Consider the following 222986-nt stretch of genomic DNA (forward strand, 5'->3'; position numbering starts at 1 on the left):
CTGAAGGTTGTGCTGTTCTCTACAAGCTGTTGCACAATTTCCTAAGGATTAAAAATAACAAAAACTCAAGAGCTGGACTGCACAACATACTGTAACTTTTACAAGTTGTACTTTTACAAACATTTCAGGAAAAGGTAATAATGAAAATCCATTTCTATTATTTCTCTATCCAGGGGTAAAATAAGATCCATTGCATATTCTGTGACAAGGGTCCCCACACTACATGATGCCATTTAATTACCCTAGCAACATACACAGTTCATTTTCACACACAAAGCTAAAGCTTTATTAATAACATATGAAACCATAGCCTAAGTACCTGTCCCTTTAAGCCCTGTTCTTTCAATGTTTCAATATCATCCCTTGTCAGCTTTTGAGATCTTCCATCATCAACAATGTTCCTGTTATCCATCCCCGATTCCTTGACTTCTACACAGAAGAAAGAAGAAAAAACAGGCCATTTATCATTCTATCTATCCATCCATCCATTACCAATAACTGCTTGTTCCCTACAGGGCTATGGTGGTCCGGAGCCTATCCGGGAAGCATCTGTGATGAGGTAGAGTACACCCTTGATTGGACACTGAGCCATCATATAGCAAAAAAAAGAAAAAAAAAAACCACAAATGCTGGCTGAATTCTATTGCTCATAGTTTAACAGACTTTAGAGAAATATCAGAATATAGATTCCAGAAATAATTTTGCTGTACACCAATCCCTCACCTAACAGTATTAATAATTTCTGTGAAACCACCATGGTAGGCAAAATCCCCTTGTAAGGGGAACAAATTAAAATGATAATTTCTTTAAAAATTGGTCCATGGACAAAGAATGTGTCACCTTAGAATTATTATTTTTTTTTAAATCCTGTGTGTTTTAAAAAAAAATAAAATATTCTCATGCATGACAGTAAGGTGCTTTGTAGCATTACAAACATTTGCTTCTAGATGATCTTCATTTGATGTGGAGATTACAATTTTACAGGTAGTTTAAGGGTATATGTTTTACTTCAATATCACTTATTTCAACTGTTTATATGTTAGTGGGCACATGTGTGTGGCTGTGTGAGCGTTGGCTTGGCACCGCAAAGGGAGGAGGAAGGAAGGACAATGTCCTCATCACCCTTTATTTAAAATATCACTGGGAGCAAGAGGTTGAATGGCCATGCGAAGTAGAGAGTACACGCCTGGCAGAGAGAATCCACTGTCACTGTATCAAAGACAAAGGCACCTGGTGTCATCATGGGCTGGAGACTTGGAAGTTCATGGACTCAAGCGCAGAGTTTATTTAAAAGTGAAAAGGCGATTGGTGCAGGTTCTTGTTTTTGAACACGTGAATGCAGAACAGTAAGGAGACTTAGACACAGCGAGTGCATGACTTGGGGATACAGCAAAGATGTTGAAGGCAAAACAAGTACACACTTAGGAAGGAAGTGCGGGGCAGGAATATCAGACCAAAGACTTAAAGACGGAGCTACTCAAGGAGGGAAAGACAATGGAGTGTACAGTTTTAGAATCCATGATCTAGCAATTGCCAGTCTGCCTCTTTCCAACTCCAGGAGGTTGACTGATACCAGGTAGAACCGATTATGCTGCCCAACACAGGTGGTCTGGTGGTCACCGGTGACACTGCGCCCGAGCCACCGTCATCTGGTTTCCTCAACACGACTCTCAACGTGATCTCAGCGAATATTTTCACAAAACTGCCGCAGCGATCTATGGGTCCCCGTTATGCGATATACGGGTGTATTACAACATGGTAGAAAGCACAGCAAACGGAACTTGACCAAAGTCCTCTATTAAAAACACTGCATTTTTAACTTTCAAACCAGAAATGACACAATAGGATTAAATGTTGTTAAAACCTGCAGGGATCTCCGGGTGTTTTGACTTCCGTGGCTGCAGAGATCCACCCGAAGCAACTTCAAACGTGCTTCCATAAAGCTCTCCAACGGCGTTGTCCAGGAAAAACCACTGCTTTTCAAAAATTACCTTCCTGCATATCATACAGAAGAAGAAGAAGAAGAATTAAAAAAAAAACATTCTCAGCCTAAGCACAGCATGATGTATACAGACTAAAGAAACACAGCTTTTTGGGCACTTGAATTTTTGTATGAAGACAATTACAGTAGGGTAGTGGATAAGGACATGAATTTGTAACATAGGTGTCAATTCCCTCTCCTTCCTTGCTGTTATACCACCCTTGGTAAAGAGTCAAGGTAACCACCCTGAATTACTATAGTAAAAATTACCACTGCTGAAAAATGTTTGAAAACCCATAAGGCTGCAAACTGTCTTGTACAGATTATCTCAGCTAAAATTGACAGTAGCAAGTAGAGATTTTTAACAACCCACCACCAACCAATTTATTATAAATAAATATTTTCAAAGAATAATATTAATATAGCAAGTTCAAGGAAGGAGCAAAAACTGTCCTCAGTCAGACAGAGATCATAATAATATTATTTACACACACAGCAGTTGATATCATCATGACACTGGGCTATATTCTCCACTCTAAGTCTAAGCAAGTCAGCACTACAAGAAGAAAAACATACTCAACTCAGATACTGAAATATAACTCAGTGAACTTGCCTTTTCTTCTGTATCTGTACGGCTTTGTAAACGTCGCCACGCTGCAATACGACGAAATCCCCGTCTTTTATTATGAACCGCTCATCGACTAGCTCACCATTGTTCGCCATTGCAAAAACCGAAAAATATTGCGAACTTAACACTCTTTTCGTCAATCTACTCGTACGAAAATGTACAGCTACCGGCGACCAGCAGAACGTTTAAAAACGCTTACAGCCTCCCGTCGCACGTGTTTGACGACGCTTCCCTGTTAAAAAGAGGGAAGATAAATCAAACCCAGAGCGATTCCAGTGCGTATTCAGCCGCGGCAGCGTAGGCGCGTGAAACTATCCCGCGAGCCCAACAGCGTGCTTGTGTTCGGAAAGGGAAGATGAATAGAACTCAGAGCAGTTCAACCGTGAAAAGTCGTGCTGTGAACGTTATAGCGCTGTGCCTGGTGCGATACGGCGCTGCTGCTCTACAACGCTATAACATGTTGACAATAAACACCACCCCGTAGTCTCCCTTTCAAACTTTTTTTGCGATGAAAAATATTATCGTCTCATTCTAAGTCATAAAAAACGTTCAAACTAGTCAGTCTGAATCGGGTGTGTACTACTACACACACTAGTTTGTATGCTTTATGTAGGATAATTAATTTTCAGGATAATAAGAATTATCAAACTGACGTACAGCACAATGACAATAACATATTAGAACCAGTGAGTACATGATGATGGCGCTGTAACCTGAAAGTTCTGATTAAAGATCTGCTTCCTGTTTCCCTGTACGGCTTCAAACAAGTTGTCTGTCCTGAAATTACTGTCTCAGACTCAGAATACAAACGTACACAAATGGGTTAAATATAGTACTTTCTTTGGATTTGCATGTCTGATACATGACAAATGAATAACAATGTTCATGAATATAGGCATCACTTTTTCAGGTAACGTACTCCGATTCCTATTGTATGTAGGCGAAATGTTAGTTTTCTGTTTTGTCTTTGCACACACAAAACCATTTGCCAGATATTCGCAAAAGGATCCGATTTTGTGAACTCTGTGCAAGACTTAAAAACAGTGGGTTTTTGGCTGGTCATACAAGCCTGCTTTCGCAGACTCTTCTCATCTCGCCCTTGGCTTGAACACTTTGGTGCTTATGAGGTGATCATTGCGACACTGGCCTCTCGGCTCTACTGCCTTTTCTCACCTACTACCTACTCACTTTGGAAGGACAGTCTGACCTACAGAAGCAGTTATACAGTAAGACCACACATTTCCTCTTAGTTTTTGGCATTTGTACACTGTGTACATCTTCACAATTAAATAATTAGGCTTAACGTTTACAATTTCTTTTATATAATGTGAGTCATTAACATGCACAAATATTTGCAAAAAAATTTTTATTCTGCATGACATTTGAAAGAAATACATTCAACCTTTACACATTCATTTAGCAGACGCTTTTGTTCAAAGCGACGTACATCTCAGCAAAAGTACAATTTATGCATTACATTAGAGAAGGAGACAGCTGCAGACATGAAAGTCTCAAGCAAACCTAATTCGTTACGTACCACTTGCTGCACCGAGGTTCATCGATACAACAGTTTTATAAACAGGGTATCTGAAAATTCCTGAAAACTCTTACTTCTCAGCATCATTAAGAAAACGGACATGTCCATCACCTTAGACGTGTAGTAGTTTTTTCTGTAGAAGTGAAAACAAATAAAACTGCAAGCCTCTCTTCTTATACTGTGTGACCACTGGATGGCGATAACTGATCCTGAGATTAATTCTCACCTCACCACTGTGGATTCGCTAATGCAGAAGTGTTCATATTAATTTGAATAAAATTTGTGATATAATCCAGGAAGAAGTTATATGAAAACATGATAAATCATGTCATCATGAAAAGAATAGCCTCTAAAATTGCTATATATTTTGTTAGCATGAAAAACACAATTCAGACAAACTTCTGGGATTTCTTCCCTAAGCTTAATTAGACATTTTGGACTCATGTAACAAATTCAGATTCATTTTATTGTACACAACCCTTGCAATCCTGCAGCTATTAAGCTATTCTTGCCCACCAGTGAGTTTATGAAACAGTTCTTCGTCTAATGTCTCATTCTGGTCCTTGGAGCGAGTGGACAGGAAAATGTAGCCTCCAATGTACTCGTGAACAACCTTACAGTCACAGCCCTGACAGGTGAAGGCCACAGACACACTTTGGTCAAATTCGATAGTCACCTGCAACACAAAACAAAAACTGGTTTAGGACATAAGAAAGAGTTGTAGGCAAATACTTTGTGTCTTGTTGAAAAAAGTATTTCATTTCAAAACTTTATTCATTATCAATAACCGCTTGTGCAGAGCACTGTTGTAGTGGTCTGGAGCCTGTCCCAGAAGCATAGAGCACAAGGCTAGGTGGGGTACACCCTGGACAGGATATTTGTCCATCACAAGGAAATCACACACACACACACACACACACACACACACACACACACACACACACACACACGCACACGCACATATTAAAGACAATTCAAAGTCACCGATTCCCCAGAAAAATAATTTGGACAGTGGGAGGAAACCACTGCAAACACTGGGCAACATGCAAACCCAACACAGATTAAGTTGTGTTTGAACCCATATACAAACCTAGGACCCGTAAGGCACCAGTACTAACACCTGTGTTATCCTGCCACTTTCAAAACCCAATAAAAAGGTATCACAAGTAACATTTGTTATAAATGTTTATAATTCCGCTTGGTAGTTAAGTTTAATTTAAAGAGGTCTTGATCTGATGGGCTTTCTTACATTTTACTTTGGTGAATTTCACTAAACCAGAATAGTTGGAAATTGCCCATTCAAATATCAGGAGGGGCCCCATTATTATAATTTTGAATATCACTTTCAACCTGGATTATGCCAGTGAAAATACCCAACTGAATAAATGGTTAGTTCAAGTCCTATTACTGCCGTAAAACTTTTGAGAAAGCTATGATCCCAGAACTGCTCCAGGAAAAATACCTGGCTATAGAAATTGGTCAAACACTCACTCACTTTGCATAAAAACATTAGTTGTGCAGTAAATTTACAGTAGTAATAGATGTCTTGGCACAACAACTAAATTTCCAACTTAGCTGATGCCTTAGTCCAAGGTTACAGACTCAGTATGCTAAGACAAGCTGCTTACAATGAATCTTTCATGCTTCTACAAGTGCTTGCTGCACTGTTGGAGTTCTGAAAGACCCACACCTCAATTCACTTACACAGTGAGGGTAATTTACGCTGAGAAATTCCCCTTAAATACATGTCTTTGAACCGCTGAAAAAACTGGAGCACCTATGGGAAACCCTTGTAAACAATACAGGGAGAACAATGCAAACAGCACAAACTGAACTGGATTCAAAGCCTTGTCCAAACCTAGAGTCCAGGAAAAGTGTTTTCATAAAGTCACCTGTCTAATCTCCCAATTCACATTCCACTGCTTCATGTTAGAAAACCTCCATGTGGTCAATGGCTGGCCAGTTGCCATGTCAATCCGGATCAGACGGTTGTAGGAAATTCCTAAAATCTCATCCTTCTTGCTTCCTCGGAATCTATGTTAAAAACATCACAGTCAATCCAATTATATGTGCACGATTAAGGCAAGTGCATCAGCAAAGGGAGTGACAAGAATATTTGCTTTATTTTAAACAATTTATAATACCACATAGGATAGGTGACCAATGTAATTTTTTTCCATCTTCTTATACCTTTTTCTTGTACATTCTCTAATATTCTTTTGTACAATATGTTATTATATTTTTAATTAATAATTTATTCATACTGAAAACTGTGCTGTAAAGCAAAAAGCTTTCACACTTCTGCAAATAATGAAAATGGCATTTGTAGTTACCTTACAATGTAGTACTTAATGCCAAACTCTGGCAGAGACTGCCATGCTTGAATGAAACGCATCTTAGCATCCATGAGGGACAGCGAGGCTACGTTCTGATGGGCTTCTAGAATTCTGGCTGTCAACTGGAAGAAATAGCAATGAGTACATGAGAATAAGAACTGAAAAATAAAAACAATTAAAATATAACTCCATAGTACCCCGTGCTTATTAATCAAGTAGAAAGTTCCCTTGTTTTAACAATAAGGGGAAAAATAATGAATGCAAAAGAAGAGTGAAAGTTTTATGGCTGAAATCCAGGTTTTACTCTTGAGGATCACAAGAGTTAACTATCTTATTTGGCTTCTTTAACATGCTTGCTTATTGTATATTTTTACTTTGTAAATTGTAAAGTATACTGGCTCCTCACCTTACAAGCACAAGTGAGATCAGAAGTCTGTTCACAACTAGATTTGTTTGGAAGTCACTTTTATCAGCACATTACAATCAATAAAAGCCACATAATATTGACTTCTCTTGATTATTTATAGCATGGGTATTAAAAAAGTTATAATGAATAAGAAGTAAAGAAAAAATAAAGAATGAATATAAAATGAATACATGAAAAATATTATTAAATGAAAATGTGTGTAAAAACACTCAGGCTTTAACATTATCCTTTTTTTTTTTTTAAACTTTGAACCAACAAACTGATTTAAAATGACTGAAAATAACACGTCAGCTACACAACCTCATTCACAACTTGACTGCTGACCTATTCATCACATACGCATGTGCAGTGCATGTCAGCTTCTAATCACTTTCAACATGCTTTATTGCCCACACAACAAATAATTCAAGAATAAAATCTTCAGAACAGAACCCCGTGGTAGGACGAGGGCTGTCTGTATACTGTTTTAACAAGTGTTGGTTCCTGCTCTTATGATGCACTGAGGGAAACTTGTGAGCATGGCTGTATCTTGCTTTTCAGTGCTGATGAATGTGGTTTTCTATATGTGCTAAAGTCTTTCCAGTCTGTACCACCTAAGCACCAAGGAACAAAAAAACTTCAGTGATGTGTTTTCTAAAATTTGTAACTCAGATGTTTGTAACACAAGGACCCAGCATAATTAAACATTCCTGCTGCAAGTCTTAGCTAAATTAGGAATTCTGCCTGAACAGCTCCTAGAAGGTCAGTTCAAGTGAGGGTCTTCTGATCAACAGGTTGGATAAAGATACAAGTGAGAATTTAATTGAGAAAAGAAAAGAAAAAAAAAAAAAAAAACAGTAGCACTGTCTGCACAACTCTGTACCCCACCTGTTTTGTCTTGTACTTCTTTGCAAATCGGGGTGAAACAAAGCATTCAGCATTCATCTCCATGGCATCCAAGTCTGGGGCAGCCTGCCCAGGTGGGGTCGCTACGCTCTTCATCTGCAGGAAGGACTGAATGTTCCGCACTTCCGCCCTGTATGAGCTGTATGCCATTGTCTTCCCCTTGGATGCCAAGATACAGGCTGCCTTCCATTTTGCATACTGGGTTTCCTTTACAAAGGAGCAAAAGACAAACAACTTCATTTGATCTGCTGGTACTGAAAATTAAGATGCTACTGAGTCACTGTATTGCATATGCATAACATACCATTTGTAGCACAGCAAACAGTAACTGCATTCATGACAAACTGACAATGGAGCATTGACTTTCATAAGCAATAATAACCTGTCAAAAACCAGTAACTTCTAGATTTCTCAACAATTATACATTTCTGCCTAAAATAAAAGAGTGACGAGCACACAAACATGCTTACGTTATCACAGCGGATGTACACCTCATTCATGCCATCAGCCACTGGGAGCAAAAGTTTGATTCCAAACTTTTTTTCTGTCACACTGACATCAGGAACAACTTCACAACCTGTGGAAAACACAGCAGTGCCAAAAGTGGTTCTATTACAATATATGAAATATGCAGAAATAATACGAGTAGTAAAAACAATTACTGTGGAAGCCAGGTTTTTAAGTACTGACTTCATTATAAATACAGAATAAATAAATGAATAAATAAATATATGCATTAAGTGCAGAATATCATACTTTTAATATGCACAAATAGTTTAAAAAAGTATCAAATATTACCACATATCACAGTTTCTGAGTAGTATCTGAGAAACAGTCACTGTAAAGAAGTTCAACAGAGATGTAATATTTAGGAAAATTAGTTTACTAAGTTTTGGAGGGCATATTCTGTCATTCCTGTATCGCCACAGAGATTTTGAGCCTGTCTAAATTTTCCAGTAGCTAAACAAAGAGGTCTGAAATAGCAAGGACTGACTGCTCTTATTGTTTACCTCTCAGATGGAATTGCTCGATAGGTTCTCTATTGGACGACTCCTTGTTCTTGTAATAAGATATTGTGGTGTCTTTAAAAATAAAATAGTACTCTTTATATGGCCGAAGTGTCAATCTTTTGGGCCTGAAATACATAAAATCATAAATATTTTTCTCAGTACACAGATGTAGCTAATCAACTACACTGATTGTCAGAGGTTTTAATAGGCTTACACATAGTGGGGTTATGACAGGTACAGAATGCAGTCGTACCATATTTAATAATCTATTTTGATGTAATTAACCCCACTAAATACATACATTTCTTCTGACACTAGTCCATTCTCACCTGAGTAATCGAAGGGTATCAGCCAGTTTTGGAACGTCAGTAATGTCCTCCTAGAGAGAAAATCACGGTCATGTTACCTAGAATCCCTCATTACATCGTGAGTGACAATTAGTCAGCAAGAGTCACAAAGATCTCTTATTTAGTGACTGTCATCATAAATGAATATGTTTAGAATTAGACTTAGGATCTTTATATTTTTATATTGCATTATAGTCTTTATACTTTTTGTTTTTAACATTTATACTTAATGACTATTGCTTATAGTTTGCAGTCAACTGCAAGTATTTCACATTTAAACTACAAATCTGAAAATCATTAAATAACTGAAATTTCTCCCTTTAAACTGCTCATCATAACTAGACTGCCTAACCTTATACATTTTAAATTTCTACTCTAGTCTGTATATTGGTGTACTGATTATGACAACTTTGTGGTTAGTATTAATCTAATTACATACCAGTATTTTGTCTGTGTTTCCACCGTCGAGTGCCACTTCTAGATTTGACAGGGCAGCATCTACTTCATCTATGTCCGTTTTGTTTGAAAAGTCCAGCGGTTCTGATGATTTGGTTAGTTTGCAAATGTGATACTAACGAAGCAAAAAATAACAAAATTACACAAGGTTAACAATGACCCTTGCAAAAAATAAATATCACTAGATAATTAAATAGGCTGACTATTCTAAAGAAGATGTGCGACAGGTCTGACAGAGGGAGTACTTGAATAGGAAGACTAACGGGATCCACACGAGTTTATTGTGGTATTTATAAAATCCACATCTAGTGTCAGTGAAAATATACATGTACAGTAACAGAAAGAAGCAAGAAAAAAAAATTAAGATTAAGGACAGGCTAACACAGGGATACGGACACATGCAATGTAAAACCATAGAGAATCCCTTAGTATTATTCACTAAAAACCATAATCAAAAACATGTAAGGATACCAGTATGACTTGCTATCTACCAACAGTATTCCAACAAATTTCCATGTCAAAAACAAAGTCAAAAAACAGTCATGAGTCGAGATGAGCCATCTTATAAATTCTAAGCTCTGTTTTGTTTCCCCAGCACTAATTTTCCAAGGCAAATATACCTACGTTACATTCCCAACAACAATTTATTGGAACATCTGTAAACTGTATTTAACATTTCCATGACATTTACTACTTTGCAATCTAGAATCAGAAATAAGACAGTAACCCAACTTTTTATATTTCATTTTCTTCATCTGATGGTGTCTGTGCTTAAGGGCACAGTACTCTACACTGTTACAAAATTAATAAGTTGACAGAATAGTTTAAAAAAGTTGTTAGTTCTAGTAACAGTTTCATTATGTCTTCATTTTATTAAAGCGGTCTGTCTAAATCCCAGTGAGTTCTTCCCATTTAAAATAAATTAAAATTGTCTTGTATCAGGCCCACTGTGTATATTCCTCTGTAGGCTGCATTTATTTGCTGCTGATACAATGTTGCTTTGAACACACAGAGGTTAACTACAAAAGAGCCTGGAAAACAACAGAAAGAGTTCTTTGTGAGAGATGGCAAGAAATCTGACTTGCTTTAGGGATCATGAAACCCTGCATGGGCCAGTCTGCTCATGTCCTATCAAGCTCCTAAGGATGGCATGACCAAACCGGTTCTTTTTAGAATGAGGCCTCATCTGCTTGTGGAGAAGAAAGCATCCACTCTCTGAAAATACTTTGGATTTTGGGATCACAGCCTGCCAGAGATAAGTGGGTCGAACACTGAATACAACCATTTCATTATGTTCCAATAGCTGTAATGAGAAGAGTAAATACAATTGTCAATTTGTGTCCTTCATTACAGTATATTCATATAATCAAGAATGTGGTACTGCTTTTTCCCTATAATTTCTCTCTGAAAAAATCTCATTTCACTTATATCTTCATGGCAGATTTAACAACCACATTTAAAAGTCTATCAATTGACCTTTTTCGTGGTTAGAATTTGTTCACGTTTGTTCACAACATACCAGATGAAATGTTGGTACTGTATGTACTGGTTTAAACTAAAACGTAGAACAGAAACAATATTTTGAACAAAAACAAAATCACCTGTAAAAACAAAGAGCATTTCAACTGTTGATCCCAAAATGCAGAAAGTCTTCTCTCCACTGGAATACAGTACTTGTCTCATCTTGCCCCAGCTCCACCCAGGATGAGAGTGTTACATTACTTCTCTGGAAAGACAGAGATCAGTTACCTGTAAGGATGCAAACATCAGCATTTCCTCTTCAGTACAGTCGATTTCTTCCAAGAGGATGCTCCAGCGTGCTTGTTCATACAGTTGGTTTATTCTCACAGCATCATACTGCAAAAGAAAATACATGGCATCATCGGATTCCTGCAATCTTCAATTTCAGTTTAAACATGACTTTAATGTGGTTAGTAAGTAATACACTTTTGAGCGTGAGACGTAAAAGTATTGGCACCACTATTAATGCATTTGTAATTATTTAGAAGAGTGACAACACATTTTTAAACTTCAGTCTTGGTGAGATATTCAGGCTTCCGGTAGGGTGTTACAGAAATTATTGGCTTCATAAATTCCTTACGTCTTGTTTGTGCCGTTAAAATTACAGTTTGTATTTAAAACAAAAAAAACTCACACATATTTTCAGAACCGCTTGTCCCATAGGGGGTTGCGGGGAACCGGAGCCTACCCAGCAACACAGGGCGTAAGGCCGGAGGTGGAGGGGACACACCCAGGACGGGACGCCAGTCCGTCGCAAGGCACCAAGCGGGACTCGAACCCCAGACCCACCGGAGAACAGGACCCGGTCCAACCCACTGCGCCCCCCACTCTTGTTTTAAATATTATAGCAATTTTTATTTTTGGACTATAAGGCCATTCAGTCCTCTTGTTGCAAGACTACAGTGCCTTAAAAGGTGAACATTACACTTTACATTTATCCACACAGCTGATGCTTTTCTCCAAAGCAACTTACAATTATCTACCCATTTATACAGTGGAGTAATTTTACTGGAGTAATTTTAGGGTAATTACCTTACTCAAGGGTAGGACAGCTGGAGGTGGGAACTGAACCTATGGGTCCAAAGGCAGCAGCTCTAACCACTATGCTACCAGCTGTCCCATAATGTCATTTAGACATTATTTTTTACAATAATGTATTTCACAATGCTACGTTCAGTACATAACCTAATTTTTCAAAATTATTTTATCCTACAAAATGATTTAATCCTAACTGTTTATTATGTTTTACTGAAAATTTTCAGTATGATGAAAACTGTATTGCACATCGCTGTCAGTCTGATATAGAAGTTGTGAAATCATATTAGGATTTAAATACATTATGTCTGGTCTCTCACTTTTGGGTTGAGGTCAAAAAAACAGTGGTACTTGAAGCGCAGCAGAAGCTTGTCATCTTCCTGGATACCCTGTTCCATCAAAGACAGGGAAGAATCCAACCACCTACAAACACAATGTCCTGTCACACACAAGACCAATGCCCAGAGCTCCCATACATGCATTTCAGTGTCATTCAAAACACAATACCTGCAGAATCTCAATTCTTAAAGCATCAGTCTAATTCTCTAAAAACCATCATGAAAGTAAATTCAAGTTTATATTTATCTAAATCTGCAGTCTTTCCTTTTCTCTATAATCAGTATCACACTTAAGAGCCAACACAACCTTACCCTGAGTTGATGACTGCCTTCTCAACTAATGCTAAAGGCTTGTACACCTTTGCAAGCTCAGCAGGAGACAAGTTGGGCTGGCTGACTGTCAGGTCATTCTGTCCAAACCACAGGCTTGTTGCAGAGGCAGGGGATCCAGTCTCAGGATCATAAATGGGTGTCATCGTTTTACTGTAGAGTCCACTGTTTCCAGCTGAACAAACAAGATCTTTTTTGTTATATGCAAATCTTGATGTTATCCGCAAGCGATATACAAAGGTTTCTGTCCCAAATGGAGCTTATTACCTGTATTCCCTGGTATTCCACCAACAGCATCCATAATTATAACATCATCAACAGCTGGATTCTTGCCTTTGTCTTTTTTTTTCTTTTTAGATGGGTCATCAGGAGGCTTCAACAAAGACAGTTCTTCTGATCTTCTGATGTCTGCAGTAAATAAGTACTAAGGTTAGTACTGTGAAAATTTTTTGGTTAAAAATATTAGGTGTACATAATCCCAAGGTGATTTTTCCCAAAGAAAAACTACACTGAAAAAATTTCTCTGAAAACAGCCACAATAGATTCAAAGAAAAAAAAAAAACTGGAAAAAAAATTCTAAAAAATATTTTCTAATAAAGCAATGGCACCTTAAAATAGTAAAAATTGAGTTTCAGTATTCTGAAATGTAATATCAGAGAGTACAACTTCAGCATACCATTTATGCTTCAGTAAAATGAGCCAATCAAAAGGTCTGAATAATTTTGCAAAGTCATGTATGCTTGTTCACAAAGAAATACATTAATGAAAAATTATAAAATTATCCCTGTACTTGTGCACTTACTGAGAGTTCTACAGATATCACAGACAGTCTTGAAGACCACTGATGAGAAGCTCACAGTCAACCTGATGTGCTTCATATTTGGCAGCTGCAGACACAGAGGCTTGTGTTGGGTGGTGTAGATAAGATTGGCATCAGCCTGGACTCCATACTTGTCCAGTGTCCAGTGGGTTTTTAGCAACCAGCAGTTCTTCTGTTCCCACCACAAGGCGTAGTCAGACCAGTCCTTTGGGGTCTCTGAGAGGCAGCATCAGTCACATTGAACGTAAGGAATGTTGAATACATATTCCCCAAGTCTGTGTACACAATAAAAATAGATTTCCTCATATGAAAACATTAATTTTTTTGTCATTATATAAGTATTGCTATACCTAATGTACATGGAATGTTTACATCAGTCTAGTGTGCTGCTATTTCATTCAAGTAAGCTGTATTGTCAGTATGCCAGTATTTGCTGTTTAGATGACAACATTGTAACTGTAAGCCATTGTTATGGCTTAGAGAAAAAAGACAACAAAAAGACAGAAAAATGATGAGACGAGGGAGTTCTAGAAGGGATCGCTGCTAGATGGTTCATGTCCTGCTCGCTACTGCTGTTGTAGTATCTCCAGTCAAGATGCTTACCATGATCTACTCCAAAAAATATGGAGAGACATAGAAATGAGCCATATGACGCAAGCTAGTTTAGATAAATAATTTCAACAACAACAATAATAATACACAGTCATGAGGGAAAACTGAGTTTTAAAAATGAACTATTAACCTTCAGAGGATGAGTAAATTAACCCAACATGGCTTCTGACACAGAGCAACATAAAACAGAACCCCAAATTATCTGTCTTTCAGACTGATACACTAAAGTACACTAAAATAGAAACAAGGATATGTAGTTTTTGTTATACCAACATCAGCTACAACATAAATCTAATGCATTCCTTGATTATTTTGCTTTATGTTCTCCTGAAGAAATGTGTTTAAGGCACTATTTAAACACTGATAAGATGTACACAGTTCAAGCATAAATCTGCCACAGTACTTTCAGTTCCAGCCACATGGAATGCATTTGAAATAACAGGAACATGTTTCAGCATGACTATTTCTATGGCATAGGCCCTGCAGACAATCCAAGAATGGCGTAAGGTTAGAAGGTGTTTGCACTCAGTCTAACGATAACCTAATAGTAAGCCATTCCAGTGCTGGAGGAAAAATGTAGCCCTAAGGTACCCGAGAAAAACAGCCCTCCAACAATGCAAACTCAGTCTTTGAAAGCTGATTCCAAAAGGAGACTAGCTATCAGATAGCTAGCTATGAAACCATGCTAACTAAAAACTGGGCTTTCTGAAAATCCAGGCTTGTGACTAAAATGTTGTTCCAGACAGATATTCTGTATCATGAGCTATGCATTTATCCAAGATTTTTTTGTCTTTCAATTTGCAGACCTACAAGGTCTATTAAGCTCCAGACACTGTCAAAAACAATTTTTTCATTTTATTTTCAGACCAAACACTTAGTACTGCACTCAAGTCTTCTCAATGTTTATTAAGAAAATTAAACAACTATCTGCTAAGAGTATAAGAAATTAGTTACTCTATTTTTATTTAATTTGTACTGCCTTAATAGCGCAACTTTTATTAGGAAAGTAAAATTTCTTTAAGGATTTTTTTGCCAAGATAAACTCCACCTCAAGAGCTTTCTACAACAATAATGTGTAAAGAGCTGTTTAACAATAACCAATGCACAAGTTACCCAACAGATTCCAGTGCAAACATGGGTGTGTCACAGTACACGAACAATGCTCTTTTTGCAACAGCCACATTTGTAGAAATAAGACAGGGATAAAGCACTTTAAACCATGTTAAACAATATCACACATTTATAAGGTAAAAATTCTACAAGGATTTTATCCAAGTAGCTTCAGGTTACAAATTTCATCCTTAAGCAATGCATATTGCCTAAATACAATGGCTTAATACATTACCCATTGCCTTTATTTCCTACTTATTAAAGTGGCAGGTCAAGCAACCACTTGTCATAAAGTGACTCACTTATTTGCTCTACTAGTCTGAGCATGATTCCGCCGACATGGTCGCTCCCCTTCACCCTGATGATCTGCTTGTTCTCCTCTGTGTCCTTCTCGTCAACCTGTACGGTTAGGTCCCAGGACGTGTTGCCGTACTCTGCAGCAGTGATCATGGTGCCTGCAAGAACCCGGCTGTTGTGTGAAAATACAAAAACTCATGACAGGTGACGTGGTAAAACATTTAAAACCTGCTTTCGGAAAATCTCTGCGTACTGCAAAACCTAAATGCCATTTACACCCTCGAATCAGAACAAATAAGCATTTCAGAATATATAGGCAGAGGAAATTGTGTCTTTTTGAGGCCTTGAAGCCTTGGTGGAGAAAAGCAAAAAAAAAAAAAAAAAAAAAAATCAAAACAAAAAACCTGTCTTCATAGAATTCACAATTTCAAAAGACATGAAATAATATTGCAATTCATTTCAACACAATTTGATCCACATAAAGTATAGGCAAGTATTTGGGGTGAAGGCAAGGCAACTCTGCATGTTAGCAAAGAAAACGTATTAAATATAACGTTAAAGTTGGAACAATAAGCAGACTTGCTAGAACATACGTATTTTATGTTGTAAACCTGCCATATGCTGCCATTGAATCATAGTCATAACTTTCCTTAGTCATCAATGCTAATTCAATTAGACCTCGGAAGCACGTGCAATGCTGCATAACACACAACAAATGTTTTCAGCAACATGTTTTTTTCCCGTTCTATCGCTCGTTCAGTGGGAACAAGATTAGAGTGCCGTGATTATTCATAAATTTAAAAGAATTTCTGCTGTGCTTCAGCGGGACTTTGTCGTACGGAGTACAAAGCAGAAACGTGTTCCTTCAGGGGACGAAGCGAGGAGCCGCCACACCCTCGCCTTCGTACGGCAGGCTGGAGAGGCGAAACGCACAAATCGCGGCGCTTCGCGCCTCTTCTCGACGCTTCAGTGGCTCGAGGCGCAGTGGAGGGCGCGCGCGGCGCCTCACAGTCACAGCTGCGAAATGGCCGACCGACTGTCCAAGTCAACCAAGGCTTCTCAGAAGTGGAACAAAACAGTCAGCGCTCAATTATCTTATGCTGTAGAATTGTTTCGTGCGCCATTTAAAAAAAAATATATATATAATTTGAGTTTTGCTAAATATTACGGCACTTATCGTGTAAATCAGTATGTCTTCACGATACGCCAGTGAGTGACCGGCTAATACGTATACCTGAATTACTGAAAAAAGAAAAAGTAATGTAGAATCAGTGTTGCGCTTTAACGTCTGTTCGGGAAAAGTAATGGACTTAATGTAATTTAATAAATTTAATATTAAAATTTAAACCAGTAAAAACCTGCGCGAGAGCCATTGCTGCACCTCATCATGATGATGGTGAGGCTCATGAATCAATGATCCTGTTAATAATCAACTTTGGCAGACCTAAGTATTCCAAACTTATACAAAATATCACTTAAATAATGAGAGAAAAATGTAGTATGTCTGCGTTTTACGAACAAAAGACTCTCGAAAGAGCCGCCCTGAGAAATAAAGCAATAAATATGCAACTCACCTCAATACAGTATTGCTTCCTTTGCAGGGAAAAACCGCGGCCGATGAAACGAGGAGCACGGAAGGCGTGGCCACAAGACTCGGCCCACCTGCACAGGTGAGGAAGTTACCTTTCCTGGGGCTGGATGACATGGAGCCCAGTTTGTTCTTTACTATCACGTACACCCGTTCAGGGTTCACAGCGCAGGATCACTTCTCAGGTTTAGTTTACTCTGTGTGTGTCTCCATATAATATTATATATATGGACATATACATATATACTATATATTGACACACAGGTAAACTAATATATATGATATGTGTATACTTTTATAAGTATATAGTCTAGATCAAACTGTTTATCCTGATTTTCTACTATAAAAAAGGCCAGCTGTTTAAATTGACAAATAATTGTAAGTTCCTTACTTTACAAACCTGGCATTGTAAGTCAACCTGGACAAAGGTGTAAGTGGAACAATGGTTAGCAATAATGCATAGTAATGAGTTCAAAGGTTTAGTGTTCAGTGTACCGGGTTAGTGTAAGGCACCTTTGTTACAATGCCGATTAAATGTTTGTTCCCATGCTTATAAATTTAAAATTCAGTGAACTTCTGCTACTTGTGTCCTTGCATTCTGAATTAACAAGCACTATCATTATTTCCGGTATCACAGACTATTGTAGGCATGTCTGCAAAAAGGTGCATTTTTAATTACATTTAGGCAATGTTAATGAATTCTCATGACAACAGTGGATTTTCTATTGGGTAGGGCTGCAATCTTAAGGTTGCTGGTTCAAATACCCAACTTGCTGCAATACCCCCTTATAAATGTACTTACCCTTCATTTTAATTTTTATAGTACGAATACCATGCTGTATAAATTAGTAAATATAACATAAGTAATCTTGGACAAAGGTGTTAGGTAACTAAAGGTAAATTATTTCAGAGTTTTTGCAGGAGAGTAAATGAGTTTTCAGGTTGTAAACATCAGACCAACGTTATTTAATTTTCTGTTCTCTGCCATAGTTGGTCAGAATAAATTCAGACACCAGGACACTTAAGTATACAGACTCAAAGGAAGGCTTCTTTTCTGTTCATTCAGTTACACACCACTGGCCACTAATTTATCTCATGAATAATCTGTAGTGCCCTCAGTTGAGTCAGTTGAGTCATCCATTTATCCTGTCTGGATGCAGATCTGTTGATTCACACAGTGAGTGAATCAGTCCAAGTCTGAAGTCATCCGTGACTTTCACAGAAGAGTGGTTTGTGCCTTGTGCCCTGGTCTTCTTAAACAGAAAGGGAAACATTTTTAACTGTAAAATGTTTGGTTTTATCTGAAGTGAAAGAATATACTTGCATTTATATGAGTTGGTAATCATTATTTAGCTGATAATTTCCTTTAAAGTAGTAGGTACTGTATAGTTACTAAGCAACTTACAGTGATTTCCCATATACTGTGGGGCGGCACAGTGACACAACGAGTAGTGCTGTTGTCTCACAGCGCCTGGGTGGTGCAAGAGAACATGGGTTTGATCCCCACTCAGTCTTTGTGGAGTTTGCATGTTCTCCCCATGTCTGCATCGGTTTCCTCCCACAGTCCAAAGACATGCTGTTCAGGTTCCCCCCATAGTGTGTGAGTGACACAGAGAGAGTGTGTTTCACTGAAGTACGGATGAGTTACACTGCTAGATACACTACTTACAATGGGTAAGTCACCTTGGTGAATAAGGTGTGTCGGCTGATAACACTACATAGAGTTCGCTGGAAGTCACTTTGGAGAAAAGTATCTGCTAAGTCAGTAAATGTAAATGTACTGTATATAGCAGGTTAACTTATATTGGAGTAAGTTGGGATAAGTAGTTCTCTCAAGGGTATTGCAGCAGGAGCGGGATTCAAACACAGGTCTTTCAAGTTCTAGGAGGTGGCTCTAACCACTATGTCACCTGCTGGTTGAAGTTTGAATTTATAACATTTCCTTGGTGCTGGTGTTAAGTTATCGACTGTAATAGGAATTAGTACTCTGGTGATATTTTAGCACAAAGATACCTAATTCTGCCACCTTCTGGGAGTTCTTTATCTGGCTGTACCTGTGTAGGTACCACAGTGGTGGACATCAGACTTTAGGGCCTGAAAAGCTGTGTTATTACAAACAAAACACCTTGTTTGCTATGTTCAACCCTTTCAGTACACCACTTCCAAAGCCAGTTTCACTATGAACCCAGGTATTAAAAAGTGTTATTTCTGAACTGGTCTTTTGAATTCATTATTATTGTTATTATCATCATCAAATACAGCCACAACAACAACAATAACATTTTTAACAACAATAATAATTACACAGATGGCCCTGCCTAAGGTATTTTGGGAAGGTGGGTAATATTTACAGTTTGTGCATTTAAGGTGGGAAATGTGGGAACCATTGTGCGATATGGTGTAGTTTTTTTTATTATTATTTATATATTTAGTTACGAATGACTTGTTTTAGTTAACTCCATGTGCTTTAATTAATGGTTACTTTTTGTGTGAAAAATGTTGCACTGAATTACGTATTTCATTCATTACATTCTGATCCTGTAATTGCTGATGTGCAACCTGCTTGTAAACTGAAAATACAAAGACACACGTGTATGTATGAGAGAGAGAGACGGTATACATGCAGTACATACATACATGCATATATAATTCATACATATAAATATTATATATACTGTATATCTGAATATTTGAAGCAGACACATGCATCATACATTTCTTACATTTGCAACACTATAATTCTCTCCATGACAGTTAAATGATAATATTCAATTATTATAGTTTTATACAATGCATCATTGTTACAGGAAGTAGCGAGTGACCCCAGACGCTAGAACTTTCTGTTCAGTTTCTTCTGCGGTGTTTGTGTGGATGTAATTTCATGTACTTCAGACCACCAGGGTTGGTATCTTTAAACACTGGCTGTTAACGCTGTTTTTTCTTGCTTTTCATTGTGTTTTTTTTTTTTTTTTACCTTTTGGCCCAACAAAGTGGTTGCTGTTGACTTCATATATTTTTCGAAGATTTGACAGTTCATTCAGAGTTTGCCAAGGATGGAATGTTTTCAGAAGGTCTCTTACTCCCTTGCCTTCAACTCCTGACTAGGTTGTTCTGTAATCTCAGGAAGCTGTATAATGGTGTATAATTACACAAAATTTAGCACAGAGGATTTATTTTCCTGGTCAAGTTCTCACAATCAAGAAATAGTGCCACAGTTTGAAGCTCGAGCTCTAGGTCAGCAGTCATTCTTTTCTGTATTCCCTGGATTGCTTTCACGTGCATTCTGGAGTTTCCACTGTTTTGTTTAGAAGGGGAAGCTGTATGAAATTTGTTTGAGCTTCTATAGAGTAACAACCATAATTATTACCCTGGACACAGTTTGGGTGTTTAGGACCGTAACTCTAACATTGTGTAGTTCTGGTAGACCATGTTGTTCTTGTAACCTGAAATGAAATATTCCTTATTTCATTCACTCATTCCCTCATTATCACCAACTGCTGGTACAAATTCATCGGTCATGGTGGTTCCAAGCCTGTCATGAAAACATAAGGCACGAGACAGGGTACACCCTGGTTGGGATGTCAGTCCCTCACAGTGTACTCACACACAAACACACACTACAGGTAATTTAAAGTCACCATTTCAGAACAAAACACGTCTCTGAACTGCAACAGGAAACCCATGTGAACCCATATGGATCTGAACCCACGTCTGAGCCTACAGTCAAGTTTTTACTACGTTGCCATGTTTTGTCTCCTAGTTCAAAATAATGGCCATTCACAACTGCCTCTGAGTATTTGTTTCCACCCAGTCTTAGTCAGTTATAATAATGTCTTTCCTTTTCCAGGCTGACATCATGTCAGACAGCTCCTCATGACACAATAGTAGTTTCAACAGCCCTTGTCATTGAAGTGGCTGTTGAACACACACAAACAGTCAGTGTCATTGTGGTCTGATTGTGCACACAGTATGCTGGCTTTAATACCTCACTTGAGGAGCAGCCTGCTTTTATGAAGATCGCCACAAGAAATTACACATTTTAATGTATGTCGTCATAACTACCTCAGTTTATGAATTAGTTCAATTATTTATGGAATTGTGTATAGTTTAGACAAGTCAGAGGTAAAAATTTAAGGAAGAATGTTTAATTGAAGCGAGGGGGGTGTGGTGGCGCAGTAGGTTGGACCACAGTCCTGCTCTCCAGTGGGTCTGGGGTTCAAGTCCTGCTTGGGGTGCCTTGCGATGGACTGGCGTCCCGTCCTGGGTGTGTCCCCTCCCCCTCTGGCCTTACGCCCTGTGTTACCGGGTAGGCTCCGGTTCCCCGTGACCCCGTTTGGGACAAGCGGTTCTGAAAATGTGTGTGTGTGTGTGTGTGTGTGTGTGTGTGTGTGTGTGTGTGTGTTTAATTGAAGCAGATTTAAGAAAAAAAAAAACATAGTAATTCTAATATACACTGGGCTTTTGGGATATGAGCACTGAAGTCATTAATTTTAGAAGATACATTTCCAGTCTGTTTATCTTCAGTTGTGTTTTCTTCAGCTTCACTTTCCTTTTGCCTGTCCTGGAAAGAGTCAGGTTTGTGTTTTTTCCACTAGTCAATGTTTTAAAAAAAATGTTGTGGAGCAAACGCTGGCTGCATTTCCACAGACAGCCACTAGTTGTCAGTAAAACAGGCCCAAACAGAGTAGGACTCTGTTTACTCCTTATAGTATGTCTATTCTTCCTGAGCACAGTACTGGTGATCAGTCACAAGACGAAGAATATTGCAGGTGTTTACATGATGAAAAGTTCAGCATTAAATATAGTTTGTGGACACAGTTCTATTTAATGAAGCTCGAAGTTAATACACATTTTCAGGACTTAATGACTACAGACCTGTCGCCAACATCTGTAGTCATGAAGTCACTTGAAAGACTGGTGTTGGCCTACCTGAAGGACATCACTGGACCCTTACTGGACCCCCTGCAGTTTGCTTATCGAGCAAACAGGTCTGCGGATGATGCAGTCAACATGGGACTGCACTACATCCTGCAACATCTGGACAAACCAGGGACTTATGCGAGAATCCTGTTCGTGGACTTCAGCTCAGCCTTCAACATCATCATCCCACACCTCCTCCTGTCCAAATTAACACAACTCTCTGTGCCCACCTCCGTCTGTCAGTGGATCACCAACTTCCTGACAGACAGGCAGCAGCTAGTGAGGCTGGGAAAATTCTCATCCAATACTCGCACAATCAGTACTGGCACCCCCCCAAGGATGTGTGCTCTCCCCACTGCTCTTCTCCCTGTACACCAGCGACTGCACCGCTAAAGACCCCTCTGTCAAACTCCTGAAGTTTGCAGACGACACCACACTCATTGGCCTCATCCGGGATGGTGACGAGTCTGCTTACAGACAGGAGGTCCAAGAGCTGGCTGTCTGGTGCAGTCGTAACAACCTGGAGCTGAACACGCTCAAAACAGTGGCGATGATCGTAGACTTTAGGAGAAACACCTCAGCATTATCCCCACTCACCATCATGAACAGCACTGTGGCAACAGTGGAGTCATTCAGGTTCCTGGGCACCACCATCTCACAGGACCTGAAGTGGGAGCCCCACATAGACTCCATTGTGAAGAAGGCCCAGCAGAGGTTGTACTTCCTTCGCCAGCTGAGGAAGTTCAACCTGCCACAGGAGCTACTGCTGCAATTCTACTCCGCAGTCATCCAGTCTGTCCTCTGCACGTCCATAACTGTCTGGTTCAGCTCAGCTACGAAATCAGACATCAGAAGACTACAGCGGATAGTTTGGACTGCTGGAAGAATCATCGGCACATCCCCCCCCCCAGCTCTTAGAGAACTGCACTCATCCAGAGTCAGTAAAAGGGCTAGCAAAATCATTCTAAACCCCTCACATCCAGGCCACTTCCTCTTCGAACCTTTGCCATCTGGTCGGCGCTACAGAGCACCGAGCACCAGGACAGCCAGGCACAAGAAAAGTTTCTTTCCTCAGGCCATCTACTTCATGAACAGCTAAATCCCCCCTAGAGAGTAAATCAGTGCAATACACAATGCTATTTATATTTATATTTATAACTATTTATCACATCATTTCTCTTACTCACACTCCCTTGCATTTCTATCTAGTGACTATTTTTGTATATTGGGTACTTTTTATATTTTTCTATATTTTTTATCCCTTATTCACATACTCTATCTTTCATCTGTCTTGTGACTGTCATTCTGTCTGTGCTGTGGAAGTTCCTGTCACCAAGACAAATTCCTTGTATGTGTGAACATACCTGGCAATAAAGCTCATTCTGATTCTGATTCTGATTTTACTATGTTTACAGCATGTTTTTGTATTTGTTACAGGTTTGTTCAAGACTTTTCCCGACCCTGCTCAACGAATAAAGGTATGTGTCTATTGTTACTCTGTTTTTTAATTATATTAACAGAAAAGCAAAGTGGCCAGATGCTGAGAAACATTGCACATGCTTATGTGATGAATTGATATTGGACAGAAGGTTGTGGAGATGACATTTTTGTAATTATTTAAAAATTTTGTTTAAAAATTAAAAAAGTAATAAAACATACAAGTCTGTGTGCACTGTGCCTTGTGCACTGTCTCCAGGATAGGCTCTGGACCACTTTAACCCTGCACTGGGCAAATTGATGATGAAAATTGAATAAATAATGTACTGAAGGATTTTTAAAATCCCTGTAATGGCTTCATCTGAAGTTTTTACAGAACCTATCCCATAAAAAAAAATCCAGGGATATCTGTGTTAACTTTTTATTGAGTGAGATTTAGAGGTTGGATTAACAAACAAATTGATTTATGAATAGACTGCGAGTTTGAATTATGTTTGTAAGTTGAGGATCCAGTGTACTGTGTGTTAAAGAAACAGTGGAGTGACAGAAAATAAGAGTTTCGCTTGAACTTTGTGATTGTGGGAAATGAGAGAGTCATGAGTGCATTTCTGTGAACTGGATCTTGGTGCTCCACTTGGCAACAACTAAATTTCCCACGCTAATTACAGTAGAAAGGCAGCTCTTCTAACTCACAGCAACACCCTTCCTGAAGTCATCTACTGTGGTAGAGGATCCACCTCTGTCATACTGCTGTGTATCAGTTAACAATGTTACTGCGAGCACAGTGTTTCCATTTGAGATGCCTGCGCCTTGCAGGATGACAGTAAATGAGGAATGCCTTATTAGGCCAATGTTTTACAGAATACAAAACCATTTCAACTCTTCCATGCTTCTCCTGTCTTTCCAGACTGTGGTACCGCAGCCTTTGACAGTTGAAAAAACACACTGGCCGCTTTCAGTCTTCCCAAATAAACTAATTACAAGTTGTATAAAAGATAAAGAGGCAAAGGGTGGTCACCTGTGAGTCACTAAGGTGGTTAACAACTGCCATAAAGCAGCATTCAGGAATTTCCTGTGTGTGGAAGGTCTCTATTTACTCCCTGAAATGACTGTTCCTGTGTAGTTGACTATCAAGGGGACAGTTTGTTCCTGGTAATTATGTGAAAAAAGAATGCAGGACAGAAAACAAGTAGGATTCATTGGAGTAAGTTTACCTGTACAAAGAGGAATGTAACATTTTCCGTCATTTTAGTTTCATTCATTGTAACAAACATAAATGCGTATCTTTTATGGTTGTTAAAATATATTGACATTTCAATTGCAATTATAAGGTTTATCTATAAAGCCAGTAGCAATTTGTACTGTATGGAGCCACCAGGGGGAAACATTGCACAATCTCTACTCTTCCTACAACCAATAACACCCATATTAGCAACAAGTATCATCTTGTTTTTATTTATTAACTCTATCATTTGCTCACAGAAAAATTCTTACATAGTGACTCTACTCCTAATATGAAACATGTGTTTGGGGAAAAAAAAAAAAAAACAGTTACTCTGTACTTAACAACTGCCACACCCTGCAAATGCAAGTGTTTTTTTTTATCATGTTTTAAATCCACTTCCGTTATTTGTTGTAAAAATATATATATATTTAATGATTTTTAATGATTTTCACTCTTGGGGTAGTGAGAACAATTACTGGCCACAGCAGTCAGAATTTGTGTTTTATTCTTCTGTCACAGTAATCCAATACTTCACCATCTCTATTGTCTGCTTTGAAAAACCAAAAGTTTGGCAGGTGTCCAAACCCCCTAGCTACGGAAAACTGCCACGAACAACCAAAATAAGGAAGAAATAAGGGTGTGAGAGAAAGGATGAAAAAAGCACTGAGGCTGTTGCTCTGCCTGTTGCACGATTGCAGTCATGCAGTTACATGTTCTATGAAATCAAAAAGGGCAGGGTTCATATCTTTAAGATAATGCATATTAAAGGTGAAAAAAACTGTAGTGATTATGTGCTGGGAGTTGTCCCAACTTTTGAAGTAATTCAAATTCGCTTGATAACTCATCATTGCTTCCTTGGGTTTCATAGTACAGAAAATAAGTGTGCTACACTGTGCTCCTTTTTAGGATGGAAGATCACTATGTTTAACAAATCAGTTACAAGTAAGTTGATCTACTGATTCAACCATAAAAGGAATATAAAACAGGTTTTGGATTTTTGGAAGCAGAAATGCTCAAGAACCAGTCCTCAGTTATGAAATAAACTTGATACCTGGTGGTGCAGATAAAAAAAAGTGAAGCAAAACAGATCTGAAAATGAAAGTGAAAATAATAATGTAGCATGAAAATTTATGTAGGGACAGCTGGCACTGTAGTGGTTAGAGCTACTGCCTTTGGAACCTAGGGTTGCAGGTTCAGTCCCCCCTCTGGCTTTAGTATTCTTGATCAAGGTATTTATCCTAAATTGCTCCAGTAAAATAACCCAGCTGTACAAAGGGGTTAAATAATTGTGGGTTGACTAACATTGTCAGCTGCTTTGGATAAAAGCATCAGCTAAATGTTTGTAGTTATATTACTGTTATCTTATATTAGTATCTTAACATGAATAATGTGAGAAATTAGTAAATAAAATAATAATTAGTATACACACACACACATTTTCAGAACCGCTTGTCCCACGTGGGGTCGCGGGGAACCGGAGCCTACCCGGTAACACAGGGCATAAGGCCGGAGGGGGAAGGGGACACACCCAGGACAGGACACCAGTCCGTCGCAAGGCACCCCAAGCGGGACTTGAACCCCAGACCCACCGGAGAGCAGGACTGTGGTCCAACCCACTGCGCCACCGCACTCCTAATTAGTGTATATATATATATATATATATATATATTACAAAATTCAGTTTCACAACTTGGCATACATGATGATCGTTTATACATCCTCATGCTTTGTATAATACAGTATAAGGGGCTTTGCTACTTATAATGAGGCTGTCAGAAAGGAACCCCATCATAGGTCAATGACAATCTGTATCTGCATGTTTCATGAATCATTTTTAATATGACAACATGTGTCATATCTGTAGTAAACACTATACGTACATTTCTGTCTAAAAAACTGAGTTAGATGCAGTTTAGATTTTACTGCATATAGCAAATTTGCAGTATGGTAGTGTAAATTTATGTATTCAGCTAGTATTGTTTCTTCTTCCAATTTCAGTTTGTTTTTAAGATAACTGCTAAGTACAAGGCAAGTTATTTTTGTAACAATGTAAGAAGTGAGAATTGCAAGAAGAATATATCTGCAATAAATCAGGGCCACTCCTTAATTTCCTATTAGGTGTAGGTCACCCTAAGGCCTGTGGGAAGAACCAGACACACTCGATACATAGAGCAACAGCAAAGTAGGCAAGGCCAGAGAGTTTCAAAAATAAAATCTCAAACTCCCTTGGGGACTTGTAACGGCTGTCAGTATACATTTGTAGTACACAAAAATAAGGTTGTTCTGATCTACAGGAAGCAGGTCTGACTGGAAGACATTTTCAATGTCACTCACACTTAATTACTCCGGATGGGAGTTGTGCCATTGCAGAGTTCAAGGTGTGGTACCTGTGCACTTGCTCGAAGGTGTGATGACCGTAAAGCAAGAATTCAGAAAGAAAACTGCTTCCAGGGAAGTGTGTTATACCACATTGCAAAAGATTTAAATTAAGGCCTAGTTACAAAAGGTACGCTTGCCAAGTAGGCACTGCTGTAGAGTTGCATGGATGTGTTTGTTTTTGTCGTTGTGATTGTCGTTGCTGTTGGTTTGGAACCACTTTGACCTTTTCCTTTTTCGGTTACAACAATTAACAGCAAATAAGAGTTACGTTTTTAAGGACTATGTGATAACAGAATAGGCATTATGACACAGTATTGTTATATTACCTACATAACAGGACATGCCACATGCAATTTAACCCTAAACATGCACATAAAATGCATAATGCATATTGTGCCACATAAAATAATTATTTTTATTCTGAAAGGAGTCTTTAAGAATATTTATAAACTCTGGGAAAGTGCAAGAGATGACTTTAACAGGACAAATCATCTCATTTACAAAGTGAAATAGGTATTAGTATACTGTGAGAAGCAATGCACAGATTTCCCAAAAAGGCAGAAGCAGTATTGTCTTTATCAAAAAAGTTACGTTATTAATGCATAACAAAACAGACCTTAATGTATTTAAAACTAAATCAGTTTCCTTTTTATTATACTTTCAAAATGAATCAATGACAAAATACATTCCTCCTTGTTAGAAGCAGTGAAGTTAGTCACTCCCCTCTGGGGTGGCTCATGGTCACCTAATAGCTGAGTAATTGGAAACATACCAGTTCATTCAGCAGCACCCTAATGTAACCCATGTGTTTTGTTTCAGGGCTGAAAGAACATTAATCAACACATCACTGATCTGCCATAAACATGGCATTGCGGTCCCCCAATCCACTTGGCCATTTTCTTTAATTTGGAAAGAGTTCTAAACTGTGTATCATTTAACCGCACAGCTTTTAGACAGTTGCTCATGACAATGTGATGTTATTCAGTTGTATTGTTTTCTTTCAGCAACTTGTTTTTTTAAGATGGAATTCAAATTCCAGCCAATCTGTTTGTTACTCGCAGAGTACCACACTGCAGTGAAGGAACTGTTTTTGCTTAGTGAAAAGAAGAAAAAAATGCTACAGTACAAACAGAACAAAATTCAGCATGTACCTTGTGTGCACCTGTTGAGAAATGTTTTTCACTTGGGGACCACCCAAAATCCAGCCGTTTCCTTAAATGTCAACAACTGTCAAAAGTTTACAAAAAATTTATGACAGCTACCTATTTCGATGCCTTTAAATTTAAGTGAAATGCAATGTTTGTACTCTGGACACCATCATCTTATACTGTGTTAATTAAACAGATGTTTTCTGTTTTACTGAATTATGGTGGAAAACAAACCTATACAAAACTAGGTTAAATAATCAGGCTGTTTTACTCATCAGCTACCGAATGTTTAACTCGAGTAATGGTTTGAGAACCACATCCAAGTAAATGATAAACTGTGATTGTAGCAAGTACCATGGCGCACTAACTTTGATTGATGGTTTCCCTCTTATAAATCATAGCACGGCTTGAACTTAACCATATGATGCCTTCAAATTATCTACTTATAGAGTTTAAGCTCACTCACCTCTGTTTTTTGTCTTGCTTAAAGTTACAATTACAGCGTCTGTGTATTGCTTCAGAATTTTCAGAAATTCGTTTTGCTGCTGTCACTGGGTGTTCTGCAAGTGCATGTAAGAATTCCTGTTACTGCAGGTTGAAGTTGCTGGTGGAAATGTGGAGATATATTATTATACAGATTTGGATGACATGTGTGAAGTCACATGTCCACACTTCAGGCTGTGGAGGTCAAAGTCCTGTAACAATGAACCCTTCTCAGTTTCTCTGGGTTGTGAAAGTATAGTATAGAGTGTAGCTATGGACTTGGCAATTACCTTAAAGAATGTAGGAGAACGAGTACTGAGCTGTCTGTGCTGCTTTTTATTATTTGCATGCTTTTTATTTGCATTCTTGGTAAATCTGGTATTTATTTACTCGAGTGTCATTCTAATGTCTTCTATCATTATATTGTTATATGTATGCCACTGTAGCCTACTACAATTACACTTTTTTAATGGATTAAGAAAGTATCTATCTGTCTAATTCCATAAAGGTTGTTGTTCTTCAATTTTGTAGCTAGCTTCCTAATGTGTGCTTACTAACCAGAATGTCAGGGTTACATTAGACAACAAAAAATAGCTACATACCTTGAATTCTAGCCAGTGCAGTGCTTGCTTCTGTGTAATTTTGATGTGTTATGTAAATTTGCTGGATAACTATCAATTCCGTTAGCCTGGCTAAGTAGAGCAATCGAGAGAATATGACTTACGCTATAAGGTTTTACCTTTCTGTAGAGCAGTAACATCTGAACTGACTGGCCTTTTTCATTTGTTAGTTTCTTAGATAATGTCACTTTGCATTTGGGTTTCTTACTATGGGCCAGTAGTGTAGCAGTTATGGATTATGATTTATAGTTTAGAGGTGGATGTTTGAATCCCAATCCTACCGAGGCCTTATCGCATTTGACACGGGCATTTATCCTGAACTTTTATGCAAAAAATGCCCTGCTGTTTAAACTGGAAATTGTTTTGGATGAAACCATCAGGTAAACACTAAATTAGCAACATAACTTCAGTTGAGGCTGTGGGTAGTGCTCGTGGTATCATGGTCACCTTGCAGTCAAAGGGTATGAGTTTGAATCCCTGCTCTGTTGCAGTACCCTTGATCAAGGTACTTACCCTGAATTGTTCCATTGATGCTACCCTACTCCGTAAACAGGTTAATCATTATAAGTAGCTTAGTGTACAAACATGAAATTTTGCGTCACCTTGGAAATACCTAAGAGTGTGGTGTTTTATTTGTTTTGTACTTTAACTAGTCTAATTGGCAGTGTCTAATTTTATTTGCACAGCAGATTTAATTTACTGAAAAAATGACTTAAAACTGTATATTGTTATTAATTTTCCTGCTGGTTTCTAACATTAAAAATCTTAATTTGTGTCAAAGTAACTTTGGTACTTGAGTAGTTTTTACCTCATACTGTAATACTTTTGTTGAAGTAAAGTCAGGGTACTTAATCACTATGATATTATTAACGCTGTCATTTTTCATGGTTGATAGTGTGCCTTGGTTTTAGATCCTGTTAATTTTATGGGAAAGGGCAGTAGATGAAATAATGTACAGGAGCTTGATGCTCAGAAATTGTACTGTAAGGCAGAGATCCAAGGCATTTGCTTTGAATCTGGGGAGCCAAATCTAATGATTTGGGTCATTCTCTGCTTTCTTAATGCTTTAAAAACTTGCATTAGACTATTTTGTTTCATTACTGAACGATTTTAATATTGATTATGGTTAACAATGCATTTGTATAATCAGTACCCACATTACAGTAGGGCAGAGAAAAAAATGCCCAGTGTACATTCAAACCAAACAAAATTATTAGTTTTAATTTGTTTGGTAAACACTCCAGACCAGCAAATTGTTTTCATGTAGTTGAGGATACTGTCAGAACTAGAGTGCAATCAAGTCTTTCAAAGGCAAAAAAAAAACTGGTTGCGTTAACAGACATAATGAATACAATGATGATTTTATTTACTCGTCTGTTTTTTTGGCAGAGGAAATGACCTTCTTAAAAAGATGGCTGTCAAAGTTGCGGTAAGTTGCTAGAACTAATTAAAGTGGAATTACAGTATTAAATGAGGTGTGTCTGGCTGAATGGAAACACTGAAGGTTTAATTTGTTTAGCTTAGCATTTTCATTTATTGATTAAACATATGGGAATTCCAACTTAAATTTCACAGTGTTACTTTCAAATTTTAACTCTTTATGTTGAAACGTTATTTACTGCTCCTTGCCACAAATTGTGACACTTTTTTTGAAAAAAACATCTGAAGTCTTTCAATTCTGAGAGTCACTAACATATCAGTGCACTGTGCTACATCCTCTGACCTAATGTGACCTTTTCTCTCCAACATTCCTTGTTGATGTAGTGCTGTATAGCACTGGAATATCAAGCACCAAAATTACAGAAACCTAGATTTTTGCATTAAAATTTTCTGAAGTTGGGGAAACAATGGTACATTAGATATAAGCTTTAATTGACTACTGGACTTTTGTGTGAACGTAATCCATATCGGACAGTGTAGTTTCACAACATTCTGGACCAAGGTCCCTTCATGTCTGGAAAATTATTTTTAAAATTAAAATTTCCATAACATTTAAAAGTGTGTATTAAGGTGAATGCTTTTATAAATCAAAAACAGTATTGACCATTTCACTGTATACAGAGTGTCACCGTTAGCTGTATAAATTCCATTTGATTCATTACAGTAAAGTTCACAAGTAATATTCACTGCTTGCATAGTACCCTGCATGTTCTTTTGGAGTCCTATGGAGTCCTTTGCTGGCATAAAGATTCCTATATATAAGTAATTTGTCTGTAAGTGATTCCACATTAGCTGGGTAAAAACAGTCAACACTAAGGCAAGGATGTGCTTGTCCAGTGTCACCAAACATAAAAAGCACTGTGAATATACAATCCTGTCCATGAGGGTATTACAGATGTGGGCACTGTGAAAAAAGCGACAGGCTAATCAGGTCCCGTTCGGGCCGTCAGGTTGCCCTGTCACAATGTGTAATTACTCCTATTGACTAATGAGGCTCCCTGCTGCAGACTCCATGACGTCTCAGCCTCATGCCACCGCCGTGAGCTGCTGTTCCTCCACATCAAAGGGTCTTCAAAGCACCAGCTGCGTCCTCCTCTTGAACAACGTGTTCATGGCCCGTGATCATAACCTGCTTAGACAATGTCTGTCCGGACAGCATCTTCCATAATCGTGTCACCGAGCAAAGCTCTGCCTCTCGGGATGGAGCTAATGGGGGTGTCACACTCTGGCCACTTTGAACCAGCACGATGTTCAAAGGAGTCAATCATTCGGCTGTTTTGTGGAAAAATATGACAAGACACCCCAACAAAGGCTGTGTTACAAAACACAAACTACAGTAACAAGCCGTGTCATTGGGATCCTTGCAACTGAACAGTGGTCTCTTTTTAAGTCCCAGATTTTTTATTGCTTAAAAAAACAGGATAAAACTTCTCACATCCTTGTTTAAAACATAACAGGCTTATTTATTTATTTTTTTTTTTTAAGTATGTACATCAGAGTTTGAAGAGCAAGAATTAATAAAACAAAATTGTTCTGTCTTTAAATATAATCTTCTGCTTTACAATCATACTTCTGCTATAGGTAAAACATTTTTATTAAATAATTGTTAAATGCAAACTTTAGAACTTCAGTGATGTTTTTTTTTATTTCTTGTGGTAAGTAGTCTGGATAGCTCTTAGGACCACTTATATTAAAATATAATATATAATGTTAAACCTGCTAGTGTTTAGAACTATTTTAAGAGAGATTTTTTCAGAATAACTTCTCTCAGCATACTTCATCATAAAATAAATTGGTCCTGTTTGAGTATTGATATTTTCAGAAAAATAAAATGTTAATTTTGCTTTAATTTTGGTCCAGTTTTAAGATTTTTATCTAGCTTTAAAGTGTCCTTGTGCTTTTTTTAGCTACCAAACAAAAAATGTATTTCTATAGAAATAAGACAATTTTCTTTTAAAGGTTTATTCATGCAGCTCAATTCCAGTCAGGTGAAATAACGAAAAGTGTATCTGAAATCTTTCGTTTAGGAAGTGTTTTATTTAGAGGTTTTTCAAAATGTTCAGCCGTTAGTAGAGGTGACTTATCGGTACTAACGTAAGGTGTCTGTTGCTGTGTGAAACTTTTTAGGATGGAAATATAATCTGCTAGCTCATTTATACTTTCCCACAATACTTTGCTGTTCTGTTACAAATGCACTGACAGATAATTCAGTTGTCACTGGGCTAATCCGGCCCTGTCATGGAGTCCAGCTGTAAGCATTACTTCAATCGGACACTAATGAAACACTCAGGAATAGAGGCGCTGACAACCACAGCAATTCATCAAAACTAGTCATCTTAAATGACAAAAAACAACAAAACAATGGGGATTAGCCTATCATTCTACATTTCATCTGTTCCCTTTCATTTTTCACAGATGATTGCATTTGTTTATAAACCTCTATTATTCCAATTTTCTCTCTACTTCCTGCTTTTCAGATGGACCTCACATGAAGTTAATAGTTAATAGCACAATTTGTTGTTTATGGAAGATCAAAACAACCTTGCATACAACTTTCAGATTTCTTTAAAGTTATGTAATTTTAATTTAAAAACGGATACATTACCGAAAAAGGGAAAATTTATATGTAGCAGGGTCAGCAGTATTTGTTTTAAAACAGACAGATTAAACATGAAACAAGTATTAGCTAAAAAATTGCTAAAGACATAAATTGCTGCTAGTCACCAGGAGGTGATACATTTTAGTAGTTGGTGAAAATCATTTCATGCTTATATCTATAAGGAAAAAAGTCTATTTCTAGTGAATACATGATCACACTAGAATCAATGTGTTTAACTCATCCAGAGACACATACATGATGCTAGTTTGTAATGCATTGTAGATGATTTTTTTCTATTTCTCTTTAGAAGCAGAAACAATTCATAAACAATTCACAATAATTTATCCTTCACCAAATCCAACAATGTGTCATTTCTGAGTATACTGTATAAGTATATAGTATATTTTCTGTATCCAGAAAAATGTCATTCAAACATGCTTTACCCTCTTGTTTCATGAACTTTCTGTAATTTCTCCTCCATTTCTTCTGCCCATTGTCAATTGCAAGCCAGCAGGGTGTGCTGAGAGAATCAATTCCGTAAGCCCCATCCAGAGAAATTAGCTGAACATCAGAACTGACAGCATCTGTTTCCAATATGTACCATGGCGGAAGGGTGGGTGCTCCATTTAGTAGCAAAAAGTACAGCCTGCTGTACCTTTAAATAGCTTGTGGGTAAGGGCAGGACGGATGTGGGGCATATTGTTTTATCCCAGAGTCCATGAATCTGGACTGCAGCTTCTTCCCTTTGAAGACAACAAATGTACAATTAGAGAGGAATGCATGCAATGTCGTCTGCACCCCATGAATTCTGTGCAGCGCTTTGCAACGCTGAAATTATAGATGTTTCCTCCATATCCAAGACTGCCCAGCACCATCAAACAAATGTTCCTTATTGCCAGTTTTCAGTTTTAAGTATTTTTTCTGCTTTTCTTATTAAAAACCGCAATCCTCTTTTTCCTTCCATATGCAAAGTTAAGCACTAAGGCTCTAACTAGATAACTGTTTTAGTATAAATTGCCCTTTCTTGTCACCATTCATGTACACCATGATAAAACTAAGAGTGTCTGTAACTGCTGGTGTGGCATACAAGTTACAACCACAGAGCTGGTTTTGTAAGAAAAAAAAGTAAAGGCCAAGAAACCTGATATTTCTTGCCAAGTATACTATGTATTAATACGCATCATATCTTGTGAGATACCCGTACATAGTTGGTATGCTGAAGAACAGCAAGAAGGATGCATGATGGAAAAAAGACTAACTACTCATATTCTAAAACTCTGGAAATGAAATAATTTAATGTCTTGTTAAAAAGAGTTGAATGATTGAGATTTTCCTAAACAGCCAATGCAAACAAGCATTAAACCCACATCCAATTATATGTTTCACTGAGCCCACGTTGAGAGAGTGCCATCAAACCCTTTTCAATGTTTCCTGCAATCAGACATGAAAGCAGACTGCTGTTTTATTAGAACAGCATGTAAAGTACAACATGCATTTCAAAAATGCGTATATGAAGTTACACAAAGTTTGTTTACACAGCATTGACTCTAAAACAAAAAAGTTAAAAAATAAGCTGACTTCATAACTTTATTCTTTTAGCAGATGTTTCTCTCTAAAGCGATGTACAATGATCATTAATTAGCATTTAGGTCCAAAGCAACTTACAATAATAGATAAGCTGCACTAAACTCTGTAAAATCATTCAGCTTTTTGTAAAGCAGAGCACCATTATCCACATTCATATACTGCGGGCAATTTAGAGTGAGCAGTTCACATGAAACACAAGTATTTGGACTGTGGAAAGAAGCAAGATTCAATACATACACACACACATTTTCAGAACCGCTTGTCCCTTACGGGGTCACGGGGAACCGGAGCCTACCCGGCAACACAGGGCGTAAGGCCGGAGAGGGAAGGGGACACACCCAGGACGGGACGCCAGTCCGTCACAAGGCACCCCAAGCGGGACTCGAACCCCAGACCCACCGGAGAGTAGGACTGCGGTCCAACCCACTGCGCCACTGCACCCCCCTGTTTAAAACACACACACAATATATGTAAAAATGTTTAGCATAACCAGTTCATTTATTTTAATCGCTAACCATTTAACTGTTGATATCCCTAAAGCAAAACGGCCCAGGCACACTTCAAAGAAAAAGCCTCACGAATTTTACAAGAATGTTTTTACAGCAGGGTGCACGGTGGTACAGCAGGCTTGGCCAGGTTCTGCTCTTTGGTGGGTCTGGGGTTCAAGTCCTGCTTGGGTTGCCTTGCGACGGACTGGCGTCCCGTTCTGGGTGTCTCCCTCCACTTCCAGCCTTGCGCCCTGTGTCACCGGGTTAGACTCCGGTTCGCCATGACCTCGCTTGGGCCAAGCGGCTTCAGACAATGTGTGCGTTTGTGTGTGTGTGTTTTTCTTCCCCAACAATAAATTTCATTGTTTAGAAACAGTGTTGCAAAAATGACATTTCAATAATTCAAAAAAAAAAAAAAAAAAAAAAATTTGAATTTGAAAAATATTTCATGCAAGTTAATGGAATTTTCTTCACAGCATGAAGGGCTTTGCTCATTTTTCACAATGCTATGAATCAGCATGAGGTACTGGATACCAGTACGGTCAACTCCAGTGTCAGTTATAAGATGTTTTTTTGTAACATAATATACACTTCCGTTTGATGCACTGGCAGGAATGAGGAAATTTTGCTCCATGATAAAATACTGAAATAATCAAACAATAGGACACTGAAGAATGGATCAATGAGCAACAGACATGAGTTGCTTAATTACGCAAGCATACTATCAGTTCACGGTAAAGAAAAGAATACTCTCCACTCACAAACATGCTACTTTCAACTAGAGGTGCAAATTGCAGAGAGTTTTCTGTTTCAATACATATTGGGAGAAAATGCAATGTACAGACTGAGCAAATCTGAACCCACATCCGAACCCTCTGTCTAGGAATTATGAGACACCATCTCTACCTCCTGAAGTATCCTGACAGAGCCTTCATTAGAGACTTTAAACGATCATTTTATAAAATGTGCCTTTGCTACTGTCGAGGTAATTTAATTACAATATCGTATAATATTGTTTTGGCTTAAGACATTAGCGGTTTGATGATGTACTGATCAATGCTAGTTATTGATGTTGAAATAGGACGGCTTCATACCAGGGAAGAGCCCTCTTTTCTCCATGTCACAACATTTACAGTTACATTTATTTATTTAACAGATGCTTTTCTCCAAAGTGACTTCCAATGAACTCCATGTAGTGTTATCAGTCCACACACCTTATTCACCAAGATGACATACAATACATTACTTACAAAGGGTCACTGATCCATGACAACACTTTTGCTTAAAGCACTTTTACCAAACTGCTCATCTTGGGACTAAAAGTCCTATGACAATGACTTTTAAATTATCAAGCAAAAGACTAGAGCCTGTGAATCAGAGGAAGAGGTGCATTCACCTTCTTTATCTGCTACTGCACCATGCTGAGACATTCTGCCCTTGTTTGCTGACATCTGCTATACTGGCATTTGTTCAGGATCTGCTGTGTTGGTGTCAGATTATTTAAAATCTATAGGAGATAAGTTTCTCACTGTCAAGGATTTATTTGACAGGACATTCTAAAGTTTGGGGTGAATTTGAATTTTTCCATTGCATTGGGCAGCAGTCTTAAGTCTTAAGTGCAGTTTTTCCACCTTATTCAGTATGGGTTTAGACAGAAAATGGGAAGCTGTCAATTTCATAACCAGCTGAAGTTTGTCTATCATCCAAAGACCTGTTGGAATTTTTAAAATATATTTGTTGATTTTTACTGATATTACATCACTTTAGCCGAACTACTGTCAGTGGGTAGGGTATCTCATATATATGGCAGTCCATTCTATCTTCTGGGAACTAGGGTTAGATAAACAATCAAACATTCTTTACAGAGAAAGTCCTTCTGTGCTTATTAGTGGGCTTTTAAATCTTTATGTTAACACTGTTTGCTAGATTACCTGCCTTTGTTTACCTATAAATGTTTTTTCTCCATGTAATGATAGATAAGATGGAATCAGAAAACAAATGTCCCAGGAAAAGTCTGAATATTTAATGTCAGTAGTAGAACAATAGTGTTCTTTTTCCTCTCCACACATAATCAAAACCATGTATTGAGTTACTGTATATGGCAGGATAATTATTCACATTCCATCATTATTCACAACTTGTAGTTGACCTAAAAAGGTCAAGTTTGCATTGAAACCAATCCGTTTGGTTCCACAATAGTGCCAAATACCTCTGACGACAGTGCATATTTGTTTGCAGTACTAATCTGACCTTACCTATGGGAAGGTAACCAAAGCTGCTGTGCTATTTAAATCAACAAGAACTTGCACCGAGTTGACACTAAAACATTTTTTGCTTCATGTGTAGGTGCCGTTATATAACCATTATGGTGTCTCTGTAAACTTGGGAAGTTATTATTATTATTATTATTATTCCTTTAGCTGATGCCTTTGTCCAAAGCAATTCAGAGTGTTGCATAAGTAACTTTTTGTTGCATTGCTTTACCCATTCATACAGAAAGTTATTATTGCAAGGTAAATACCTTGCTTAAGGGTGCTAAAACAGGTTTCAAAACAGGAACCTTCAGATAGCAATGAAACAGCTCTAAGTACTTTGGTATCTGCTGCATAAATATCATACTGGATAGATATAAAAATAATTTTCTGAACATTATTCAAATTCAGAATGTGAACAACATGCAGAAATAGACACACACATCATTAATACTACAGCACACAACTCATCGATATCACTATGCCAGTTCAGAAATGTATCTTTTTTTAGATCTTGTACAGTGTTATATAATTTACTGATTTCCTACATGGATCAGCCTTGGGACCCTTCATTTTGTCCTTAGATGTGATTCCTCTGAGATATACTTAGTAATATATTTTATTTCATGGTACAAATGGACTGAAGTGCAAAATAGGTATTTCAATTATTATGGTTTTTCTTATTTCAGGGCCAGTGAGATATGTTAATGCAATACAAATACTAAGTGAACTAAACAAACGTGATAGATACACTCAATATGCACTTTATTAGGAACGCCTGTAACCTGCGTATTCATGCAGTTACCTAATCAGACAGTCATGTGGCAGCAGTGCAATGCATAAAATCATGCAGATACGGGTCAGGGTCTTTAGTTAATGTGCATATCAAACACCATCAAAATGTGATTTCAGTGATTTTGACCATTGCTTGACTGTTGGTGCCAGACGGGCTTTTTTTATTATTTCTGTAACTGCTGATCTCCTGGGATTTTCACATACAACAGTCTCTAGAGTTTACTGAGAATGGTGTGAAAAACGAAATGCATCCAGTGAGCTACAGTTCTGCGGATGGAAATGTGTTGCTGAGAGAGGTCACAGGAGAACCAGACTGGTTCGAGCTGACAGAAAGACTACGGTAACTCAGATAACCACTCTTTATAACTGTGGTGAGCAGAAAAGCATCTCAGAATTCACAACATGTTGAACCTTGAGGCAGATGGACTACAACAGAAGAACACCACATCAGGTTCCACTCCTGTCAGCCAAGAACAGAAGGGTAAGGCTGCAGCGGTCACAGGCTCACCAAAACTGGACAGTTGAAGACTGGAAAAATGTAGCCTGGTCTGATGAATCTCGATTTCTACTGAGGCATATAGATGGTAGGGTCAGAATTTGGCGTGAACAACATGAATCCGTGGACCCAACTTGCCTTGTGTCAACAGTCAGGCTGGTGGTGGTGTAATGGTATGGGGAATGTTTTCTTGTCACAGTTTGGGCCCGTTAATACCTATCAATCATAACTTGAATGCCGCAGCCTATTTGAGTATTTTTGCTGACCATGGTCATGTCTTTATGGCCACAATCTACTCATCTTCTAATGGTGATAATGCATTGTGTCACAAAGCAAAAGTCATCTCAAACTGGTTTCATGAGTATGACAATGAGTTCCGTGTTCTTCAGTGGCTTTCCCAGTCACTGGATCTGAATCCAATAGAATACCTTTGGGATGTGGTGGAACGGGAGAGTCGCAGCATGAACGTGCAGCTGACAAATTTGCAGAAATTGCACGATGCAATCATGTTAATAGGGTCCAGAATATCAAAGGAATGTTTCCAACATCTTGTGGAATCCATGACACAAAGAACTGAGGCTATTTTGAGAGAAAAGGAAGGCCTCACCCAGTATTAGTATAGTTTTCCTAATAAAGTGTTTGGTGAGTGTATAAATATCACTTCTTCACACCACTTGTTTTAACTGCAAGCTAATTTACAATCACTGAAGCAGTTTTTCAAAGGCAACTTAAAATATTACAGTTGTATACAAATTTATTTAAATTACCCATTTATTCAGCAGTGCATATTACTGGAACAATACAGGGATTGTGTCTTGATCAGCATCTTGGATATTACAGCAGAAATGGAATTTGAACCAGATACCTTCTGATTGCAAAGCTACTGGGCTACCTACTGCCCCAGTAACAACTCTACTGACAATAAAGTGTGAACTTCTGTTCTTGTAGTATTAATGTTTTTCCCTTAAAAGTGGGGTATGTTCAGGATGAAAGCACTTCTAAATTGTTTCATTTGGAGAAGGATTATTCATTAGAAAGTAGTTAGTTTAGAGTTAGATTCAAAGATGTGTTCAGTGGGATGTTTCCCACCCCAGTTTATTGCCTTTCTTTTTGAAAAAGTGAACCAAATGCTTTCCTTTCTTGTCAGTCTTCAGGTTGTAATAAATACATCCTACATGGGCTTCTGCCAGGTAAAATTTCTTTACTCTGTCCACCTGTGTCTATCAACCTGGAGTGTAACCTTACACTCTGTGTTATGGAGCCTGGGTTCCTTTATAAAGCTGAATGAAGTAATGGCCTCTACAGATCTCTCATGAACAGCCCAATGGGCCAAAAATTCTGAAATTATAAAAATAAATCAGTGAATACATAACTAGGCAAATAAATAAATGTTTCTTAACATTTAAACAAGAAATTTGCAGGATTTTTACATTTGTGAAAGTATACTTACTTTCTTCTCTTAGACCCCTCCCTCCCTGTCCTCTCCATACACGAACTGTCTGCCTTAAGGGTAAAAACTTGACTAATCGCCCACAGTATGAGTTACCAGTGCATAATCCTCTGAAGTAAGATGGGAACTGTAAATGATCAGTGTAGATTGTGACACCCATCAGTGTAGTGCTGGAAGTGGAATATGAGACTTTAGCTGGTAGAGGTAATAGAAGCAGGTATTAGGTGTACAGCTCTGAGGAGGAAAGGACTAAAGCTACAATCATGGTTTGTTAACTGTTGTTACACACACACACACACACACACACACACACACACACATATAGTATATGCAGTTATCTCTGTGCACATATTTTAAAAATGCTAATAATGTTAATAATGAAGCATGTCTATAACCTCTATAGCTCATTTTAAATTTGTCAAAACTGCATAAATTATGATCATTTTAAATGTTATATTTACTTTTGTCTGAAAACGATTTAACTTCCATGTCTGAATGTTTACATTTTTTCACTATTTACCATTGTATATGTAATACTTTTTTAAGGGACATACTGTAGGTAAAGACACAGTATGGCTAAATATGGCAAGACTCTTTGGTGCAAAAATTGTACAACTTTTGGCCACTAGGCGGTGAGATTGATAACTGATAATTGAATTTATTTTCGTTTTCTAACCAATAAAAAGATAAAGGATTATCTGTACTGTCATCTGCCATGAAACAGGAACCAGAGCTTAGCCACATAACGTTTTCTATAAGTCGTCTTTTTACGCATGTACGTAGATGTAAGTATATATAGAGCATTGCTTTCTGTTACTGAAAACAACCCTTATAATGTAAGTCTGAGAGTAGCATTTACAAAGTATGAAGTAGTCACCTCATGTGTCATGAGCTCTACAAGACTTATTCCTTCAATTGGAATACAGCCTAACTGAAACAGAACCAATTGTGAGAGAACTGGATAAGTACCGTAAGTATCTTAAGAAATGACCTCCTGCAATTCTGCTGTGTCTACGTTTATGTACACAAGTTGTGCTGTGTGATTTCATATTGTTAACATGGTATTTATTAAATGTACATAAAGTATTATAAAGTTATACAGTAATTATATACAAAGTATAATACAGTCCTACTAAATTCATTTTAAATTTTTTCTAGTTAAAATTATGTGAGTGACTGCAGTAATGAAACTCGAACTCGCTCCAGATGTATATTCAGGTATTTTAAATTAGATGTCATTCTTAATATAAAATGTGTTTGAAGTGTTATTGGATATGTTATTTTGCCAAGCTTTCTGATTCTGATCTTTCTATGCATCAGTTAAACGTAAATAAGCTGGGTAAATATCAAAATACTGTGAGGATACAAGAGACCGTGCTATGTTTGAACTGGGTTACTGTGCAGTATTTTAGACTGCATCAGTCCACTTTTATTGAAACTAAAGCCAAATATTTGAATTGGCATGCTGAGGTTGATATTAAGATTAAGTATTTATGTAAACCACCCCAAAGAGTTGTATTTTATACTGATAAAATAAGAAAATGAAGTTAAGTGTGCTAGTTTAAAGGACCTTAGAAACACCTGTCTTTATCAGTGCTTATCATCAGCGCTGGAAATATTTTCCTCATGTTCAAGAAAATGCTCCAGGACAGTGAATTCAACCGGGATGTGTGATGAGGGGCTGTTGACTTGTGTAAAGCCATCACTGAGGGTCTGCTTTCCTTAATAATCTAAGAGATTAGAAGTCACTTTCATCTTATTGTGTATGTGGTTTTAGACTACCTTTTTAGTAGCAGTTATGCAAGTAATAACAGGAACTGGAGTATTTCCTCTTAGGTTTCCTTAGGACAGATGGATGAAATCTTAATGAACAACAGTGGTTATTTGCTCAAATTAAAGATCTTGACAAATTTATTTACCCTGTATGTCAGATGTGAATTTCAGAAGTGTACATTTTGAGACGAAACGAAAAAAACAACAGTCAATCCATAAAATAGCTGACTTAAGTGTGATTAAATAAAAAATGTCTTTGTCCACTTCAGTTTGAGAATGATAAGCAAAATATGTTAGCAAATACTGCAGATTTAAATTTATTTTCATATACATTTTCATCTGAAAGGCAGCAGTCTTTAACTTTTTGTTCTGTTTCCTAACTTACTAGGTTACAAATAACAAGTGTGGGTTGTTAATTTTATGAAATTCTTCATCATTTGAGGATTACATAATGAAAGCTGTTACTTCCAAAACATGAAAGGGGACTTCCCACTGTGAAACAGAGCTTTCTTCGTAAACCCAGACACTAAAGTTTGAATATATTTTAATGATGAACTATAGATTACTTTTGTGTGAGTGAAACACAGAGGGCTTTGTGTATTGCTGGTGAGAAGCCATTAGATCTTCTTATGTACATGTGAGAAAAATTATGAAGCGTTACTAAAACACTTTGGTGGAAATTGCTTTTCAGCAGTTGCTCCATATGTGTGAATGAATTTATTATTAGAAAAATAACTGTATGCCTAGTCATTCTGTACAAAGTTCATTCCTTTCCTCTTCAATGAAAGTAAGGGAGCATAGCTGTGTGAGTTATATGTATGCAGTTGTTTTTGTGACTTTATGAAATCCTGGGTCATGTGATCACTGAATTGTCATACCTTCCGCCCTCACAAACTCCGCATACAGTATATACATACACACTATATTTTAGCTGCCATTCCCCATATGACCTGAGTTGCCTGGCAGTTGGGAGTAGTGTTTAATAGGTCAAATGATCTGTAGGGTAAAATCAATAAGTGGAGGACTTCATGAGGACCAGCATAACTTCCTGGTATGTGGTGTAAAATGTGGGCTTTATAGATTTATTTATTGTATTTCTTATTACCTAATGGCTTAGCTGACAATTTGGTTTAGCAAGATATACAGCTTTACCCAGCAGGGCCCCTCCTTCAATGGGAGCTGGACGCCTTCAGGTTACAGACACAAGTCCAAATCAATAACAGGCTTCCCTTATACCTCTACACTTGAGTTTTCAACCTTTATTTATTTATTTGTTTTCATTGTTTCAGCTCTAAAATTAAACCACATCATAGTTCAACTTATTTTTAACAAATTACACATTATGCAATATACAAAGTGAAGTGATGTCTCAGAATCTCGACAAAGTTTTTTCCTGATCTTTCTGACTGGACCCTTAGTCTTTTTCCTGAGAATTTTGAAGTTTCCCAGATAAAAAACAAAAATCGCATGTGTACAAATTGATTAGTTTTTAAAACTTATGAAACTGAAAAAAATAGATGACTCTTCACAAGATGCTCCCACAGACATCTCTGCTGTACTTTAAATGCAAAGCTTTTCCAGGCACTTTGACACATCTATTCTGAGAATGTGATAAGATACAAGTTCACTGGACTGTGGTACATGCAACGATCAAAGAAATCTTTCACAAAAAATTTTATTTCTCCCAACTATTCCCTAATTAAATCACAACCCAAACTCCTTTCTTGATGGTGTTATGGTACATACACTATCCACTCTTGCATATTTGGCAAAGAAATGTATCTTAATGTTGTGATCTATACCTGAAGTTCCCTCTGTAAACATGTGGATGACTGAAGTGTTTAAATGTCTCCCATTTGAAAAACTGACGTTTCATTTGCATGACAATCTAATGAATTCTGGAATATCTGGACACCCTTCTGGAAGTTATTAGGAAGTGCTGCATGAGCATAACTGTGATATATTGTTACCTTTTGACTCCGAGTCCTCGCTCTATGTATGTGGACATACTTGCATTTTCTCAGTGCGATGTCTGTATCTGCATGCTCTTGTCACCCTGTGCTGTTTATAAAACCAGTAAAAACAAAGAAAAACTGATGCATAGATGTTAACCATTGTTAAATTAAAAACAATGCAGTGATGTGATGTAATAACTGTCTCAACCTTTTGGGTATTCGGCATCTGAAATAATGCTTGAATATCAACTAACTGTTACATGGGCAGTAATTTCATTTAAACACTTAAGTGCTTTAAATCCTTCCAATTAGCAAATGTTTATTCCAACAGACTGTATAATGCTGGGACAATCTTTAAAAGTGGATTTATTTTGCTAATATTTCAAAGGAAATTATGTATTTATTTCAAGTTTGGAAAGAGACACCTAAATGCAGAGATGTTCCCTTTAAGTCAAACTCATAAAGACACCATGTGTCAGTGAATTATATGTTTGCATGATTAGAAGCTTGAGCTACATAAACAGGCAGTGTCAAGATTTACATTTTACCGCTTAAGTACAACCAGCTGCTCGGAGTTACCCTGAAAGGGGAAAAAATGTAGTTAATCAAGGACATGGAGAGCTTTTTAAACCCGTTTCTCTGCTCCTCTAACTGAGACTGATGGATGAAACATACAATTAAATGTCTATTATGGAATACTTCGTCAGTAATCAGTATTCTGAGAAGGGTGAAGGCAAAAAAGATCTTCAGTTTAATTTTTCATTCCTTTTCTTGGCATTTGGGCTTTTAAATACTTGTTCCCTCACCAGCCAGCTACCTAATGTGCGCTTTAAGCAAGAATGTGTTACATTTGTCATCTCTTTCATCTCTCTTAAACTGTGACTCAGCTCAGGAGTCCTTATCATCCACCTCTGCTCTGTAATTAGGAAAATGTGTCTCTCAAGGGCCACGGGCCACAGAGGGAATGCAGTCGGCTGCTTCCAAATGACACTTTTCATTTTGACCTTTGCTTCTGGCATGCGAGTTTACACTGATGGCTCATACCTGCTGCTTTCATGCACACAAACAGCTAAACAGGGAGGAAGCTAAACAACTTATGTAAAATGACTCTAGGGCTGATGGAAATTGGACCAAATAAATAAATGCACACAGATCAGACTGTTTAAGAGAAGAGTATCCCTGTTTACAATATGCACAAATTGCAGACTGAGTTATCAAGAGTGGGGAAAGGTTAATAATACTGCCTTTCCATCCACCTATGATCCTAAATCAGATTTAAGTGTTTCATATTCATATGCTTACTTCTGATACATCAGTGCTTACAAATCCAATACACAAACAATTTGGTATAAGTGGAAAATAGCTTTGAGTTTTCCGACTCATGTACAAACATATCCTTCAATAATTTTTCAAATAAAAGTTTGAGTACAGAACAGGTGCTAAGAATAAGCACTTGTTAGTGTTGGTTTTGCTTCAGATGTTATAGGTCCAAAATAAATGCTTATACAAACTGGCCGTACATACTCCCCCAACAAGGACTGTATCCAAACCGTATAAATATTCCAATCTACCAAATGCACAAGTTTCTTCTGTGATTTTATCCGGTATCATGTTTCAAATTTAATCCCCCCCCCCCCTTTTTTTTAACCAATAATCAATAGTAAGCTCAGAAGTATTTTTATTTATACAAAATTGCCATCCTTTTTCAGTATTTGGAGCAAATAGATTTTTATGGGGAAATGAAAGCGGAAAAAAAAACACCTTAAATTCTACATAAGTAAGTGAAATATTTCTGAATATCTTAGTTTTAAACTGCAATCCACTGGAACAATTATTCAAATAGTGTTGACTTGGCCTTTATGAGGTTGTTGCAGGCTTTTTATGTTTTTCAAAGTCTGAGGAAAAAGACAATTTTTTTAAATAAATCCCATTTACATGTTTACATATGCAATGTGTAATGTCACAGTTATTGTAAAATGCATACGTAAGGAAGTATGAATATTTATGAGCACGACATATCAAGATTTGCAGTCACACACATACTGTCTGAAACCGCTTGTCCCAAGCGGGGTCGCGGCAAACCGGAGTCTCGCCTGGCAACACAGGGTGCAAGGCTGGAGGGGGAGGGGACACACCCAGGACGGGACGCCAGTCCGCCGCAACGCACCCCAAGCAGGGCTCGAACCCCAGACCTGCCAGAGAGCAGGACCCGGCCAAACCCTCTGCGCCCCTGTGCCCCCCGATTTCCAGTTACTGTATGTCTTAAATCACACCTTTTTCAATGCTGTGGCTGTTTAGTGAGTCACTGCAGCATTTGATACATAATTAGCCAAGAATATGAACCGTTTCCCTGCAATCATTGAATAATTCAATAAAACTGCAACTCTGGAAACATCAGAAATCTTTCATGTGCCTTCACCTATTGACTGTTTTTAAATTAATTTTAAAGCCTTCACCTGCTACACAAATTTTTTTCACCACCCAGTATGGTTGTGTTTTTTTCCAGATTTTTTTATGCATGATTTTTAATAATTTCATTTAACATTTTTCACATTTTAAATTATCTAGTATTTGATATATTTACTACTGTGAAAGTTAATTTTACAAAGTACACGTATCACCATGTTGGTGCATACCCACCAGTAGTTGTATGAAACCTTGCTAACATGTTCTAACTAACCACATGTAAACAAAGGAATGTGTGTCCAAAGTTCAGCCAAAGAACTGTTAACTGTTAACAGTTGCAGAGAGTAAATGGATCAATCTGATGGGTCTTGTCAGTGCTTTTACTGCTGACATTTGGAATGTGTTTGATGAAAGTTATCCATTTCTTCTGTTTTGGAAGATACGGGAAGTAGAATGCTATGGAGATACCATACAAATAAAAACAAATAGTGTCATATGGTTTTCTCTATGGTCTGTCTAAATGCAACAAGAAATGATTGTACTCAGCATATGACAATAACCCAAAATTACAAAGATGAAATACTGTCATCTACAGGATTTGTAGATTTGTATCTAGTGACTATTTTTGTATATTGGATACTTTATATTTTTATATATTTTTTATCCCTTATTCACATACTCTATCTTCTCATCTGTCTTGTCACTGTCATCCTGTCTGTGCTGTGGAAGTTCCTGTCACCAAGACAAATTCCTTGTATGTGTGAACATACTTGGCAATAAAGCTCGTTCCGATTCTGATTCTGATTTACCTTATGTAGATCCCTACTGCCATTCTTTACATTTAGGTATTTTTTAGAAATAAAACAAGCAAAAAGAGGTCCAATGTAAATCTTTCAGTGGATTGCAATGATAAAGAGGGCTCACGATGATAAGATGCATCTAATTTTCTTCAAAATTTTTCATGTTTTCCAACACCACCTTATTTTCCTTGATGAGAAGGACCACTGGCTCTTGCAGAATGCAGAGCTTCCATAATCGAATTAAGAAACAACTTCTAGGACACGAACACAAAATTTATGCTGGAAGTAAGACAGTTTATTTATCAGACATATTGATGACAAAGTGCAAATTGTATAACTTACTTATTCTCAAGTTTAGGGTTTAATGCAATAGTTTGCAGTTTTATTGCCAGGCATATCCTTTTTCTGCCAAATTCTTTATCTGTCAGAAACAGAATTCTGGGCACTAGGTGTTTCAGTTATATTTTGTGGAATCAAGTAAAGAAAAAATGTTTAATTTACTTATAAATGTGACAGAGCCTTTTGCTAACAATGCATTTATTGTCTGCCAGCCCTTCAGTATGAATTCTCATAAATACCGTAATATGTTAGAGGAGGCATGTCACCCACAAGTGTCGAGGCCAGAACATGAAATGTCCATAAATATGTGTTTCAAATAATACTCAGCTAATCTTTATGATTTCAAAATCTCTCATTCTCACTTGTCTACCAATATCTCGTCTTAAATGTTTCAGTGATGTCAAATCTGAGGACCATAGTTATTCCAAATACATGTGCTAATGTTTTATTATACTTTAATTTTAGAATATGTATTTGGTTCCAGCTTACAACTTACTATCACTTGTAAAAAACACATGTATGTGAAATAGTTTATGTTGAGTTGATAAGGTTGTGTTTAAATGTTACATGTTAAATGTAACCTTAAACTTACCAAATTCATTTATATATAGAGAGAATATAAATATGCTTAATCATGTTCAAGCTAATCAGTGTTGGCTGTCATAAATATGTATGGCCTTTGTCCAAATGGATGTTCCAGCAACGTTGAAATAGTGTTGAGAACCAGCGTGATTATTTATGATTTTTAACTGTAAGCATAGCCTGTTTTTGAAACTGTGATGTGTAGTTTTACACTAAATTAAGGTACATATTTAGTATTTTACAGTTTTACAGTATTCACGTAAAGTAAAAAAACTGGATAAGTAATATTTTTTGATAAACATGCAATTTCTTTCCCACCACATGTTGGCGCACTCTATCTTTAATACATTGTTTTTGTTGTATTTCCATGTTTGCAGGAAATGTGTAATTTAAGTAACTAATTTTGTGTTCTTCATGCTATGTAATGTCAGGTTTTCATTGGAAATATGACAGTGCCAAGAGTCATCCCTTATGTCGTGCCATTGAAATAAATAATATAGACATATCTTTTTCCGGATTTAAAGAAAATAAATGCACACATATTGTAACTGGCGATATTATACATTAGTTACCAGTGTAGTTATGACTAAATATTTGTACCTATCCCATGAATACCTCATCTTAAACTGAAATTAACTGTATAGTTACAATGTGCTTTTTAGTCACTTCAATTTGGTGTTTGTACCGATAGCAGAGAAGAGTAAATAGAGATGTAAAACTAAGCGGACACAGGGTGAAGACACCTCTCATGTGGTGTGAATTAATGAAGAGCCCCGTGAAGGAGGTGCTGAGATTGACACCCGGTGACATCACAGCAGAAACTGGCGCGATCAATTCAGTCCTCTTGTCCGCAGAAAGTTCTCTTCACACCAAACGAGAGAGAAAAAAAGGGAAAAAAAAACACTTTCTTTTGCTATTGGCTTCTTAAAATACTCCGTGAAGTCACTTTTACTGTCGAGTGGAGCTGCCTGTTTATTGTGCCCCTCTTTCTTTATTTCCCTGCCGACGGTCTGACCTCCACTTGGGCTCTTCCTTAAGAGCTCAGACTCCACAGCTGCGGAGAAAATGCGCCAGAACTGCTCTCGCGCGCGGATGGGGTTCCGTTTTGCTCCGAACAGCTGTGTGGAATAACGCGATGTGATGTGGAAAGTGCGGGAGAACAAAGCGAGGAGCCCCGCGGGACGCGGCTCTTCCTCCTAGGTAACAGCAGAGTAATAGCACAGTGAGAACACAGTAAGACTTTAGACTGGTCCGCATTGATTGTGAGGATCCACAATGGAGAGAAGCCAGTCGTTCAGCTACGATCACACTGCCGTGTGACAGACGGACGTTTGATTTCAGATTTTTTTGCTCTCCGTCTTGACAACTTGGACTTATATAAAAGAGCAACAGCAGAAATATCAATGGAAACTGCAGAAATACATTCCGCGAAGACCGTGACGCTGATCTCGACCGCAACGTGCGCACAATAGATCGGGCTGGCTTTTTCACAGGAGCGCATTTGCCTGGGCTTAAAAAATTAAAGCAAACCTTGCGTTGGTGTTTTTGTGTATGTTTTGTGCGTTTGAATGGACCCGTGGGACGCCGAGTCCATGTGTGTAGGGTTCTCCTCGTGACTCTGACTGTCCCGGGCGCGCGCTGTCCGCTCGAGGTGAGCTCAGCGGAGATGAACACCTGCGGCTCCGTCTCGCGGCGACTCTGATCTAATCTTCAGCTTCAGACACAACACCTCCGTGCCATTCCCACACACCACACGCGTGCTACACAGCCACGATCTGTCGTTTTTTACAGCTTCTATCAATCCGTTTGATCCCTATATGCTTTCATGCTTCATAACTTCTTAAAGCTGCTGGGGATTTTTTTCTATTTCATCCTTTAGAGCTTCCCCGCCTTATCTCCTCATAATTGCACCTTTTTTGTCTGTTCTTTCCCTCTCCCACATACTTTGATTTTTTTTTTTACCATTTTGGCTACCTTTTAAAATTTCCTGTTTTTTTTTTTCCTTCTTCTTTTTATCAGGTCTAACTCCCTACACCGTTCTGGTTAGTCACCCGTTTCCGTTTTTTAATTTTTTTTTTTTTTTTTTAAAAACCCAGTAGGGACATTATTTACACTCCCTTGCTTTTTGTTCTGTACTTCAAAGTCTCACTTTTAACCTCCTTTGCTTTAAATTCTTCCTCTGGAAGAAGAGTGTCCTCATGGCCACGTCTTGCGGTGAAGAGCCCAAAGCCCAGCATTGGATACCTCTCATATGAGCGCAGCTCCTCGAGTGGTGACAGCTTCAGCTCCAGGAACAGCTCGACCATGGTGGCCTCGCTCCGCGCGCTCGCCGTGCTCGCGCTCGCTCAGGTGTTCCTCGGAGCCGCCAGCGGACTTATCCCCGAGGCTGGGCGCCGCCGCTACAGCGAGTGGAGCAGGCAGAGCGCGCAGCTGTCCGACGGCGTCCTGGACGAGTTCGAGCGGCGCCTGCTCAACATGTTCGGACTGAAGCGGAGACCGAGCCCGAGCCCACTCACGGTCGTGCCGCCCTATATGCTGGAGCTTTACGAGCTCTACTCGGGTAGCCGCGAGCCGAGCCCGCGCAGGAGCTCAGCCTCCACGGGGAAACATCTCGAACGCTCGGCCAGCGCGGCCAACACGGTGCGGAGCTTCCACCACGAAGGTACGGACGGCTGCCTCACACCGCCACATACACACCTCGCGTGCCGCTTCCACTGCATGATCATGTCACATGTGTACACCTAGAGTTAGAAAAAGTTTAAATGGCCTTGAAAAGGTTGCCTCTGGGACAGTTCGGTTACGCTGGGACGTGTACTTTGATTGTTGGAGTCAAACGTCAGTCAGTGCCTGCTGCGGTCCAAACCCAAAAGCTGGGGAACCACAAGGCATGAATTCCTTTTTCAGTAAAATGGCTTAGTAAACACGGAAAATAATAATAATAATAATAATAATAATAATAATTTCACATGGTTTTCATAGACACCGCACTTGGAAATGTAACAAGTTAGCGAATGAAATGAAAGTGCTCAGAACTGCTAAGGAAGAGGCTGCAGTGCGCTGGCTGGTGGCTACGAGCGCTCTCCGTAGTAGGGCTCTATGGAGGGTTTCGCGCGGGGGCTCTTATCATGGACGTATGCAAAGAATTACACGTGTAATTAGGGTCCTGAGAAGGATCTGTTGCGCTGCAGTGTCCCGCGGGTGAGTGTGACGCGCAGCCTGCTGATGGGGCCACAGGCCACGCGGGGCAGCCGTGAGGTCGCCTTCGGTCGCTGCTCTGCGGGCCTGCAGAACAGACACATGATGGACTCGACTCGACTCGACTCGACTCGAATCGCGGCCGCACACAGGCGAAGCGTATCATCACTTTGCTTTTCTCAAAGGCTGCCGTCTTTAAATAATACATTCACATGTCAGCATATTTAGTGTGCTCTCCTTCCTGCTGTCATCGTGCACATCATGACAGCAAAGAAGGATGAATAAAAACAAAACCTCAGTTTTCCTTAGAAATTAAGCTTATAAGTTTATTACAAGAGTGAAGTGACTGTTGGAGCCAAGGGCTTACTAGAATTAATGTTTGTGACCGATATACTATAGGTGTAGTTCTCTTCGTTTTCTTGTACTGAATGGTGTAAGGTATAGTCTTGTTAAGAACAGTGTGATAAAACTTTGTCAAAGGACTTTGTCTAAAGCAAGAGACATGGAATCATTGTAATGATGTGTAAATGGGAGGTGTTTGTGCTGATACATTTTTAAGTTCACAGTCAGAATGCTTTTGTTGGTGGAAAACTGTGACCCTGTTCCAACAATGTCAGTCCCCCCCAATCTGGTTATCTTGAGAAAGCGCTTCATTGATGGGGATGTCTGTTCCTGTGTATAACATTTTCGTAACTACATAATCTACGATCAGAAAGACCTGGAAGTTGTAGAAATATACCTTGTGGGATAGCATATTGTGGGTCAAATATTTTTAAGGAAGTTTAAGGTTCTTTAGCAGAAGGTAATGCAGTATTCATCAGAAGTATAATGTGTGTGTAATACTTTTTGGCACAACCTTTGGAATCTCTATTATTGCAGAAATAGCTGACCCAAGAGGCTTGTTTTAAATCAAAAATAAATATAACTGCCAAACACACACAACTATTTCATGTTTAAGCTGTCAATTTTACTTAAAATAGAACACTATACAAAAATATAACTAAAACACAAGTATAAAGTATTAAATATCTCATGTGAACGTGGATGTATTTGAAATGGCAAAGGGGTTAATCTTTGTAAGAGCATCAGAATTTTTCTTGTCTTCTGCTTTAAAGTTGCTCATAGGCATGCTAAATTCACCTTTACCTTTAAGTGAGAAAAGTGTACTTTTGAAAATGTTTTTCTTGCCTAATGATCCTGTTAATTATACTTACAAGAAGAGTTCAGCATGACAAAACACAAACATTTTTATGTCCTTTAGTAAAAGGGTTTGTGTAACTGCTGTAACTGCAGGAAGCTTTGAACCCAGTGTTCTTACCAAACAAATAATATTTAAGAATTTATTTATTTTTAATGGAATGCACAAAGTGGAAGTAATTCATGCATTTCTGATAGTAGTATGACAGGAATGGATTAACTGTATCTGGATCATAGCCACTTCAGTTCAACAAAATTCTGCTTTTTATGTGGGGATAAGCAAACCCTTTGATAACAGAGAGATGAGCAGTGATAACAGAAAAAATTAGGTCAATAAATCACCATCACCATTCAGGTCATTAAATTGTTGCTGTTCTTGAGAATAAGAAACAGACAGGAATCCATAGCAAATTCAGCATTACTGGAATTATCTTTTAATGAACAAAACTTGATTTACCAGTACTCAGTATAAATGGAGCATTTGTTAAAACACTGTATACTTATACTGTTTATTACAGTACTTTCAGATTAACTTCTAATCATGTAAACTGACCAAATGAGCTGTAGTTCAGATGAACACTATGGATAGCCTTTCTAAGTATGTTATTCCCATGGTTCCTCTAGAGTTGAATAATTGGCTAATAAATTACTAAGGTGTGTGAATACATATCATCTGGAGCCTGTCTTCCATAATTGCAGATAGAACCGGAGAATGCTGATATTCTTATATCTGTGGTTCCCAGGTTGCAGACAAGCTTGTGCATGTTCTGACAATGGCTTGCTATTGAAACGACAGAGAGGAGCCAGAGGTGAACTTTCAGAGAGATCTAAAGACGGGGCTTTTCCCAGATAGAAAAGATGAAAAAGTCTGCTGTATTTGCACTCTTTTGTGTCTGGCTATGTGTTGACATGGGGATCGAGGAGATATAATTTTTTCCAGGTCCAACAAAAAGGCACAGTTTCTGCGGGCAGGTCTGTGTCAGCACCCTTACAGAAGGCAGTGGTTAGTGGACTGTGTTCTGACGGTTGTACATCTGAGCCTAGGGTGGGATATGGTTGTTGTGCCTTTAACCTCAATTGTTTCAGCAAATTTTTGATTATGTAAATATATGGTGTTTAAAAGAAGGTATTTATGTTAGCCTGGTTCACATACTCATTAAAAAGTGTTTGCTTTTATATGTATGTGACAGTCTGTTGAAACTGACAGGTAGACACATTAATTCAGATTTGGCCAGTTGCTCAGAGGCCCTTGTTAACATTGTTTCACTTGTGCCATCAGAATCCTTGGAGGCCCTTTCTAGAGAAAATGGAAAGACAACACAACAGTTCTTGTTCAATCTCACCTCCATCCCTGGTGCAGAGCTTGTCACATCTGCGGAGTTGAGAATCTTCCGGGACCAGGTGATGGGGACTATCACCAACAGCAGTGGGTATCACCGCATCAATATATACGAAGTCTTAAAGCCTGCACTTTCTTCCAAGGAGCCTATCACAAGACTGCTGGACACTAGGCTGGTGCAGCACAGCCTCAGCAAGTGGGAGAGCTTTGACGTCAGCCTCGCTGTCATGCGGTGGACTACTGAAGGGCAAACCAACCACGGTTTTGTGGTGGAGGTGGTCCACATGGACAGTCACAGTGAGGATGCTAGGAAGCACGTGAGGATCAGCAGGTCCCTGCATGAGGACGAGAACTCATGGCCTCAGCTGAGGCCACTGCTGGTAACTTTCAGCCATGATGGAAATGGGCGTGTTCTTCATACCCGGGAGAAACGGCAGGCCAAGACTAAGCAGAAGAAGAAGCACAAAGCAAGTTGCAAGAGGCATTCCTTGTATGTGGACTTTAGCGATGTGGGCTGGAATGACTGGATCGTTGCCCCTCCGGGGTATCATGCCTTTTACTGCCACGGGGAGTGCCCTTTTCCACTGGCAGATCACCTCAACTCCACAAATCATGCCATTGTTCAGACTTTGGTCAATTCAGTAAACACAAACATTCCTAGGGCTTGCTGTGTGCCCACAGAACTCAGTCCAATTTCCCTTCTCTACCTGGATGAATATGAAAAAGTTATACTGAAAAACTATCAGGATATGGTTGTTGAAGGCTGTGGTTGTCGATGAAAAAAAAAACACATTGTTGTGGACACTTTATTTCCCAATGAAGACTTCTATTTATATATAAATATATATATAAAATTTAAAGTGGTTATTTTGAAAAAGAAAATGAATATATTTATGTCCACAAAAAGTTGGGGAAATAAATATCTTAATCAGAGAATTATACCTTTAATGGTTTTCCGATGTACATTTTTAAGGGTGCAATACCACACATGAAGTATAATGCTCAGATTTTTATTTTGTATTTATTGTAACCACTTTTGTAAAAAAAAAAAAAAAACAAAAAAAAGTTGTGTATTTATGTGTAATCACGAGAAAATATAGGGTCTGAACGTATGTCCATGAAAGTATACAAGAAAGGCCCAGGCCTAAATCATAATCTGTACATTTCTTTGTTAAGAAGAGTTAGGGTCTTGGGAGGCCTATTACAGAAAAGAGACAGACCCAGGTCATATTTGGAAAGAAAAATTATACAGAACTTGCATTTACTTTTTTCAATGCATTCAAATAGACAAATATTCATTACTTCTGCAAAGTGAAAGCTCACCTGCATTCTCAGTCCTGTAAAAACAGCATACTTAATATATAGCTAATATCCCATTAACTATTTTTAATACATAGAAAGGGTGTAATATGTTGCAAACACTAAAGGGTGGCATGGTGTGAAAGTATCTAAATACCTTTGATCAGCATCATAAACTGAAACAAGTTACAGTGATGGATTTTTGACATGCTCAAGATCGTCAAGGATAGTGCTGTGATGGGGAGGTTTTAAAGAAGAAATGTGAATGCAGTAATCTAGAGGTAATGTGAGGTAGGTGACACTGAACGCTCAGGAAAATAGCTGGCAAAATCATTAGTGCATGTGCACTCTCTAAACAGTCTCAGAGGTTGTTTTCAGTTCAATATAATGCGATGCAGAAATGTAGTGTGTAAATCACCTGCTAAGGACTCAGCTGAGAGGGAGAGGGCTATCAAGATAGAGAGCTGATTATCTGCTTAAACATATTCTGGATTCAATTTTTTTGGGTTATATAGAATGCAAAGTGCAATTTGTTCTCATGCTGCTATGGTAACGTATTCGTAGCTTTACAAAGGAGTTCGCTTCCAAGGGTCATTCTGAACGCCCTTCTGAAAGATTCATTCCTGCGATCTGTGGCAGCTAAAACAAGCATGTGGCTACGTTGCAATAACCAGTTTAACACATTAATTTCTTGTTCATTTATGATGAAAAACTGAGAAAAAGAGGAGAAAAAAAGCTGTTGCAGGTGCCTCTGCTCCGTATATCACTTAAATTCCGCTATCTGTGGATGATGTTGCACCCTGCTGATAACTTTTAACAGCGGGTCATGTGCCGACAACTGAACCCTAACTTTCAAAAACATGCTGACAAAACTCAGGGTTGTCTGGTAGGAATAGTCCTATTGAATTACTTTTGTCGACAAGTTTTACGAAAGTTAGCTATAAGGGGGTTATCATTCTTTTTGAAACACACCCCTAGTGTGTTTGAAAAAAGTCAGGTCTGATGCAATTGTTTTCAGAAGCAATCACATCTATACAAGAGTTACTAGTAACATGCACAACTTTTATTGTGGATTTCTAGAAACTTACTGACAGTCCTGTATGTTATGACTTCGTGCCAGTAATTAAAACAGAATTGTATATAAACAATTCCACAGGAAAAAATATAGGTACTTTAACAAGTGTATGCCAAGACACACAGTGACTAACAATTATAAAACCTACCCACTACATATTATTGTGTTTGGAGGCTGCCGAAACCAAAACAAAGTTAGATTCATTTTGGTTAGAGATGTTTTATTAGAGATGTTTTTTTCAAAATAAAATGTAAATGATTACAACAGTACAGTGTTTGAAGCAGACGTTGTTTCTTTATATGTGCTTTTAATGTGTGCCCGACCATGGAATTTTGATTGCTACATAGATTCATGAATGTGCTTGTAGGGGAAAAAGCTTCCATAGTTACTTTTCATCTGTTACGCCTATTCTTTCTGTGATTGCAGTGTAGAGACAATATGTGCCAAACAGTATTTGTAGAGCATTGAACAACTTTCTTCCTTTGCGTGAATGAATCCGTCAGTTTCCAAACAAAAGCAGAGGCTTGGTAAGAACGAATAGTGTCTGGTAATAGATTTACTTCTTTCTCCATGTGATACGATTGCCAATTAATTGAGGCTATTATGATTTATTGGAGTTTTCAATTGTGCCGCTCTGTTTTTCTCAGTCCACAACACTGGCAGTACATTATACATTTATATTAACAGCTTTACCGAAACCTGTTAATATAGAGTTATGCAAGAATACTGTGCTCTAGAAGGGCACATCATTCAGCCTATTAATGATAAGTGAATTCATGCTAGATACATAGTGAACAATGTTTTTTTCACTTGCTCGGAGTACAGGCCTGTAGTAAACGTCACAGTGTAATTAATGTACAGACACTCATTTACATGAAAAAACTTTTGTGAAAGCAAAATTGCTTGTTTTTTTAAAATCTCATCACTAAAATGAACTTCATCAGCAAATAGGACGTGACACTTCATAAAATGATGGATTGCATTTTTTTTTTTCCTTAATCCACAGGCACCACCTATGGGAATTCATATTGGGACTATTCATTTCTCTAATCACAAATGAAACTTTATTTCAATTTAGTCAAATTATTGTCTTTATATTAAAATTTTGCATCACAAAATCAAATCACCTATTTAGGTGAAGTTGGTCTTTCTTGACCTTTAATCTTGTTTTTAAACTCAGCATGCAGTGTGGCCAATGCAATTTTAAAATTTGACTTTCTAGAAACCTCATTAGGATTCTGTGCTCTTTAGTGCAATTACATTCCCTGGTTTTCTAGCCCTTGGCATCCACCCTGTTATGTGGCCCAGGAATATGTGTGCACTGACCAATGCTTGCTGGAACTCCAGCAGGAGCTGATTTTGGGCAAAAGGGTGTGATGGGGGAATTTGTTCCAAAGCCTCTTATTTAGCTCATAACTGCAAACTAGGACCTCATCTGGACTGAATTTTCACTATAGAGGCCTGACCACAACATAAGGAGAGAATAGACTGAATTGCTTCACTGTAGAGCCAGTGGCCAATTGCTGTTTTTTATTGACTTTGGGATGAAGCAAATTGCTGTTTCTGACTGAATATTTAAACTTTTAATGAAAATCCCAAAAAACAATGGTAAGAGTGAAAAAGTCTTTCAACAGTGACCTCTGAGATACGTATTGAAAAGGGTTTTATGTGCGAATTGACTAATTTAAGGTTTAAAGGCTAGTTCTGCAAATCTTTCATTAATGGGTAGTGAAGCTCTTCTCCCTGCATTACCCATAACTCACATACTGCCTGTCTTGTATTTTTTATACATCATAGCATACATATTGAGTGTCTCTGCCTTTCTCCTGAATCCTTCAAAGGTGTGTTCCTTTCATATTTCTGTCTTCACTATAATTGTTTTCAGGATAAATGGTTTCTGAGGTGACATAAATAATGGGACAAATGACATATGCTTGCAAATATGGGGTGGCACAGCGAGTAGCACTGCTGTCTCACAACGCCTGGGTGGTGTGAGAGAATGTGGGTTTGGTCCCTGCTCCCACAGTCCAAAGAAATACTGTTCAGGTTCACCCATAGTGTGTGAGTGAGAGAGAGAGAGAGAGAGTGTGTTTCACTGATGTATGGATGAGTGACCCATTGTAAGTAGTGTATCTAGCAGTGTAAATCACCTTGGTGAATAAGGTGTGGGTTCATAACACTACATAGTATCCAGTGAAAGTCACTTTGGAGGAAAAAGTGTCTGCCAAGTGAATAAATGTAAATAACCTTATGTGAGCTTAGGACCACGCAGCTAATTGGAATCCAGTATTTTACTCTCATTGCTATCCTAAATGCCACAAAAATGCTTTTCAGAAAGAGAAAATTAGCTCTATATTGTCTTTGTTTACATCATGCTGTTTATCAATTAATTTGATAGTTATGTGAGCTTCATGGTGCTGCTATACAGTACCAGTCAAATGTTTGAGTGGACCTGCTTGAAAACAGACTTGCTTGGGCAAAAACACAGAAACTGGACATTCAATGAGCTGAACTCAGCATTAATGACTAGTGAGGCAAAATTTAACTTAATTTAAATAATGGATCGACCTGCAAAAGGGGGGCACGGTTGGACGGTGGCGCAGTGGTGCAGTGGGTTGGACTGGGTCCTGCTCTCTGGTGGGTCTAGGGTTCAATTCCTGCTTGGGGTGCCTTGTGACAGACTGGTGTCCCGTCCTGGGTGTGTCCCCTCCCCCTCTGGCCTTATGCCCCAAATTGCTGGGTTAGGCTCTGGCTCCCTGTGACCCTGTATGGGACAAGCAGTTCAGAAAGTGTGTGTGTGTGTGTGTGGTTTGACCTGCTGAGTATTTGTAAGAAATACAGAAGGTGAGCACATGAATTCTGTTTTAGTGGATCCCATTGTCCAGCATGGAGGAGGCAGCATCATGATCTGGGGCTGCTTTGGTGGTGACAAAATTAAACCAGAGTACAAATTTCTTTGGATACAGGGAATTCTACATGAGCTTCTACAACCTCTTAAAAATATAAAGTTATATACTGCCAACACCTCACATTTTAAAGGTGGCGTTTAACTTTTTGTCTTGTTGCATTTCATAAATTAACTGAATAAATTCACACAAAATAAAGTATGCCATTCAAATGACACTAGGTTGTTTTGATTTTGCATTGTAAGACACACACACACATTTTCAGAACCGCTTGTCCCATACAGGGTCGCGGGGAACCGGAGCCTAACCCGGCAACACAGGGCGTAAGGCCGGAGGGGGAGGGGACACACCCAGGACGGGACGCCAGTCCGTCGCAAGGCACCCCGAGTGAGACTCGAACCCCAGACCCACCGGAGAGCAGGACTGTGGTCCAACCCACTGCGCCACCGCACCCCCCGATGTAAGACATTTCATTAAATTTTTTAAAGATGGAATTTCTGGATTTGAGTAGTGTTATAATGGATACTTCTACATGGCCCCGTGTTCCTTCCATTTTAAAGGAATACTGCTACAAAAGTGAAGGTAATGTGTCTTGATCAGTATCACTCAGATCTTGCATAGTGTTTAGCTATTATAGGTACTCTAACTTTGGCTGCAGCTTCCAAAGTCCAAGATTATCACCTTGGGGTTTTTTTTTCCCTCTACTAATACAGATAAGCCATCTCCCCCCACTGCTTCTGGAAACTTTGCCCACTGGGATCAACATGGATTATATCAGCAAAAGTAGTACAAATAACCAGTGTTCAATAGTTAGGTCCGTTGTTAGTCACATATGAACCTCAGATTTTTTGTTTTTGCTGTAGTGTCTGTACTCTGTGGATTTTTTCCAACTCATTTAGACTTTGAAGGATATAGTACAAATTGGTCATTATGTCTGCACATCATGGTTGGTGTTGTGAGCATTAATTCACAATGCCCTTTTTTTTTGCAGAACCCAAATAGCATTTATAGTCATTAATAAATTATTAAACTAAAATGGATTGAGTGTTAGCATCAGTCTCTACATTCTAATGATAACCTGGTAAAAGTGACTGGATTAAGAATGCATTGAATGCTCATTTAATGCTGTATACAGTCAATTACATTCCAGTTTAATGACCATGCCATTTCTGGACCATGTTCACTAATGCTTACTTTAGGGACTGCTCTAACAAAACATTCAATAATATTGAAGGTCATTTTTATGACCAAATACAGTATGTGCAACCTACCAATAATATTGGGCTTTACAAAGGCAACTCAGCTCATTATTTGCAAATTATTGCAAACAGGAATCAGAAAAACAGAACTCAATTCTCAGGAAACAGAACTCCAGAAAAATGCTTTCTATTGGACTGCAACGTCTCAGCAACAATCTTTGCAATGTACGTGGACATGTGGACCAGAAACGCTTAAGTAAATAGGAGAGTATGGGGATCAGCAACAACAGAACAATTCTCAGTCACAATTGTTGTATGAACACAAACCAATTATTCCTTTAATTCAATTCAGTTTATTTTTGCAGAGCCCTCTTCTTACACAGTGACACAGAGCGCTGAACCAAGGATTATAATATATATTCAGTAACAGTAAAATAGAATACTCAGTAAATGTAAATGAATGTAGTAATTGCTGTGATACAGTAACAGTAAAAGTAAATGTAATTAAACTTTGTACAAGAACAAAGGAAATTCAAGTGCATCATGGGTGAGCCATGCTCCCTGTCACTCCAATACATGATGAGATAATTAATTTACCTAACTTTACCTCCTCCATTTTTGGTAGGGGAAGGAAGATACAATGAAATTTATTGAATGATAAACATATGCATGTATATTCTATTATTCGTATTGTACCAGTAACAAGGCATATTACGCAACGGACGGAACATGTGCCCCAGTAGCTTGGTTACAAGCAGTGTTTCAGTCACTCACCGCAAAATGAGTATAGCATTTCTGTTGATAAAATAAATATGGTGTGGTTGCGGTTATCACTAAATGTTTTTAAAAACAGACTTTTAAAAATAAAATTCTTTATGTTATTGAACTTTTTTCCCATTTCACGCAAATAGCTGGTTGGATACATTGTTTTAACTGAAAGTTACTGAACAGTATTTTTTAATTTTAGAGTAGTGATCTCTTACCCTATAGAAATTGTTAACTTCTGTTGGACATTAAGTCAACCTTTGTTAACCTAATATTGATCTGAATAGCTGAGTGGATTCAAGGAGATTTAATTGGTTTCTGTTGGTTCGAATGGCATTTTCTTAGCTGTGGGCACAAATTATTGTCAAGCACACTGCTGGTGGTCTTAGCGAGAAACAGTTCCCTGGTCTTGAACCTCTCTGACCTCTCTGAAACAGTATTGCAACATACATTATTGCAACAAAGGCACTGACTGCTGACAGGATCAGTATCATTGTGTACTATTTGTGAAATATACCCTTCTTCACTGCAAAGAAAAAACACTCACATGGACAGTAGTTAAGTTTAGAAACTGAAAATGCCTGCTGAAGAACCCGTACTGAAGTGTAGTCTTTGATTCCTTGTATTTGTCGTCTGTGCTGTTTAAGAAAAACAGTAGTATAAACATTTGTATCCAGGGCTGTGGTTTACATTGAAATACTTTACAAATATGTTGAATTCATAAAGAATTTTTTTTCAATGTAATTGTGATGTTTTCCAGACAAAAGCTGTGATTACCGGTACAGTCATCCCCCTGTTGGATGTTTTACAGATTGTTGGAAATTTTTGCCGTTAATTGTATATTTCACTTGCTTCTATCTGGGAAAATTATAATTCATTCTCCAGCCCAGAAAGAAACTACCTTCTCTTGGATAAATGGTTTCATAAAATCTGTAAGTTGAATGATAATGGAGGTACAAACAGCACTAATAGATTTGGTGTCACCCTCATTGTCACTATCAGGTATGGCACAGAGACATTTTAAGTGCTTAACATTAACAAAAATGTTGTTAATGACAATTGTGAAAACTCAATCTGTGAGCTCACTAGTTTGGCAGCTATCTTGCTTCTTGGTCCAGTGGTCAGATCATAGTACATTTATTTATTTAGATGACACTTTTCTCTAAAGCAACTTACAGTGTTAAGCTTCTTACACATATTTACCCATTTATACAGCTGGGTCATTTTTAGTGGAGTAATTTATGGTTAGTTCCTTGCTCAAGGATACTATAGTTGAGGGTGGGAATCAAACCTACAGGTCTACAGACAGCAGTGCTAACCACTGCATTACCAGATATCTCCATAGTAGACTTGGCTTACCATGTGTCTTAAAACACATACAGTAACACAGACTTGGGGACACATTTTATTTACCTTAGTTTGTTTCATTTATGTTCACTCCATATGTACACACCTTCATGCCTTACAGAACATTTTGTTACTTATTCCATTACATCCACTTAATTGCTGGTGTAACAGAAATTCAGTGACTAATACATACACACACTTGTCCCATACAGGGTCGCAGGGAACTGGAGCCAACCCGGCAACACAGGGCATAAGGCCAGAGGGGGAGAGGACACACCCACGACGGGACACCAGTCCATCACAAGGCACCCCAAGTGGGACTCGAACCCTAGACCCACTGGAGAGCAGGACCCGGTCCAACCCACTGCGCCACCACGCCACCACACCCCCCGTCTAGTGACTAATAATTATTATAATAATAATTATCCTATCATGAAACATGGTATAAGAATATTAAATTAAAAGCCTAACAATTACACAAGCCAATTTTTTGTAAAAAGGCAGTTAAGAAAAGGGGATAAGATGGAACGGAGACTGAGGCTCATTTCCTATTCCCACACTTAACAGAAACGCTGTACATTGTAGAGGGGAAGTGTTTGGCTACCTGGAGGCAATTGAGGTAATTTCATTTGCTATAGCTAGAAGATCACTGTCACGCAAACAGTTAGGTATTAGTTTGCTCAGTCTGCTTTAACACATTTCTCTAAAATGAATACCTGCCAGGCAGGGGATGAGCAAATGTTAAACTGGTTTTAATCTTGGTCGAAGTTGATGTGTATGTGTTCAAACTGTACCCCAGAGGGATATAGGATCTTTTTTCGTTCATACCGCATATGTTTTTGGTTATTTAATTGAACCTACCCGTTTGCTTCATAGGAACAATGCAGCCATTTCCATCTGCTAAGCAGCTGAACGTTTCATTTGAACTTGACTCTTGCTGTAAAACTCTCGGGGGAATGGAGCACCTTACGTGTGTCCACTTTCACTTTGATCACTGTGAGTGTGTTATAGCTATAGGGCAGATGTTCCCAGATTATATGTTTAAAATTGCTCATCATTAATGTTGTGGTGAGGGTGCGGTGGCACAGCGGGCGTGGCCGAGTCCCGCTCTCTGGCAGGTCTGGGATTTGAGTTCTGCTGGGGGTGTTTTGTGACAGATTGGCGTCCTGTCTTGGGTGTGTCAGCCTGCCTAACGCCCCGAGGCTTTTCCCTTCTCACTTCACACTGTCACCCCATTATTTTCCTCTTAAGTCTTCCCAGTGGTTGAACAATTTACATTTTTCCCATAATCCAACTACAGTATGTACAATAGACCTGTTTTCCCACCCAAATTCACAGTAACGCGGGTCGTTACAATATTGACAGTCTACTGCTTGTTAGCGTGCCATACAAATACTACATTTATAATAGTACTTCTTTCTACAATAGATTTGTTACAGACACTTCCATTTTTCAGGAACAGCTATATATTTTGAACTGATGAGCATCTGTTGTGCAAAATACAGTTTATTCCATTTCTTACTGGAAACTGTAATTTCTCCATTTTTGCTATCTACAGTTTCATCTTGCAATATGTACTTGCTATACATGACATGACCAGGGTGTAACTGGAGGAGACCTGAGGTCTATACCCACAAATTATAGGTTATCATTACTCACCCCTCTGCCTTTCCTGTTTACTGAGGAGACTGCTTGTACCATCATCATTTGGGGTATTTTCTCTATCAGGGTCAACAAATTGTTGAGGAAATGCACACGCACACTTGCTGAAGCTGTTTGCCCCAAGTGGGGTCACAGTGAGCCAGAGCCTAACCCGGCAACACAGGGCACAAGGCCTGGGGGGGAGGGAACACACCCAGGAAGGGATGCCAGTCCATCAAAAGGCACTCCAAGAGGGACTCAAACCCCAGACCCACCAGAGAGCAGGACCTGGACAAACCCTCTGCACCACTGTGCTCCCTCTTGAGGAACTGTTGCCTTTATATTGCCAGAATATGAAACAAAGTCCAACCATTAGTTTGCTGTCACAAAAAGTTTAGAACCCTCCCCTTATAGTTTAAATTCTACTCCAGGCCTGTGTGGTATAAAGTCATTCAGATCCCTTTTGTGTTCTGTAGCAAAGAATGAGCTTGATGCCAGTGATGAAAGAAAACAAATTATATTCAAGTTTGCACCCAAAGTCAGAGATAAGAATAGCTTCATAGGTAAGAAAAGCTTAGGAAAAGGTTTTTTATTCATACTACTTTTAAAGCCATCAGTCTCCAGAGCCCATCTCCTTTTTGCATTTGTCTGGAGACAAGGGTGCAAGTTCAGCTACAGCTTCATGTTTCATAAATGAATTTAAGGTAAGTCTCTTGCTTAGTGACTAAAATTTAAAGTCAATCTTTTGAGTAAATGTGGAGAAAATCTGTCATGTGAAGAGAGGAGTACTGGAAATGTTCATCCAAAGAATGATGGAAAAAGAGGTCTGCACAAAAATGACATCAGTAGGTACCTGCCCAAGTAGATGCATGGAATTATGGAAAAAATAGGTTTTTTCAGGGTAAGTTTCCTTTAAAAATTGCTGCATGGCTACATCACAAGAGCCTCGCAACATAACATAATGTAAAAGGAAGTCAGTCATTATGACCATACGTTTGAAGAATAAGCACCTAAATGACTAAGTAATCTGTGTGGAACGTTTTGCTCATATTTAGCTCCTAATTATGTATTCCTTGCAGTCTACCAAAACTCCCATATAGTTTGTTTTCGCACAGCCCTACATCAAAACGAAAATGAAAATTTGTTTCAACATCAGACTGCTGTCAACCAAAGAATTTCCATTAAGCAAAGTGGTAACTGGTGTTGACTAATTATAAACAGTAAATGCCCTTTGGTTCTGTGTCCCTCTTGCAAAACGCTGTGGTGACTCATACATTCAAGATGAAACACACTGTAATTGCAGCTTTAAGCTCTGGGGCAACTAGACGAAATGCTACTGTTGTGGATATGAACTCAAATGCGTGTATCAAATAGCGATTTAGAGTTTACTGCAGAACGATGTGGCTTTATACTAAGAAGTGGAATATGGCATTTGATTTGTAAGATAGCTGCCTGGACTGGTACTGTATTATAAAAGCTGATCTGAAAAGTGCTTAAACTCAATAACAATATAATACAAAGATATTGCTGGACTATCTGCTGCAGAAGTGCAGGACATAATGCAAAAGTCCAGAAATGTGCCTGCATGCTGTTCAATAAAATGGGTGCATCGCACATAGTTTTCAATATGTGGACAGTTTGATGTTAACTGGCACTGTCTTCTAGTTAATGACAAAAAAAAGTATTCTGGGTATGGTGCTGATAGATACAAATCTGCTCTTTTCTGTCTAATAGTTAACATCCCAAAAATAAATTCAAACACATCAAGCATTTGTTAAGATGCTGACTTTCCCATGTTTTTGTCATCATTCAGAAGTTTCTACAATTTCAAGGTTCAAGACACACTGCCCAGTTCTTCCTTTTTTATGACTCTTTGCTGTGGTCATGTTTACCTGTCTCAAGAGTGGAGTCATATTATCTTCAGGCTAAGTAGCTTCACATTATCCAAGAATGTACTTCACATAGACGGGATCTTAGAACTTTTCGCTGGATGAAAGTTAAGATGACGTAAAATAAGTTTTGTCAGTGTAAACTGTTTACACACCCATTTTGGCATGAGAAGGAAGGAATTTCTGGATTATCTCTTGGCCCTGTTGCTAAATCCTGTTGACTTTATTCAAGTTGAAGGAAATGCATTACAGAAGTAGTGGCCAAGTAAATGAACGCATCCCTTCCAGAAGTGCATGTTTTTTATTCTTATTGCGGGACGGCAAGTGACAGAACTTGTACGTTTTATGCGCTAAAAATCCAAAGATGTTAAACGTTTTGGTTTTATTGGAAATGCAAAAAATGTTAAATGATATGTAACAAATCACCTTTATTTTAAATATATTAGGTATTCTTCCAATATTCTTTGTGTTGAAACGTTAAATAAGAAAACTAAGCTGATCCTGTCATAAATGGACAAAAAATAACCACAAACCCCAAAAATGAACACAGTAAGTTAATAACCAGGGTAAAGCTGCATTCTTTGTAGGCTTTGAACACGTTTGTGCAAGATGTTACAATGTGGAATAGTACAGAGGGAGGTTTGCAGATGGTGTTCCCGTTGTGTAATTCAGACACTTCCAGGTAAGAAATGGAGAAGTACAGGTTGAACCCACCGAGGGTCTTTGGATAGGACTATTTTGGGATGCCAAGGGCAGCTGTTCTCAAAGCTGGGATTCTTTCTCTCATAGATACGAGTCTCAGTCGTGTTTGGAGTACCACGTCCAAATAATAGATGAGAAGAAGTAACTTATGTTTACCCTGTAATTTAGGCCCAAGAGCAAATTCCTTATTCGTGAAGTGCAGAGGACATAAAGGGGACCTTGTAGAGGGCTAAACTTGAACTGCAATTTCATGTAGAAATATAAAGAAGTTTCTAACGAACGGACTCTTGTTTAAAACAAAATATGGAATTAGTTTGATTGTGGCAGTTTTAAGCAGTCTCTTATTACTTCATTTGGCAAAATACTGAAACAAAAATACTGCAGAATTTCTTTTTTTGTAACTATGCATGAACTGGAGCTGCAAGGGTTCCTCCTGCAACTGACTTTGTTAGATAATTCTGGAAGGTAGCACACTCTCCCGCGCACCTAAATACACACACATACCAGAAACGGTCATTTGAAACTAGAATTCTGTGTAGCGTCTATATGAGTTTAAATAATCTGAATGTTATAGAAGTATAAAAAGTGTAGAAAGCAGTTCAGTGTAAAAAAAACCTTTGCAATATAAGTTTTAAGATACATGAGCTGTTTCTATGCTGACAAATATTGCAGTAACTCATACATCAAATCTACGTATTATTTGAAACTGAATGTAATGTTACAGCATTATAACTGAGACCTTATAGCATTTTTACATCAAATTATTCATTATACTTACATGCTGTCGATTTAAGTCACTGCTTCTGAGTGTTTATTATTAACGACATTAATAATCTGTTATTAATAAAGTACAACAGTGTGTGTGTTAGTGTGAGACAAGTACACACACACACACACACATTTTCAGAACCGCTTGTCCCATACGGGGTCGCGGGGAACCGGAGCCTACCCGGCAACACAGGGCGTAAGGCCGGAGAGGGAGGGGACACACCCAGGACGGGACGCCAGTCCGTCGCAAGGCACCCCAAGTGGGACTCGAACCCCAGACCTACCGGACAGCAGGACTGCGGTCCAACCCACTGCGCCACCGCACGTGAGACAAGTAATTTCTGTTTTTTCCATGTTCCCAAGTCTAAACTACAGTGGTGATAGAAGTTGCACAAGAAAAAATGAGATGCTGAAATCACATCAGAGAAACTAACCTGTCATTGTAGTTCTCACCGGCAAAGAGGAAAAGCGCCAAGTATTACAAAAAAAAGAGACAAAATAATGTTTGGGTGAAGGGTGAACACAAAGGACAAGGAGCATATTTCAACAGAAAATGTCTTTTACCTTCAAGTACATTCACAGACCCATCTGAAGTTTCTTTTTTTATTTAGCCTCTTTCATTCTGTTCCACCTCATTTATTTCCACCAGCTGCCTGTTGACAGTGTTTGAGGTAGTACTAGTCTTCCAAGGGAAAGTTTGGACTGCACCAGTCCGGCGAAATTCCACCCCAAATGTATCAGACAGAACCCCAGAAAATGTGTAGGAAAGTGTGTGCGTGGCCAGGCATTTTCAATTCTGTCGTGTTTTTATATACAGTGTTTTTTGGTTTGTTTGGCTCAAGTGTTTACTTTTCTAAATATTATCATCATACGTCCAAAGCTTGTTGGTTTGTAGCACCACAAACGTTATTGCAGTAAGAGGACACAGATTCAAAGCAATTATATAGGGGTGCATTCCAAGAAATGACCTTTGACAAGATGCATTGTCATTAACAATGAGACTTATGTCTCAAATGGTTAATACTTTGTAGACATATACAATGAACAAACATTTTTCACTCAAAGAGTCACACACACTTTGTCTGAAACCACTTGTCCCGACAAACTGGAGCCTAACCCAGCAACACTGGGCGCAAGGCTGTAGGGGGAGAGGACACACCCAGGACGGGACGCCAGTCCATTGCAACGCACCCCAAGCAGGACTCAAACCCCAGATGTGCCAAAGAGCAGGACCCAACCAAACCCGCTGCGCCACTGCATCCCCCTATTCAAAGGGTCAGATATTTTCATTTCTCACAGCATATCAAGATGGGGAAGCCTATTCAAGAGCAAGAACCCCTATGGAACGAGATGAATTAATTTCTACTTTCAAGACTTTTGTTGCTAACGTCATTACAGACAATATCCCTACATGGGTTTTGATTAGCAGGAAAATATGACCTTGTACGCTATCACTTTTAAGTGGGCTGAAAGTAGGTGATCAACCAACTACTTGAACTAGATTAAATCATTTTGGTGGAAGCAAACTGCCGAGGTCATTGTAAACGAGTCTGAGGGAATCAATAGAGAGCCTCATTAGGCCTCTGCAACACAACGGAAGAAACTCCTCTCCAGCCTTATCTCATGAACTGCCTATGAGAAGGACTTCTCGTCAAGGTTCTTGGTCACTGAAGGTGGATTTAAATTAACCTTTGAAACTCCCCAGTCACCACAACCCCCACAATTCCCCCGCAACACACAATCCTAATGAGCCTTCATTGAAGGGCACCGGATGCTGTTTAATGAAACAGGGAGTGCGAATACCATCACAATAACAGACAGCCTAGTGATCGCGAAACAAGTGGAAGGTGAAGCGTTCAATCCCTCATGCAGGATTCCTTCTACCTCAAGCAGCTTTCTTCACTTTGCAGGACCATTTGCTTTGCGAATCCCACATCTGAATCCATTTATAGCTTTATGTTTCCTCTCTTTGTAGGGTGATGATCTCACTGAAACTTTCAAACACATTTTGGTACCTTTACAAGGTATTGGTAGAGCGAACTGTCAGGAAAACTGAAAAAGGCTTTATCACAGCTTTTAAATAGTGTCCGTAAATCTAGAATCTATGAATATTTTGTAGGCTTTTTAGTGCTAACATCAGCTAGATAAGATGACTGTAATCAGTAATAAATACATTATTGTGTATTGATCATTTGTGCCTGTCTCTTAGCACAGCTGAGTACATCAATGTTTGTGGTATACAAGATGTTAATGTGTAGCCAAAGACACAAGAAATGTAAACTGATGGTTCTACACGTCCTCGTGCTCTGTTAGCCCTTAAAAGACTTACATACAGTAATGTTATTAATGGATTTGTGATTCCCCAGCCATTTAGCTTGCAGTATGAACTTTTGAAGCTAATAGGGATTTTGAAGCAATTTAGAGTAAGTTTTTGTGGATGGCTGGTAACATAGTGGTTAGTGTTGCTGCTTCTGGATCCAAAGATTAGAGGTTCATTTCCCACTTCTGGCTGTAGTACCCTTGAGCAAGGTACCTCCCCTGGCTAAAGTAAAATTACTCAGGTGTATGAATGGGTAAATAATTGTAATCTTAACATTTTAAGTTGCTTTGGAGGAGAGCATCAGCTCGATGTAAATGAAGCTGTTGTTGCAACTTGCTATGTTACATTTTAGGTATCTTTTAGGGTGATGTACAAAATTAATTAAGGAGTTGATTTTAGTTCCTTTGAACAAATTCACAAATTCACAATAAGTTTTCCATCACTGTGTAGTCCTAATGGAAAGAGTTTGCATGATGGCGTCAGAAACATTCTTTCAGATCATTTCTGCTTTTAGCCTTACCCTCTTGTCCCTGTCATTGACAGATGAGCTATTGGTTTTGTATCAGCGCTTACTCTGGAGCTCTCCACACAGCATAAAGTGAATCACAGACATGCTACCTGGCACAGTATACATTTCAGCTGGGTTTCGGGGCCTCACATTCACTTCTGACCTGAAAAGCTTTGATTGGAATGTTTCTTGAACACTTGCCCACTGTCAACTGTGTTCATATGCTACTTGAACCTTCTGTAACAATGAAAGTTGCACAGCTGTCTTAAATTGAGAGGTTTGCCCACTTCTGTGGTAGGCATCCAAAGTCAACAAGGAGCGTTTATGTTCCATGTGATATTTCCGGGTCTGCCTATGGTCTTGTTTACACAGGAGGATCAAACTGTATGCAGATAAAATTTGTTCGCTTTGGACACTCGCTTCAGTTACCTTCTTAGGGTTCAGTTTCAACACAGGGCTCTGGAGAAGTGAACCAGAAATAGGTTAGTGTTTCATATTAGATTTTTTTTCATTGAAGAACGTTAGGCATTTTGCGAAAATTCCACAATGCACTTTATGCCCGGAGCTTGCATATGACAAATTTGAATTACAGTTAAATCAGATACTTTTGTTTCTGTTTTGTTGAAGGTTTACTCCTTATGAGACTTAAATGGCTCACTAATTGCTTCCCCACAGTTGTGGTGAGGAATAGGAAACTGGAAATTCTTCAAAGGTCCCTGTTCGTATGGTCAAACTCATGTGCACACAGATTGTGATTTAATCTGATCTACAAATAAATTGTGTTTTTTGTAAATCAGATAATAGCTGATTATTTAAACACAGGACATATAAAGTACAGGCCAGACATAAACATTACCACATTGTTGATCTTTTCATCTGTGAAAGCTTCCAGCTTTTGGAAAGTTAGTAGAGCATGGGTACAAATGCCTTTGCTTCTTACAAGAAATATTAACACAAATTAATCTTCCTTGTCTCTGTTTTAGAGTTTTTTTTTTAAGTTATACTTTATATCTTGGATGTAAACACTGTACTGCAGTCTCTTAGTGTAAATGTTTATCAAATTTCTGAACTGGTAATGTAAGTGCAGAAATTTAAACACATGCCAGTGTTTAGAGACGAAGCAACGACAGCCATAGAGATGTTCTCCATTTTAATAAATTTCAGATTTGTCAAAGCAGTAAACTTTAACAAGCCACAAGGTGTATATGTGTATGTTAATTATGGAAATAGTTCCACAAATCCTGGACCACATAAGCATAATTTGTTTAATTCGCTGTGCAATTCACTTTTATTTGGCGCTCTGTACACAAAAAGGCATCCAAAAGTGACACAGAAAACACTTCCCAAAATAACATTTAGCTCTTCGATGAGCTAGCCACTTTTCTTGGTTTCTGACTACAATGTTGGAACACCAATATATTCCTGTACATAACATACAACAGCAAATGAAAAAATCACGTCTAAATGGAATTCGCTACCAGGCAGGATTTCTTTTTATTTTTTTAAGCGCAGGACCGTCCATGAAAACCAAGCAACTGAAGTGAGCTGCCATCAGTAGAAGAGACTGATGTATTAGACTAGTACAAAGAATGCAAAAAGTGCAATTTTATTGTGTGTTGTTGGAAACAAAGCTTGGTTTCATTTTCACGTTTCTCCTGCAATGGTTACTGTTCCATTCACAAGTTTACCAGTTTTGAATGCAATTGGCAATTCTGAAATAGTTTTTGAGAAGCTTGTGCCGCTGATTGTGAACAAAGCTGAACTTGTGTGGCACAGCTGAACATCTCGCAGTGTACATAAATGCCCGCTTAACTAAATGCATTTTCCTTCAGTTTGCCATCATCTAAAGGGGGAGTTTCTCAAATAGCAGAGGAGGGAGAGACTGAAATAGCAACTCCCAGCTTGCTTGGGGATTGCTTGGAGCAGCAAGGGATAACCACACTTAGCCTGTGTGGTTGCCGTACCAAATTTAAAATTAAGACAAGAGCTGATGCAACAGTGATCTTCGAGATTTCTCTGTTTTCTGCAGGGGATGTTTGTGTAATTGCTAATGAAGTTTTTACAAATGAAGTTATTGGGAAATTTTCCATTGGTGTAAATCTGAGAAGATGTCCCGGCGTATTGCAAAGATCAAGCTGTATGTTGTTCGCAGGGAACAGCCTTCCTAGAATCCCATACCGTTAGTCCTACGGCTCTGGATCCAGTCACTATGACAGAAAAGCAAACTGTTGAAACACTATCTCCTGACCTGGAACACGAGATCAGTGAGCATTTCCCTGGCCTTTTTCTGGGGCATGGAGAAATTGAATAGAGACTGCCACACACTCTAAACCTGAAGATAAATCTTACTGTCCAACCTCTGACAAAATTTCTTTCTTCTCACAGCTCATCCACAAAGAGCCAATGTGCACTGCCACAGCATTCAAGCAGGTGATAAGATGGTATGCTGGAATGGTGTTACATTCAAAACCTGAAGGTTAAGGTCAGCATTTAGGTGAACATCAGAGGTGTAGAAACTGCTTCACAGTTTTTGTACTGAAACTTTTTAAAAAATTTTTACCTAGGTTGCAATGTACTCCAAAATCAAGACACATTGGAACTTTTGGCATCCATAGTATTTAATTTCTCTGCACCAATACAAAAAGGCATGTTGAGAAAGTGACACTATGGCAAGGAAGTTATCGCCAAATTTGGTGGAAAAGGACCAAATGCTCTGTCTGGCTACTTAGATCTAGGTTCACAGCTGCAAACATTTCTTTAGGACAGAACAATTCGTGACAGGCTCAGAAAACTATGAAGCTAGCTGCCTTGTTTGGTTTAAGCATTTGAAAAGGATATTTATTACTTTGCACTATTTGGAGTGAATCTAATCACTTAAAATTCTGCTTAGTATCACTGACTGCCATGAAACATCAGTGGTCATGGTATTTTCTGGTATTTTCTGGTCTTCCAGTCACACAGATTAAACCTTCCAGCTAACCACAGAATCTCTTGCAACACTTGAGGTGCAAGCTGGAGTTTTATTATAGAGGAACTGCACAGTAGCTTGGAAGAAGGTGTGGGATGAAATTGGTTCTTTGAATAAACTGTGTTTTTCCCCTCCTAAGATTACAGCCACTTGGACGCGAACTTGCGGCAGGAAGAAATGTGAGAATCTGAACTGGCTGCTGTCGCTGCTCAGTGAATTTGGAGCCACTAGCCATGATCACTAAAAACTTGCTCGTACTACCAAGTACATCATAATATTATGTCCCCTGAAAAAACTTAAAGGCAATATCAATGATTCAAGTTTTATGTTGCTCTCTGCCCCAGGCTGCTGACCCTGGCTGAAGAACAACAGATTGGACCTTCTTACCAGATGAGTTGTAAAATATACATCAAATGCTGCCAAGCCAAGTTACTGAATTGCTTCCAGTTCTGTCCTTGGATTAAAGCGAGTAAACTCTTGCACAGACTCAGGCACAGAAAAGTATTTCTGGCTCTTGCCATCTGGCTACTGACTTACAGAATTGTTTTTTTGGGATGTCTGTCCACATTCCATATTATAACCATTATGAAACCAATATGATTAGGCCATGTAGGCCATATGGAATAATTATTATAAGCTCTTGAAGTTGGACCTGACAGTTGCAATTTTTAAAACTCAAGAAAAACTGTGGTTTTCACACTAACACGTGATAGAATAGTTCCTCTTGAAACCTCCAATACAAACACAACCTTGCAAAAGTGCCTACATAATGTACTTAGCATAAAACTGTACTCTCTACATTCATAATCGAGTCATGATCAATAAAAGCTACATATACAGATGTCCTTTGATTTATTCATGGTTTAGGTTTTGTAAAAAATATTTGTTATTGACCATCAACACTCATGATTAATAGCCAGGAGCTACAAACTCTGTGGAAAACAACTGGGCATTGAAGCACGGGTCACTTTCACTCCAAAACAGAGAAATTTTATTAAACAAATCCGTGACAAAAAAACACAAATTTTTAAGTTTATTTATTTTTAATAGTATCTTTGGAAATCCATAACTCGACTCTTTGTATCTCAATGAACCAGAGTGTTCACTAATACACCCAAAAGTAACATTATCCTATTCAATATCTCAAATAAACTTTAATTCAAAGTAAAGGAATTTTCTCAACAACATGGGATGAAGTTAACATACCACATCAATTAAAATAAACAGATATATATGGAGAACACACCTTTAAACATTTTAAAACCATTTGCTCTAATAGGGGACATGGGACAACAACCTCCGGGTTACAGGTTCATACTTTTATCCATTATTAGACCATCTGCCCTGTAGACAGACTTAAGATGTATTGCCACTTAATTCAGACAATTGAGCTTGCTGTCCTGCTCTTTCTAAATCAATCCCTGGTAAGCAGTTCCTTAAGATGCATGAAAGAGCAGGACAGCATCCCCCGAAGCAGGCCACCCACAAAGCTAGGAAGCATTGACTTTTGCTCATAGAGTTGTTTTTTAGAGGGATAATCCACCACAGCAAAGCAGCAGTCCAACTATAGGCCAACGAGCTAACCTAACCTTCAGACGAAATAGCTGGTGTGTCAGTCCTGGTCTGTTTCAGAAAACAACACCCTTCATCAACTCTGTTTCCAGGGACTCAGGGCAGCTGATGCACAGCCACACATGTGACATCCAGGTTCCTTTCCGAGATCCCCGATGAATACATTTCGACCACCATGTTTTATGTTGTTAGAAAAAGACATTTAAGGAGAGCACCAATAAAAACCCACATTGTAGCCAAGCCCATTTTGCAGTAAATATAAATTACCACCAAGCTCTTGTGTTTTATGAGTGGTGGAAAGAGCAACAGCAGAAATAACCAACATGTGCAGGGTCACAAAGTCATGGCTTTAAAGCACATATCCAAATACACTTCTCTGAGAATGTTTATCTACCAGAAAAGGGACAGTTTATTTCACATCGCTCCTTCTCTTTAACAACTCCGTTGGCCGAGCTTGTGTGATTATATGTGTGTTTGTTTGTTTGTTTTATGGCTCTTAATGCACATCTGGACTCTCGGCATATTCCTGTCAGAGAATATCATAGGCTGAGTGTGCCAAGTGTGTCTTGGAGATCTGCATGCGGCTCTTTCATTTGCAACACTTGGCTAGCGCTGGGAAACTGAGGGCTTTTGGGTTGGAGTAAGATAAGAAAGGGAACTAAAATATCCCGAGACAATGTTTTTTCCTTTTATAGCAGACACTTGGTATTGTGCAAAGCATCCACGATGACAGGAGTTGCCAAACTCTGTGAGAGGCCTGAAGAAACAGACATGGGCTGAAGCTGATGAGCCAAGTGTAAGTGAAAATGAGCAGGCTCCAAGGAGCGGCAACTACACCTGGTTTACTTTCACAGCTTCCTGTCTGCACCTTTATGTCAAGCAAAAGGCACGGTCAAATGCTGAGTAGATTTTTCAGTTCTCTTTTCTCTCTGGAGTGAGAAAAGGCAGACCAGTGAGAGATGTAGCATGGGAGGGTCTTGATGCTTTGCTGCAGCAAGCTGACGTGGCCAGGCCAGAGAGGGAAGAGGGATTGTTTTAGCTGTTCCGCTAACCTCCGGCTGGCTTCTAACTGCCTCCTGTTTTGCACAGCTGTAGCTAGGAAGAGGCTTCAGTATGGCAACCAAACTCTCAATAACTTTTTTTTTTCGCAAGAAGCAAGCAGCAGCAACAATTCAGAACCTCACTCCTACTGCTGACGTCTTTGAAAAGTCCCGGTTTAGCTTCAGGGCTATAACCAGCCGTAAAGACAGCTCGCACATGCTACATCTTACTTTGGGCTCTGTTGTTATATGCCAGCAGGAATGCAGGCGACTTCTCTGTCCAGCCCCCATATTTTCATTCATTTAAAGATGCTTTCTGGGGAGGCACGGCAGTGCAGTGCAGTGTGCAGCACAGCTGCCTCACGGCTCCTGGACTGTCTGAGTGTCGGTTCAAATCTGGCTCATTTTGTATGGAGCTTGTGTGTTCTCCTTGTGTCTGTGTGGGTTTCCTTGCACAGTCCAACAATTCTAAATTACCTGGAGTGTGTGTGTGTGCATGTGGCTACCCTGCAAAGGGCTGGCATCCTATCCAGAGTGTACCCCCACAGTCCAGTTCCAAGCCATTCTGGGACAATCCTGACTAGAACGAGTAGTTAACAAAAGTGAGAAATATATATATATATGTATTTGCTCATTTTTGTCTGGCAGTTCCTATATATAGGCTATTAAAGTTTGACATGAAAGAGAATTCTATTAGTGTACCCATAGTTTGCTTCAGAAGAAACTCCTTCTGCCCATCACACAAAACATACATGGCATGAAGTAAGAATGAAACAACTGCCTTTTCATTAGTACATATTTATTTTCTTCATATTGTACTATTCCACATAATACTAAAACCTATTTCAGGATAGATTTTTCAGGTTAGGCTTTGCTTGATTTCTGGGATTCTTATTTGAATTTTTTGCAAACCCTAGTGATGCTATGAGAAATGCCGTGTGACAGTCACTGATGCAAATATGTTGTCTTCTTGTGCTATTCATACATAAATGAAGTGCTAGGGTTCAAGGCAACATTGCAGTACTGAGTGGCACTTCTTGCTGCTGGGTGGTGAATATCTTGGCACTGTTCTCACCGCTAAGTCTGAAGCCTGGCACGTCACTCTGCCCACAGCCTCTCCTGGCACCCACTTTGCCACAGGTGGCCTATCGGGCACAGCTCACTTGGTCGACTTCCACCATTTAATCTGGGAAACTGTGACCCAGTAGCTGTCTGACTGATTGTATCACATCATGTCCCTTTTGTTCTCAGTTCCCCTCCCTGCAAAACGCTGCAAAAAATCTCATCCGCTGCATCAGAAAGTGTCTATTAACCTCTGACCTCTGTTTGGTGTGTGTGGATTGGGTTACTTCTCACACCCAACCATGGGCCCATTAACACGTTGTCGTAAAACAAAAACTATTTTGACGGCCTTTAATTGCCACTAAGTGACACTGAACAACAAACCCTTGTTCAGGGGACAAAACGGGCAGCCAGACCATTCTCATAGCTTCATGGCTCACGATTCCTGAAAGGCGGATGTGAGACCCCTGTTGTATCTTCCCAAGCCTTTTCACCACGGCACTCTCTTGAAACTATGAGATAATGAGGGGATATTTAGAAGAACGGCCCTGGATTACATGCTCCAGATCAGCGAACACTGATTAAGCCATCAGTGGCGATTACCATTCACAGCCACCAAAAAGGCTTCCCCTTTATAAGGAATATAATTAGTTTATGTTAGCTGGAAGAGGTCAAAGGTTTTTAAAGGTCACAGCTTTTTCATAAGGCAAGATAGTGTGATAATTGCCTGACACTCCAAGCTGCAGGTGCTGGACTGGGCTCATTTGGACTTGGCGGCCTGCCCCAAAATGGGATTCTGGAGCTCAGTGGAAAATTGGAAGCGACAGGGCCTGTTAGCTCTGACAGCCCAGAATGTACATTGATTTCTTCATCTGGCTGTTACAGTACCTGTTGGGCTGCCATACCTTAGGTGCTAAAACATACTTTACAGTTTACAGTTGTGGTATGGCATAGTGATAGAAAAAATACCTTTTGTGTTTGTGCCAATGAAAAAATATATCGCAAAAAAGTGGTTTTTAAAGTTCTGTATGTTCAATGTCTTATGTTAAAAATGTATATGTATTCCACCCAAAGCAATTTCAAAACATAGTTCTTCATTTATTGACAAAAGCAATTCAAGTTAAAACGTTGTAGCTTTAGTTTAAAGTAACTGAATTTACCATCCAGTTTTTTTCCCCGACAGTTGACCTCAAAAAAGTACAGACACATGCAAAAATGAACATCATTAATAACAAAGTTACACTGCAATACTAGATCAGGACAAATTCCAGAAGGGGGTGGAGGAGAGGGGTTAAAACTAAATTATTATTATATTATTATTATAATATTAAAAACTGTTTTATATCAATACTAACCCATAGATAGATTCCTCATTGCAAGTGGAGCAAAAAAACTAAATGACAACATATTTGCTAAATGCCAGTAGTTTACTGTACCGCATGACTGCAGCTTTAAAAATTATCAGATGCTGAGGACGTGGAAAATAAATTGACTTTTGTGTTCTTAAAAAATTCTTTGAAAGTATAGTGCAGTTTGTTTTTTTCTTTGCTATAGAACCTATTGCGCTGAGTTGGCATTAGTACCCAAAGCAAACTGAAGTAAGCCTGTATCCTTGCAGGAAGTACTATATATTTTATATGGTTTACATAAGCTCTTTAATGAGTGAGTTTAAAGTTGGCATGGAAGCATGCAATTATCAGTGATAATGATACTTCGGAAGTACTAAGGCTTCCTTACTTTAATTAAATCATATATTTAGTATGGACTCCCTGCCTTTCAGTTAACAATGTATTGAACTCCGAACATATTTATAAATCTGACGTATAAAAAAAGTAGCAGTTGAAGCCTGAGCCTTTTTCTCTGTCATTACAGTGTTGAAACCGTCTATCTGGGCTTTCTGGGAAAATCTGGCCTTTCAAGCTAATGTTAGTTCCAAACCAAACTTTGAGGATAAAGAAACTCAGTGACATCACTGCAAACTTTATGTAGACGCACTCAAACCAGATCCGTGGTCAGAAGAGTCAATAAGAGTGGAAATTAATCTTCTTCTGCGGAAGCAGGTTAAGACATATTTTGGGTATTTTTTTTATTAGTATTAAATTAAATACAGATCGAAAACATTCCTTCTCGGTAGCTCCGAAGTCATGGAAAACACTCGCTGAAACGAGGTTCAATTCAATGTACAAGTCCAGAATAAGCTTCTCTGTCTATGCAGTGTGTCTGAAGTTAGAGTTCGGGGGTGGCTTGGAGAACACATGATGTTGGTTAAAATATAAGTGTTTTTGCATCTCCTTATCTGCAGTTGGTCTGCCAGCTACACGTGTGTAAAGAACACATGTTAAAAGGTGAAGAAAAAATACAGCTCCCTCTTTGAAAAAGGGAATCAGGTGTCTGGTGTATTTTTCTGCCCAGTGACATGACGGCATACTAAACTGCTCTCCATTCAGCAGTCATAACCCTGCAGCCGTTATACATTCTTTATTACATTAAACATTATACATTCTTAGTACCCGTGCCTGACTAAGCTACACCTCCAAACTAACTCAACTGAATGTGAACTTAAATATGAGATGTAAGAAAAAAGCAACTTTAAAACAATTCAAAAAGTCTTTGCCAGCCCACGGTCATTCTCATTACACTGTAGAAGGAAAATAAAATTGTTGAAGTGCCTTCACATAAGTTGTTGGAACTGGACATGTGTGAGAGTTTAGGAAAGAAACCGTATGCCTTTTATGAATCCTCCACCCCTCCCCCAAGCTCTTCATGGTTCTCAATCAAGCAAAGTGTGTGAGATTGTAGATGTACACTTGTACAACAGTGAGAGGTTGTTTTGCAATTAAAAGCCCCTGAACTACGATAAAAGGTACAGATGGACCTCTGTCTGGCCCTGTTTTGTTCAGTATCACACCAGCTGATGGGCTGCATTGACCTTGCTAACTGTTCCATGAAATGTGCTTTTGGAACAGTGTAAACCTCCCTGAAACAGGCCAACTACTGTTAGGTAACAGGACTTGCTTTGTGTAGAATCGTCAGAGCTGGTCCTTAGCTGATAATCTTTCTTTTCATATGAGCCTCAGCTGTGAGCAGACAAAGGTAGCTGGAGGACAGCAAGGATGCTCTTTCACATAGGTCTGGTACCGTTGTGGGTTAATGGGTGTTGCTGCCCGAAGAAAGGTGCCATCCCATCTTGTCGGAAGGTTAATGTCTTTGCACTGTGCACCTCTAACATCATAACAAATGGTGTTCTGTGCTGTGTACTGTCGTCCCGAAGTGTTGAACGAACATTGTGTCGAGGTTTCCTGGAATACCGTTCCTTAATATTTATGGAGAGCACAGAAGAGCACAAAGTGTTTTTACAATGTAGGAATTTTCCATTTTCCTACATGTTAAGTGTTTGGGTACTTTCCCCTCACTCTAAGAAAGACGTAATCCCTCTACACACCCTTCCCAACAAAAACACACTCTTTCTAACATTCGTCCCCCCACTCGTCACTTCTGATACGATAGCTAGTCAACCATGAGAAGACATTTTTTTCGTACCCTCCACCAGAAAAGGTATATAATTACAGTATATAAGTCCAGTTGTACCAAGTGTGACTCGTGTGTCATCAGCCAAGAGCTAAGAAACTTACGTGATGCTCGACGTTTCCATTTCAATAGCATGAACAGTTCCTAAATGACAAGTATTCCACCCAAACGAGTTGCCAAGGCAAGCACACTTTTTTCATCATTTGTTTGTGCAGATTATAATTTAATTGCTGAGGAATTTGTCAAGAAATGAAGTGAAAACAACTGGCTGTTAATTGCTCACATCCAACAAGGTATTTGCCCTGCAAAAACCGCTCAAAGGTTGTTCGCTTTGTTTTGAAATCTTCGTTTACACAATTTTTAATCATTGTGGTTTAGATTCCTTAATTTTAATATTCTCCAGGTGTGCTATTACTCATCTTGCTTTGAGTTGAGAAATGGCTAAAGCATTTCTGATGGATCAGTGTGTTGTCAAATTATCACAGCTTTCCAGTATGTGAAGTGTATAGAAGTTCTGATCCTTAAAAGTGTGGCCATGATGTTGTCATGACATAGTCTGTAACACCAAGGGAACATGGAACTGCGAGATGACATTGCCAGCTGCTGAGCTGGACTTTTGCCCTCAGTGTGAACTGTTTGTTATTCAAACTATTTTGTGTTCTTGGTAGAACAACAGGCTAATTATGTGCTAAATGTTCAGTTTGTCCTGCATTCCCATAAATGCACTTCCACACAATTTCTCTTCTGTTATTAAAATTTGCTCAGTATGAGAGAAAAAAAAAATCAGAGTCTGAAATTAGATTTTTCAGAAATGCAGTATTATAATGTCACCAAGATTTTCCATGAAAAGTGGGTTAAGAAGGTCTCGGTACAGGATCGGATTGTGGATTGAGGATTGTGTTTGTTTGGCACTATTTACTGGCTGTCTTTCCATCTAGTGCTGAAGTCTGTACTTCAGAAATGGGGGCTGTGCATAACAAGACCTGCTTTTGTTGACGTGAGGATGTGGCAGACTTTCATTCTGAAGCCATCCAGGCAAGTGCGTTGCTCATGTAACCTTTTGACAAAGTAAATGGTTTTTACATTAAAGAAGTCTTCTGACATCCAAATAAACAGTGAGTCAGTGTTGCTGTAGCCCAGAGAAAAAAGGCCCAATTCACATGAAGTTGGGCTGTGCGTAACTATCATTCTAGCAAATGCCACTGCAGAGAATATCCCAGAAACAATTTCAGTAAAGGAAAACTTATGTATTTAATTTGCCCCTGCTGAAACAGAATTCCCCTGAATTTAAAAAGGCTATTTAAACGTTTTCAGCACCCATTAAAAACACCTGCGTGTTGTACACAACTATGACTTTGAGGTACTTCTGCAAAAAGTGATACAAAATATCACAGATCATATGACAAATGTTTCAAATCTTAGAGAATCAGCAGTGCTACAGCTGTTCCCCATTCCGGCGTAATCAAGACCCCCAAAATCTGCCCACCACTCTGGTTTTAATATCAGTAGTTTCTCATGTTCAAGATGTGGACTGCTCTGAACAGAAACCTGTACAATACTGCACTATTGTTTTTATTGCAAAATTGCCTAGTGGTCTTCAGACATTTATCATTTTCTTTACAAAATGTTGTTTGTTCAGATATGGGTCTATTTTCTTCTGCTTCGGTTGTAAATGTACGCACAGCGGATGTGAGTAAGTGTAGCCTCCACACAATCTTGCTGAAACAAGTCTCTATAGCACTTGATTAATGCAATACAATTCTTTTTGTTTCCTCATTGACCTTTATAGTTTTGCTCTGTGGAGAAATTCTGGAAATTTCAAGCATGAAATGACTGCCTTATTTCTAGGGAGATAGCAAAGAGTAACAATATGCAACACCCAGAGCCTTCTACTCACTCAGTGCTGTATATTCACAAACTTTTTGCTCGGGATCCTAAGTTTAAGTGCTGTGAAGGTCCTACCTTAGTTAAATGTTGCACAGGGAGGGGTTGGGCTGTAGTAAGGCCAAATCATAACTACTTTTCAAGCTTGTTTTCATAACTCAGCAGCAGGGCAGCAGGTAGTGTAGTGGTTAGATCCAAGTTGAAATTCCACATCCTCCTGTGGCACCCGCGAGCAAGTTATCCATCTGCATGAATAGGTAAGTCATTGTATTTGGCTTACCATTAAAATGTCACATTGTTAGGCACTTTGCTGGGGCTGAATGAAGGAAACCTAGTGCAAAAATACAGCATTCGTAGTACTACCTTATATCTGTTGCTTTTCAACACAGCCATGGAAAGTAGAATGGCAGTAGCAGCCATACCAAAAAAAAACCATAGCATAGTACATGAAAGCTGATATTTCTGGTCAGACAAGTATGGTACAATGTGGTATTAATCTCTGTGGATCGAATGTTCTGCGGCATGCAGCATACGTGGAGAGTTTGTGTTTTGAGAACTGCAGGTCGCTTCAAGGAAGATGTAAATGAAGCCTCCAAGTTGTTACTGAAAGAGTTCACTCATTTTCTGACCTTCTGTTAATCTGGGAAGTTAAAGGTAAGAATGTGTACTGTGTCCTTTCAACAAAAGGCATTTTTGTAATAAAGGATTTTTGGTTTTGTTTACCCATTACCTGCAATGCAAACATCATCAGCAGCACAAATTGTTGAGATGCAGATTTCTGGAGATTTCATGGATTGTTTTATAATTAGTCATTGCATTTGTGATTTCAGATCATTTCCACTGATTTCATCTGAGGGATGTTTGCATTTAATGGCAGAGAAGAAGCATAAGAGTACAGAACACTGCATGATATGCCATGTTCACTGTCAGTCTGGTGGCCACCCTTTGTTCAAATGAATTAAAAACAACAAAGCTCACAGTGTTAAGATTTGTTAAAAACTAAAAAAAAAACAGCTCCAAACCTCAAACTTGCATTCAAATGCACATCTTCTCTTACATTTACATTTATCCATTTAGACACTTTTCTACAATGCGACGTACACCTCAGTAAAACTGTGCATAACATCAGCAGAAGAAGAGCTCTAGATGTAGACATGTCATTCTTGAGTACAGTCAGTTTGTTACATTCCACCGTATGACCAGTGTACATCACACGAGTAGCTACATAAAGACTTTACAGTAAACTTACTTGTAGATGGTAAACTAAACTTTCAGACAGCGGACGTAATTTCTGTTTTGTACTGTGCTGTAGCTGCGTGTAACTGTATCACGCAGTAATACAGAAGTGTTTTACGACATCTTTAAACTGTAAAACTGTAACTAAGCTCTGTATTAAGTCCAGACAGCAGCCTGAGATTCTCCAGGCGAGAGAGCAGATCATGTTGATCACATCGCATGATGGTCCCCTGACACGATGCCACGTAACATAACAGTGACATGACCAAACTGAGCTGAAGAAAACTGAATTTTGAAAAAGAGCAAAAAATTTGTTTGCCTCATTTGTGTCGTAGAAATCTCTTCCAGCAACAACCGAAAAGCAACACTAAACAACCTGAGGAGAACGAAGGTGTTACATTTAGAGGTGAAGAGAGCAAGTGAGCCCAGTGTAGCATCTGAAAGTACCAGTAAGTATTTGAATGCTGGACCATTAAAGTGCAGAAAGCATGATGTTATTCTGATGTGTTCAGCGATAAAAAACGCATCACTATAGGAGTACAAATGCACATTCACTCCATTAGGGAAATAAACTGAATCATTATTGTTTCTTCATTACATGCCAACATATATCTTCAATGTATACACATGAAAGAGATGCTCTCGGGCATTTTGGCTCAAGAAAGTAGGCGCACAATAAGTTAAGGCTTCTGTGGGCCCTTTTAAAAAAAAAAAACAAGTTCAAATATGATAAAAATAGTCATCTTTGGTTTAGCCATCAGTCAATGTAAATCCAGCAAGTACACACACTGACCGCTATATTGTTAACATTGGAGTGAGGCCTGTATGACACTGCAATACAAATAGTGCGAATACAAATTTAATCATTTATAACTCTGTGGTTTAAACAAATGCCATCTGGCAATGTCTCAGATGACATTTATGTCTGTCAGAGGAAACTGATTAAAAAGCCTGCCACAACCAGCTGCGAGTGTATTTACATCGTCTCGTGCAAGTTACATCTCAATCTTTAATTTTTCAGGTGAAACTTTTCTGTGTGCACATCTGGCAGCATCCTGACAACATTTATAGAACGTAGCCACAAAATAATTTTAGCTCGGGCCACCAACAGTTCCTCAGCGGAGGATTAGAAAACAGTTATTTTAGTCTTTACGTGCAATGAATTTAGTACTGTTTCTGACAAGAAGGGTGCTGCTGACACCCCATGGTGTCAGCAGCACCCTTCTTGTCAGAAATACTACTACTGGTGCCATATGTGAACTGCAAGTGCAGAGCTGCTCTTCTTTCAAACAGCCCCAAATCCATGCTGTGCTCTGCTACCTATATGGGGAATAAACCCTCCTCGCCCTCAACAGTCCTTCAAAGGCTCCTATGGAAACCGCAGTCATACTTAATTAATCGCAAGCATTTTAATTAAAGCTAAATTCTCTTTACACACTAAAGAGGAAACCAGGTTTGTTTGCATGTTTGTTTGAAATACACCCCCAGGACGTTTTCCATCATGTACGGCCCAGAGCTCGGTTTTCCAGTGGACAAGTGGGGCACTGCCATGGGACACAGGGAGGGCCTTGTTGGGTCCCTGCGATCCCCGGGACATGACACTGCCTCTGTCTCAGAGCTGTACGATCCAGCTTGAAATGAAACCATTTATTTATACAACGCGCAAATGACTAAATTTGAAACAGCTCGCCATTTTCGAGTTCAAATACCCTGTGGGTCGGAAGGAAGCAGACGGTGCTCCAGCTGTCTTGCTGGAGTGTAAACCACAAGCCTGGGGTCACAGTGGACACATTACATCCATTGAGTCACTACAGCGCACCAAAAATGTATACATGCACACAGTATATATGGATTATATATACTATGTATATGTACGTAAGAACTATGTGTATATAGTACATATATAAAATGTATAACAATTACATATACATTCCTTTTCCTATGTATCCAGAATGTCATAATTTCTCATGCAAGGCAATCTGGATTTAATCTACTGAATACATTTTGTTAAAGGTGCAAACAAATGACACAGCTGTTGTCATTTATTCATTTAGTTGACACATTTTTTCCTAAGCAACTTACAATGTTAGGTTGGTATACTAAGCTACTTACAATTATTTACAATAATCTACTTGGAATTTGAACAAATCAGGGCAAATACCTTGCTTACGGGCACTTCAGCAGGAGGAGGGAAGGTAACCCAAGTTCTACGACCAAGACAAGGTACTAACCAAATAGATATTGTCAAAAGAGATATTCCTGATACGCAGGAAAAAAATAGTCATGATACAGAGTACCTGTGGGTAAAAGTGTGTCTTATGGATTATTTTACCACTAACTTTGAGATGTAACAGTGCCTAGGAAACCAGATCTGCAGCACTGAGCCGATTGCAGGTTAAAGCCATTGTTCTGGCCGACAACAGGCATACAGCTACTTACTGCATCAGTGAAATTTTTTAATTCTTTGCCGTTACATTAGTTCGCTTTTCATTGCTTTTGTGGGCTACGATTTTTTCTTCTTCTTACACATAAGTTATTCATACAGTAATTTCACAAAACTGGCACCATTTTAGCAGCGCGTTCACGTTGACATCGGCCTTCGCTATCTACCGCCGTGTGCCTTCCTTATTACCATCAGTTGACACCATCAAATACCGGGCAAGGGAGTTAAAAGGAGTTAAGAAGCACCTCATGTAACACAAGTTAGGATGTACTGAATCACAGTCGACACACACTCTCCTGAGAAGATCGGCTTCAAAATGCCGCTCTGCTTGACCCCTAATGCGTTTTACTTTGATGCTCATGAGAACGCCTGCTTCGCGGTGCTTTGGGCTGCTGCCCTTTCAGCAACGTTCTCGAAGGCACGCTGTCTGGAAAGGGAAACGAGAAGAAACATCAGAATGCGAAAGCGTGCATTGCGGCATCTTATGCTTTGCTTGTTTGCTGTACCTTCGGAATGTGAAACGAAGCATGAAAGATGGCCAGCAGAGTCTTTAAGATTTTCCTCCATCACTTCACTTGCTGCTTGCTCTATTAATGTGTGACTTTTCTGGGGCTTTGTAGCTTTTGGCCTCCACCCTGTGTTAGTGCATCTCGGGTGACGCCCATCATGATGTCAGCTCTCCACAGTGCTGGTTTTCTTCAGGCCCAGAGGCTACGGGAACACTTTAATGGGCACATTATAACTCGTCCGCGCCGCCTTGAGCGGCCCAGTCCAGTGTCACGGGTCGGAGGCACAGAGAATAACCTTGACAAAATGTTTTGAGGTGTGTGCCTGGTGTCGTAGTCATGAGCACAAACAGATCGCGCCAGGTCATCTGAGAAAATGTGCTTCTTGCTACTGGAAAGGAGACGTGTTAGAAAATCAGAATAAGGATTGCTTGCTGCGTGCTTCCCATAAAAACCATTCTCATGGTAAGAAAATGTTTAAACACGTTTCGTGTTTTGCTCAGCCACTAACACAGTTCGGAGGTACATTCCGTTTAAGGTAAAGGTTACTTTCAAACATGTTTTTCTACTGACATATCATTTCCAGTGTTGTTTACCACATGCTCCATGCTAAGTGCTCACAATAAACACAGTAAAACAATATTTATCGGAACAAAAACGGACAAAATGAAGGAACTGACACTTTCCCGCCCTTTTGCGCCATTGAAAAGTATAACAAAATAATTGAAATGCAACATCGCCACCTGCTGTAAGAACCTGGGAAGTGCAACAAACTGAAACCTGTCCTCTCTCCTCTTCATTCATTTCTTCTTTGAACTAATGCAGCTGCACCAAATGTCAAAACGGCCACAATGCTGCTTCTGCATCAGCACATTTGTGTTAGAATAACCTTTATCTATTTATTTCGTGTCACGAGGAAAATGGACTTAAAACATAAACATACTCAAGCGCACAGCAATGAAATGGAAAGTTCTCGTCTTGCTCCGTTTTGTATGGAAAGCACACCTGGTGCAGACAGCTGTGATCAATGTTAATATTGTTCTACATGTTTTTTGTGTGAAGTGATTCTCAGTTCCCAGTGATTTTTCCACTCTGCGAAGGAACTGAGCACGCTTCGTTTCCTGGCGCTACAGTGAGCGAGGCCTGGTGCGGTGACCCGTGCCCAGCAATGTGTGCCCTTTGAGCCACTCGCACATGGGGCTAGGATGTGGGAACCCACTGTGAAAAGATTAATGACCCCTTAAAATATCTGCGATAAAATGACAACAAGAGTCATATTTTTGCTTCCTAGAATTAGACGGGATACTTCTCTCAGCAGCAGCTTGTAGGGAAATCGAAACATATTTCATTTGCACAACCCCTCCACAGTTCTATCCATTTAAACCAAGTTGGGAAGTCATTGCAGTTTAGCTTTATCCATCACTCAGGGCACAAAGGACATTTCACATGAAAGCTGACTTGGTTTATCTTGAAATTCTCCATACTTCTTAAACTGTCATCTGCAGTGTAATATTTACATTACTTCACTGAGCAGACACTTTTCTCCAAAGCGACTTCCAACAAACTCTATGTAGAATTATCAGCCCACACACCTTATTCATCAAGGTGACTTACACTGCTATATACATTACTTACATTGGGTCACTCATCCATACTTCAGTGAAACACACTCTCTCTGTGTCACTCACACACTATGGGGGAACCTGAACAGCATGTCTTTGGAGTGTGGGAGGAAACCCATGCAGAAAAGGGGAGAACAGGCAAACTCCACACAAACTGAGTGGGGATAGAAACCCCGTCCTCTCGCACCACCCAGGCACTGTAAGAAAGCAGCTCTACTCGCTGTGCCACTGTGCCATCCTGCATATGTATGATAACATCAGATCCATACATCAGTGGAACACACTCTGTGTCACTCACACACTATGAGTGAATCTGAAGAGCATGTCTTTGGACTGTGGGAGGAAACCAGAGCACCCGGAGGAAACCCACACAGACACGGGGAGAACATGCAAAGCAGGGATAAAACCCACATCCTCTCGCACCACTCAAGCACTGTGAGACAGCAGCGCTGCTCGCTGTGCCACACCTATATAAACCTTCCAAATGGAACCCAAAGAAAGCACAGGAGAACCCCACTCATGTATACTTGAAATTAAAAATGAAAAGTACCACAAATGTTCTCTTAACAGATAAAGTGCATTTTCATAATCTGAACAAATTGAGCCATCATATGGGTATAATTGTGTGCAATGGAGGGAGTTGATCTGGAGCACAATGATTAATAGGTGCTTGTTCTTCCAGGCGCCACCATTCTTGTATAGTGCACAGTATATGCTTTCAGGTCAGTATTCATGGTTCACCCAAAACATGCAGCAAATAGCTCTATGAGTGTACATTCAAATAATAAATTCATATGTTTAAATATATTACGTAATAAATTCAAGCACTAGATTATTGACATTAACAATGAGCTTTTTCATCCCAAAATGCTGCAAGTGACAGGCGAGGGGAGTAGATGCTGAAAATGAGAAATACCAATTACAGTAGCCAGCACCGTTTATGAAAATTTGATTGTATTCTATTCCAATTCGGTGCACCGCGTTACACGTCTAATATTTTAAGAACAAAATCCAACTTTTTCCTTCCAGAGCCTTGCCTTATCCGCCTGTTTTCTTTACCTTCCTTAGGCTTCCCAGGATTTTGGTGTTATTCCCCTAGTTCTCTAGTTTTTTATTTCACCGTGGAGACTTCAGATGGATCCTGAGCCAAATTGCGCTGGAAACCCCCCTGCGGCATCTCCACGCTGCGTACATTTCTTTTCGGCGGGGAGGGTGTTTCAACAAAGACTCAGGTGCTAATTAACAGTGTCCTGACAAAGTTTGTTTTCCTGTGCCAGTTCAGCTCGCATAATAGATTCATTCAGAGGCATCTGGCCGTGGAAAGGCCTGGTAATGTAATCCCACGAGAGTTTGTGTGACCCTTATGAACTTTCAGTATTTCCTTCTCCCTGTTTGCCTTTCAGGTCCTGCCAGGAATCATAAATATCCATCTGATACTAGCAGTAGCTGTGTAGTTTTGCACAAAGAAAATGGCCTTCATTCATGGCCCGCTTGCAAATTAATGTAGAAGGGGGGGGAAAGGTTCAAGAAATGTTTAAAGCTTTCGCGGGCGCTTGTCTGCTCTCCTCGTCTAGTCAATCTAAGCCCTGTTTCCCAAAAGGTGTGTAGGATTCCTGCAGCTTCTAGATCTTTCTTTGTGGGAAGCTGAAGCCCTACAGGAAATCTATACCTTGAGATGTGCCACGAGGGTATAGAGCTGCCTGTTTCTAACATCAAGTGTCAAGAGAGCACACAGGGACGGCACAAAATCACAGCAGCCTTTTTGTATAGATCTTAAAAAAAAAGATATGGCTTGAAAAATGGTAACTTTTCTCCAGTGGAAATATCCACAAAGCTGGCTTTTTATGACACACCTGTATTCCCCCAGTGAATATGTTTTCTTAGAAATGGGAAATGAAAGGGCAAACATAAGTATCGGGGCATCTGGAATACAGGCAACAGGTAGAGCTGCTACAGTTTGCTGCAGACACAACAGGTATAGCCTCGGTGCTGTAGTCGCAGAACCCATGTGCACATACAGGTACAGCACCTGAGCACAAGTGCACATACTGTATCTATACACTGTAATCCTGCCCTTCTGCTCTGTGTTTTCAGCAGCTCTGCAGTTTCATAATTCTCGATAAATCTTACGCCATTCCGCTCGCAGTTAAAACAGCAACTTTAATGGGTACAGTAAATGTGAAATCACAATGAAATTGTTTTGCTTTCGGGGAATTTCATTCAGTTGTGCCTGGCTGTTCCTTCGCTCTCTTTATTTCTGATGCCGTAAAGGAGCTCTGCGAGGGGCTGAGCACTTTGGTCTCTCGCACACGTACTTCCAAGTGCGAAGCAAAGAATGGATCCATTACCAAAAAATAAGATCCACTTAACAAAGAGAGTTCAGTTCTGAAAAAGCACCAGTTCATGTGGTGTCGTGAAAGAGGAAGTCAATAATTACATAACAGCACTTAGAGAGTTGAGCGCCCGGTTACGTTCATAGAAAAGTGAAGGCTACCCTCCATGAATAGCATATTGTGATGATTTTGGATATGCTGGAAAATGTTTTCGGTTCCATTTAATCTTTTGGAGAGCTCACTAACTGATGACGCATGTTACCCAGGACAGAGGGAGTGGTCTCTTTCCATAAATACATGAAACTCTCTCAAAGATGTTGGAATCATTCATTTCAAACATGGGGAGACCTTAGAAAAGTTATTTATTCACCACCATGCATTATTTATTGCTTGTACGTTTTTTTAAAGACCGTTTTCGTGTAACTTGAAAAAACATTACAATACAGTGTGTGAATTGTTCGGCCCTAAGAACACCAAATGCAGTTTTTCATCCTGGAAACTGCCAGAAAATATTGTAGAGCTTAAGGGATTTTAGTCTGGTTTCGTACACATTTATTACTGTGTTGGCACCTCAGTTTCAGTTAAGGGGAGATTTGTCAGTTATTTATATGTGATGGATCTTGTGGCGGGTCACTTGAGTAAGATGCCATAGTATGTGTTTGCCTGTGCAGTTGTGAGCAGACTTGATTAAGGCTTACAGAGGTGCAGATGCTGGTCGCTTAACTTTACAGGTTGCTTTGGAGGACAGTAGCAGCTGAATGAATAAGTCTTTGTCGTTACTGCTACGTGAGGCTGGTGCCACAACATCTTTGCCGCAACCACAGTTTAGTCATATTCTCACTATAACGTCATGAATAAAGAGTCTGTTGAAATGAACTAGTCATGAGAGGTTCACAACTGAAAGTCTGTAAGCTCTTGTTTTTGGCTGCAGCGTATTCCCTCTGTCCCTCAGAACTGCTGAATCCCTTTCGATATTCGATAAGAATCACAAAACAAGCCTTTCTTCTGATATCCTAAAAGCTCCGTAAATTTGCATCGCACAATCTGTCACAGTCACCTTTGTACGTCCTGTGACTGCCACTTCTACAGAGAGAAGTGTGCGCACATTACAGAAGCACTGTGCTGGACAGACTGACTCTACTACAACAGTCAATGTCTGCATCTAAATCTCTCCATCTGCAGTGAAATGCACTTTTTTGCCCTCTGTTAAATGAATTATTTTAAATTTAACATAAATGTAAGTTTTTGGGGGGGCGCGGTGGCGCAGTGGGTTGGACCGGGTCCTGTTCTCCGGTGGGTCTGGGGTTCTAGTCCCGCTTGGGGTGCCTTGTGGCGGACTGGTGTCCCGTCCTGGGTGTGTCCCCTCCCCCTCCAGCCTTACGCCCCGTGTTACCAGGTAGGCTCCGGTTCCCCGCGACCCCGTATGGGACAAGCGGTTCCGAAAATGTGTGTGTGTAAGTTTTTAGTTTCTAAGCAGATCGTCATCTTTTAAGCTCCTCAAAAATCTCCTTGCTTTTTAGTAGAGGTCCAGGTCCAGGTCCTCTTGAAAGTGGCTCTGTTAAAGGTCACATTTGGTTTTTATGACACTGGCAGTCATTACAGGTCAATATCATCAGACCTTGGACATGCCCCCCAAAGATCCAACCACGTGCGGACATTAACATGTACATTTTGTGTTGAAGCTGCTGATTAGTGAAAACTTCACCCCAATACTGTAAAGTCTCCAATAAAAAAACTCTGGTTTTACATTTCAAATTGGTATCGCTACATACATTTACAGAGTAAAGTGAACCACATTATTTCCTGTGCTTTTCTTTACACAAGTCTGACAGTGCTCATGAGGACAACGCTCTGTAATGTGGCGCCACCGTGTGTCAGTATTGAGTATGTCAGGTTGGCTCTTTATGCTGTTATGTGGGGCTCCTGATCGCAGAAGAAACGACTACTACACAGTCCAGGTTCAGCCAGGTGTGTAGGCTGCAAAACTGCAAACGGAGAAAGCATGCTAACCTACTGATCCATCATGGAGCTCCAAGACAAGGGAGCTTTCTTAAGGATATGAGAGACAACGGAAGGAAGAAAGGAACCTTCCCGGGCTCATCAGAAGATGACGTGTGACAGGTGGACTGGAAATGTCTGCACTAAATTACACGGGCTCCGGGTTGCTATGTAGAGCTTTCAGAAGGAACCTGCTCTGCTTGATAGCGCACAGATAACAAGAACAAAGAGGTCCATTTAAAGCAAGACCAAGTTCAGCCTCAGGCCTTGGTACAGGCAAAGTAGGCCTTGTCAACCACATGCTGACAAGTGACAGCTCTGATGGCTCTGTGTGAGGGATAACCACCAGTGAAACTGACCATCAGCTCCCATCAAGCAAGTGCCACATGCTGAAGAACATCCCAAGGAGTCCATTCAGCTCCACCATGCCCCAGACAGGACTGACAGGGCTGAGAAACACTCAGTTTGCTGCAGCAATTGCCTCCCCCCACACCCAAAGAGATGCACATATGTGGTCCACCACCAACGGCAGCACTGGATTAAATTACCCATTTAGTCATAAGCTTTGTGAGATACTCTATAGGTCAGAAGGACTAATGCTATTTTTTCTTTTTTATGCAGAGATGTCATTTATGGGTAATATGACAAGTAACAGTGAAGTAATAACTATAACATTGCAATAATCAGAGGAGAAAACAAAGGAGGGGACATTAAAATGTCATCATATTGTGTTATTCACACACAGTTTGAAACTGCTGGTCCCACATGGGGCCCTGGCAACAACACAGGGCGCAAGGATGGAGGGGACACACCCTGGACGGGACACCAGCCTGCCGCAAGGCGCCCCAAGAAGGACTCGAACCCTAGACCTGTCAGAGAGTGGGACCCAGCCAAATCCACTGCACCACCAAGTTATTCCTTTCAGTTCATTCAAAGTCTTTTCCTTAATCTTTCATTGCTTTCCTCTAAGAAAATTATTCAAGAGGCTTTAGCTTAGCAGGAGAAGTCTCTTAAGAAAGCGGAAATCTGATTTTAAAAAATATATCTGGATTTTAATTTAATTTACTTACATAGGAAAGGAAAAAGAGGAATGTTTTTAAGCACAACTTATAGAGCTGATATACCTATTAATCTAAATATTGTTGTATTAGGCTTATTTTGGGACTCTGGTTTGACTAGTCTGTGAATATTCTGTGATGAATCAGTTAAGCTCAATAGAATCATTCTTGAAAATAACCCAAACAAAAAATAGCAAAAGTACCCCAAATCAAAATTGTTTATGACTGAAAACACTGTAGAACTGAATCTATCTCACAATTTTGACTGACGGCATTAAACTGAAGCAGTTTTGAATGTGTACGTATGAAGGTATGTTGGTGATGACATTTCTTTACAGTTTGAGCAACTGTACTAGTTCCTCGTGTTATGGACGAGTTACAAATATTCAGAAATATGAACAATTTCTAGTTTATCTATTTTTAGTTGTTTTTTTTTTCTCCAGAGTGACACTGCATTAGGGCACACATCAGGACAACTTTAGTTTATTAATAATGGATAAATAGATGTGTTACAGGGTGTATTTGTATTTCATAAGTTAATTTGAGATTTTTGCAGAATCTCACAGTTGACTAAATACAAAGACGTATGTACTGCATAGCTTTTGTTGATTGTGACCTAGTGATAAAAGTGACTGTCAGGAGGAAATCAATTTGTGAAGAGTCATAGTGGTGCTCCGAAGTACACACACGCATTGGACCAAAGTACTGTTATACAGTCAAATCATGCGTCAAGAGGCATGTGTGAAAATACAGTGAGAAAGCTGTAATTTAATGTTTGGAAAATGTTTTTCTACTGTCTGGCCAATGACCAAAAGCTTGTTTCTTCCTTTGCACTCAGGACTTTTAGTCATTTTACTGTAGCCTCTTAAATACAGTCTATGTTTTTCGATACGCCACTGTAAACAACATCCATCCATTTTCTTGCCTGCTTCTCCTACAAGGGTCATGGTGGCAATAGAGAGAGCAGAGAGGCCCAGACATCCCTGTCCCTCGCGACTTCCTCCAGCTCAACCTGGGGGATCCACAGCAGCCCCCAGACCAACTGGGAGATATAATTTCTCCAGCGGGTCTTGGGCTGACCCTGAGGTCTCGTCCCAGTTGCCTGTGCCTGGTATACCTCCAAAGGGAGGGGCCCAGGGGGCATCCTTACCAGATGCCCGAACCACCTCAACTGGCTCCTCTCAATGCGGAGGAGTAGCTGCTCTACTCTAAGTTCCTTCCGGATGGCCGAACTCCTCACCCTGTCACAGATAGTGAGTCTCAACACCCTGCGGAGAAAACTCATTTCGGCCGCTTGTATTCGTGATCTTATTCTTTTGGTCATTACCCAGAATTCATGACCATTGGTGAGGGTAGAGACGTAGACTGACTGGTAAATAGAGAGCTTTACCTTATGGCTCAGCTTCCCCTTCACCACTACAGTCTGGTACAGCGACCACATTACTGCTGCTGCTGCTCCCAGTTTGCAACTGATCTCACACTCCCTTCTTCCCTCACTCATGAATAAGACCCCAAGATGCTTAAACTCCTTCACCTGGGGCAAATTTTTTCCCCTCTACCTGGAGGGGGCATGCCATCCTTTTCCATAAGAGAACCATGGACTCAGACTTGGAAGTGCTAATCCTCATACCAACCGCTTCACACTTCACAGCTGTACCTTGATATCCTGTCCATGAAAACCACAAACAGTAGTGGGAACAAGGCACAACCTTGGCCAAGTCCAACACGCTGAACACTCCCACATTGAACGGGCTTAACTTAATGCCGAGTATGTGTGCATAGCTCTCGCTCCGTGTGTACAGAGACTGAATGGCCCACAGTAGTGTCCGCAGCACCCCACACTCCCAAAGCACCTCCCATAGAATTTCTTGGGGAACACGGTCGTAGGCCTTCTCCAAGTCTACAAAACACATGTAGACTGGATTAGTGAACTCCCATGTCCCGCAATTATCTGTGAGAGGGTAAAAAGCTGGTCCGCTGTTCCACGGCCAGGGCGGAATCCGCATTGTTCCTCTTCAATCTGAGGATTTGCTATCGGCCGGAGCCTCTTCTCCAGCACCCCGGCATAGACTTTCCCAGGGAGGCTGAGAAGTGTGATACCCCGATAGTTAGCACACACTCCCCGGTCCCCTTTCTTAAAGATAGGGACCACCACCCTAGTTTGCCAATCCAAAGGGACTGTCCCCAAGGTTCATGCAATGTTGCCGAGGCATGTCAGCCATGACAGCCCCACAGTATCCAGGGCCTTAAGTAGTGCCAGGTGAATCTCATCCACCCCCGGTGCTTTGCCATTGCGGAGCTTTCCAATTACCTCAGTTACTTCCACCAGGGAAATGGACTCTGACACCCCAGAAGCCTCTGGCCCTGATTCCTGTAAAGGAGGCATATCTCTTGGATTTAGGAGTTCCTCAAAGTGCTCCTTCCACCTCCAGACCATGTCTTCATTTGAGGTCAGAGTTTCTCCAACTTCGCTGAGCACAGCTTGAGCGAAGCTCCTTTGACCCCTCCTGAGCTGCCGGATGGTTCTCCAGAACCTCCCTGAGGCCGACCGAAAGTCATTTTCCATGGCCTCTCCAAACTCTTCACATGCTCCAGATTTTGCTTCTGCAACTGCAGCTACTGCTGCCTTTTTTGCCTGCCGGTACCGATCTGCTGAGTCAGGAGTCCCCAGAACAAACCAGGCCCTAAAGGCCTCCTTCAGCTTGACGGCTTCCCTCACCATCGGTGTCCAGAGGGTTCTTCGGATGCCACTGTGACTGGCACCAACAAGCTCACAGCTGCGCCTGGCTGCTTCCACAGTAGAGGTTTTGAACAGGGTCCATTCAGACTCCATGTCCCCTACTTCCTCTTGGACATGGGAGAAGTTCACACAGAGGTAGAAGTTAAAGTCATTCCAGACAGGGTCCTCTGACAGTCATTCCCAGCACACCCTCACTATGTGCTTGGGTCTACCAGGTCTGTCTCTCAGTTTTCCCCGCCATCTGATCCAGCTCACCACCAGGTGGTGATCTGTTGACAGCTCAGCACCTCTCTTCACCCGAGTGTCCAGAACATGTGGCTTCAAGTTAGAAGAAATGACTACAAAGTCAATCATTGACCTTTGACCCAAGGAGCTCTCGTACCAAGTACACTTATGAGCATCCTTGCGTTCGAACATGGTGTTTGTTATGGACAAAACATGGCTAGCACAGAAGTCCAATAACATTTCACCATTCGGGTTTAGATCGGCCAAGGCGTTCGTCCCAATCACCCCACTCCAGATTACCAACATGAGCACTGAAGTCCCAAATCAGGACTATAGAGTCTGTAGGTGGGGCCCTGTCCAGAACCCCACCCACTCTCTCCAAGAAGGCTGAATTCTCTGAACTGCTGTTTAGTGCATTAGCACACACCACAGTCAAAGTTTTCCTTTCTGCGACCTTAAGTCGCATTGAGTCGACCCTCTCGTCCACCGGGACATACTCCAACTGTTTGGCAGCCAGCCGTGGGCTTCTTAGTATCCCACACTCACCCGGCGCCTCTCACCCTGTTCAACTCTTGAATAGGATAGAGACCACCCTCTATCGAGGAGTTTGGTTCCACAGCCAACACTGTGAGTAGAGGTGAGACCAACTATATCTAGTTAGTATCTCTCAACCTCCCGCACCAGTTCCAGCTCCTTTCCCCCCAGTAAGGTCACATTCTACGTGCCAAGAGCCAGTGTAAATAACATGAAAGAAAGAAGTAACGCAGATGCTGATGATGGCACATGTCTCGACAGAACACAGGCTACGACACGACACATGGAGGGAGTGTGAGGCAGGAAGTGGGCGCGACACGCTGAGTACAATACAGAGGGTGAGCGTGACACTGAGTGCGTGGGACACATCGTATGAATGGAGGCCAGAAAGGAGCAGCACACAGGGAGTGAATGAAGCACAGGACAAATGCAAATTTTGGTACTGTTCATTAGCAATGTTGTATCTTGTTATTTTGAGGATATCTTTTTTATAAATATTCACAACAATGTTTTTCGAAAGGGAAGGCAGGGAGTACAGCGGTTATAGGTGCTGCTTTGTCCTTGACGGACCCAGGTTTGAATCCCACCTCCTTCAGAAAGGTACTCACCCTAAAATGCTCCAGTAAAAATTACTCTGCAGTATAAATGGCAAAATAGTTGTAAGAAGACTGACACCATAAGTTGCTTTGGAGAAAAGCATCAGCTAAATGAATAAAAGTAAATGTAAATACAAAAATCACCGTAAGTTAGTTGCACTGGCGAAAAGTATGAGCTAAGGAAATAAATGTAAGCGCAAAATGCTTGAAAAACAATGTCGGGTTGTCGGTCACTAACATTTTGGTTAAAATTCACAACTAAATCATCTCTTCATGTTGCTTTGAAGAGCTGGAAGAGTGTTTGATGCCAATTCACACTTTCAGTGTCTTGTAAGCGATACGTACCAGTGTGTAGCGTGAGGGGTGTCTCCACACAGCCCCTGGGTGAGTGTGTGTCGTTGTGTTTGGCGACGAAGTGGCCCTGCCTGCAGTTCTTTCATAATTCCCAGGACAGACTGAAACGCCACCAGCCCCAGAAGGTGGAGGAGGGGATTAGTGGAAGCTGGACCACAACACGGCACAAAGAACAGGAATAAGCTGTTTGCTTTATGAAAAGCCGTGTAGTTGAATACACTGCTCTAGTATATCTTTTTATTGCTTTATCATTTCAATTTTGCAGCTGAATCATTTGTAAACATCTTTCCCGTACAGTATTCCTGCCTCCGGTGCTTCACACTAACTGCTGTGTCTGTGGCAGACATGCACACACAGACACACACCATGGGGCTGTTTTGTTTTCACTGAGCCAGTTTCACTCGAGTTAATTTTTAAACTTAGTCGCTTCCCCGCACTAGAGGAAACCGGCAGCATTGCATTTGAATGGAAAATCCTGGTTCTCATTAATTGTATTCAGTGCAGAATACGGAAAATGCAATGTATTGCAAATGCAAAAGACTTGTTTTTAATTTTTAAATCACATCACACATTACGGAATAAGGAAATAACTTTTTTCAGTATAACAAATCTCACAATGCCATGAAAAAAAGAGGAGGCTCTGTGTAGGAAAGCTCCTACTTTCACAGAAAAACAAAGATCCATATGAAATGCCTATTGTGTGCTGCAGTTTCAAACATCCACTTCCAAGTAAAATGCTGATAGCTCTGAATACACACATAATCAAGCGCTCTCAGATCTGTCGTTATTCAGTCAGCAGCACCTTAAAGCTGGAATAAATTAATAGTAAGGTCAGCAGGAAGTGAGAGCAGCTTAGGCTGTGGCTTCCAGTGATGGGGGCTGAGAGACAAGCCCTAAATGTGTCCCGTTTGTTTGCTTTTTAATTAAGTAAAGGTCAGTGGCTGAGGGGGTCTAACCCGGGAATCACCTGGCAACCAGGTCACTGGGGAGTCACCTTTTGGCTAGAAGAAGAGAAAGAGCGAGCCCTCATCACAGCCACTTGGGATGTTTAACTCAATTTACGTAGAGCTCATATCTTGTTGCTGATCAATACTCCCCTCACACCGACTCTGATTCACTCTATGACTTTCACAGGTTTTCATTGCCTTAGAAATTTTCACAGAATTCACAAATCCACCACATGCAGTCATATAAAAATGTGTACACATCTATACTATGCTATTGTGTGAGCTACAATATAATATAATATAATAGACACACACACACACACACACACACACACACACACACACACGCACTGTCTGAAACCGTTCATCCCAAGCGGAGTCACGGCAAGCTGGAGCTAACCCGGCAACAGAGGACACAAGGCTGGAGGGGAAGGGACACACCCTGGACGGGACGCCAGTCCGTCACAAGGCACCCCAAGCAGGACTCAAACCCCAGACCCACCAGAGAGCAGGCCCTGGCCAAGCCTGCTGCGCCACCGCACCCCCCCAATATAATATAATATAATATAATATAATATAGAGTTTGGGTGAACTAGCGATTCTAAATTGTGCGTGTGCGTGCACGTGGCTGCCCTGCGATGGACTGGCGTCCCATGCAGGATGTATGACTCTTGTCTTGTGCCCAGTGCTTCTGGGATTGGCTCTGGATGACCACAACCCTGCTCAGGAAAAAGTGGCTATTGAAATTGGATGGGTAATACAATATTTATTTTGTTCAAATTTAGTGTGTGAGATATTAGGCCACAGTTCATATTAATACTTAGAAAGTATCAGGATATTTTAGATTTTAGTTACCATTTACAAGTACAGTAATGTACTTTAAAGTAAATGTGTGACTTTCTAAACTAATTAAAACTTTCCCAAAATTGCCATATTCATTTGACTTCATCTAGAAATAGAGTCGCTTCAGGGATGTTGCTTGTTCCTGCTGCCTGGTTTCCTACACTAATTAAAAGCATTACATTTTAACCCTCCTGATGTTCCAGCACCGTCAGGCTGCAGTAAAACATTTTAAACTGAACTTATTTACATCAGCATCGTACAACTCTAATAAAAGGTCAGCCTTTTAAGTCTTTTTGTTTAGTCTTGTTGTGTAGTGTTGTGAGAATCTTTCTGATTGCTTTATGGTAGTTTTTATTGATTTTGTCAATGTTCTCCAGTATTTTTTATTGTATTGCTCACTAGAATTTCTTCCGTAAAACTGTCTCAGGTGGCTGTGACCAAATGGCTGGTAAATCCACCCGTACATGTATTTTCACAAAGTAGCAGCTGTCGTACTAGTGGGAGACCGAAACAAACACCCCCAAGGGTGTAGGTCCTGCTGTTTCTTCATAAAAGTTCTGTAAATTCCTGGAATTTTCTCTGAACGCACGGAGGATAGAATCGTATGTGTGCCCTCAGCCTAGCTTCGTGGCTCCCTGCCATGTTGTTTTTTCATGCAAGAAATGATGGTCATTTGAGGACCCTGGAATCGTGGCCCACGTACACCAATAAGGCCCATTAAAGGGAGGAAACCTCTTCAGCAGTTTTAATGAAGTGTATTTTAAGCAGCTAATACATTTTCCAGCCAACTAACGTCTACAGCCACTCGCCCCGAGCGGGGTCACGGCGAGTCGGGGCCTAGTCCGGCGATGCGGGGCGAGTGGCTGGGGGACAGGGCACACGCGGGGCGGGATGCCAGTCCATCGCAGGGCGCCGCAAGGCAGGGCTCGAACCCCAGACCTGCTGCATGGCGGGCGTTGGCTGCCTCCCATTTTCCAAGTATAGTGTTAAAACTTGTGTGTTTCGTATGCTGTGTTTTTACGTTTAAAGTTTTCTGTCGATGAACAACGTGTAGGCTGCGATATTCAGTAGGTTTTCCTCTAAAGGGGTGTATCTTCTCTGCAGAAGATTAAATGTGAGAAAAGTTTTGTGAACAGCTGTGGACGGATTCGGCTAATATCTGCATCAGCGTGCGGTTGCCGAAATCCTACATTTCAAAAGTGACTCTTCTGAGGCGTTTTTCGCGTAGGCCCACATCCACTCCTCCGTGTACGGACACAGCCGAGACCCAAGTCTCCAACTTTTCTAAGTCGGGGTTAAAACTGGGAGTTAAATTGGGGAGTTAAACTGGGACAACACTGAGACAAGACGCCTTTTTCTTAGCAAAATGCTCCTCTCTTCAGCCAGCGGGGACTCGAGGATTCGTAACTCGGAGCGACAGTGCAGCGCGGCGGCAGCAGGGGGCGCCAAATCGCGGACGGCCGAGCGCCTCTGCGAACTGAGCGCGTGAATGAGTCAGTGGACGGAGTCGCGCGGTCAGTCGCTCCGTTTCGCTCTCCGCCGCTGAGCGCGCGCGTCCGTTCGGGCTCCTCGCACCGGCGGAATCGGGAATGGGACGATAAGCGAAACCCAGCGGGACGTGCTGCTTATTATTGCCTTTTAATCGCAAAGGCTCGAATCGCGAACATCGACTCAGGGAACTGGGAAGGATTTTCGAGCGCGCGTGTTTCAGGGTCACTCAGTGTTTCAATGGCAGGAGCACAGCCCGGAGTTCACGCGCTGCAGCTCAAACCCGTCTCCGTGCCGGAGAGCCTGAGGAAAGGCAGCAAATTCATGAAGTGGGACGATGTGAGTACAGTTACAGCACCGCACACGTGTGAGTAGCGCTTCTGCCTGGGAACTGGACGGCGGCTCAGCTGCCAGGTCGGGCGATTCTCAAATCATGATCTCAGATCTGTTGCCAGAAATCAATCTCTTGTCCGAAAAAAACCGCTGTTGTTGCGACGATTATTATGACTGGGAATAAAACTGCACTTCGCTCCCTGTCTGGAGCAAAAAAAAAAGTCCGTGGCGTGAAAAGAAACAATGTGTCCGCGTGTCTCACAGTGAAATTTTGTTACGTTTAACGATCGATCGGGTAGCTGGTGGTGGTGCGGTGGCAAGACCACGAGTAGCCTGACACCAGTTGTCAGAGAGAGAAGGGTCTTTACTCAGTTGTGAAACTGACTGCTGTAAAGTGCAGTACAGCATAGTAAAACATAGTACAGTGCAGTATAGCATAGTACATCATAGTGCAGTACAGCACAGTAAAACAATGCAGTGCAGTACAACATAGTACTTTACCAACATTATAATTACTTATTAAACACTGGCTTACAAATTGTTACTTTCTAGAATGCCCAGGAGGGGTGGGCAACCACTGGCCCGTGGACCCCCAGAGGTTTTTTCTCCCTCAACCTTCAGTTGGGAGTTTTTGTTCCTTTCCCCGGTGGCCAGTAGGTAGACTTATAGCTCTACAATAAGTTCTTCATTATGGTAGCCATTAGTTGACTGTCTTCTTTGTTTGTATCAGTTTTTCTTGCTGTATGCCTGTGTTAAAGCGCTCTGTGTCACTACGTGAGAAGAGCGCTCTATAAATAATAATAATAATAATACAGTGCAGTACAGTACAACACAACATAGTACATCAGAGTAGAGCACAATACAAGTCAGTACAACATGGTACAGCACAGCATGGGAGCACTGTGTTATTTAATGTACTGGAGAAGAGAGTTTGTCTCCATCAGGAGATTGCAGTGTTTTCACAGGTGAGAAAGGACTGTACCAGTATGGGTGAGAGCACTACTGTACTTTACTGTACTGCACTTAACTATACTGCACTGTACTCTATTCCATTGCCAGTCTTTTCCCTGGCCATCCAGAAATGAGAGTAACTCTTGGCCTTGCTGTGCTGTGCTGTGGTAAGTTTTGCCAAGGTGCTGAGGGAGATTTGCATTTCAAAACATGTAGTGTTGTTATGTGTGATAAAGCCCATAGCGCTCCTTTGTGTATCAGCTCGTCGCCATGAGCACCTCCAGCCGAGTGTGTGTGTGTGTGTGTGTGTGTGTGTGTGTGTGTCTCTGTCTCTGTGTCTCCTCCGTGTGTTTCTTTTCTAGTACTATTCTACAAGTGTGCACTCCGGAGCAGCGACGCAGACACGTTTCCAGAGGAACAGACCGACGGTGACGCTTCATTAGTTTGCTGTGCAAGCAGCTCAGTTTTCAAGAAGAGAAATCCGAATGATCACGTGGCTGTTTCGCTTCAAACGTTTGTAATCGGCCAGTGTGCGCTGCTCCTCCCCCGTAATGTTCGTGTCAGGTTGAGAAGGTTAGTTGACGGCACCCGGGCTGTGTCATCTAGCAGAATTTGTGGGCGCGGTGTGCCGAGGTGTGACACATCATGGCTCCGTTCATTTCTACGTGCCTAACGCAGGTATTTACAACAATAGGGTACGGCTGTGGAGCACAGAGGAGGAATTTCGTTCAAAGCATCCGTTGCAAACTTTGGTTTCCGCACTTAGTGAGGGGCACCGGCGTCTCGCTCCGCTGGGATCTGTGCGGGAGAGTTTGGAGGAGTGTGTGTGTGTGTGTGTGTGTGTGTGTGTGTGTGTGTGTGTGTGTGTGTGTGTGTGTGTGTACACGGTGAGGCTACTCACTTTACTGAGTTCTGTTCCCATGTGTCACATACAGCTCAACACACTGGTCTGTCGGCGACCGATCAGAGAACTGTGGTCGGAATTTGACCAAAGAATACTTTTTACAGAGGCATGATTACGCTGATGTTCACTAAAGAAAATAGCTGCTGAAAAAGGTCAAGTAATAGTGTTCATTTAACTTAAAAGTGCGAGTATTTTCAGTGTCAAGGTAGGCACCGCTAGTATAACCAAATTCCAAAATGCGAAAGTAACATTATTATAGAGATGGTGTCTTTTGACAAAATCTACAAAGCATTCAGAGTTATTAAAAGATAACTGATTTATTTATTTATGTAATGTTATCAATTCTGCATGAACAGAAGTACAGATTTATTTTTATGGAATCTGGTTTAACTCATTTAAATCTGATTGACTGAATCATTTATATCTGATTTATGTGCTGGGCTACTGTATGACAAGATAAGACACTCATGTCTTCGTTTTGGTTGCAGGCCTCAGAAACTGAAACCTGTCTGTTGTGAACAAAATTTTTCTGCTGACCAGTTGCATTCTTTCCTGGCACCTGTTTTGTTAGAGTTTCCATTTCATTTCAAACTAATCTGGAATTGCTGCTACTTACCAGAAAGGTCATTATGTCCACAAATACAGTCCTTTTTTCCGGTTGAATTCGCTAATGTTTTTAAACACACTTGATTGTTGTAAATTTCCACGCAAGCTGAATGTCATGTCATAATGTGCGGTGTCTTGCGAAAAGCATAAAGGTTGGATCTCAGTTGGATGGAAGATTTGGTGAGAACACAGTTGTGGAGGCCTGTCCGGATTAGCGTTCGCAGAGTTGAGAAAGCAGGCGCTTCCGTACTTTGAAAGCACCGTGCAGTACGCTTGGTCAGAGGCCCTTTCCAGTTACACTGAACTCTCACCTTCCATTCAAAAGACAGAATGTGTGGAGACCTGTTGGTCTCTCTGAAGATAAAGTTGACTCAAAGCACCACTAGAGATATCAAAAAGCAGTAAAGGAAAAAATACAGGTTGCTAATCTGCAGGAAATGATTGTTATTGTTATTGCGCAATTGTTATACCGTGTTTGTCAAAAGAGGTGGAGATAATTGTCGGTTTCCTTCTCCTTCACACCGAAGCAGCAACATCACATTACACACACAGTCTGAAACCGCTTGTCCCAAGCAGGGTCGCGGTGAGCCGGAGCCTAACCCAGGGCGCAAGGCTGGAGGGGGAGGGGACACACCCAGGATGGGGCGTCAGTCCGTCGCAAGGCTCCCCAAGCGGGGCTCGAACCCCAGACCCACCAGAGAGCAGGACCCAGCCAAACCCGCTGCGCCACCGCACCACCCGCATCACATTACTTATTCTGCAAATGATGAAAGCTAAAATTTGTGAAATATCCACAATGTTCATTTTTGCTGTTAGCAATGAGGGTTTATAGGGTTTTTCCTGTGCCGGCAGGTGACATGTATAAGGGATTATCACCCACCCATCCGTCATCATCAGTTTAGCTGTATGTGTTTCACAGTTTCACATTTGGTTTTCTCTTGTGTGCGATTCCACTTGAAGAGGCTGGTTGCGATTATGGACGTTCTAAGGGCGGTATCTGGAAGACACTGTTTCCTGAAAGCCTTGTTAACAAAGCCGTTGTAATGCAGGAGAAGAAGAAACGGAGGGAAAACCGTATTGCACTACGTAGTCCGGAGTGTCAGGAAAAAATACAAGTTACATTCATTGCAGAGCTTGGTTGCCCTTTCTGTAGTAGGATCCTTTATTTTAGTGGTGGTCCTGAAAAGGGGGAATAAAAGCTGACACACAACACACAAAGGAACTGCCACCCACAACTTGACGATTTGGCAGACCTCATCAGGCATCCTTTCAGTGAAGAGAAAGAATCCCTGCTGACTTTCTAATAATCTTTTTTTTATGTTGACAATTTAAAGTGTGGCCATGCATAATAATAATGCTTGAAGGTTACCATGGCAGCTGAATGTGCCTCAAATCCCCTCTTCTGACATCCCCTTGACTAATTTCGATATGTTCTTATGTGCAGCCGAGCAATGCCATTTGAGGGGAAAAGACCTAAAATAGAACTCAAGTCAATACCAGATACGCGTGCAAGGGGTACATTTAGTTCCACCTGCTTAGCTCTAATAAAGATCTGCATGGTGAGAAATTGAAAGCAAGCACAAATCCTACATACATGTAATGAGGTTTGCAATGCCTTGATTTCTGTGTAATGAAGCAGAGGCTGGAAGGGCAAGCTAATTAATGAAAATAGATTTTAATAATTACATTCACAGATTCTTTCTAATACTGGAAAATCTGCTGTTTTTTCCTTCAGCTGTGTTACGCTTGCGGTTGCGAAGCTACATGCGGAATAAGTCAGAGCGTCGTCATCCAGCGGTTGCAGATTTAGGATACGTTTAAACTTGACATAAAACGGCATGCTACTGTTGGACAAATACAAAGCGCAGTCACTCTTCTATGATCTCTTTATTTGCTGCTCACTGCAAGTTCAGTGATGGAAGATTTTGTCTCAAATCCATGTAGGAGAACCACCAATCTGTTTTCAGTGACCACCAGATCATTGAGGGCCCATTGAGGTGTGACCCTTCACTACCGATATAAGTGACTATTAGCACAAGGCTACTTTTTGATTTTCGACAAAACTGTGTGATGAAATAGCTGAAAGTGGCACAGAAGTTTATACAGCTCCCAACTATTTTTCAATTTCCAGGATTCAACTGCTGTGACCCCAGTGACATTGCGTGTTGATCCACAGGGCTACTTCCTGTACTGGATAGATCAAAACAAGGTAAGTGATGCTTACACCCCATCATTAATTGAAAAGGGAGGGACTAAGACAAGTGTGGACATTAACAAAGCATTCTAAAATACGCTCTGGTTCCTCAAGGTTAACATTGAATTAAATCATTTTGAAATAGATCAGATATAGCATTTAGGAAAGTGAAAAGACTTAATTCAGCTAATAAAAATGAGGAACATTGGTGATAATCATGTATTTGGCTTAGCAGAGCCCTTGGCCTACAAATCCTGGTGACTGCTGTTGAAAGCTTGATGGATTTGTGTTGGTTGTCAAGTGTGCAAAATTTTTTGATTGTCTGGGATGCTGAGATAGTTGTACCTGAGTGGAGAGTTAGAGGTCAAGTTTTAGCAAGTGCCTAGAAATAATGCATTAGAGCTTTTTGCAACAGGCAAAACTAAAGGTGATATTGACATGTCCTGATTCTAAAGAGACATGGAGAGATCCAAGAAGACCAGTGAATGATAAAGGGTAAAAAAACAGGAGTTCTTGTGTGCTGTCAGCTCAGCAGTATAAAGAAAAACCATATGAAAGCCATATGGCATGTTGGGATACTGACAGAGGGCTGACAGCATGATCCAGAAGAGCGGCCGAGGATTGTGTATGGGACTGAGGGATGAGTAGCTCTTGCAGAGCGAAGAGCAGTGATGTCTGCGAGCTGACCAGTCTAGAAGCCACATACGGTTGAATGCAAAAACATGATTCTACATGTACATTTGCATTTGTTCATTTTGCAGACCCTTTCTCCAAAGCGATGTAAATCTCAGCTTGTGGCTGATAAAGGTAGAAATGAAGCACAACTGAATATCCTGGTGTGAGAGAAGGTCTCTTGAGCTGGTGGTTAGAAGTATCCAGGTTCCTTTGCTGGAGCTCAGGATTATACCCTCATATGTTTGATGGTGGAGTGCCTCTCGTGGGCGTAGATATGTTGGTCAGCAGGGTGTTGAAAGGCAGTGATAAATGGAGCAGTGATCTGTGAGGAATGGGAAGGAGGTCAACAGGCTCGCTGCCGGTGGGTGGTGGCCAGATCTGACTGGCAGGTGAAATGGGGAAATCATGATCAGGTAGGTAGACACAAGTGTTGCACTGAATTGCCAAGTTGAGGAAGGTGTGATTTTCTTTTCAAAGACTACAAGGTTATCTGCAGTGTGACTCGACTGAGAAGGGGGAGCGGAGAAGAAACGCTTATCTGGATTCCTGTAGTATTTGGTTTCTATGTTATGGGTTGATAAAAACGTGCGTCACATTATTTCCTATATTAGCGAACCTGGACAGAAGGTCTGGGTCAGTGTTATGACTGGAATATTTCTCTGAATTCCTCCATTTCCTGTCCTGTGTGCCTGGTTGGGATCATCTATGTAGAGTTTCATTAAGTTATAGAGCGGAAGAATAGCAACACGTGCAGGAGAGGGGTCTGTGGCGTGGCCACACATGCCACAGCCTGAAAGGTAGGGGCATCAAGCCGTAGAGAGATGTCAGGAAACCCGAGCTGCGGAATAGGCTCGAGGAGTGGAAGCGGCTATCTAGGTGAATATGGAAAATCTCCAAGGAGGAGAAGAAAGTCATGCTGGCTGAGAAAGATACTCTGTGAGAAAGTGGACCTGGCAGGCGATGGAGAACACTGATAAATAGTTCAGTAAGACAAGTAACAGTCATGGCAGTAATGACATTTGAAAGAGAAGAGGAGGAGGTGGCAGAGCAGGGAGAGGGGAGCAGGAGGTGAAAAAGCAAGATGAGAAGATTAGCTGGCCTCTGCCGAACCCCCATCTAGTGCATCAAGGTGTGTGGGACAGGAAGAAAGCAGGGGAGACGGCAGCTGGGATTACACAGTGCTCTGGCTTCAGCAGCCTTTTTCTGAGTTCAAGGATCCGGAAAGAGCGAAGCACAATGTTAGCAGAGATAAAGTCGATCCTCCTGGCAGCAGCCTGACAGTTTGAGAGCCCACCTGAGGGTGAGGCTAACTGCAGGAGGAAGGTGTACAGCGGGTCAAGTAGGTGAACAGATGGGGACAGGAGAGCTGTGCCTTACGGGAAAGTGCAAATGGTTTGCGCAGACAATGCAAGGTGGAGACGTGCAGTAGGGGAAAGGGGTAAATGCTCCGTGTTCACATCAGACGCGAATTGCATAAAGAATCAGGAACTGCATATGAAGAGGTCTTGGCAACCAGGTCGATATAATTATGTTGCACCTCAGGTAGCCCTGGAGTAACTCTAACTTCACCCAGAAGATGAGAGCTGAGCCAAAATTGCCATTGGCTGTGAGCAACAAGGAGCGTAACTCCATGCATCTTACCATCAGCAGGGTCACCTTGTCAAAGCCTGGTCACAGCTACGCACAGCACAGCACAGCCGCAACCTTCCACTGACACTTCTGTACACAGAAGCTTAATTTAACTCTGAATCCTATGGCTTGATTGTGTGTCACTGTGTCAGTGACACGTTTTCCCACATCAGCCAGTGAAGTGGCTCTATTTGGCGGCACAGTACGATGGCAGGTTTAGTAGAATTCGGAGACAAAAGAACATGTGTCAAGGGTAAATGACACGTGGATTGTGATGGCTAGGGCAACAGTGTGCAAATTCCTCAGAGCAGAGTCCATAGCTCGTGAGGTAACAGGAAATGGGGTGGCGGCTCGGTTCAGTCCAAATAACCTCCCTGAGCTTTAATTGAACTGGAAGGTGGTGGAACACAGAGGCTGTGTCGCTTGCAGGAGCTGGCGCTGCACTGATGAATTGCTCACTTCACAGTGCAGATGATTATGTGTAAAAGCATCAGGTGGGATTTCGCTCACTTCCTGCGTGGCTGCGGTGTGGGCCGTGCGGCGGGACGTCTGAGCCGTATCCACTCTGGAAGGACTGGGGAAGGCAAGTGCTGCTGCCGTCGTGTTTAATGCTAAATAAAGTGAATAACCCCGAGTGCTCCCTTGGACTTAGGAGTTTGGTCCACGTCCAGAACCATCAACACCTGCCTGCCTAACAGCAGAAGAAGAGAAGCGTTAAGTGGAAAGAAGTGCTGATCTGCACACCTTAGCCCCTGTGCGCGCGTGCGTGTGTGTGTCTCTGCATTTGAGAGCTCTCTCAGCTGGCAATGCCAACGGCCATATGTCACCTTGAATACGTTTCATGAGTAAACGTGCAGGATTGAAGGAAGCTGCAAGCCTTCTCTTCGCCAACAAAGCCTCTCTTCAGTGGCCGAGAGGTGGCTGCACAGGTTCCGAAAGGTCCCGGGCGGTTGAGTTTGAGGTCACAGCCGGGCCTGGTGACTCCGAGTGGTCCGAAACGTTGTTGCTGCTCTCTTCATTCTAGATAAATACAAACACCCAAAACTGTCCCCTTTGTGTCTCACACCCTGTGTGACCCACATGGCCTTATTGCCCGAGGAAAGCATTCCAAGGATTCCACTGGACCACAATGCTGTACAGAACACCCATCTCTCTTGAGGAGGGGAAGACTGCCGCATAACACTCTGCTGCTCTTTGATTGGGCAGTTGCATGAAAAAGAGTTTGGTGTGACACATTGGGTTTGTCTTTTTGAAACGGAGTGCATTTAGTTGGGATCGGTTCTTTTCTCTGGGTAATAACAGAGTTGTGACTTGCTAAACGGATCAAGTGTAGGTACTGAGTGTCTTAGTATCAGTCAGGGAAATCATCAATGTCATGGAGAAGAAATAGTACTCTGGCTTAATAATTATAAAATATTCTTGTTTTTAATGGAGGATATTGGGCATGGAGAGATGTTTATTATGCTTTTGCTCTTGGTGACAATTTTTTAGTATACAAATGTTCTTTCATATGGCTGTTTGGTAATCACATCCGTGGTTGGTATCTCAGTGGTCTGGCTGAGGTTTGTACTGTATGTAGGCTGGTTTTTACTGGCTGGAAAATACTGTAAGACTAGTCCAAAATATAGCAGATTGAAAGATGAAAACAAAAAATGGAAAATATTTGTCAAAATGCAGTGCTAAATTTCCTTTGAGCATTTTCTGCCTTTAATGAAATATCCATAATTTCATGGACAGGCACTTTAAGTTTCAGATGCATCAGGAGAGATGGCTATGGCTGCAGAGCATAATACTATGACGCAGAGCAGCACCGTAAAATTAGATCTCTATTTATCTACTTTGATTTGCACTTCACGTTTCATGGATGTAAGTTATCGTTTGTAAAGGGATTTGCGCTAATGAATCACATTGGTAACGTGTGGTAAATTGTTAATATGTGGAACAAGCTGTGTAGTTGCCCCGCTCTTTAGCAGTCACATTGATCAGGGTCAACAATACGCCTCTGAAAATCTGCATGTTAGATTATTCTGTCGGATTAAATGCTGATTACCGTCCTCTTGAGCAAACTCAAGTGTGTGCCGTTGATTTCTGTTAAATGGAAGGGTGTTATTTTTACATTAATTTATCTTTGTCTAGCCCAAGATTATGTCCAGCTTGAATAAAAAATGTGTGTATGTGTATTTATGTATTTATTTGTTCATTTTCTGGCCATCCCCCCCAGGTTGTGACCATACAATGATCAGTTGTTGTCTGCCTCAGTATTAAGAAGAAACCTATTTGACTACTGATTTTGCATACTGAGCCCTGTGAAAGTGTGAACCTTGTTTTACACCATTAAAAAGTCAGTAAGGTTCTGCTTTTAGAGAAATGAATATACTGTCAGTTAGTTGTGTTTTCCTTGAGCAGCTGGACAGATAACGTTCATGATCAACCGCTATGCTTTCTATTCTCAGGCTGCTTAAATGGGAACTTCAGGTTCTACATAGTAATTTTTCACATTGCAGAATTTGCAGAAGTATTTTTACAGCAGTTCCATTTGTCCACTCATTGTACACCATGTTTTATTTGATGATGCAGCTGCACATGGATCTGAATAGGACTCTTAACACAACCAGCTTTGTTTCAGGTCCCTGCGATCAACCGACTGGCCGCACTGAGCCGTGGCACTCCGTATGGTTTGTTTGACACCATTCTTATCTCGCTAAGAGTTCTTGCCCCTGAAAGCAAAGAAGGTAAACAGTTGAACAGTTAACCGCCAGCTGGATCTGTAGCCTGAAACATCTGATGACAGTCTCTTTGGTAGCAGAAATACGTGCAGAGCACATAATACGACAGATAATGGAGCAGTTTTCATTGGGTTGTGCTTTTGGTGTTTTGCTTCTTCTTTGCTAACAAAAACACTTTGTCTTTCAACTTCCTGAGGTGATTCATCTCCCCCTCCCTCAAAAAATCCCCAAACCAAAGTGTCAGTTCTTTCCAGCCTCAGGCACATCACATGATAGCCATTTTTGGGAATTGTACAATAATACGTACTGACATGCAAAATCGTATTTTAAATAGCTTACGACTATTTTAATAGATTTAACATTCAACCAAATGGAAGCCATGCTAATATAAAGAAATTCTGTAGCTTCTCCAGTACCTGACCACCCAAGAAGACAATGACATATTTCAACAGAAATGCATGAGAGAAAAAAAACCTAGTTGATTTTAAATAGATTTCCATAACCTGATGCAAAAGAAGCACTGCTTGTTGCACCGTCTATCAGCAGAGAAATAGTTTTAATGTCTGCAGTTATCAGAAGAATAAGATTTCTTGTCATTAGGAAAAGTCCCCATGAAAACCAGGACAGCTTGATAGCTTCTTTGTCCGCTGCAATAATTCTCTTGAAAGTAATGATCTTTTATTATTGCATACATCCACAATGTTTTCTTTGTGTTTTTAGGTCACTTGTGCATGTGCTCTTCGCACTGAAAATCTGTATTCTATATGTTGTCTGAAGAGTCCGTACTATGAGTGGAATTTGGAAATGTAAGTAGTCACATCATCACTTACTTAAACCAAATCAATAAAGTAAAGCTTCACAGTATCTCTGATGAAAGCAGAGCAAAATTAGAAACATTAAACTGCAAACAAATGAAGAACATCTCTATAACTTTAAAGTCTGAGCAACAAAAGCCCTGAGTATGTTCCACGAATGTAGATGAGTTTTCCTTCCTTTGTGCAACACACTGCATAATTTATTACCCTTTGAATAAGAAGCGCAGGATTTGATTCAAATAAATTATTTCTTTGGCTGTAAATTTTCTTGCTTGTTCATCTTCACTTCAACAAAGGAATCTAAATGTGGCCATTGGCTAAAATCCCAAAGTGTTTAGTCTCTAAAATGTACAGTAAGAATAAGTAATGCTCTTGAAGTAGCGAGTAGCATTTATCAGTCAACTGTCAAACACAGTCGATTTCTTTTATCTGCTGTGTCTCTAAAAGTAATTAAGGGACTATAAAAATAGATTTAATGTTCAAAACACTGTAAAATGTCATTAAAATATCCATCCATCCATCCATCCATCTTCCTCCGCTTATCCGGGGCCGGGTCGCGGGGGCAGCAGTCCGAGCAGAGTACTCCAGACCTCCCTCTCCCCGCACACCTCCTCCAGTTCCTCTGGGGGAACCCCAAGGCGTTCCCAGGCCAGCCGGGAGACATAGTCTCTCCAACGTGTCCTGGGTCTGCCCCGAGGCCTCCTCCCAGTGGGACAAGCCCGGAGCACCTCCCCAGGGAGGCGTCCAGGAGGCATCCGGAACAGATGCCCGAGCCACCTCAACTGGCTCCTCTCGATGCGGAGGAGCAGCGGCTCTACTCCGAGCTCCTCCCGGGTGACTGAGCTCCTCACCCTATCCCTAAGGGTGCGCCCAGCCACTCTGCGGAGGAAACTCATTTCTGCCGCTTGTATCCGCGATCTCATTCTTTCGGTCATGATCCAGAGTTCATGACCATAGGTGAGGGTAGGAACGTAGATCGACCGGTAAATTGAGAGCTTCGCCTTACGACTCAGCTCCCTCTTCACCACAACAGACCGGTACAATGACCGCATTACTGCAGACGCCGCACCGATCCGTCTGTCGACCTGCCGCTCCATTTTTCCCTCACTCGTGAACAAGACCCCAAGATACTTAAACTCCTCCACTTGAGGGAGCAACTCCCCCCTAACCCGGAGGGAGCAATCCACCTTTTTCCGACTGAGAACCATGGCCTCGGATTTGGAGGTGCTGATTCTCATCCCCGCCGCTTCGCACTCGGCTGCAAACCTCCCCAGTGCACGCTGCAAGTCTTGACTTGATGAAGCCAACAGGACCACATCGTCCGCAAAAAGCAGAGACGAGATCTCGCGGCCACCAAAACAGACACCCTCCGTTCCCTGACTGCGCCTAGAAATTCTGTCCATAAAAATAATGAACAGAATCGGTGACAAAGGGCAGCCCTGGCGGAGTCCAACATGCACCGGGAACAGGTCTGACTTACTGCCGGCAATGCGAACCAAGCTCCTGCTCCGGTCATACAGGGAACGAACAGCCCGTAGCAACGAGCCCCGAACCCCATAATCCCGAAGCACCCCCCACAGGATGCCACGAGGGACACGGTCGAATGCCTTCTCCAGGTCCACAAAACACATATGGACTGGTTGGGCAAACTCCCACGAACCCTCCAACACCCTAGTGAGGGTATAGAGCTGGTCCAGTGTTCCACGGCCAGGGCGAAAACCGCATTGCTCCTCCTGAATCCGAGGTTCGACTATCGGTCGGATTCTCCTTTCCAGTACCCTGGCATAGACTTTCCCAGGGAGGCTAAGGAGTGTGATCCCCCTGTAGTTGGAACACAATCTCCGGTCCCCCTTCTTAAAAAGAGGGACCACCACCCCGGTCTGCCAGTCCAGAGGCACCGTTCCCGAACTCCACGCGATGCTGCAGAGGCGTGTCAGCCAAGACAGCCCCACAACATCCAGAGACTTGAGAAACTCGGGGCGGATCTCATCCACCCCCGGAGCCTTGCCACCGAGGAGTTTTTTGACTACCTCAGCAACTTCAGCCAGGGTAATGGACGAGTCCCCCTCCGAGTCCCCAGCCTCAGCTTCCTCTACGGAAGGCGTGTCGGAGGGATTGAGGAGATCCTCAAAGTACTCCTTCCACCGCCCGAGAACATCCTCAGCTGAGGTCAGCAGCGCACCACTTCCACTGTAAACAGTGTTCGTGGAACACCGCTTCCCCCCTCTGAGTCGCCGGACGGTTTGCCAGAATCTCTTTGAGGCCGACCGAAAGTCTTCCTCCATGGCCTCACCGAACTCCTCCCAAGCCCGAGTTTTTGCCGCGGCGACTGCCAGAGCCGCGCTCCGTTTGGCCCGTCGGTACCCGTCAGCTGCTTCAGGAGTCCCATGAGCCAGCCAGGCCTGATAGAACTCCTTCTTCAGCTTGACGGCATCCCTTACTTCCGGTGTCCACCACCGTGTTCGGGGATTGCCGCCGCGACAGGCACCGGAGACCTTATGGCCGCAGCTCCGAACAGCCGCACCGACAATGGAGGAGCGGAACATAGTCCATTCAGACTCAATGTCCCCCACCTCCCTCGGGACCTGGTTGAAGCTCTGTCGGAGGTGGGAGTTGAAGACCTCTCTGACAGGGGCCTCCGCCAAACGTTCCCAACAGACCCTCACTATGCGTTTGGGCCTGCCAGGTCTGTCCAGCTTTTTCCCCCGCCATCGAATCCAACTCACCACCAGGTGGTGATCAGTTGACAGCTCAGCCCCTCTCTTCACCCGAGTGTCCAAGACATATGGCCGAAGGTCAGAAGAAACGACTACAAAGTCGATCATCGACCTCCGACCTAGGGTGTCCTGGTGCCAAGTGCACTGGTGGACACCCTTATGCATGAACATGGTGTTCGTTATGGATAAACCGCGACTAGCACAGAAATCCAATAACAACTCACCGCTCGGGTTCAGATCAGGGAGGCCGTTCCTCCCAATCACGCCCCTCCAGGTATCACTGTCGCTGCCCACGTGGGCGTTAAAGTCCCCCAGTAGAACGACAGAGTCCCCAGTGGGAGCGCTTTCCAGCACGCCCCCCAGGGACTCTAAAAAGGCCGGGTACTCTACACTGCCGCTAGGCGCATAAGCACAAACGACAGTGAGAGACCGTTCCCTGACCCGAAGGCGTAGGGAGATGACCCTCTCATTCACCGGGGTAGACTCCAACACATGGCGGCTGAACTGGGGGGCTATTAATAAGCCCACACCAGCCCGCCGCCTCTCACCTTGGGCAACGCCAGAATAGTGGAGAGTCCACCCTCGATCGAGTAGAGTGGTTCCAGAACCCAAGCTGTGAGTGGAAGTGAGCCCGACTATATCTAGACGGTATCTCTCAACTTCCCGCACCAGCTCAGGCTCCTTCCCCGCCAGTGAGGTGACATTCCAAGTCCCAAAAACCAGAGTTGGCGCCCGAGGTTCGGGTCGGCCGGGCACTCGGCCCCGACCACCGCCCAAATCACAACGCACCGGCCCCTTATGGTTTCTCCGGCAGGTGGTGAGCCCACCGAAGAGCGGCTCCACGTTGTGGCTTCGGGCTGAGCCCGGCCAGGCCCCGTGGGCATAGACCTGGCCACCAGGCGCTCGCATGCGAGCCCCCCCCCCAGGCCTGGCTCCAGGGTGGGGCCCCGGTGACCCCATACCGGGCGGGGTAAACGGACGCCTTGATTTTTTTGTCATAAGGGGTTTTTGAACCGCGCTTTGTCTCGTCTGTCATCCAGGACCTGTCTGCCATGGGAGACCCTACCAGGGGCATGTAGCCCCAGACAACATAGCTCCTGGACTCATTCAGGCACTCAAACCCCTCCACCACGATAAGGTGGCGGTTCACGGAGGAGGTCATTAAAATATTAATAGGAAAAAAAACTCTGCTTTTTGATCAATTACAGTACCTGGTCGGGAGGTATAGTAGAGAAAAAGGTGGGCCCGAGGATTCTGGTTTTTTGTGGAATTGGACTTGGGTGTTCAGAGAGGAAAAAGTATGCACACAGTCTCCATGAACAGGTGTGTACCTGCCCTTGAGAAGGCTTTCTTGCAGATGCGCTGCACAGCTATTGTGAAGCAAGCTGCTCAGTGCTATCATAGGAGATAAAGATGGTATTAACAGTTGCATGTGGAAATTGAGAAAATTGGCTTAATGTCCTTTTTAAGGGTTTTCTCTAATCTCTCCGCCTTTCCCTGTGTAAACAGCAATCCCTCGCTGAATAAAGTAGAATCAGTTATTTCATGGAACCTGGGTTTAATTAGAAATTTGTGAAAGCTGCTGAGGTCAGCTGAAGTCCATTTAATTATTTCCCCCCGTATGACATGGTTGTGTCGCACAATAGAATAAAGGGATCTCCATTACAATGTGACCATGCATATTGAATTCTTATCACTAATGTGAGCGTGCAGCTGCTCTGCCAGCTTTTTAAAGGCAAAGTGATTCAAAACACAAAGCTCTCATTAGCTTGTTTTGTGCTACAAAGTTCAGTAAGACTTCAGAAATCAATCAAATTTTAAGAATTTAACCTCAGTAGGTAAAGCTTTGGTAAACCTCGGATCCATCTGAAAGTGCATTCTTTTTTTAAAACATGACAAAGTTGGTGTAATTCTTCAGTGCTCTTTGCCATGTGATTTAACTAAATAAGACTACTATTTGTATTGGCCTTCCTGATGAAATCTGATAATTTTCAGTCGCTGGCTCATTCATAATTTTCCACACCATACACAGTAGTGTATTTTTTTAGTAGTATGCATTATTGCTACAAAACAATAATGCTTTTTGAAGCGTCTTACACACCTAAAATGTACACTTAAACCTGTACAAAAGCTATCAATGGAAAGATATGAAAGCTTATGTGAGGATATGACATAAAATGTAAGGTCTGAGTGGTTTCAAAATCAGATTTCTTCTTTGTTTTACTTTCACACACACACACACACATTTTCAGAACTCATTTCGTGTTTATTTTCCTTCATTTCCATGTGTTGGCGCAAACAGCTTTACGATGGTTTCAGCCGACCACTAATAATATGATTAGTAAAGCGACTGGCTATTTCGTGTCTGTAGGGCCCCCAGAAGAAAATGATGCATGTTAAAGTCTCTGTCATTAATTTTTTGGGGGCAAAAATGGCATCTCTATTTATAATAAGTGTAGGCAATACCGTTTATGCCGAGCTAATTCCGATATGAGCACAGTATATTTGGTTATAAATGCTGTCTCTCGATAATTTTTTTCCCAGTGGATTGGGAATTGTGGGGTGGAAACTTAATCTTTTGCATATACTCAGTAGGGAAATATGTAGAAGCTAATACTGTGATGGGAAGAAATCATTAAGAGAGCTTGTGTCCTTAAATATCTATCCATTTTATGCACCTGGGTTGGAGTACTTTCAAAAACATTTCCATATCTAGATTAAATTAAGGGCTGTGCCAACTTGGAATCAATTTTCATTTGAAAATGAAGAGTCTTTCTAGGAGGTGCTTGCCAAGAAGCCGCGTTGTCCAGATGCATATGCCGTTAATATTTGGGAGGACAGTTTCACGAGATTTGAGAAAAGCTTGCTATCCACTAAATGCCAAACGTGACTATTCATTGCTTTTTTTTTTTTTTTTTTTTTAGCATGGGATTGTCATAATGCACAAGGTGTTCATATTGTCTTTAAACAAGTCAGGCTTTGCAGAGCACGACTAAATAATAAACACTGGCTGTCTTTGAAAGTCTGGTGAGTGATGAAACCATTTGCCTCACCCAACCCCTCTTTCAGCATCCATTCATTCATTTTCGGAGCTAATTCTCCAAGTGATATTCATAACCCTGACAGTTTTGTGTATTACCTTTTTCTGGTAACTTATACATCCAAGCATAGAAAATGAGTATTCCAAACCAGAGAGCGCAGAACCATGATGGAAATTTCTTTCTAAGCACCAGGACTATTCTGTATCATACAAGTGCAATGAGAATTATTTGATGCCAGCAGTTGACATCTGAGTCATTGGAATATATCAAATGTACAGCTGTGTCATGCAGGTGCAGACGGAAATCGAAGAAGATACTGCTTGTACTGCCAGACAAAATAAAATAGCCCTCCAGGTTCTAGGAATGATGATTTAACATACATTTTCTATATACCTGATAGTATAAAAAAAAAAGTGCATCTGCATTTTTCTCCCCTCATTTTTTCATGCATTGCCTGAATCTGCTGGGTCTTTAGGTATGCAGAGTTTCGCACTACTGAACAAAACTGGAAACGAAATGAATGATTGTACGCCATAAATATGGTATCTTGAAAAGTTACATATGATTTGACTACATTCAAATTTGCAAGACTACAAAATACCGTATAGTCTAACTCTATCTATATATTGAGCTACCTATTTGCATGTAGCGTGTATGTGGTAAGTGCCGGCACAAAATGTTGCTAGGACCCATGTAATACACAGCTTAACCTCAAAGATGAAATACACTGCATTCAGGAATTATTCAGACCCTTTTTTTTTTTTTTTTTTTTTTTTAACTTTTAATGGTGCAGCCTTATACTAAAATTGTTTAAATTCATTTTTCCCTCATCCATCTACACTCAGTACCCCATAGTGACAAAGCAAAAGCTGAATTTTAGAAATGTTTGCAAATTTATTTAAAAAAAAAAAAAAAACTGAAATATTACATTTACATAATTATTCAAACCCTTGACTTAGTTGAAACACCGTTGGCAGTGATTGCAGCCTTGAGACTTCTTGCTTTTGGTGTGCCAAGCTTTGCATTCCTGGATTTTGGGATTTTCTGCCATTCTTTACTGTAGAGCTCAAGCTCTGTCAGGTTTGATAGGGACCATCAGTAGAAAGGTATTTCCAGGTCTCTCCAGAGATGTTTGATTGGGTTCAGGTTTGCACCATTCATCTTTTCCTCGACCCTAATTAGTCTCTCAGTCTCTGCCGCTAAAGAACAACCCCCCCACGTGATGCTGCCCCTACTATGCTTCACCACTGGAATGGTATAGCGCAGGTGAGCAGTGCCTGGTTTCCTCTGGACATGATGCTTAGAATTAGGTTCACATAGTTCAATCTTGGTTTCATCAGACCAGAGAATATTTTTTCTCAGTCCAAGTGTCCTTCAGGTGCCTTTTTGCAAACTCCATGCAGGCTTTTATGTGTCTTGTACTGAGGAAAGGCCTCCGTCTGGCCACTCTGCTGTAAAGGCCAAATCGGTGGAGTGTTGCAGTGATGGTTAGACTTCTGGAAGTTTCTCCCATCTTCACACAAGATCTCTGGGGCTCAGCCAAAGTGACCATTGGGTTCTTGGTCACCCCTCTTACCAAGGCTCTTCTCTCCCAATTGTTCAGTTTGGCTGGGCGGCCAGCTCGAGGAAGAATTATGGTTCCAAACTTATTCCATTTAAGAATTATGGAGGACACCGTGCTCTTGGGAATCTTCAATTCTGCAGAATTTTTTTGTATCGTTACACAGATCTGTACCTCGGCACAATCCTGTCTTTAAGCTCTGCAGGCAATTCCTTTGACCTCATGGCTTGGTTTTTGCTCTGATTCACACTGTCAACTGTGGGAAGGTGTGTGTCTTTCCAAGTCATGTCCAATCAATTGAATTTACCATAGGTAGACTCTGAACAAGGTGTGGAAACATCTCAGAGATGTTCAAAAGACATGGGATGCACATTTCAAATGTCATGACAAAGGGTCTGAATACTTATGTCAGTGTGATATTTCAGTTTATTTTTGATAAATTTGCAAAAATTTCTAAATTCCTATTTTCACTTTGTCGTTATAGGGTGTTGAGTCTAGACTGATGAGGGGAAAAATTTCTTTAAATGATATTAGCATAAGGCTGCAGCATAAAAATGTGGGAAAATCAATGGGTCTGAATACTTTCAAATGCACTGCATGTAACCAAAGTTTATTTCCCTGTTAAAATTTAAACATCCATTATTATAATATTCAATCACAAATAATAATATTCAATCACAAAATCTGTTGATCTTTATTGTATTAACCTAACTGCACAACCTCATCAATGCAATGTTTCATTCATAAAGGAGTGCTTGGTAAATATTTCTTTAAGGGAAACGTTACATTACCAATATAGAGCACAGTTCTGTGGCTATTAAATGTAGTGTCATGAGAGACATGTTAATGTGAGAGTGTAGTCTTTTAGCTGTAATAACGGCAGACATTTTATTACATATTTGGTTTGAATTGACAAAATTGAAATGCAGTGGAACAATTATCATCCACTGAAGTAATATTAAATAAAGTGAGAACAGTTCTTAGTCAGTTAAACCATGAGAAGATTTAATAAAGCAGGTGGCTGGGAGTAACAATGTTAATAAGCCAAACTTGTGCCAAAAATGCTCAAGGAAGAAAAGCAACCCTGTTGTTGTATCCCTGAAAGGGTATAATTAAGTGGATTTAGTAACAAATTTAACTGTACAACACAATTATATGCCACATTGTATGTTTTACAAGTTCTGTTGTGTCAAGGACACTAGATAAGGGGACTTTGACCGCCATTGTCAGTAACTGCCAAACTGATTTAGGGTCATGGTCCAGAAAGCACAGAGCACGTGAATTTATTAATTTAGCTGATGCCTTTCTCCAAAGCGACTTACAGTGTTAAGTTACTTACAGTTATTTACTCGTTGATACAGCTGGGTAATTTTAATAGAGCCATTTAGGGTAAGTAGGGAAGCATGTTTTTGGACTGTTGGAGGAAAAACCCAGAGGAATGTCACAGAAAGGCACACTAAACCCATGTCCAAATCCAGAGCGCAGAAGTGCTACCCGCTGTGGCACTTTACAGCGGTAAAAACAGAAAAAGGGTAACAAGCTATAGACTTCCTTCAGTGTCACATTTGTACTTGTACATATTTGTACATAAATTTATAATGATTACAAAATAGTTTCACCAACACGTTCGGTATTGCACTGGGTCTCTCAGCCACAGACTCTTTTGCGAAATCTTTAATATCTATTTTTTCATCAAGAGTGCTAGCATAATCCAGTTAAAATTGTGTGCCAAAGCTTCACCCGGTGTGCCACCAGATAGAGATCACAAATAGTACTGTAAGTGCAGCCTTGTGTTTTTCAAAAGTGTGGAGAAGCAGACAGCTGGTGAACAGTCTGATGTTTTGAGCCATCGGGGACGTACTACCTATGTCGTCCTCCACCGGCTCGGAGCGGATGCACAGTGGTCTGCACTTCAACATAAATAAAATAAAATGTAAATTATTTTTGTAATGTTTTTATAATTACCATTTTATTTGTTATTATTGCAGTTTTATTTTTCATTACTGAATTTTGCGTTGGGGTTTAGGGTAGAAACAGGGTTCCCAGAGCAGCAGATGAGCATAAACACCCTGCTCTAACTCTAGGAACAGTTCTTTATTGGGCTTTCGTATTTACAATGTGTCGCAGATACCTCTGCAGAGGACTCAGAAAGCCCTGGCTCACCGGAGGGAGGGAGGGAGGGAGGGAGGGAGGGAGGGAGGGAGAGAGAGAGAGAGAGAGAGAGAGAGAGAGAGAGAGAGAGAGAGAGAGAGAGAGAGAGACCTGTACTCCTCTGTTCCAGTTTGAAAAGCCCCACTTTCGACTGCCTTTCCATGAAGCTGTCTGGGTTGCTGACATTTATGTTAAATTTCTACATTTGGCAGATACATTTCTCAAGAGCAACATACAACTCGGAGTAAACAGAAGCGCATTTCACAACAGACATACAGACACGAGATTGTCAAAGTGCACTTACTTTGTCCAATAACACCATTTTTACCAGCGCACGTTACGGGAGTAGCTGTATAAATATTTGATGACATTGGACTTACAGATTTTTCAAATAACAAACCAACTCTTGGTACCCAATTAGGTTAAGTAGGGGATCGATTGTATACGGTTTGTTAATTTTTGTGAAAGCAAAAACAAGTTTATCGTACCATATTGGGTAATGTTTATGTGGTGACAGGGTTAGACGCGTTTTTTGGCTTTACGCACTCTGTCAGCAGCAGAGCAGTGTAACACACGTTCACACATTACAAGGAATCTAAAGTCATTGATCCACTTGAAACACATGTTTTGTGCTATGGAGCATGCCTCGTCCAGTCATACTTCAATGCCATGCTGTAATTAAGGACTTTTTGTCCTGGCCAAAATGGCTCAGCTGAGATTGTTACAGTTAAGGCCATGGCACTCAGTCAAAACTTCTTTTCTACTTTCTTCAGATTTTTACATTTGCAGGCCAGATGGCTGCTCGTTTTGGCCTGGCCCGACTCTGTGGTCAGTTGGGTAAACTACTTTTGTGCCATTCGATGTTATCTAATATAGACAAACATGGTTTGCGCAAGCTTTGCCAGCATGTCCTAAATTGCACCGGTTCCTGATGAAGAAGCAAATGGCCAACAGTAAAGTAAAAAGTATCAGTAAAAGTAAAATAACAGTATTTTTGACATGTATACGTTCGGCATACTTATGTACTATGAAGTTGATTATTAGTATACTTGAAAGGAATTGAAAAACTTTAAGCATCCCAAACTGAGTATATTTAAGGGAAAGGAAGTGTAAAAATTATACTGCTGAGATACATAAAAGTGCCTGGCTCTTTTGCAAGGGATGTTTACATGTGGACCTTTTAGTCTGATTCAGAAAATGCATGCTAAGTCAAGTCAGTCAGAGTGTAAGCAGTTATACTGCATACAAATATATCCTGACTGTAGATAAGGAGTCTGCTCACTAAAAAGGAACTGCATTTAAAGGTGGTAAAAGGAAGGTGTCACTTTTTCAATGTATAAAGCTGTAACCAAAGGCAGTAGGGAATGAGTTCTGTATTATTTTTCTTCGGGGTACTGTTTGTAGTCTTGATGGCCCCAGCAGGTAGAAATGTTATAATGCTCCAGCTGACGGTGCAGATTCAGAGCTGCTGTCATCAACTATGCTTTCTGGAAGCCGATTTGTGGTGCATTACCTGATAGCCTTAAACTCCTTTCCCTCCTTTTTCTGGTTGCTATGACAACATCCAAGACCATTGCCCTCTGTCACTGGTTTTTGTCTTGAAAAAGCTTAAAGTTCAGCTCACCCTGTAAACTGAAACATGGTATACCTGTGCTATATGTCTTTGTCCTTCTTCAGTCAAATCATACCTAAAATTAGCATACTGCTTGCAGTCTTGTTTAAACAGTTTCATTACATTTGTTAGCGCTTCAGTTAACAAAACCATGCTGGCTTAAGGTTGCATTTCTAAACATAATTTTTCATTCATTTAGTCAGTACACCTCAGTGATGTTTTAGGGTATTGGGATGCCTGTTGCCATTTGTTGTACTTGGTTTGATCTGAATCTCAGCTATGACATGTGATACTTGGATACAGTGTCATTATATGGTGAAGTCTCCATGTATTTGTGTCCACAATTAGGAATGGCTAAGACAGCTGTGAAGAGGTACAGTTTTACTTTGCTGTGTGCCACAGATTGTATATTGAACTGTAAAAATGGGACTCATGGTCATTAAGCTTTAATGAGGATTTTACATTAATTTCAAGATGCTTTATAGAATACCTTTCTTATTCTTATTACAGCTAGGAATTATTTGGAAAGATCGGATACTACAGTTTTCACCTACTATGCAAGCGACCTATACAGGTGCTCCCTGATTTATGATGGGGTTACATTCCGCGAAATCCATCGTAAGTCGAAAATATTGTAAGTCGAAAATGCATTTAATACACTTAACCTACCGAACATCATAGCCTAGCATACGTGCGATGGCCATTACGGACTTGTCACTTTCATGCTGGGCAATTATCTTGAGTTTCTCCTTAGTAGCAATTGCCCTCCTCCTCTTCTTTCCACCAGTAGCAGGAGACACAGATGGGCATTTCTGCGACATTATGGATGCACAAATCACAACGTAGATACAGGGGGGTATCTGTATAGCGACTGCGTGGCAGACTGGGAGATGCGGATCGCTGCCCAGCATTGCGGGAGAGTATTGTACAGGTACTCCTCACTTAACGACCTACCTGTTTTACAACCGCACGGACTTACGACCAGCTCTCCGCCCAGTTATTGTACACTGTACGAGAACTTTGGTCATGGAAACGGCAGCATGGGGTTTCAGCATCAAGCATCTCATCTCGCATCACCCTTTCTCAGTCTCAGTATCGTTCCCGCAGTCGGTCAGTATTCACTATACTAGTGTTCGCAATCTCCAAGACCACATGTTGAGATCAAGAAAGGCGGCTACCGTCCGGAACAGATTTTCAATGTGGATGAAACTGGACTTTGTTGGAAGAAAATGCCGAAAGGTCCTACATACACGAAGAAGCTAAAACAAAGGTCCTATAGACACAAAGAAAATAAAACAATGCCCAGTTTCAAGCTTTTAAGGACAGGGTCACGTTGTTGTTGGGAGGAAATGTTGCTGGGTTCAAGTTAAAGCCTTTCCTCATCTATCGCTCCGAGAACCCACGTGCATTGAAGCAGGTTAGTTAGCACACGCTGACCATTTACTATCGTGCAAATAACAAGGCATGGATGACACAAGCTTTGAGGATTGGTTCATCAACTGCTATATACCCTTGGTCATGCATTATGTATGCATGACCAAGGGTATATAGCAGTTGGTCATGCGTTATGTATGCATGCATACAGTCTGCTTGAAATATCGGTAAGGGGTAGCTCCTCTCTTATTGACCAAATACGCTTAACGACCTAGTTGTAGGAACAGAACTCGGTCGTTAAGTGAGGAGTGCCTGTACTGCATATTGCTTGCCTGGGAAAAAATCAAAATTGGAAGTATGGATCACCATGGTAAAGTCGAAAAATCGTAAGTGGAACCATCGTAAGTCGAGGAGGATCTGTAAAAGTGCAGCTTCCACTCTGTGACACACACACACACACACTAGCTGAAACCGCTTGTCACAAGCAGAGTTGCGGCGAACCGGAGCCTAACCCGGCAGCACAGGGTGTGGGGCTGGAGGGGGAGGGGACACACCCAGGATGGGATGCCAGTCTGTCACAAGACACCCCAAGCGGGATTCGAACCCCAGACCCACTAGAGAGCAGGACCCGGCCAAACCCGCTGCGCCACCGCACCCTCTTGTGTGACACTGACATTACAATTATCACACCACAGTTCCAGTCATGTAGCACAGTCGAAGAATCTTGCTTGTTCAGTTCTATCATAAGAACGAACTGATGAAATGTTTTTGTTTCATATACGCTCAAGCATACCCTGGTATTAAAAAAGATACCTTATGAGTTCAAACTGGATCCCATTTATTATCGATCCATATACTATAAGCCTATATCAACTAATCAAATAAATTTGTGAATTGTGAATTTCCAGTTCCTTACAGAGTGAAATGCACATTACTCTATTCTAATTATATTTTGAGTAAAAAAATCACAGTTTTTGTGTACCATCAATAATTAAATACAAAAAAAAAAAAAACATATCTAGTGCAAGGCTCAAAAAACTGGGATTATCTGCAGCGTCTTTTCTGTACCTTCCTGATGGATGAAGATTTGTTCCTTAAAATCGTCTCAACATGTTTAAATTATTTCTGTGATTTCAACATTTCATGCCTGGTGAAATTAATAAATATTTAATGTCACCTAAAATATAGCCATATCCTTACAATAAAAAAGGAACTGAAATATTACTGTGCAGTTTAGAAGTATAGTATTTTGTCATTACCTGTATGAAATTTCCTTTCTTATTTTGTGTTATTTAATAACCCTTTTGCACCTTGATGATAATTAATACCTATCAAAAAAATTTAGAAAAAAAGGTAAGATTTCAAGTATTCTTTCTTTAAAGCATGGTCTTAAGTCGCTGGTTTTGTTGTTACTGTATGTTGTCAACTTTATATTAGCAGATGTCTTAGGTGTTCTTTCGTAATGTAATATGTCATTCTGACAATAGTTTCATGAAAAGTGACATCTTCACAGAGCAGTTTTCCATATGGTACAAATTCTTGTTTGAACCGGTCTTTAAGTTGAACTTGTCATGCTTTGTATTAGATTATGACCGCACTTATAGGACTTTATACTTTTGTTTTCATTTTCAAATATTTTTAATATATATAAAGAGGAGGATAATCTTCCTTTATTTTCAGATTGATTTATGTTGATCCCCCCCACGAGTGCTTCAGTTTGAACAAGATAAGGTAATAATTTGTGGTCCAGTGACAGTCTGCTCATGTTTTGCAACCTGTTTTTCTGTTTCTCTGATACAGTCTCATTTTGATTTACAAGACATTAAATCTTGTCCTATTACTATTTAGAACAAATTGCTATTTGAAAAAGCTTTAGGCTGCTTTAAGTTTCTTCAGGTTGTTCAACATTTTGTACAGTTTATACTTCAAATAAATGCTAGTTATTGAAATAATTGTTTTTAGATTAGTGAAATTCATAGTTTTAATAGGTTTATGGAGGATGTGGAGTGTTTTGATGAATTGACAAATATACAGTTTTGCAAGATTTTAAGGATTCTTGTCCTATATTTGCCATCCATCTTTCCTTAATGAAAGGAATGGTATAACTTGTATTCAGTATTAAATCCACACTTGCAAGTATAATTGCACACATATATTTAAGTGTCCAAGACATTGGTCATACTATTTGGGAACCCCTATAAAAATCCCTTCAGATAGAAGTACCCGACTTGCAGTAAATTAATTTGGCAATTATTTGTGTTGAGGAATAACTGCAAGAAGCATAGGGATGTCCTCACGATATTTACTCTAGACATAACATTTCTGCTGAGGTTTGTTCCTTAAATAATGGAGCCTGGAGTTAAGTGTTCTGCCAGTGTTACATTCTTTTGTTTAATCTCATCATTAAATTGTCATTTTGGCTGAGAACTAGGAACTATTCCATTACTTGGGATCTCATTGGTAATGGGGTCTAATAAAGTAGTGAGCACCACTAAGACACACATCCTTAGTCCTTGCTCCTAATGGATTCCAACAAACATCTTAAATTCACAAAGCATACAGTAAAGAGGGAAAACAAATTATGCAGTTTAAAACTCTTTGCCTGACATATTACACCAATTGGGGGTTTTCTAAATCTAATAATAAATGTACACCCAGTGATTTTTTTTTTTAAACCTGCTCTTACAACTTTGCTGTTCCTTAAGCAGCTCCAGCTTTCTCTGAATCCATCCATGTCAGATGTTACAGAGCAGGCAACAGTTTCTTTGAAGGTCGATGAGGTTCCTGAAAGGTAACACCAGCCTGGCATTGGACATGTCATCTAGAAATGCCATGTCATCAGCGTGCATTGCCTGAGTAAATCTGTTGCACTGCATTCTCAGAATATTAATGTTGCAATTTTTGTACCAGCACAGCCAGCTCTTATATTAGACAAGCACATTTTGTTATTCCTTGGGGAAAAAAAAAAAAAAGACAAAAGAAAGATGCTTCAAAATTAAAGTCAGTGAGTTTGTCCGAATCGACTTGAGCTGGATGTTTTATCCAGAGAGGTGAAGCAGCTTTTTCAATACTGTAGAAACAGAAAACCTCCCCAGTTTGCAGCCATGCTGGCAGATATGTTAGAAATCCAGAATAAACCATTTACGCAAGTTCTGACTAGTTATTGACCCGAATGTTTGAGTAAATGTACATATTTAAGATAAAAAATAGTGTGTTAATTTCCCATTAAGATTAGTGATTTTGCTTTTTTTATTTTATTTTATTTTAAATCTCAACATTTCTAGTGAAACATTTGACCTACAGGTGACTTGTAATGCGTTGTCAGACTGGCCATTTTTACATGTACAGTAAACTGTGGGATGTTACTGGAACACTGATGTAGGTAGTATTTTTATACTTTTAGAGAAATATGATATTAATGCATTTCTCAGTTTCAGTTGGTTTACGTATGCAAAATGTCAGATTTAGTCAAAATTAATGTAATTTTATATGGCATATTCCAGATTTTCTAAAAATGAAGAGTACCAGCGGTCCCTTTGAGTTGAGAGTTTTCAAGGTGATTTCATTATCACACCGTAGATTTTGTGCTGTATGAACAATTTTGAGCAAACTGGAGCCATGCAGAAAAAAGAGCAGTATGGGGTTTCATATATTTAATGTTATCAGTAGTGTCAACTGGGATCAACTTGTGTATGAAACAAAATTAATTGGTCTACTTATGCTTGATGTCCTGGCAGAGGCATCACAGTCGTTTTGGTTTCTGCCCTTCCCAGTGAGCATTTCCCAATCATGTAGACTTCTTCTTGGAGAATATTATGGAAAACAAGGTTAGAAATTTAAGAAGAGGGATACTGCTTTTACTGTAAAAATGAGGATGCAGAATTGTAGCTTTGATTGACACAAAACATTCAGAAATCCAGGTACCGGGTGCTGATAGGCAAATCAGAAGAATGCTGGCAACTTGTAGAGCAAAAACATGTCACTCAGTGCAAATAAAAGGACCAATTTCAGTCTGTAAAATTCATGTAATATTTCAGGAAAATCCAGGTCCAGTTTTCTTTTTATGCCTAAGAAATCTTTTGTAGTTTTTCTAGAGTAATTTTAATTTTATAAATAATGCAAAATACAGCCCTTTTTGAAGCAAATGTTCTAACCCTCACGGCCTTTGCATGTACACTACATTTTTTATGTTTACATTAACATGCGGTATCACGAGCCTGTATACACTGTACGTGCGTTTGACCTTACAACAGACATAAATAATTTTGACACATTTTCTATATTATATTTAGGTAAGTGAAAACTGTGAAACTCTCAAACCAAATGTGTTTAATGACAATGAAATGGACTCTCGGAGTATTTTCGGTCCAGCCCCAGGCTCTGTCTATAGTTTACGGTGGGTTTGTGGTAGGAGAGCATCTCTCGCTGTCCAAAACGGAAAGAGAGAGCCACGCATGTGCTTTCAAACTTTCCTGGTATTTCCCCCTTCTCACTGCCCCATTTGTAGTGCACTGCTTAAGTATGTCAGAAATGTGGGTCATGTGTCTTTTTTCTGAGCTCAGTCAATTTGGTAAAATGATAGGAGATATCAAATTTTAACAGCTCTGCAGTGCTTTGGGCGAGCTGGAAACACGAAGTCTGTCATACTTAAAATATCAGGACTCCTTTGAGGCTGTTCCACGAGAGAGTACCAAGGTGGGGAAAAAGTGGACTCTTGGAAAAAACATGTGAACATGTACATTTTCATAGAAAGTGATTAAAATAATGTTGCTTTTCAAATGCATTGACTGTCTGGATCCAAACATAGTGTACAATAATGTTTTCTTCACCTAATTTTTACCTGATATCCAGTATCAGAACTTGGGTGCTATGAATGTGCCTTAAATTCTAAATCTGTTGCTTCTGGAGTTCCTGTGATGATAAGGGTCATTATTATAATTCATCTTATCCGTCATTATGGTGTCGTACAAAATAATGGCAGTGTTTGCTGTGTTAAAACTTCCTGGAGAGGATTTGCCACAATCCATGTTAATGTCATTTACAGGACATTATCTCATTTCGGCTTTTCTGTTGTTCGCAATATTTAAAAAAAAAAAAGGGGGTTCTGATGTCATTTTTTTCCTTCTAAAATGTTTCTAGCAAGGTGGTTGTCTGAATTACTCAGCTTTTTGAGTATACTTACATGGGATGCATTCCCCTCCATGAAAAATACATTTTTCCGCTGTCGTGTGATCCGCTTTGTCCTGACACCCCAGGAGCTCTTGATCCTGCTGGACAAGCTCTTTGAGTTTCTGCAGCAGAAAGATGGGATAAGGACAGCAATAAATGTTGACTTGCTGCCTGTCACACAGGAATCACTCCTGACCTTCCCTAATGCAAACTGCTGCACACTTTGTTCTCAGCTTTTTCTCTGCACAACGTACAACACTCTGAGCTTTATAAAAAAAAATGAAAACTCTAGGTAACAGTTTAGTGCCGGATATATCCTCACCACACAAAACGAATAACCTGTTCTTACATGAGTTTTCTTTAATGTGCTGTAATCCATTAAACGCATTTAAGGAATAACACAGCACCTTTTTTGGATTATTGTAGGGGCTATGGTGAAGCTACAGAAAGAAGACGACTGCATTGTTCTTCATCCTCTGCAAAGGCCCAGAGTAGATTATTATTCCACTTATCGCACAGCCGCTTACTTAAGAGTCATTTACATAGGATTAAAAGGTGGACATAGCGCATAAAGTCATAAGAAGTGTGTGTAATTGGCATACCATAGAAACCAGGAATGTCCAACCTGTTTCATAGAGAGGGCTGAATAGGATTCATGGCATGTGCTCCAAGCCAGTTTTGTACATCAGATTTGTATAACAACAGATAGAATGACTGGCAAAGTGAGTATGCACTGTTCATCGCCATTGTACGTTAAGGCTGTGTTCACCTGTACTCTTGTAGGCTCTATACTGATTCAACATTGTTCAATTGTTAAGCTGTATATTTGACATCATATCACTACTCTTACTGGAAACTAAGCGATTTTGGAACAATTCTGAGCAATAAAAATGAATGAATGAATGAATGAATGAATAAGAAAAGTATTGCACCTTGCCTTGACATCTTAGAAGTTTATGTTGATACTTGCTTCATAAAGCCTGAAACTACTTACCTTGGGTAATGGTGCCAGTGTTTGGAAGCTTTTTGGGTTATATGCATATTTTACCAATACCATAAATGAAAACAGCAAGCTGAGCTGCATATTTGTGCCTTCATCAGTTGCTGGTGAAAAGGTGACAACAAACTTGACTTTGACAGAAAGCCAACTGTTTGTTTTGTGTTTGCTTGTATTTATGGTTTTGTGGATGTGTGTCAGTGTAGTAACCATCCAAACCCGTCATTATTAACATTGTTGCTCATAGTGTGGTTTAGGCAGGATGTTACCGACAGTACTGATCCTTTGGGTAAAGTCTTCTTGAGTATGTGATGGTATGGCTGTGCTACACAACTTTTCATAGGCAAATGATCTTTTTGCTGGTTCTAGTCATTTTAGTCATTTAGTTCTTTTCAGTACCAGTTCACATGGCACATGATGTATTTAGATGCAACCAAATCCTAACCCAGTCATGCAGGCCAGATAAATAGCTTCTTTGGGTCTTATGTGTGACACCCCCTGATAACCTTTATGTGATATGTTACCATAAGTTTGCACATGCACAAAACAGTAATAGTACACACAAAAATAATTGTGTCTTTATGAACATGTTTTTCTTATGGAATACAGTGTAATTACTCATAAAAATCTGTATTAAACAGTAAAAAATAAAACAAAAATTGACAGCATGTGCGAAGAAAGAAGAAGAAGAAGAAGAAAAAGGAGGTATTGGGGAATTTCATGGCTCAGCTGCGATGATGGTAACTCATTAGCTTGCTCATTTGGCATGTGGTACATTCAGTACCACTATTATTTGCATGTTTTTTACTGAAATGTTTTTCCTGGGATCACTCATGTAAAGTAAAGACCTTGTAAGTGAAATGTAAGGAAGACACATCTGCATTGTAATGTTAACTAAAACTGGTAAAATAACAATATCTGCCAAAATAAATAATTGCAAAGGAGGGGAGTTGGCCTAGCTAGTACTCTGGCTCCTCATGTTCTGAACAGTTTAGCTATACATTTTTCAGTTTATATATTTAAATGGTAATTTATTCTCGTCTTTTTTCTTAAATTTCTGTTTGTAGCGGAGGAAATTTGACCATTTTTACTTTTAAAGCCAACAGATGGCAGGAAAATGTACCAAGACAGAACAGGAATGTGGGAGTGTCTTAAATCAACTGGTTTCCACAGTGTTTATAGCTCATTTCACGGACAAGGAACATATTTATGGAAGACAGATCCATAACAGAGCTAAAACTCCAGACAGAACCGTTGGTATATTACATGTTTAAGGTTTCTGAAGCAATGCAGTGCGGAATTGTGTTCCTTCAATTATAACCAGCCCTGTTCCAGCAAGGAGAGACGACATTTGGAAGTGCAAACAACTGAAATTCTTTCCAAAAACATAAATGTTATTTTTGGGAAATAAATCATTCCTCTTTCATATATGTAGTGTCAGCTGCTTTTTTGACACTTCATGAAACAAAAACAGTGAATGTTGATTTATCACCAGTATGCAGTCTTCCCCAGCCTTACAAAATTAATGTGTTCCCAACAAACCTGTTCTAATATGAGTTCTCATAAATAATCAAAGACATAATCACCATTAGTTTCAGTGGTCAAAATTTTAGAGCCACAAGTTTTCCTGAGCCTCAGGGGCCACCCATTTATGCTAAAATGTCTCAAATTCTTATTGAAATTGATGCAGTTGCTTTAAAAGTGAATTAGTTAACCCCTTTGCCAAACGATTACTGTGAAGAAGTGGTGGCTCGCGTTTCGTGGTGTTCAGCTGTCGGCAGATGCACAAAATTCAAATTTAGTCCTCTTAAATGCAAAGAAATGCCTTATAAGGCACAGTAGTATTCATTGATTTATAATGTTTATAAAGTAATGCTGCTGGTCCCAGTGGGTCACTTGCAAAGGCAGGAGGTTCCACTGCGGATGGAGGCACCACAGTTAGCACAGGTGGAGATTCTGTTACCTTTGTTGAAAAGAAACATGCCACTAATACTTCTCACGTGTTTGATGAGCTGTTCCCAGTGAAATAGATTTAAACTAGAAAAACATTTCTTGTCCCTCATTTGTGCTAAACGAGTAGCCAATGGAGACACTGTTAATGCGGTTGTTTTTGTTGAACAGAAATGAATCATGTGGTTCACAGAAAAGATTTTGAAAGACGATAAATCAATACCATCTCAACCAGTGAGGACCAAGCATTTTATGAGGTATGCTATAATATTGTAATAGAAGCAAAAGAGGAAAGTCTATAGTAAATGAAGAAAGACTCTGACCACAATAAATGCCGTTAAATCCTTTAACCTTAACAGCTCCGAAACTTCACGAACACTGTTCCGGGCAGAAGTAATTTGATTGCAGAAGTATATTTTTCACTGTTTTGGTTGAAAAATGTTTATAAATCAATTGTATGGCTGTGTCGTTCTGTTCCTTGGAAGGGACAGTGTGTTCCATGAATTGGAGAGAAACTACTGTGACGTGTTTCAGTACTCTAACGTTTGGGCCTGGGAATAAGGGAATGTAAATGAGGCCAAGAGACAAAATAAGATTTGCTTTTTCTTCATTAAACCAGAGCCATGTAATCTCAGTGAGTTGACCCTTTTGATGAAAAATACCAGATGGAATCAATGTTCACACAGGATTAAGATGAAACACCAGATATTTTTAGACAAATAATCGAGAATCAGGCAGGCGTTCATAACAAAGCACTGTACCACAACTCTATTTGACTTCATTTAAGAAACAATGGTAGATGATCAACATGATAGGCATGAATTGGTTATGAGACCTGTTTGCTTTCTGTGTTAAATGTTGTTTTGACCCATCAATTAAATTTATTTTTTATTGAGTGGTTTTCTAACACAGTGACACAGAGCACTTGAACACAGGCATAGGTCAAAGAAACACAAATAAATCAAACAAGGAAACAAAGAAGGCAGTTGACTGCAGAGTGGAATAATAACATTAGTGATGCTTTTATAACACTATAAGTCTACTGACCATGGAGGTAAGAAACAAACTACCAAATGAAAGTCGAGGGAGGAAAAAAAAAAAAAAAACCTCTGGGGGTCCAAGTGCCAGTAGCTGCCCACTCTTCCTGAGCAAATCAGGCCCCTTTTGGAGTTTGCGTGTATTTCTTAAGCGCAACAACTACAATTTCGTTGACCCAACCAAATAAATAGAAACTAATGCAATGATTTTATATTGTTGTCTATTGCACCTGAATAAGTTATTGTAAGTAATAACACTTATAAAGTAAACCATTTCGAAGCCTTGAACAAATGCAGAAGCCTGAACATCTGAATGGATGACAGAAAGAAGGATTCTTCCCCTGCATGGATATATGATGGGTAGACTTAATTTGGACACAACAGAAAAGCAGTAGCTGTAGTCAGAAACTATGATTGAAACTAAAATGAACGCCCCCAATAAAACAAGGGTCACTAGTAGAGAAAGAATCTCTTCAGATCTTGTATGTGATCAGCAAGGTAAAAGAGGCATCAAGCATGACAGATTTGAGAGTGCAAAAGATTTCAGAAGAAAGAATTGAGTTTCTACAGCCCCAGCAGCAGTGGACTGAACATGAGCTATTAAGACAGAGAAAAGAGAAGCTGCTGGTGCAGAAAATAAGTTATTTTCTGATTTTGCAGAGTATTAGAGGAAGAATAGCATGAAAAGAATACAAAGGGCTGGTGGTGTAAAGCTTCTTCAATAATATACATTTTTCTACCCTCAAATAGCAGTGAAACGAGGGCTGCTTGGACTTCACGTTGGCACCTTTTCAAAAATGCGGTAATATCCTACAATTTATGTAGGAATGAAGTAATTCATATAAAAATATCTTATCTTTGCTTACCAAAGTCAGCTGCCCTGAAAGGTAAACTTCAACGTGATGCACATTTTTTATTTGTTTGAAACTGATAGATTTGAAGACATGATTACAGTATACAGTGAATTATAGTGTAATAGATGCAAAACCGATCTATGTATTTGGCTGTAAAAAAAAAATAGATTGCATTTCTATGTATGGAAGTCAGCATGTTGATGTTGACATCTACCTAATTTTTTGCATTTCCTTAACTGTCCTGCAATGGACTGGCATCCCATCCAGGATGTAACCCCCCAGCGTTACACTCAGTGATTGTGAGATATGCTCTGGCTCACTGCAACCCTGCTTAGGACAAGCGGTTATTGAAATTGGATGAATTAGATTTCCTGAACTAAATGAACTATTTAAACAAATGTTCTCTGATTTTACGTTGTATCTCCACTGGGAGGCTGGGAATTTTTTTAAGAGTTAGTTCTGGCTCATAATGCCTGAAATGAAAGGAGAAATCATATTGGATTAAAGCTCGTGAAGTCCAGACTTATTTAACAGCTTATCTTGAGGCTTGAGGCCTAGAAACATGTGGAAGAGGCTGATAGTGATTATCTGCTAATCCCACAAGTCCAAGAGCGACTACTGTCATACGTCAGTATTTGCCTGGATCCATGCTGACAGTTTCAATGAAAGAGCACAGAATGACATCAGGCGTGATTCTTGCAGCTGATGTGATTCTGTCATTGCGAGCACATGAATGGCTACACAAAGAAGCCACAATGGCTTAAGACAAGCGTCCCTTGATTGTTATACCGCTCCTGAAATGAACAATTACATAGAAATAGGCACATCAGAGATGGTGAGACCAATGATAATTTTCTCAGCCCAGTAAGTTTTGCACTGCAAAGGGCATCTTGTCCTTGATGTGAGCAGTTATCTAATTTTCTATTTCTGTTTCATGTTAGTTTTTTTTAAACAAAATTGTAATATGAGAAATAATATAAGGAGGCTCTTTTCTGTATTAACATCTCATATCTTCATTTCAAAAGTGACAATAGAGGTCAAAGATAAATTATCTTCCACATTTAATACATTATGCTGTATTATATTGTTGCATCCAAACTTAGTTTAAAATATATCAGGATACATAAAGCTACTGTGGTAACACTAACTACAGTATGTAAAGTCAAAAATCATGATATGTGAGATTACATGTATACGCTTAATTTGCTTCATTTCCTCAAATCCAAAACTATTATGTTTGGAATTTATTGCTCTGCAGACTACCATAATTTTGTGTTTCTATGGGGCAGCTGGTAGTGTGGTGGGTAGAGCTGCTGCCTTTGGACCCAAAAATTGCAGGTTTGATCCCTACCTCTGGCTGTAGTACCCTTGAGCCAAGGTACTTACCCTAAATTGCTCCAATAAAATTACCCAGCTGTATAAATGGGTAAATATGTGTAACCTTAACATTGTAAGTTGCTTTGGAGAAAAGCATCAAATCAATGTGTTTATTATGTACCTCTCTGTATTTACCATTTAGTGAAGACATGTCAGCATCACCCATTGGGAGAAGTGCCCCAAATCCAGGAGGTGATAGCCAGTTTATCAAGGTTTATGTTGTGGTGTAAATATGGGGAAAAAAACAATGCTTTCAGTAGTACAGCAGGTATAGCGTGAATGTGCGTGAATGAGATTCTCCGAACGTACACTGTCTACCCTTGGACACAAGTTAGAAGAGAAGTTCTCCTCATTTCAGCACATGTGATTCACAGCACTGCTTCCTGACATCAAGTTGAGTTCCAATGTATGAATAAAAAAAGTCTGTGAAATGAAAGCACTTTGGGATTAAAAGCTTTAAAGGATATTCTCTTGACTAGATCCCAAGATTGGTATGCATCAGTTTAGTGGTTGATGTTTGGGTGTAGAAACTCTTACATGAAGAGTTATTTATTTTAGTTGACGTAATGGGCAGATAATGTAAAACCTGAATTGTTTTTGATTCCTTGTAACCTCTGCTGAGATGTACGTAAAACTTGTAGATTTATACGGTAAAAACATTTATTTTTTCATATGACGTTGTGTTTCTCCTTCCAAGGTGAAAAGGTAATAATGATGGCAGCATCTTCAGTTCACAAGGCAATCACATTAACCCAGGCATTTCAGATTTGCTGTGATAAATATGCTGAAATTTCCCAGACACGCTTCTCATTATGTGCCCTCTGCCACTGGCCTGGTTGTGTCTTGTGATGGAAACATCTGATGGAAGCACGGTAGAATTTTGGCCGTGCGCTCCCACTCGCTCCTGTCGCTGCCAATGCCACTGATCACTGTGGTGCACTGACACTTTAAAGGCACTTCAAAGGCACGCTCTTCCAGCAGTGCTGAGCAATGTTACCTTTGAAACCAAGCATCTCCTTCATGAACAGAGCCTTGTTTCATTCCCTTCACAAGGGAAGAGCCTCCGCTCCGCTGGCGTGCTCCCTGGAACAAAGCTCTCTGGAAAACTACAGTGTCAGTCAGTGAGGTAACGGCTACAAACACGTTCATTTATACTTTTATTAAATGTTGTGATCTTTACACCAGCATGTCTTTGAGACATAGTGAACAAAGCAAAAAAAAAAAAAAAATCTGGTCTTTCATTTCAACCTTGTTATGCCCAAGTTATAATGTCTGTGTATCCATAAGGCACAATGATGTTGCCCTCGCTTAAATGGTTATTGAGGGACAGTTTGGAAGATGCAGCTTCTTAGCCACAGTGCTCTCACACACACACACACACAGTCTGAAACCGCTAGTCCCATGTTGGGTTGCGGGGAGCCAACCCGGCAACACAGGGCATAAGGCCGGAGGGAGAGGGGACACACCCAGGACGGGACGCCAGTCCATCGCAAGGCACCCCAAGCGGGACTCGAACCCCAGACCCACTGGAGAGCAGGACCCGGTCCAACCCGTTGTCCCACCGCGCCCCCCCCACCAGGGTGCTGCACTACAAATAATACAGTTTAAATATGCAAGTTGTAGGCTGACTAAACAAAGCTATAATGTTGTTGATGTGCAGTGCAGGTTAGCTGCACCTACACCCACCTGAGAGAACCGGTGAGAGTGACAGTAAGAAACCAGACTAAACCCCAGCAGCCAGTGGAGTATTGGTTAGAGCCACCACCTTGTACCAAACCCGTGTATCCGGTGGCGCCTCGAACCACTGCTCCACCGGCTGCTCCGAGGTTGGCCTGGTTTGTTGCTGTCACCAAATAACGCATAAATGTGAGTAAACCCTACCCATAGGCACAGAGGAGCCTATGGCAGGGTTTACTCACATATCTGTGTTGCTATAGGAGCAGTGTGTGGAGTGAATGGATAGCGGAGGTATTAAAACTGAAGAACTGCTGTTGTGTATTTTGTTTATCAATGTTGTGTTGTCGTTATATATAAGAATATGAGTGAGAGTGCGGTGGAGATGTTCCTTTCATTTCAGCCAGATATGCAACTTACGTGAACTTGAAATAGTTTACAACACCTCGAGACAACTAGGCCGCGGAAGTGTTTCGGTCTAGAGCAGTGAGCAGAAGTACACATCTGGAACGTTCCGGTGCTTCATAGGTTGCAGAACTGTCGACAGTTTTGTGTCATATGGTTTGGTCAAGCTCTTACCGAATTAGTTAACTTTGAACATGAAATGTAATGTTTTTTCTCCCGGTCACTGTAATTTCGTTGCTTGTCTGAAATGTTTAGCAGGAGCAGTTCCGAATGTGACTCATCAACGCACGGACATTTCTACTGAACATATTCTGTCTCAGTTTCTTGCTTAGGAATTCTTCAGGAAGGGCCATTTAAGAGCCTGACCTTGCAGCCTTCAAGTTTGTAAGTCCCATGTTCTTATTCACCACGGTACTTGTAGTCATGCTGTTTTTAATGCCTTTCCAATTTAAAAAAGTTAATTTCCTTCCCAATTCTTACCTGATTACCTTCAAAATATTCACTGAATGCAAGACTTTATTTTCCTATGATTACATATTCAAATTTAGCTTTGTCCAGAACGAGTCTTGTGCATTCCTTCTCTGATTTAGTGACATTTTCTACCATTCTGTTAAACATTCACATTTATTCACTTAGCAGACACTTTTTCTGCAAAGCAACTCACAATGGATACTATGTAGTGTTACTAGCTCACACACCTTATTCACAAAGGTGATTTACACTACTCACAATGGGCCACTCATCTATACATCAGTGGAACACACTTCTCTGTCACTCACACACCATGGGTCAACCAGAACAGTATGTCTTTGGACTGTGGGAGGAAACCAGAGCACCTGGAGGAAACCCACGCAGACACGGGGAGAACATGCAAACTCCACACAGACTGAGCAGGGATCGAACCCATGTTTTCTCGCACCACCCCGGTGCTGTGAGACAGCAGCGCTACGCGCTGTGCCGCCCCAGGATTGGATGTCGCTTCCAGACAACACTTACAAAAAAATTGACCATATATGTGCAAAAAATTTAGATATGTATAATAAATGTAGACTTGCATATGGAGAAATGTAACATTTCCATTTTTGATGCACACAAAAGATTTGACCATCATTATAAGAGTATACCTGGTTTTCACAACATTAATGCCAAGTATATTCTCATACATTACTATTGACACTACTTTGAAGTAGAAAAAACACTGTCCTCTGTAGGCAACAAAGGCTCTTCTCATCTCACCTTGACAGCTGTCTGCACATTGTATCACTGGTCAGATGTTCTTCATCAGAGGTTTAAATAATCTAGAGTTGTTTATTTAATACACTTCCCTAGAGACAGAAAGACAGAACCGCCACCGTATGTGTTTTTGGTGTCATCTGTCATCTTTGTTAGACAAGCATGAGCCAATAGCACAGCAGTAGATGGAACCAAACTGTGTGTACGACTACATCAAATCCGATGACTCATATTTCTCGATGTTTGGCAGGGCTGAAGTGCTGTAAAGCAGGAAGCATAACAAGCTGTCATTGAATCAGTCGAACAAACGCACCCGCTAAAATATCCTGTGAAATAAATGGTCTTTGAATCTCAGATGCTTCTGCACGATAGCAGTGTTATTATTTCTTTAAACGGAAGCAGCAGGAAATATAACATAGTTTTATTCATCTTCTGTGTATATTTAGGCAATGCATACTAAAGAAATGTGAGTATTTAGTAGAAATTTAGTGTGGGTACCTTCCTAAAGCATTTAATGCTTTTCTGATCTCTGTGTATCAAAACGCTGACCCTGGGAAATAAATGAGTGTTTTTAGTGATTTGGAAAAAAAAAGTGTAGGAAAACCAAGTTTCCTTTTCCGCAGCTAAAGTAGCGTGAACAATTGCTTGAACACATTTTTCCTGTGCTAACACCTCTCGAGAGAGTACTTAAAATGGTAAAAAATTGAAGACCTTGATATCTGAAGTGTTGAACTACATGAGGGGAATGCACTTCCTAAGTTAAAACAACGAAACAAAGCCTTTCATTTGAAACTGTGAACCTACAACAACACTGCAAAAGTATGGTATTTTAATACATTCTGTCACCACTTATTGCAGGTGGTTCTGGTTGCCTATTGTGATGGAATCATCGTAAATGATTAATTTCTGCATGTGATGAAAATGATCAAAAAATGCTGCAGAAGAAGAAGTTATTAATTTTAAGAGAGTCATAGAGCCCCAGAGCAACAGAACACCATTTCTGTACGTTACCTCTGGCATTTAGTTCTCATTACCATCACATCTGCAGTGCTGATTCATCTAATTTCACTTGCATTTGCTAAAAAATATGCTTGCAACATTTGACTTATCAGATGTTCTGCAAACTCCTTCTGCTCTTGGGGAGATATTCAGCCTTATCACCTGAATGTGGGAAATATTTATGTAAAACGCAATCCTATTTCCGTCCATAAACCCAACAACGGAGTACATGATGTAGAAAATTAAATGGGAGGCACGAGTATCGTTCGCTAAGGATTCTGAGTTAGGAGATCAACTATTAAAGCGTTCATCTGCTTTCCAAAGCTCTACAGTAGGGGTGTCCAAACTTTTTTGGCCAAGGCCGCAATTATCATCGTGAGCTTGTTTGGGAGGCATCCACGCAAAAAAAATCACAGCAAGTGACGTAATGTTAAAAATCCAAGTTGAAAAAAATATTTTCTTTATTGTGTGACACAACAGTATTAAATTATTTGCTTTAACAAGACATAATACTAAATCATTATTAAGTCATTTATGTGTGTTGTGTATGGATATTGGGTTACACATTTCTTGCCAGAAGTCATTCTTGTAAAAGTCCAACAAAGAGAAATTGTTGAACTTTTCCTTCCATCTAGACTCATGCAGAAAACCAACACACTGCAGCACCATGTAGCCCGCTATGCGTGGCGCCTTGTGCTTCCAGGATAGTCTTTGAACTGCTGCATCCTGCCTTGGACAAATGGTTGAGGAAAGTACATAATAATAATAATAATAGTAATAATACCAACAATAATAATAATAAAGTGGGAAACTTGTACTTTTCAAGTGTTCTTGGCACTAGGGGCTCTCTTGTCAATGTGGAGAGCCGCATTCTGTCGCATTAAGTTTATTTTAGCAAGCTGGGTTTTTTTTTTTCCCTCGGGACATATTATATCAGCAATTTGCTGAAACCGCCCTTTAACAAATTGGCTGTCCGAAAAAAGGTTTCTATTTCTTGACAATAAGCTCAGTACAACCCGTGGTTTCGATTGCGAGGAAACATTCTTAAAAAGCCGCCGCTGCACCGAAAATTTACTTTTTAGTTCCGATACCTTGACTTTTTACAAGTCGACCTTGAAATTAGTCAGATTTGCTGTAGGTGCATGTTTCGTTCTAAATGTGGTTTAGCAGACGCGTTCCTTAAGAAGTGAAACAGCTTCACTGGCTATTAAACAAATGCACTTGTTCATTTCGCTTTACATGACACAGCTTGCGATGTACCCGGCCACAAAAGTGAGATAACCGTGACTCACTAGGCGTTTGGGGTCTTTCGACATCAGACACGGTTGCTCGAGAAAATGCGGTTTTGTCCATCTCGCTCGAAATGTCCCTAGACATCTTGCTGAAGAGTTAACAACCAATTATAGAAAAGAGAAGCACAATATTTTACCACTGAGGTTCCCTGAGCTGCAGCGAAACACCAGAGTCCAGCAGAGCCCCAAGCGGGGATGGCGTATCTGCTGTCACTCGCCTTTGGCAATGGAACGCTGTGTGTGTCTGAATATTCCTGTATTATCATGCAATCCAATAGAATTTACAGCACATTTAATGTAATATAGTGTATATAGATAAATATAATATATATGAATAATTACAAACATTCTTAGAGATCGTCGCTTGGGCACCACTGTTCTGCGCTCTAAACTGTTGTCTAAGTTCTGAGAATAGCTCCGTGGACCAAAAACACACACACACGCATTTTCTGAACCGCTTGTCCCATACGGGGCCGTGGGGAACCGGAGCCTACCCGGCAACACAGGGCGTAAGGCTGGAGGGGGACACACCCAGGACGGGACGCCAGTCCGTCGCAAGGCACCCCAAGCGGGACTCGAACCCCAGACCCACCAGAGAGGAGGACCCGGTCCAACCCACTGTGCCACCGCACCCCCATCCCAAAAACATATTTTACCAAATAAAATTACTGAAAATGTGGCTTCAGAAACTATAAATATCAGTTTAGAAGATTTAACTCCCCTATACATGGTACCAGTGCTTGCTGTAAGTAGGTTTGTGACTCTCTTTCATTCATTCTAGATAACCACACACAAATGTGTGTGTGTATGTAAACTGATAAAGAGCGTAGTTGCAATACTGGGTTTTGTTGCCAAACCCTTCCAGATGGAGGGTTGATATGAGTAATGTTGAAAGAAAGCAAGATTGAAAGTGTACTGTGCCAACCTCGGAGCTAATTGAATCCCTCGGAGAAAACGTAATTGAACCAATGACATCTTTATCGTAGCAGCTGCGACGAGACGTTGTCCCTTGTGTACTTGCGACAGTAATTGTTTGTTTGTTTCTCAGACTGCATCGCAAAGACAGAACAAGCCCAGGTCCCAGCTGCTGTATTAGCCTGCAAAGTGCACAGTTATTAAAAGATGCTCAGCTGATAAAGCTGGAAATGCTTGAAATGCAGCTTCATGAGGAAAAAATTGCGTACATTGGTGTACTTGGGCGAAACGGTGGCACAGCGAGTAGTGCTACTGTCTCACAGCTCCTGGGTGGTGTGAGAGAACGTGGGTTTGATCCCCGCTCAGTCTGTCTGGAGTTTGCGTCTTCCGCCTGTGTCTGCATGGGGTTCCTCCGGGTGCTCTGGTTTCCTCCCACAGTCCAAAGACATGCTGTTCATGTTCACCCATAGTGTGTGAGTGACACAGAGTGTGTTCCACTGATGTATGGATGAGTGACCCACTGTAAGTAGTGTATCTAGCAGTGTAAGTCACTCTGGTGAATAAGGTGTGTGGGCTCATAACAATACATAGTATCCATTGTAAGTTGCTTTGGAGAAAAGTGTCTGCTAAGCAAGTAAATGTACTTCTCACTTGCTTCACAAAATCACTGCATTATTAGAGATGAATTAACTGTATGTAGTTTTTTTTTTTATTTCCATGTTGTGTTCATCACTCTGCCGTGGTAAGTTGTTGTTTGAGGAATACTGTACCTATGGAGTATGGTACCTGTTTGCAGTCAATGCTCGCGCTTTATCTTCATAGTCGCCGGCTCATTTCGCTCAGTAGGAGCTCTGTTGTGATGCTTCGCTAAAGGCTCCCTCTCTCTCTGCCCCGCAACTAACCCTTTTGGCTTAGCGTGGAAGCCGAGCGTATTTCACAGTCCTTATTGAAAGTGCAACATTTTTTAAATGTTGTCATACCCTTGTGTTTTGAGTTAGTGGTCATCTGGGCGGCCACGGCGGTAAAGCCAAGTCTTTCTGGCTTTTTACAAATTCTGCCTCAGTTTTTTTTTTTCCATAGTGCTTCAATTACATATAAATTTCAGTGCCTGCCTGTGTCTTGTATTTATTCAATAATGGATTCTGCAAAGCACTTATGATTTTAGCCTTCTGTGGCAGTGGTTTTTTTTGTAAGATGTTGCTCAGGCAGCAGGGGTGTGGTGGTGCAGTGGGTTTGACCAGGTTCCCCTCTCCGGTGGGTCTGGGGTTCGAGTCCCGCTTGGGGTGCCTTGTGACGGCCTGACGTCCCGTCCTGGGTGTGTCCCCCTCCCTCCCCCCATCCCTACGCCTTCTGTTGCCGGGTTAGGCTCCGGCTCACCACGACCCCACATGGGACATGTGGTTTCAGATAATCTGTGTGTGTGTGTGTTACTCAGGCTTTAATGCAACTGAAATAGTTTAGATCATCATAAGGTGTGCTAGTTTCATTGTGCTTTCACTATGAATTTGTGGTGTGTGACCCTCAAACTCTAAGCAGCTTCTGAAAGCAGAGATCTCGGTGTTCCGAAAGCTCTCAGCGGTGACCTCGCGTCCATTATGACGTGCGAGATCAGTGCCTCGCGTACATCTTGCGCTCCTAAACTTAACGCCGCAATTATGTCGTTTGTCGGGAGGCCTTCAGTTGAATGGCGGTCGGTATTCAGACAGCTGCAGTCTTCACCACATAAACACTCAGTGGTGTGTATGGGTGCACAGGTGGACCATCCCCCCCCCCCCCCCCCCCCCCCCCCCGGTTTTAGTTTACATATTTAAATTACAGAATAATAGATGGAGAGATACACAAATGTTTGTTACGGTGTGCAGAGCTGCCAGCTTATCTACCCCTGATTGCAAATACAAGCAAATGACTACTGCTGTTCCTCACAGAAGCCCAAAGAGTAACTGATATTTCTGAACGTTAAAGATGGACAAACTAAGGTTAATTGCAATAAATGATTTAGACAGTGGGGGGATGGGGTGGTGCAGCGGGTTTGGCCGGTGCCCCCCCAGCGTGGCAGATCTGGGGTTCGAGTCCTGCTTGGGGTGCCCTGCGATGGACTGGCATCCTGTCCTGGGTGTGTCCCCTCCCCCTCCGGCCCTGCGCCCCGTGCCTCTGGGATACTCTCCCGCTCGGGGTCAAGCGATTGTTGACGCTGGTTGGATTTACGCAGTTTTCATGTGATGAAGAAGCTTTCAACCAATTTAAAATGCAATATTTTCATCTAGTTTTCACGAAGATTTTCCTTCTTATTTTTCATTTATGTACAAATGTGTTGGCTTGCTGTCTTGCCATGTCAGTAACCTCATCTAAATCAGGTAGTAGTGAAATGACCAGTATGAGAACAAATCTTTTCCGGTTTCATGTGATGCGTTCAGTGGGAATCTCAGCCGTGTCAGCGTGGGGGCCGGAAGAAAGTGCCGTTTGTGTTTTCGTGACAATCTCAGACCAGCTCACTTCCGTGACCAACTCAGACCGACGCTGTGTGCTGTCGATAGCGCATATAGTCCTTGTTTCCCTCTTCATAACTCGCAGGCACTGCAGCTAAGTGTTGCGTAAGACAGGCCGTCAGTATCAGCAATATAAGTGTAAACTCCAGATACTATTTTGCAAATATTTTTTACTTTGCGATTTAATGAAATACGCAGATTTAACACAGATTTGCCGAGAACTACAGATGAACCGGTTTTCACTTTGGCGAGGTTTTCCAGTCTGCAGCGGCGTCTACTGCGTGTCGGGCCGGATTTCCCTCTAAAACCCGCAGCCCTGGTTCCCGCGTTTGGGTATTTGCCAAATGTCAGATGGCGGCGTCAACATGTTTCACTGCGTCGGCCAAGAAAAATTCACGAAAGGAGGAGACATAATTCCAAAAGTGATGTAGCTATACTTGCGCACGGAATTGTTGCAGAATGCGTATTATATAAAATAAATATTTTCGACATCCTGTCGTACAAAACACAGTAGAAAAGTGAGCAAGTGACAACTGAGCGGAGCTGCTAGCAGTGCCGAAAGATGCGTGTCGGAAGGCGGTCCGTTTCACTTTGTCGCCGATGAGGTTTAGCAGCCAGCAGTCTGACAGAGTTCCCCTTCTGTCCTCATACAAACCGCTCTTTCGACACACGCTTCGAGTCCCTCGACACGAGCGCAGCGATGTTTGTGAGACACGAAATATCGTAACAGGTGCATCCCTTCACAGCAGCGCCGTAACCATCTGCAAATGGATTCTTTCACAATAATGCCGCAAGCCGCAAGGCCGCAGATGTCCAGGGATGGATTGGGAACGATGACGATGAGTTCATCTTACCACTATGCCCTGCCCGGTCACCGGATCTCAATCCGTTTGAGCCCCGGTGGAATCGGGCGCAACACGATACGCGCCGTAGAGATCCGCCACCTGCTAATTTACAAAAGTTGCTGGAATCAATGGAGCCAGCATGGGACAGCTTCCTTATGGGCGTCTGAGACAAATTTAGCCTGTCCTGAGGGAAACGGTGAGAGCAGCTCACTATAAGGCTGCTAAGGGTCTTAGTGGAGCGCTTAGAGCTGCTGCCTTGCCTTCTTCTTTGAATCCCACCTCCTGTTTTAGTATTTTTATTTTTACCTACAATTATTTACCCATTGGAGGGGCACAGTGGGTTGGACTGGGTCCTGCTCTCCGCTGGGTCTGGGGTTCGAGTCCCGCTTGGGGTGCCTTGCGACAGACTGGCGTCCCGTCCTGGGTGTGTCCCCTCCCCCTCCGGCCTTCCTCCCTGTGTTGCCGGGTTAGGCTCCGCCTCCTCGCGACCTTGAATGGGGCAAGCTGTTCGGAAGTGTGTGTATTTACCCTCTTATGCAGCTGGGTGATTTTACTGGGACGATTTAGAGTAAGAACCTTGGTCAAGGCTACTGCAGCTGGGATTCAAACCTGCAACTTTTGGGTCCGAAGGCAGCAGCTCTAAACACTACGCTACCAGCTCTCGCCACTTTTTGTAAAATTTTTGGTCATATTCATGTTGAAGATATACACACACACTTTCTGAACCGCTTGTCCCATATGGGGTCGCGGGGAACCGGAGCCTAACCCAGCAACTCAGGGCATAAGGCTGGAGGGGGAGGGGACACACCCAGGACGGGACGCCAGTCCGTCGCAAAGCACCGCAAGCGGGACTCGAACCCCAGACCCACTGGAAAGCAGGACCCGGTCCAACCCACTGCCCCACCATGTCCCACTATGTTGAAGATACTTACACTAAATTGGTACTCTAAGAACTACCTAGTAAAGTGGCTATATTATTTATAAGCATATGCATTGGTGAGTTTGTCATAAAATACCGTACTGTGAGCAAGCAGTTTCTTGATTTCCATGCTCCGGGCCAGTGTGTATTCAGCAGATCTCACTGAGCGAGTGCGTGTGACCGGGGGGTGCGCGCTTGGCACCGAAAAGGTCTGCGGAAGCGGCTGCCTTGTCTCGAGGTCACCATCGCTGTCACTGCCAAGCAATACCGGGTGGAAGCGTCTTCCACAAGCACAGTTCACGGTCATTGATGTTGACAGCAGGATGAGACCGTGTGCACCGTCCAGCGGGGGTCATGAGTACGTTCAGAAAGGGTTGCAAACCGTGGTCCGGCTGCTGTGGAAAAACCACCTCTCTCTTGAGATTTGATGGCAAATGACTTGATCCTTGACCTTCGCTTTATCGTGCATTTATGGATTTCTATCACTTTGGCAGTTCTGTACCTTGATGTGTGTACTGTTTGTCTGCATTTGTACAAAGTAGGCTGCTACATACATTTTAAAGTAATGTCACGTGTCCTTGTTATTACAGGAAACTGACCTTTTGGATATTGCATATATCAAGGATGCAAGGTGTGGGAAATACTCAAGAATGCCAAAGGTATGTCATTAATTTCTCAGATATTTTTGGATTGGCCTTTTTTTATTTAGCTGCCACAACACTTGTTTTTATTATTATAATTACCCTTGAAAATGTGGTGAAAATCAGATTAAAAATGTCAGATTAAATCTCCAGTTTTCTCTCAGAAAAATGTGCTGTATGAGATTTTGGAGTTTCCAAATGTCACATTCGGGTATTGTTTTTGTGGTGTTTATCTGTTTTGAAATGTAGCATTGTAGTTTGTAATAAACAGGAAGCTTTTCACGGAGTGAACATACATTACAACGTATTGCAGTAAGATTAAATGCCATTTATCCACCAGTGTTCCAATAAAATTATGGCAGAATCTTTTCTCCAGAAATATTTGTAATTGTCAGATACCAACATGGACATGCACTCTGATCTGATGCAATTTAATTCCAATTTAATTTGTGATTATTGAATATTTGGTTTAATTTATGTGCAGATACATCCATAATATGATTTACAACACTTATGAAACTGTTTAGTTTGTGTCTCGCTCCTTCTCTTGAACACGCACTCTTGTAGTTAGTTGTCAATTTCTTAAAAAAATCCAAGTCTGATCTTGATTCTTACGTCTGTGGAAACCCTGTATCCTAAAAATTGTGACTTTAATGTCTAAATATGTGATACAATAAAACTACATTCAGAAATTGTGATGTTGCCCATAAAGAATTAGAAACTACTTTGTGAAACATGGTATCCCATTGCAGGTAGTGTATTTTATCTGAAATTTACAGAACATGACAAAAGATATTTTAATAATGAAACTGTCACAGGAGATATTAGGCAAAAGTCTTTCATATCAGCAATGTGAAGTGCTGTAAAAGTGATGTTAAGACCGTATAGACTGACTGTTAAAAGGTACCCACAACTCAGAGATGCCATCCCTCAGTGTTGTATTTCATTTACCTAGAAAGAGTAAAAGGCCTGTGGCAAGGTGAAGTTACGGTGCCAGCGAGTACATTTAGCTTTTTATAACATGAGTACAAATTGGGGACGCAGCAGCTTCTGCGAGAACACAAGTGCAAGCGGAGTCCTTGGAATAGAGAGCGCCGCGTACACCGGCGCTACCCCCGTAATTTATTCTTTTCCAGGGTTAGGGTTTTACCTGCTTTTTGCAGTTCTAACAAATGAAAAGCGGGAGTTCTCAGGGAGGGAGGGAGGGAGGGAGGGAGAGAGGCACGGAAGGAATGGTAACGAGACGCACGGATCGCTCCTGATACGATGTGACACCGTCATAGGCGTTACAGTCGGACAGAAGGGCTTTCGCGGGGCGTTCGAAGGTCCGTCGTCCGGCACCGTATACCTGAAACGCGTTTCCGAAATCTGAACTTCGATCTGTAGTAAAGCGAGTCCGTCGATACGTGCGGAACGCGGCCGTCCTGCAGAGGGCTTCATTAAGTAAACGGTAGAATTCGGAAATCCGTCATGGGCAAATAATGTGGCGATGTCTTTAGTGCAGCCAAGTACAGGCCGGGTTGGGAACGCGGCCAACGTGCTTCTGGGTAGCCGCATGAGTCACGGACATAACAATGTCTCTTCCTCACGTCAGTCCAGGTTCATTTGCATTTGTCCTCCAAAACCAGTACTTTATGCTGATTTTATGAATCCTGCTTTGTTGCTTTCTAAAAGAAAGCAACCCTTTCAGGAAACGTGACAGCAAATAGTGCCTAATAATATGCCAGTTCCCCTCGGGGAGAGCAGAAAAATAGTTTTTGTCTGCAACCTTTGATTCAAAAGCACCAAAGTACTTTGTCTGACAGCACATTAAAGCACTGTAAGCTTCAGCAACCAGAGTCTTTGCCAAGGGAAACAGCGTAAGAAATGGGCACTTTCGCTTACACATGTCGAAGAGCGTTTTGAACTCGGCAAGGCAAAGTCCCCTGTTGTGTGTAATTTACCAGTTTATTAAGGGTGAATGACAGAGGAAGGGAGCCAAATGGGTGTGTAATGGAGAGCGCCGCGTTTCCCGTCCTCTGTTTACCTCTCGCACATCAGTGTGTCGCTCTTAAAACAACCAGCAAAGGGCCGGCTGAAAGGGAGCCCACCGCAGGGACCAATTACTGCGCTAATGCACAATTTGTAGCCCTGTGAGGATCCAGCCTTGATCATTTGTGATTGTCAGAATTTGCTTAATTCCATCTTTATGCTTGTTCGTGCTCTTTGTTTTCATAGCTCGTCTTTTTAAGTGACCTAAGAGTAAACACATATAAAGCCGAATTTATCTTGTTCCACTTATTTATTCTGGTAAATTAAACAAGGCAGGGCTATTTTTTCGCTCATTTTCATTAATTGGCAGATATACGGAGATAAGTCCAATGTGAAAGTCTGAAGTAAACATGTGGGTCTCGGCTGTACTCGCAACGCTACCTTCGTGGGCTTTTAGGGCCTGGAGGTTTTGCTTAGTGTAGATATAGTATATGATTTGCTTTGGGTGTAGTAAGAGGGTGTGTTTGGCCTGGCCATCAAGGATCGCTGTGTTTACCCCGTAAAGGTCACGACCGTTGAAACTTACCAAAATGTTGGACGATAACAGCTGTATTTGAGCAGATCCGTCAAACCCGCTTCACAATGGAAACGGAAGGTACACTTTGTGAACATGCAGGCCAGGTGCACAGGTGCTATTACTGAGATTATCTTCATATGCTTTTTCTGAAACCAGTGATTCAAATGTTCTCTTCACTATATTTTATTTTCTTTGTAAAGCTGCTGCATGAGTTGTTGGCAAACGCTAGAAGCGTTCAGTTTTATTTGCTAGTCAAGTAACATTAATAAACTGTTAGGAAAGCTTTTTTCTTTAATTTTTTAAAATTATATTAATTGATTGTCTCTAACAATGTGAGAAAAAGTTGGGGAAAAAAACTGATGTATTTATTTACTTTATTAAATAACTAGCAATGTAGCAAATAACCAGTAAATAAATGTCTAATAAACTGTCCAAAACATACCTACAAGAGAAGGAACAGACAGTTCTCCAGACTGGGGCAGAAAACCCATACAAACATGGGTAGAACATACAACCTCCACTGAGGCTGAGCTGGATTTGAACCCTTCTCCAAACCCTCAGCCCAGGGAGATACCTGCTGTGCCACCGGGCCAGCGGGTGCAGCTTTTAAACGTGTAGATGTGCCCATTGTTATTGGCTAGATGTAGCGTACACCTGGCCTTTATCAATTGCAGAACTCATTAATTCTGTGACTGTCGGCCGTTATTTCCACCATCTTGAGAAGGTGGCGTACTTGACCTTGAAACACCCGAATGTTTTGTGCATCTGTCAGTAACGCCTCATTTTTCATTCTTTTTAAAACTATAATTGGAGTCCATTGTTATTGCATAATGTGACACAAAGGATGCAGTGCAAAACTGTCACCCACTGTCAATTTTCTTTATTATAGAAGGTTCATGTCATTCAGTGTTTGACAGGTTTGTTTTTTTTTTTTTTTTTTTTTTTTTTTTTTTGTTTTCATCAACATGTTAAAAAAAAATCTTCCCCTTCCTGCTTGCAGCAAACTGTTCTGGTCTGAGCAAGATGACACTGCTGCTGCATGATATATAGTGCAGAAAATACTTGTCACAGAGTTGAGGCAGAGTAAACATTATCTGCCTAAGGGCTTATGCTGCATGTATTAATGAAGAGAGTTTCTCCAATGCTGATATAAAACCCAGTGCATGTACACCGTGACAGTACTTTAAAGCAACAAATGAAGGTCATTCATATACACCATGGCATCACCAGCCAAGGATGCTGGTCCTGCCGTCTTTATACAGGCGTAATTTAACAGATATTTAATTTTTTTTTTTTTCCTTAAATTCAGGGCATCTTTTTTTCTTAACTTGTGATATACAGCATTTGCTATGGCAAAAATATCTTTGCTTCAAGTCACTGAACCCAGTATCTTCTCCCAAGATTAAAGTAACATGAATCCACTTTGTGAATCATAACCGGAATGAGGACATCCATATATTTTCCTGGAACCAGATTGATGGAGACAGTTTTACTGTAGTCTGCAGAATAGCAGGACTGGTTGCTTTTTATTCGGTTATAATTTCAGTACTACATAAATGTATATCCAATGCTGTAAGGATGTTCAACACACACTAATGTGCAATATCAATAACGATATTGGACTTTACACTGTCGCTTTTGCAACTTGACTTTGCACTGATCTCTCCAAGCTCATCACTTGCATTGTCACTTTATTGAATGGTAATTATTTTGGCTATTTATTTTTATCCTGCTATATATCTATATTTTTTTACTTAGTAGTACTATCTACTGTATTTTGTCTATAGTCTGTGGAGAAGCATTCAATCAAGAATTTCATAGGACTTGTACACAGTATTTGTACTTATGACAATAAACTTTGAAGTTGATATAGTTTTTTTTCAGCTTCAGTTAATGGTTGTTTATAGAATTTTTTTCATGAGAAGAAGGAATACTTGAATTAAAGGTGGAAATCCTGAGCTAATGCAATGGCTATTTCATTCACTTTGTGTGTGTTTTTTTTTTTTTTTTTTCTGTCAACTTCTGAGTTGTGAATCACCATCATCCTTGTGTTCTGAATTGTGGAGAAAGAAGACCCAGCAATAAACTCTTTAGGGCTTTATGAGTGTGACTCCTTCTGAAAAGCTGTCCTTTGTGTTTCTTAAGTGCCTCAATTCATCAGCCAGTCTGTAGGCACTTTGTTCATGGTCTGAAAAAAGCCCAGAAACTTGGCTCTTAAATTATTGCCCTCTGGTACAGCTGGGAACAGAAAAATTCTCAAGTTTAAACTTAGTTTAAGTCTAAATTGCAGTGAACGAGTCCCCAGGGGTAACATGGGTGCTTTTGTGCCGCATTAAAAGTTCATGTTTTTAACATGCAGTGCAGCTTGAAAGTATGTGAACCCCTTGTGTCGCTTAGTTTTACCACAAAATGGTTATTAAATCAGAACCGGTTTTTCTCATGTGACATAGTAGGTGTGTAATTCCTGTATGTAATGCACAAATTGTATTTTCTACGAGATGTACGCTGCTTTGGAGAAAAGCGTCTGCTAAATGAATACATGTAAATGTAACGCAGTGACCAATTCCATATGTTGCTTTTGAGGAAATCATGTGTGTAGTAGAAAAAAGGAAGTATTGCAGGTGCAAAAATAAGTGAACCCCAAGTTGCATTGGTTAAACCAAACTGGGAAGTAGAATCAGGTGAATCATAATCATTTATTTTAAGATTTAGTGTTGAGATTTTAAGTTTATTTTAGTGTTTTATACAAGAATAATGACCTCCCTGTAGGATTCCTGCACTTTATTTCATAATAATGAAAAAGCATGGGAACTATGCAAAACTATGCAATTTTCTGAAGTTTGATTGACTTTAGAAGGAAAAATTTGGGCTGTAATGATTTTTTCATTAAATATCCCACTATAAATATAGATATCAGCTTGCGTCTTGCACATACTGAAGTAACATCAGAGTGAATAATTTTGTTACGTAACACCGAGGTCACTCCATTCACATATGAACTGCTTGCCTATGTTCCCAGCAGTCGTACATAAGCGTGGAAACGTGTCTAATTATAACAGTTCTTGTTCGGTTCAGTGTCTGCTTGGCTGAGAGATTCGGGGTAGCTTCTCAGCTGTTCTCGGACATGCGTGCTCACCATCGCCTGACACCGCCCTCTGCTCCATCCATCATAAACAGCGGTGCGTCACTGGACACAGTCACCAGTTGACGGAATGTCGCTTCCTCCCACCGTGGATCGTGTGACATCAAGGCATGCAGCGCGAGGCCCGCGGTTCTGTGTCAGCGGTGATGACTGCCCAGAGCTTAGTGCGTGTCAGTGGGGGGTCTTTTTCTGCTGTTCTTAAATGTCAGGTAGCATGAGACAAACTGTGGCAGCGCTCAAGCCTGTGTTCATTTGTGGAAGTACATTTCCCCATTTCTTGAATTCTTTGACAGCACTGTGCTCCAACAAACCCTTTTCCCATCCTTAAAAAAAAAAAAAGACTAATTGCAGAAAAGACTTGCAACATCTGCGCAACGTTGGAAGATCTGCTTGTTGTGGATCTGCCCTCAGAAACACTCTTAATCCATCTTCACACTGCTGTTTCATGTTATTTGTGGAGAGGCAAACTGTGAAATGGGCTTTATTATTATATTGTTAGTAAAGATTCATTAGTCATCCCCCTTGTTTATTGGTAGGAGTGTTGCGCAAAAGCGCTCAAAAGTAGCCTAATTTTTTTTTTTTTTTTTTTTTTTTTTTTTTTTAATTCCAACAAATGTTAACTTGTTAACTCTATGCAGGACAGGTTTATGATTCGAACTGTATACATATTTCTAATTTTAAAAGGTCAGTGTAAGCCTTTCTTTTGAATTGCAGCTGAGGTTGCACAGAGAGAATGAAGGACAGAATAGAATGTCACGGAAAAGGGGGGTCTGTTTTGGGACGGAACACACCGTTCGTTGCTTTGCGTCCCTTGGCTGATGAAGGTGCCTTCGTGGTGCAGCGGGAAAAGCAAATGTGTGTTAAGCAGCAATGAGAAGAGCGTCCGATTTCAGAAATGAATCCTGAGTGAAGCAGCAACACGCTGAGGATGGAGGACATTAGAAATACCCTGAACATGTGTCTGTCTTGGAGAGATTGCACTCTCTTCTTATGTAAGAAATCAGTGGAAGGTCATTGTTTCTTCCGGTTGGATTATAATGTAGTCACTCGGTGGCTGAGTGACCTCATATGACCTCACCCCTGTAGGTTCTGCACACAATTCAACACAAAACAATCCCTTGTTATCAACAGTGGGTCTGAATAAATGCAAAGTCAAAAGATTGATAAGTAACGTTTTATTGCTTTGAGATGCCCTCCTTTCTTAAGTGTCCTTCAAGGTTCGCTTGCTTTGTGCACTCACTCACTATCAACAACCGTTTGACCAACGCAGAGTCACCGTACAGTGATTCAGAGACTATCCTGGAAGCCCTGGGTGCGAGGTGGGGTCCCCCCGGATTGCGCACTAGCCCTTCCCTGGGAAAGCACACGTTCCTAAAGAACAGGAAAGCTCAAGTCACCAATTTACCTGAGGAAATTACAGCACTTGGAGGAATTACAGTGGGAGCAGGCAAACTTCCAGCAGACTGAGCTAAATTCGAACTTATGCCCGAATCAGTATCCCAGAACCATGCTGCTCAGATTTGGCTGATATATTTTTTTAAAATCTGTACACCAGTGGAGAACCACATCCGACAGCCTGTTTTCTCAGCAAAACTGTGTATGTTATCATACATATGCAGGACAGCACAGTGGCACAGCGAGTAGCGCTGCTTTCTTACAGTGCCTGGGTGGTGCGAGAGGACGGGGGTTCGATCCCCAGTCAGTTTGTGTGGAGTTTGCCTGTTCTCCCTGTTTCTGCATGGGTTTCCTCCCACACTCCAAAGACATGCTGTTCAGGTTCCCCCCATAGTGTGTGAGTGACACAGAGAGAGTGTGTTTCACTGATGGATGGATGAGTGATCCCTTGTAAGTAGTGTATCTAGCAGTCTTAGTCACCACGGTGAATAAGGTGTGTCGGCTGATAACACTACACAGATTTAATTGGAAGTTGCTTTGGAGAAAAGTGTCTGCTGAATAAATAAATGTAATAATATGGTCACAACTTTGAAATGGACATGTTTGTCTGGTTCTTAGCGCAAAACATTTCTTTTTATAATATTTTGCTAGGCTCTCAGAAATGTTGACGTATAGTTTTCCTTAAGATAGTAAAGAACGTTGACAAACAGTGATTATGCTAATGGGATTGGTCGAGCAACAACTGGAACTGGATAGGAGGTTGTGGAGATGAGTTGTTTTTTATCTTTCAAAATTTTGACAGTTTTATTTTGAATAGTTTTGATTTTATTTTTTTTTTGATTTTTTTACAGATAACGTCAGTTTATAGTCGAGTCACTAGGTTGTGATTTAATGGCAAAAGTGACTTCAGACTTCCAGTCCCATTTGTATTCATAACCCAGTGTACTTGCTTTTCCCCTGTGTTCAGTCAAATGTTTTCAGACATAACAATCCCTACGTTTTGTGTATATACTTTGGATGCCCAACAATATGTCAGTCTGAGATGGTGTAACAGCGGTCTTGTTCAAAGAAAAGAATTCAGCTCCAGTCCCCGACCTCCACTCTGAGACTCTCCAACACATTTGCTTCCATCTCTGTTGAACCGCGCTGTAGAACATCGCTGCTTGATCATTAGGCCTTAATTAAAGTGACATTTGGAATTGACATGTCTACTGTTAGTCTTCTGTTGTGGAATGTGACTGTTTGCAGCGCTTGGTGTGGTACACCGGAGAGTGGACTTCGGAATAGCTGTGACCGCGGGGGGAATTTGGTGCTTGCCCGCTTCATTGCAGGTGGGCACACAACCACTCTTCCGCAAAAATGATTTAAACATTGCTGCGACATTCAGGAATTGTCATTGGCGCTCTGACTATGGGACAGCTCCTTTAATGCCTCTGGGCGCTGGTTCATAGGCAGCCAGCAGTCGTCCGGCCTCGGAAAAAAGGAAATGACCGGCAGACTGCAGACTGAAAGCTGACTCCGGCTAAAGCTTGAAATGATCGCCTGTGTTACTGAAGGGTTGTGTCAGGTCCATGGAAACCGTGGGCCACTTTGCACACCTACGACATGAACATGGAGCATGTCTGCACACTTCACTGGTAGTTCACAGAGCGGCGCGCACCACACACAGCCCCCGGAGTTGTGTTTATGTGGTGTATAGGCAGCAATGAACGAAGGGAAATCTTCCAAGGAACCATAGTGTGAGACTCCAGTACTGAACAATGAAATAATGTCAGTTGTTTAAAAAAAATCCCTTTTTGTCCCTAGCTGGACGTCCCTCTGATTGGCATCTCAAAACTTAAAAATCGGTCACAGTTGTTACAGAATCATCCCCTTAAATATTTTTTGACAAAATAGAAGAATTCACAGCGAATAGTGATGTGAACAGCTGCTTTAACTATGACTCAATTCACAATCCTAATCAGAGTCAATTTATGGATTTATATTCGTTTTGTGGATTTATTCAGTTTTATCCAAGATAAGATGAGACAAGAAGTTAGTCACAAGGCATCCTGGTCTTAATTTGCTTGTACTTTCTGCATGCTGTTGTAAAATGTTATGAGGGTGTTTGGAACTAAAGATGTAAACCAAAAGTTTCTGTTTAAATTCCAGGAGGGGGAAATGGTGGTGTACCTTTATAAGTGGCTGTTAAGGGCCATTAAATCACACAAGTTAGGTAACACTTTCAACACATACAGTATGATTTATAACTTATAAGCGCGAGTAGTTGCGAAACCTAATAAAAAATATTAAAGCTAACCCTAACATCTCATGCTTCACTTGGTTATTCCATTTCCAAGTGATATAGGTATTATATATTAGTGCAGAAAAACCTACAGTTGTGTTAACAGTTGACAAATTCATAGAAAGACAAGACTGTTGAAGGTAACTGGTTTTCGAGGTGTTAAATTTGCTTTTATCATTTGTAATTGGTCCAGCGTCATAATTACAATGGAGAATAATCCATATCCAACAAGTTTACTGTTCAAATTTACTTGCTAATTTTCTATTGAAAATTATACATGCAGCTGAAAACGATTAATGCATGAATTTATTTATAACCTGTGTATTTCAGATTATTTAATCATGTCGATGTACTGTCTTTACGTTCTTTTGAACAGCTTTAGAGTACATTTAAATAATTTCGTAATGATCAAGATATTTACAATTGCTTACTTAACTGCAGAACAGTAATTACACAGAAGCGGTTTGTGTCACCGTTGAAAATTCTTTTTAATCGACAGTAATATTTACAATTTCTTCTCCTTCATAGGCAGATTTAGTTTGCAGAATGTTAAGTGATGACTAAAATGAAACTGCAGCTCAAAACTGTTGTATTAAAAAGCCTTTGCCTTGTGCCATTCTGCATTTGTGTGTGTGTGTGTGTTAGTATATGTATACTCAGGAGAAGCATACTGGACTTATATTGTTCTGCTTGTAATGCAAAATTGCAAAAAACATCTTTGAAACAGCACATTAGTTTCAACGTCAGAAGAAAATATATATGTATATTGGTGCCTGACATATCTGCTGTGTATAAAGGTTTTTGACTCAGCTGGATTGCTTCTGCCAGTGGATGCCAAGGACAAACTTAAACGGTCTTCCTGACCCAGGGCTGCGGGAGTGGATGATCATAAATTGGTGAGCCGTTGGCCCGATTTAGCATATTTGCATTGGACTGCCCTGTTATTGATTGCTGTTTGAGATGTGCTGAGGTAGCTCTGCGTCACAGGTGCCCATCTTCCCTGGTGCACTTTTGTCGGGGTATCACAAAGCGTCAGACTGATGGAAGTCAGCGTGCACAGCTAGAGCTTTGCTTGTGCCATTGCTTTACATCTGGACCCAATCTCACAACAGCCAAACCTTGTCATTTCACTTTTCCTATTTATAAGGATTACGTGTGTTTATAAATGATCGCGTTGCACTTTTTAAATATTTCCCAACCTTTCTTGTGACCTTCACAAGAGGATTTTGTTGGCACTTTTTTTGCAGAAATGCAGTTTGTGTTTTTTGATTGCATAAACAAGATGCTCTCAAGTACTGCATATGTGAGTTGAAATAGGAAAAGATAATGTCTCGAATGAAAAATATTAACAGCTGTCCTGTGTTTAACAGCACTGTGTCAGCTGTTCTGTGTCTGAGAACCTGGCTGTTTTCACATGTTTGCTTTTATGGCTTATAAAGTCCTTCTTTTTCCGGTGTGACCAGAAGGACCTTTCTATTTTCCAAAACACACGTTTTACTTTCGCTTCAACGGTCTTTCGTATATTCATATACAGCATATGTCATGATGTTGTAAACATGTAGCATATTATTCCATGTTTAATAAATATAGCACTGCTATAGACATAAATATTAGTGTTTTTTGGTTTTTTTTTTCTGAGTGTAGAAATGGGGAAAGCTGACCCATCGCAGTAACCATACATAACCTTGAAAAGGCACTAACTGGTAGCTTTGTATCAATGGGCACATACAGTTTTAGATTGCACTGACAAAATAAAGTTCTATTCTGCCATCTCAACAGGTTTCATAAAAAAATGATGAAAAGCATTTGATGTGATAAGAGGAAATTGATAGTTTGTGGAACATATATTGTGACACACCTGACAGTTATATGATTTAAAGGACTACTGAGATTTCAGATAAAGCTGTCAGCTTCTTCCCATGTTCATTTAGTGGAACCTTTTTTCCAGTGCCATGAAGCCTTGAATAAAAAGTACAGAATGATTTTGTTCCTATTATTTGTCATTTTGAATGATACAGCTATCCTTAAGTAGCTGTTCGTGCAAAAAAGATTTTTATTGAATGGTGGTATGTAATTGAGATTCTCTTTGGGGTTAGAAAAGGTCAGTTGAAGAACAGACTAGACTATGAGACTGATGTCGTCCACTCAGTCTCCTGCTGTGGTGGATTTGGCCAATCAGCCATGAGATTCGGACCCCTCGAGTGGAATGGAAGCGGAGACGACATGCTGAAAGGTGTCTTCATGACGTGTCCAGTATGACTGGCTTGAAAATTTTCACAATCATTTACCTGTTTACGCTGTTACATCATGAAAGTAAATAAACATAAATAAATCAGATCAATAAAACAGACGCTGATCACTGTTGAATGTGAAAAGAATGAGACAGTTAAGAATTTTATTAGGGTTTGCTTCCAGACATTTTAAAATGCAAAACAGTACTGGGCCATAAACTATGAAATTTATATTGACCATCTGAACAAACTATAATATTAGCTTCATTAACTGGTCCTCTAGCTGTGTTTTGTCTATATGCATTGTTTTCAGGCTGAATTAATTGATTATTATTTGGTGTCACAAAGATTATACCCTTTAGTGTAAAGTCAACCAGGTGGATACCTGTGTATGTCTTTTCTGAGCAACATGGTCACTCACATATCATATTTTTAACTCATGTTTAAATTGTATATAAAGTATTCTGCATCCCAGCTTCTAGCTTTTCCTGAGCGTTTTAACTGGAGACAAGCGCTCGTTGAGCATTGCATTCATGTTCCCATTGCATTCATGTTTCTGTTCAGCATTGCTCCTCCACAGTACCACGAGGTGGTGTTTGATGGCTGACCAGTAAAAATCTGACCTTTTCATGGTGCACAGAAGTGCCGACTGTGTGTGACTGATTGCATTTTCCGTTTATCACTGCTACAATGGCTGCTTTAATTTATGGTGTTGAAGTCGAATGAATGGGATAAATGCTAATCCACCTGATGTGTGTCACTCATTATTGCGCTCGATGAACACAGTGAACGCTGGCTGGCTGGAACTGTGCACTGATTTCTCTCATTTAAATGTGGTTGTTTTGATTGTTTCTTTCCAGAACTTTCTCTTTCCTCTTTTTCCACGGTAGACCAGCATTAACTAATACATGCTTTTCATTCTCTTTTTATTGCTTTCTGACATTAACAGTTATGTTTGCTGCAGCTTGAGAAAATGTTTTGTTTTTAAGTATACAGTAATGTGTGTTATACAGTATATTTGAGTTCTTATTGCCAGCTGCCAGCAAGACAAGTGTATTTTTTTCGAGAACCTACCTGGCAAAGCGAGTTGTTTCTCTGGTGACAACGTGTGGCTCTGGCGAGTTTCGTCTGGTTCTCATATGACCCTGATGGGAGGCAAGAGCACAAAGAGGACATTGCGTCCTTGTTATGTGGAAGTGGAGAAAAAGGGATTAGATGACAGGAGTCTCCCATGCCGGTGCAGTGTCACATCCAGTCTCGTTCCTTGTTCGTCTCTGTCACCCAGAGCTGTTGCAGTTCACTGTAACGTGTATGGGAGGCAAAGTTCCAAATACAAGTGCTTACAGCTGTTGCCTTGCAGTCAAAGGTCCAGGGTTCGAATCTTGCCTCCTGCTCTTGCACCCTTAAGCAAGGTACGTACCCTGAATTGCTCCAGTAAAAATTACCCAGCAACATACATGGGTAAATAATTTTAAAGTGGCTTGCTATACAAGCCTAACATCGTAAGCTGATTCAGCTAAATAGATAAAGAAGTCACTCCATTTTTTGCTTTGCTTTAAACATCCCTGTTACCTCAATCTGAACACTGATATTTTTCAATAAAAAACTCCCATTCTTAAGACAAAGTCCCAAGAGCAAGAACAAGCAAACTCAGTCGATCTGCAGCTTGGTACTCGGTCAATACAAGATCATCCCAGAGTTAAAAATACAGTTTTTAATGCGTCCAGATTCGGCAGCCAATACTTTTCCATGTCCGTTATTTTTGCTTTAGTAAAGCAGACGATGTAAAGGTTACCAATAATCCAACAAGCGAACATCCAGCTTTATAAGCTAATTGCTGTTGACGGATGTCCTTGCAGTTGTTCATTACAAGTTTGATAAGGCTGAATTCTTGCACCACTGGATACAATTTCTGCATATTTAAAATTTTTGAAGGAGCTACAAAAAATGATTAGGAAGTTGTCTGAAAATGCATATTATATCTATAAGGAAGATGGTCCAAGCTTTGTGTTTATATCAATATTTTGCACTGGCATTTGAATTATTGTGTTCTTATGTTAAAACTGTGCCTAGCAGAAGGCTTCAGGACATCATTAATCTTCACAACATGAACCCACCCATTAGGATCCTGCATCGCAGAAAATTTTCCATAAACCATAATCCAAAAGCCCAAGACTCAATATACACACACACACACACACACACACACACACACACACACACACACACACACACACACACACACACACACACACGTTTTCAGAACCGCTCGTCCCATACGGGGTCACGGGGAACCGGAGCCTACCCGGTAACACAGGGCGTAAGGCTGGAGGGGGAGGGAACACACCCAGGACGGGACGCTAGTCCATCGCAAGGCACCCCAAGCGGGACTCGAACCCCAGACCCACCAGAAAGCAGGACCGTGGTCCAACGCACTGCGCCACCGCACCCCCGACTCAATATACTGTTTTAATCATTGTCACACTATACATTTGACTAGGTAATTCACAGTTGAATTGATCTACTGTCATTAATGTACACAGCATTTCTCTGATATATGAGATAAGGTGATCGATTTAATTACACTGCTTGTAGTAAAAGAATTTTTGTGGTATTCTCAATTCTGCACATGGTCATCATAACTTTTTCATTTTGTTACTGCCAGCTATAATACTAAACAAACTGAGGGCAGATCTTTTGACGTAGATGTGCAAACGGTTCCTCCTCATACAAATCTCTCAAAACACACAGTATTTTTATTCTTTTCTGTTCACAGATGAAGGTAATGGAGTTGAGAAATTTCCGTGATAAATTGCTTTTGCAGCCTGCGCCTACCTTTCGCACAGTGATTCGCAATCACATACTCCAGTCACCTGTGAGGACGTGGAAGCTAGAGTCTCCACAGTTGAATGCCCCCAGTCAGGAAGGCTAGTCCAGACAGCGACCACAAGAGCCCCGCACACGGACGACAAACAGAGGAGCGGCGTTTATTTACCGCAGTGTGTGCTCCGCAAGCTCAGGGCCTCAGGGCAGTGCAGAACTGAGCGCCAGCGGTGAAGGTCCTAGGACGACCCATTCCGCACCCCCACCTCTGCCTTTTCAGAAAAGACCCTCGGGCACCTAGCGCAGCTCATGCCATGTGCCGCTATCCTAATTATGTTCTTCAACAAGGACCCCATCAGGCTGGTGTTTGGCCAGAATCGTTCAACCCCCACAGGGTTTGAACCTGGCCCATAGCATAAGATTATATTAAATTACTTCAAAGGCCGATTCAAAGGCTCAGGCAGGGATTCCTGCGGTGGAATGACTCAGGTGAAGGTCAGTGCACCCCTGAGAAGAATATTTTTCCCTTTATTAAGTGTTTTTTTTTTCTTGCCATGCTTACTCATCCGCATGGTATACTGTAATGGCCTGTTAACATAAGAACCCTTCTGCAAATGCTCACACACAGGAAGCTTTGCATATTATGAGAGCCAGATTGAAGTGTGTGTGTGTGTGTCTGTGTGTGTGTGTGTCTGTGTGTCTGTGTGACTGTTGTCTTATAACCTCCACCTTCTTTTTAAGCCATAAGCATCTGCTTACTAAGTATCTGGAGTATCAAGTGGACTATTTGAATGTGTTCCCAAAGCATTTTACACCTGTTGCTCTTCATCAACAGGCAATAAAGATCATTGTTCTTTGTGTCTATAAGTGTTATTCATATTCTGAAGGGTTGGCATTTAATTAACATTATTTTTTGCAAATTGTTTATTCTCATGTGACAGTCATGTCATTTGTATAAAATCAGATTAAAACAGTGCATGGCTTTTCCCATATTGTTGAGTGTAATTCAATTTTTAAATTTTTCAAGCAATAAAGCAGTAACTCCAGTGCTACGCTGTCCGCTGGTACCCCAATACAGTGCCCCAGTGTGCATTGTTTTGCAAATAGATCACTCATTATTATCTGTGATCATGCCTTGCTGTCACACACCTTCTCCCCATAGGCAGTAAGACCTACAGAGGAATATATTTTATGCATTTTAACTCTAAATCACAAGTTGCAAAGTTAATCGAGTCTTTCATTGTAAAATGTTTTATTTTTTCTTTATTGTAGTAAAGCTATTTTGAGGAAAATACAGTGCTTTTTCCAGACATTCTGGTGGCACAGGGGGTAGCCTAGGTGCCTTACAGTGACTGGGCTATTCTGTAGTGCATGTTGTTGTATTGGCTTTAAGTAAAGATGGGTGTGTGTCATAAATAATACCATCCCTCGGTATTTTTTTAATTTCGATTTGGTTTTTAGCTGAAGAAAAAGGAAAGAAAAACTGTAGTTTGCAAAGATTCTGGGAGTTTAATGTTACATAATGTATACATGTGCAACATTAGCCTTTTTCCAGGAACAGAAAAGTGAGGGTTTAAATTCACTGCACACATGAATATTAAAGCAAATTAGTGAACATTTTTACATTTTAAGAAACAACGTATACAAGTGAGGGTTAGATTTAAGTGACTTGATGATAGAGGGAGTGGAAACTATAGGTAGCAATGACTAATAACCACCTAAAATCCCATTTTAGCCATTGTTGATATACTCCATATTGCTTTAAATATCAACAATATTTCAATGTCAAGGTTAAATGTACACAATTTACTGAAATAAGGCTAAAGTAAAACATTCCGCAGAGAGGCTTAAGGAAACAATTGTCTTAGAAATACTCAAACTGATTTGTCTGAAGGGAAAAACGAAGGACATTTATCACTGTGACATAACACATTGTCTGATTGAGTAAATTAGTGGGGAATTAATCTGCTTCCTCTGCAGAATCCTTGGTAGTCATTTGCCACGTTAATTACAGGTATTGAAAGAGCTGTTTAAGATGCAACACAGACATTTAAATAGTAGAGAGGAAAAATCATTGCTTTACGAGCAGCAAAAATACCAACCTCAATATGTGTCTGCAGTATCTGATTATAGTTAAGTGGGAGTACATTATGAAGATTATTTTAAAACAAAATATTATGGAAATTGCTAAAATAATAGCCCAAATTGTTAAGTCTTTATAAATACATAATAACAGGTTGGTGTTGCATCTAGTCCATTTTGCAGCTGGTGAAGTTAATCTTTCCAGAATGGATAAACTACGGGACATAATATGCCTCGGTTCTGCAGCTTCCATTAAAGTAAATTCAATATAATAGCATTTCATTACTATATTCAAAATTGTCAAACCATATAATAAAGTTCTTTCTAGGGAGAGCAGACATCACTGATTTGAGTGAATGCTGCATATTTTGAGTATAGTCTTGAATGATTGTTAAACCACTGAAAAATATTATCATCAGGGGTACCTCTTTTTTCTGTCTAATATTTCACTTTCTTATGATACAGAGAGATGCAGAGACTTTTCACTTGCCATTATCAAAATTGCCTGTATTCGAGGGTGCGCTTTTATGGCAAGAATACCGCAGAGATATGAAGTGTAGGACTCCTTTAACAGAAAAGTTGAAGAATGCCGGCAGTGGTGACAGTCTAGGCAATTTGCTTTATTCCAATAATATGTATTGTAGTACACAGAGGTTTAATTTAGTTATTTGTGATTTTTCTTTGGCTAATTGTAGGAAGTGATTTGATGCTCTGGCTTTCAGTCAGTGGCATTAGGATATTAATACAATCCTGAATATTTCAGCTAATTACAAAGCTAGGAATGATGCGTTAGAGGACTTAATACCGGTTTTTCAAATAACTGTCGGTACAGATTCAAGAAAAAAAACATTAGTAAAGAGTTATTAGTGAGAAGTTATTGAAAATAAAAATAAGCTGCACTCTGTTTTCCCCATTGCTGAGTCTAGTGCCATACTCACATGCCTACATGGACGAATCTCATGGTGCTCAGCAGAAACCTGTGAGATGTAGCACAAGGCAATCCCTGCATAGCCCCTTCCCCTCCCAACCATGAGCGCTTGGTCTACAAGTGCCAGTCTCACCAAGCTTCTGACGCTTCACTTCAGGGGAAGTCTTATGTGTTGAATTTTTCAAAACATGAAAGGTATGTTTATTTAGCTCTCAGAGATTCCACAGACATTAAATCCTTTGCATACATGACATGCTGGGTGTAGTCACTGAAATCAGCTCTACTTTTCAGACTCATAGACAACTGTGGCTTTCAGGCTCATTACTTCTGCTCTTACAGGCTCTTCGGGGATCAGGCATCTGGCCTGAAAATAGAAAAAAAAAATTTGAACTTTTTAAAAATTTGCTTTTATTTCCTATAAGTTTATTCATGCCTGAAGGGTACTAGGGGATATTTCAAACATTTTTAAGCAATAATTTGGTGTTCTTTGCTTTCACAGGCTTCCAAATTCCAGGCTGACAAAAATTTAAAATATGAATTAAGAAAACATTTAGCCCTTTTTCTACAGTACAGTTAGTCATAGTGGAAAAATTTTGCATCCATCATATCAAAATGAAAAGTGCAGATCCACTGGGATTTTGTCTGTGAAACATAATAGGTTTCCCGGTATAACATATAACATTTTTCTCACATTATAGCAATAACATGTCACAGCGGTATTTGATCTAGCAAAGGTAATGTGTTTAAAAGCACATATCAATCGTTTTCTATATTACTGATGCTATACTGTATCACTGACATACAGTGCATCCAGTCTCTCCCTTACACTTATAAGGACTTGAAATGCAGTACTGGAGACCATCACAACTGCTACATGCCACCTGTTTTAATTTAAATAGCTGACTAGACGTTAAATGTAAGACAAATGAAAAGTATTATCTCAGGAGCCCTTACTAATTCTCACAGCTTCCTCTACTGTGGCATACTCACAATTAGCAAGAGAAACTCATGAACCTAGGAAGGCAAACCCAGTGTGATCCACAGTCAGTCTGATTTGTGAGCCCTTCCTGAAATGCAGGATGTTCTTGACAGATGGCCTCTGCTAAATAAAACCAAGACCCAAACACACCATGGAGACCATTTTTTCAGTCAGAACACTGAGTACCCCCTGTGGTGGATAGGCTTAAAACTTCCGTGAAGACTTTAGCAATTCCAACAACAGGTGTAATAACTGTCACAGATAGACGGGCTTTGCGTTGTATTAATCCACAGTACTGCATTAAGTAATGAAGTGCACTGATGCTGCCTCCAGGATGCAAAGTTACGAGAGCTGCTCGACATGGGAAATATGGTTGGGCGGATAGAGAACAAAATGCTGACGGTGGTGAGCGGGCCGGATATGGTCAACATAACCTACCTGAACTTCATGGCCTTCCAAGAGGATGTTGCTAAGGTACCATTTATTTGTCTAGTCAGCAGACTCAAGGTATGTCCTTGGTTGGGGATCAGATATATTTTAATACAGTTATTAATTTGTTTCAATGCTTTTTCATTAATGCATCTAAACTGGATTATTTCTTACTTTTAAGTGATTTTCTGTAGATTTTACATTGGCATAATGTTTTTATCATAGCTACTCACATCAACATCATGAATGTTAAATATATGGATATAGAATAATCCTGATTTTTTTTTTCTTTCACTTTTCCTTGACCCAGTTTTCATGGTCATGTATTATAAATAAGTTGTTACTTAGTACGATAACTATATTCTCACTAGCAAAATAGCTCCATTGAAGTAATTTGGTGTGAGGGCCCTCTCTATATAAGGGTACCCTTGAACCTGCCTTTATTTTCAAAAGCCATTTAAAGCACCACTTAACAACCTATACTGTCCATAATACGTCTCCATGGTTGCTGGTTGCTGCCTTCCCTCCACTATCACTAGATTTACCGTGAAACCAAGATCATTTTTCTTGTGTCAATGTGTTTAATCCAGGAGTGGGCAGAGGAGCTGTTTGATCTAGCGTCCAACCTGCTGGCCCAGAACATGTCCAGGGAATCGTGCCTGGAGAAAGTGTAAGTACCCATGACAGTGTTGTGGCTGCTCCAAGCGCTACGGCCACAAATGTAAGCAGAGAGTGCCAAGCCCCTTTTTCCATCTTTTTGTACCACAGGGCAGCCGCAGGGAAAAGGGCAAATGTGCTCACAGTTTCTTCTATAATTCAGACTCTCCATGGAGATACAATCTATCCAGGGGTTTTAAAACCACCGCTAAAGCACAAATTGGAATGCTTGGCTGTAGGTTAACTTAAAGGCTATCTCAGTGTCCCATTTGGTTTCCAGTATGGAACACACATTTTTAAAATATATGCAGTTATTTCTGAAAGGGCCAAAAATGTATTCAGATACATATGTTTGGTATATATTAACACCAACAGTAAAGTACAGCATGTAGAACACAACATAATGTAAAATATTGCATTTTAATTTATAGGAAATTTATATTTGAATGTATTCTGTGTCATCTTTCTTAAAAATACAGTGGTTTGGGATGGAGGAAAGAAATGTACCTTTTTTAACTTCTAATTTGTTCTGTTTTTAACATCAGCAATAAAGTAACAGGTAAGTGCAAGAGGGAGTCATACTGGATAATTTATTTTCAGTGAAGTGGACACAATTAAGAATTTATTGAACTGAATAGAACGTTGTTTTATTAAAACATTGTAGTCCTCTTTGGGCAGCGGTGTTCGTCAATTTCCCAAAAGCGTGTGACGTCAATGAGCCCAGCACATCTGCACAACGTATGGTAGATACTTGGGTAAATATGTGAAGGTTTACTTCTGTGGGAACCTTCTGTCATGATGACGCATGGCTTCAAAATGTTTTGTTAAATGTTTCTCCTGTCCAAGTAATACTGAATAAAAGTTATAGCTCTGCGCAAAGGAGCCTTTAGAGCAAGCTGTTTACTTTCGCTTCCTTAATGTGGAATGAATCAGTGTGGTGCAGTGTCAGTCGGCTGATGCAAGTCATGAACCCTCATTGGCATCGCAGCCAGTGATTTAGTTAAACTTTGGAGCACAGTCATTTTACATCAGTTAACCATTAGTGCTGAGACTGTGCTCTAAGCAGACATTTAATATAAAGATTGAATCTACTGCACAGTGAGCTTTAATTATTTATGGAAAACCATTTATCATTAAGTACTTAAATGAAAATTTATATTGAAGCAGTTATTTTTAGCGCTGTCTTTCTGTCCGATAAAGCGGCACGTTCCGATGTTTTTAAAAGCGTAAACTACGCTGGGGGTTAGCAACAAAAAGAACCTGGTGTGTAAATGCTGATTTAAATGCTCTTGCACCCATAAGGCCATACAATTTGACTAAGGTGTTTATACTTACAATTCCTCAACAGCGATGGTACAATTGTGTTGTAAGTATTCCCCTGAAAGAAATGTATGATGCTATTTCACACAGGTACACGAAACTCAAACTCCAGCTCAATCCAGAAGGTCGTATTCCTGTGAAGAAGTAAGTTAAAGCGGCTCCGTTTCAGTTTGCGAATTTACACAATGCGCTTTAGGCCACAGTCTTGTTGGCCTGCTTTAGGTTTGTGTCTAAGGAAACAGCAGCTGGTTTTAATCCTGTGATAACCGAGAAATGCCAGCATATAAGCGTGGTAGGTATGATCACTTTTTAGTACATTGAAGTCACCGTGTTACGCATCGGACTTTGCAAGCTCACTCTTTCTCCCTCCCACGTGCAGCATCTTCAGGATGTTTTCTGCTGACAGAAAGCGTGTGGAGACAGCTCTGGAGAACTGCAATCTTCCTTCAGGCAGGGTAGGGATTAGAAAATGTCACTGATTTCCCTTTGTCCTTTCTGTAAACACAATGTCACGTCTGTCAAAGTGACCCGCTTTGACAAGCAGTCATTTCAGCTTTCTGCAGCCCTTGATTACAATACATAAAGTATTTGCTTTGCTGAAATGAACCAGAGTCACGCAAATACATGTGTATCACCTGCTTTATTCATAAGGCTTAAGCATTAAGGTTCCTATTTATAAGGATGAGTCAGATTATTTGAATAATTAAATATTTGTGTGGCTGCTCACTCTATAGATGCCATGTTTTATTGTTTTAGCACAATGTATTATAAAAATGTGAAGTAAATTATGGGCATAATAATGGTTTAAAGGCACAAGCACCATCTGCTGGCTACCACAACATTCTTCTAGTAGCTAGCACAGCATTCGACATGTAAAGCTGCATTGAATGAGTTACTACAAGACAAGCTGTGATCCGTCGTACATCAATCATCTTGAATGGTAAAAGAGAAGGGAATGCAAGTATGAGAGGATCATACCGCTCACACAGCCATATTTGTCATAAACTCTCATATTTGTCCCTTTAAGTTGGTATACTGTATTTATGAGATTTCGTTACCATGTGTGTTCAGGGTTACATCGTTGGAATGTAATCAGTAACCTGTTCAGTTACGAAGGAGGAGCAAAAAATTCAGATTGTTTTAAAAAAAATTTAATTATTCAGTTACGAAGGAAGAGGAAAATATTCAGATTTTTTTTTTTTTTTTAAAAATTGTATTACATTACAAGGCATTTTAGAATCCTTTTAAATGTGATGTTCTCATTTATAGAAATAGTTGATTTTTATTCATTTAGCAAATGCTTTTCTCCGAAGCAACTTCCAAAGAAAACTATGTAGTAGTATGAGTCCACACCTTATTCGTCCAAGGTGGCTTACAATGCATATAGTTTAATATTTGTGTAACATTTATCTAACAGATTACCTGACGTTACTGCGATGATGCTACCTAGTGATTTTTAACAAGTTGAACAGTACGTAGTTATGTATGCAGCCTAAATGTTTTTCTGCTGTACAAAGGAACTCATTTTATGACAGTGTGAGGCTGCTCTTATCAGTCAGTTTTCTTTGAGTGAAAGTGGCTGTTGTGTAATTATTCACCTCAGTCATATAGATGTCCACAGTTAATACTTTATGGGTGTTTATCAAGGGCAAATGCAGAAGTCTTACGAGTCAATGGAAACTGTTTTTCTGTTAAAAGTCATGATGGCAGTTTGCCAAAATGTGATGTTATAGCACAGCTGTGTTTGAACAGATACATAAAGAGTGAATTACCAAAGAGTAGAATCAGGTTGTGGTCCATGGAGCGCATGTTCGTAGGGAAGTTGTTCTAATGATCCCCATACTTTTACTCCAAACATCATCAACTGAAATCGGTGTGTCTTTCACCCCAGTTTGTGAAGGCAATGCATCACATGATTTGCTAATGATTGGTGTTTTTTTAAACAGCTGTATACAAAGGTTAATCACTCCTGTTTTATCTGACAGTGAATTAGTATTAATGAACTCTCAGGAGAGGTGTAAGTTTTAACAAATAGTTTGTTTCCAGAAATTAAAAAAATCATTAAAAGAGAATGTAGTGATATGTTAATAACTAAACTAAACAATCAAGCAGATAAATAATAAATTATATCCAGCTGAATCATCAAAGTTGCAGCTGAAGTTTCCCTTTTTTGCTGTGCACAAAAGTAGTTATTTGATTTTTTGCTGTGTTTTTTTCTGTTTTTGCAGCTTTTTCACGCTGAATTTGATCACACATTTTTGTTTTTTCTAGTAGTATATGAGGGGACCCTGAGGAAGAAAAAGCAACTATTGTTTATTTCATCAATGTACAAAGTGCACACTTGTGCCATTATCAGGTGTGAAAATGTAACTCCCCCACACGTTAGATCAAACTATTTAAGCGAGAAGTTATTGAGGTGGCGGTTTTTTAATACATTGGAAGCCAGTCAGGCCTGATTTGAGCCATCCTTGTCCAATATAAATTTCACCAACTGAAATCCTTAAGTCATATTAGCAGCACACTGGTTCTTACAGGCTCTTCTTTCTGTAATTCCAGGAGACCTCCTGTACAAAATTGTTGAAGCCTAACCAAGAATTATATCGCTGGTTCTAAGGCTCTGAACCTCAGCTGAACCGCAGTCAGCGCTCTGTTTACCGAATGATTAAATGTTGAGACCTTAATGACTCAACCTAGGAGTGACTGTCCTCTCAAATTCTCTTCACGAGCAAGATGTAAAATCATCAAGGTCCAAAAGAACACTAGAACAACACCCAGGGAGCTGCTGGTCTCTCTTGTCCTAGCTAAAGTCACTATTAATGACGACACAATCAGAAAGATGTTGTGCAAACAAGTACATGTGGGAGCTAACTAATAGGGTATTGAAAGACAGTTTGCCAAAAAACACCCATATTACCTTTAAGACTTCATAAAGTATGCTCTGTGGACTGCTGAATGAGAACAACAGTTTGGATGACATGGGCCCTGTTATTTCTGGCAAAAACTAAGTATTCATTCCTCAGTAAGAATCTCCTATCAGCACTGACACAGGGTGATGGCAGTGTCATGCTATGGGGAGGGTTTGCTGCCAGGACCTGGAAAGTTTGACATCACCAAACAAACCATGAATATTATTGTGCGTCAGAAAATTCTAAAAAAGAATATCAGGCAACTCAACCATTACATTAAAATGAAGTGCAGCTGGATTAGGCAGCTGGACAGTGATTCAAAACATAAAGGCCAATCAACATCAGAATGGTTGAAAAAGTTATTACATGACTTTATCAGAGACTTATGTGTTGCGGAAAGACCTGAAAAGAGCCATCCATGCAGGAAAACCCACAAATGTTGCTAATCTAAAGCACTTCTACATGGAAGAGAGGGACAAAATTCCATCACAACTATTTAAATTCCCAGGTCATGACTACACGAATTACGTAGTTGTAGTAATTGCTGCTGAAGTTGGCACAGCAAGTTGATGGAGTGGTGGAAAATAGTTTTTTTCCCACAAGGGTATTCAGAGGTGAATTGCTTTCATTATTAAGTAAACTGTTAGTTTATTTTTGCTTTATTTTTGTTTACTTGGGCTACTTTATCTGATACTGGTATGTGGTTGCAGTTCAAATGAAATTCATTGTCAAACATACAAAAACAGAGTAAATCAGGGGCAATTACTTTTAGGCGTAGGTCTACTTGCCCAGTCTATATTGTACCGCCCTGAACTTGCGGCGAATTCTGTTTTCTTTTAAAAGTGGGTGTCTATGGGCTTTAGTGGGGGGTTACAATGACATATAAAGCACACTAGTGGAACATCTATGGCACACTCACAACCAGCAATGCCATGGTGTTGACTTTAGAGAATGCTTTAGGTTGAAGTGTGTCACTTTTAAGCTAGAGCCCTTTGTTTCTTAAGTCTTTGCTTGCAAATATAAATTATACTCTTGGTGTTTCACACTCTTGCCATATCTGGTAGCGTGTGTTTCCTCTGGGGTGCTCTGATTTCCTCCCACAGTCCAAAGACTTATCTCAGGTGAGCTGGTTTCATGTGTAGTTCTGATGAATCAGTGTGTGTGTAATTGCCCTTTGTCCCATCCCAGCTTCACACTCTGTGCTTCCTGGATAGGCTCCATACCACAGTGATCCTGAACTAGAGAAGCTGTTATTCAGGATGCATAGAGAGATGGATGTTTTACATATTATAAATGTAATGGCTGACTTTAAACTCACAGTACTGACTACTGCCAGGAATTAAATGGCAGCTGTAAGGTGCTATTATGATGTACTTTTAACATAACTGTGCTTTCTCCTGACTTGACAGTTCTTTGACCTTCTGTCTTCTCCAGAATGATTTGATTCCTAAGGAAGACTTCACCTTAGAGTTATATAAAATTTTTCTCAGTAATATCTGTCCACGACCCGAAATTGACACCATCTTTTCAGAAATGTAAGACTTAAGTTCTTTTTTCTTGGAAATGTTTTATGTAGCATTTATGTTTTTAACAATATAGATAACATTCTAGACAAGACAAAAGAGCCTTTATTGTTATTTCAACCATATACAGCTGGTACAGTACAGTACACAGTGAAATGAAATGTTCGTGCAGGACTATGGTGCTACATAAAACAACAAAGTTATTCATAGCAGTACATCCTTTTATATATATATACATTACTTCAATGAACAAATGCTTTAAAATTAATTTTCAAAGAAATTTAAAGAATTGCTTTGCTGTGCCTTTTGTCATACAGTGCTGGAGCCCATTAGCCACTATTTTTAACACATTTTTTGATCCAAAGTCAAAATATTTGTTTGAGTTAATTGTTTTTTTGTAGATACGTGCCTTTGCCGTTCCTTGTGTCTCCAGTGATCTCTACCTGTGTGCAGTGGGGCAAAGAGCCGGCCATATCTGACTGTCGAACAGCTGACCGACTTCATAAACAACAAGCAGCGAGACCCTCGGCTCAACGAGATCCTCTACCCACCACTGAAGACCGAGCAAGTAGAGCTGCTCATCGAGAAGTATGAACCCAACGTTAGCATGGCCCAAAAAGGTTGGTATGCGGTCAGCTGTGTTTTCTCAGGCAAAGCAATTTATGGATGCCACCGTGGGCTTCTGGGAATGTTTCCTTCTCTGCTGTAATTTCAGGATGTCTCGTAGGTCATATTTGTTTTTGTTATGTGAACAGATTTCACATATTCCCACTGAGTATCTGTACCATGATGCTCGGTCCAAAAATTTGGACTAAAAATGGTTTGTGAGTAAAAAAAATGTTTGAGAGCCTGTCTCATATAGCTGAGAATTCAGCTTAAACTTTCCTCTTCTTTAAGCTTGACTCTAATCTATGAGTACGTTGCCAGTGGTTGTTTATTCCTTAGAAAATATATTAAAATATCGCACTCTAAAGAAAACAGGATGCAGGATAAAATATATACAATGCAAATAGAAATGGGGCATCTGCTGTAAATGATGGAAGCAATAAATTTTTACTGTGGTGACAAGGGAGCCTGCAGCCACATAGTGCACAGATGAATTTGAACAGGAGAACAGAGCAGACATTGCTCATAGTGACTTAGATTAAACTCCATTACACTTCTTTCTGCCCGTGAAGGACCTACTATTTATTACTTTCAACAACATAAACTAGACAGTTGTAGTATGGAAGTATCTGTGCAAAACATTCCTCCTCAGTTATTTCTGAACACTTGATTATTGTAAAAGGTAATTAAGAATGTATTTGCCAGTCAGTTGCATGTATAAATGCGTTATTTTGTTATGTATTTTAAAATATTTGTTACGATTTCTCCAGTATTTTTAGTGCCATTGAACAGGCAGGTGATTAAAGAACCCTAAGTCAACAATTCCATCCCTTTTATCCTGCCAGAGTGTTTGGGGATGGTCTCCCTTTATCGGCTTTGATGTTGTCGAACCACAGTTCATTCATTAACAGAAATAATTAATAGAAATCGATCGATTGCTGGATTAAGCTTTTGAGAGGGTTTGCTCTGTAAAGGGGATTTGTGTATCCGGGAACAGAAAAGAAAACGCTCTAAATGTAGTACTGTTTCATTTTACCAGATGAGGCTGGAGTTTCAAAAAAGCCAAATGTACTGTGGAATAGTATACACACACACATTTTCAGAACCGCTTGTCCCATACGGGGTCATGGGGAACCGGAGCCTACCCAGCAACACAGGGCGTAAGGCCGGAGGGGGAGGGGACACACCCAGGACGGGACGCCAGTCCATCAGAAGGCACCCCAAGCGGGACTTGAACCCCAGACCCACCGGACAGCAGGACCGTGGTCCAACCCACTGCGCCACCGCACCCCCTTGGAATAGTATATTTTGCAGAAATTGATTCAGGATAGTAGCTTATTTCATATGAGTAAGTCCAGAGTAAATAAGAATTACTTTTGTTATAACATTCTAATTCTGTTTTTTTTTCCTGCAATGTCATAAAATGGGTCAGTAGTACAGTCTTCTTTTATTCCTACAAAAAAAACCTTACAAAAATATCCTGTAACATAGGCCAATTTCCTCTTGGATTCCGAAGCATTTTTTTAGATGTGTTTTTTTAGAATAGCTCCACAAGGCAACACACCCTGAGATAGCTTGGCCTAATTGGTCTCCATCCCATTTGCCCAGAGCAAACTATATTGGCATGCTTTAGTTTTACCGTGCTTAAATGCTGGCCCTTTTGAGCCTACTTAGGGAACTGAATGTGTTCACATAGCCTTCGTGTCAGTTTGTTTTATGCTCTGAGAGTTGCCCCTCTACAGAAGCAAGGTGACCATTCCGAGAGATTAAAGATATCCCCTACGGAGTCATTAGAGAACAACGAGCAGTTGACAAAAAAAGGCTGGCGTTAATTAGGTTTGAAATACTTTCGAGGACAGGACTTGCATTAATTAGTAAAAATTGTGCTGGGGAATTTGTTGCAGAGGGATTTCTTCTGCTCGGCTTGTCACGGTTAGCACCACTCTTGTTTACGAAGTATTGATCGAGCGGTCGCAAGTGAACGTGCAAAGGGTGCACAGCGCCACACTTCATCCTTCGACACAGAAGACTAATTTTACAAAGCAACACATCTTGAACGGCTGTGAGTTTAGTACAAATGGTCTTCTGTCATAAAGTTGAATGTGTGTCATGGCATATATTTCAAATTTACCGAAATCTCGTTAAAAGAAGAATTTAAAGTTAAGTGCCACAGAATGTTGTTACTGAAAATATCTGAGGGAATTCCATCTTGTTGTCTGCAAGATTTCTTGTTTTCACTTCTGTGATTCTTGATTACTTTGTAGGACAAATATCGGTCGAAGGGTTCACCCGTTATCTCAGTGGTGACGAAAATAGTGTTGTACCCCCGGAAAAATTGGACCAGAATGAAGACATGGCCCTGCCTCTGTCCCATTACTTCATCAACTCGTCCCACAACACCTACCTCTCAGGTCAGTGACAGAGGCAACCAATTTAAAACGTAACTTTGTATACAGAAGGTCCTGCGAGTATATCATAGCAATTACCTTTCTGTCATTGGAAACGCTGCTCTTGGTTCTTCGTACGAGTTCAGGACTTCAGATGTTATGGAGATCAAATGCTGCTGTTTCTATCCTTGTGAATATTAATGAGCCTTTAAATGTGTAATTTATTTCAAATCTTCTGCATACTGGATATTGATGTTCAGGTGTGTCTTTTATGCATAGGGAACTACTATTGAATCAACCACTCTCCCAATAACAGCTGAGGTTCAGGGATGCAGGGATGAGTCTTTTCATGTAAAATATAAAAAGACTGGTATCTTGCTAGTAATTTAAATTCCTCTGGAAACAGCCGGCAGGGCTAGAAAATGTGCGATTTCAGTGCTGACAAAGGAGCCGACTAAGAGGAAAAAGCAGCTAAATACATTGGCGTGATTAGTAAGTCTTGCAGTGTATTTTCCTGTAATGATGCTTAAACAGATATAGTACTTCTGCAGACATCTGGGCTGAAATGATAAACAGTTTAAAAGTAACTTTATCCTTTGCAGTTTAACGTTGTACACGATGGATTTCGGGATGGGACATGCAGCCGTCTGACAGTTCCTCTAAGCTGTGACTGTATTCTGAAAATTTTTCATTCACATGTTTAATTAATGGGTAACATCAGAGGTGTCACCAGCTATGTAACTATGTAAATCCTGAATCCAAGCTGTTTTCAGTTGGCAAGTAAAACTATATTGCATTTCTTACAACAATCAGGAAGTACCTACTGTTGCCGAGTATATTGCGGTGAATGGGTCCCCAGTGGAATAGTGGGAATTGTCCCAGATTTATGGGAATTAGAAGTTGGAATTAGAAACAAAAAAGGGTTTGGGAGAATGGATGTGGCCTTCAAAAACAGGACAAAAAGAGTATGTGGAGTTCTGGCCACCCGTACACTATTTATTACCAGTGATTATTTTTTACTGGACCACTTCGGCATTGCCAAAGCTTACCACAGAAATACCAGGCAATGGGCCTCCACCTGGCAGCTTTGAGGTTACAAGCCCATGTGCTCAACTGCTGTGCCACATGCTAAAATTGCTTGCCATTTATATTGTGGTGTGTTGCCTAAAATGGCTGGGTATGATCCTCAGAGAACATCATGTATAAATCAGTGATGTGTGAAACATGGCTGAGGCGGATGGCTCCAGCTGGCACGAGACAAGTAATGTTGGGTCTCCTCAGCGGGCCAGCTGGCAGGGAACTCCTCGGTGGAGATGTACCGTCAGGTGCTGCTCTCAGGCTGTCGCTGCGTGGAGCTAGACTGCTGGAAGGGCCGCGCCACCGACGAGGAGCCTGTCATCACGCACGGATTCACCATGACAACCGAGATATCCTTCAAGGTGAGCCGACTCCCCGAGAGCAGCGCTGTGTACAGGAGGCATCGCTGGGGACGTGGAAAGAAAGGTTGCGGAGATGTGCGCGGGAATTGTTTTACGCTGCCACTTTAGAGTCTGTCACACACTTGAGTGAGGCTGCTGAGGTTACTATTTGCTTGTTCTTGTCAGCCTCGGTGGCCCGTCTTTGAAACATCACATCGTCTCAGAACAGTCAACAAACAAAGCATATTTGTTCCGAACCAAGTGCTACGAAGCATTGCAACACGTCGACGCTAGCTGGAGTTAATGGGCATTAGAACTTTTTTTCCCCACACACTTTTGATGGATGCATACTTTTTCATTTTCTGCCTTCTTTTCAAAAACTTTTCCTTTTTAGCGTTTAACCGTCTCATACCGTTCCATGCTAATATGCAGTGTGTTTAAACATTTCTACAGGAAGTGATTGAGGCCATTGCTGAGTGTGCATTCAAAACGTCCCCTTATCCTGTCATCCTGTCCTTTGAAAATCACGTGGACTCGTAAGTGAAAGTACCTCTTCGGAAGGTTTTCAGTGTCTTTGGCCAAGACTGCTTGAAGCAGCTGTGTCTTGGTTCTGTAACTGTGCCCCCCAGAAGATGGTAAAATAAGATTGTACAGTAAAATATGTGACATACGGTGTCATTTAAAAGTTTAAATTCAGAGTAGAATTATTAATGAAGATCTTCATTCATTAACATTTATACTAGTGAAGAAGCAGGACGGCTGTGCTTGTTTAGAACGAATGAACAAGCTGGAACTGCATTCATTATACTGTATTGTAGTGAAAGTATTTCATCAGAGTTCATCAGACTGAGAGTTTTCTCAAGACTCAGCATTCCTCCTTCTGGTTGTAATAAACTTCTGTTTGTTTGTGTTGTGTAACAGCCCAAAGCAGCAAGCCAAGATGGCCGAATATTGCAGATCAATATTTGGTGATGCATTACTAACAGAGCCACTTGAGAAATATCCTGTAAGTAAATAACCCTTCCGGAAATGTGAAATCAAACAAATAAATGACTCTGGAGTCTGTACACATTTACAAACCTACTCACATACAAAGAAATAGCTTTGTGATTGCAGTTGTGAACATGTGCAGCACATGTGGAAATACATACTGTATACAAATACACATGGCACCATTCAAGTTATATGCCAGTTTTTCCCTTTCAACTTTAATCAGTCGCGTTAAACCGTGGGAAAATAATATTATTGGTCATTTATACTTATCTGTGGAATGGGTAGTCTCCTTTCTGAAAAGAAATGGAAATTTTCTCACAGAATTATCTGAATGGTAGGTCTAGGCAGGCTTTTATCTGCTTCCAGGGTTTCCATGGCTACCGATAAAGAGTGTATTGTGTCTTCAAGGGGGAAGTTGGCTAAGTTCCTTTTACATAATGACAAGGGTTTCAGTTTGTGGAGGGTCTTTGTTATTTCATTCTGCTTCCATGTATGCTGTCCAAGTGGTCTGCAACTGACCTGATCTCACTGCTGAATCAGTTCATGTATGTGTGAGGGAATGTTTGTGTGTTTGCCCTCTTATGAATTGGTACTTTATCCAGAGTGTATACTACCTCATGGCCTGTTTCCCAGTATAGGCTCCAGACCACAGTGAGCCTTCATTAAGACAGTTGGTTACTGATGGATGGATGGATGGATGGAAGGATGGAAGGATGGATGGATGGATGGACATTCAGTTGCTGTCAGGAAACCTTCAGGGTATAAATACTGAGAGATTTTACTAATGTTACAATTTTTTCATTAGTCATGGGCATGCCATCACTTTTAAAGAGTGCAGAGGATTTGTCTCAGTAAAAATCTCTCTGTAGGCTTAATGGTTTTGAAGACTGTAATTGATCTGAAAGGGATTTGGGGGCAAGGGGGGTGTGGTGGCGCAGCAGGCTTGGCCAGATCCCACTCTCTGGTGGCTCTGGGGTTCAGGTCCCGCTTGGGGTGCCTTGCAACGGACTGGCATCCCATCCTGGGTGTGTCCCCCCCACCCAGCCTTACGCCTTTGGTGGCTGGGTTAGGCTCCAGCGCGCCACAACGCCGCCTGGGACAAGCAGCTTCAGCAAATGTGTGTGTGTGTGTGTGTGTGTGTGTGTGTGTGTGTGTGTGTGTGTGTGTGGGAGTTGGGGGCTTGGAATTGAAGTCATGTATCCAGACAGGACACCGCTGTCCGTTTTTTTTTTTAATTGCATACTAAAATTAGAAGCACAGAATATAGGGCGCTTGTTCTCATAAATAGTGTTTATGAATGGCTAAATTTGTGTTGCATGATGATAGTTTTTTCTCTGGACCCTTATAAAGCAAGTCCTCCACAGACTGACCTCATGCAGTCTGGCGTTACTTTGATTTTAACCTAGTAAGATTATAGACATCTCATTTAAAGGAATGAGATGATGTTCCTCCTGATGATCTCCAGATTGTTTTTTCTTTTTTAATTTGGTTTTATAAATAGCACAGGGTCACAACAGCTTGCAGGTGAACAGTAAACCAAGAAAGTATGTCCACAAACATAGAGTGTGTGATAAAGGTCAAAAAGTAACAATATATCACAGTTATGCTGATGCAGCACTTTATAATAACGTCCAGATATTCCAGAATTCATTACAATTGTAATGCAAATGAAATGTAAGTTTTTCCAAATGGGAGACATTTAAACACTTCAGTCATCCACATGTTCACGGAGGGAACTTCAGGTATTGATCACAACATTAAGATACATTTCTTTGCCAAATATGCAAGAGTGGGTAGTGTATGTACCATAACATCGTCAAGAAAGGAGTTTGGGCTGTGATTTAACTACGCAATAGTTGGGAGAAATCAAATTTTTTGTGAAAGATTTCTTGAATCGTTGCATGTACCACAGTCCAGTAAACTTGCATCTTACCACAGTCCCCAAGTAAATGTGTCAAAGTGCCTGGAGAGGCTTTGCATTTGAAACACAGCTGATATGTCCCTGGGAGCATCTTGTGAAGGAGCACTGGAGTAAGACAGATTCTGTGAATGAACCTGAAATTTTCTTCCTGGATGCTCAGGGAGGATCACACACGGGAGACTTCAGCACATATAGATGACCATTCATGGTCACTAAAAACACATCATGGTCCTCTTCCCAAGTCTTCCTCAGTACATCAAAAGAGCCAGTGTCAGTGCAAGATTAAGTTGTGTATAATGCAGAAATCATGGCCCTGGAGTTGTCTGGTTCAATGAGCCGTTCCTCAATTTTTCTTAATTCTGTCCGTAATTTGTTTACTAGGGCACCAGTAAAATGGCATAGTTGTACATATTTATAGAAGTCCATATTCAGTAGGTCCAGATGATTTCTTAAAAAGTTGAAGCTCACCAGTGATTGATCTGCAAATACATGTGATTGTGTTTTTTTTTTTTTGTTTGTTTTTCCTGTCCACCCTGCATTTTTTCCTGCAAGCTGGAGCCAGGAATGCCCCTTCCCAGTCCACAGGAGCTGATGGGCAAAATCCTCATCAAGAACAAGAAAAACTCCCCTAAGTCACCTGAAGACAACACCAAGAAAAAGTTGTCTGACCAGGCCTGCAGCACACTCACTGATTCCTCGGGTGTCTTAGAGCCTTCACCCAACCCAGGTATGGTACCATTTTTCCTCATCATCTGCTAGCCAAACAAAAGTTCTTTGAGAAACGTGTTGAGACATCTCTTGTAAAAGCAACAGGTAGCATGGTGGATGAAAACACAGCCTAGAGGTTTCTAGGTCTTACAAAAAGCCATGATTATCTACGTGTAAACTAACAATTTGAGTTATGTTATCTCATTGAATAGATGACACTTTTAACCAAAGTGAATTACAGTGTTTCACCCATTTATATAGTGATGCCAGTTAAGTACAACAGTTTGTATGTTTCAGGTTTTTTTCCATTGTACAAAGCTAAATGATTGGACTACACATGAGCAATGCTTTTGGCTTTCAAATATGCTAATGAGTACACTAGTCTTTTTTCGACTCACCTCTGGCGGTTTCTATTTTACAGTGCCTCGTGGTAGGTTCATTTTCAGCACATTATTGACATTATGAACTTGCACTGTTGGGATTATTGCAAAGCTGCTGTACCCCTCTTAGACGAAAAATGTTATCTTTTTTTAAAAGGAAAAAAAAAAATCTGGTTTATTGGTTTCTGCTGACACTAGCTCCCCAGAGGCTGATTGAATCAAATAATAATCCTCCAACTTTGTGTAAAACGTACCATATACAGTATCACTGCTGTTTTTACGTTTGTGTAATTTGCCAAATAACCGTCACTTACTTCACAGGGCTGTACAAATAAATCTCTTTACAGTCTTGATTAGTACTCCACACCAAGACAGTGAAGTTGGGATTTCAACCAAGGCTTTTCAATGTGATATGTTTCTTCAGGCTAACCTGCTCGCAAAGAACATGCTTTGAATTATTCCATTACTATAATGATTCCGTAATACAGTGGCCATACCATGCATTCTGAACTGCACATTCTGAACACACCAAAGGTCTAGCAGCATCCATTTGAAAACCAGCAACTTCTTATGCTTACAAATGAGATTCCGCCAGTCTAGCGGTAAGAAAAACAATAACAGGTCTCACAGTGTTTATGATTTATTCATGATGCACAATTGTAATGTACAGCTATATTTGACCTTGGCAACATGCTTGGGGCAAAATAGGTGTAACAGCACAAATAGGCCATTGAGATGGTAGCACAAAATGACTACAGTGGAAGAGGATCTCTCAGCCCTGCAAAATGTTCTTCCTACTTGTATCATTTCTGGCTTAGCATTTAGTTTGGGAACACCAGGGTGCTATTTAGGAACGGTACAATTGGCATTTTTGGGCTGCATCACCTTGTCATTATTTCTTGCGGGCCGATCGTTGCTTTTTCAAAAAGATTTTTAATGGATCATTTTTGCACCACAAGAATCACTTATCTTTTCTCCCATTCTAGCATAATAAAAGCATCTTGTGTGCCTCAGTAGGCAGCTATTTCCATTTGTGTGTGTGTGTGTGTGTGTGTGTGTGCACGTTTCTGTACCAGCACAATTTCTGGGACTGCTTTAAAATGGAATAGTGAAGAGTTACAGTGATGGTGATGTCTCGTATTATTAGCAGTAGTTTCTTAGATTCTAGTGCTGTTTTTTTTTCTTTCTGACTTATGTACATTAACATTCTGACATATTAAAAAAAATATCACAGGCAAGGAAAATAAATTACTTCTGTTTACTCCGTTTAATGAGAAATATCCTCCATGCCATTTACAGTATGTGGTACAATGTTAGTCCCATAAGTGCCCTCAGCCTTTTTCCTGGGCACACCTTCCAGCTATTGGGCCTGAGCATATATAACACTCAGGGGACTGACGTGCATCATGACTTTAATGGATTGATTACTGTTCCAACCCTAATATGCTGTTGGCAGCTGGATTGAATCCACCCTGCAGTGATATATAATCCTTGCGTATATTATACATGAATCAGTGACACTTTGAAAGTGAGTCCCTTAATGAATGATAAGAGGGGGCCTATTGATCCTAACACCAGAGGCTCAAGTAAACCTGGAGAGTCCAGATGTTCCACAGTGGGCTTGACAGGAGGCCAATGATCTTAGCCTTTATGAGAGGGAGTTCCGTAGGTGAGGCCAACCACCTTTGTGGCCACCTACTATTCGAATCATCATGTTCAGGAAATATGTTCCCATGGAAATATAGTGAGGGCAGCACGGTGGCACTGTGAGTAGCGCTGCTACCTCACAGCTCCTAGGTGGTGCCGTAGAACTTGGGTTTGATCCGCGCTTAGTCTGTGTGGAGTTTCCATGTTCCCACAATGTCTGTGTGAGTCCAAGGACATGTAGTTCAGGTGGATTGTTACCTCTAGATGGCCCCTATAGGGTGTGAATGGGCAAGTGTGTGTGACTACCCTGCGATGGACTGATGTCCCATCCATTATGTACCTCTCTCAGCCTTGTGCTAAATTCACCACAACCCTGCTCAGGACAATTATTAAAATTGAAACTGGACAGATGGAAATAAATGAGCTTTAAATTTTTTTTTGATAAAGTGTAAATATGTTGTATTACTTATATAATGCATATTTTATTTGTACACCTAACAGCAATATGTGCAACTGTCACAATTGCTCTTTTCATACGTATATTTACACTTCGCCCCCTACTTACAAACTTAATTGAGAGCAACAGTTTGTTCGTTACTCAAAAAGTTCATAAGTCAAATGCAACATGGAGCAGACAAGGGGCTCCTTGTCAGTTTTATATGGCAGTACTCATAATTCTTGTAAAAACTGATATTGGACTAAATGACTGCACATTTATATCTCTTTTTCTGTTGTGTAGCGCCCTTTGTTTACTCTGAGTTATAAGTCAGTTTGCATAAAGGGCTCTGTTAAATTAATAAATGTAACTATCAACAACCCAGACAGCTCCAGGTGGTGGGAGGCAACAACAGGGTTATCAGGACTGTCTCTCCCTGGTGAGTGGGGGCTGCTCATGCCCACGCCTGGGTGTTTTAAGTCCCCTGGCAGACATATTTACGACAGATTGTAAATACGAAAGACCAGTAAAGAACCATGCCAAGAGCTAAACCAGGGTGTTTGTGCTCATCTGCTGCTCTGGAATCCTTTTTTACCCTTAACCTCACATAAAGTTTACTAATACTACAATAAAAGTGGAATAATAAGGGAAAAAAAAAAACAGAATTATAAGAAATTTGAAAAACAGTAAAGGCTATATTATTTTCTTTGAAGTGCAGACAGCTGTGCATCAGCTGAAGACCTGGAGGTATTATCAGTTTGTAGGACCTTGAGTCTTTGTATTTATTTAGCTGACGCTTTTCTCAAGCGTGACTTACAATGTTAGGTTTGTGTTTTAAGCTACTTGAGCTACTTATAGTGATTCAGCCATTTTTACAACTGTTTATTTTTAGCCTCTTTAATGCAAGAACAGGATGGGTTCAGCAAGATGTCCACTTACAGTACCACACACGTTGTTATATGATCCTCAGCTGCTCTGTCACTGTGACGTAAAACCATGTTTTTCCCTTTTGCACACAGCAGTCTTGATAACATTTGTAGAATGACTATTGATTCTCAGTAACATTATATTGACATATGTGATATATGTGTACCTTAAACTGCACCCAATCTGAATTTTCTATGTTCCAAAAATGTTTATTCCTCCTGGTGTTCTCAATTAAGATAATACTATGTATTCCTTGCAAAAGACCCTTCTTTTTACCATTGTAGTAACAGCATGTATGGGGAACGGCATTTGTCGTTACACTGACCCCCCAGCAAGGCTGCTACAATTATAAAGATTCATTTGTTGGCTGCAACAGCTCTGTTGACTCCACCTCAGTCCTCCCACCTGGTTTTTCTTTCACGGTGATGTCACAAATAGTGTATATAATATATATATATATATTTATATACATACATACTGTAGTAACTGTAGTTAACCAGCACATGTCTCCAAACTTTCCCCCACGCTGTCACTTGCCATATTATTGCCTCCCATACTCACCCAATTAGACCTTGCTTCTTCTCAGTCGGGGGCAGTTCCTTCCCTCTATGAATTAATTCCTCCCATTCTAATCAACAAAACAAGGTAGTTATATTTCTGTGGACAGGATGGAATTCACGGGTTACCACACTTGGTTTAAACAAGTGTAAGCTGTACCACAGTTTCAATTGATCAATGGACTCCTCGACATCTTCCTTCTGTAAGGTCAAACAAACCTCCCTGTACAGCACTTCTGCTTGAAGCCCTTTCTCAAAATGAAATATTACACAATTTAATTGATTCCCCATGGGGCACTTACCTTCCTCCTGATGTCTTAAGTGTTTCTGTACATTGTATATCTATCAGCCAGAAGAGTTTTGGGGCAACCCATTTCTCAATTCTTATTGTGTTTTTTTTTTTTTTTTTAAATATATGAGTGATGATACTTTAGTACATCCATAGTGTCATGTAAACTTTTTTTTTTTTTTTTTTATCTCGGCAGTAAAATTAGTAGATCGATCTTTTCAAACTCAGTAGTCCACAGTTTGACCATGGCCTGTTTAGTCTTCTGTGCACTCTTCCAGGACACTAGTCTCTTATTCATCTGTATCATTTCTTTAAATGAAAATGTGGAATCCATTATTGCTCTTTGCCTGGTCTGCCAAGCACTATTTTCAGTTAATATATTAACAGAAGGTTCTCCCTTGCATTATAATGGTGACCGGTGTCCAGTAATTTGCTGCAGTGAGTGCATACCTGCGAACCCTTACCTTACTAGACCATGTGTAAGGCAACCCTTATGAGCTTGAGGATTCTTCCAGTTGATATCAGGTCCTGTCAACAGACAGCTCCATAGTATGGGTGCGTGCTCCCAGCGTTGATTTACTTCTTTGCACAGCGTATTTATAGCATCAGCATTCCTGCTCTCGACATCCTTATATTCCACGTAGAGAATAATGTGCTTCCCCAGGGTCTCCATACCTTCTGCCAGTTAGTGAGCCTCACAAAAGACGGTCTTTGGTGAATCTCTTCTTGGAATGCCGTTTTGCGAGTGTCACATTTCAGACATTTGAAAAAGTGTAAAGCTGTATTTTTGACATGTGATTTTTATCAGGTGTTCTTGAATGTATGGGTCATAATGACACAACCTTAGGATGGTTCATATGATGCCTTGAACATCTTGAACAACGGACACTCTGTCAAGTTTTGGGTTTCATCTGCTTTTTGCTGAGAAGAACCACGACAGCATGCGCTGCAATTAGTTGAAAGGGTCCATTACTGCTGGCCAAATTAAAACTACAAATGCAAAGACAAGCATGAGATGCCGTGTGGTCACGCAGAGGAATTACCGAAAGCTTCCCCAAGCTCCGTTGGTGTTAGTGCTTTTCCTCCCACACCCTCTTAATGCTTTGTTATGGTCTTCCAGTGGTTTCCTGTGACATCCATGATGGGAAGTGTAACCGCTCCCTGAATTTTCTCTTTCTGTTATCCTTCATAGTTTCCTGTTTTGCAAAGCACCTTATGCCTTTCCCAGAGGTGTCTTTTGTTCATAAAGGATGTATTGTGTGTGTGAGGGGAGGGCTGCATGTTTTCTTCTAAGGAAAGTGCTTTCACCACATTCTTCTCGCTTGTACCCATGGTTTGGTTGGCAATGTTGTGCTGTCGCAGAACTTTCCAGCATTATACGTTCCCCTCTTCCCCCACTTCCCCCAGTTCTGAGTAATACTCTTTTGCCAGTAAACTTTCTCACTGTGCTCTGTGTGAAGGTGTTTAATGTTACAATCACAGCAGCCAATTCCGCCTTCCCTGAGGGCTTCCTACGTGTTTTTTCAGGATGTTGAGATATTGATAACAGCAGGGAAAGACAGGCAATAATTCAAACGGGTGGGACTGACTTTCCAATTTACTTGTGACTGTTTTTCCAGAGGCAATGCCCGTATTGTCTTAGTGAGTAGAAGGGTATCCGAATTAACTATAAGTTCTCCGCAGAAGGGAAAAAAGCTGTTAGTAGGTTAATAGGCTTTTTTTTTAAAAAAAAAAAAAAAACTTTAGAGGGATGTAAACAGTGCCTCCGACTGGCTCTAGAGTAGAGGGCTTGAATACCTGTTGTACCTTATTTTGTGTTGGGGGTTTACCTTTGATTTCCCACAAATTTTAATCATGAAATATTGTAATATAATATAATATATTATATATATATAATATAATATTATATGTTATGAACCTTTTTGAGTTTGTTTGTTGTAGAATGAGCAGAGCATTGACATTTCCACTTTTGCCCTCGAGGAGAAGTGGAGGCAGAGAGTGAAGACGAGGAAGATGACGATGATGATGGGAAGAAGTCATCAATGGATGAGGTATGGTTTTCATCTCCCAGTATTTATGTCATATTATTTATTCTTAGGAGAAAAGACAACTTTATTGTAATCCTGGGTTTACAGCCAGAAACCAAGGGGTTTAGGAAGAAACTGGATATTTTACCTTGTTCAGTGTTTAGTTGATTTTAACAGTGGAGTCCAAAGTCATCTTTAATGACGCATGGCAAGTTTTTATTTGCTGTAGGTGACAAAGTTTAATTTTAACATAGTATATGTATTTTTTAACATTTTTATTTCTCTGTTTAAATTGCATAGGACTGGATGTCTGCTTTATTGGCTGTGCTAAGGTTGCCCCCTAGTGTACATCTGTAGGGTGTAATACTGTTTTTTCAGGATATTTTACTGTAGTTAATGTGCAGATTTAACTTTAAGGGATTATGCAGTCTGTATATAATGATAGCATACAAAATCTTATAGCTATATGCAAAGGATTTTGTGAGGAGTATGTCTATGCGTGCAAAAGATTGTATGTTTCATTTATCTGTATTTTATTTACAGATGCAATATACAAATGCTCATAAATTCAAAGCTTTTTTTTTTTCCCCCCTCCTGTCTGGCGAATTCAGGGGACTGCAGGAAGTGAAGCTTTTGCCACAGAAGAAATGTCCAACCTGGTTAACTATATCCAGCCTGTCAAGTTCCACTCATTTGAGGCTTCCAAAAGTAACATCACTGTCAACACATTCAGTTTCAAAAAACCCACACAGTTTTTGAAAATGGTCATAGTGTAGGTTTAATTTTCAGTGCAATTTTAATCATATTAAAGGGTTTTAATGTTTTTCTATTTTGCAGAAGTTGGCAGAAGCTATCAAATGTCTTCATTTGTGGAGACGAAGGGTTTGGAGCAGCTTACAAAGTCCCCAGTAGAGTTTGTCGAGTATCCTTGCGACATTAATGGAACCGAGCTGTTTTTCGTTCTAAAATAAATATTCTAGTGTGTTCTCTAACTAGCACTGTTTTTGTTTTTAAGTAACCGTAAATTTATTTAATTAATTTACAGTCACGATTACTTTGTCAATAACATATTCGTGCACCCTGGCTCAGATCCATAACTGTAAACGTTGTAGTATTTGGACCGTATTTCACTCTCCTCCCAACACAAGAGTTTTACATTTCTTCATTTAGCATGCACACCTTTCCATAGCGACTGCCAAAGATTATTAGCTAGTATTCGGCAGAGACCTTTATCCTTGGAGCCGGACAGCGCTAGACACACTGCATTAAACCCCTTAAATTTTTTTGTCCATTTATACGGCAGAGTAATGTAAAACCTACGTATACGCTACACACAATTCAGAGTCACCGGTTCAGCTGAAACATACGTCTGTGGGCTTTGCAAAGACCATGCAGCCAAGACTAGAGACCAGCAGGGATTTGGTGATATTTCAGCATAAACAGGCATCAATTTTCAGACTCAGGAACACATAAAAATGTTGCCTTTCAAGCTAATGGTAATTATGTCTTTGATTTATGAGAATTCACCCTACGAAGAGATTCGAGAAATTCACCTTGCAAAGGGATGTTCAGGAACGCATTACCTGTGTGGGGTAAGGAGGAGTAAGACTGTATATAGCAAGAGTGTAACGGTGCTGCATAGTTAACTGTATTTTGCCAGAGAAACAAAGCACTTTGCACTGATGATCTGACCTATTCGGAGGAGCTCCTTGACAAACTTTGACCAGGTACAATAAGCTTCAGCTAAGCCGAATATACCCGAAAGGCACGCGAGTGGACTCGTCAAACTACATGCCACAGGTATTCTGGAACGCAGGATGTCAGTTAGTGGCACTGAACTTCCAGACCATAGGTAAGACATTTAATTTTTTTACAATGGCTTTTCCCTGGCAGTGTCACCCACATCACCTTAAATTGTGCACAATGCAAAATATGGTCAGTGGAGTGAAAATCGCCACTGGAAAAGTTAACCTCGACACTGTGACTATGTAATCTGTCCTCCGTTGACCGTGAAGTCTGATAGTGTGTTCTTTTTCAACAAGGTACTGCAAAACGAGCGCAGGGGTTTGTACTGTACTAAAATGTCCACATGTCATGAATGAGCACCATGTGCGCTCTGGTGTCAGAGCTCTGGTGCAGAGGTGCTGCTGAAGGCGTTCACATCGCTCTCAGTGGGTGAAAAGGTGAAACGTACATTCAAACTGACGGCGAACCTTTTCAATTGTCTGTGCTCCGTGAGCCTTCACTCTCGCAACAGCATAGCAAAAGCAGTGTATCCTTGATGTAATCTCGATAAGACCTTCGGCCAAACAGGAGGTCAGCGAGGCGGTTCTTCAGCCTCCCCCAGTGGTCCGTATAGACACCTGAAGCTGCGACATAAATTTTGCTGGTGCTGAATTCTAAGCTGTTGTCCTTACAGACCTTCCTATGCAGCTAAACTTGGGGATGTACGAGTACAATGGCAAAAGTGGATACAGGCTCAAGCCGGAGTTTATGAGAAGGCCAGACAAGCACTTTGACCCCTTCACCGAGAACACTGTCGATGGCATAGTAGCAAATACTTTGTCTGTGAAGGTACGTGTGTTAGCACTGTGTTACAGGGGTTCACGTGTGCCCTTCAAATGCTCTTTGTTCTGCATACCTTTACACAAGCAGAGCCCTCAAGGACTCAAGCAGATATCATACGCCTTAGACTCCATGACCTTTTTCTACATAAATCCTGGGTGAAGGATTTTACTCAGTATTCATATAACAAGACACATACATACTTGAAGTGTCAGTCCCAAAATGTTTCTGTTCAGTGGTGTCAGTCTATTTTCTCACTAAATCTAATGTCTTAACCTCTACATTATCCAGGAAACAGTGAACGCTAGTGTTCAAGTAGGGTTACAGGGGTGGCTCCTCTCTCTTAATATAGACACTGGATGAAGGCTGGTTTTCTTTGAAGACATTTATTAACATGGTCGCACTGCTTCCATAAATTCACTACTACATATACTTTCTACTTCCTATCACAGTGACAATTTCGACCAGCCACAACTAGCAAGTAAGCTAAATATGTCACAACTGAAGCCAATTCAGTACTATTATTACTGGTAATTCATTTAGCTGTTGCTTCTGTTCAGGAGCAACTTCCAGTATTAAGCTATGTAGAACGACTTTACTATTTAGAAAGTAATTTTTACTGGAGCAGTTCATGGAGAATGCATTTAATGTGGGTGATTTCAAGAAACAAACTATCCTCATCATGTAAGGAACTGGTGTACAAAGTTATTGAGAAACAAAGCTGGGAAAATAAAGAAATGTGGCATTGTCTTGTTTAATGAATCCAAATCTTTTTTAAAGAAAGACGTTTTGTCTCTGATATCCGCTATTTAGATCATATCTGGACAGTTCCTGTCAGATAAGAAAGTTGGGACGTATGTGGAAATAGAAATGTTTGGGCTTCCTGTCGACACGAGAAGGAAAGCGTTCAGAACGAAGACATCGCAGGGCAACGCGGTGAACCCTGTGTGGGAGGAGGAGGCCATCACATTTAAGAAGGTGGGTCCAAGTCTGAGGGTGACCAGGTAACAGCAGTTGGTCTTGTTCTGAATTTACCCCTGGCTGTGTTATCATTTTGTTAAACATTCTTCAGCTTAGCAGTCCACCTGTATCCTGCCAATGTGTAGTTCCTGTGGGACCAGCACTCACTTGAAAAAAGAAATGTTGATACTCATCAATTCTCAGTCTTGAGAAGAGCTCAGAAGTTAACATAGCATGAATCCACATGTCTTTATTACCCACCTTTAGGTTGTCTTGCCCACTCTGGCATCCTTGAGAATAGCAGTGTTTGAGGAAGGAGGGAAGTTCATTGGCCACCGAATCATTCCTGTGTCTGCCATCCGGCCAGGTAGGAGTTTTTGGTTTCTGTGCAGTGGTTCATCCACATTACTTACTTACTTTCGTAAGAGTCGCCTATAAGGAGGGAAGTGCTGAAATCAGTTGCGCTTATGCAGGAGTGGTCTTCCAACTAAGATCTGAATTTTCCCTACGGTTAAAAGATAAACCAGCATCATGAGTACTGCACCTGCGACCTGCCAGCTTTCTGCATTTCACATCACAGCTTTCAACTTGTGTGCTGGGTTCCTGTTCAATCTCAGGTTATCGCTATATCGGCCTCAGGAACGAGAAGAACCAGGCATTAACTTTGCCAGCGCTTTTTGTCTACGTTGAAGTCAAGGATTATGTACCGGATACCTTTGCAGGTCAGATATATCATTTAAGTTCCCTCAAAGTCTTTTGTAACTCTCTTCATATCAGAAAATTAGTTAACTCTATAAGTTTATAAGTCTATAAGTTTACATTTACATTTATTTATTTAGCAGACGCTTTTCTCCAAAGCGACGTACATCTCAGCGAAAATACAATTTGTGCATTACATTAGGAGAAAGAGACATAGTTGCAGACATGTGATTCTTAAGTAAACCTAGTTTGTTACTTTCCACTTGAAGCACTGATGTTCACCGCTCGAGTAGGTGCATAAAAGTGCAGAGTTATTTAGTTTACAGCATTTAGTGCTATGTTTGACTTAACTGTCACTCCGAAATGTTTTTGTCATAACGTCTTTATTATCATAGACACTGTACAGCACACTGTACTTTGATTCTTGATAAGTGCACGTTCTGTTTCTTGTGTAATGTGTTCAACACACATTCTGCTGGTGACGCCAAAGCAATCACAGGCGAACACACTGCCTGTTTAAAACTGTTCACCGGTCTGCAGCTCGTATGAGACGGTAATTGCCCGTATAGTGAATGCATACATATGTGTGTTTGTTCTGATCTCTCTGTGGACAGACGTGATTGAGGCGCTGTCCAATCCCATCAGATATGTGAACCTAATGGAGCAAAGAGCCAAGCAGCTGGCTGCCCTCACGCTAGAGGAGGAGGAGGAGGTCGACTGCAAAGAGGTGAATCTCCAAACTCTCTCTGGTCCTGTTCCAGAGGCCATTTAACTACACACTATATTAAGGATGCAAACCTCACAGTCAGGGAAACTGCCTTTGAAAGGTATCCTAGTATTTCACCGAATCTGCCTGTGGAAAAAGGAAATGCAAACTCAGTGCTTCTGTCAGCGCTAATTGTTTCCTGTCTGCTCGCTCTTTTGTAATTGGATTGTTTTTTATTTGTGACCTGTATGCATTGTCAGCTGAACAGCAGTAATGATTTTCTCCCTTTTCTGCTGCATCCCTCCTTAATAGATTAAAAGTAATTGCACGTAGTCTTGAGTTAGTAATTATATTACTGTCCTACTGTTACAGTTCTGCTGTATGCCTGGGGCACTTGTCTGTTGACTGTGATTTTGCCATATCTCCCTCTTCAGGAGTTCCAGGAAGGATATCTTCATTTAACTAGATGGTTCTACTTTTCCTGTAATGCTCTTTGTGAATTAGAAGCATCAAGTGCTTGTAGCACGTTTTACTTGCTGATTGTCACGTTGACCTTTCGCTCACCTTTTTTTTCATCGTAGTGTATTTAAATGTGTTTAAATAAATGTTACATTTACATTTATTCATTTAGCAGACGCATTTCTCCAAAGCAACGTACATCTCAGAGAAAATACAATTAGTGCATTACATTAGGAAAAAGAGACATAGTTAAGTACAGTTAGTTTGTTTCCTTCACCATATGCACCGACATTCATCACACAAGTCGCTGCAAAAAACTTTACCAGAATATTGCCGATTCCTACTCACCTTCCTAGTATTTTTTTTTTGAGATACATATAAACATTTACGTTACATGTTATTTAACCTTTACTCAAAATTAGCTGTGACAAAACAAGTTCTCAGGTTTTGGGGGTGTAGAAAATATTAGCCATATTAGTGCCAGTGGAATTAGTCAGAAACAAATATCAGGGCCCCATAAGTGGTCACTGTGAGTTGACTTTGCGATCATGATACTTACCTTCCCTGTGTCGGACTTGCTTGAGCGTTATATTTACTCATTTAGCTGATGCTTTCCTCCAAAAACAACGTTAATCTATCTACAATTATTGACCCATTTATATAGCTGGGTAATTTTACTGCAGCAATTTAGGGCAAGTACTTTGCTCAAGGGTATTACAGCTGGAGGTAAGATTTGAACCTAGGACCTTCGGGCCTGAAGGGAGCAGCTCTAACCTCTACTCTACCAGCTGTCCCTGGAAGCCATATCCCCCTCATCCCCCTTAATACACCTGTGCAAAGTGCAATTATTGTTAAAACAATTACCAAATGTTTAAAAAAAAAAAAATGCATGTAGTTTATATACTATTCACGTTAAGATAAAACATCATACAAAGGATGGGTCAAGGGCTGTGCTGAAAAGACCACACGTTAATGGTGAAATATTAATTTAAAAAAAAAAAAAACTCAGGAAAGGAGGTAATTTTTCACGTGAGCTTTTGAAGGTAATCACCTTCAAGGAGTCAAGAATGTGGTAAGGAGAGCCAATTGAAGGCCATGCCGCAGAGCCACCATGGCAACTGCCAGTGGAGAAGATGTTTGATCATCTGTGGAGCCCAATTAGCCATGCAGAGCTTTTAAAGGGGAAGGACAGGGACCTCCTGGATCTCCACTCTTCCAGCTGTGTTGCTGACCTCACTCAGACATGACAACGTCTCGATACGTGTGCTTGAGCAATCTGTGAGAAAGTTCTCAGAGCACGGGTATTTCCAACTATGCTGAGACGCGTGGGATACCGCAGTTATGTTTACACCATCTGCAGCTGGATGGAGGTACTGAATCTGATTTACTGGATTCTGTTGTCAGCTGCGTTTCAGTGGGTGTTTTGGATTTTGGTATTTTTAATGACTCAAAGGAAGCTAAACTGTTTCTTATATGGTGTTCTTGATGTGATGATGGTCGATATGATGTGGATTAACTCGCTGTGGCTGCATTTTGTTTATTATACAGTTCAAGGAAAGCACAGAAAAGTGTTTTCCATTAACTTGTTCCACCCTACTGGAAATCTGAATTTGTACTGGAAAACTTTATTGCTTTCTCTGCTCTCTTGTGTGTAGAACTTTTAATTAATTCAGTGAAATTTTCAATCAGAAATTCTGTTTCAAAGCTTTTTTCAGAATCAGTATGTTTTTCAGTGAAAAAAAGAAATTGTAATTTTTGTTGTGCCACACAGACATAATGTAAGCATGTGAGGAACATATTTTAAGAGCAATGAAAGTTGCCCTTAAATAGAAATACACATGTGTGAAACAGTTACTGGCACAGTCAAAGTCTTCTGAATCTGAAAATACAGTGCTTGAATGTAAGAATATTTTTTGGATAAGATATCAACCAGCTATCAATAAATTTGATAAATTTCTGTAGATATGAAAAAACATGGTTAATAAATTGATTAATCACTTGCTGTACAGGTATTACAATTTAAGCAGAATATTTAATTATGTGGGGGCGCGATGGCGCAGTGGGTTGGACCAGGTCCTGCTCTTCAGTGGGTCTGCGGTTCAAGTCCCAGTTGGGGTGCCTTGCGACGGACTGACGTCCTGTCCTGGGTGTTGTCCCTTCCCCCTCCGGCCTTATGCCCTGTGTTACCGGGTAGGCTCCGGTTCCCCGTCACCCCGTATGGGATGAGCGGTTCTGAAAGTGTGTGTGTATTTAATTACTTTTATATTAGATAAACTTCTGTTATGTTTGTACAGGTTTGTTGTCTAATTGGTTTTAATTTCGGTGTCATTTATTATCCAAGCTTTTGTCATTGGTGTGGAGCACATTTTTACTGCTTGAGTTTTATTTGGTCCGCTGGTTTTGCCATTTGCATTGTATTCACTTGGCTTGAATACATTGCAAAAACATGAGCACTGTGAGAACACTGACGATATGTACACAGTGCTCTAGTGTGTAGTGCAAGCTTCTGCTAATTGTAAGGGCTGTCATAATGCATTTCATCTCAGCTTTTCCAAATTGGGCTAAAGGTACGTACCTTTGATGAAACAGCGAATCTGCGGCTCTGCACATCTCTCAGAGGTTTTGGACTTCTTCCAAAAACAGTGTAGAGTACACTGTTTTAAAAAGAAAGGGTGTCAGGTTCAAGCCACTGCTAGCCCAAAGTTTTCCCATTTGCTGCTTAGCTAAAAAAAAAAAAAACATGGGACACAAACTGATGGACAGCCTTCCAAGGGGGACATAGCAACAGGTGCACAGCTCCATGTAGGAGATGAAGAGGCAGCCTGAGGCCTCATGTAGGAGTGCCAGCCAAAGGGAAGACATCGATGTTAATGCTGTCTTGGCCCATAATCTGTTGTTTGCAGGTAGAGCCTGTGGACACATCGTGTGACCCCATAAGTGAGCCCAGCCCAAATCCAGCAGAGAATGGGGTGGGTCATGCACCTACCCTTGTTTCCAAGGTCACTACCCAACTGAGTCACCAGCCCCAACCCAAAGGTAGGCTTCACCTTGGACAAACAGCCCAAGTTAGCGCAAAGGAAAGAGTAGTGGTTTTGTATCTGCTTATGTTCTGAATTAACAAGACCAAACTGAGATCGATGTATCTCGGACTTCTGTGACAGATGTATGTTCGGTGCATGAAATTTAAAGTAGAGGATAATGCATATTATCGGTGTTACAACTGTAACTGGTACGCTGCTATTAGTCAAGAGGATTTGTTTCAGAGGTGTGAAAAATATGGGATCGCTTGTAATGTAGGATTAGGGAGAATATACAGCTGCTTCACACTACTTTGACGTGTGCATTTTAGGTTCTGTGAAAACTGAAGATATCATACAGAGTGTCCTGACAGGTAGGTGAAATATTATTACTTTTGTAGCAGTGCAAATAATACGTACAATGTTCAGCTGTTCAAATGCGCAACGTTACAAGCAACAAAAGAATGCTGTCAATGGTTGGCAGTTCAATGTAAATAATTAGAGCAGTGAAAGATTGACATGCAGCTATGTGACAGTGCATATTGGTGTGGCCCTTGTCCCCACAGAGGTGGCGGCTCAAACCGTAGAGGAGCTGAAGCAACAGAAAGCCTTTGTGAAAGAGCAAAGGAAACAGTACAAGGAGATGAAGGAGCTGATGAAGAAACACAACAAGAAAACCACAGATATGATTAAAGAGCACAGCGCCAGGTACAACGAGTTCCACAATGATTATTTGAGAAGAAGGGCCATCTTGCAAAAATCCGTAAAAAGAGATGGTAAGAAAAGGTAAGATCCACTTCTTTGCACTCTCCTCTTATTCCTGAATAAATGCGCAATCTGCGTTACGTAAAACAGGAAATGTTCAGTGAGTCGGAATGCAAATGAAGAGTCCGTCACCGTCCCATGAATTTTATTTGTAATCCTGATCCATTATCAAGCAAATGATGGGATGAAATAACAGGGCCAGGTGGCACATTTTAAAAGTAAAATTAAGAGATGTGAAAAGGTGTAACACACTAAAGGCAATTGCCAGATCTTTTCAAAATAAACAGTTCCTTTATATACTTTATTTTAACAAACACAAATTTCAGTATAAATAAAAGAGGGGTATAAGAGTATCAGAACACGTCATCAATGTGAGTGTTCCACTTAAGGCAGTAGACAGTAAATTTTATTTAATGCACGTGAAATCGATTACTTCATTGCAAAAGAGCTATAAAACCTAAATGGCATCAAATTGAATTCCTCCAGAACCTGAAATGATTTATTACTGGAATGACAGTAAGCTTTAGGGTTTGTTTTCTCTGATTTATGTTTATTGAATGTTTTTTGCGCCCCATTCTTCTTGAACGGTGACCAATACAAATGTCCAGTACTTTGACCAGAAAATGCTGCATGAGTCAAAGAGGCAGCGAGAGTGACCCACCGCACACTCAAGAGCTACCCTTAAAACGACCCTTATCATGCAGCGCTCCACAGCTGCAGAGCACCAAAGTCGGGCCTTTTTCTGTCCTGTGTGCTGCATAGCAGTGTGTAAATCACACACCGACACACTCGTCCGCTGGAGAGCCATTGAACAGACAGCCGCTGAGCATAAACAGTCCTTCGTACTTGGGATTAGATTCCACTCGTGCGGTTTTCCCTTGACCTGACAGCGACTCTCTTGCGTTCATGAGACCAAAGGCAGAACGGCACTTCTAGAACGTTTTGAATCATGTGTGCAGTTTGCTTTGAGAAGTCTTTACATCTTCACATTCTTTCTTCTTCATGAGTAACATGAACACAGGTTTTTGTTAACGTATGAGAAAAATCCCAAAGATACAGACCGTTCATCGCTGGCATATTTTAAGGACGAGGAGTGTAGTTGTGTTTGCCTTTTCTGTTCCGTGTAAATAACGAGGCTTTCTATGGAGAATGCACCTTGGAATAGTGCACATCTGTCCATGACTGCCTTACCATTTTAACTGTATCATCCTGAGGTTACTCACTGACAAAAAATTTGATTTAGAATTACCCAGACGTTTCCTACACAGTATGTGAATTTATGGGGTGGCCTGAATTTATGGTCCATTCCAAAGAGTCTGTTCTAAGGAAGTTTCTTTTCTCCTTCGCTACAACTACTGGGTGTGCTGGTGAAGTCATGTGTATTTACCGTTGTTTGTCATAAGACTACTATTTATGGTCTTTATCCCACTGGGTATTTTTTATGGTGTGCTACAGCATAACTGTGTATTCAAGGTAAGGTCTTCTTTTGATGTAAAATGTGTAACATGATACACGTGCGCAGGCATTAGAAAAGCTCATCTTGAATGTGCCTCAGCAGCAAATCCTCCTTGACACATGAGCCACTGTTTGTCTCACCCAGTCAATGCAACCCGTGGCTCTCCTCTATTTCAGAGTACCATATTTTTTACTGACAACAGTCAATACGATCGATGTGCTGCAGTCAGTTCATGAAGGGAACAACAATTTCTGTGGCCACGGAGTCGATGTTTGCTCTTGTTTGGCCTGGAACGGAGTGGAGAAAACTATTCCAAGACTCTTCAGTGCAGGATTTTTATCCTCTTGTGCTAATTCCAGACTCAACCAAACAGACACCTTGTATTTTAGTAGTATGAGCCTGGAATGTTTTTTGACCCTCATAATAGCTACTCTCGATCCCGTTGTCATGTGTTCCAGGAGCACGCTGTCCAGCCCTGACCATGCCCTCTCCTCCCTGGAGCAGGAGCTCCATGACCTGGACCAGGAGGGCAACCAGAAGCTCTCCGAGCTGAAGGAGCAGCAGCAGCAGGAGCTCCTCAACCTGCGCCAGGAGCAATACTACAGCGAGAAGTACCAGAAGAAGGAACACATCAAGCAGGTAGCGTAGAGAGCCACAAAGTACTTCTCATGCACCCGCTAACACTTCAGTGTTCATAGTTTCCTCGAATGTTTCCTTAAACCAAGGATTTAGCCAACATGGAGCTCAGAGCTTATTAGACTGAGTATAGCCTGTGATGTTGGCAACGCTGGACTTGCCAGTGGGCTGTTAGTTGCACAACCAACTGCCGAGGAATCGGCAGCGCCATGAATCACAGCAGTCAGCTCTCGGCTCATTTGATGGGGACAGCTGTTGTTTTTGCAGCCGCTCATGTTTAATGAGCAACTGCTGCGTCCCTCAGCTCCTGCTTTTTCACGGCCCGTTGCAGTCTCTGAAAAAAGGTAGGTTTTACCGCAGAGAATCTCGCTCACCATTGTTCTCTCTACCTTCTACCTTCACATCTAATCCAAGTTTGGAACCAAGAGTTTCAATTTGTATTTCTTCCATCCCTCTCTTCATATTAGTAAAATTGTTCACAGTGTTTGAAGCAACCTTTTTGAAAGGCCTGTTTATTGACACAGTTTTATGTGTCTAATGTGCAATTTTGCCATGTTGTTCATGAGACAAAATACTGATCCTTTGAGTTTTTGCTCCTTTGTCATTGGTGGTCTGTCTCTCAGTCTCTGTTAGTAGCTCCTTATTCAGCAACATTTTCCACAGGAGTCTTTGAGATAGTGCTTTGCTTTAAATTACACTTCTAAATATTGCTACAGTGTGTGGCAGCCAATAAGAGCCTTATCACCTGAGCCATTCAAAAGAGAAGAAATTCAAGCGTGTCTCCACTGTTGTGTGAGTTGTCGGGCTCTTGTTTATCTGGAGAGGCTCACTGAAGTACAAGAACAAAACCAATTAAATGTGCCACCACTGAAAGCTCACATGGCAGTGTAATGGAATAAATGAGCTCTCCAGATAATGAGACCTTCCAGAAATATTACTGAAACACAAGAGCAGAGGGAGGAACACAAGATGAAAAAGTGTGATTGTAAATCAGTATGGGGTTTCAGGTTCTGTTCTCTGTTACAGCTTGTGGAGAAGCTGAGCGCAGTGGCTGAGGAATGCCAGAACATGCAGCTGAAGAAACTGAAAGACTTGTGTGAAAAGTGAGTTGGTTGTCATTGTATAATGCAGTCACGTTTTTTCATATGGTCAGTTTCTGATTTTATTAGACGTTGGTTTTCTTCCCTCACATATAGTATGTTTGTTATTTATGCAGTCTTGTCTTCTTTACCCTTTTTGTACTGTCTTCAATCCCACAGGGAGAAAAAAGACCTGAAAAAGAAAATGGACAAGAAAAGACAGGAGAAGATCAATGAAGCCAAGTATAAAGAGAAAAGCTTAACGGAAGAGTAAGTGGGAGGCAGGATGGTGGAGAATCCCTCACTGTGGGGGTCATTTTAGGACGTCTTTTCTTCTATGGTCACCCTTGGATCTTTACACCTAGAGACCATGAGAAAATGAATGATCCTTTCAATAACCACTTGTCCTGGTCAGTGTCATTGTGGGCTGAAACCTATGCTGGAATCACTGGGCGCATGGCCCTAGGAGGAGTACACTCTGGATCAGACGCACTCCATCACAGGGTAGCCACACACTGCAAGCAATTCAGAGTCACCATTTAACCCTAAATCCATGTCTTTTAGATTGTGTGAGCACCCAGAGGAAACCCACATATACACAAGGAGAACATGTAAACTCCGCACAGATGGCGCTGGATTTGAAACCATTACGATGCCTGAACAATCCACAAGTTACCCACTGCACCACCGTGCACTCCATAAATTAATTTATTCATCTACTTATTTATTCTTTTTGCTTGTCATTTTCTCATTTCTTATTCTTATTTATTCTTTTTTCTTTTCCCATAACATCCTTATGTGTTGCCCTGTTCTGTAATATCTCATTGTCCTGAAGGGTAGAGCTGCTGCAATGCAAAGCATATTTCAGAGAAATCTGACAATAAAGTTCAATAATTTTTTTACTTTGCCCAATAGATATACTCATGTGACATTTCCAATCAAAGACATCTTTGTATATACAAAGGAAGTGTCATTTTCTAGTAAAATATTAGTAATGAGTTTAAACTGGGAAATAGTTATCTAAGGGTCCAAAGTGCACTTGATTAGTGAAGTTAAAAGTTTGAAACCCTACTTAATAACTGTCAGGCACGGGCACTGGAGACAGGTAAGTAGAGGACCCAAGCGCAGGCAAGTTTTATTCAAGCAACCAGGTTCAAGGGACAAGACGAGATCAAGGTCAGGAGCAGGCGAAGGTCTTCTGGGCACGAACGTCGCAATACGGGTAATCCAAGTCGTTAGTCGTAAAGAACGGGCGAGGGTCAAGAACAGGAGAACAGGCAAGGCACAAAGGGCAAAGATGCTGAGACTGCAAGGGCACGAGGCGATTGCAAGAATCCGCGTTGATGTGTGGGCACAGGACTCCTTTTATCCCGGATCTTCTTAATTGGCTGCAGGTATCGTCGCTTCGCTCATTCCCGGGGCCGTGACAGTAACTAAGCAATAGAATTTTCTGGATTTCTCTTTTGTGTATAATGTTTCCTTTTCCTTTTTTTAATAAATGTTTGCATTTGAAGTGACAAATACCTCCAGTGATCATTTTCCAAAATCATTTTACAAAGCTTAAAACTTGTAAGTGAAGTTACAAGTTGATTGAAACAGGCACATGAGTTTGCACTGAATATGTTTATAATGCCTATTTCTGTGATTTCCAGGGAGAAAGTAGAAATCAACAGGTCCTATATTAATGAAGTGGTCCAGTATATCAAACGGGTAAGAAGTTTTTCAGCAACATTACATGACAGCATCTTTTAAAACAGCTTTAAACTGTTTTATTTTAAATTGCCCATGTGTATAAGCAAACAGTATAATTGTACATTAATTTGTAATTTAAATAATGCCTTGTAGCAGACTGGATGCACTTAACCAGGTGTACCTTATAGTCCCAGAGGTTGCCATGGAAATACTTCTGTGTACCATATACATTTTTATTCCTGACCACTACTGTACAGTTAGGGTTGAGAACCCTGTACAAGTAGTTTGTATAATTTACACTGTCAGCAAATTTAGGTGCAGGTTCTCTTTTTAGTAATACTACCATATTAAAATAATTTTTAATGTTATGGTTGTGTTTGATGTTTACATCCCCATTTCATTTGGTGTTAAAATAAACGTACATGTACTGTCTCAGTAGCCTGTAGGATATGTGTATTTTAAGGTGATTTAAAAATAATGAGTTTTGTTTTTCATGCACAGTTAGAAGATGCTCAAAGCAAAAGACAAGAAAAGCTACAAGAGAAGCACAAAGAAATTAGGCAGCAAATCCTGGATGAAAAACCAAAGGTATCTGACATACACAAGGCTGCATGTATTTAATGTGATTTTTAAAGGCAAAGGATTTTTTTGAATTTTTTTTCCAGTTTTTTTTTTTTTAATTAAAAAGGCAGCCTTGCAAATCAAATGATTATATTTATTATTTAGTTCCATATATTGCCTTTTTCCTTACTAATAATATATACCCTTTGTTTATTTGCATGAAAAGGAAGTGAAACTATACTTTTTTGTATTTTTTTATGCACTCATCAGTCAACTTACCGCATGTTCCATCGAACAGACTGTGGTTTATGTTACTATCGTTGTTGTTATTATCATTATTATAGGAAGGCTGTTCTTCTGATGAGGAAGGTAAGCTGTACTGCATCCAAGTGTCAATTAATCATCACATTAATGTTAAGAGCAAGTGAGCTCTGCTTTTAACCAAATAGAGACTGGATGTGCCCTAAACACATACCCCTGTCCAAGAATAACTCTAACACAACTTTCACGAGCCACACCTCAGTCTCTCTTAGAAGTCAGTGGTTTGCACCTAAAGAATTTCTCTCTCTGCATCTGGCAGTTTTATGTGTACCGTGGGACGTGAGCGCCGGCTGCGGGTACAGCAATACTCACTGACTTGCCTAATTGCTCTGAAACGCTTGACACCATCCTTAGACAGGCGTCCGCAGCAGCCGAGGGCCTCTGCCACCGTCTCCTTTCCTCAGCCTCTAGCCTCTGCGAGAGCGCTCCTTCTCTCAGCCAGACGTGCTCTTGCAGCAGTACAGAGTGCCAATCCCCAATTACCAGTGGCCCAGAAGCCACGTGGAGGTCTGGCGGTGCAGGGCGGAGGCCTGTGGGGAAAGGAGTTGGCCGGCCGGCCCTCCTGTGGCGCCATGAGCATGGAGAATGCGAACGAATGCGTCTCATTGGCCTTCCATCTCTTTTTTAGCCCACCTGGAATGTGTCGGGACTGCGAATGCACGCACACTCACGCACATGGGCTCATGCACAAACATATGTACTCACAGCCTGGGTCAGTCTGTTTCTCTGCTCAATCTTGTATACAGTCTCTGTATACAGTATGTTTGTGTTTCCTTTATATAGACAACATGAAAGTACTGCGATTTTCTTTCCAATTTTTTAATCTGAAAGTTTCAAGTAGCCTTAAGTAGCTTTCATATCAAACATTATGTATATATAATTTATTACATTCAGATTTAAACATAGTATCCGTCAGAAATCATTAAAAAGCTTTTTCACATTTAGTTTTTTGTTTAATTTTTAAATGTGTGTAACTTTTTGTTTGTTCTGTAACTCTCGGTTTAAATATTGCATTTGTGAACATAGGGTGGTATAACAGGGAGTACTAGTAACTCACAGCTTCTGTCCTCTGGGCTCAAACATGGGTTCGAACTTGTCTCATTCTACGTGGAGTTTGCATGTCCTCCCTCCTCTTTTTTCTGGCTCTTCCACTTTCCTTGTTCAGTCTGAAGATGTGAGTTTATGTGACTCTGAAATTGCCCATAGGGTTTGTGTGTGAAAGAGAGTTTACCCCGATGATGTGATTGCCCTGGGACTGCCCTGGAATGGATGTTTGCCCCCCTCCTCGGTGGACCCTGCCTCATGCCCTGTGCTTCCAGGACAGACTCTGCCCCACTGTGCCACTGCATTTGGATGGATTTTGTATGCTTGACAGCCAAAGGAATAAGTCAGTTGACCAGTTTATTACAGGGTCAGCCATATAAATTGTCATTGCCATATATTTCGCTCAGGGGGTAATTCTAATAGTGCTTATAACTACAAGAAAATGGTGCTCTTTTTCTTGTTCTTATTATTATTATTATTAGTATTAGTATTAGTATTGGTATTAGTAGTGGCTATGATTCTCTGCGCTTTCCATGCACAAAGAGCCGAGTAGTCATCTAATTCTTTAACTGCATACATGACTTCACTGAAAACTAAGAGAAATTATTTTTAGATTTACCGTAGGACCTTTTACCTGTACACCACACCTTTTGCAGAACTGGTTTAATACAGTTTGCAGTATGTCTGACTTCTGAACATTCGAGGTTTGTGCGTGTGTGTGTGTGTGTGTGTGTGTGCGTGCGTGCGTGTGCGTGCGCGCGCACGCCTGCAGTAGTCAGTAGCACGCTCTCGTGTGTATGTGGAGTGCTCGTTGGTCACTAGAGGGCCCCACAGGACACAACCAAACAACGACGGCCTCACCTATGAGTTGGACCAAATATACCAAATACAGGCTCATGTTGGAAGCAAATGTTTCTCTTTCTTTTTATTTTTATATTCTTTCAGCGTATCACTTTGAATAAGACAAATGCAATTTTCGTTGTTATGAATGCGTCGTGATGTTGATAAATATATATCTGCTGAAAGTCTGTTCAGCGTGATTTGTTTGTTCGTCTGAGGTCACCATTACCATCAAGTCACAGTCAGTTAAAGCTACATAATACAGACATCCCTTTTATTCTCGGGTGCTGTGAAAACTTCAGATAAAGCTGGAGTGAACAGAATTTGTTGTGGAACAGCGCCATCCGTTTGTTCGCGATCAATAAGCGCTGGTGCAGGACAGTACTGTGGGGTCCGGAAGTGGTCCTGGAAGCAGCGGACATGAAGCAGGGTACACCTGGGACATGAAACAGGGTACACCTGGATCAGGGCGCTGCACTGACGACCCACTGTAGGCCTTTCATTTTTAACTATTTCAAACAGCATTTAAATTAAGGCTCCTTTAACATGACTTTAAAATCCATTATTTCCACAGCCTACTGCTCAGTTTCAGTTGGTAACTGATTCTTCACCTAAACGTGCAATATTTGTCAGTTTCTGGCCACTCTCAACTTAATTTTACTGCCTGCATCATCAATAATACCTTAATAATGCAGATGAAAGTATTTATTTGAGGTGCAACTCTGTGGAGTCGGTCTCAAATATAGCTGCAATAAATAAAAGTTCTTTGCAAGACTTTTCACTTTAACATTGTTATTGACTTGGTGCTGCTTAGAAACATAAAGCTCATTTGAAATGCCAGAAATTAAAAATGCATTCTCTCCACAAACTCCTATTCAGTTCCACCAGCTGAATGCTTCATCATGTAAACGTGCAGCTTTCCTAATTTTGCTGTCATTTGCTGACGTTCACCAGAAAGAAGCTGTAAACATTGTGGAAGAGGGCTGAACTAAGACACCGTCCTGTTCTGTATGGGTGCGTTTCGCAGCCAAGTAACTGGATGCGGAAACGGCAGAAAAACGTAGAAAAGAGAAGGCAGAAATTGCGAGTGAATAAAGAAAACGCAGTTAAATGAACAACCTGGAAAAATTGTTTACCTTTGAAAATGTGTAACTCGAGCACTCGTAATACAAGGGGCCGGTGTAGAGACAATAAAGAACAGTACATTTCCTAGCATGACATTTAATCGGCGAAAAAGTCCAATTTCTCATTCATTATCACATAGTATAAAAAGGGTAATTTCATCAGTACAATACTGTTATTCTAAAAAAAGAGGTGTGGTTAGTAATTGAGGAAAAAGGAAAGGTGAAATGAGTCTCAGTTTACAGTAGCACAGGGAGCAGAATATCCCAGAGGCCTGACCTCTCTCTCCAGCTCACATAGACTTCGACCGTGACTCAGTCCTACTGAGCACACTGGAAACATGAGAACAGCGAGGCATTGGCTTCAATTGTTCTCTCTATCCAAAGGTAGGAGTGAACCAGGTCACACACAGGCTGCAGTAATATATCTGAAAATATCTGAATGATCTGATGCTGGAAGCATTTGGGTGCCTTCAGCGTTGGGCATTTGGCAGCCCAAGTGGCGTTTGTTGGTGGGCTATTTTACAGCTTTTCGTCACGTGATACTTCCGTGTGCAAGGTGCCGGTCATCTGCGGGATGACACTTGCTGTTCCATTTTGATGGTGGCTGTGTGTTTTCATAGTGGTACGAATTAAATGTGTTTTTGTGCTGTAAATGTAAGGAGATGCTATTGTGTGTGTGTTTTGTTTTGTGTTTTTTTGACAAATATGAATATTTTTCCCGCATTCGAGGTGGTGGGTGTGTGTAATAGATTTATCAAAAAATTTCCAACGCATAGCTCATTGAAAACATTTTGTTTATCCGTTTGCTAGTTTACTTTGAAAGTCCAACTATCACGCATGTGATGGTTGGGTAAATGCAATGCGGTGTCGAGGCAATTTCGCAGTACGGTGGTCAGTAGGTGAACTGTAATCAAGCTGTGTCATTGAAGTGGCAATTTCTGCCAATCGCAGTGCTCCGTTTCCCCCGCGGAACAACACAGACATGCATTAGTGGTGTTTTTCTTTGGGAATCCCTTTAGTACATTGTGCTCAGTGTCAGCAAACAGGTGAAAACAGTATAGCCATTTCCAGTTTAATGCAAAATGTTCGCAATACCCAATTATTTCTTCAGTTATACATGCAGTCATTAATGTAATTTTCTACATTACATTTACATTTATTTATTTAGCAGATGCTTTTCCCCAAAGCGATGTACATCTCAGCAAAAATACAATTTGTGCATTACATTAAGAGAAAGATGTGAATATATTGTACATATATTTGCTCGGTAAGAAAGTCAGGTTTACCATAGCTTTGCACCACTTCTTGAATTTCTTGTAGAATTTCTTGACGCGTCTTTGAACGTGGATAAAGGTCCAGCACCCTTATATGTAGCTGACATGTGTCTTTCAGAGCTACAGTTCAAGACGAAAAGTGAAGAGAGCTCCTCGCCAGGGTGGCTCAGAAGGGCCTTTATCACCCATACAAACTACACTGACGCTACATACATACTGGTGAAGGATAGTTTGTGTGCGCATGTGGGTACAACGCTGTACATCGTTCGTTCAGTGCTGTCACATCACATCGCGTTTCTGTTGCGTTTCTGACTTGGTTCCGCAGTGCAGAGTTGTGTGTCTTTGGCTCGGTGTGAACACCTTACACATAGCTGCCTGTTTACACCCCTGTGTTCTGTCTGTTTTACAGCTCTCTTATTTATTGCTCTGTTTTCAACTCGGATGCTGTTTGTATTGGCGGAGTGCTCAGATGAACATGACCCCTGTATTTAGAGTGAAGCTTCTTTGGTCCGCCTTACCTGGAGAACATAATGATAATGTTTGCCAGACGCAAGAAGTACTAATTGACAGTGACTGAGCCTTGAATCATCCCATTTTAATCCTATTTTAAACCCATTTTAACAGGCTCATACCTGTGTGTAACCTTTTTATCATCCCATTATGTCCGGCCTCAAACCTGTATGTAACATTTGCACACTCCCATTTTAGCCGTGCATTTAGTAGCACAGTGCCATACCAGGCAATGCTGCTGTGTCATAGGGTTTTAATCCAGTGCTTGTCCATGAGGAGTCTGCATGTTCTCCCTGTTATGTTGGTTTGCTCCCGCAGTCCAAAGATGACAATGGTAAACCGTTTTCAAAACCTCCCTTTTCCTGAAAACCACGCAAGTCGTCATCATGACTCGACCAAGGGCCAATGGTATTTTCTCTCAATACCCTTTTTATGAAGTGCCATTCAACCATAGTTCAGCTTCAGTGGCCGCTGTCACCTTGTCATTGCCAATGTCACACAGCTGTCTGGTACCACAGTGTGTGTTTCCTTTTGATAAGATGTATATGACACTAAACCCGTTCATGACAGTGTGGAAGTGGCATTCCAGAGACCAAGGCTTTGCCTTTTTCATACACTTCTGCTTTTCTTTAAGCAGATCTAAAAATTCCAGCCTTCCTTTTGAGAAGCAATTGACTAGTAAAACAAGTGCCTTAGTAACATACCAAAAAAATTCAGTTAAATATTGATAGGGACCACCATGTGTATTTGTAACCAGGACAACGCTGTGTGTTACCCTCGCTCAGTTTAACAAGTCATTTAAGAGACTCAGAAAATGTGTAGACCTGACCTACTTAGGGTCCTCGGAGCATCGAGCAATGGACAGTTATAGCCATTTAGGTCTTTTGAGATGGCCTGAAAAAAGTCTCAGTCTCAGGACAGTCCACTGGGGTGAGGTTGCTGCCAAGAAAAGTTTTTTTAATATGTACATGAATATTTATTTACTGGGACATATAGTGCAAATGAAGCAGGTTAGTATAAGCATTAAATATTTTTCTCTATTTCTTGCAGTCAAGCACATACATAAGATAATATTAATGCACACAAATCATTAGAGCTAAATTTGCCTCTAAAAATGTCACTGTTTCATCAATGTCACTGTTTACTGCCTAGGAAAATAATTGTAGTTGCTGCTGAACCAGAAGAACAGCTTGACAACTTTGAGAAAAGGATAGCATGTTTGTCACAACACAATAGCAGACTGGCATAAGGCCTTGTGATTTCACCAGTTGGGAAAAAGTATGTTTGCCAACATTGAGGATAAACATATTGTAGAATTGTAGGCGGTTTTTGGCTGTGCCATCATTATGCCGGAGTCAGCCTGCTGTCCCTCTCGCAGCACGTTCCACCATAAACACACAGCTTTCGGCAAGAGAGACAAGACACAGAGCCGGACGTGTGAGGGAGGTTTCCCACTGCAGGTCACCGACTGAGCTTTCACCCCCAGGCTGAGGTGGGGGGGGGGGGCACGCGTCGCACACACCGGGATATTCTGCTTGCTTTATGGGGAGGCTCTCCAAAGAGAAAGCACAGCTTTTATTTAACTGTCGGAGCTGCTACAGTATTCACAGCTCTTTGGAGGGTGCCTCATTTGTCAGTTATTATGAATGACTGCGTTAAAGGCAATCCAAACCAACAGCATTTCTTATGTAGAAATAAAATGTGCTGTACTTTACTAATTTGTTTGGTATTGTTGTTTTGGGGGATGGCACATTTTAATTATTTTGCATGACTGACCACATAGTTCTTTAGAGGTGAGCAAAGCATTTTTTAAGCTAAATGCATCAGTAAGAAAGCAGGACACAAGCAGCAAGACGTTAAGGGTCTGTTAAAGGTCTGTACGTGGATAGGAGTAAGAATTAGCCTGGGAAGAGTTGGTACTCCGATATATAGAATCTGTGTGTTATTCTTTAGTAGTACAGAAAATACAAGGAAAATTACACAAAAAACATCATATTTCCAAGAATTATCAGATATACAATATGCTCACTCTTTTTTTTCCCCAAAACATTAATAGTAACTAATGGACATGTTAAACCTGCAGGACCTGTTGACAATACACCGTAAGAGCAACAGGTGGAGACCTGCATCCTACTAATAGCCCAGTACATCAGTCTGTCAGTGTGTATGCACACCACGATGTTAGCATCCTGCTAATAGCCCAGTAGGGCAGTCTCTTAGTGTGTGTGCATACCAAGCTGTTAGCCTCATGCTAATAACCAGATAGAGCAGTCTCTTAGTGTGTGTGCACACAAAGCTGTTAGCATCCTGCTAATAACCAGATAGAGCAGTCTCTTAGTGTGTGTGCACACAAAGCTGTTAGCATCCTGCTAATAGCCCAGTAGGGCAGTCTCTTATTGTGTGTGTATACCAAGCTGTTAGCCTCCTGCTAATAACCCAGTAGAGCGGTCTGTTAGTGTGTGTGAACACCAAGGTGTTAGCATCCTGCTAATAGTGTGTGTGCACACCAAGCTGTTAGCCTCCTGCTAATAGCCCAGTAGAGCGGTCTGTTAGTGTGTGTGCACACTAAGCTGTTAGCATCCTGCTAATAACCAGATAGAGCGGTCTCTTAGTGTGTGTGAACACCAAGGTGTTGGCATCCTGCTAGTAACCCTGTAAAGCACCTTTTTTGTTTCGCTCTCTTTCCTATATATTTTAAAAACTCTGGAAAAAAAAAAGTTAATGATGTTGTGTCGGATCATTGTTCTACTGAATTTGTCTTTTATTCCGAACACATGACTGTTTGTCGAAGTGAGATTTTGAAAGCAGTTATGGGCAAAATTCAGTATGCTTTTATTTTCACTTACAGGACAATGGTTGCTACGCATGCACACCCACCGTCATACATCACAATGTTCATGTAATCTGAGAAATACATAGCCTTATAGCATTTTGTGTGAAGTGGAGTTGGTGCATTGCTTTCTTTTATTGGCATGTTTACTCATTTGTCAGTTCAAGTATGTGCCTTTTATTGAAGAATAAAAAGATGCATACTGCATGATGTCCTTCCTGCCTTTTAATATTTTTAGCACAATTTTTCAGTGTTTCTTTCACCACTGTGCTATAAAGGGAATTGGAGGAGTTTAGAATGAATGTTTCTTGTGGGAGCACACAGGAAAGAGGCTTCCCTGCCTGTTCCCCATGTTGGAGAACAGAAAATGGTCGCGCCTGTGAGCAGGGCAGTGCTGATGCACAAGTTAATGGCTGTGATCAGGACAGACCTGGCCAATGGGAGCGGTGTGCAGTCGCCATGGCAACGCTCATCTCTCCCTGCAATCTGTTAATTTGGAGACGGTACCACACTCCACCACTGTGGCTGGCTGTTTTGAAAGAAAAGCCCATCTTGCCAAAAAAAGTAAAAGTAAATGATTGAGATAGACCCTGTTTGTTATTGTTTTGGTGCTGATGCCAGAACAGGATGCTCTAATAATTTCCCCTCCAGGCTTCCTGTATTGTCAGCCTGGGGGAAATCCATGGCAGTGTAACATAATATTTGTTTTCCTGGGAGCAGATCACTGGAGCATCTTTACAGTGTTAGCAGTGGATGTGCACTGGTTCTGTCCATTCATTTGAATCATGAAGCAACTCAGCAATGTGTCAGAGCAGGTATATTTTTCGCTCTCTATAACCAGAGATACCCAGTAAAGTAAATGGTGTTATTTTCTATATTACGTTTAATATGTTTGGAAGTGTTAAAAGTACCGGTTTATTAAAACGAAACTTGTTGTATAGCTTTGAGATAATACAATGGTCTTTTTTGTAAGAGTTTTAAGGGCAGAGGATGCTGCACTTTCAGACTGATTCCACGGGTTTTTTGGATCAGCCTCCTTTGTCGTAAGGGACATCTGGAAATTTGAAATGTCAGATCAAAAGGATCCTTTCACTATAATATCTGTAGTGTTTGAATACTGATATTTCGTCAGTTGTTTTTTGTTCTAGAAAGAAGTGTGCACTCAGAGAGCTGAATGTACGCTTCCTAAACTCTTAAAGGAATGCGGTGTAATCAGTGATTATTACCTTTCCATAACTTTACTTGTTTCATAACAGGTGGTCTCATCCAAAGTAACAGAACTAGTGCAAACAATGTCAAACCAACACCAAAGATATTCACATTATTAAAACCACATGCAAGCATTATCAAAATATTAGTTTGTCTGCAATAAGCAAAAGCAAAGAAATTGTTATAGAACTGAATTAGAGCGATAATGCCATGTTGAATGAATAAGCAGCCAACATGTAAAATATCATTGTTGCTCATTTATATGCATCTGTGAATTAGATATTTTGCTGATAGGTATTGCTGTTTTGCATGGAATTACCAGTTAAAACTGGACTGATGCAAAGCTGTGCTCAGACAAACCTTGGACACGTTTTATTGAATAAATCGTAACTGTACAGAATTACCCCACCCTGACCTATATAAGACTTCTTGGAATAGGAGTCATAGGAGACCACTGTTGCATATATTCTTGGAAAATTTGTGCCTAAATAGCTTTCACAATGCCCTGATTTTTTTTAAACAGAGTAATATGTTCTAAGAAATTGATGGTGTTAGGCATGTGCTTTAGCTAGTGTGGAGGTAAGTAGAAGGATAAAAGAAATGTTGTTCTTTGAGCTGAAGTTGTTCTGTCCCTGAGGTAGCAGTTCAAAATTGGGACAAACATTAGACAAGGTCATCATTTCATAAAGTGTGCCAGAAACATTAAGCAGTTTATTGAAGATACATATTTTGGAGAAAGAATTTGGAGGATATGTTTTCTAATGTCAGAACTAAAAGCAGACCTACTGATATTTTAATTTTTCGTGGGCATGTGGTCTTGCTTCTGTACTGAGAAATGGCACAGTATCATGCATTTAGTATAAAAGATTTTTAGCATTTGTTACTGAAAATTCGTAGGAAAGTTATTGTGCCTTGCTTAATTGCAAGAAGTCATCCATGCTTATTTGATGCAGTGTAAAGTACTATTCATAAAGTTAATTAAATAATTATTATTCTCAAGGTTAATTAGCATGCTTCTAAAAATAAGAAGTTTTATGCCCAAAAGAGGAGAGCAATTTCCTTGCCATACCCAGAGCGTTCCACCATTAAAGGGAAAGTTGTATTTTTATAATGTGTATTAAAAAAGATCAGGATTCCTATAGTTATCATTAATGTACAACAAATTGTTAAATGAAGTTTAAAGGGAGTGGCTGTGACTCACAGGGAGTGATTGGAGCTTGTTTTTGTGCCAGCCACAGCCATTTGGCTTCCGCCATACTCATAACTTTTAATTACCATGCTGTTGTGTCCCCACAGGTGATAAAGAGGTGTCACGCATGGCACGAGGTCCACAGTGTACATAGTCTGCAGTGTCAGGAGCCCTTGGGCAGATAGCCGCCCGGGAACACTTCCGTTTTGCCAGGCTACCTCCGCAAGTCCATGCGTGCCGTGTTGACAAGGCGAAATTACATTTTTAATCAAAGGCTTTGTGCTTTTACTCGCTGGGAGACAGCAGATTGTTCTTCCCCTAAGTAGGTCACACGTTGCGTGGAGAAATTGCGCCATGTCCTTAGCCATCTGGCTGCATGCATCAATGTCAGCTCGATGAAAATATAACTCCTCCAAGGTGACCTCCATCACGGTGTCTTCCACTGTGTGGATACCACAAGAGGGTTTACCTGCATGTGCGAGAACCCTGGGAGGCTATAATTAGCAGCAAGGCCGGATTTTGAGCAGTTAGGGAAAATGTGAGCTCTTCTTTGAGTTTGGGGATTAAATCACTTTCTATTGTGTTGGAAAGTATAGACCTCGTTTGCTTTTTTTAGCAAGATTTATCATGAATTTCCTCATTATGGGTATCACTGTCTTCCAGAGAAGAGTTATTGTACATAGCATTTCCGTATTACTATGCAACAAATTCAAGTAAAACTTAGATTTTTACATGAGTATTTTGTTTTGCGGGGGTGCGGTGGCGCAGTGGGTTGGACCACAGTCCTCCTCTCCGGTGGGTCTGGGGTTCGAGTCCGCTTGGGGTGCCTTGCGACGGACTGGCGTCCCGTCCTGGGTGTGTCCCCTCCCCCTCCGGCCTTACGCCCTGTGTTGCCGGGTTAGGCTCCGGCTCCCCGTGACTCCGTATGGGACAAGCGGTTCTGAAAATGTGTGTGTGTGTGTGTATTTTGTTTTGCTTTTTGGGTTGGCTTTAATTATAAACAATTATTTACTTACTTTTTGTAGTAATGATTTATTAGCTTTAAAGTGATACAATTGTAATAAATAGATGCAATAAATGTAGAGAAAAATGTTAGGTGTTAGACCAAAGGTATCCGAAAAATGCGTTGTGTAAATACATAGCAAGAGGTTCACTTATTTAGGATGTGTAATGTAAGGTTCAGTACACTTCTGTTATTTTTTGTGGGACCACTACCATAAGGCTAAGTCATGCAGTGGACTTGTGACACACAGATCGTGTTATAGTGCAGATACACCATATGTACAGTACAGTGCAGTGCAAAAGCAATTAGTGGGAGCTCTGGCTGCAGTTATAGGACAATAATGAATATGTGTGGAACACCTGAACCTGGAAATCTTCTCCAGCCACTTTTTCTAGAAACAACCACTAAATATCATCAGCCTCATATCTGTGCTGCTCGGCAAGTAATACACCACGTTTTCTGCCCTGTTACAACTGTTCTCCAGCATTTCATGATCCTCCTTCTCTCCTGAAACACGAGTAAGTCAGCTTATCACGGCAAACTTGTTTGTTATGTACTTAACGTAGCCTGCCAACACTAATCCTGTTTATTTTTTCGTAGTTCCCTGTTTATTAATGTTTGGTTTGGTGAGGAAAAGTTTACTCATTATATGTAAACACACATTCCCGTCTTCACTCTATATGGCCTTGCTGTACCTCTACAGGTAGGAGACCTTGTAGGTAAAGCCATCTTTTAGCCACATACTGTGAGTGGAAGCCCTACCTTTCTAGGTAACCACTTTGAAGTTTAGGTAGAACCTGGGTGGATTGCATAACTCATAGCTAGTTGCTTTAGTGATAGCGTGTCCTAGCTCCTTCTGCAAAAACCCAGTTCACCATAAAGCCACAGTGATCACTGAGTCCCCATTCCCGCTAGTGTAGGACTCATCCGGTGACTTAATAAACAGTGTCTGGTGAAGAGAGATGCGTCACATGGAAAAGTGGTTGTTTATTTGTATGGTTGTTATGCCTCTTTTCAAAATTACATATATTTATTAAGTAGGGATAGTTTCAGTTCCATGAGGCTGTTCAGATTTTTTCAGTTTTTCCCCTCCTACTCAGCATTTTCCCTCTTCACTTTAGTCCTTGTCAGTTGCGTTTCATCCTGGCTGTTTGCAAGTTCTCTCTTATCTGTCAGAGAGCCTCAAAATGAAGCACATCTGTTCACGCTCCTGCCAGCCCAATGGAGAGGCGGTCTATTGTGTCCAAAGTACTGAGCAAGCCCCCAAGGGGTACCGATGCACTGGCAAGTCTAAAGCCTTTAGACTCCTTTTGTCATTGTATTAAAAATAATGAGAAGATATTTGTTTTCATCACAGAGGAAAACATTTTGCTTCTTTCATCTCATATATGTCAAACTGTTATTATGCTAAACATCATCATAATGGATGATAACTGTGGCTATAAATAAATGATGTTATCAAGTCAAACATTTAACTCAGTTTAGCTGTACTGTGAGCTGAAGCCCTCCATTGGAAAATCATCTTCTTTCTTAAATTATTTTCTGTTATTTCACTGGAACTCTGTAACGCTGAGCTTGTCTTCTCTGACACAATTTTTGGTGCTCTTCATTAATTATAGTGCTCCCTTGAGACTGAGTCTGGTAGTTAAACAGTGAAATAAGCATTAAGGCAATTATTGGAGTTGAATTAATGCAATTACATAATCTTTAATCATGCTATGAATCTGTGACAGGGAGAAAATTATCTTTTTGACTTCAAGGAAAAGCACTCTAAAGAGTGAAGAAAGCAGAAAATCACAATGCTTGAAGATCAGGACTTTGACCATGAGGGTTTTCCACTCTTAATGCTTTGGTCAAAGCTTAGAAAGTAATGTAGCATGAGTCACATTCTCGGTAGATCTCATAAATTTACAGAGGTGTAACTTTCTCAGTCTGGGTTGAATAGGTATGTCAGGAAGGAAATCGGGTAATATAAAGTAAAAAACTGCAGCAACATTTTCAGATGTCTGCAGTTTCAGTAAATCCGGCTACTGAACATTATTGAAAGCAGTATAATTATGCTACAATAAAAAATCCATATCTCTTTGTCTCACACTTATTCCTTCTATTGTTGGTTTGGATCAGTGCTTACTATCGTTACAGCAAAGCTGTCACAATACAGTTCTAAAGCTTGACATGTTCTTTTAAATGAACACCAAAGAAATGGGAACTAAATCTCTGTCCCCTTCCTTTTAATGTTTGCTTATTCATGTGATGATTTAAAACATGATGGGAATGATAATGGAATAAATGGCTTTCAGTCCATTAACAGAAACTTGGTGCCTGCAATTAATCACACATGCCAAAAATACAAGTGATTGTTTACCTTTACATTTATTAATTTAACACATGCTTTTCTCCAATTCAGTGTACCACTCACAGGTTTTTTTTTTTTATAAAACATGGAAGGTGGTACACTGTGAGAATAGGTATGTCCTTGTGTTTTTTTGTTTTCAGTTTTCTGAGTGTTTTGTGACACTTTGTTAATGCAATGTTTCAAGGTCAAAGAAGACTATGACAGCAGCCCTCTCTCCCAATCATTTTCATGGCACTCATATTACATCATGCTTGGTCATTTGAATAACATAAATCTGTTCTCTTGTCATAGAAAGTTGTATTTCTCCTTCGGTCCATCATGAATGAAACAGCAGATAGCTGTAAAACAAGATATTTTACTCTATGAGGAATACACATCATATAAATGTCACATTCAAAGTACAATAAGCCATAAAAGATTTCTAAGCTGGTAGTAAATTGCTGTTTTAAAGCATTTTACCCTAACTCTTTCCATTAAAATAAACTGGCATTAGTTTTAAGGCGTACCACTATTACTTCTACTACTACTAATAATAATAATAATAATAATAAGAAGAAGAAGAAGAAGAAGAAGAAGAATGATAACATAACTAGTGCTGTAATAACTTCTCAGTGTTACTAGTAGTTTTACAGTAGCAATATGTATAAAGTACAATAATAAAAATTAAAATAATGAAAATCAGCATAAGTTTCAACAAAGCCATTAACAAAAGAAAAGGAGCACTCAAGGGGTTTATTCAGATGGAGACACCGAGCCATGTAAAGCTTAATAAGTAAGTCAGAGGATTTGGAAGTCAACTCGAAAACTTACAGGAAGCCAGCGTAGGGCTTGGCATGTTCATCTATAGGAGCAATGCGGGTTCATGAATGTTTTGATTTCTTTGCAGCACCAAGTTTACTAGTTTGGTAGGTTACAGCCGTGGGACCTGGTCCAGTTTTGAGTTGTTGAATTCTGAACATTCTGGAGCTTTTTAAAGGTAAATTTAGACGTCTATTCATGAAGAGAATTACAGAATCCAAATCTGATAAAGCCATGTGTATTAACTAGCTTTTGAGCAACAGAAAAAAGGCAACATGGAGTGGAGTCTGCCTGTGTTTCTTGGGTAAAAAAAGAGGTGTTTGGAGTGTTATACACATGTGGATCAAAAGTGAGGCCGGCATCAAATGGTACTGTGAGGTGTTTAATTTCACTTTGAAATTGAAATACTGTGCCATCAGTACATTAGAGCTAAGCATTTATTTTGTGTAAGTGATGGGGTGGGGGGGTTTCCAAGAAGCATGGCTTCAGTCTTGTCACAGTTTAGATGTAAAACATTTTGAGCCGTCCAAGATTTAATATCAGATCTGCCGTTGGAGAGTGATGAGACAGCTAATTCAATATCATGTTAACTATTTTGAGTGTTGTGTGCATAAAAATGATAGCTCAAGCTATGAAGTTTTATCATGTGATCAAATGGGAAAACGTATCTTTAAATGGCAGAGGGCCCAGTATTAAGCCTCGAGGAACACCAAACATTGCACTCCTGACTTCTGAAGTGAAATTAAAACAGCAGGGATTAATGAAGCAGTAGTTAATAACATGGTTGGAACCATTTAAGTGCAATATCTGAAATTCTAGTGTTTTTCAAGACAATATAATAAAATAGCATAATTAACAGTGACGAAAGCAGCACTGAGGTCTAGGAGAATTAGAATTAAAAGGGGACCGCACTCCGCAGCATCAGTTCATTATTGGTAACTTTCACATGGGTGGTTTCTGTGCTGTGCAATCTGTAACTCGAATGGAAGGGTTCAAAAAAGTTATTTGCAGTGAGGTGATGAGAGAATTGTATCTCAGGAGCTTTTCTGAAATTTTTTGCAATCAGGGACATTATGTCATTTTCACGATTACGTAACATTTTCAATTACTGTTTAAAAAAGATTTTTTAAAAATTTATTACAGACGTAAAACTACCAACACCATTGCAGTTTTTATGATGTCAGCATCACACTGCATTTGTGCTGTAAGAAATCCATTTTTTGATCAGCTAGTGAAGGCTTTTTATTTCATACCACAAGGTGTACTGTAGCGCTACTGAGAATATTGTGTTTTATCATTTCTACAGTCCCTTTGCTCTGGCTTGTTGAAGGTTTTGTTATGTATTCTTACACTTTTAGCCGGACATATTGCCCTATCGTTTACACAAATCAGTCAGCAATTTCCTCACTGCTGAAAAAAATCTTCACCAAGTAACAAGAGGTTCTCCTCCCTCCACAAGAGTATTGTAACTTGGTATGACCCAAACATTTTGTCAGAATATAGGCACCAGGTAATATTCTAACTGCTGAAATGCTCCAGTGAGGTAAAAATACACGACAGGTCACAGATACATAGGACCCGTGTTATTTTTGAGGCAGCTAGCAGAACCCTTTCCTCTATATTTAGACATTTCTTCCTGTGAAAATTATTAAAGTGTCCTACAACCATGCGTTTGTTTCATACCTCCCTGGCCAACAAAATCCAGTGATATCATATCTATTTAAGGCCATCTCAAGTGATAGTCTATTTACAACATTTATTTGAAAGAACAAGGACAGTTCAATTTTTTTGTTGTACAACATAAAAAAGATTAACAGCCTCTGAAGTGTTATGAGTCACCAAGAGCTGCAAGGCCTAAACTCTAAATAATTCCCCCAGTCTACGAGACCTTTTTTGCTCTGCCATAGTGCTATTAGCACTGAATGAATGTGCTGTTTTTATTTTTTTGTTTGTTTCTTTATGCTGTTTTAGCTACAAAGCGAGCTGGACCAGGAGTACCAGGACAAATTCCGACGGCTCCCAGTGGAGATTCAGGAGTTTGTTCAGGACACGACTAAAGAGAAGGTCAGGATGGAGGATGAGGACCATAGTACCCTTTGCTCCCTCCCTGCTTCGGAGAAAATGAACCATAAGACCATTCAGGCCGAGGATGTCGTTGCAGCGGAGAACTCTGAGAAAACATTTGACACGCCTCTCTAGATGAATCTTCTGCGCTTTGAGCTACTGTTTATTTTAATATCTTAATTTTCTCATTTTCCTTGTTTTTTATTAATTTTCCTGTTGGTTCTTGCTGCACATGCGCTTCGGAGAGTGAAAACACAACATCGGACTTACCGGATGCTGATTGCTGGAGAAAGATTGATTTACTTGAATAACTTCATGTATGCTGTCCTAGTTTTTACGAGTGAAAGTACAGTGATTTGGTCCAGTGTTGGATTGTAACATATATTTCATTTTAGTTTATCCTGAAAGTTTTGATGTACAATGAATGAAAATGGAATAATAATAAAAAGAAGAATGCTGACAGTGGTAATATTAAAAAAGAACGATATCGAGAAAAATAAATTTCTACAGCTGAAATGTCAAAGACTACTACCATAACTGTCAATACGAATAATCACAGAGACAGACAGAATATTTGTTGTTGAATAGACTGAATTCTCGTTGAGTATTGTAAAGGTTTTCTCTGCTCGTAAACGTCACAGGTAAAGTTCATTCGGGCTCCAGTCCATTCAGTTCATGTAATGTTAAGTCTTTTTTTTGTACTGTCTGCAGAAGAGCTGAAAAAATGCAGATACACTGTATATTCGCACTGAAATATTGTAACTATTCTCTGCAAGCACTGGTGGCTTGCGTGATCTTCTTTTCCATTCGTCCAGTAGGAATAGATATGAGTTGCTGCTGTTACTATATTTTGCTTTGTATTATATTTACTGAAGAGTACATATTTTGTAGTTCTTTTCATATTTTAAGATATTTCACACATGACTTTATTTTAAAGTAGTGGCCATGCTGGTTTCCAGTGAAACAAAATAGTAATGTGAGTACTCAAAAACAGTTTCAGGGATGCATGGCTGTACGATATGCTTCATTTGCATGTTAATGTACACACATGTAAATGGTAACTTGGTAGTGAGAAGCATTATGTGTTTCCGTAGCTGTAAACTGGCATGTCTTTGGGAGTGTAAAAAAAGGAAGCGATATGGAAATAGACAGACATCCACTTAAAATGAACAATTTGCATTGTAGATAAATGTGTAACAAAATTATTTCAGCCTTTAACAGCTGTACTCAAAGTATGCTCATCCTCTCCGCAGTAAGGCAAACACCTCGTCCTGCTTCACGTAATAACGTAGTGCTTTCGTGGTTAAATAACCATGCTGCTAAGTGGGATACAAAGCTCTGTACTCATGGCAGCGACATCAAGGTTACCGCTGCCTTTGTGCTTCCTGCTTTGTGGCAGGCGGAGATTTACCACGGAATTCGCTAAACATTTTACAATTAATATTGCACATTTTCTTGTCTATGCGCTTGTTTCTCACAAAAAGCCAACAAAGGCGAAAGTGGAGAAAGACTTGAATAAAGGCCATTTTGTTTTCCTAAAAACAGATGGTGACTTAAAATCATATGCATACGTGCAACACACCACCACTGTACTTTACATACTGTACACTTTCTGATCCAACCACCATGTTTTTATTACCAAAATAAATTGGAATTATTGCATTTCTTATATGGTTTAAAAGCATCACTTTGGCTTCATTTTACTTTTACTTTGAATTTCCCACAAGCCCTGAGAGTTACACAGCGCTGCTTCTTCTCGTTTCATTCTGTGCCACCAAGGTGTGCAGGTCTGCTTCTGTTTTTCGCTTGTTCTTGAACAGAGATGTCTTTGATATGGTCTGGAAGTGTTTCTCTCTAATTGTCCTCCTTTCTGCTCTCCTTTTTCATAATGACACAGTTACTGGGGCTGCTCATGTTTCAGGCCGTTCCGTTTCCCTCTTCCTTCTAAGCGATGTGTTTGCCCATTGTTTTTTCGTAACACTGCGACCCGGCTTCAGCTCCCGATGCCTGACACTCGAAGAGCTGGAAACAGTTTTGTAATTCAGGAAAAAGAAATGATAAATTAATAATCAAAAGAGTAATTGTAACTGGAAAAAATCCCATGGGTCCAATGGCTCTATGACAATTTTTTTAGAAAAGCATTGCTGTAACTGTTCTATCATCTTGCATTTTCAGTCAGTATGAAGTTACTCCGTTGTGGTGTAAAAGTCATTGCTATTTAGTTTTGTCTTTTCATGCCTTAGTTCTTCAGACAGCAGAATGATGAATTAAGAGGACAGTATTGATCACGTCTTTATCTTTCTTCCTATATTGGGGTAAAGGCAAGGCTTCATTTTTGTTCCATTTAGAGCAGTTGTGGATTTTAGTGGAACTAGAAATACTCAATATATTACTTTGGTTGACATTTATATGCCTTTGTAAGTGCACAGGATTAGTTTCTGACAGGAGCAAAGTATCCGAGTAGTTAAGGACACGGACTTGTTTGTCCCCTTTTTTGGACCACCAGCTTCACAGTGAAATGCATGTTTTACTCTTGAAGGCAAGCACAGCTTGGACTATGTCTTCTAAGTTATTCTGTTATGAGTTTGAGTTTCAGAAGAAAAATTAGTTACCAGATTTATCCACACAACTTTGGAATGCTCTGAACCGTAGCCGTCCAATGGACCCTGTTTTCCTCTAAGCTCGGCCAAACCCGTCCCCTACCTGCAAAGTTGACGCTTGCAGCTCAGCTCCGAAAAAGTATAAACTGTGAGTTACACGTTCCATAAATGTGTACGCTCTTCAACATGTACTGCTGGGAAAAATAATAAAGTATTACTGTTGCTCCAGTCTAAACAATTGCGTCTTAGGAGACATGTTCTTAAAAGTACTTTTAACAGTTGTTTTTTTTGGCTTTTCACACTCACCGCTAAAGTTTGTTATTGTCTTTGCATATTTTGGAATGAACGTGATGGACTATTTAAAACACAGCATAAGGTATATTTTAAGCCATGTATGCCATTTACGAGCTGATAGCGCCTCATATTGATTTCTGCATAAGTAACACCCATCATTTATTGAACATATTTTTAAAAGCCCTGAACTGACGTGTGTTTATTATTAATTCTCTTTGCACAGAGATCTCAAACTCCGCGGTGCGTTAAATGTATAAAAGAAATACTGTTTTAAGTGTTATCTTTTCCCCTTTATTTGACAGGTACCGTAGCTAACACTCCGGACATGGATCACTAGTGTAAATAAGGAAAAATACGAATACTAGAAAAACGTTTACATGTTTTTAAAAGGAAGTTCTTTATGATGTGTTGTGAAGTCCGGTGCCTTTCGATGTGCTCGATTTGTTTAATGTTGAACGTGTGAAATGCAGTTTTGTGTCCTGCTACTCTATTACGCACTATGAATCGACTGGCATTGTAGGGATGAGCACTCATGAGCTTCTGTGGACGCTGCTGGCTCTCATCATGACACACATCTGAAGTCGTCACTCCTCAGGAAGGAAGGTGGTTATAACCAAAGGACCCAGGTTCCACAGCTGTAGTACCTCTGAGTAGGAGAGTTACCCTGGAATATGCTTGTAAATATTACCCATCTGTATAAGTGGATAATTGTAGAAAGGCATCAGCTAAATAAACTAAATGTCTGGATAGCTACATTTCCCCTGGCTTTTTCACCAGTTGCGTTTTTTACCTGTAAACTCCAGGTGAATTTATTTTCTGTCAAATGGAGTGTTGAATGCAGCAGAAAACCTGAATAACCCACAGGCTTCTCATAGCATGACTGCTCAACTCTACTGTCAATGGACTTCAGTCCTGCTTCAGAGTAAGTGGAGGTAAAAGTTTAAACATTCTTCTGTTGAAATCACTGTCATCTTCATCTGTTACAGCAGAGTGTGTTCCTCGCTGGTGCTCATCATCCTTTCTTACATGTGTCTTCAGAGACAACTGATTGAAATTCCCTTTCCTTGGCCTGAAACTGGGCCTGTACAGTCGCAGTACTTTTAACAAACAGATTATAGGGACAAAATAAGCTTCTGGTCCAGTAAATGTTAAAAAAAAAAAAAAAAACAAGAAGAAGAACTGTTTAGACTCTTTGTGTATGATATGATATATGGATGGTAACTGAACTTATGTATTGGCTTTTGTGACTGTTTTAACATTGCTGTCCAGCTGGTTTGCTAGCAGGTGAATAAAACACTCATCCAATTTACAAACGTGCAAAGTGTTCATTTCGCTTGTGTCTCCTGTGTATGCGCTCCGGTCACAATGCTGGTCTTTCTCAATTAGTCCTGCGTGATTTTAGTCCACCTCAGAGTCTTTGAATAAAGGTCGTTTCCCAGTGAATAGCTGTGCTCTGCTCCGCTTATAGGCATTTCAGTAAATACCGCTGACTGGAGTCCAACTGCTCAGCTCACTGGAAGGTACTGACATTCTCAGCCCTACAGGAAGGACCCTTAAACAGGTCCCTGCTAGAGGTCATCAAAGGTCATCTTCTGAGTCGAGAACTTGAGTGTTCTTCTTAGCAACAGCTCCTGTTTACATTTACAGTAGTAGGATATTTGCACTGAAGCGCCACGCACGTTATTCTCACAGACCCATGTAGCCATTGCAGATGGGATGGTCAGTGCTATAAAAAGAAGTCAGCATTTCAT

The 222986-nt window shown here is 40.4% G+C and overlaps 4 protein-coding genes across 10 annotated transcripts in view; 2 read left to right on the forward strand and 2 right to left on the reverse strand.

Annotated features, from left to right (window-relative positions):
- The window catches only part of trmt6 (tRNA methyltransferase 6 non-catalytic subunit), a 7540-nt gene extending 4704 nt beyond the window's left edge, over nt 1–2836 (reverse strand). Inside the window, exons 1-4 of the mRNA XM_018743601.2 lie at nt 2595–2836; nt 1865–1995; nt 320–429; nt 1–41 (exon numbers count right to left, since the gene is read on the reverse strand). The exon at nt 1–41 is cut by the window's left edge and continues 51 nt beyond it. Coding sequence (XP_018599117.1) covers nt 1–41; nt 320–429; nt 1865–1995; nt 2595–2704 — 392 coding nt within the window. The 5' untranslated portion in view covers nt 2705–2836. The remainder of the gene's footprint in view (nt 42–319; nt 430–1864; nt 1996–2594) is intronic.
- A 1276-nt stretch (nt 2837–4112) lies between these two features.
- Nucleotides 4113–17310, reverse strand: fermt1 (FERM domain containing kindlin 1). Of its 4 annotated transcripts, none has more exons than XM_018743838.2 (15): nt 17245–17310; nt 15676–15828; nt 13634–13867; nt 13099–13239; nt 12814–13006; nt 12484–12586; nt 11357–11464; nt 9591–9722; nt 9134–9183; nt 8805–8929; nt 8265–8371; nt 7777–8001; nt 6480–6604; nt 6039–6180; nt 4113–4822 (listed from the first exon to the last, which is right to left on the reverse strand). In XM_018743838.2, the coding sequence occupies exons 2-15, from the start codon at nt 15821–15823 to the stop codon at nt 4649–4651; spliced, it is 2007 nt and encodes a 668-aa protein (XP_018599354.2). In that variant the 5' UTR covers nt 15824–15828; nt 17245–17310; the 3' UTR covers nt 4113–4648. The 4 variants fall into 4 exon arrangements, with proteins under 4 accessions (XP_018599354.2, XP_018599356.2, XP_018599353.2 ...); XM_018743840.2 differs by having other exon boundaries at nt 12814–13003; nt 15676–15842; nt 17245–17292; XM_018743837.2 differs by having other exon boundaries at nt 15676–15842; nt 17245–17292.
- Nucleotides 17311–49582: 32272 nt separating this feature from the next.
- Nucleotides 49583–54942, forward strand: bmp2b (bone morphogenetic protein 2b). Its single transcript, XM_029253768.1, has 3 exons — nt 49583–49632; nt 50622–51094; nt 54104–54942. Exons 2-3 carry the CDS (start codon nt 50737–50739, stop codon nt 54940–54942), a joined length of 1197 nt encoding a protein of 398 aa, XP_029109601.1. The 5' UTR covers nt 49583–49632; nt 50622–50736.
- A 46627-nt stretch (nt 54943–101569) lies between these two features.
- Nucleotides 101570–222524, forward strand: plcb1l (phospholipase C beta 1-like). 4 transcript variants are annotated; one of them, XM_029256496.1, is made up of 33 exons: nt 101570–101898; nt 106485–106562; nt 147591–147659; nt 166387–166527; nt 167073–167152; nt 168550–168603; nt 168839–168914; nt 172800–172900; nt 173342–173508; nt 175759–175905; nt 177163–177320; nt 177753–177835; nt 178221–178305; nt 180766–180940; nt 187141–187208; nt 187796–187892; nt 188022–188106; nt 188912–189036; nt 189604–189758; nt 190563–190727; nt 190977–191076; nt 191327–191431; nt 192023–192135; nt 195477–195609; nt 195923–195964; nt 196157–196376; nt 198270–198450; nt 199474–199550; nt 199707–199796; nt 201179–201236; nt 201720–201806; nt 202124–202148; nt 218249–218421. In XM_029256496.1, the coding sequence occupies exons 1-33, from the start codon at nt 101800–101802 to the stop codon at nt 218332–218334; spliced, it is 3525 nt and encodes a 1174-aa protein (XP_029112329.1). In that variant the 5' UTR covers nt 101570–101799; the 3' UTR covers nt 218335–218421. The 4 variants fall into 4 exon arrangements, with proteins under 4 accessions (XP_029112329.1, XP_018599201.1, XP_029112326.1 ...); XM_018743685.2 differs by lacking the exon at nt 202124–202148 and having other exon boundaries at nt 218249–222524; XM_029256493.1 differs by lacking the exon at nt 202124–202148 and having other exon boundaries at nt 187144–187208; nt 218249–222524.
- Nucleotides 222525–222986: the final 462 nt, after the last annotated feature.

This window comes from Scleropages formosus, chromosome 1 (assembly GCF_900964775.1).
Source record: "Scleropages formosus chromosome 1, fSclFor1.1, whole genome shotgun sequence".
In the NCBI taxonomy this organism is placed as follows: Eukaryota; Metazoa; Chordata; class Actinopteri; order Osteoglossiformes; family Osteoglossidae; genus Scleropages; species Scleropages formosus.

What these genes read in the sequence shown, in the direction of transcription:
- fermt1 (XM_018743838.2), bottom strand. Translation starts at nt 15,823, where the DNA reads ATGATCACTGCTGCAGAGTACGGCAACACGTCCTGGGACCTAACCGTA. An exon ending in AGAAGTACAAGACAAAACAG is followed by an intron (nt 6,605 to 7,776) that starts GTGGGGTACAGA and finishes TATTTCTTCCAG; the next exon opens with TTGACAGCCAGAATTCTAGA. An exon ending in TGAATTGGGAGATTAGACAG is followed by an intron (nt 4,823 to 6,038) that starts GTGACTTTATGA and finishes TTTGTGTTGCAG; the next exon opens with GTGACTATCGAATTTGACCA.
- bmp2b (XM_029253768.1), top strand. Translation starts at nt 50,737, where the DNA reads ATGGTGGCCTCGCTCCGCGCGCTCGCCGTGCTCGCGCTCGCTCAGGTG. An exon ending in GCGGAGCTTCCACCACGAAG is followed by an intron (nt 51,095 to 54,103) that starts GTACGGACGGCT and finishes TTGTGCCATCAG; the next exon opens with AATCCTTGGAGGCCCTTTCT.
- plcb1l (XM_018743685.2), top strand. Translation starts at nt 101,800, where the DNA reads ATGGCAGGAGCACAGCCCGGAGTTCACGCGCTGCAGCTCAAACCCGTC. An exon ending in ACTGGATAGATCAAAACAAG is followed by an intron (nt 106,563 to 147,590) that starts GTAAGTGATGCT and finishes TTGTTATTACAG; the next exon opens with GAAACTGACCTTTTGGATAT. An exon ending in AGGCCATCACATTTAAGAAG is followed by an intron (nt 190,728 to 190,976) that starts GTGGGTCCAAGT and finishes ACCCACCTTTAG; the next exon opens with GTTGTCTTGCCCACTCTGGC.